General features: G+C 38.9%; 1 protein-coding gene and 1 long non-coding RNA gene across 4 annotated transcripts; one reads left to right on the top strand and one right to left on the bottom strand.

The window, feature by feature from the left end:
- Window positions 1-17295: 17295 nt before the first annotated feature.
- LOC138741130 (uncharacterized) lies at window positions 17296-47075 on the bottom strand. The gene is made up of 4 exons (XR_011343349.1): window positions 46081-47075; window positions 36304-36378; window positions 21596-21636; window positions 17296-19300 (listed from the first exon to the last, which is right to left on the bottom strand). It is a non-coding gene; the product is annotated as an uncharacterized lncRNA (long non-coding RNA).
- sorl1 (sortilin-related receptor, L(DLR class) A repeats containing) lies at window positions 46187-215185 on the top strand. Of its 3 annotated transcripts, none has more exons than XM_069894711.1 (48): window positions 46192-46632; window positions 74985-75101; window positions 77138-77263; window positions 83068-83229; window positions 87048-87115; window positions 87693-87870; window positions 98391-98492; window positions 100089-100258; window positions 104349-104541; window positions 105532-105649; window positions 112068-112141; window positions 117099-117187; window positions 118810-118988; window positions 119735-119921; window positions 121351-121479; window positions 121615-121700; window positions 125185-125357; window positions 128170-128301; window positions 130102-130193; window positions 132392-132638; window positions 146815-146953; window positions 149033-149203; window positions 150340-150453; window positions 151454-151576; window positions 153243-153362; window positions 161393-161518; window positions 162168-162278; window positions 163067-163195; window positions 166913-167044; window positions 167920-168054; window positions 168915-169073; window positions 169424-169579; window positions 172430-172558; window positions 176226-176349; window positions 178624-178787; window positions 182463-182569; window positions 183133-183237; window positions 187060-187132; window positions 190892-190974; window positions 192430-192526; window positions 193165-193349; window positions 194230-194349; window positions 195242-195406; window positions 197277-197451; window positions 201636-201742; window positions 205143-205335; window positions 207428-207637; window positions 210440-215185. In XM_069894711.1, the coding sequence occupies exons 1-48, from the start codon at window positions 46372-46374 to the stop codon at window positions 210502-210504; spliced, it is 6600 nt and encodes a 2199-aa protein (XP_069750812.1). In that variant the 5' UTR covers window positions 46192-46371; the 3' UTR covers window positions 210505-215185. The 3 variants fall into 3 exon arrangements, with proteins under 3 accessions (XP_069750813.1, XP_069750812.1, XP_069750810.1); XM_069894709.1 differs by having other exon boundaries at window positions 207425-207637; XM_069894712.1 differs by lacking the exons at window positions 201636-201742; window positions 205143-205335; window positions 207428-207637; window positions 210440-215185 and adding an exon at window positions 197981-200377 and having other exon boundaries at window positions 46187-46632.
- The last annotated feature ends 32990 nt before the right edge of the window (window positions 215186-248175 follow it).

Raw genomic sequence — 248175 nt, 5'->3', positions numbered from 1 at the left:
GACTAGAAAATTGGCTGAGGCTGGGGTTGAGCGGAATAAACAAAACTTCTGAGAAGTTCAATAGGTCATACCTTTTTACTTCCTACGGATGCTGAGGTTCTCCAGCACTTTATTGACCAGCATAAAATCTTGTTTCTGTGATAAGGTAATTGACCTTGAAAGAGAAATTGCTTGTCCGTGTAACTTAATGTAGGAATCACAGATAAAATAACAAGGGGTGTTGAGCTAATTTATCTCTTACAAGTTCAGCTCAAAACAGAATGATTAGGATACAAGTCTTCAAAATTTTCTTTTTGACCTTATAGTTTCTGATGCGCTAAAAGCTAAGGTTTTCAATCATTTTCTTTTTAATATAAACGTGCTGGAACAGACAAACGAAGATGCACTGTTGAGGTTATCAGATGAATACATTAATCTCTTCATCTGTATTTTTTCTCAGTTTAAAATTCAAGTTACACTTTCTGGACCTTGCAAGAGTTGCTGAATCTGAAGGGGAAGGCTTTCCTTCATGTTGAGCGAACTGTCCTTATCAATAGGAATAAAGGTGACAAATATGCAAAGCCCCAGGTTACTGATCCACAAATGATTTCATATTCCATCATAGATTGAAAATTTTGAATAATTAAATCATGAATAAATGTTTGGTGTCAGTGATGTTGATGAAAAATAACTGATCAATGCTGAAAACCTTTCTAGTGCATGGAGAAGTGTGCCTAATTGACCTACAATACCCTTAACTCTTCTCCCATGAAGTGGCCTAGCCATCTAGTCAGTGCAGAGTCATTTAGGAAAAAAATAATAAATTCTGACATGGTGATGTTTACATCCCACTAACACAGTAATAAAAATAAAGCATAATTCTAGTGTTGGCTTTGGCAATAAATTGAATTTCAGTACTAAAAAATAAATTCTTCCAGTCATTATATTAATTTGTACCTCTCTTTCAGATCAGACCACAACAAAAGGTCTTAATAAAACTTTCCAAAAGCAGTCTTTCAGATTTTACATTCTTGAGATGAAAGAAAATGTCTGAAATGATAGACTCATCAATCCCATTTGACTATTTATGGAGCTCCTCTATTCTCCCATCTTCTCTGCCATTCTCTTTCCTAACTACTCGCTGAAGTAAATCAAAGAATAAGTTCATATTTTAATCGGTCTCCTTTCTCCATGAATATTAATCTAGGTGTTTTAAAACAATTTCTGCTGATCTGCCACCAAGAAGTCTTCCCCAAGCAGTGTGAGGAAGAGGGGAAGAACTTTTTCTGGGATCTGTTTCTAAGTTTAAGAATTTGTTTATTTCAACTTTATATCTTTAATTACTTTGTCTGGAGCTTAGTTTCTTTTTGTGTATCATTCAGCCTAGGGGCAGGCATTTGGGTTCAATGCATGGCAGAATTTAATGCAGAAGGTGATCAATGCTTGCAGTTAGTTGCAAGGAATAGTGGTTGAACACTGGGTTCATTGGATTAATAAGGAAACAGCAACATTAAATAAAACTGAAGGTTTGAATGATAAAATCCCTACCTTCTAGGTAACGGTGTACAGGGAGGTGGAAGAATGTGATGTATAAGGACCTGGATGGACTAGAAAAAGAAAGGAAGCAAGAGGCAGAGTGACCTGAAAGTGGAGAATTTAATGCTCAAGTTATCAGAGGTAATCTCCAATGCCTCTGATCATTTCTCTCTTTGATCTACCTAGGCCCCCCCAACGCAAACTTCTGCTGCACAGTTTTGTTTGTCTACCCCCACCTAGTTCCATCTGAACAGCACTCACACACTCCTCTCACTGATTCGCCTATCCCCTTACCTGACTGTTCCCATCTGCTCACCATCCCTTGCTTATTTGGTTCCATTCATCACTTTTGATTCTTCTCAGATTCCACAATCCATAGCCCTTTGTTTCCTCCACATCACCTCTTGCCCTCTGTCACACCCTTCCCTCCCCACTTGCCTCCACCCATTGTTTGCCACCACCTGCCTCACCTCTTTGTACTGGATATCTCCTCTTTACACGCTATCCTGATGCAGGGTCATGTCCTAAAACATCAACTACCTCTTTCCTTCCACAGATGCTACCTGGACCCCCCACCCCCACAAATTTCTCCTGCAGTCTCTTGTGTCTTCATTTTAAATGATGTGTTACTTATTGTAGTTATTTTTGCTGGTGATGGCATTAGATTTAGTAAATGGCAATAGCAATGTCTGATTCTGAAACTGCTTCACTGTTGTAAAGTGTTTTGATTTTGTGACTGACTTCTACACAATCCAACTAACAATATGTTGAAAGCAGGTGCATGTTTTGAGTCATCATTCGTGTTTGTACCTGTCTAAAGAATCACAGGATGAGCTCTGCAACTGTGCATTAATTGAAGCAAGGATTTAACTACTTTCATTAAATTTCTTGGGCACGTTGGTATTTTCCAGGATTTTGTTTTTAATTAACTCGTCTTTGGATTTTCTTGTGGTGTAAGGAAATGGCAATTGCCCTTGTATTCTTGGAAACCATTATCAATGGAGGCTAAAGCACATTTGGGGGTGGGGGGGAGGCTTCAGCACATTTGGGGGTGGGGGGGAGGCTACAGCACATTTGGGGGTTGGGGAAGGATTGAAATCATTATTTTTTTTAATGTAGTTGGCAGAAGAGAAATATGGAGGAAGTGGAGGAATTTCTTTAGCCAGAGAGTGGTGAACCGTTTTTAGCTGTGGAGGTTGGGTCATGGGGTGAGGTTGATAGGTATCTGAATAGTCAGGGTATCAAAGGATATGGGGAGAAGGCAGAGGAGTGAGGCTGAGTGGGAGAATGGATCAGCTCAGAGTGGACTCTGAGCCAAATGGTCTACTTCTGCTCCTAGATCTTATCATCTAAACTTGACTGCTTCACGGGAAAAGGGGCCCATAAACTTTTTTGCCGCGTTATAAAAGGTTGAGAATGCCTGCTCTAGAATAATGAGCTTTGTATTGAACTATGCCAGTTGAGGCCATCAGAATTCATTAATTCTCTTGGTCTCTTCCCTCAAACCTTCAGGTCTTTCAACCAAGCTTAGGGTCAACTACTCTGTGAGAAGTCTATCCTTCTCTCTGTTGAACTTTAATGGTGCTCTTCTGTTTCTCATTCATAGATATTGCAGAGTGTAAATAAATATGATTTTCCATATAATTCTGCAGATTTATTCATTTTGTAAATAACTAAAAATTAACATTTTTAAAAATATCTAATTGTGGTTGGGATAAGATAGCAATCTATCAATTATACACTAACCAAATACACATTTCCTTCCACTTCTTCTCCCTTTTTGCAATGTACTCCTGCAAAGTTTTTACAACGCTGTTGCTGGACATTATATCAGATTTGTGCTCACTAGCTCTATTCCTGCCTTCTGTTTGAGCACTTGTTCTTGGACTGGAATTTTGTTTAGTCCTTCAAACAATTAACATATCTGTCAGCTACAAAGATCTTGAGCTAATTCGGGTAACCATATGCACCAGAACAACAACCTTGACATCTCAAAGGGGTTCTTTTTACAAACTATGTCAGCAGGGATAATTCCGATTTTAAGATATTAATTGAAAACTCAAGCAAGAAGTGAAAAATTAGGTTTATAAAAAATAAACTTCTGTCTAGCCATTTTTAAATTTGGCTGAACATTTGATGGTTATTCTGACCTTTAAACTGTCAAGAACTAAAGGATGTTGAATGAAGTAATATATTGGCAAGGGATGTGGTGGAGGCAAAATCATTTATGGCAGTCAATTAGAGCTAATTAAATATCTGAAAGGCAAGAATTTTCAAGGTGATGGGGAGGAGGCAAGAGGAAGTAGACCCAGATTGATTGCTCCTTTATGGAACTGGTAAAGACTAGATGGGTTACATGATACCCTCCTCTTATTTGCTGTAGCTTTTCTGTGATTCAGACACCATTACCTCAACAACAGTCCTGCTCAAGGTGAGCTCCATTTTCACATTTCTCAGCCTTATTATGAACTCGGAAGTCATACATATTTGCCTACCTTTCATTGGAGCAATGACCCTAAGGCCAGTTTGGAGGTTGGACATAGGCATGCAGCTGTCAAAGAGCCAAAGACAACTGTTCCTCTGTGGGGGGGAAAAAAACTTGTCCTACCAATTTTTTAAGGGAGAGCCCAATCATCTGCCCTTTTTGTTAGTTAATAGGGAGACCAAGAAAGTTGTTTTTTTTTAAAGTTTTTAATCTTTTGAAAAATTAAAGCTGAAATGCTAACTCTACTTTGGGTGAGACCCATTTTGAAAACTGGTTTTCCAGTCAAGGAACGTATTTTTGAATGGCGCATGTACTAAATTCTCTAGTAAAACTTCAAGGGCAATTTACACAATCCGAATAAGAATGAATAGTTGGAAGAACTAAGTACCAGGAAACAAATTGAAATTGGCTTGAAAATAACTTAGAAACTTTGTAAACAACACTTCCTACGCAAGTGGGTTTAGTTGTCAGTTAAGCACCATATTGCTTTTCCCCCTGAAATAAACCTACACACAATATATTTAATATGTTCAGTATTTAAAATGTGCGTCTTGATAGTGAGTCAATTCCGGTTGTCTTGATGTTCTCTATTTTCTCATTTGTCGACAATATACATACGTGGATGATAAATGAGTAATGACTTTGGTGTGTGGGGATATATATCTATATATAGATATATATAGATATATATCTATATATCTATATATATAGATATATATCGATATATATCGATATATATATTTACACACTATTAAAAAGCCTGGTGCTTTGTAATTATACAGCTGAAGGTTGGTGTGGTGAAGGGGAGCTAGTGGCATGTTATTAAGTAGTAACTTTTTGCAAATCTAAAAGGCAGGCCTCAATTCACATGTCACATTTCTTGTATTTCAAATAAATGCTTTATGTACGGTATTTAAATTATTGTTCCATTTTATGTATTCCAATTCTTTTCTCTTGAATGTGCAATTTTTGTTACAACTGCCTCTAATTGTTTACTGCTTCCTACAGTAAATAAATGTTTATTAGTGTTAAATATTGCTTTTTCAGTATATTCTTGGGTCAAATTATTGTTTACTTGGTTTGGCATTTAATTACTCTGAGACATGGCACTTTTTTTGAATATTTTATTTAAGTTTTAAGAAAATACAGAATATAGGACTCAATATAACAACAATAATACATTGAATACAAAATCATAGGAAAACATTCAAAAGGTCTGGAAAAAAAAAGGAGAGGCCCTCTTCTCCCAGTGCCTCCTCTCCAGATTCGAAAGCAAAGGTTAGAAAGCAGGGAATAGAGGGAGATAGAAAGAAAGAAAATAGAAAAGAAAAAGCAACAGGAGCAATGTTCGACATCTCAGTGTCAAATCATGTTAAAAGTATTACATTTCGAATACGGAGTAGACTAATTTACAAATATCAAAATAAATTATACAATCTAGGCATTTAAATAATCTAAATAATAAGGTTTCGAAATTTTGACAAATATACCATATCTATTCATAAGACTATAAGTAATTTCCTCAAGGGGAAGACAACTTTGCACATTCATGTTCCAACAATCAATGTGAAGTATACAATCGGATTTCCTGGCTATTGACAACACCACTAAAATTTAGATTTACTTTTGGAGAAGTTGACTTTTATAACTGCCAAATTCTCCAGAAGAAACAACCCCCGACAATTTTTCTCAACACTTCCCCCAATTCTATCCAAAAGGGTCTTAATTTTGTGCATACCCAGGTGGAATGTAAAGAGGTACCAACATCTATACCACACCTAAAATACCTATCAGAAAATTCTGGGTTTTTTAATGCATCTTTTGAGGTGTGAGATATAATTGGTGCAGAAAATTATAATGAATTAGTCGATATCTAGAATTAATTAAAGTAGTCATACTATCTGCACATGGATCTGACCAGCATTGTGGATTGATTACAATGCCCAAAACTGATTTCCCATCTCTCTCTCGATCTATGTAGTCCAGATTTTTGGCTTTGATCTTGGATCAGAGCATGAATTAGAATTTCCATGTCTGAGCACATTGGAAGACCATTAATGGTCCCCACTTTTCCTTCAGAAGTGGAGATAGCAGAAGGATGTGTTAGGTAAATTATATTATTTTTAAGACCCTCAAAGGATATAAATTGCCTCTATTGTTCATAACAATCTTCAATGTACCTGATACCATGTTGGTACAAGGTACCCAAGATTCTATTACCCAAAGTCATGGATATTAAACTGTTTTGAGATTGAGGTGTCTTTGAGAATAATTCCTCTTTTAATCCCGGAAATTGTTTAATTTTATCCCAAATATAAATTACAAGTTTCAATAATGGGTTATTTGTTTTTCTTTTAATTAATTTAAAATTCCATTTATAAATAAATTCTTCTCCCATCTCCTCTCCAATTAAGCCAATTGTAGCCCAGGAAGGCATCGCCTCATTTAAAAAAAAGGAAGCAACAAAACAAATTTATGCAGCTAAATAGTTTTTTTTTAAAAATCCGGTCATTTTAACTCTCCAAATTTATAATCCAAGGTCAATTTATCCACGGAAATTCCAAATAAATGACCTCACCAAAGGAACGAATATATCCATTAAGAATTTTTAACAATTTATAAGGTAGTGGGATATGTGAGAATTGAAAAAATGTATTGAAGTCTCGGCATTAACTTCATTTTTACCAATTCAGCTGTTGATCCTCCTCAATTTTCTACTCCAAGGGGAATAATTAAGCTTGTATAGATGATTCAAATTACGATTAAATTTAATCCCCAAATAATTTGTATTGGATTTGGCCCATTAAACTGACAGCCATATTGGGTATAGTCTCCTTTCCCCTAAAGGTGAAATCTCTCTCTTATTTTATATTCGGAGACTTTTCCAGGAACCTTGAATGAATTAATGATGGGAAAGAAGTATGGGATGTGTTGTGGCTGGCATTCCATTAAACACAAATGCTCGGTGTCCAAAATATCTTACTATTATCATCTGGGGGGAAACTCCCAGTCAGGTGGTTAGAAATTGTGTCCTTCCAAATGCAAGTGTGTCATAATTTGAGCAACAATGTAAATGAATTATGACTGAAAAAAATGTCTGTTTCTGGTGTTGGTGGTGAAAATCTAAGATGGTAAATTAGCTCATGGGGATAGTTTTTTTTTAATCTCCCATTTTTAAATCTGCCATTTCAATGACCTGTGTTGCTAGCGAAGAGGGAAATATTTGCTTAGGGCAGAGTGAGAATTACTCCTCTTGTATATTGCTATGAACATTATACCGACTTGGTGTGCTTTATTTTATTTTAAAAAGTCACTACATTTTGGAAGGGTTTCATTGGGTGCATTGTTTTGGAATGAATGCAAAATGTGCTGGAGTACCTCAGCATGTGGAATGTGCTGGAGCACCTCAGCATGTGGAATGTGCTGGAGCACCTCAGCATGTGGAATGTGCTGGAGCACCTCAGCATGTGGAATGTGCTGGAGCACCTCAGCATGGGGAATGTGCTGGAGCACCTCAGCATGGGGAATGTGCTGGAGCACCTCAGCATGGGGAATGTGCTGGAGCACCTCAGCATGGGGAATGTGCTGGAGCACCTCAGCATGGGGAATGTGCTGGAGCACCTCAGCATGGGGAATGTGCTGGAGCACCTCAGCATGGGGAATGTGCTGGAGCACCTCAGCATGGGGAATGTGCTGGAGCACCTCAGCATGGGGAATGTGCTGGAGCACCTCAGCATGGGGAATGTGCTGGAGCACCTCAGCATGTGGATTGTGCTGGAGCACCTCAGCATGGGGAATGTGCTGGAGCACCTCAGCATGGGGAATGTGCTGGAGCACCTCAAGCATGGGGAATGTGCTGGAGCACCTCAGCATGGGGAATGTGCTGGAGCACCTCAGCATGTGGAATGTGCTGGAGCACCTCAGCATGTGGAATGTGCTGGAGCACCTCAGCATGTGGATTGTGCTGGAGCACCTCAGCATGTGGAATGTGCTGGAGCACCTCAAAATGTGGAATGTGCTGGAGCACCTCAGCATGTGGAATGTGCTGGTGCACCTCAGCATGTGGAATGTGCTGGAGCACCTCAGCATGTGGAATGTGCTGGAGCACCTCAGCATGTGGAATGTGCTGGAGCACCTCAGCATGTGGAATGTGCTGGAGCACCTTAGCATGGGGAATGTGCTGGAGCACCTCAGCATGGGGTATGTGCTGGAGCACCTCAGCATGGGGATTGTGCTGGAGCACCTCAGCATGTAGAATGTGCTGGAGCACCTCAGCATGGGGAATGTGCTGGAGCACCTCAGCATGGGGAATGTGCTGGAGCACCTCAGCATGGGGAATGTGCTGGAGCACCTCAGCATGGGGAATGTGCTGGAGCACCTCAGCATGGGGAATGTGCTGGAGCACCTCAGCATGGGGAATGTGCTGGAGCACCTCAGCATGGGGAATGTGCTGGAGCACCTCAGCATGGGGAATGTGCTGGAGCACCTCAGCATGTGGAATGTGCTGGAGCACCTCAGCATGTGGAATGTGCTGGAGTACCTCAGCATGTGGAATGTGCTGGAGCACCTCAGCATGTGGAATGTGCTGGAGCACCTCAGCATGTGGAATGTGCTGGAGCACCTCAGCATGTGGAATGTGCTGGAGCACCTCAGCATGTGGAATGTGCTGGAGCACCTCAGCATGTGGAATGTGCTGGAGCACCTCAGCATGTGGAATTTGCTGGAGCACCTCAGCATGTGGAATGTGCTGGAGCACCTCAGCATGTGGAATGTGCTGGAGCACCTCAGCATGTGGAATGTGCTGGAGCACCACAGCATGTGGAATGTGCAGGAGCACCTCAGCATGTGGATTGTGCTGGAATGTGCTGGAGCACCTCAGCATGGGGAATGTGCTGGAGCACCTCAGCATGTGGATTGTGCTGGAATGTGCTGGAGCACCTCAGCATGGGGAATGTGCTGGAGCACCTCAGCATGTGGAATGTGCTGGAGCACCTCAGCATGTGGAATGTGCTGGAGCACCTCAGCATGTGGATTGTGCTGGAATGTGCTGGAGCACCTCAGCATGGGGAATGTGCTGGAGCACCTCAGCATGTGGAATGTGCTGGAGCACCTCAGCATGTGGAATGTGCTGGAGCACCTCAGCATGGGGAATGTGCTGGAGCACCTCAGCATGGGGAATGTGCTGGAGCACCTCAGCATGTGGAATGTGCTGGAGCACCTCAGCATGGGGAATGTGCTGGAGCACATCAGCATGGGGTATGTGCTGGAGCACCTCAGCATGTGGATTGTGCTGGCATGGGGAATGTGCTGGAGCACCTCAGCATGGGGAATGTGCTGGAGCACCTCAGCATGTGGAATGTGCTGGAGCACCTCAGCATGTGGAATGTGCTGGAGTACGTCAGCATGTGGAATGTGCTGGAGTACCTCAGCATGTGGAATGTGCTGGAGCACCTCAGCATGGGGAATGTGCTGGAGCACCTCAGCATGGGGAATGTGCTGGAGCACCTCAGCATGGGGAATGTGCTGGAGCACCTCAGCATGGGGAATGTGCTGGAGCACCTCAGCATGGGGAATGTGCTGGAGCACCTCAGCATGGGGAATGTGCTGGAGCACCTCAGCATGGGGATTGTGCTGGAGCACCTCAGCATGGGGAATGTGCTGGAGCACCTCAGCATGGGGAATGTGCTGGAGCACCTCAGCATGTGGAATGTGCTGGAGCACCTCAGCATGGGGAATGTGCTGGAGCACCTCAGCATGGGGAATGTGCTGGAGCACCTCAGCATGGGGAATGTGCTGGAGCACCTCAGCATGGGGAATGTGCTGGAGCACCTCAGCATGGGGAATGTGCTGGAGCTCCTCAGCATGTGGAATGTGCTGGAGCACCTCAGCATGGGGAATGTGCTGGAGCACCTCAGCATGGGGAATGTGCTGGAGCACCTCAGCATGGGGAATGTGCTGGAGCACCTCAGCATGGGGAATGTGCTGGAGCACCTCAGCATGGGGAATGTGCTGGAGCACCTCAGCATGGGGAATGTGCTGGAGCACCTCAGCATGGGGAATGTGCTGGAGCACCTCAGCATGGGGAATGTGATGGAGCACCTCAGCATGGGGAATGTGCTGGAGCACCTCAGCATGGGGAATGTGCTGGAGCACCTCAGCATGGGGAATGTGCTGGAGCACCTCAGCATGGGGAATGTGCTGGAGCACCTCAGCATGGGGAATGTGCTGGAGCACCTCAGCATGGGGAATGTGCTGGAGCACCTCAGCATGGGGAATGTGCTGGAGCACCTCAGCATGGGGAATGTGCTGGAGCACCTCAGCATGGGGAATGTGCTGGAGCACCTCAGCATGGGGAATGTGCTGGAGCACCTCAGCATGGGGAATGTGCTGGAGCACCTCAGCATGTGGAATGTGCTGGAGCACCTCAGCATGGGGAATGTGCTGGAGCACCTCAGCATGGGGAATGTGCTGGAGCACCTCAGCATGGGGAATGTGCTGGGGCACCTCAGCATGGGGAATGTGCTGGAGCACCTCAGCATGGGGAATGTGCTGGAGCACCTCAGCATGGGGAATGTGCTGGAGCACCTCAGCATGGGGAATGTGCTGGAGCACCTCAGCATGGGGAATGTGCTGGAGCACCTCAGCATGGGGAATGTGCTGGAGCACCTCAGCATGGGGAATGTGCTGGAGCACCTCAGCATGGGGAATGTGCTGGAGCACCTCAGCATGGGGAATGTGCTGGAGCACGTCAGCATGGGGAATGTGCTGGAGCACCTCAGCATGGGGAATGTGCTGGAGCACCTCAGCATGGGGAATGTGCTGGAGCACCTCAGCATGGGGAATGTGCTGGAGCACCTCAGCATGGGGAATGTGCTGGAGCACCTCAGCATGGGGAATGTGCTGGAGCACCTCAGCATGGGGAATGTGCTGGAGCACCTCAGCATGGGGAATGTGCTGGAGCACCTCAGCATGGGGAATGTGCTGGAGCACCTCAGCATGGGGAATGTGCTGGTGCACCTCAGCATCGGGTATGTGCTGGAGCACCTCAGCATGTGGAATGTGCTGGAGCACCTCAGCATGGGGATTGTGCTGGAGCACCTCAGCATGTGGAATGTGCTGGAGCACCTCAGCATGGGGATTGTGCTGGAGCACCTCAGCATGTGGAATGTGCTGGAGCACCTCAGCATGTGGAATGTGCTGGAGCACCTCAGCATGGGGAATGTGCTGGAGCACCTCAGCATGGGGAATGTGCTGGAGCACCTCAGCATGGGGAATGTGCTGGAGCACCTCAGCATGGGGAATGTGCTGGAGCACCTCAGCATGTGGAATGTGCTGGAGCACCTCAGCATGGGGAATGTGCTGGAGCACCTCAGCATGGCGAATGTGCTGGAGCACCTCAGCATGGGGAATGTGCTGGAGCACCTCAGCATGGGGAATGTGCTGGAGCACCTCAGCATGGGGAATGTGCTGGAGCACCTCAGCATGGGGAATGTGCTGGAGCACCTCAGCATGGGGAATGTGCTGGAGCACCTCAGCATGTGGAATGTGCTGGAGCACCTCAGCATGTGGAATGTGCTGGAGCACCTCAGCATGTGGAATGTGCTGTAGCACCTCAGCATGTGGATTGTGCTGGAGCACCTCAGCATGTGGATTGTCCTGGAGCACCTCAGCATGTGGAATGTGCTGGAGCACCTCAGCATGGGGAATGTGCTGGAGCACTTCAGCATGTGGAATGTGCTGGAGTACCTCAGCATGTGGAATGTGCTGGCGCACCTCAGCATGTGGATTGTGCTGGAGCACCTCAGCATGTGGAATGTGCTGGAGCACCTCAGCATGTGGAATGTGCTGGAGCACCTCAGCATATCGAACAGAATTTCAAAAGAAGTCAGCAGAAATGCTCCAATCTCCTTGTGAATTGAAATATGTAGTTACAGGTATGAAGATATTTTATGCAAATAAACCTCTACATAGTAGAGCAGGAAGTGCAGAACAAAGTTTTGCAATAGAGCATAAATGCAAGGTGTACTGTCACATTAGACAAAAACACGGTACTGTATAATTTGGCGTACAAGTCAAGTCTTGAAACCCCTAAAAACTCTCAAAAACTGGGGGTCGACTTGTACGCCAGATATATTTTAGAGACCATAAATTCAGCTTAAAAACCAATCCGTGCAGATCCGGTGTATAAGTGGATTTTTGAAAAACAAAAAAAAAACCCCTGACTCTGACAGATTTTTATTGAAAACAACTTCAAAATCACTATCATTGTCTGAAAACAACAACACATTTAGAACCCTTCATAATCACTCTTGCTATCATTGTCTGAAACAAAGATGGCAGCAAACACATCCATACTCTCATTGTTTAAACAGTCATCATGTGTCCCAGTCTGGATCTGACCCAGTTTCAGCTTTGTTGTCAGTGTCCCACAATAAACCATCTTCTGCGCCATCAATTGCACAGGAGATGCTGCACTTTTTAAACAATTTTATCACCCTCTCTACCTTAACTTTGTCCCATGCCTTGAGCTTGAAGTTACACAGCACATCCAGTGATGCAGCATGCATTGCCCCGCCTTTTGTAAATGACTTTTCTGCACTCAACATATTCCATTCCTCATGTATATGGTCTTTGAATGGCTTGTTCAAGCAGACATCGAGAGGTTGCAATATAGACATCAAACCACCTGGGATAACTGCCATGTAAGTATTATGTAGTGCTGATCTACTTTTAGTCTTCTCAGTTAAGTTGCTACGAAACATAAACCAGACCAGCAAATTCCATTTTTTGCGTAAACCGCCTGGCCGCCTGCTCCACACATTGTCTATCCATAGTTTTATACCATTTTCATCCATCCATCCTCTTCATGAAAATGTACAAAAATACCTGCAGGAAATTTCATTTTTGATTTAATTTTGTGTTTTAAGATTACCATGGGTCTTAACTTTGTCTCATTAGCCATGCACAATAACACCATGGTAAACCTGGTCCTTTCATGCCCTGTACTTCTGGTTTGCACTGCTTCAACACTTTTCCATTCCACTGTTCTATTGCCTATCACGTCAAAATTCATGGGGGTTTTATCTATGTTTCCGATATTTGCTAATGCAAACTGATGTTTCTGCCAGTTACATATAATAAACTGGCGAAAAATTACAACTTTATGATCAAGATCTTTTGATAGTTTCTGTGCAGTTTTTGGGGGTTTTTTTTGGCGTAATTCCAGATTTTTCATGTTCATGAAATGATTGCACCAGCCTACTGTAGGCTCTAGATCATCACTAAGGTCTGGGTGCGACTTTGCCAACTGCAGAGCAAATGTTCTTTATTTTTATTTCGGGTGACTATGTACCAATCTTGCCTCTGTTCATGTACTCACTCTACAACGTGATTTTCCAACTCTGGCCAACGATTGATTCCTTTTCTCAAAGAACACTGCCTTTTTGGTATTTTCCTTAAAGTCTCTTCTTTTTTCCTCCAATCTCTTATCAACTTCTCATCCACGTCAAATTTTCTTGCAGCAGCCCAGTTGTTGGTTTTCTTGGCCATTTCTGTCACTTTCAACTTAAAGCTTGCTTCATACTTTTGTCACGTGCTGCATTGTGTCGATGGACCCTCCATGATAGCAATCACCCCCAGCCAACGCCCACCAGATCGAATTGCACGATCTTTGGGGGGGTCAACGTATATACCGATCAACAGCCCATTTCAGGCATTGTGATCTTTGGGGTCAACTTGTATGCCAGTCAATGGGCCAACTCAAGTATTCAGAAAATGGGGGTTGACTTATAAGCCAGATATACCATAAAACCCTTAAAATGAAGCTTAAAAATGGGTGTCAACCTTTATGCCAAAATATATGGTAAGTAGTTAAGTAGTTAAACAGTGCAACTCCTCCTAAGAGTTGTCTATTCAGGAGTCTGATAATAAAAGGAAAGAAATTGACCTTGAATCTGGAAGTGCATGTTTTTAAACTTTGCTCCCCAGAATCCTTAGACCCTTGTACGCTTGTACATTTTCTTTCCCTTCATCTTACTATGAGCTCAAGTGCCTTTAGCTTTCCAGGTTCCGGTATCTGGCTTCCCTTGTGCCCTTTCTACTACTGATGACACACATCACTAAACAAGTGTTTTAGACGGAAATCTTAATATTTCATTCTTTGATCTAACTTTTAAAAATTTGACATTAAGGTGAAAGTTACTGCTATTAGGTAATGAAATAATGGATGACATATAGAAGTGGAGAATATTAGAATCACAAATACAAGTGAGAATCAAGCTAATTATAGAAAGGGGAAGTTAAAAAAAAGATGAGGGAGGCAGAGAGGAACCATGAGCTTCGCACCAAACATAAAAGGGAATCTAAAACACATTCTGTGGGCACCAGAAGATGAAAAATCGGAAGGGGAGAGGTGGGTGGGTCAATTCATGGAGGCTGGGATAATAAATCAAAAGTTTTTACCAAAGATGATGATGTTGCTGGATTTACCCCAAAGGAAGATGTAGTTCAGTGTGGTAAATCACTGGTACACCAACTGGATACGGCTCCCAGATCAATCCTACCCATAGCCCCTTGCATGCTACCCTTTTCCTTTTGATCAGTCAACGAGGTAGATGGCTGTTTTATAGTGCTCCAGACTTTAGCTATCAAAAACCTGATTGTTTCACTACTCAGCCTTTTGGATTGTTGGTACATTATTCAGATTCTAAACAGGAAGGATAGCTGCATGCAAAATGGATAGGTTGCAAGCCAGATTGCTGAGAGAAATAAGGCAAAAGATTCCAATGTCTAGACCTATTCCTCTAAAGATATGTACATTTATAGGTGCTGCATGGGAACTGGAAAGCTATAAATTCTATATGATTTAAAAAAGAGTTTGGGGATAAATCCAGGAACTTCAGTTCAATCAGTTTAATCTCGGTTATTGAGGAAGTTCAGTGGGATTAACAGTCCCTTCAATAAAATGGATCAAATAGAGAAAAATTAAAGGCAAATCATGTTTATTTTGAAGGATAAACAGAGAAAGTTGAGGCACATATAACTTCCAAAAGGTGTTTGATAAAACACAATATAGTTAATGGAAAAGAGGCTTAGAAAATTGGGAAGAAAATTGACCATGTAACACGAACCTGGGGGTGGGGTTACATGGAACAGTACAACAAGAAATAGGCTCTTGGGCTCAGGATGTCTGTGCTGAACACGATGCCAAATTAAATTAAATCTCTTTTGTCTGCACAAAAAAAAACATACCCCTTTCTCTAAAAGCCTCTTAAAGGCTATGATGGAATCTGCTTCTACTCTGGCAGCCTATTCCAGGTGCCTACCACTCTTGGTATAAAAAAAATCTTGTCCTTTAAACTTTCACCCTCTCACTTTGAATGCATGTCTTCCAGCATTTAATGTCTGTATCTGGAAGAAATGTTTTAATTGTCTATTCTGTGTCATAATTTTCATAAACTTTTATCACATCTCCCCTCGGCCACCGATGCTCTACTTTAAAAAAAAACAATTTTGGTTAGATTGCTTTTCATATTGAAATGTACAATGGAGATCCTCAGGATCCACAACCCAAAACATGGCTTATCTTAATGTACATATGCTAATGACTTAGAATTGGAGGTAAAAAGCATAATTTTCAAAATGACATGAAACTTGAATGTGGAGTGAATGGTGATGTGGATATGCATAAATGGGAATTGCTGTTGCCATCAGATGGAGGCCAAGTACAAGTTAAGAATATTGGAATGAACATACTGATGGCGAGAATCAGGGTTGATTACAGAAAGTTCACAGGGGACATTAAAAAAGGGTGTAGGCAAAGATAGTATGAAAAAAGACTGGCAACAATCATAACAGGGAATCCAAAAATATCCTCTGAACAGGAAAGGAATTGGGAGAGGTTCGGTGGTACAAATGCTGCTTAACAATTCCGGTGACCTGTGCTTGATTCTGACCTTGTCTGTCTGGAATTTGCACCTTCTCCCTTTGGCCGCATGGATTTCCCAGAGGTGTCTAGTTTTCTCCCATTTCCCAAAGATATGTGGGGGGGGGGGGGCTCATCTGCGCTCAAGGGCCAGAAGGGGCTGTCACTGTGTCGTACATATAATTTAGAAAAAAAATATGCTGGTGGGTCAATTGACTAATTAACTACTGTAAATTGTTCCCATTGCAGGTGGGTGGCAGAAGTATTCTGAGACCTGGCATTGACTCAATGGGCTGAAAGGATCTTTGGGGTTATAAACAGAGACATGTCGTACAGGAGAGTATCATAACTCATCTTTGTAAGACACTGATCTACTATATTTAGTACTGGGCCACAAACTTTAGAAAGGGTTTAGGTAGGGTCAAGATGTTAATGATTCCAGGGACTGACGTTCTTGTTGAAACCGAGGAGTCTGCAAAGGGGTCCAAAGGAAGTATTTCAAATTCATGAAAAGTCTCGATAGAGTTCACGGCATGAAACTGTTACTGCTAGCAGAAGAGTCCAAATAGAAAGGAAACAGAATAAAAATGACTGGCAAAAGAAAAGTTGATGAGAAAAAAAACATGCACTGAGAAAATTTCCAGTCATGAATGGACTGCTGGGGTAAAGGTGATGGCAGAGTCATTACAGTATTAAAAATAAACTGAACAAATATCTGAAGAGAAATCAATTGAGTGGGCAGGAGAATGGGTCGAGCTGGATTGTCAGTGAAGAATTAGAATGGACTTGATAGGCCAAATAGTCTCCAAATAGCTACAGCCATTCTACAAGTTTGCTTTGTTTCACTCCAGAGTTTTTTAAAAAATCAGCTGACTTTGACCTAATTTGGCCATGATTAACAAAGACTCTGGTTTCAAAGGGTCATCAAGCTTATACCATATTCTTTGCCCTGCTGCTATTTGTTGGATTGTCTTGGGCATACATAGCTGAATGAAAAGGGATTTTGCTTGGTGTGTATGGATACCTGGTCATGGGACATGTCTTTTTTTCAAACAGTCTTTGCTCTGCTTGATTCTTCCAAGATGAGAAATGACCCCCTGCAAAGCTGCTGCCCCAACTCGGTAGGCCTTAACCATATCAGGAAGACTTTTCGTACCTGGCCCACTGCCTTCATTCCATGAAGTGCATTGGGTAGCCAGTTCACAAACTGAGAATCATCATTAATTTATTTTGAGTATTTTATTTTGGTTTGTTTTTAAAAAATTATACATTGTAACATTTTACATATACAATATGTTAAACTTTTTCTCACAAACACAACAAACAACAAAACAGTCCCTCCCTCCCTCCCTCCCCCCACCCCTGCTTCCATACATACAGATCCATTCACTCTCAGAGCTTACATATATGTTAAGTATATGGAGTACAGTTGGGGAAACTACTTTTTTATAATATATATTAGTAACTTTTATAACATTTTTGTTCCTTTTTATTACTATATCTGGGCCCCTATGTGGTTCAGGTTTGGCTGCCAGACCTTTATGAAAGTGTCATATTTATTCTTTAAGTTATATGTGATTTTTTTTCCCCCATATATATAAATATATACATCTGTTCATTTCCACAGTCCATCATGCTATGAGTAGAGGGGAGTCGGACTTCCAAATGATCGTGATATATTTTATCCCTACTGCCAGTGCTATTTTTGTCAATGAGATTTGATATTTGGTCAATTTGTTGCTTATTTCCATGAAATGACCTAATAGATAGAGCTCAGGGTCGCCCGTGAAGGCCACTCCTGTTATTCTGGTTAATTTTTCTGTGATTTCTTGTCGTAATGGCCTCACTTTCATGTACGACCACGTGGCATGTAGAAAAGTCCTGTCTCGGTCCCACATCTGAAATTTCGGCTTTTGATCTGCATATTTTTTGTGGGATAAGATATATTTGGCGTAAAAAAAAAATTAAAAAAAAAAATTATACTGAACCAGTCCATATATTCCATTTATAATTGATGTCATGGTGTCCTTGCACCAATCTGACCAGCTTCTTTCTGAATCACCACACCCAAGTCCGACTCCGATCTTTCCCTTGACCTCTGCAACCCTGGTTTTGCACTTTCGCTCTAGAGAGCATTTTGGTTATAAATTTGGGTGTATTCCCCATTCAGACCATTCATTTAGTTTCACTAATTTCAGGTGGGGTCAACATTGGTTCCCATCTTTCTCTTAAGAATGATCTAAGCTGGAGAAAACAGAAGATGGTCCCATTGGCCACTCCATAATTGTGTTTTAATTGTTGAAAGGACATAAGAGTTCCTTCCATGTAACAGTCTTTAATATGTTTTATACCTTTGTCATACCACAAATTTAACATTCTATAGTCCATATATATATATATATATATATATATATATATCTATAGGCAATAACACATTTTTACACAATGGTGCTTTTATTGATATCCCTACTTTTTTCCCTATACATTCATTAATGAATCATTGTGGATAATTGATGGGAACTCAAAAAGAAAATCAATGCATGATGGACATGTATGTTCAAGGCGATTTTCTGCAACAAAGATTTTGGGACATATGTATGGGAGGGCAATTATCATTCTAGAAATGTTAATAGAATAATTTAGAATAAAGAAGAGGACAACAGCAAAAAGCCACAAAGAGATCCTGTCAATCTTTTATCTTTACGGGGAGGCACGTAAGGAGAGACTGGAGGTGGAATCATTAATCTGCAATAAACGATGCGTTTGCACCATGCAGAAAAGAGGAGGAAAGAGAAGTATTATACAGTCTTCAAACCTATTGGTGACTCAGTGGATTACATTTAGATATGACCAATGTAAATACCTTTTTCTCAAATTCACTTTTTTATTGATGTAAATCTACCTCCAGCATCAAACAAACACTGTCACTTCTGAAAATGTAATAGGAAGTTTCCATCTGACCCAGTTTTTATGTCAATCCAGGCGCTTGTTAATTTATCTCAACTTTATCAGTGGGCTCCAAAGCATCTGGTAAATTATTCTGATCTGGGCCGAAATATTAACTTTTTTTCCTCCACAGATGCTGTATGAGCTGCTGAGCATTTCCTGCAATTTTTATTTTCATTTTCACCTTGTTTTGTAATTGTAGGCACATGGCAAGAGATTTTGTGCCCTTCCTCTGCTGTCCTAGGAAGGAAGTCTATCTCTAGCAAGCAGCTTTCTGGGCCATTGTCCAAAAGTTGTCCTGAGATTCCATGGCATATTCTCAAGAGAAAAGCTGCAAAATGGATCTTGTATGAAACAAAGCAGAGGAACATTTATTTTGAAAGTGGTTGTCCTCATTATATACCATGTTGAACAAATTATTGATCTTCTCTCTGTGAATAAATTTGTGATGTTATCTCAATCAAACAAAGCAGATTACATGCCTAAAGATGACAAAGTTAAACTTATTCCAACCAAAAGAGTCCTTGATGTTTCATTAAGCTTTATTTTAAAAAAAATTAAAGATCCTAAATCCTGACAAATTTGTTTTCTCTTTTGGAGGTTATATTCTAACTGAGGAATAATAGCTAAGTGTGCTGGCAGCTATGAAGGACTCAGTGGTGTTGGTAAAAAATATTTTGGCTCTGATTCATTACACTCCATTACAGATGTGGTTCCACTGATACCCTACCCAAGAAGGATGGCATGGTTAGCGTAGCAGTCAGCGCAACGCTGTTACAGCACCACCAAATCAAGACCAATTTGAATCCCGTGCTGCTATAAGGATTTTGTACATTTTCCCCGAGTCTGTGTGGGTTTACCCCGGGGGCTCCGGTTTCCTCCTACACTTCAAAACGTTCCAGTGTTGTAGGCCATTTGGGTGTAATTGGGAGGCACGGGCTTGTGGGCCGAAAAGGCCTGAAACCATGCTGTATGTCTAAATTTTTTTTAAATTAAAGCCAATTTACTATTTTTTTCACTGTAATGAACTTGCAGTGCAGCTCAAATTTCGAAGGATGGGACCTGATGAAATGGTGAGGACAAAATGCATAGCAAGAAATCATCATAAAATTTGAGTTATTTAATTCAAAGGACTTTTTAAATAAAATGGCCATTGGAAATCCCTCCTCTAATAAGTTTGGGTTTAGTTGAACATTTCAAACTGCATTATTAGATTTTTGATGTGGACATGCACTTGTGTTTTCAATGATGAATTGAAACGATAAATGTTTTGAAGATATATAATTGCCTTATTTTACATCTGTCAAGATTTTTTTATTTATTTCCACAATCTCTGTCTCTACCATGGAAACTGCATATGTCTCAGTCATTTCTCGACTGTTGTCTTAGTGTTCTGTTTTGTTGGAGCTTCACACTAGTTATCGAGTATCAGAGAAAGCTTGGCATCATTTTCATCAAAATAATCCAGTTGCTTTCTTTCTGTGAAGCTAGAAGCTATTATGATAACAGCATACTGCAGAGGGACTTGGGAGTACCTGTGCATGGATCACAGAAGGTTAGTTTGCAGGTGCACTATGTTATCAAGAAGGCAAATGGAATGATGGCTTTCATTGCTAGAGGAATTAAGTTCAAGAACAGGGAGGTTCTGCTGCAACAGTACAGGGTATTGGTGAGGCTGCACCTGGCATACTACATATAGTTCTGGTCTTCTTATACAAGAAAAGATATACTAGCTTTAGAGGTTGATTCCAGAGATGAGAGGGTTAGCCTGTGAAGAGAAACTGAATCATCTGGGACTATACTCATTGGAATTATGAAAGGGACATGAAGCAGGAAAGTTGTTTCACTGGGAGGTGAAACTCGGACTAGGAAACATAGTTTCATGATTCAGGAAAGTAGATTTAGATGGAGATAAATGGCAACCAATTTCCCCAGATAGTAAGAAAATGTAGAATTCTCTGCCCAGGAAAACTAAAGGCTACTTCCTTAAATGCATTTAAGACACAGTGAAATAGATTTTTGTAAGTGATGTGTGTACTTTGACAACAAATCTGAACTCTGAATAGTGAGGGAATTAAAGATTATGAGGAAAAGGCAGGGAGGAGGAACTGAGTCATGGTCAGATCAGCCATGATCTTATTGAATGGCAGAGCAGGTTTGATGTACCAGATGGCCTACTCCTGTTCCTATTTCTTATTCTTTTTTTCATTATTATATGCAAAATTTAACTGACACTGTGATTTCCAATATCTAAGCCCTGTTCTAGTATTCTTTACATCTTGAATGCACTTTGCTTGGTGATTGATACTTAGAATGGTGACGCATTGTTACTTGTTTATATATGATCTGGATATGGCTTTGTAATGACACTGGGAATTCTGATCCAGCAGGCCAGAATATTCTATCCTTTAAGATATTCTGAGGCTGTGCTGACTACCGACCAGATCAAGTTATGATAATTTTATTGATCTGCTGGCAATCTGGTGCCCATGATCCATAATTTTTCTAATGAATCATTGCATTGTCAGAAAATTATGCATGGCAGTTATTGTAACTTTTAGGTCTGTGATTCTAACACAAGCAACTGCAGAACCGGTTAAAGTCTTAGATTCAAATGGAAGGTGCGGAGCAGTTGGAAGTGACGTGCGAATTCTCAATGTCACTGACTCATTCATTAGCTTCATCAACAGCCTGCATTATTGGACCGTGTACAATTTGAGACGTACCTGCCAATCTCATTTTAACTGCATCTCCTGCATCAGAGGACCTTTAGGTAGGGATTGTGTGGGGAAAAAAAAATAACAAGATTTAATTGAGAATTTTATGATCCAAGAAAACTATTTAAAACATAAATCACAAAAAAATGCCATGCTTTGATTTTAAAAAGCTAGTCAAATCTAGTACGAATGTATCAGCTAGAGTAAGAGATTGTATGATAGTTTATGATTTCAACAAATATTGCACAGTGAAAATAGTATTGAAGCTTAGGAACAATAAGATAGGCAGTTTATTCCTGGAACTGTCTATAGAACAGGTGAGTCAGTAAAGAAATCTGAGCTCAACTAATTTAGCTTCTTACTTCAAACTTTTCCAACTTTAATTTCTAATCCTGGTTCATCACAGCACAAGAGTAAAACTCAAATGTCTGCAGATACCATGACTGAAGTAAAAATACAATGCTGGAGAAACTCAGCCCGTCAAACCGTGTACTTTATATAGCAAAGGTAAAGATACATAACCAATGTTTCGGGCTTCAGCCCTTCATCAAGGTTTGAGCAAAATGTGGGCAGTCGTCTGAATGAAAGGGTGGAGGGAGGAAAAAATATTCTTCAATATTCTCTTTCTCTCATTTTGTTTACTTCCTGCAAGTTCCTGCTTCTTGCTGAGGTTTGATTCCATTGGGATTTCAGTCAGTTAGACAGGCTTTATTGTCACTTTAACACCATGTGCCATGGAATTAAAATGATACAATGTTCTTGAGACCACAGTGAGTTTACAAAAGGTGCTTAACAAAAACAGAACTACCTACAGTTAATTAATCCGAGATTAGACAATATCACAAGTAAAGACTGGTTGCAAACTAGATGTTAAAAGTGTCCACCAGTTCAAGTGGAGAAGAACATTCCCGATCCTGAGGGTGCGCTGCGGGCTGCTAGTCGTGCAGCCATCAAAGGCCAGAACAAGATGTTAAAGATCCACCAATGTTAAGGGAAACAAACAACCTCACAGTCATGGTTCATGGAGCTCCCAATAGCTCCAGCACCCTCCGCCCTGAGGCCCAGGACAATGAATCTTCTAGACTTCCAAACTCGCTGAGAGGCCCAAGTCAATGCATCTCTAGATCTCTGATACTTTTCCATTGTATACATGCAACTCTTCATATGTGAGAGGCATCAGAGTCAAGCCCACTCTTGGACTCAACTGACACCCTGAAATGAAAATATTAAGTACTGGATATGCTCAGCAGATTGGACAGCATGTGTGGAAAGAGTAACAGAGATAACCTCTCAGTTGAAGATTACTTTCTCTGGCAAAATGTTAACTTCCGTTTCCGTTTCCACAGATGCTGCCAGACTTAGGGTGTTTTCAGTATTTTCTGTTTTTATTTCCAATTTTCAGCATCTGCAATTTTTTGATTTTCAATTAGTGTTTTTTTAAGTTAGCATCACTTGTCAATTTTCATCAGGAAGCCACCCCTGATTTTTTCCCACATATTCACAAACTCATGAGTACAGCACAACTTGAAAGCAATTCAGCAAGATAACATTATCAAAGAGCCTTGCTTTATATTGTATCAGCCCGCTAACCCGGGACATGATCCAGTACACAAAATGGCCATCGAACGCAGCAAGCAGGCAGACCCCACCGGGGCCATCGACCTTCGTCCCAAGTGAACCCTGCACGGTGGGAAATCAGAAAGCAAAGGCGGAAACTCCACCTAATTGGAGAATGGTGCTGCCATGACATCACTCCCGATGTCAGCAGCAAGGAGAGCTGCCACTGCCATAAATCAGTCTTTAATTTCGACTCTTCATGTGCGTGTCATTGCAGAGAGATTTGCTGTTCCAGGATTTCCACAACAGAGTTACCACCATTAGTCACCTCAATGTCTTGCTGATGAAACTTGCCCCATCAGGGTTCTCCAGATGATAATCTTTTACTTTCAGGACACCACAGAGTTCCTTTCTGTTTCACTTATTCCAAGAGAAACATCAGACAGATAGCACTTCCAGCCATCTGCCACTCTGGAGTTTTTGTTTCAGTTCCAACAAGCTTTTCCTGCTTGTTTCAGCTGTGACTGTTCAGTCTCTCTCTCTCTCTCTCTCTCTCTCTCTCTCTCTCACTCTCTCTCTCTCACTTGCAAAACCCCTGACCTTCTCCAGCAAACAATAGGAGTTAGTCCTCTGCTCCCATCTGTTGTTTTTAGGTAAACAAGAACCCAGGAGTGACCTTTGAGTGAGCACTTTGCAGAAAGGTCAGAAGTCTTGTAAAAATGTTCAACACAGACGATCTGTCCCCAGCCCATTCATTTCATGACACCATTTCAATTAGCACCTACTTATGAAATGTGCATAACATTCTCCATAGTTTCTGTAAAGTCGCTGAATATGAATTCTTTTTTTAATAATTTTTAAATTTTTCACACTGAATCATATCAACCAAAATATGTACAAACATTTCTCATTAAATTTACACAGTGGCATTTCTCCCTTTTTCCCCCCCCTTTCCCTCCCCTCTTCCCACACCCCTCCAAAACCCATAAATATTCAACATATACAATACAATAAAACCATGAAACAATATCTTCACACAAAGAAAAATAAACAAGAAAAATCTGTCATCTATTTGTTACACACTGAATCTAGTTGTTTTGTCTTCTTATCATTTTAGGGGATGGAGGTCCCAGGCAAGCTCTCTCTGTTATGTTCCATGTATGGTTCCCAAATTTGTTTAAATTATTAATTTAAAATTTATTTTTTAAATTATGTTATTTTTTCCAATGGAATACATTTATTCATTTTCATGTACCATTGCTGTATTCTCATGCTCTCTTCCATTTTCCAAGTTGACATTATACATTTATTTGCTACTGCTAAGGCTTTCATAATGAATCTTTTATGCTCTTTATCCAATTTGAGGCCTGATTCTTTACTTCTTAAGTTACTTAGAAGAAAGATCTCTGGATTTTTGGTATGTTATTTTTTGTGATTTTTATTTAATATCAGATTTACTTCTTCCCAAAACGTATTCACTTTTGTACATGCCCAAATTGCATGTACTGTTGTTCCCATTTCCTTCTTACAGAAAAAAACATCCCATTCTTTTAATTTTTGAGGAGTAATATATACCCTATGTATCCAATTATACTGTATCATGCGTAACCTTGTGTTTATTGTATTCTTCATAGTTCCAGAACTTTTCCCATATTTCATTTTTTACCATTTAAATCCTTTTCCCACTTCTGTTTAGGTTTATAGTTTATTTCATCATTTTCCTTATCTTGTAGCTTAATGTACATATTCGTTATAAATCTTTTAATTATCATTGTGTCTGTAATCACATATTCAAAGCTGCTTCCTTCAGGTAATCTCAATCTGTTTCCCAATTTATCCTTTAAATAAGCTTTCAATTGATAACATGCAAACATTGTACCATGAGTTATTCCATATTTGTACATCAATTGTTCAAATGTTAATAAATTATTTCCCAAAAAACAATTTTCTATTCTTTTGATTCCTTTTCACTCCCATTCTCTAAAGGAAAGGTTATCTATTGTAAAAGGGATTAGTGGATTTTGCGTCAATAATAGTTTTGGTATTTGGTAATTCGTTTTTTTCCTTTCTAAGTGGATCTTCTTCCATGTATTAAGTAAATGATGCAGTACTGGTGAGCTTTTATATTGCACCAACTTTTCATCCCACTTATAAAGCATATGTTCCAGTATCTTCTCCCCTATTTTATCTAGTTCTATCTTAGTCCAGTCTGGATTTTTCCCTTGTCTGGTAAAAATCTGATAAATACCTTAATTGTGCGACTCTATAATAATTTCTAAAGTTTGCTAACTCCAAACCACCTTCGTTATACCTCTCTGTTTATTTATCTAATGCTACCCTCAGTTTCCTCCCTTTCCACAAGAATTTCCTTATTATTCTCTTTAGTTCATTTTTTACAAATTCTGTTAAGGGAATTGGTAATGTTTGAAATAAGTAATGTATCCTTGGGAACACGTTCATTTTAATGCAGTTTACCCTCCCTATCAACTTTAGCAGTAATTCTTTCCAATGTTCTAAGTCTTCCTGCAATTTCTTTATTAGTGGCTGATAATTTAGTTTGTACAAGTGTCTTAAGTTATTATCTAACCTGATCCCTAGGTATCTAATTGCTTGGTCTTGCCATTTAAATGGTGATTCTTTTTTAAATTCTGTATAATCCGCATTACTCATTGGCATCACCACTTTTATTTGCGATATTTCTCCAAATTCTTTCAATTTCTTATGTAATTCTTTTATTGATACCTCTAGTTCTGTTAGGTATACTATGATGTCATCTGCAAATAAACTGATTTTATACCCCTTCTCCTTTATTTTTATCCCTTTTATTTTATTTTCTATTCTTATCAGTTCTGCCAAAGGTTCTATTGCTAAGGCGAACAATAAGAGGGATAATGGACATCCCTGTCTAGTTGACCTACTTAATTTAAATTGATTAGATACATATCCATTTACTGCTACCTTCACCAATGGTCCACTATACATTGCTTTAATCCAATTTATATATTTTTCTGGTAGATTGAACATCTGTAATACTTTAAAAAAAAGTAGTTCCACTCTTCTCTGTCAAAGGCTTTTTCTGCATCTAAAGCAACAGCCACTGTTGGTTTCTTATTTCCTTGAACTGCATGAATTAGATTAATAAATTTACAGACATTATCTGCTGTTCGTCTTTTATTAATAAACCCAGTTTGTTCTTGTTTTACTATTTTTGGTACACAATCGTCCAATCTGTTTGCTAATAATTTCGCTATTATCTAATAATGAGTTAAGTAGAGATATTGGTCTATATGATGCTGATGTTAATGGATCCTTCCCCTTTTTGGTATTACTGTAATTATTGCTGTTATACATGAATCTGGCAAGTTTTGTTTTTCTTCTACCTGGTTCATTACTTCCAGGAGAGGAGGAATTAATCTCCTAAATGTTTTATAAAATTCTATTGGAAATCCATCCTCTCCTGGTGTTTTATTGTTCAGCAGATTTTTTAATATATCCTGCACTTCCTCCATTTCAAATGGTTTTATTAGTTTGTTTTGTTCCTCTTCTTGCAATTTTGGCAGTTCAATTTTAGCTAAAAATTCCTCTATTTTATCATCTTTCCCCTCATTCTCAGTATGGTATAATTGTTCATAAAATTCCTTAAAGTTAATCTCTGTTGGGTTATATGTAATTTGTTTGTCCTTTTTCCTTGATGCCAATACCGTTATTTTAGCTTGTTCTGTTTTAAGTTGCCAGGCTAATATTTTTTGTGTTTTTTCTCCCAGTTCGTAATACTTTTGCTTTGTTTTCATTATGTTCTTCTCCACCTTGTATGTTTGTAATGTTTCATATTTTATTTTTTTGTCCGCCAATTCTCTTCTTTTCGTTATATCATCCCTTTTTACTAGTTCCTTTTCTGTACTTACTATCTCCATTTCCAACTGCTCTATTTCCCGCTTGTAATCCTTTTTCATCTTAGATACATACCTTATTATCTGCCCTCTAATGAAGGCTTTCATTGCATCCCATAATATAAATTTGTCTTTCACTGATTCTGTGTTTATTTCAAAATATGTTTTAATTTGGCATTCAATAAACTCTCTAAATTTCTGCCTTTTAAGTAGTATGGAGTTTAACCTCATCCGGTACCGCACGGATGGCAGTCTCTTCAATCTGAGGCGCCTGCAAGATCACACCAAAACACAAGAGAAACTTGTCCGTGAACTACTCTTTGCAGACGATGCCGCTTTAGTTGCCCATTCAGAGCCAGCTCTTCAGCGCTTGACGTCCTGTTTTGCGGAAACTGCCAAAATGTTTGGCCTGGAAGTCAGCCTGAATAAAACGGAGGTCCTCCATTAGCCAGCTCCCCACCATGACTACCAGCCCACCCACATCTCCATCGGGCACACAAAACTCAAAATGGTCAACCAGTTTACCTATCTCGGCTGCACCATTTCATCAGATGCAAGGATCGACAACGAGATAGACAACAGACTCGCCAAGGCAAATAGCACCTTTGGAAGACTACACAAAAGAGTCTGGAAAAACAACCAACTGAAAAACCTCACAAAGATTAGCGTATACAGAGCCGTTGTCATACCCACACTCCTGTTCGGCTCCAAATCATTGGTCCTCTACCGGCATCACCTACGGCTCCTAGAACGCTTCCACCAGTGTTGTCTCCGCTCCATCTTCAACATTCATTGGAGCGACTTCATCCCTAACATCGAAGTACTCGAGATGGCAGAGGCCGACAGCATCGAGTCCACGCTGCTGAAGATCCAGCTGTGCTGGGTGGGTCACGTCTCCAGAATGGAGGACCATCGCCTTCCCAAGATCGTGTTATATGGCGAGCTCTCCACTGGCCACCGTGACAGAGGTGCACCAAAGAAGAGGTACAAGGACTGCCTAAAGAAATCTCTTGGTGCCTGCCACATTGACTACCACCTGTGGGCTGATATCGCCTCAAACCGTGCATCTTGGTGCCTCACAGTTCGGCGGGCAGCAACCTCCTTTGAAGAAGACCGCAGTGCTCACCTCACTGACAAAAGACAAAGGAGGAAAAACCCAACACCCAACCCCAACCAACCAATTTTCCCCTGAAACCGCTGCAACCGTGTCTGCCTGTCCTGCATCGGACTTGTCAGCCACAATCGAGCCTGCAGCTGACGTGGACTTTTACCCCCTCCATAAATCTTCGTCCGCGAAGCCAAGCCAAAGATATGTTCTTGGTGGGATGTCCTCCAGTTCTATTGCTAATAACAGGGGTGAATGATCTGATAGCAGTCTAGATTTATACTCAATTTTCCTAACTCTCCCTTGAATATGGGCTGACAACAAAAACATATCAATCCTTAAGTATGTTTAGTGCCTACTTGAATAATATGAGTATTCCTTCTCCCTTGGGTGCTGCCTCCTCCATATATCCATAAGTTTCATTTCCTGCATTGATTTAACCATAAATTTGATACTTTATTCTTTTTGCTTGTCTTTTGTCTAGTTTTATCCAACATTGGATCCAAATTAAGGTTAAATCCCCTCCTATCAATATATTTCCTTGTGTGTCTGCAATCTTCAAAAAAATATCCTGCATAAACTTTTGATCCTCCTCATTAGGCACATATATATTGAGCAAATTTCAAAATTCTGAGTATATCTGACAATTTATCATTACATACCTCCCTGCTGGATCTATTATTTCCTCCTCTATTTTGATTGGTACATTTTTGTTAACTAATATGGCTATACCTCTAGCTTTTGAATTATAGGATGTTGCCACTAGGGGTCCTACCCAGTCTCTCTTTAATTTGTTATGTTCCACTTCAGTTTGATGCGTTTCCTGCACAAATGCTATATCTATTTTTTCCTTCTTCAATAAATTTAGTAGCCTCTTCCTTTTAATTTTGTTACGTATTTCATTATGTGGCCATCTTATATCTAGCTTACACCTCTTTTCCACATCCTTGCCACCTCCACCCCCCTTTTTCCCAATTTCATCTTAGTTTTCCCTTATTAAAGTCAATGTACAACAACACATTTAAAACATAAAATATCCCAACAGTTCCCACACCCAATAACACCTTAATCCCAAATGCTTCCCATCCCCCTCTCTGAGTTCCCCTTATCCCTATCCGGACAACCACAACTCCCCTTTCCATTTGGATTGTGATCTTGCTCACAAGCGCCAACTGATTTTGCAGTGAAGGTTATTCCCTCTCCCCCCCAGCCCCCTCCAGAAAATACTTTTCTTTTACACATATAACAAATCTCTTTTTTCCCCCCTTAATTCCTTCCTTCCCTTCTCTTTTCCCTCTTTAGTTTTTTTTTATATACATTGTTTTTACATTTTTATATATATTTTATCGCCGTTCTTCATTCTTGTTACATCTCTTCATCTGTCCTTCAAACGTTCTGTGAATTCTTGTGCTTCCTCTGGATCAGATAACAGTCTGTTTTGCTACCGGGTATAAATATTTTAAGCAAGGCTGGATGTCTTAGCATGAATTTGTAACCTTTTTTCCATAAAATTGTTTTCGCTGTATTAAACTCCTTCCTCCTCTTTAAGAGTCCAAAACTAATGTTTTTTGACCCTTGTGTTCCAATGGCTTATTATCTTCTCTAACTTTATTCCTTGCCCCCTCCAGTATATTTTCTCTTGTCAAAAATTTTACTAAGATGGATATTGGTTTTTGATGTGTCTGTGGTTTCGGAGCTAATGCTCTGTGTGCCCTTTCTATTTCCATTTCTTCCTGCATTTCTGTCGTTCCCAGGACCTTTTGGGATCCATCCTTTTATAAATTTCTTCATGTCTGTGCCTTCTTCACCCTCCTTCAGGCCCACTATTTTTATGTTGTTTCGCCTACTATAATTTTGCAACATATCAGTTTTCTGAGATAACAACTCTTGTCTCTTTAATTTTTTTGTCACTTTCTTCCAATTTTTCGACTTCCATTTCTACAGCCGTTTCCCGCTCTTCCACATTCTCTACTCTTTTCCCTATTTCTGTCATGACCAGTTCTAAACTTTGCATTTTACCTTGTGCTTTTTTTCCTTTTAATTGCATTAAATTCTAATGATAACCATTCTTTTAATGATTTCATTTGTTTTTCAAAAAAAGGCTTTATCTATATTCTGTCCATCATTTTACCTTCTATTTCTCTGTGAAGATCTTGGTCTTCTTCTTCCTTTTCTTCTGTGTCTGAACCTGTGTTTGTGTCTTCTTCTTCTCCTCTTCTTTGTGTCTGTGTCTTTTCTGTTTTTCCTGATGAGCTACTTATATCGCTTTGTCGGCCCTCCTCTTGCTGGGCCTCTTGCTGTTGGTCCTCCCCTCCTGGGCTGCTCATCTGTCGGGCCTCCTGTCGTTGATCCTCTTGTTGGTCACCCCTCTGGCTTTCTCCCTCGTCTGTTTCCTCGCTCCCTCCTCTGCCGCCTTCCTCGTCCTCCAGCTGAGCACCCTGGCGTTGGGTGTCGCTCAGCTGTTCGCGCTGTGGCTGCCCGCTCCTCTTCTGAGCCCCCCTCCCGTTGGTGTCCTCTTTTTCGATTGCCCACTGCGCATGCGCGACTCCTCACGCATGTGCAGTTGCGTACTTTTGTTTGCCACCGAGAGCCATTTTTGAAGTCCACCGGTCGGGAGGTGGCGCCTCCGCAGGGCAGGCACTACCCTCAGGGATCGGGTGCTCCTCGCCACCACAGCTACCTGTTCTTTCATGCAGGTAAGGCCTTTTCTTTCTTCTCCAGCGACTTTTCCACATTTTTTTTCGGTTGTTTTTACTTTCTCTTTCTTGGGTGCCATTTTCTTTCTCTTCTCTGTCACTTTATCTTCTATTTCTTATATTTTATTTTTGCTGTGCTTTGTCCTTTCCTAACTTTTTCCCTATTTTTCTGGAGAGGGCTGGTTTTCCCGACCGGCCACTACTCCATCACGTGACTTCTCCTGAATGTGAATTCTTCAGTATTTCAAATAAGATCTGTTTTAAAGTGTGTGTGTATATGTAACCTACTCTAATTTTACCAATTTATCTCCAAAATACTTCTCCAAATATTCTATCACAGTACACAGAAATTGGCCACTGATGCAGCAGATCTAATCCATGACACATTGCGAGACTACCGGTGCCAGTTCTTGGAATGGGGGGAGTCAGCAGTGGCAAAGATGGTGTCACAGACTCTTCTCTTCCGGTGCAGACTGGAAGAGCACGTGCACACTCATGTCAGCGTGACACAAGTTCTAGAATGCGACCACTGCACCTACGCACAACACACTACAACAACAGATTTCAGCTATGCAGGTTCAGAGCTCTATTTCATGATCAATAGTCTATGCATGTTCCTTCACCTCAAATCTAAATGTATTGATATTGTTTAGGAGAACAAATTACTCAAATACTTGGTGTAGGCCTCAAGGAGCCAGAGTGCAGGAAGATATCAGGGCATAAATTATATTCTTCTTACAATATCAGTCTTGACTGACTTGTCCCTATGTCCATTCTAATTAACTCCTAGCATAAAGGAGATAATGAAAAATAAACTAATATTTAATGGTTTAATTCTTTCATTTCAAAACTGGAAATAAAAAGTCTGAGGTTATTGCATTTATTGTATCAAATCCCAACCAAACTCCTCAGTCTCTTCCAAGGTGTACTCTGCCAATTAGCTTTGCTAATTAAGTGAAAGGATACAGCACTCAAGTTGGTTGTGTGGAAGCCAGGTTATTGCAGTACATATAGTTGTCCACACGATAGCACCACTGTATCTTGCAACACTAAAAGGAGCTCACTTCTACCACACAGTGGCATCAACTTGGTACATCATAAAACTCAACATCATAATCCCCATGGAGTCCAGCAGCAACACTGAAGTTGCCCCAATTCTACAGCTTATACTATTGAGAACAGCAAAAGAAGTCTATGTCAGTTTAGATATTGTATAGGAACAACCTCCCTATTCACTTGAATGGAAGTCAATACCTTTTTCAATTTACTGAGTTTTAAATGTTGTGATCTGTTTTTATGTGTTAAAAAACAAGCAGTTTCCTTTCGTCCAATTTTTTAAATGTTCTGAATGTTTTTCAGCATCGTAAACTTTCAAAGCTTTTGTTTCAAAAAGATTTTGTATACACATTAATATGTGACAATAAAAGTTTCTGAAAACTCTGCTGCCATGCAGGTCATATTTACTCATATGCACGATGCTTAGATCAATAAGATAGGCCCTCTGAACTGGTGGGGAATTCTGTGGTGAGAATTTCAGTATGGGGTGGGGAAGTAATCAAGGTCAGGAAGATCTGGCCCAATGGATCCAAATTCAGTAGAAACTTTATAATCTGCATCAGAGGTATTGTACATAAAAAGATGTATGTCACAAGTCAGTATGCAAATTAAGGATTTTAAATTGTTACTGCGTGCCAGAATATTGGAAAGAATTCTGCTTTCAGATTTTTGAGCATTTACTAGAACTGGATTTTTTTTTAAATCGCTGGAACTAAGTTGCACAACAGTGGAATGAAACCAACCTGTTGGGCCAGATATTTCACAACCTGCTTCCCATGTCAGTTATTCATAGACGTCTAATGCAACCCGACCTTTGTCTTTGCAGAACAAATACAAGTCTGAATGCAGCTGACAAAGATCGAAATGACAAAGACAACATTGTATAATGAACTGTTGAAAACAAAAACTAATGGTTTTTTCCACCATTTTCTCCCATTTTAAGGTACAGTCAAATTATTTAATTCAACCAGGCTTAAACACAATCTGCTAAATGATCGATGCTGGCAAGTCTTGGTTAATCCACTCTTTTGCAAGTGCTGTTTATACTGACCCTCCCATTTATTCCATTAACTTTCCCAGCACAGATGTTTGTAATTCTGGTTAAATTTTTGAGCCGAGATCAATTTACCTGCCAAATATTTTTTTTCCCTACACTGATAACCAAAGGCAATGCATAGGATTAAAAAAGGGTATCTGAAGGCTCAGCCAAATACGAGCTGGATTATTTCTTTTGCCATCAGGGAATCACTGACATAATTGCAACTTTTCATTCTCTTCCTGTCACAGGCTCATTTCTCTCCAACTGAAGTTTTGAACTAAGAAAATTATAATCAAATTCAAAATGTAAAGTTAATTGGATCCATAATTTAGTCTAAGGAAGTGAGGATGAATTTACTGAGGTGTTCTGTTAACTGTATCAATATTTAAATAAAATTATCATCAATTGAAATACTGGGGAAGGTATTTAACAGCAACATGACAGATGTAAAGGCAAAATTGACACCACAGCACGGAGAAAATGAAATGATGCAAGTTTATGTGATTGCTATATTTTTGTCAGTCATATTTTCTTTCAGACTCTGTAGGGAATAGGTTCAGATTTACAAGATTTTTTAAATCTCAATCTGGCAGTAAATTGATAGCTTGCTTTGCTGGTTGCTGTTGTGGGTCAAGAATACTATCTGTGAATGTCCTGTCGAACTGGCAGGAGGAAGTGGCCTGGGAGTCTTCAGTGTCTCTAGGCCCCATGTCTCACAGCACTAGGGCAAACATGGGCAAAGAAATGGCTGTTGGTTAATACCTACCATCCTTCCCAATCTGTATTCCACTAGATTTAAAAAAACTAGAAAAAAAGTATGACCTTGACCAAAACATCCTGCAAAAGACCAGAGCATTGTGGGCACACTGGTTCTGGAGGCAGGTGGACAAAGAACCAATATAAAAGTAACTCTTTTTACAATCTAACTTTTTCAATGCAACCATAAAAGGAACCCAAAAGTATTCCAGAGGCATGTAAAATAGAAAAAGGAAATTAAAATAGGCACTCATTTACTCATTGAGGGAGGGCACGTTACAGAGTACTTTTCAAGAACTTCACATCAGTATTCTGTACAAAAAGATATAACTAGGTTCTGGATAGGCCAAATTCAAAATATATTTGATAGATTGTTGCATAATTGGCTTGTTATTATGTCTGAGGCCTTGAGGGAAAAGAAAAGTAGCAGAAAATTGGTTGTAATGGTCAGAAATGTGGCACTATATTTTGTTTGGGAGATTGAAAAGCAATCATATGATCTACAGGCCACAATTCTGAAACTGGATTAAGAGCATGAAATATGGTGTTTTATATATATTCAAAATGAATTGAAAGTTTCAGGGCAGGTTGAGGAGCTTGGGTTTTAAAATCATATTGACCTTTATAAAATACTGGTTCAGTGACAAGTAAAGTTGTCTTGTTCTGAACTTTACATGAGGAAAAGATATGACGGCTTTAGGAACAATGAAGTGGAGATTATTAGAGATGAGGAACTGATTATGTGTCTATGAAAGAAAAATTGCAATTGTTCTCCTTGGAAGTGTTGTGAGGAGATCTTGTATAGGGATTCAAGTCATGTAGGGTCAACGCAGAATGGGTAGAGAGAAACTGTTCCATTGGTGGAGGCACCAAGTACCAGAGGACATTGAGTAATTGGCAAAAATAGAATTTTTTTTTAAACAGAGCAAGCCAGCTGGAGTCTGGGAGCTTCTGCCAGGGCTAGTGATGGAGTTTGGTACAATTGTTGCATTCAAGAGGGTTCTGCATACGTCTCTGAAGAGAACAAGCTTTCATTGCTTTAGGGAGAAGGACAAGCAGGATTAATCCTTCAGAAAGCCACTATGCACATAAATGTCTCGATGGTCTTCTTGTCTGTTGTAATTATTTCATGATTTGTCCATAAATAGTGTAGGTAGAGATCACTACAGAACACCGAGTCATGATTTTACACCAAATACATCATGATTGCATGGTAGTAATGTGTTAAATGGGGCAAGTTTAGATTTGGCAATTCAAAATTGTGCAATCCTGAGGCCATTAGAAACAGCAAAACTATTCAACCACAATACATAAACTCATGGCCTCATAGACTGGGGGCCAGAGGGGGCCAGGACAGATGAGCAAGAAATGGAGGAGATGGTGGTGAGGGCTGTTGATAGTGGTGGAGGGGAAGCCACTTTTGTGAAAGTGTTTAGATAATAGGAGCAACTGATTATTCATAAAGAATTGTTAATTTTGGGAGACAACGGGCATAGCTCAAATAAACAAAATGGTCTTCTGTAAATGTCTATGATAACCATTTGTAAAGTGATGCAATATTGTTAACATCAGTTTAAATAGACTGCTTCACTATGGTGGGAGTATCATAGCTGAACTTAATCCTGCTCTAACTTGACATTCACACACATACTTTCCATCTAGGTCAATGGACACCAATGAGGAATGGGAACAACTGCTAATTTACCTCATCTTGGGGGCAGACGTTGTTTGGAATGCTCTAGTTACCAGCTTCACTGAGATCAGTAAACCCAAAATGCACGGGTTGTCAAACCTCGAGTCTTTTGGTTCTATTGTGTTTATCAATGCCAGTTAAGCAGTATTTTACCATAAATTACATTTATCCATGAACATTAGATAATACATCGATTTTGATACATTTAGAATTGTTGTTCACCAATTAAATATAGAAACAAACCGATAGCACAACACACACAACAGAAGCTGTTCTCAGTGTGAATTGGCTGACGTGGTTGCAAACTGCAGCTGCTACTCCTCTGCCTCAAACACCACAATATCTCAGAGCAGGTGCTCTCAGCGATCTTGTTGCAAATAAACTATCAAGATGGGAATATGCTTGCTATTATAAATTTCCACATCATTGAAAAGAGTACTGTTTTGATTCAAATCCTTCCCCTCCTCCAAGGATTTCCTAAACAATATGTCTCAACGTTGTAAAAAAAAATTAAGACTGAAATTCTGAATCAATAAAAATATTAATTTTGAAAAATGAATCAGAATTGAGGTGATGCTTTAATGGTGGGTCAGCCTGAACTACGTAGATCTTCCAATTGAAATATGCTCAGTTAACTGTCAATCTTACCCCAATTAAGGCCTTTCCTATTCATTTACGACTCATTCTGATTTCAAATTCATCTGCATTTTCAGATTGATTCTAATTCATTCTTTCCCAGATCTTTAAGTCTGGATAATTATCTTTCTATAACTCCTTACTGAAATTACATAATTTAAATCAAGATGTGACGTCATCCACTACAAAGACAATTTTTGTCACACTGATACTCATAATAATTTGACGCATTAAGAGACATTATGTAGTGGTACTAAAAGTATCTGCATTAGCTGTGGGCAGGACTTACACAGATGTAAAGTTCAGTCTTGAAGTGAAGTTGGAAAAGTGAGATCATTATATCTGGTCACATTTGGGCCACACCCTAAAATGTAAGAATATTCATTGTCATAAAAATCCGAGACATTATTCTTACTGGCTATCCTACATCTAACTTCCAAACTACACCACAGGTGTCATTTTAAATCAAGTTACCCAACAAAAAATGGTGTGATGATGATGGATTGGGGTTTGCATTGGATTCCTTCCTCTCACTGTTTTAACTTTAATTCATTCAACTAATGCTTCTTTTTATCCCAATAAAAGCATTTCCAGAGATTAGACTTGTAGATATGATGTGAACTCCAGGGTTTACTGATCAAATTTTGGCTGACGATTTAAACAGTTGAAATGCTAACTATGAGTGCCATCATTTTCTTAATTCATTTTTTCTTCTGTCAATGCCCCACTACTATTAATACTGCTTTGCATTCACATACCTTTAGGTCATAAGGATATACAGTAAAACCTCGCGAGAACGCGGTAGTTGGGGTCCAAGATTTCATACCGCATTACAGTGGTGTTGCAGAACAGATGCATACATGTCATGATTCAAGAAGCAGGAAAACAGAATACTGTGACTCAAACCCTTTAAGAAGACCTTTAAACTCCACATATTAACATACACATCTTGTAAATGAGTCATGAGTCCATTTTTGAGTTTGTGGCTGTGAGCCACTGTTAGCCTGGCATCATAAAATCAATGTTTGGAGCCCACAGACAGCCGCGCTATAAGCAATTCTGCGGATTAACGAATCGCGTTCTAATGAGGTTTCACTGTATTATAAACAACAACTTAAATCCTCTCTTGCTTTGAAACCTAGGATCAAAATGTGACTACTAATTACTAATGGTGACTCTGTGTCTACCTGATAGCAGACAAAAGTTAAAGTATAATTGGTAAGTTGCATTTTTAATGAGTCAGTAAAAGGAATCTTGAACAAAATCTGAGAAAAATAATATTTTTAAATTGGCATATAAAAAAACAAGAATTCAGACCTTCACTTAGAAAATTCTAATTCTAATACTGCAACAGGTAATAAATTCCTTGTTTTAGAAGCATAGCTGATAGTGAATATTGGAAGGGAATTTGATCCATTTTCAAATTTAATTGAAAAGCACAGATGCTGCTCATGTCATGTGACAAAATCGCACCTGAAAACGTAAGAGCTAAATTTCCACCAGCTTCTTGCAAAACATGTTACATTTTGTGATCATAAAGAGAGAGGTTCGCAATTAGGCCTTTCATCTCTTGACGTGTTTTGTTCACCTGAGATACCCAGTCCAATCCTGCTTGCCACCCGCATACTTACAACTAATTATGTTTTGGAAGAATTTAAAGATGCTGCTTCAACTATACTTTGTAACACAGAATTTATATTCTACCCACTAATACATTTTTCTAACATACTCTTTTTCTGTGATTATCTTAAATATAGGTTCATTTGTTAACACCTCAACTGGTGAGAAATATTCTTAACTTTGTTTTGCTAAGCACAACTCTTCATTATCTGGAAGATCTTTGAGAGTTTTTCACGAGTTGAGAAGATGAATTTCTCAAGTCTCTCTGAAACTCCCTTCCCTTTGTTCTGTGACAGAGTATATAGATATGTTTTTGGGAGATAAATTGGGAAAGGTTTGTTAGAGTAGGTCACATACAAACACTTTAAAATAGATCTTGTTTGAAATACTGGAGCTCTGCTCCACGCTAGACATATCGGTTACACAGCTTTTGCAAGAGCTTTGAAGAGTGCTCAAGAGACGTCAGTAATGGATTGGTGTTTACCAAAGGCAACAGATGAAAGAGCATGCTGGAGCCGCTGCTGTCTGGAAGAGAACTTACTGTTGTAAGGGGATCATATGCTTTTGCAAGCAGAAGGAGTAAACAGGCTTTCTCTCAGAGAGAGAGAGAGAGAGAGAGAGACACACACACACACACACACACACACACACACAGATCACTTGTACAGTGTTACAGCCAGCAGAAGTAGCTGGGACTGGAACAGGACAAGTTGGTGAGCCCATTTGGAAGATGGCCTAGTCAAAGCTCTTGTGGTTCATGCAAGAGAGGAGAGGACTGGCTGTCTAATGTTTCACTTGGAATAAGAAAAACAAAAAGGAACTCTATGGTGACCTGAAAGGAAGAGGTTATCATCTGGAGAACCCTGAAGGAGCAAGTTTTGTCAGCAAGACACTGGAGTGGCTGATGGAAGTACATCAGTTGTGGATGTCCTGGAACAACAAATCACCCTCTGAAAACTGACAAGAAAATTCCTGATCGGTAACCATTTTCCATTCAAGCACCAAAGCCTTAAATTCTGTGCACAGTCTAAGAATTGCCTACAACCAGTGAACTTGGAGGAATGAGAAGTGAGATTGGACTGTGAACCAAAGAACTTTTCTGAACTTACACACACATGTGCTTAGAATTAGAAGGGGGTTAAGTTAGGTTAGTTAAGTCAATAGTGATAAGTTAAAGTGTGATTCTGTTTTCATGTTAAAGATAATTAAAAGCAACTTTTGTTTAAGTAACCATTTGTTTTGGTGAATATCTATTGCTGCTGGGTTTTGGGGTCCTCTGGGATCATAACAGTTCCCTTTAACTTTTGAGTGAATATTGCTTGTACATTTTCTAATTCTTTTATGGCTGCCCTTACAAAGGAAGGAAGTGAAATTCAAACCATATGACTTAAGCAAGCTGCTGAGCAATCCAAATATCACCTCCTTGCTTTGTATTTACTGTCAATAAGGATTATTGTGGGCTAACTTGTATTTTTAAATAACCCTCGTGTCTGCAATATCGAGGTCCTTCTATTTTCTCCACTATTTAAAAGCTTTAAATTTTTTACATAAAGTAGCATGTCATTTTACATTCCACCAACAGCATTTTAATTGATATTTGATATTGTTTCTTGATGTTAGAAGAATATATCTTTTTTATTTTTGTGAAATGATGCCCTCTCTATCTGCTGATTTGAAGAAAGAAGTTCAGTAACTGAAAAAAAGGGCCAGAAAAGTCAGAATCCACTGAAAGGAAGTGAACAGAAAATATAAAGCAAGTGAGCAACTGCCATCTCAGTACAGTCACAGTCTAGGAGAGGAAATGGCAGAATTGAAGTGTGCAGGAGAATTCTGTGAACATTGGGGACAGAAGTGGCCATTCAGGTTCTTCAACTTTTCTCCCATTCGCAATCGTGCATTTCAACTATGCTGGAGGCAAACCCATGGAGACTCGGTGACTCTAGGGAGATTCTCTTTTGCTTCTCTTTCTTAGGCTTGGTAATTTCACGGTAGATTAAAGGAAATTTCATGTAATATTACTTTTTCTGTTTTATTGCATGACAATAAAATAATTTTGAATCTTGAAAAAAAAACTCCAATTCCCTTTATTGCTCTACATTAATCACTGGTTGAAAGTAAATTTATTGTTCTCAGTCTTAAAAGTTCAGTTGACCCTAGAATCTGTAGCCTTTGAGGGGAGGATTTAAGTTCACCTCAAACCTTCATCTTACAAGCTTTTTTCCAAATTAATTCCAAGCAAAATATTAAAATTTGAGCTTGACTGGATCTCTTTTCATGAATTCTCCTTAATTTCCTGCTACAAAATTTTAAACACCTCAGTCAGGTCACCTTGGATCCTCTAAATTCATTGCAATGCTGCCAAATGCATGCCTCCCATCTTTCTTCTTCTTTGGCTTGGCTTCGCGGACGAAGATTTATGGAGGGGGTAAAAGTCCACGTCAGCTGCAGGCTCGATTGTGGCTGACAAGTCCGATGCAGGACAGGCAGACACGGTTGCAGCGGTTGCAGGGGAAAATTGGTTGGTTGGGGTTGGGTGTTGGGTTTTTCCTCCTTTGCCTTTTGTCAGTGAGGTGGGCTCTGCGGTCTTCTTCAAAGGAGGTTGCTGCCCGCCAAACTGTGAGGCGCCAAGATGCACGGTTTGAGGCGATATCAGCCCACTGGCGGTGGTCAATGTGGCAGGCACCAAGAGATTTCTTTAGGCAGTCCTTGTACCTTTTCTTTGGTGCACCTCTGTCACGGTGGCCAGTGGAGAGCTGGCCATATAACACGATCTTGGGAAGGGGATGGTCCTCCATTCTGGAGACGTGACCCACCCAGCGCAGCTTGATCTTCAGCAGCGTGGACTCGATGCTGTCGACCTCTGCCATCTCGAGTACTTCGACGTTAGGGATGAAAGCGCTCCAATGAATGTTGAGGATGGAGCGGAGACAACGCTGGTGGAAGCGTTCTAGGAGCCGTAGGTGATGCTGGTAGAGGACCCATGATTCGGAGCCGAACAGGAGTGTGGGTATGACAACGGCTCTGTATATGCTTATCTTTGTGAGGTTTTTCAGTTGGTTGTTTTTCCAGACTCTTTTGTGTAGTCTTCCAAAGGCGCTATTTGCCTTGGCAAGTCTGTTGTCTATCTCGTTGTCGATCCTTGCATCTGATGAAATGGTGCAGCCGAGATAGGTAAACTGGTTGACCGCTTTGAGTTTTGTGTGCCCGATGGAGATGTGGGGGGGGCTGGTAGTCATGGTGGGGAGCTGGCTGATGGAGGACCTCAGTTTTCTTCAAGCTGACTTCCAGGCCAAACATTTTGGCAGTTTCCGCAAAACAGGACGTCAAGCGCTGAAGAGCTGGCCCATACTCGCAATTTAATTCATCTTTTAAAACAAACAGATCTTGTTCCTGGCATTTTCTCCAGTGAAAGCTGTTTGAGGTGGAACACGGTACTGCAGGCATGTCCTCACTGGGCTGGGCAGGCTGGCCCATCTTCAGTACCTGTAGCCCCTTCCCATAAGATCCCCTAATAAAGACTGAGCCCTAGTCTCTTCCCTCATACCTGCCTTGGATGTGAGCCAAAAGCATGTAGGGATATGTCTGGGTTTTCTGATTAATAAAGCCTTTGACTGCTTGCTTCATGTCTGTGGGTTGGTCATTGATCGCACTACATTTTATTGATCAGAATTTGAAAGTGCCATGGATGAGGCAATCCAACTGAAGAAGCTGGAGATTGAGCCAAAGGAACCAGAGGCCTCCGTAAAGTTTGATATGTGGCTACACTGTTTGAAGGTCTACCTGAGTTGCCATGAAATCACAGTCGAAAATGATCGGTACGACCTGCTTTTCGCAGCTATGGTCCACTGAGCGTAGCAAATAATTTGCAACTGCACTGGATACAAAGTGGCAATGGCCCTATTCTGACAACAATATGGAGCCCCAGTGAAGGCAATGCTTGTGTGGTTCTAGCCAGGGCCCAAGTGATGATTTTGGTTGATTTTGTGAGGGCCATATGGGAGCTGGGGCGAGCCTGCAGATGCTGGGACATGACTATGGCGACCAACCAGGAGGAGCTCTTCCGTCGCTGGTTTCCGCTCCCATCACATAAGGGAACAACTCTGTGAGAAAGGTGATCGGCCCCTACAGGAAGAGATGACCTGAGCGATGGAGACTGCCCAAAAGAACACAGAGGCCTACTCAGTGGGCCATATGACCACCAGGTGGGGAGAATGGGTGTCACCATCTTGGGTGGGGGAGGCTCCTGACTACCGCTGTTATCGCTGAGCACGTGAGGTGCAACTATTGCTGCCATCTTGGCGGCAGCCATCCCTACGACATAGTAGCAGTGACTCGGACAGTGAGCTGACGTTGGCTTCCATTGTGCTGGACTAGAATAGACCACATCAGCTTGGGCAATCTGTGATGGACATCGAGATAAATGGCCACACCACAGGCTGCCTGTTTGACGTGGGAAGCACTGAGAGCTTCCTACACACAGGAACAGCCAAACGTTATTCCCTGACTGTTTCCCCACCAAGGTAGCACTAGCCTTCAAATCCCTCTCTGTGGAAATCCGCGTGAGCTACACTGTGACCATGGGGGACACGAAATACAAGAACTTCAAACAGCCGGTTATGCCCCACCTCTGCGTACCCGTCATTATTGGGGTTGGGTTTCCAATGCTAGTTTGAGTTTGTTGATGCAGTTTGATGGGCCCTATCGCCCCCCTCCCTCCCCTTGCCATCAGTAATAACCAGTTCCAGGAGGCCTAGTCTATTCCCCCGAAGAGAACCAATTACATGCTTGAATGTCAGGTTGGGCACCCGACCTGCGGCCTGGCCACCCTCCAGGTCCCTCCCCCTCTGCTGTTCCAAAACCTCACCCTGCACTGCAAACCTGTTGCACTAAGAGCAGGCGATACAGGCCTGGGGACAGGGAATTAATTAAGATGGAGGTGGAGTGGCTGCTGGAGGAGGGCATTACAGAATGGAGTAACAGTTCCTGGAGGGGGTAAGTTATGGTGGTGGGGAGAAGTACCGGTTGGTGATAGACTACAGTCAGACCATCAACTGGTTCACCCCACTGGACGCCTACCCTTTGCCCCACATAGTTGATATGGTGAATGAAATCGCCAAGTATAGGGTCTTCTCTACCATAGACCTCAAATTGGTGAACAACCAAATCCCGATTCACCCAAAAGACCATCCATACACGGCACTTGAGGCCAATGGCTGACTCTATCATTTCCCATGGGTTGTATTCAGCCTCACGAATGGGGTGTTGGTGTTCCAAAAGGAAATGGACCACATGGTGATGACAATGAACTAAAGGCTACATATCCATATCTGGACATTGTCACCATCTGTGGCCATGACCAGAGGAACACGACGAGAACCTGCAGAGGTTCCTGGCTACCCCTAAGGCCCTCCGTCTCAAGAAAAAGTGTGTGTTTAGCACTAAGTGGCTGGCAATCCTAGGGTACGTGGTGGAGCATGGCGTCGTCACCCCCAATCCCGAGCACATGCGGCGCCTTCTGGAATTACCTCTGCCACAGAACTCCAAGAGTTTTTAAAAAGTGCCTGGAGCTCTTCTTGTATTTTTCCCAATAGATCCTCAACTATGTAGACAAGGCCCAACCCCTAGTGAAAACCACAACCTTTCCCCCATCAGTGGAGGCCCATAAGGCTTTCAAGGGCATCAAGGAGATTGCCAAGTGGGGATGCATGCCATTGATGAATCCATCCCATTCCAAGTGGAAAGTGATGCCTCCGACTTCGCCCTGGCCGCCACACTGAACCAAGCAGGCAGGCTGTATTGGAGGATTTAAACCATGTTTTTTGCTCCTGCAAGGCTGAGAATCAACCTGCTTGAGACTCAGCAGACATAAGTTAAATTCCACCATGGGGTCCAGAGATGCAGTTATCTGACAAAAAGACATCTGTGTACCAAGAACATTTAATCTTCCTGCTTGTTTTGGTCGCAGTCTTTTAGGCAGAGACCTAACCTTGACGCAAAATAAACCATTGTATTCAAAATGATAAGCTAGAAAGTTGTGTTATTCAATAGAAGCCTAGGCATGCTAGCTTGCTCGCTTATCTTTCGTTTTGTTCTGGGAATAGGTGCTTGAGTAGGCAGTATTTGGGTAATATAAGCCATTAGCCCCGCTGCTGAAGTTTGAGACTCTCCGAGAGGTGGCAACATCTCTCAGCAAGAAGAAGAACTTCTAGAGTCCACCCAACGTCCCGGTCGGGGGAGGTGGAGAAGCTGTTACCGGTGCCCTGACAACCTACTACAAGTGTGCAGTCATTGCCTCGCCTTGGCAGTTGGAACCAGTCCAGGTGTTGACAAGTATAATTGGGAAGGGCTTGCATATTGTAGTTTGATATCAGCTTTAGGATTTGTAATAAAGATTTGTATAAAGTGCTTTCTGCGTCTGTGTCTATTTTTTTTCGGTAGCTCAAACACTGTGACCAATCTAAAACGAACAAAGTGAGAGGTACAAGTTTACCCAGGACAAAGGCAAGTGGCATTTTTTTTTCCCCACACCCTCCAAAGCCTTGAATACAGACACTCTGCCATCAAGAAGGAGGCAAAAGCTTTAGTGGAGGCTGTGGATCACTGGAGGCACTACTCTGGTGGCAGACCATTCACCCTGCTGATGGACCAGAGAGCTGTTGCTTTTATGTTTAACAATAAACAATGGTGTAAAATAAAAAAATGACAAGATCATGAGGTGGAGAATTGAGCATCCAACTATAATTATGAGATCTTGTATCAGCTGGGCAAGCTCAATAAGCCACCTGATGCCCTGTCCAGGAGAACCTGCACCAGGGTGCAAGTTGATCACCTCCAGGCCCTCCACGATAGCCTCTGCCAGGGTGGCAGAGGCTCTACAATTTTGTGATGGCCCGTAACCTCCCCTACTCAGTAGAGGAAGTCAGGGAGCTGACTTGCAATTGCCAGTCTGTGTGGAATGCAAGCTGCAGTTTTCCAGACAGGAGAGAGCCCAACTCATCATGCCCCTTCAAATGTCTCAGCATGGACATCAAGCGCCTCCTCCTATCTACGAATCAAAACATCTACTTCCTGAGCATCGTGGATGAGTTCTCACGTTTCTTATTCACCATTCCCTGCCCCAACATGATCATTAAAGCACTCCGCACAGTATTCACTCTGTTTGGATACCCTGGTTACGTTCACAGCAATGGGGGATTCATCTTCATGAGTGAGGAGTTGCAGCAATACTTCCTATCCAGGGGCATAGCTACAAGCCCGGGCAGATGGAGAGGGAGAGTGGGATGATCTGGAAGGCAGTCCCTTTGGTCCTCAAGTCAAAAGGGTTGCCTGTATCCCAGTGGCAAGAGGTCCTTCCAGAAGTGCTGCATGCCACCAGGTCCCTACTTTGCACTGCAACTAATGCAATGCCACATGAAAAATTGTTCTCCTTCCCGAGGAGGACGGGAACCTGGGGCCATTGCTTCTCCGGAAGCATGTTAGAACATACAAGGCAGATCCACTGGCCGAGGAAGTGCACCTCCTGCATGCGAACCCCTAGTATGCGTCGGTAAGGTACCCGGATGGACAGGATGATACTTCGGGCCCTGGCATGGGAGGTGCACCCGATATCCCTGGGCAGCGACCCAGTGCAAACCGACACAATTCAGCCCTCCGACGCCCAGCTGGTCGAACAAGCCACTGTTCCGTTGGAACCAACGATCCAACCAGCAGTATTTCGGAGATCTCAGCGCCGAATAAAACCACCTTTGAACTGTGTGGACTGCAAGACCTGTGCTGATATACATCGCCCATCACCCCGCTGGGGCTTCATTTAAAAAAAGGAAGATAATTTTTTTGATGAATAAAGCCTATTTTTGGTTAAATAGCCTTACCTTCTTTTGACACTGAGTTCATCCAAGAGGGCCAATTCAGACTAATGAGATCATTTTAAAAAAGGAAGGACTTTCTAATGTTAAAATTTTTGAAATTTATGGCACAGGAGGGGGCTTCGAAATTATCTATGGAGCCAATTTGTTTTTTAATACCAAAAAATAATTTATTCACCATAAATTATTTAGAAAAAGAAAACCGTTGTGCGCCTCTTCCCACCCTCAGCATTGTATCCACAGACTGTTACATTCATTTCTATTTACACCATTGTGGCATCCCCCCCCCCTCCCCCTCTCTACTGTTTCAGGGGGTTCCCGGTCAGTCTCAACCGCGGGTCATGGAAGGAGTCGAGAATGTGGTCCGTCCGCACAGCGTTGGCTGCCCCGAGCCTCAAGGACCGCGGCTTTTCACGGAGAATTGTCATGATGCACCCTCTTCGAGGATGCAAATTCGAAACATTGCAATGGTCTGCGAAGAGCAGAGAGCTTGGAACTGGCGCGACGGCTCCACGGCAGGAACTTTGCGTCTGCAAAGTCAACCACCTGCACGGCCCGCCTCCGAGATCTGAGTGGCTCACCTCGGCGTGGAGCAGCTCGACCTGTGATTGACAGCCGAGCAGTGCGCAGGCGCACCACCCCACCGGTGGGCTCACAGCAGGTTGACGTCCGGCGCCGTTCCACCCAATGAACCCAGGTCTTGCAGCCGGCCGTGCAAGGGCCGCTTGTCAAATGAGGAAGCGGTACCTGCCTCGGGCGTCACGTCGTTAAAGGGGCGTCACGTCCTTAAAGGGGCGGGGAGGGAAAGAAAGAAATGTATCTGCCGACCGATACTATCCACCGCTGAACGCAAGCCACTAATCCTGGCTAAGATGGCGGGCTGCGGAGCGAGAGTCTGCCGGGGCTGGATCGTCCTGCAAGCGCTGTTCGCCTTGGCCGGGGCGAGACGACCCTCCTCCAGCTCGCGGACGTTGCACGTCCGCCACGGATTAGCCGCCGACCCGCAGGACCGGAGGGCTCTGACCGTGGCGGCGGATTTCTCCGAGGAAGGGCCGGCGACGCTGCTCCAGAGGAATCGGCATCGGTGGCGCAGGAGCGCAGACGCTCAGCAGCATCTGGAGCTTTTGGGGCAGGTACCGGAACCTCAGAGCTTTGGCTTAAAAATACAACCTCGCGTTTCTTTCCAGAATTCAACTGCAAATGATGTTGGCGAATTCCAGGTGCCCGCCGTGTCTTCCGATCTGCTCCAACCCGAGCTTTTCCTTCCACCTCCTTATTTGTTGCTAATCAAATCGGTTCTATCACAGGGCACATCAACCCTGGAAAGTATTTAGAGTTAAACCCCGCTTGCAAGTGAATGTCTTCTTCTATGCACAAGTCAGTGTGTGTCTCTCAGCTTGCAATTGCTGGCGACCAGCTTTTCTCGATGGCTGGAAGCTCTCAGCTTCTCTAGAAGCACAGAAAACACTTCTGGCCAAGCAACAATCATTTCCCACCCATTCAAAGCTCTTCGTGCCACTTGCTGACAAAAATGCTGGAGGGACTCAGCAAGCCATGCAGCGTTCTCCAACTTTATTTTTGCAGGTTGGCTTGTTTGCTTTATCGTGACGCTTATCAGTTTGGCCAAGTAGGTTATTTTTCTCTTCTTTGGTCCTGGAGATTTTGTGAGTCTGATTGGGCATGAAAGCAAATGCTGGAAATATTCAGGGGCATCTGTAGAAGGAGCCACAGTCAATGTCTCAGGACAGACAACCTTTGTGTTTCATGATCCTTTTTCCTGATATATTCTTTCTCCTGTTTGGAAGCCGACTTCGTTCATCGATAGTGCCCCTCTTGGTTTTTTTCCCCCCAATTGATTGTAAAATACATATTCCAAAAAGTTCCTCTGATTTTGAATAGGACAAGTTGATGGAATTTTGTTATTTCTTTAGTTACCATATTCCCCCCCCCCCCCCCCCCCCCGTGTTCCTTACTCGCCTATGTATAAGATATTAAAGCACATCCTGGACAATTTTGTCACTCTCAAATTTCTAAATGAGAAATGGACATTCTCATATTCCCATAGTTAATTTTTTTATGAATAAGATCAAACCGTTAATCTGTTACATATGTTATTAACAATGTAACTACAAATTCGTTCTGAATTTGCAGGAAATAAAATGTATTCATTAGATAATCAGCTTTTGGTATCAAGAAATGAGTTATTCATAACACAGTATGAGATTCTACCTGGCTCTGCCAGGTAGTGAAAGATGTCGTCTGAGGAGAGAACATGGTCACCCTTATTTATTGTCTATGTTTGACTGCAGTGCCTACAGAAATTTTATGCTGAGCTTGCCTTGGCTCCAACCATCTTTAGCTGCTTCATCAATGTTTGCTGCTGATCTCCATGTTCAATTCTTGGGAACTTAGGTAGTCCATCAATTGTACCAGATGCTCAGTCCCGACCATATGTAATTACACAGCATTTGTAATGTTTACATATGGCAGTTAATCATTTACTTTTCTCTGAATGTACCTCCCAATCCCAGGATTTCCATCCTGGAGGATAAGGGAAGAAGGCGCGTGGGAACAGTCATTTGCTAGTTCCCTTCCAAGTCACGCAGCATCCCTGATCTGGAAATGTAATTTTTATTTGTTCTAATTTGGGAACTCCCTCTCCAACAACAATGTGATGGTGGTTTGTGAAGATGGTTAATCTCCGGCACCTTGAACAGTTTAATATCAGGAATAAATGTTGGGCTTACCGTCGATTCCCAGGTGCTGATTTAAATCTATTTTTTAAAAACCCTTGGGCATGCAAACTCATGGAATCGGACTTTTTGTGTTATTTTGCAAACAGAAATATGTCCGGGAAGAAGTTAACATTCCTGATGAATTCCTGTGAGTGTGATACTTATTTCAAATTTACCAAATCCAATGGAAATAAATACTTTTGTGTTTTGGAGAGATTTTTCAGAAATATAACATTGCTGTTTATAGTCTAATAAAATGTGTTCTATTCAGGGATAAAAGTATTTGTATCTTCAAATAATATTGAATTAAGTGCCAAGCTCTTTGATATCTTTTTGTGTCAATAAATTTTAAATAATTGACTTTCCTGAATTAACCCAATAAAGTTTGCAAAGTAATTTTTGTCCTCCATTTCCTGCTTGATAATCTCCCATTGATTGAGTATTAATCTGGTTGGAGCTTAAAAAGTAGCCTTTGGTTCATTTTCTACATGTTAGCCTCACTTTTTTTTACAACTGTGAAAATATTGGAATATATTGTGAGGTTAACAATGGTGCATCATTAAAAACTGAATTAGTGAGATTTACTAAGATGCCCTTGAAGGAAAGTGGGGATTCTGTTGAACTTGATCTGTTTTTTTAAATATTTATCTAGTAATTGAAAATAAGATGAGTCTCCCAAAAAATGTAAGCCTTAGCAAATATATCTAACTGCTTTACTAAAGGTACTCCTTTACTTTTTCTTTGCTTGCATTATATTTTCCTTCACAATTACTCAGTCTTTTGATATCTTCTACCTACTGATCCCTCTGGATATAATAGATTCTTCTGAATTCCTCAATGGATTATTATTTTGTAATAACCTTTGTACTACTGGTTTTCCTCTTCTCCACAGTGGCAACATTTTGTGTTGATGTTATATAAATGTCTTAATAATATAAAAAATGTTGCCTCTGTCTGATGACAAAATTTTAGTCTTGCAATTTTATTTATAAATTTTTACAGCTGCTTTTAGAATTTTGTCATGTGAGGCAGAAGAAATCAGAATATTACAAAAAACCACAAATATATTTGGTTTAGTCTTAGAATGACTTCTCAATCTGCTTGTTACCATGACAGTAGTGGAAAATAGATCACTTCACTGAAGTCGTAGTCTGTTGTGTAATGGCAATTCATAAATGGTAGATGATTTTAACCTACCCACTTAGGAAACAGCTGATGTAATTGGGACTAATAAATATTTTACTCTCTACAGTACACTATTCTCAGTTGCTTCAAAAAATCTTATCAAACTTTGTTTTCAGATGATGCAACAGTTGGTGGAATTGTGGATAATGACAAAGGTTGTCAAATGATAGATCAGTTGGAAATATGGGTGGAAAAATAATAAATGGAATTTAATCCTGACAAATGTGAAGTCTTGTACTTTGCAAAGTCAAATGGAAAAAGAAGACCCTTGGGAACATTAATGTTCAAGAGGTACCTTGGTAGCAGAAGGTCGAGCACCATCAAGCAGAACACTGGTGCACCTCAGGCTGTGCTCAGCCTGCTGCAGTTCACACTACTGACCCACAAGCGCATTGCCAGATCCAGCTCAAACGATATTAGCAAGTTTTCAGATGACACAACAGTAGTCGGCCTCATCAGCAACAATGATGAGTCTCATTACAGAGGAGAAGAGGTAAATCTCATGATACAGTGTGAAAGTAATAACCTGAGTCACAATGTGGACAAGACAAAGGAGATGATCATGGACTTCAGGAGGGCCAGGAATGACCACGCTCCACTGCGCATCAACAACTCTGTAGTAGAGAAAGTGGAGAGCCCCAAGTTCCTTGGAGTTCACTTAAGTAGTGACCAATGGGCCCTCAACATCTCCCCACTTTTCAGAAAGGAGCAACAGCAACTGCACTTTTTGAGAAGGCTGAAGAGGGAAAGACTATGGGCCACCATTATGTCAACTTTCTACAGGAGCTCTATCGAGGGTGTTCTAGTTGGCTGCATCACAGTGAGGTATGGTTACTGCAGAGAAATGGATTGGAAGTTAAACCACAGGACTATGGGTGGCCGAAAGGATCAAGGGGGCCTTTTTTCCTCAAACCCCCCCTCCGCCCCCCCCCCCCCAAATGAATGTGATCTACTGGGATCGTTGTGTGAAGAAGGTGCACAAAATCATTGAGGACCCCTTCCACGTTGTGGAAGAGATGCAGGTGCCAGCACCACCAGGCTGAGGAACAGTTTCTTCCCACGGGTAGTGAGAATGCTGAACGACAAGGGAACTGCTCACACTAACCATCCGAGATTCTCATAATCATGAAACAATATTTATTTTTATAGATAAAATATTTGCCCTGCATATGTACCATTTGTTATACTTGGTTGTGTGCCTGCATGTGTATTGTGTGTTATGCCTGGCTGCATGCATGTTTTACACCGAGGTGTGGAGAACACTGTTTTGTTGAGTTGTACTTGTACAATCCGATGACAATAAACTTGACTTCATATCAGTAGCTTACTGGAAGTGGCAGCACGTGTGAATAGGGTGGTAAAGAATGGTATACTTGTCTTTGAGTTTGTGCAATATACACATCAATAAACTCAATGTACATGTGCACTGAAATTTTCAATTGTTGTAGCTGAACAGGTACTTTGTTGGGGATGGAACTGCAAACACAACTAAAACTGCAATAATATGCATAATTGAATTACATAGAGACAAGAAATACAACAAAACATGTTCATAGTTACTGGTTGGAGCATCGAGTATAAAAATGTAGAAGTCGTCTTGCAGCTGCGTAAAACTTGAATAAGGCCACATTTGGAGTATTTTGTACCATTTTGGTTGCCATATTAAATGAAGAATGGAGAGGTTGCAGGAGAGAATCACTGTGATGTTGCCTGGATTGGAAAGTATTACCTACTGTATGAGGAGACTTTGGACAAATATGATTGTTTTTTGCAGAGTGTGGGGGAATGAGGGGCGACTTGATAGAAGTATGCAAAATTTGAGATGTAGGTAGGGTAGATGGTCTTTTTTGTCTCTCAGGGTGAAAGTTAAATACTAGACAGCATAGATTTAAAGTGTAAAGTTTTTTTTATACACCGTGGTAGGTACCTGAAATGTGCTGCCAGGGAGATGGTGGATTCAAATTTCAGATTTATTATCAGAATACATACATGACATCACATACAGACTTGCTATTGTTTTTCCTGTGGGCATGGCAGAATTACCACTTTTTGGTAGTGCAAAAAAATTCTCGATTTACAAATGTAAGTAAATAAAGAAATGTAAACAAACTACGCAATATAGAAAGAAAAAAAAAATCAATAAAGTGCTAAAGTAAGAGTCCTTAAATGAGTTCCTTATTGAGTTTATTGTTGAGGACTCTGATGGTGGAGGGGTAGCAGGTGTTCCTGAACCTGGTGGTGTGAGTCTACTGGCATCTATACCTCTTACCTGATGGTAGCAGTGAGAATAGAGCGTGTGCCGGATGATTTGGATCCTTGATGATTGCTGCTGCTCTCTGACAGCAGCGTTCCATGTCGATGTTCTCGATGGTGTGGAAAGTTATGCCTGTAATGTCCTGGGCTGTATCCTCTACCTTTTGCAGGGCTTTATGCTCCGGGGTATTAGTGACCTCATACCAGACTGTAAAGCAAGCGGTCAGCACACTTTTCACTGCACATCGGGAGAAATTTGCCAGGTTTCTGATGTCATGCCAAACTCCTGCAAACTTCTGAGTAAGTAGACGCCGTTGGTGTTTTGGGTCCAGGAAAGATCCTCCGAGATGGTGACTCCCAAGAACTTAAATTTGATCACCCTCTCCAACTCTGATTCCACCAATGAAATGGATATGAAAGAGACATTTAGATGGGGACATAGGCAGGGGATGGATGGATATGGGCTGTGTGTTAGCAGATATGATCAGTTTAAATTGGTATTGTGGTCAACACCGATATTGAGGACCAAAGGGGCTGTTCCTTTGCCACAGTACTTGAAACTAATTTTCTTATCCAGATAATGTTTGTACTGATAGCAATTAATAAAAAGTATCTGCTTTCTTTTGATACTGCACTAACTGCTGTTTTTACTGCATGTCCAGGTGTATTGAATATTTCAGATTTTGGAAATAAAGTTTGATTTAGTTTCAGATTTAAATGTTTGCTATTTGTGATGTATTTGATATATTTTTAAAGAAGTAGGCCAGGATTGGTTTTATTCATGGAAACTTAGATCTGCTCCTGAGTGTTTTATTTTTGGTTGTATGTGGGTTATGTTTTTTAAAAGACTGATAAATGCAATTTGAGTTGGGGGGTGGGGGTGTGCTTTTGATGAAAGCTCTATTAATTATCTTTGTGATAATATCCAGCTACCATGCAATGCAAATATATTCAGTAGAGTTAAGAAAATTGAGGGAGATTGTATAGAAATGTTTAAAAACCATGAAAGAAAATGGGCAAGGTTGAAGCAGAGAGGATGCTTCCACTGCAGGTGGTAAGATAACATAACCTCAAGTTTCAAAGGCGTATATTTAAGATCCAGATAAGGAGGAACTGTTTCTCCTAGATCGAAGTGAATCTTTGGAATTCTCTGCCCAGTAGAGCAGTAAAGTTTGCCTCATTAAATATATTGAAGACACAGCTAAAAAGATTTTTGAAAAATTGGGTAGGTTATGGGCAAAAGGCAGGTAATTCCATTGTGACTGATTCCAGCCTGATTAGCCATGATCTTATTGAAAGGCAAAACAGTCTCAATGGGCCAGTTGGCCTTCTCCTCGTAATTCTTGTGTTTTTATGTAATCTCTCCAAAAAAATTTCTTGCATCAAAATAGTTGTGACTTATTTAAAGGAAAGCTGTAGGGAAGATTTGCATATGTGTTTTATTTCATTTATATGCACAAAACATGCTTTTGGAGGATGGGGGAACATAGTTACCTAACAGAAGAAAGTGCAAGAGGGGATGGAGATGATGGGAATGATGGTTGGAGACTAAGGCTTTTGAAATAAAGCAATTGGTGATGAGATGAAGTTGATGAAATCAAGGATAGTAGCTTTTGCTACTACCAACAGCTTGGAAAAATTACTTGATTATCCAACAATTTTGCGTGCATTTAATTATGTCTTTATTTGTTCTTTGTAGAATGGTGTGTAATCTGCTTGGAGCAAATCATTGGTACTGGATACTTTAGTTTTGGAAAATCTTCTATCATCTCACAAGCATCTTTCTCAAGCAGTTTATTTAAGTTTTTACTTCCATGACCATGACTCTATGCTTCCATCCCCCTGCACCAAATCTTCTAATATAGAATCAGCATTTATTGTCATGAACGTGTCATGAAATTCATTTTATTTGGTCAGCATTACAGGTACAAATTATTGCTATAAATGACATTAAAAAAAAAAATTAGTGCAAAAGAAGAGCAAGCGAGGTAGTGTGTCTGTGGTTCATTCAGAAACCTGATGGCAGAGGGGAAGATGATTTTGTACTGTTGGGAGTTCATCTTCAGGATCCTGTACCACCTCCCAGATGGAGGCAGTGGGAAGAGGGCATGGCCTGGGTGGTGATGGTTCTTGATGATAAAGACAGCTTTCTTAAGACTACCTCTTGCAGATGTACTCAATGGCATGAAGATTGATGCCCATGATGGTGCTGGCAGAGTTCACAACTCTATGTAGTTTTTCCCTGCCTGGTGTATTTGGCACCGCCAGACCTGACAGTGATACAACCAATCAGAATTCTCTCTCCATGGTACATCTGTAGAAATTTGCAAGTGCCTTTTGGTGACCAAATTAAAACATTTGTGTAAATTAAACAAATAACAATATCAAACAGCAGTCAAAAATTTGACCATCTCCATATTGTTTTGCTGTTCCTCATGAAGTATCATCACTGGTGAGCCTTGTTTGTGATTTCATCGACATGCGACCCCGGGATAGATCTTCAGCGATGTTGGCACGCAGGAATTTGAAGTTCTTAACCCTTTTCATTGCTAACCCCTCAATGAGGACCAGTTTGTGTTCTCATAATTTCCCCCTCCTGAAGTTCACAGTCTGTCCCTTTGTTTTGCTATTGTTGAATGCAAGGCTGTTGTCATAACACTACTGAACTAGCTGATCTTAACATGCAAGATCTGTCTCACTGCTGTACACTTCCTCATTGCTGTCTATGATTCGACCAACGACCTTGGCTAATTTGTAGATGGCATTTTAACTCGCTTGCTATTTTAACATTTCTAAAATAGGAAGCACATTAACAGGGCGATTAAATATCTGAAGAACATACAAACATGTAATATGGGATTTATTGAGAGTTTTTCTTCAGAGTTAATGTTCAAAATATAGTAGATAATCCATTGTCCCATAATTTGGAAATCCTGTTGATTCAGCTTCTGGTTTGTGTACAGTTGTTGCGGTGCTTTTCTTCCACTCACTGGAGTCTCAGTTTTTGTGCTAACTTTTTATGTATTGTGTTCATTTGAAATCTATCATAGTGCAACAATTAAAAAATATATTGGGTACTAATGAAAATCTTCACCTAGTAGCATGTCAGATTATTGGAGTTCCATTGTATTTTTCACTTTGATCATGAACTTCCATCAGAATTCAAAATAGTTGTTCCAAATCTCATGAAACACAATGAAAGATTAAATATAGAACAACAATCTTAAAATTTTACAGCTCATCCTAACTTATGATCAACATTACCTTGCCTATTGAGCAAGATGCAACTTTAACCTGTTATGATTTGCTTTAATATTTTCTCATTCATCAAATATTCTCAATTCCTTTTTAAATTTTTATACTTGACAGAAGACCTAAATCTAAATTGTAGAATTTGCCATTTTTGATATGATTTGCCCTGAAAGGAAGTGGAACTTTAGCTAGATGTGGTGAGTAAATGATTAAAGATCATAGAACGTTTACTCAAGATTTATAATTGCAGTAGAAATTGACATTAGATTTAATCAAAAAGTTCCATAGTAACTGCAACTCAAAATAACATCTGATTTAGGAACGCCCATGGTATGCAGCCTTGATTGAAAAGTCAAAATTGAAGATGATGAAGTCAGAAATAAGAATAGTAAATGCTGGAAGTAGCTGGCAGATTAAACAGCGTATGCGTTGAGAGATGCAATTCGATGACTTTTCGCAAGGTCTGATAAAATCTGAAATACTAACTTTTTTTGCTCTTCTCCCAACAGCTGCTTGAATCTGAAACATTCAATGCTTGAATATTCTGGTTGAACTTTCTTCATGCTCCAACTGCAGCCTGTCTATAATAATTTCTGTGGTTGACATGCTGTCCATCTAGTTGCTGGTGACAATTGATCCTTCTCTGTCTTGACTCCTCTGCTTTCGTTTGTTCATTCTTTCTTTTGCCAATCTACTGAGCCTAGCCTTCGATAACCTTCAAATCTTGAGATTAAACAGCCATATTCCATACTAGTTCTCGAGCTTCTCTACAACCCTAGACCACATTAAGAATTCCTCTATTTCCTGTGGACCACATATAAGCCATGCACCACGCGTTAGGAGGAGGGTGGCTAGCAAGAACAGAGTCAGGACTTGCTTTGGTTGGAAAACAGTTTTGACATTTTTTTTTGCAGCCTTGATTTACATAATACTTGTTTATACTATCAGTGGCATTGGTGTTTGCCCTTTTACATGCTCTCCCCAATTTTAGGGTAAACCTTTTATTTAAAACACACACATGAAGTTAACTTCCTTCTTGCCATTTTTTTAAATGATTGAAATGTGGCAGTGAGAAATGACATGATGGCGCAGCTCCACTGGCACGAATGACTGACACTGGAATCCCAAGGGTGTTAATGGGGAGGAACATTTAACATTAGCGTGACTGCAAATACAATGCTCATATCTTCAATTTTAGCAGCACGTTATACTGCTGTCATTTTTGCCATGTCATTGTGGTTCATCTGTGATGAGCACGTGGGCTACCAGTGGTTTGTGGACCACAAGATGAGAAATACTGCTGAATAGTATATCTCTTGTCTGTTTTTGTTTTTGCAAACCCATTGGTTTCCTGGATTTATAAACATTTTCCTGGGTATGTCTTTATCTCAGTAACCTTCTACAGTCTTATAATTCTGCTCATATCTTCATTGAGATGTGGTTATCTTTCTGAATTCTACCTATTCCATTATGCCTTTTCTTTTACTGCATGTTGGGATCTTTATCTTTTGTCCAACAAAAAAGTGAATTAAAAACTTATGCTTAAATAATTACTTGATTGTCAAAGAACTGATTCCACTGGTTATATTTTTGAAGTGAAGTTAGTGATGTTGCAATGAAAGATGAGGCTATGACAAAGATAAATTGTAGTTTTAAGTCTGCTACACATTACTTTTGGATTGGATGTAATCTGCATTATCAGTTTTGGATTTGTGTATTTCTGATTGGAGGGACAAAATTGTTCCACTTTCATCTTATGTTGCTGGGAGTAAGTGACTTAGTTTTCATCTGTAAGCAGCATTTTGCGGGTAAGGGAGAATAGATTTTTACTTTGTATTTTCAAATCCTATAGTGTAGTGCATGACTAAGATTTTTCTGTTGATGAGATCTTGATATTCTCTGTACAGTGTGGCTAAAATGATTGCTAATTTAAAAGAATAATATGTATTGTGCTCTGCTGCATTCTTCTTTGGCTTGGCTTCGCGGACGAAGATTTATGGAGGGGGTAAAAGTCCACGTCAGCTGCAGGCTCGTTTGTGGCTGACAAGTCCGATGCGGGACAGGGAGACACGTTTGCAGCGGCTGCAGGGGAAAATTGGTTGGTTGGTGTTGGGTGTTGGGTTTTTCCTCCTTTGCCTTTTGTCAGTGAGGTGGGCTCTGCGGTCTTCTTCAAAGGAGGTTGCTGCCCGCCAAACTGTGAGGCGCCAAGATGCACGGTTTGAGGCGATATCAGCCCACTGGCGGTGGTCAATGTGGCAGGCACCAAGAGATTTCTTTAGGCAGTCCTTGTACCTTTTCTTTGGTGCACCTCTGTCACGGTGGCCAGTGGAGAGCTCGCCATATAACAAGATCTTGGGAAGGCGATGGTCCTCCATTCTGGAGACGTGACCCACTCAGCGCAGCTGGATCTTCAGCAGTGTGGACTCGATGCTGTCGACCTCTGTCATCTCGAGTACTTCGACGTTAGGGATGAAAGCGCTCCAATGGATGTTGAGGATGGAGCGGAGACAACGCTGGTGGAAGCGTTCTAGGAGCCGTAGGTGATGCTGGTAGAGGACCCATGATTTGGAGCCGAACAGGAGTGTGGGTATGACAACGGCTCTGTATACGCTTATCTTTGTGAGGTTTTTCAGTTGGTTGTTTTTCCAGACTCTTGTGTAGTCTTCCAAAGGCGCTATTTGCCTTGGTGAGTCTGTTGTCTATCTCATTGTCGATTCTTGCATCTGATGAAATGGTGCAGCCGAGATAGGTAAACTGGTTGACCGTTTTGAGTTTTGTATGCCCGATGGAGATGTGGGGGGGCTGGTAGTCATGGTGGGGAGCTGGCTGATGGAGGACCTCAGTTTTCTGCATTATGGTCAAGTCAAAATAGAAGGAACCATGGCTCCAGTAACTGTTAAATACATGTAGAAAGTAGGCCATATCTGGCATGAAATACCATTAAATGCATGTGCATATTTATTGAATAAAAATCCAGCACCCTTTGAGATTTAATCTTTACAGTCTTTCTTTCACTAAAACTGGAAATTCTGCTTTCCATTTAAAGACACAACATGTGACTGTGACTGGTACTTTCTGACTTCATTAATCTAATCTATGCACATTGTTGATTCCCACAGGACCTCCAAGGTTTTCCTTTATTCCCATGAAGAATATATTTAGATGCATTTTGACCTTTGTCATTACAAGCAACTCCATCAGGGTTCGTTCATGGTAGAGCTGGCCTTCTTAGGATAGCCTGGAGCAGCTCCCCTTTGTGATTAAGCAGGCCCTGAACAATATTACTAATGTTCCCATGGTGCTAACATGTTATTTTAACAAACCTTGTACACAATTGTACCACAAAACTAGTAAGTGGAAACCAAGTCAGTGAAATGGGTGCAAAAATCTTTCTTAACATTTTTATTGCTTTCATCAAATAAATGTTACATAGGTACATAACATATTAACAAATCTTATATCGTAATAAAAATGGTATTGAAACCTACGTTATAGTGTAAAGAAATTTTAAAAACAGAAAAACCCCACTATACTAATGATCTAATTATCAATCCCCTCTCTTTGGAGGCTACTGACTTAGCACAACCAGTCCACTACTCATAATTAAAAATGGAGGTAAACAATGGGGTCAAGAACCAGAAACGAATTAAATCTAACTAAATGTATGCAAGCATTTTGGAATTTTGTATTCTTGTTTTGCCAGCAAACCTAGAAAAAGGGTCAATTTGTGATTGGGATATGCATTTATAGCAATGAGTTTAATTTTATTTATTATTCATAATAAATTTCGATTTCTGACCTTGCAACTATTGTGCTTGACAATACTGCTTAGTGTTAATACTGCCCAAAGTGTAACTTCAGGGTAACATTTTTGTTAACCATATGGGAATTCATGCAAGCCCACTTACAGGAATGGTTGCTCTTGAGTGCTTCAAGAGCTGTAAAGTAAATTTTATGGTGTTGGTGGTTTAAAAAAAAGTTATTTGGAGGTTTGTCTCTTTTTTTGCTTTTTTTTGCCCATCCTCAGTGCCTGTTATGTATTTACAAATTTTCTTTTAACAACCCTATTTTGAATAAGTGATTACCGTATTAGCTTTAAAAGATAGTGTGTTTACTTACTGATGGTGGTAAGAAAGGATTTCTATCTGAGATGTATGCTTTATTGCAGAATAAAATGCTTAAACTCAACATTTATAAATCTAAATTAAAATGGGAAAAAGATTTGTCCATATCTATTTCTCAGGATGATTGGATGAACTTGTGTGAGGAGAGTATGACTACGATTGTAAATGTAAGGTATAGATTGGTTCATTTTAATTTTCTTCATCAGTTATACTTAACTCTGGAGAAATTAAGGAAATATAAGTTCTGATTAATGTTTCAGAATGCATAAGGAAGTTGGTTTTTTTTTTACATTCTACTTGTTTGAGACAGTGAAACCTTTTTGGGGTAGATTTAAGAACTTTTAAATGCTGTTTTTAAAATGAAAATTTCACTTGACCCTTTGGTATTTTTATTGGGTTATATTAAGAAATTGAGCTTGGAGTTAAAATGAAATAAGTTTCAAATTGCTTTTTTGAGATTGGCTCTAGCTGTGGCTAGAAAATGCTTGGCAATTACTTGGAAAAATGAGACTAATTTGAGTATTCAGTAATGGCATTTGGAAATGAGATCTTGTATTCCATTGGAAAAGATAACACAATTTACATAATAATTATTCCTTTTTTGTTAAAAACTGGAGCCACAATACTGTGTGCAGTTTTGGTCACCAAATTATAGGAAGGTTATAAACAAAATAGAGAGAGTGCAGAGAAGGTTCACGAGAATGTTGACAGGATGTCAGGGTTTGAGTTACAGAGAAAGGTTGAGCAGCCCGGGGCTTTTTTCTATGGAGCGTAGAAGATTGAGGGGGGAATTTGATGGAGGTGTTCAAGATTTTAAAAGGGACAGAGAGAGTCAACATGGATAGGCTTTTACAATTAAGAGTGGGGGATATTCAAATCGGAGGCCATGTTTGAGATTGAAGGGGGAAGATTATAAGGGGAACATGAGGGGAAATTACTTCATGCAAATAGTGGTTGGGATGTGGAATAAGCTTCCGGCAGAGGTGGTTGAAGCAGGGACGTTATTTACATTTAAGGAAAGACTGGATAATTACATGGAGGGGAAAGGATTGGAGGGGTATGGACCAGGTGCTGGTCAGTGGGACTAGGAGGGTGGGGATTTGTTCCGGCATGGACTAGTAGGGCCAAACTGGCCTGTTCTGTACTGTATATGGTTATATGGTTACATTTAGGATATATGGGGTTGAATTATTAATCTTTTCCCCACACATTGATGCTTCGAACATGGCAAATAATTGAAGAGTGATATGTTAATTGATCTCTCCTTTTCTTATGGGGTAGTTTAGAGGGGGCTTGGTTAGGGTAGGGGGTGGGGGGATTGTAAAATGTAAAAATATCATGTATGTATTATGTTATATTTGTATTTTTATTGTATGATTTATCATGATTAATAAATAAAATTTTCAAAAAACAAAGATAGTGTGTTGATCTTCATACACCATCATGAAAGACAAAATTGTGGCATGGATGATGCGGAATCTATATGGGTAGAACTGAGGAATAGCAAGGGGCGGAAAACGTTAGTATATAGGCCTCCAAATAGTAATGTAGAGGTGAGGAAAGGCATAAAAAGAGAAATTAGAGAAGCGTGCAATAAGGGAATAGCTGTCATCATGGGAGACTTTAATTTACATATAGATTGGACTAGCCAAATTAGTAAAAATACTGAAGTGGAGAAATTCCTTGAATGTTTACGGGACGGTTATCTAGACCAATATGTTGAGGAACCAACTCAAGAGCAGGCAGCAGACCATTTTAGACTGGGTATTATGCAATGAAAAGGGGCTAATCAGCAATCTTGTTGTATGAGGCCCTTTGGGTAGGAACGATGACAATATGATCGAATTCTCACTCGACATGGGGAGAGAGAAGAAATTAAAACCGAGACGAAGGTCCTGAATTTAAATAAAGGGAATTATGATGGTATGACACAGGAGTTGAGTAAGATTAATTGAGTGGTGTTTATGGGAGGGGTGGGGGGGGGGGGGGTTGACGGTGGATAGACAATGGAAAGCATTCACAGATCTAATGGAAGAATTGCAGAAATTGTTTATACTGGTTTGGCATAAAAATAAACCAAAAAAAGGTGACTCAACCATGGATAACAAGGGAAATTAGAGACAGCATTAGGTCCAAAGAGAGAGCATATCAATTGGCCAAAAAAAGTACCAAATCTGAAGACTGGGAGGACAAAGGGATTAATCAAGAGGGCAAAAATAAATTACGAAAGTAAGCTTGCAGCAAACATAAAAACCAACTGCAAAAGCTTTTATAGATATGTCAAGAGGAAAAGATTGGTGAAATCCAGAGTAGGTCCCTTGCAGTCAGAATCAGGGGAATATATAATGGGGAATAAGGAAATGGCAGACCAATTAAATTCTTACTTTAGTTCTGTTTTCACAAGAGAGGATACAAATAACCTCCCAAGGATATTGGGAAACATAGAAACTAATGCAAGGGAGGAGCTGAAAGAAATCAGTATCTCTAAGGACATGGTCTTGGGGAGATTGAAGGGATTGAAGGCTGATAAATCCCAACGGCCTGATAATCTACATCCTAGGCTACTTAAAGAAGTGGACATTCAGATAGCAGATGCTTTAAGGATTATTTTCCAGAACATGATAGACTCAGGATCAGTACCCATGGATTGGAGGGTAGCAAATGTTACCCCACTATTTAAAAAGGGGGGTAGAGAAAAAGCGAGGAATTATAGGCCGGTGAGCCTTACATCAGTAGTGGGCAAAATGATGGAATCCATTATTAAGGATGTAATAGCGGAGCATATGACTAGCAGAGAAGGGATCGGACAGAGTCAACATGGATTTACAAAAGGTAAATCATGCTTGACAAATCTATTGGAATTCTTTGATGAGATGGTGACAGGTAAAATAGATGGGGGATGGTGGATGTGGTGTACCTGGACTTCCAAAAGGCCTTCGATAAGGTCCCACATAAACGACTGGCATGCAAAATCAAGGCTCATGGGATTGGGGGCAAGGTATTGATGTGCATTGAGAACTAGCTGGGAGATAGAAGACAGAGAGTTGGAATGAACGGCTCATTTTCTGAGTGGCAGGCAGTGACCAGAGGGGTGCCACAGGGATCTGTACTGGGACCCCAGCTGTTCACAATTTACATTAATGATCTAGATGAGGGGATTGGATGTAATATCTCCAAATTTGCAGACGACACTAAGCTCGGAGGGGTTGTGTGCACTGAAGAGGGGGGTCAGGAAGCTCCAGTGTGTTTTGGATAAATTGGGGGACTGGGCAGATACACTACAATGTGGATAAATGTGAGGCTATCCACTTTGGTAATACAAACCGGAGAGCAGATTACTATTTGAATGGCAATAGATTGGGAGATGGGTAAGTGCAGAGAGACCTAGGGGTTCTTGTGCACCAGTCACTGAAGGTGAGCATGCAGGTACAGCAGGCGGTTAAAAAGACAAATGGTATGTTGGCCTTCATATCAAGAGGGTATGAGTATAGGAATAAGGATACCTTACTGCAGCTGTACAGAGCCTTGGTGAGACCACAGCTGGAGTATTGTGTGCAGTTTTTGTCGCCTTATCTGAGGAAGGATGTTCTTGCAATGGAGGGAGTGCAGAGGCGATTCACCAGGCTGATACCTGGAATGGCAGGAATAACTTATGAGGAAAGATTGCGCAATTTGGGATTGTACTCGCTGGAGTTTAGAAGATTGAGAGGGGATCTCATAGAGACATATAAAATTCTGGCAGGACTGGACAGAATGGATGGGGAAGGGATGTTTCCAATGGTGGGGGAGTCCAGATCCCAGGGCTATGGTTTGAGGATAATAGGCAAACCATTTAGGACTGAGATGAGGAGGAATTTCTTTAATCAGAGGGTGGTGAATCTGTGGAATTCATTGCCACAGAGGGCAGTAGAGGCAGGTTCATTGAATATATTTAAGAGGGAATTGGATATATTTCTTCAGTATAAGGGAATTAGGGGTTACGGAGAGAAGGCGGGGACGGGTTACTGAACTTTAAGATCAGGCATGATCTCATTGAATGGCGGAGCAGTCTCGAAAGGCCGAATGATCTACTCCTACTCCTATCTTCTATGTTTCAATGGAAGATGGCAAAATTCCATGTCATTGAATTATACCATTTTGAGATTCTAAATCAGTGGTTTTCAATCTTATTTCCCAATAGTTACTGAAATATTTTGCTTGAGAAAAATCGTCATTGGCCAATTTCCTTTAGAGTTATGAAACCGTGCACATAACAAGTCAATTAGGTATGATTAAAACAGTGGGATTCAAACTTTTTCTTTCCACTCACATACCACCTTAAGTAATCCCTATGCCATAGGTGCTCTGTGATTAGTTAGGGATTACTTAAGGTGGTGTGTAAGTGGAAAGAAAAAGTTTGAAAACCACTGTTGTACCTAATTGACTCGTTATGTGCACAGTTTCATAACTCCAAAGGAAATTGCCCAATGACGATTTTTCTCAAGCAGAGTATTTCAGTAACGATTGAGTCTTGAGCAGTGGTTCTCAACCTTCCTACTCACATATCACCTTAAGTAATCCCTTACTAACCACAGAGGGATAGGGATTACTTAACGTGGTATCCGAGTGAAAAGAAAAAGTTTGAAAACTACTGTTCTAAATGAATTTCACTTTTATGATTCTTGTGTTTCTTTTTAGATATTCCCTTACAAAGGATCTGAAAAATTCCCTTTAATTGGTCTTCGGCAGTTCAATTCTGCAGGAGGAGAGAAAGAAGAGTGAGAGGGCATATTGAGAAAGGGTTCAATTGTTTGGGTATGTATTCTCCCTGGTAACAGAGGGTGGGGGAAGTTATCCCAGAAAGGCTGAAGAGTATCCTGAAGGGGAGGGAGAAGGATAGAAGAAAAGGAGATGAGGTCATGTGAGCAGATTTTAGGAAGTTTTAAAATAAATTAAAATTAAAGGTGCATCCTCAACATTCATTGGAATGACTTCATCACCAACCTCGAAGTACTCGACCTGGCAGAATCCGCAAGCATCGAATCCACGCTGCTGAAGACCCAACTGCGCTGGGTGGGTCACGTCTCCAGAATGGAGGACCATCACCTTCCCAAGATTGTGTTATATGGCGAGCTCTCCACTGGCCACCGAGACAGAGGTGCACCAAAGAAGAGGTACAAGGACAGCTTAAAGAAGTCTCTTGGTGCCTGCCACATTGACCACCGCCAGTGGGCTGATATCACCTCCAACTGTGCATCTTGGCGCCTCACAGTTTGGCAGGCTGCAACCTCCTTTGAAGAAGACCGCAGAGCCCACCTCACTGACAAAAGACAAAGGAGGAAAAACCCAACACCCAACCCCAACCAACCAATTTTCTCTTGCAACCGCTGCAACCATGCCTGCCTGTCCCGCATCGGACTTGTCAGTCACCAACGAGCCTGCAGCAGACCTGGACATACCCCTCCATAAATCTTCGTCTGCGAAGCCAAGCCAAAGAAGAAAGAAATCTGATACTAAGTACAGGAATAGGGGGATGGAGTAAATAGCTGGAGGAAGCGCTTTAGATTTCTGAAGCTTTGAGACCATTTCTTAAGCGTTGTGGAGGGGTGTGCCATTCAATTATTTTGAAACAGAGATGAGTATAGTTATAGAAATTTGGGGCTTTGCAGGGAAGTGTCATGTACGTGGAAGATCTTGATGAATGATTGAGCAGGCCATTTAGACCCTGTCTCATTTTATTATGTTGCTTTTTCCTTGTAAGAACATTTAGGTCTGTAATAATTTTCATAAAAAACCCTAAAGGGAAATGATCTAACCCTAGCTAGTGAGAAGCTAAAAGACTTCTCTCTTTCCCCCTCAGATAATTTATTCCTGATAGCGTGTGACTTCGCCTCCACTCGTGGGTTCTGCCATTGTTGATGAGTGATGAATTTCCAAGATCTGATGAACCACAAGACTTTAGAAGTGGTGTCTATGGCTATTCCTTTGACTCTAAAAATAGTTTACACAGGTAGCAAAAGTAACCCCACTCTCTAGGAAAGGGGTGAGGGAGAAATCTGGAAACTACAGGTCAGTTGGTCTGGTATTAATAGGATATGCTAGAATCATCAGATTAATTCTGGAGATGAGGAGAGAATGAGTCACTTGAACATCTGTCAAATATCCTTCATTTTGCAATTCCAGCTCTGAAGGAAAGGTTGTGAAATCTCACCCGAGCTGTATTTTCTCAGCAATAGTTGCGTTAAAGTGATTGAAGTTTTATGTTGGTGGCCAGGTGCTACATCAGGCCTTGTGAGGGAGAGCTGAGCTGTTGGTTATCTTCCATTCTTTTGTTCTACCCCTTCCTTACTTGTCCTTCCCTTTTGGAATCTTTCTCCATTCTTTTCATCCCTGAAAATGCTCAAAGCTCTGGATGAGCAGAACCTCGAGTATTTCCTCACTGAACCTCAAGAGAAATGGATATATTGGGCACTAGAAGTTGTGCAAAATTCAAGTGAGGACATGAGCAACCTGGATTTAAGAGGATGAACACAGAACTCAACTTAAATTACAAGGAGCAATTAGAAGTCTAATTTATGTATTTTCTGGAATTTTGAAAGTTGAGGGCAATTTGATAATTTTCAAAGTATTTTGGGGAACAGTGAGCAGATGGAGGAAAATTATTTCAGCTTGAAGGGAACGTGGTTTAAAATTTGAAGCCCAGACTTCTTGCACAAAGGACAATAGATCTAAGGTCAGTTAATTTTAAATCTGAGATGAATGTACTTTTACTTATCAGAAATGTAGGTGGAAGTGTGATGTGGAGTTGGACCATTGCTCAGCCTTGGTAATGGGCTCAAGGGACTAAATGTTCTATTTTTCACACATTAACATTGAATTCTGTAGTTTGTGCAATTGATGTTAAGGAAATGAGGACTCTCAAGATCACATTCATCTTTTTAGACTAGATTTTGTTACTTGGTGACAGGACTATGGGACAAGTGAAGTATTTGCACAGCATCTTTGTAGCATACCTGTTGTATTATAACGTTAATATATGGCTTCTAAAATAAAAGGTTTGTATCCTTTCCCATTTATTTTTTACTTTAATTTTAAGCATGTTTTTAATTTTGCAAGCCAAGAAGATTGCATTCGATTATTCTTCAGACTTTATTAATAGTATTTTCTGTATTTTTGTGTAATGATGCTTGAACCGTTGATTGTGAAAAGTTGTGATCCAACTGGATTTGAATATTAACTGTATCATTTCATCTTATTGCTATTTCTACTCAGGATAGACGATGGCATCTTCTGTGGACCTGTTTCAGCAGTGTGAATTGAGTGAATTGGTGGTTGGTATGTGGGTGTTTATGTGAGCTGTGACATGTATCACTAAGCACTTCATGATGGTGGTTGTCGGAGTCATTCATATTTGGTACTGGGATGTTTGTGGTTCTCTTGAAGCAGGTGGGTGCTTCAGCTGGTTGGAGAAACAGGCTGAAGATTTCATGGTCATACAGTTTAGAACGGGCCCTTTGACCCATCTGGTCTGTGAATACAACTGTCAGTTGATCTGCGCAAGCATGGAGCACACATCTGTCCAGTTTCTGCTTGACAGTTCATTTTACAGAAGGCAGATTCAACCTTGGGTGCTTAAGGTAGATATGTTCCACTGATTTGCTGGAAGCAGCCATAAAATGTATTGAGCTTGTCTGGGTGGGATGCACTGTTGTTTACTCTTCTACCAGGTTACACTTTGTAGCCCATAATGGCATGCATCCCCTGCCTTGGAGACTGATATCCATGAGGTTTGCAGGATTCCAGTTTGGTCAGTAAAGAATACAAGAAAAAAAATTTGTACACTATTGCAATGTTACTCCAGTGTTACTGTAAATCATATATATATTTGCGTATGTATTGTTTGTTCATCATGCCGTTACGAGCCCAATGGACTCAAAAACCAGTAGCAACAGAAATTCATTCAAGACAATGACTACTTAAACCAAACTGGTTTTGTTTTCTTAATACAGAATAATAAGAATCAATACTTAACTTATGACTATTAACCTAACTTAACCCCCTTCTAATTCTAAGCACATATGTATGTAATATTTATGTGTTCAGTAAAATTCTTTTTCACTGTCTAATCATTCGCTTTTCACTTCTCCAAGTTCACTGTTATCAGGAAATCTTCCAAACTGTGCACAGAATTAAACAGTTCTTGTGTTCACCAGGCTCTGGTGCTTTAACTTAAGTTGTTACCACTCAGGAAGATCTATGATGGTTTCAGAGAGATGTTTGTTGGACACACAAACTGATCTTCTTCAATCAGCAACTGAAGTGTCTTTCTGAAGAAACTTATCCCCTCTTAGGTTTGAAGTCAGTGATTCATAGACATCATTAAGTGCTGAGTATCTTCTCTGGTGATGCTCTGCCAGGCCTTGACTGCAGCCATCTTTAGCACCTGCTTGTTTCGGGGGCTTGTCCCCTTAGGTTTTTCTTCAGCATGTGGAAGGTGATGCACCATCAGTGATTCCAAAAGACTGAAGTTGAGCAAAGCTGATATGCTTTTATTCGCATTAGAATGAAGGCACATCCATGTTGGTTGACTGCCCCAAGCTGAGGAGGGGACTGAAGAAGAGTCACCTTTTATTCACTAGTCTGTGGGAAGAGCCACAGATACCCATACAGATAAATATATTACCACGGAAGGAATGCTCAATTGGATTTGGATCGAGTGACTGACTTGGCCATTCAAGAATTTTCATTTTTAGCCTTGGAAAAACTGCTTTGTTGCTTTAGCAGTATGTTTGGCATCATTGACTTGCTGTAGGATGAAGCCCTGTCCAATGAGTCTGGAGGCATTTCCTTGAATTTGACCAGATAAGATGTTTCTATGAACCTCAGAATTCATTTTGCTCCTGCTGTCAGCAGTTATATAATCAATGAAAATAAATGTGCCAAAACCTGTGGCAGCCATACATGCCTAGGCCATAATAACACCCCTCCCACCCCCCCCCCCCCCCCACCATGGTTCACAGATGAGGTGGTATGCTTTGGATCTTCGGCAGATCCTTTACACCTCCACACATTGCTCTTGCCATCATTCTGATACAGATGAATCTTGGTCTCCTTTGTCTGGGAGATCATTCTCCAGAATTCTTTTAAATACTTCTTGGCAAACTAATTTGGCCATCCTGTTTTCTTGGTGAACTAGTGGTTTGCATCTTGAAGTGTAGACTCTGTATTTATGTTCATGAAGTCTTCTGAAGACAGAATTGACATATCAACACTTGCTACTTGAAGAGTGTTTCTGATCTGTCAGAACTGCATTTGGGGATTTTTCATTGTTATGATGAGAATTCTGTCATCAGCATTGGAGATCTTCCTTAGCCTACCAGTCCATTTATGGAGCTCACTGGTCTTTCTTCTTAATGTTTTGGCTAAATGTCTCTTACCATTTTTTATTTTAGCCTCATAATGGCTTCTTTTGACTTTCATTGGTACAGCTCTGGTCCTCATGTTTAAAAATGGCAACTACAGACTCCAAAGATAATCAAAACCTTAGATGCAAACATAGCTCTCTTAATCCTGTGCCAATGAAGCAATTAAACATACCTGACTAGTCATGAACAACTGTGAAGCCAAATGTCCCAAACATTATGGTGCCCTGAAATGTATATTAAAAAAAAGTGCTGTAGATGGTCAAATCAAAATGTATATAAATAACACTGAATAAAATCTGGAATGTGCACTTTAATCACATGTGAATTGTTTGATTACAAATTTAAAACTAAATAAAGAAAAAAATCTGTCTTTGTTCCAAACATTATGGAGGACACTGTAATTGAGATCACTAATCATGGATTGAGTGGAATACTCTACCATTTGCTAACATGATATGATATTGGCACACTGAACTGTCCTGAGTTTACATCTTAAATTCTTTTACATTGTTTTCTTAATTTGATGATCCTTCAATCATGACTAGTAGCTAAAATAATAAAAGCTTTCATAATATTCGTATCCATTGGGGTGATCTTGAAGAGACATACACAGCACAATTTTCTATTTCCTACTTCAACTAAAGTCTGACCTTTCCTCAATGAATGGATATTTGCTGGGAGCTGGGTCACAAGGATTGAAAACTAGATTTAGATTTCAGCTTTATTGTCAGAGGATATACATGACATCACACAAAACCTGAGATTCTTTTTCCTGATGGCGAGGCAGAATTGCCACTTATTGGTAGTGCAAAAAAACTGTACACTTATATATACATGCAAACAAACAAACAAATGTAAACAAATCATGCAATACAGAGAGGCAAAAAAATCAAGTGCAAAAGTAAAGTCCTTAAATGAGTCCCTGAATGAGTTTGTTGTTGAAGAGTCTGATAGTGGAGGGGTAGAAGTTGTTTGTGAACCTGGTGGTGCAAGTCTTGTGGCACCTGTACCTCTTTCATTAGAGCGACAACAGAGTGTGTGCTGGGTGATGTGGATCCTTGATGATTGCTGCTGCTCTCCAATGGTAGCATTCCCTTTAGATGTTCTCGATGGGCGGGAAGGGTTTTGCCTGTAATGCCCTGGGTTGTGTTCACAACTTTTGCAGGACTTAACACTCAGGGAATTGGCATCCCCATACCAGAGTGTGGTGCAGCCGATGCCATACTGAATCTCTGGAGACTCCTGAGGAAGTAGAAGCACTGATGTGGTTTCTTCATGATGCCATTGGTGTGTTGGTTCCAGGAAAGATTATCTGAGATAATGACTCCCAAGAATTTAAATTTGCTTCCCCTCTGCACCATGCTCCCCTATGATCACTGGGAAGTACACCTCTGGTATCCCTTCCTGAAGTCGACTCCAGATCAGATCCTTGGTTTTGGTGACAGTGAGTATGAGGTTGTTGTTGGTGCACCATTCAGCCAAGTTTTCAATCTCCCTCTGCATTGCGGACTCGTCGCTACTTTTTTTATACAGCCCACTACTGTGGAATCTTCAGTGAATTTGTAGATTTGCTATTAACTGTCTGTTAATGATTTAAGAGAAAGCAAACATTACCATTAGTATGTGTGACAAACTTGAACTTGAAGCAGCAAATCTTGGTTTCTTGTAGAAAATATGCTGATGTGTGTAATAATTTCTCACCTGGCTAAGCAACTGTCAACTTCTGGTTATTTCTAATTGGCAGTTGAGGTTAAAAAAAACTTCACATTTAATAAATTTAAATGTTCAGATGAAGGCTACAAATGTGGGTAAATGTGATAACCGTAGATGAGTACACGGCTCTGTATACGCTTATCTTTGTGAGGTTTTTCAGTTGGTTCACACTCCTGTTCGGCTCCGAATCATGGGTCCTCTACCGGCACCACCTACGGCTCCTAGAACGCTTCCACCAGCGTTGTCTCCGCTCCATCCTCAACATCCATTGGAGCGCTCACACCCCTAACGTCGAGGTACTCGAGATGGCAGAGGTCGACAGCATCGAGTCCACGCTGCTGAAGATCCAGCTGCGCTGGATGGGTCACGTCTCCAGAATGGAGGACCATCGCCTTCCCAAGATCGTATTATATGGCGAGCTCTCCACTGGCCACCGTGACAGAGGTGCACCAAAGAAAAGGTACAAGGACTGCCTAAAGAAATCTCTTGGTGCCTGCCACATTGACCACCGCCAGTGGGCTGATAACGCCTCAAACCGTGCATCTTGGCGCCTCACAGTTTGGCGGGCAGCAGCCTCCTTTGAAGAAGACCGCAGAGCCCACCTCACTGACAAAAGGCAAAGGAGGAAAAACCCAACACCCAACCCCAACCAACCAATTTTCCCTTGCAACCGCTGCAATCGTGTCTGCCTGTCCCGCATCGGACTGGTCAGCCACAAACGAGCCTGCAGCTGACGTGGACTTTTTACCCCCTCCATAAATCTTCGTCCGCGAAGCCAAGCCAAAGAAAAGATAAGAGATGAGTACAGTGGTTGGCATGGACAAGTGACTGGTTTCTGTACTGTTCAACTCGAACTGTGTGATGTAGAAAGGGGCTATTTGGACCATTGCTCCATGAGTCCACGTGGACTCGATGTCATCAATCCCATCCCCATAACCCGTTAACTGTCACCAACTGACACAAGCATTCAATGGCCAATTAACCCCAAATGCCCAGGGGAATCGGACGGTCATGGAGAGAATGTTCAAACATGATTTGGCCAGTACTGGAAGTCAAAATTGAACTTGAGTCACCAATGTTGCTGGTTAGAATATTATAAATCCAGAATTCTTTTGAAGTATTCTCACTGTTCCAATGTGGCCAATCACAGGTTGATTATGATAGGTTAAACTGCCTTAGAAATATTGATCATTGCCAACAAAAAGAAAACTTCCCTGCTTCACCTTGACATGATGCCTTGCATCTTTTAAGAAAAAAAAACATTTTTCTAAGACATTGCATGAAAACACTGCAGCAGCCCCTTGATACTGAACGGAGGCATCAATCGAGAAATTTGATCTTGAGATATCCGAGCAGAAGTTTAATTTAATTCATTCTGACTTTGAAATTGTTACCAACAGAGCTACAACTACTTCAGTTTGAAGCAGGAATATAATTTGAACTTAAGCATTTTTGGCATGCCTTCTAGATTGTCAGACCAAAAATTGTTCTTCCCTTTGTTACAGTTTTTTTCTGAATGCTTCATTTCCTTTTGATTTTATAGTTCGGACACCTTCACACTTAATGAATGTAGGTCCTTGCATATTTGAAGAAAGGGTGAAGTGTTAGGAGTGTCAATCATGATAGGGAAATGTCTAACAAAGTGACTTCGGAACAATTCCATCTTCAAATATCCTTTTCAGTTCTTAAAAGCATCCATGGGAGTATTGAATTTCACTGTGGATAGGCTTCAGCACTTAACCAAGATAAATGAATGAAAATACTACTCCTCAAGAGGCCAATTCAGTTTGTGGTTTGTGTCATTAACAGAGAAACTGTGCTCCGCCTACGGTGGTTCACTCTTCTTCTTTGGCTTGGCTTCGCGGACGAAGATTTATGGAGGGGGTAAAAAGTCCATGTCAGCTGCAGGCTCGTTTGTGGCTGACAAGTCCGATGCGGGACAGGCAGACACGATTGCAGCGGTTGCAAGGGAAAATTGGTTGGTTGGGGTTGGGTGTTGGGTTTTTCCTCCTTTGCCTTTTGTCAGTGAGGTGGGCTCTGCGGTCTTCTTCAAAGGAGGTTGCTGCCCGCCAAACTGTGAGGCGCCAAGATGCACGGTTTGAGGCGTTATCAGCCCACTGGCGGTGGTCAATGTGGCAGGCACCAAGAGATTTCTTTAGGCAGTCCTTGTACCTTTTCTTTGGTGCACCTCTGTCACGGTGGCCAGTGGAGAGCTCGCCACATAACACGATCTTGGGAAGGCGATGGTCCTCCATTCTGGAGACGTGACCCATCCAGCGCAGCTGGATCTTCAGCAGCGCGGACTCGATGTTGTCGACCTCTGCCATCTCGAGTACTTCGACGTTAGGGGTGTAAGCGCTCCAATGGATGTTGAGGATGGAGCGGAGACAACGCTGGTGGAAGCGTTCTAGGAGCCGTAGGTGATGCCGGTAGAGGACCCATGATTCGGAGCCGAACAGGAGTGTGGGTATGACAACAGCTCTGTATACGCTTATCTTTGTGAGGTTTTTCAGTTGGTTGTTTTTCCAGACTCTTTTGTGTAGTCTTCCAAAGGCGCTATTTGCCTTGGCGAGTCTGTTGTCTATCTCATTGTCGATCCTTGCATCTGATGAAATGGTGCAGCCGAGATAGGTAAACTGGTTGACCGTTTTGAGTTTTGTGTGCCCGATGGAGATGTGGAGGGGCTGGTAGTCATGGTGGGGAGCTGGCTGATGGAGGACCTCAGTTTTCTTCAGGCTGACTTCCAGGCCAAACATTTTGGCAGTTTCCGCAAAGCAGGACGTCAAGCGCTGAAGAGCTGGCTCTGAATGGGCAACTAAAGCGGCATCATCTGCAAAGAGTAGTTCACGGACAAGTTTCTCTTGTGTCTTGGTGTGAGCTTGCAGGCGCCTCAGATTGAAGAGACTGCCATCCGTGCGGTACCGGATGTAAACAGCGTCTTCATTGTTGGGGTCTTTCATGGCTTGGTTCAGCATCATGCTGAAGAAGATTGAAAAGAGGGTTGGTGCGAGAACACAGCCTTGCTTCACGCCATTGTTAATGGAGAAGGGTTCAGAGAGCTCATTGCTGTATCTGACCCGACCTTGTTGGTTTTCGTGCAGTTGGATAATCATGTTGAGGAACTTTGGGGGACATCCGATGCGCTCTAGTATTTGCCAAAGCCCTTTCCTGCTCACAGTGTCGAAGGCTTTGGTGAGGTCAACAAAGGTGATGTAGAGTCCTTTGTTTTGTTCTCTGCACTTTTCTTGGAGCTGTCTGAGGGCAAAGACCATGTCAGTGGTTCCTCTGAGGCTAAGCTATCAACCTATAGTATCATTTACAGAGCCTTACGGTTTTACTTATGATAAACTGGTGTTAGTATTTGAAAAATCAAAAGATTTACTCTAGGTGTGGGGCTTCAGCATTGATTGTCAAGAGCAGCTCAGTCATACTGCTGTCTCTATAACTTCTGCAGGATATAGCTGCCAGATTAGGGTTGTGGCAGATGAGACAAGAATCACGAGGTGAGAAACCTATAACTGTCACAAGTGGAGTTATGATGACACTGGCCTGAAACCTTCAATCTGCCTTTTGGTTTCTATTCTGCATAACTGTCACAGTGTTTGACATTTGCATGATCTTAGCATGTCTACTGAACTCTCCAGTGGAGAATGGAGTCATACGTACCCTCCAGTATATCTTGTGTCACTCTAATAAACAAAAAATAAACAAACTGCTGGACGAACTCGTCAGATCATGGCATGATCTGTGGAGGGAAATATTTAGTGTGAAGGTGTCAGGGCTTGTTATTCTTCAACAGTTTCAAATAGCATGTTAGCTAGTAAAGGTGAAAATATGCTCAGAGTTTTAAATAAGGACAAGATCACAGTAGACACAAGTCAGACTGCAGGTTTTGGGGACTGGGGCAAAAAAAAAATCAATTTTAGGAACTCAGCGGGGGAAAATGAATGGTTGACATTTTGGGTTTGATGCCTTCATCGTGATTGAGAGTGTAGAGGTAGCATGGCCAGTATAAAAGTGGGAGGGGTTCGACAGAGGCCAATAACAGATTGGTGAACCAGCAAGGTTGAATGATGAAGTACTAATGGGAAGGCAAAGCCCATTGATTGGCAGGTGCTAGACAATGTGATAGAGAGACAAGAGTGAAAATTGGAGAATAAGTGTGGAGACAAAGGCTGTGTTGGAATCTGCAAGTAGAGAAGGTGATAATGGAGATTGGTGTTGGGATGGGAAGTTGGTGGCATGCAACTGGGAGCTTGAGATGGCTATTGCAGACAGAGCACAGATGTGGAAGGTCCCCAAGACTGCGATTGGCCTAACACGTAGAGGAGACTATATTGGGAGCATAAAATGCACTAGATGAGGTTGGAGGAGGTGCACGTGAGTCTTTGCCTCAGCTGGAAGGTCTGTTTTGATCCTTGGATAGTGGTGAGGGAGGAGGTGTAAGAGCAAGTGTTGTACCTCCTGCAGATGCAGAGGAAAGTACCAGGGATCATGGAGGATGATCTGGCGAGGGAGTCATGGAGGGAGAAATCCCTATGGAAAGGGGTAAGAAGGGATGGATTAGAGGTAGAGTTGCAACTGGTGGTAAGTCAAAGTGAACGCCTCAGAGGTGGTTATAGGTTTAGATATAGAGTGAGAAGAGAGTTGTGTGCTGCGCCAATCACAATGTAAATAAGTAGAGCCAAATAGGTTTGTCCTTTTCTAGATGTATTGTGCAATTTACAAATATTGTTTAATCTATTTTTCTATTGTGATATTGCATTTTAGGCTGATGTGTTGATCAGTATTAATGTGGCTGCATGCTTTTTAATTGCAGGTAAATCTCAATGATTCACATAATCAGATTGTTGTTCACTGGGCTGGAGAGAAAAGTGAGGTGATTGTGGCACTTGCCCGAGATAGTCCATTCCTGCAGGGATCTCACACAAGTTCGGTAAGTAAAGCATTTAAAAAAAAACAAATACTCAGATAAAATGGTGAGTTGAAATACTGCAGGTCTAATTTGGAAGAACATGCTTGGCTTTTTCCAAGAATAAATTGAAAGAAGTGCATTTAATAAATAATATTTATAATAGAGAAAATTTTGCTTGTGCTATCATTTCTTGTGTGTATTGTATTGAAAACACACCTTTTGCAGAATGGAAAAGTGCAGCACAGTATGGATCCTTCAGCCCATCAAGTTGTGCGACCCTCATAAATCTAAAAGATGAATATTCTAGTGGCAGTGTAAGGTATCAATGGCAAATCACTTCAAGTAATATGTGCTTCTTGATGAGTTTTAACTTGTTCTCCCTTGATCCATTTTAATAACAAAAGCTGACTTAATTATATTGATACCTGCATTCTGAAGTGCAAAGCAAGCAGTGTATGAATTATAAATGTTCATCTAAGTTTGTTAACACACTTTTTTATAATTTTGTAAATTTCTTACCTTCTTGATTAAGATGTCGTAGTGAAATAGTAAGTTATTTTAATATATTTGCCAGTAGCTTCTGAAATTAATTGAAGAAAATGGAGTCAGCAATATTTTGGAAGAAGTGCTACTGTTACCATGTGTGATGTGAGATTAACAATTCTGTAGAGTGCAGCTTTTTTGAACTGCTTTAGTTTGAATTGTGCTTTTGTAGTGGCGGCTACTCTGCTCCTGCAATAACACACACAACCAAACGGACGGATTGAGCTCAGTGAGCAGACTAGTTTATTGCAGGCTGCTGGGCTGCACTTATACTCCCAGCCCGGACCTAGCTGAAAACCGCACTGGAGGGCGCTGATGTCACCTGGGCGTCATGTGGTCCCCCAGTGCGGGTTTCGGAGCCCTGTGCTGGAAAGAAGGGAAACCCCCCGACGGCGCCATTTTGGCCGGCTGCCCCGCCGCGTGCTTACAAGCGGAGCCAGTTCACCTGCCTTGTAGTGAGCCGCCACACTTTGGTAAATGTGCCTCCTGAAAATTTTGGGGATCATTGTTATTTATTGTGCTATCAAACACTTCTGATTTGGTATCGGTGAATTTTTCAGTTGTAGTCTTTATTGTTCTGTGCATTTTTACACAATCCTCTTTGAATATTTTGTTTTCAGAGTAGATCTTTCTGTGGATGTTTGGCTGTTTTGCTACCATTTCAATTTCTTCCCAAATGTTAAAAGTTGTAGGTTGGACCTTGTTTAAAAATCTATTGATTTATATGGTCTGGTAATTATGATAATTATGAATAAAAAAAAACAATGTTTTGAAATAATCAGCATTAATTGTTCAACAGAAATGAGATATTTTCCTGCCATTTCCCTACCATGATGTAGATAAGCTAACTTGTGTGGATGAACCAAAAAATAGACACAATATTGCAAGATAAAGGTGCTCAATGTCAATTTTAAAATCCATTATGAATGATAAGTTATGAATAAGAATATGAAAGTATTTAATTAATCCAGCTGCAGAGTTGTTTGAATGAATGATGCATTGGTTATCTTGAGCCATTTTAGATAGAAGAGCTGTACATGTTAAGACTTGAATTGCATATTGAACATTAAAATCATTTTTTACCACATATAAATTATTTTTAAAAATTCCAAAGGTCAGTCAAATTATCCAAATGATGGGATGACATGAAGCTAGATCTTTTTGTTATGTTAGATGGAAGTTTTGAAAAAAAAGCTGAAGATCAAAGAGATCAAGCAAATGGACATAATTGCAATAAACTGATTTCAGTTTGGATCTCAAATACAACATTATATATTTTAAATGTTGAAACACTAGGAGTTGAGAATGCTTAATTAGATGCAGATTCATATACATTATTGAAATGCCATAACAGCAAGGTGTATAGCATGTGCTTTGAGATGAGGCATATGGAAGAGACAACTCTGGTGGAGCACATGCCAGAATAAATAATCTGGTCCATTGGCTTGGTTCTGTGCTGTTAACTCTGTGTAATAGCTTTTCTCTTCTCTCTTCCCTCCCCCTCCATCCCTTAGGTGTATATTTCATATGATTATGGAAAGACCTTCAAGAAAATTGATGAGAAGTTCAAACTGAAAGATGAAACAAAAAAACAGAAATTTATCAGTCAATTTTACCACAGCCCAATAGATAATAAAAGGGTAAGGAGCATTACTTGGAATATTGACCAATGTTTATGTAGTTAACTTTAAAAAAAATAGTATCTTCAAAGTGTTTTGACTAATTTGATTTTTCCATAATTTATTTGGATTCCTAGACAATTTCTGTCAGGTTTTCTCTTAGATAACTTTCTTTATGTGAAGATTGTAGTTATTGGTACCTTGTCTGTTCCTGTCAGTGAAGATGCTTAGGTTCTAATTCTTCTAATCAACTGATCTCAGTGAAGAAAAATAAACATTTAATGATGGTCTTAAGAAGTAACAGGTTTATTGCCATATCTCCAAGTTTATTTATCATCTTTTTGTACCAGTACTGTACATCCCAACAAAAGAGTGATTGTTTGGTCCACAGTGCAAACAAGCATACAGATATAATACACATACAGCCAAGTACAGTACATATATTGAAAATAAATTTTACTAGCAAAGAATGGGGTCTCAGAGAATTGTTTTAGCAGTCATCAGTCATTCAGCATCTCATTGTTCAAGGGAAGAACCTATTCTTTAACCAGAACCTTTCTAGTTCTGGCTCTAATATTTCTGTATCTCTTTTCCTTAATTGTGGCCTTAAGTGCTGGAACTTCATATCCAAGAGCACAACGGAGCTATCTTCATAAAAACGGTGATTAAAAAAGAGATGATCACATCTACAACCACTATAGGTGCAATCAATTTGCAGCATTTAACTCCTCAATGTCCTCATTCTTGGTCCTGTTTATCAAATTCCTAAAGCATGTTAATGTAAATATTAAACAATTTACATTAAGAGTGAAGCTCAATGTAAGCTTTGTTGGGGTTTGGCTGGCAAATCTTCTGAGAACTATGTGGTGTACTCTGCACTTTCATCTTGCCCAATGCCACCCTTCCCCCATTTGGTTGCCAATGTGTGGGAGGCAGAATCCTTGCAATAGAAAAATTCACATAAAAACAATGACTGGCATCTGCATGAATGAACCACTTTATCCAGGATTACAGAACAACTGGGAAATCCTATTTCAACCTCCTTGTGTCTCGTCAAATAGGAGTTCTAAAAATATGTATTTCATTGAAGGGTATCATGTTCCTTGCAAAATTCTGGATTAAAAACAGTTGATAAATGTTAGAAATACTAAATGTGAAATTTGTTTTGAGCATCTTCGCTCTATGCTGCAACAGCAAGGATCTCCCAGGAACAAGCCATTTCAGTTCCACTTCCCAAACCCACTCTTTGACAAGACTGCCCATGGCATTTATTGCCTAGGTGAGGCCACATGTAAATTGAAGGAATAGCATCTTGTATTCTGTTTTGGCAGTCTCCAATCAGAAGGCATCAATATCTACCTCCCAATTTCTGATAACCCCATCCTCCGTTTTCATTCCCTCACTTTCCCTTAGCTCTTTGGGTCCTTTCCTTCTCCTCCCCCACCCTGCCTGCCTAATACCCAGTCCCTTCCTTTAGCTTCCACCCCTTTTTTTCCCTCCTATTAGAGTGCATCCTTCTCAGCCTTCTGCCCCTTCCCCCATCATCTCAGCTCCTTTCTTTTCTTCCCCTCCCACTTCTATTCTCCTAAATTTGCCAGTCCGTGTTCCTCCCCTCCCTTCTTCCGCTTCATTCGGGCAACTCTGTGATTCTTGGTACTCCTGATGAAGGGTTCTGACTAAAATATCAATGTCTTTTTATTTCCATCATTTCTGTTTGACCTTCAGAGTTCTTCTAGCACTTTGCGTCTTGTTTCAAAATATATTTTTGACCACTTTACTCTCCAGTAGAATCCTATAACATTTGGATTCAGTTCTTTTCTGCATGGCCTGATACATCGTGGTACAATGGAGTTGTTGCCTCCCCTGTTCTTCTTCGGTGATGGCTCCTTCTTTGAGCTGAGACCATAGTCTATTTTGAGTTCATGATTATACAAGGGAAAAATGCTGAAGTGGTTTCCCATTGACTTCTTCAGATGTAGCATCCATACTGGACAGATAACCCTGGCCATTGATCAGTAGATTCATCTACCCAGTGTTTTTGGTTTTACAACCATAATTTCCAATTTGTAGAATCTCCTTGTTTAAAAAAAACATCTACCAACTGCAATCCATGGCTTCATGTGGCCCTGATTGGGAGTTTAAACTGGTACTACACCTTATTCAAGGGTGACCTGTAGGCTATCGGATGGAAAGAGTTTTACATTCCTTTTGCCGAGCAAGTGTGCAGCACCGACACAGAGTTACTTTACATATCAAACCCTAATACCTCCTTTCCCCACATGTTGTCGCTGCTCTCCCAGTTTAGTCAGTTTTCAGGATGTAACTTACATTTAAAGGAAGAAGTTCACTTTTATGTAAATTTATCTGCTTCAGTGTATAGTGGTTCTCCTTTTAAGATTATGACAAATCAATTAATTTATTTTGGTATCATAGTTATTAAAAGCCATAAACATCTTTTCAAAAAATTCTTTTTAATTTATTAGAACATGTGAAGCAATCTTTCATACATTGGTCTCCCCTGTCTAAAACTTTGGGTTGGCCTTATTAATTCTATTAAAATGAGTATTCCACCTAAATTTTTATACCTTTTTCAATCTATACCAATTATTATTCCTAAACTGCTTTTTGATTTTTTTTGATTCGGCTACATCAGGGGTGTCAAACTCAAATTCACGAAGGGCCAAAATTAAAAACTTGGACTAAGTCGAGGGCCGAACTAAATATTTATTGAAAATTTTCAACAACATCTGCATGTTTTATCTTCTTTCAACATATGTAATGTTAAACTTTTTCTTATTAAAATAAATGTTTAATAATAGTTTTGGATAAACTCTTTCCAGAAGCATTAACAAATGAGAAATAAAATATTCAATAAATAATATTTCTCTATAGAGGATTTGTCAAATGTTGCTAGTGTGCTGTCGAATAGTAAAATCTGAGGGCTATTGAGAATGTGGGAGAATAACATGATTCCTGAAAGAATCAAATGGGTGACTGATTGTGGGCATGAACTCTAGCAGGGTTATTTGCCATGCCCTTTTTCCATTGGTACAGATATCCTTTGATTTACACACTTTTCAAGTTTTATGCCTAATGAGCTTGTATCCAGGTGCAGGACCATTTTTAACCAGCAATATATTTATCACTGTGACATGAAACTATTGGAAGATCGTTTTATCCTGAGATTAAAGTTCATAATCCTTACTCAGGCCTGTGTGCGGGAGGGCGGGGTTTGCGGGCGGTCGGGTTGGACAACGACAGTGTCGGGGCATCGGCTCTCGCTGCAGGGCGGCATCTCGGCGGATCAGCGGCCCCGTCACCGTGAGTCGCGGATCGGCCTGCGGCAGGGAGGGGGAGTGGGCAACGGTCCTGGCGAAGTCAGGCCCGAGGCCTCCGGTTCTGGGCGCTGGGAAGCGGCCTTGGCTTCCCCTGACACCGGCCAGGCCCCAAACCCAGAGTCCACGGTGAGACCCTGCAACGTAAACAGAGGAGGTGGGGGCGATTAGCAGGCTGACACCAATGCATTCTGGGATTTGTTGTATTACTGTGCATGCGCTATACTGGTGCGGCGGCCAGCGGGCCACCTCTAATACATTTTTGAAATGATCTTGCGGGTCAAATATAATTATATCGCGGGCCAAATTTGGCCCGTGGGCCAGAGTTTGACATGTGTGGGCTACATCATCTTATATTTGGAAGGGTAAGTGCCCTCGTTTAAATAAAGCTCATTTACAAAAATTGAAAAGGAATGGAGGCATGGCGCTACCTAACTTTAGGTTTTATTATTGGGGGTAATAAAAATGTAACCTCACGTTTTAGTTGCATTTTCATCCATCATGGGTTTCAATGGAGCTTAAATTTCCATTCCAGTGCTTCTTGAATCCTTACTCCCTTTTTCTTTAGATGTCAATTGACAATCCAGTTGTCAGATACTCTGTGAGAGTAGGGTTCAGTTCAGGAAGCATTTTGGATTTCATGATATTTTTTCTTTCAAGTCTGATTTTTATTCAATCCCTTTTTTCAACCAGTTTTGAAAGACTCTGCTTTTCATATTTGGAATAGAAATGGTATTGAGCATTTCAGAGATTTTCTTATTTCAACAACTGAGAAGTACAATTTACTGAATACTCTTTTTTTTAGATATTTGCAAATCTTCAATCTCAAATTCCTGGTTTTCCAAGGCATCAAATGTGAATGTTGTAGATAAGTTTTTTTTAGTTTAGAACCTTTTCGTAAAGGTTTAATATCCTTGATTGGTAATGAAATGGCTGATATAAGGTATGCCCAGATACTTAAGAAATGCTTGGAAACAGGATTTAAAATTGGCCATATTGGAAGATATTTGGGATCCAATTTTTAGATTAGTCAATGCTATGTTATTATATGCCTGCCATTGTTTATTACAATTTAAGGTTGTACACAGGGCCCATATTTCCAAAACCAAATTATCTTGAATTTATTCTGGCATATGATTCCAAACGCTGTGGGACCATTTTTGAATTATTATCATGATCTTTAGATATATTTTATAATCTGAGTTTTGTTGGCTTTTTTCTTTCAAAGGAGTATACTTTATTATTGTTTCTTTCTGCCATACAACATTGTTAGGGGGATGGGGGTTTTGATTAACTTTTGATGTTTGCTTTTTTTTTTCTTTTGTTTTTGTTTTGCCTTTATATATTATATTAACTTTTGCAATGATATGGGTATATGTTGATTTGTTATAATCTCCTTTATTTTTCATTCCATATTAACTATGTACTGGCTTGTTTTTTTTTGTGTATAAAATCAATAAAAATATTTTAAAGGAAAGATGTTAAAATTATGCTTGTTTTGAACATGTCTGTGCATTCTTGCAGTTCTAAATTAAATTTAAATTAGACATACAGCACTGTAACTTGTCCGTGCTCCCAAAATTACACCCCATTAACCTACACCCTGGTATGTTTTTTTTGAAGAGTGGGAGGAAACCAGAGCCCCCCGAAAAAAAAACTCATGCAGGCATGGGGAGAGCGTAAAACTCTTTGCAGACAGCACAGGATTTGAACCCAGGTCCGGTCCTGATCGCTGGCGCTGTAAAGGTGCTGCGCTAACCACTACACCAACCGAATTGTGAACACATCTTCACTTTTTTTCATGTGATTGAAATAGGATTCTTTCACAAAGTAATGGATTGCTGCAGTGGCTTCAAGAAAGCCACTCACTAAATATTAAATTTTCAATTTTTCAAAATCTATTACAATTTTTGCACACAAGGTGGAATAACTATAAATTAAACTGACTTGTACAATTTGAAAAAAGGTTGCGGTAATTCTGTTTATTTAAACTGAACTGGAGAAATTTCTGTCTGTCGAATAAGAGGGGACTATTGTTACTAAAATTCCATTAAGAAATTTAAATGAATAACATGCCTTTCTGACTTGAGTAACACTGGGACTTGATGCTCATTCTGCTTAAAAATTTAATATCGATTTGATTTATTCTAATCTAATTTGAAATGAAGAACAATAAAAGTGCCTAAATTCTGAAGTCTTTAATTTTGTTCAAGATTTTTATAATTTGCTGTGGAATAATTTTATTTACAGGAATCTGTCCATGTGTGGCATAATTTGTCCAACCAGTTATGATTTTTAAAGCCAAATTGTCACGTGTTCCATTTTAAAGTTTTGATACAAGTTATTGTTAATGATGGTGTAACTGTTAAGAGATTCTTAATACTAACTGTAATTTACAACTGACAACAACTTAGTGGCCCGATGGTAAAATTAGTCTGATTTTTGTTTGTTATGCAATCAAAGTTACATGAATATTTTTCCTGTTTTTAGTATATTTTTGCAGACACCAAAAATCAATACTTGTGGATCACTTTCAACTTTTGCAATGATATCCAGCAATTCACTATTCCATTCAGCCCAATGGATCTTCTCCTGCACAGTACAAATCCTAATCTTGTGCTTGGTTATGATAGCTCTCATCCAAACAAACAGGTATTGTTATTTATTTGTCTAGCCCCTGCTATATTCTGGGAATAAATAAGGAATATGTGTGGACAATAATGCCAATTAAAGGAATTATTATTATTTGTTTAGTGAGATTTATACTTTATTAAATTTTGAGCTACAGCATGGTACAGGCCCTTCTGGTCTATGAGCCCATGCCACTCAAATAGCCATTTATCTTCTAACCCCAAACACTTGGAATGTGGGAGGAAACCTGAGCATCCTGAAGAAACCTATGTGACATGGGGAGAATGTAAGCATTCCTTATAGATGGCGCTATTATATCATTGCACTAACTGTGTTGCCCTTTTATTGAAGTATTTAAGGACATGTTAAAAAAAACATTTTTGGTTCAAGAAAATAATTAGACTCCCACGTAAAAATAGTTTCATGGATTGTAGAAAAAAAAGGAACAGTTTTTAATTGTAGTTTCTCTGTGATGGCGAAATAGAAATCAATTGTGTCTGAATATGTACATCAGTCAACAGGCCATTAAAGCAAAAGTTTAGGCATCTTTGTATTTGGCTTTGAACACACCCATTTTAATTGCATGGATTTAACTGTAATTTTATTCTGGGGATCAGTCCTGGGTCCACTATTGTTTGTTATATATATTAACGATCTGGAAGAAGGGGTGGTGAATTGAATAAGTAAGTTTGCAGATGATACAAAGATTGGTGGTATTGTGGACAGTGAGGAAGATTACCGTAGCTTAAAAAGAGATATAGGAAAGCTAGAGGAGTGGGCTGAAAAATGGCTGATGGAATTTAATGCGGATAAGTGTGAAGTGTTGCATTTTGGTAAGGCAAATCTAAATAGGTCATATACATTGAATGGTAGACCATTGAGGAGTGCAGAGCAACAAAGGGATTTAGGAGTTATGGTAAATAGTACCCTCAAAGTTGATACTCAGGTAGATAGAGTGGTGAAGAAGGCATTTGGAATGTTTACCTTCATAAATCGGAGTTTTGAATTCAAGAGTTGGGATGTTATGATGAAATTGTACAAAGCATTGGTGAGGCCAGATTTGGAATACTGTGAGCAGTTTTGGTCACCGAACTATAGGAAGGATATAAACAAAATAGAGAGAGTGCAGAGAAGGTTCACGAGAATGTTGACAGGATGTCAGAGTTTGAGTTACAGAGAAAGGTTGAGCAGCCCGGGGCTTTTTTCTCTGGAGAGTAGAAGATTGAGGGGGGATTTTAAAAGGGTCAGAGAGAGTCAACATGGATAGGCTTTTTCATTTAAGAGTGGGGGATATTCAAACCAGATGCCATGGTTTGAGATTGAAGGGGAAAAGTTATAAGGGGGAACATGAGGGGAAATTTCTTCACGCAAAGGGTGGTTTGGATGTGGAATAAGCTTCCGGCGGAGGTGGTTGAAACAGGGACATTATTTACATTTAAGGAAAGACTGGATAATTACATGGAGGGGAGAGGATTGGAGGGGTATGGACCAGGTGCTGGTCAGTGGGGCTAGGAGGGTGGGCATTTGTTCCAGCATGGACTAGTAGGGCCAAACTGGCCTGTTCTGTGCTGTATATGGTTATATGGAAGAGTTAAGGCCAGGCAGCCATGTTGAATGGGAGGAATGGCCAACCTTGTCCAGAACAATGCACAATATTTATAAGTTCAAGAGCCACAAGACATGGACAACCTTTCCATATGCATTTTTATTTTTAGTATCAGATCTTAAAATGTGGTTGCCCAGTTTTCTCATGAATTTTAAGCCATTAATTTGCTTAAAATTGACAAATAACATGCAATTAAAACATTCAAGGACTTATAGAACATCAGTAAAATTTTGTAATTCAAGTTGGTAACCCTGTTCAAATGAATGGTGTTACACAGTCTATGTCTATATCCCCTCAATTTGGGTTGCTGTAAATACCCATGAATGTGAAGATGAATCTATGGGCAGTGCTTGCAGGGCATAGGTGCAGAGATGTTGATTTTGCTGCACACACACTCCAATAGCAGGTGGCTCTTTGTGAATCTGCTGGCTAATAGTAAGGTCTTATCCAATGCATCTTGGTTGTTTTGCTTAAAAAAAATATTTTTTTGGTGGAACAGTAATGAATCATTAAATGCACTTTGTGTTCTTCCTCCAATCCTGGCATACATGCTCTTGATCTGCCTGTACTTTTCTGTTCTGTTGTGTTGCACCAACCAGTTACTGTCAGAAGTTCTGTGGTTTCGTGCAGTGTTTCATCTGTACATGATGTGTAAACAATTTTCGGTTACTTAATTATTTGTGAATTCTAATTGCCAAATTTGTTTCAGTAACAGTGACCAAGTTGCATAATTTCCCAATCAGCTGAGGAAGTCGCTATTTATGTTGACACCTATCTCAGATGATCTATTACTTATCTGGATCTTTTGTTGTCTCTAGAGTTAATTACTGTAATGCACTCATGGTAATCTCTGATTTTTCCCTGTAATAGAATCTCAAGGTTTTTGTTTTCTTTTTTAAGGGTTGTAACTTGCATTCATCACCTTTTTAATTAAAATTTTTTTAAAGACATATAGCATGGTAACAGGCTATTTCGGTCCATGTCTGTGCTGCCCATTTTACACCCAATCAACCCACACTCCTGGTATGTTTTGAATGGTGGGAGGAAACCGGAGCCCCGTGAGAAAACCCATGCAGTCTTGGGGAGAATAGACAAACTCTTTACAGACAACGCGGAATTTGAATTGCGAGATCTCGATCACTGCTGCTGTAAAGGTGTTACAAACCGCTACGCAAACTGTGATACCCTTGTAATCCTAAATTTACTAATTATTTAAAAACTCTTGTACCTATTTTTTTTCTCATTATTTTTCATATCTCTCGACGCCTTTGCACATTTGTATCACTTCCAACTCTGTGACCCTCTCAGATATTTGTAGATTTCTTTTAGAGTCTCTTGAAACTTATACAATTTTGCTTCATTAAATTTACAATACTTTCATTTGCTCGAGCTCTTAGATCTAAATTCCCTTTCCAAACTATCCCTCTTTCTATTTTCTTTTCTTAACTGGTTCCCTATGACTTGCATCTAACCCACTTTTCCAAATATTACCTTTTATGCAGATGTATGCAAAATTTTGTTTGATAACAATCCTGTTTTTTAAAAAAAAAATTGTTGGGATTTTTCATTTGGTTGAATTCCTGGACAATTTTTTCTCCTGGAAAGGAATGTGGCAGATTTAAAGAGTGTCCATCAAGAGTGGCAACATGCAATTTCAGATAATTTAATTGCCTGGATTACATGCCTGCTTTACCAGCCAAAGAGGTCAGTCAGTAATAACCAATTCCCTGATTATTAAAAATGACCTTGAGGAGATGGACCCCACTATGATAATCTTTGGTAAGATTAAAGTTCCAGTAAAAAATTGGGTCGGTGGGGTAGTGGGGATTGGAAGCCTGGACCAGGAATGCTCAAAATGGGCTTGTGAAGCCCGGAAGTTCATGGAAGAAGATTACATTAACAGTGCTTTCTGATAATTTTGGGAGGAAAATCACCACTGTCCTCCAGCCCTGCTTATTTGGATTGTTGTTCTGGATGATTGCAGTTTTTAAAAATTGTGTCATGCTGGAATGGAGCACGTAAGCTCTTCCTCCTGTTTTAGTTATTTTCACTGTCTAGTTTCTGGCAGGTAGAGAAATTAAAATTTAACTCCTTTAACTCTGGAATTTGGATGCTCCAATGAGAATATTACACTGGCATTTTCTTTTTCATCAAATGAACATTAAGGGTCCTGCAATATGTGCTTAAATGTGGTCTTTCCAAAACAAAGAATGTTTTTTTTTGCCCCTTGCAGCTTTGGAAATCTGATGACTTTGGACAAACTTGGATCTTGATTCAGGAGCATGTCAAATCTTTCTTCTGGTATGGATTATTATATAGATTAAAAAATTTTAGTTGGTGTATCTTGGAATTAAATGGTTTTTGAAGAAAGCACATACATATACTCACAGATATCATTGTTGGGTGTGAGGAGGCCGTCCGTATATACTCACAGATATAATTGTTGGGTGTGAGGAGGCCGTCCGTATATAATCACAGATATCATTGTTGGGTGTGAGGAGGCAGTCTGTATATTTACCTTATAGTGATTAATTAAAATTGTCTTTGGAGTAGTAGGTTAACAACTAAGTTGTTTTAGACTTTCTAAACAACCCTTAGTAAAACTCATTTGTAGAACTGTGGACCTTGGAATCTGTTAAGTCTGTAGGAATAATTGACCAATCCCATTCCTGTGATTCTGTGGCATAACAAAAAAATTGGAATGCCTTATATTAAATTGATCTTGGAAAAAAGAGACATGGCAGTTAAAATATTTTGACTGGAATGCTGTCCTAGTTAATAGAAGGGTGTGCCACTTATGGTAGAAATCTTGAGAACTGCACCAGTTGGCTGCTAAGTATTTTCAGAAACTAATTGTATTTGCCGTCCAATTTTGCAGGGGTGTTGAACCACATGACTCATCTACAACAATTTATGTTGAACGCCACGAACCAATAGGCTCCTCAAGCATCATCAAAAGCACAGATCTCTTTCAGTCTGAAAACCATGAGATACTTTTGGAAGGAGTAGATGACTTTCAGTTGCAAGGCAAATATATGTTTGCAACAAAAAAAGTCGTGAGTATCTGATACTTTCTGGAAGTTATGTTGGTTCAAGAGAAATATTACAAAAATTATCAGAAATTCCATTGGTAACTCAGATGGGTTTCCAAGAATATGTTCAACTGTTATCACAAGATCAATGTATAATCTGTAATTATCCTTCTTTAGTTTCCATACCCCTCCTTTCAATTTGAATTCATTTTAAATCATCTATTGGACTATTTGTCTCCTTTTGCAGTCTTATTCCTTTTGATTTTATTGGTGAATCAGTTCCAATTCAAATGACTGAGTTAGACATTTGTTTGCAAACCTGTTGTGGTCGAAGACAGTCTCTTCCATGGTTCAGGCAGAGGATTGCGGGGGAGTGTGTTGATGGTTAAGAAGCCTAATTCTTAGATCCCAGACCCTCTAGCAAACACCAATGAAGATGGCTAAATAGAGGATAAAAGTATGTACCAACATCTTTTTTCTTCCTTCTGCAGTTTTCCTCCCTCAAAGCATGATTTTCTACCTTGTATGATGTTACATGCTCTTACCTTGGCTAGTATTTCTCTTGTACTTTTGATGTCTGTGCCACATCCCTTAGAGTTTGCTTTGAGGGTTTCCTTAAAATATTGCCTCAGGTCTCCTTAAGTTCATATGTTGTAAGTACAACAGTTGTAACATTAGACATGTATGTATGAAGCATGAGCATGACTGTTCAGTCTGAACCTAACATGTAGTTCTGCTCAGGCGTATAGAATAATGAAACAATTTGGAAGGCCAGTCCTGTTCAATATGTTGTTCATTGAGGTAAATATGCTAATGTCAGCAGAAGATGAAAAACTAATTTAAGAATCTTCTTTTCATGCCAATGTCTTTATGTGGGGGATAAAAAAAAATCAGGTCTGGGTCAGGTTTGTAACAAAACATTGGAAGCCTCCTCTGCAGAAAAAGTGTTTTGGATCAGAGAATTAACATTTTGGATGAGGGATCTCACTCAGGGGGAAGACTGAAAGAGTTGCTGCTTTCAAAACCAGGCTGGGGGCAGGAGTGAGGTGTAAGACAAAGACAATATAGAAATTGATTTAAGACAGGCCAGGTGATGAGGAGTACGAATACAGACTGAGAAGAAAGCATTTTGCCGAAACAAGTTAGGGAAGGAACACAAGTGTGATGAATGAAGTTGCAAAATTTGACGTTCATTCCAAAGGTTACAAAGTGCTCAGATAGACGGTAATAGACTGCTCCTCTAGTTTACATTCTGCCTCAGAGCAGAGGAGGAGACCATAGACAAACAGGGACTTTTTTCTTTTGGATTGAAGAAGGGTGAGAGGTGACAATAGAGATCTACAAGATTGTGATAGGCATAGATAAGGTAGATAGCTTGCACTTTTTTTCCAGGGTGGGAGTAGCAAACACCAGAGAACATTTGTCCAAGGTGAGGGGAGGAAAGTTCTGGGGGGTGGCATCAGGGGTAAGCATTTTATTACAGAGAGTTGTGGGTGCCTCAAATGCCTTGCCAGGATTGATGCAGGCTGAAACATTAGGAGCATTTGAGAGACCATTGGACAGGGCCATGGATGAAAGAAAAATAGAGGGTTACGAGTTATAGATGCTTTAATTTTTTTTTGTAGGAATATACAAGTCGGCACAACATTGAAGGCCCAAGGGTCTATAGCCACTACTTTCCATTATAGTTGCTTGGAGGATAAAATAATCTTGTTGTCTGTGACTAGTTCAAACAAATTCGTACTAAAGTTGAGTTTTCCAAAATTTATTAATCAATATTAAACATGTTAACATTATTATAAGTTGCTAAATGTTGTTACCATTAAACATGGTCAATAGAAAATGTCGGAATGTTCTCTGTATCCTCCATTCGGCAGAACAAAAGAAACTAAACTAACCCTTTTCTCCTGATGATCAGAGATAAACTAGCTATGTCCCTGAAGCAAAGATGTTGCTAAGAGACAACATAAAAAATATGTTAAACAAAAGACTGCTTGCGAGCATGAAATGCATTTTAATCCCTACAGTGCCTTTACTGTCCTGTTGTGTTCTATGTTCTGTTGTATAATCTAAGTTTGGTCTTTTCAGTAGAGCAGTAGTTCTCAACCTTTTTCTTTCCATTCATATACCACTTTAAGTATTTACTATGCCATAGGTGCTCTGTGATTAGTAAAGGATTATTTAAGGTGGTATGTGGGTGGAAAGAAAAAGGTTGAAAACCACTGTTTTAATTGTACCTAATTGACTCGTTATGTGTAGGGTTTCATAACTCCAAAGGAAATGGGCCAATGACAATTTTTCTCAAACAAAATGTTTCAGTAATAATTGGGGCTAGAGCAGTGATTCTCAACCTTCCCTTCCCACTCATATATACCTTAACCAATCCCATACCAATCACAGATACCAATGGCATAGGGATTACTTAAAGTGGTATGTGAGTGGAACGAAAAAGGTTGAGAACCACTGTACTCCAATATACAGGAGGCCATTTTGTGAACATTGAATGCACAGACTGGAAGAAACCCAAGTGAATCACTGCTTTACTTGAGAAGATCGGATCCTTAAATATTTAGGTGAAAGGACAGGTGCCATGGTCTGGGGAGTGGTGGGAGGGGTCTGGGGTTGGAGATGGAATAGGGAAGAGGGTGAAGATGTGATTGATGGTGGGATGTTGGAACTGGTGCAAATTGCAAGAACGATGCATTGAAAATGAAGGCTGGTGATGTGGAAGCCAAGGACAGGGGAACTTCTGTTTTGCTTCTGTCCCAGATGAGAGTGGGTGAGAGCAGATATGGTGCAAAAGGGAAAATGTGGTCCATAGAGAGAGCTGCTGCATGGATACAGGCCCTTCAGCCCATTGAGTGGGCGTCAACCATCTTGCATTATCTTACCTGAATTTTTTTTTCACTTCCTACATTTTCTTGAGCTTCCCCCAGGTTCTACCACTTGCCTACACACAAAGGACAGTTTACAATGCAAATCAATCACTAAACTGCATGTCTTTGGGATGTGGAAGCAAACTAGAAGCCCACAAGGTCACGGGGGAGTTTTGAAACTGAACACTGGCAGCACCTGATGTCGAGATTGAGCCTAAGTCTCTTGAGGCAGTCGATGTCGACAGTGCCAGGTTTAGTTCAAGTGGGGTTTCAATTTTGTCCCACGCTAAATCTTGACACAAGGCATGAGCAATCCATCACAGTTGAAAAAAGAAGTGTTGAAGGAATATATAGCAATAAAACAATTATGTTAATAGACATCAAATTATCTAACTGTTATTAGTATGATGTGTGAATTGGGAGTAAGTATGCGTATGGGATTTCATTGTTCTAAATAATTTTAGTCCGAGTTGATTTTAATTTTTCTTAACAATATATCTTGCAAGAGATTCTTACAGAAAAATTCTCAGTGAAGCAAAATTTCAGCATGTTGAGCTAAAAGTATTAGTTAAAAGCTTTCAACTGATAGCTTTCAATCCTGCTTCTATGTTGTGAACTCATTTGGAGACCTGGCATGGGTCAATGTGTGTAGTACAGTTGTCACCATGAAATGTCACATTCATTGGATGCAAATTAAATGCCTGAGGAGCATTATCTAGAGTTCTATTAAATTCAATTAGGCATTTAGTACTGTTGACTTCGACATAGTTTTTCTTGTTAAATATTAGGAGAACAAAATGGATTAAATGCAGTTAATTCTAAAATTGCAAACAGAAAATGATAATGGAAGAGAGATTTGTCTTGTCTTGTATAGCACCCTTTCAAAGATGCTCCATTGGACTTTTATTGCGACCATTAGCATGCTCCTCTCCTGCTTTATTGATGATGCTTGATTGGGTGTTCACCCAGTTTCTGGTATGTTGTTTCTTCACTATTTATAGAAATAATCAGTTCAAATTTTATATAAAAATATAGTAAAAGCCCACATAACTGGAAATCAAGCAACCAGTAGAAGAAAATCGAGGAAAATAAAATAATTTAAAAAAATAAATAAATAAGAATAAAATAATAGGTAAAAATGCATGTTTAAAATTTTAAAAATAAACGTTCTCTGAAGTAACACAAACCTTTTGGGAAAGGTCGGAGAAAATATTCAGCCATTGGAGTAATGGTTTGCTCATATCAGCTGTTGAATAAAGATATGTGAAACAGCAATGGTATCACCCAAGATGGAGCTGGTTGATGCCGCTCGCTCTTGGCGTATCTCTTAAAATGTCTCCTTATTCTTGCTTAGTAAGAGTTGCCCCAGTCAGAGGCTTTATCTGTAAACATAGGGGAAGAAGGATTAATTATATAGAATAAGAACATAAGAAATTGGAGCAGGAGTCGGCCGTCCGGCCCGTCGAGTCTGCTCTGCCATTCAATAAGGACAAGGCTGATCATTTCATTGACTCAATTCTACCTACCTGCCTTTTCCCCATATCCCTTAATTCCTTTTTTATGTAAAGATCTATCTAACTGAACCTTAAGTTTTTTTAATGAAGAAACCTCCTCACTGGGGACAGAATTCCACAGATTCACTACTCTGGGAAAAGCAGTTTTTCCTCATCTCTGTCTTAAATCTTCTCCCCTGAATCTTGAGGCTGTGTCCCCTAGTTCTGGTCTCACCTTCCAGTGAAAACCATTTTCTTGCCTCTTTCTTATCTATCCCTTTAATAATTTTATATTTTTCTGTAAGATCTCCTCTCATTCTTCCGAATTCAAATGATTCTAATCTCAGATAATTTAGACTCTTCGTAGGTCTGCCTCCAAGGCAGACGCTATTACTCAGGTATGGAGACCTGAACTGCACACAGTACTCCAGGTGCAACCTCACCAATATCTTGTATAGTTGCAGCATGACCTCCCTGCTCTTGAATTCATTTCCTCTAGCGATGAAGGCCAACATTCTATTTACCTTCTTAATAACCTGTTGTACCTGTAATCCAACTTTTTGCGATTCATGCACAAGCACTTCCAAGTCCTTCTGCACCACAGCATGCTGTAGTCTTTCACCATGTAAATAATAATCTGCTCTTCTATTTTTCCTGCCAAAGTGGATGACCTCGCATTTACTAACATTGTAACTCCAACTGCCAGATCTTTGCCCACTCACCTAACTTAACTATATCCTTCTGCAGCCTCTCCACATCCTCTGTACAATTTGTTTTTTTCCACTCAATTTATCATCCACAAACTTGGCTGCACTACTCCGTCCCCTCTTCCAAATCACCAATGTAAATTGTGAACAGCTGCAGGCCCAGCACTGACCCCTGCGGCCCCCCACTGGGTGCCAATCAAAAAAAACACCTATTTATTCTGACTCTCTGCCTTCTGTCAGTAACCAATCCTCAATCCATTGCCAATATACTTCCCCCAACTCCATTCATCTGTATCTTATTGATAAGTCTCATGTGCGGTACCTTATCAAATGCCTTCTGAAAATCCAAATGTACAACATCAACCCTTTCCCCTCTATCTCCCACACCCATTATATCCTCAAAAACTCCAGCATTTGTCAAACAAGACATACCCTTTCTGAATCCACGCTGCATATGCCTAATGGAACCCTGTTGGTCTAAAAACTATTTCATCCTTAATGACAGCTTCAATCATTTTCCCGGCTACAGATGTTAAGCTAACTGGCCGATAGTTACCCATCTTCTGCCTACATCCCTTTTTAAAAAATGCCATGACATTTACTGTTTGCCAATCCGCCAGGACCTGCCCAGAATCCAGAGAATTTTAGTAAATAACCACAAAATAAATCCTGTCATTTCCTTCAGTACCAGGGGATTTGTCAGTTTTCAGTCCTATGAGTTTGCTCATCACTATCTCTTTGTAACAATTATTTTATCAAGGTCTTCACCGTCCTTCACATCCCTATCACCACTCTGTGACATGCTCGACATGCCTTCCACCGTGAAGAATGACACAAAATAGCTGTTTGATGCCTCAGCGATTTCCCCATTACTCAATATCAATTTCTCATTCTCATCTTCCAAGGTTGATTCTAGCCACCCTCTTCCGTTTTATATATTTATAACATTTTTTGTTATCTGTTTTTATATTTTGTGCTAATTCTTCTTCCCTCTCCTTATTTTCCATTTAGTTGTCCTTTGTTCCCTTTTAAAGTTTTCCCAATCCTTCAGTTTCCTAGTACTCTTGGCTACTTTTTTTAATTTTATACTTTATTTCCTTAGTTAATCCAGGCTGACTCTTCCCTCTCTTTACTACTTTTATTTTTAATGGGAATATATTTTTGTTGAGCCCTGTGAAAGATCTTTTTGAAAGTCTTCCACTGTTCCTCAACTGTTCTGCCAACTAGCCTGTGCTCCCAGTTCACGCTGACCAATTCCTCCCTCATCCTGTTATGGTTTCCCCTGTTCAAGCATAATACATTAGTTTTAGATCGATCTATTGCACCCTCCATCTGTATGAGAAATTCAATCATACCATGATCGTTTTTTACAAGAGGGTCCCTAACTAGATCGTTAATTTTACCGACGTCATTGCACAATGCAAGATCTAAAAATAGCATTCTCCCTTGTTGGTTCTTTAACATGCTGCCCAAGAAAGCTATCATGGATGCATTCTATGAAGTTATCCTCCAGACTACCTTGGCCAACTTGTGGACCAATCTTTGTGGAAGTTAAAGTTCCCCACGACAACTGCCCTTCCGTTCTTGCATGTCTCAGCTATCTTTCGGTTAATGGCCTGTGCCACTGTGCTATTGATATTTGGTGGGTGATAGACAACTCCCACCAGTGATTTCGCCCCCCCCTTTACTATTCTTGTTATTGTTCTTCTTTTGGTGTCTCTGTGGAGGGGAGGAACCTGCAGATGCAGCAGCAGTTAAATGTTTTCAAAGAATGTAACTGAAAATAAATAAAATGCTTTAAGGTTTATATATTCATGCAAGTGAAATTTGTTCAGTGTAAGTACAGTATAGTATCTTTTAAACTTTTTATTCTTAATGCCGGTGTATTGGTTAGGCATTACAAGAGTAGCTATCAAGCATCTGGAAAATACACTCTCTGGCAGCTACTAATCCTCGTACCAGGGGTTTTACTGTGTCCGTATTTCTTTGTGTTTAAGTAGCAAACCATGATGACAGAGTCCATCTTCAACATCTTAAAGGCATAACTGAGCTCAGCAGTATGGAGAAACTAAATTAGTAAGTGCTCAGACATCAGCACATTTGTTGAATAATGATATTAAATGACAGGAACCCATTCCAATACCGTCAAAATAAATGATTTCTTAAGATGATATTAAGGAAATTTACCCAGAGAAGTGTGAATCTGTGGAATGCTCTGCCACAGAGGGTGGTAGAGGCGGATTTGCTGATTATGTTCAAAAGAGAGTTAGATAAGACTCTAGTGGGCAAAGGAGTTAAGGGTTATGGGGATAAGGCTGGAAAGGGGTACTGATGGTAGTGATCAGCCATGATCTGTAAAATGGCGGTGCTGGCTTGACGGGCCGAAGGGCCTACTCCAGCTCCTATTGTCTATTGTCTATTGAAATTAACTTTGCTTAAATAGGTTTCTGGAAGAAAAACATGAATCTAAACCAGTTTGCGTTATTCAGTTTGATTTTTGTTGGTATCATTGTTAAAGATTATACTTTGAATGAGATGCTCTGTTCATGGAGTGGGGGGTAATGGGGGAGATGGGGAAAAATGTTTGTGGATGATTAGTAATTGTGTCCCTTTATTTTGCTAGTTTCCACCTTATCTTTTATTATGTTCTCTATATCTTCACAAGGAAAAAGTTTGCTAGTTTGATCCACAGTGATACATTTTAGGCATTGCCTGCTGAATCAGAATTGGGACCAAAGTCATGACACTTGACTCACTCAGGCATGAGAATCATGGGTAATCTCTGACATGGGAGGATGAACGCTTAAATCCGCGCAGCAGGGTAAATTGCCATTAGCCTCCTTGCTATTGGATCAGCACCTTGCTATGTCAAATCTATGCTGCAGTTCTATCGCAATTGGTACAGTATCTGTAAATGGGTGTCTTCCATTCCTTGGAACTGGAGTGGAAACAGGTCATCTGCGACTCTAGAGCCTGCCTAAGGGGAAGAACCAATCACCCAGTTGCGTTTTGTTTTCCTCAAAATAACCAAGCCATGTTTGTGATGTGGGTTGGGCAGTAAATGGCAACTTTGATCTCGAGTTTTGCACACCTGATTTCCAGCAATGGTATAAATTGACCTTCCTGTCACTTGCTCCCCAAATTTTAATGCAGAAAATAATTCACCAGAATTGGCCAGCTGCTGCAATGCCAAATACAAATAGCTGTAAAGTTCTTCATTTTATACCCAGTTGGTTGCAAAAAAAACTTAGGATTTCTAAAAAGTTGTTTTAAAGCAACTTAGTTTTGTTGGGAATCTAAGTTTCATGTATCTTTATAAAAATACCAGACTTATGAAGAGTGGATTAGGTACTTTCAAGGCTTCACTGGGAAATGCATCCAGTCTTTTTATCATTTGTGTCATTAGAGTGCCACCTGCTGGTGTTTTAGCAAAACTAATTTGGGATCATTTCTAAAATTTATTGCAGATGATACGTTGACTTAGCCTGTTTGACATTGCTTTTTGTTTTGTGGTGATGCTTAAACTTCAGAGGGAAACGAGTACAATTTTCCAAAAGGCACTTGAGGTTTACAGAGTGAAAAATGTGTCATAGTTCTGCGATTACAGCAGCAATGTTTATTTTAAAATTTAACACATAAAATACAGTCTTGTTAAAGCTGAAAACTTAACAACTGTAAATCGGAGATACTTTTGACCTTCCCACCTCTAGGCTTCCTATTGCTCTCCAAAATTTTGTAACCAAAATAAGGAGCAAGTCTGCATCTTCTGACTTGGGGGGAGACGGGGGTGGGGGTGGGGGGGGGGGGAGTGGTTTGATAACTTTCATTGACACTTTTGTATACAGAAGTTATGGAATTCACAACTTTCCATCCAAAAATGAGAGACATGGAATAAAATTTGATTTTGTGGAATTTGTGTCAGGGGAAAAATTAAATAAGCACAAAATATGATATAAATGTAACATTTTGCTTTTATTTTATCAGTTTTTATTTATTGATACATGTGCAGATAAACCATAACCTTTTTCACATGGAGGATGGTAGGTATGTGGAATGAGCTGCCAAAAAAATGGTAGAGGCAGGTACAATTCCATTGTCCAAAATATAATTAGACAGATACATGTCTAGGAAAGGTTTAAAGGGACGTGGGCCAAATGCAGGCTTCTGGGACCATCTTAGGTGAATAACTTAGTCAGTATTGACCAGTTGGGCCAAAGGACCTGATTCTATGCTATATAACCATGATTCTACATGGAAAACTATGAGATACATCCAGTTAAGTAGTTTGCCTTGTTCCCAGGATAGAAATATAAATACCAGAGGGTATGACTTTTGTGAGAGGGTAAAGTTTAAAGGAAATTTATGAGGTGTTTTTATTTTTTGCTGAGTGGTAGACATCTGAACGTGTTAACAGGAGAAAATGGTGGACCTTTCCTATTCATGTACCTGTCCGAATCTTTTAAACATCACAATTGTACCTGTCTCTGCAGCTTTCTTTGACAGTTAATTCCATATCAACACCACCTCTCTCTATTTCAACCTGTGGCCTCTATTTTTTGGAGCCCTCCAGAGGGGATAAAGACTGACCATTCACCTTATCTATACCTCTCATGATTGTACATATTTCTTCAAGGTCACTACTCAGCCCATTACACTCCAGATCACAGCCAATACAGTCACCCTTTTGTGCCTAAAACCCTCCAGTCCTGGTAACATCATTGTGAATTTTGGTTACATCCTTTTTAGCTTAATGACATTTTTCCTACACATCTGAACTGCCCACAGTACTCAAAATGTGGCCTCACCCACATCATGAACTGCTGCAACCTGATGCCCCAATTCCTGTACTCAAGGACCTGCCTGATGAAGGTGTATTCCAAATGATTTCTTCATCACTCTATGTGTGACTCCATTTTTAGGGAACTGTGTAACTGTACCCCTAGATTGCTCTCCTCTACAACATTCTCCAGGGCACTGCCATTTAGTGTGCAGGTCCTAGATAGCCTGTCTGATTGTCCACTGTACCTACAAATTTGCTGCTATTTGCAAACTTAGTAACCATGTTAACTCTATTGTCATCCAAATCATTAATATAGATAGCATGGACCCAGCCTGGTCACAAAAACACCATCCATTATGACCTTCTGACTCCTTCCAGCAGTTTCAATTTTAAATCCAGTTGGCCAGCTTGCCCCAAATCCCATGTGATCTAACCTACAATGTGGTACTTTGTCAAAGGCCTCACCAATTGTCTAAATCAACTCTTCAAAGAAATTTCCATCAAATATGGTTTCCCATGCACGAAGCTATCCAGTCCTTGCCTATCCAAATGCTGGTGAATCCTGTCCCTCTGTCACCTTTCTGATTTTTTTTTTTGTTTTTTGTTTTCACTTATTTTTAAATAGGAAATTAATTTTTATTTTCCCCCTTGCTGTGTTTCATAAGCATTTTATTTCTATTTCTCATAGCATCTTCTTGGCAGCAGTGACCCATCTGTGACCCAGTTGTGGGTTTCATATGATCGGAAACCAATGAAGCATGCTAATTTCCTCTCAAAATATCGAATAACGGTGAGTACACAAACAGCAAGAACACTAAAAGCCCAAGTTCTTCATTCTTTTTTTGAATATTTTTATTTACATTTTTAAAGCCAAACGTGCAATTAACAAAAGCAATTAAAAAATTGAGTACAGAATAAAAATAATGATCTGTGATACATGATGGCTATAATCCCCCACTGTCACATGAAAAGATAATAAAAAAGAAAGTCCCAAAGAAAAAAGTGAAGGGAGAAAAAGAAAGGAATGAGAGAAAAGGAGAAAAAGAGATTGTCGGAGAGCCATCCATTGTCTACTCCACAAGTTTCACATTTTCATGATTTACCTGGATCTCAAGAGGACACTGGTGTAGGACTTGTGGGTAAGATGGGGGACAATTAAAGTTTTTCATCTGCATTCTGTAGATATGGCTGCCACATTTGTAAGAACATGTCATACCTATTTCTTAGGTTATAAGTAATTTTCTCAAGGGGAACACAACTATGCATACCTACGTGTGAATCGGACTTCCAAGTAACAGCTATGCATTTCCTGGCCACTGCCAATGTAATCGTGACAAATATTGTTCGATGTTGGGACAACCTCATTTCCCAGTAAGAATAGTTCTGGGATCTGTGGAAATTCAATTCCTCTAATTTCCTCTAAGAGTTTTCCCAGATCTACCCAAAAGGACTTAACGTAAGTTGAATGTAAAAAAAAGTTCCTATCTCCTCACCACACCTGAAGCATTGATCGGAAATGTCTGATATTAATTTAAGTTTTGTGGTGTGTCCCCCACTTAGATCCCATCTGGTAATTTATTTTGCTCCAAATATTAATGATATGATATTAATGAAACTATAGTCAGTCAAAGAAACACTCAATTTCAATGGCCACTAAATGGGATAAAATATTTAGGGATCAAAACAGATAATAGTTTACAGAATTTATACAAATTAAATTCTTGCTTAAAAAGGTTGAAGCAGATTTGAACAGGAGGATAGCTCTGCCAATAATGCTAGTTGGTGGAGTCAAATATGTAAAAATGAATATATTTCCAAGAGAACATTATCTCTTTCAGACACTGCCCATACCATGGCCTCAGAGGTTTTTTTCAGGAACTAAATAAGTTCTTCATTCTTGTATGAATCAATGTAAATCCTTTCTCAAAGTTCATTTGATGAGGGAAATTCAACTGCCTGCAAACTTAGCCTTCCTAAAAACATGACTTAGATACTAATCTGTTTGGGGGAAAAATATTTATGAATCTGATATTATTATTACACGACAATTCTGTGAAACTAAACAACTTTGTATTTACTATAGTGTTCAACATAATGCAAATATGTATTATAGTAATTATATTTAGAAGTGCATTAAATATCGTGCAGCAGAGCCTTATTGTTTTTGTTAACTAGTGCACTACATATTCTGTTGGCATATTCGCATGTTTCTGCTGATATTTGTTAGATGGAGAAACTGAGTTGGGCATGCTACTGATCTATGGGAGTGGTTAAATTATGTTTCTATATTAAGTGACACTTATGCAAATGTGGTTTTCATTACATCATTTGGATATTTTAATCTGGTATCCAAATATATTTAATTGTTTTTTTATACATTTTTCAGGAGTATTATGTGGCTGATGCATCAGAAGACCAAGTGTTTGTTTGTGTCAATTTTAACAGTAATGTCACCAATCTTTACATCTCTGAAGCAGAAGGCCTGAAGTTTTCTCTTTCTCTAGAAAATGTACTGTATTACAGTCCAGGAGGTGCAGGAAGTACAACTCTTATCAAGTAGGTGAATGAACATTGAAGTGGTTGAAAGAAATTAAAATATCGTGTAATTGCTTTTGGTGAAAATATTGTTGCATATTTTCAGGTGCTCTAGATGAGCTTGGTTGGATTTAAGTGAAAATAAATTTCCTTTATTCTGCTGGGATGATGTCCTCGATCTTTGTCAAAACTGACTTTCTTTTAATTTCCAGAGGTTAATCCTCGTGGGTTGTTTATTCCATACATAAGGTCAGGTACTTGCAATGGGCTCACCTACACCAAAAAAGAAAGGAATCAGACTGGCTAGATTCTCTTCCTTAACTCTGTACTTGAAAGGATGTTTCATGCCATTGTCTTGACAGGATTCTTTTTCAGGTCATGTGATGGTATTATTACCTTCTCAGAAACCTTCAAGATAAAAGATGCTGTTAATGCTACATAAGATTAGTGTATCTCAACTTTTATTAATTTGTTTATCTTCCTCTTGTAATTCTTTGCTCCACTTTCCTCATTTAAGTCCTGATTTTTTTTCATTGAGTGTGTGACATCCTTATTTTTCTAACCACCACTGAAAGTCTTTCCAAGAGCTCCTAAGTTAACCATCTTAAAAGCACTTTTGATCTTGATCCATGTTGAAACATTTTTAAAGTTCGCTTCTAGTTAGGTTTCCTAACAGCTCTGGTGAACCTGTTTTAACAGAGGTACCAACCAAACAAGTTGTGAATAAGAAAATTTATGACAGTAGATCCAGAATTGTAGGGGTCTCTGAATTCATCCAAAAGGACCATTGTTATGCCAGTTCACTGTGAGATGGTTCATCAGTACTGATCCCTGGTCCCTTGTCAAAGATTAGCAAAGTCTTTGACAAATTCATTAACATTCTCGTCATTTAAGATACATTTCCTTTCCTTACCAAAGATAAAAAATCATTTTAAGTGGATCATTTAATAATCTTGCTTATGTTTCACAGCTTGTGTTTTTTTGAGAGAAGATTTTTAAATACAGTTTCTCTTCACTTAATTTCTTTAGCCATTATATATTTATTTTGGGTTTCTTGAATAGTGTGAAATTGGCAGGAGTGATTTCTCTTTGTAGGCACAAAACATAGGGACTAGTACACTTTGGCCAGCTGCCCTACTCACTATCTGCAGACGGACTCTGTTTTGCTGAGTGCCCTGTGACAGCTCAATGGCCGCATGGTGACTGCCCTGCTTACAGAGACCCGCATTAAAAGAAATAAAAAAACATTTTTTTTTAACATGGTGAATTAGTATGATCTGAAATGCACTGCCTGAACTGTGCAGAGGAAGCAGATTTAATATTAACGTTGAACATAGTGTGACAGATTATAAATATGTTTAGTGTAGGTCACATACAAACACTTCAAAAACAGATCTCATTTAAAATACTGGAGCTCTGCTCAAGCTAGACAGGCTGGCTCCAAGAGCTTTTGCAAAAGCTTTGGAGAATGCCAAAGAGACTTCACTAATAGATTGTGGTTTTGAAAAGCAACAGATGAAAGAACTCTGAGGAGTAGGTTCGGAGCTGCAGGCTGTCTGGGAGTGCTGTTTGCTGTTCTAAGAGGATCATGTGGTGTTTTGCAAGCAGAGGGGGAGTCAAACAGGCTTTTCTCTGTGAGAGAGAGAGAGAGAGAGAGAGAGAGAGAGATCAATTCTGCAGTTTTACAGTCTGCAGCAACAGCTGGGACTGGAACAGGACAAGCTAGCAAGCTTGTGGAAAAACCCCATTTTGAAGATGGGTTGTGAGTGCTTAGTTCAGCCTTGTCAAAGCCCTTGTGGTCCATTCAAGAGGAGAGAACTGGCTGCCTAATGTTTCACTTGAAATAAGTGAAACAAAAAGGAACTCTGTGATGACCTGAAAGAAAGAGGTTATCATCTGGAGAACCCTGATGGGGCAGGTTTCTTTGGAAAGACACTGATGTGGCTGATTAAAAGGGATCAGTTTGTGTCCAGGAACAACAAATCTCTCTCTGAAAACTGACAAGAACCTTCCTGAGTGGTAACCATTTACCTTTCAAGCACCAAAGTCTGGTGAACTTCATAAATGTTAAATTCTGTGCACAGTATAAGAATTACATGCAGCCAGTGAACTTGAAGGAGTGAGAAGTGAGATTGAACTGTGAATCAAAGAACTTTTCTGAACTTGCATACACATACACGTGCGCTTAGATTTAGAAGGGGGTTAAGTTTGTGTGATTCTGTTTTCATGTTAAAGATAATTAAAAGCAACTTTTGATTAAGTAACCATTTGTCTTGGTGAATTTCTATTGGGCTCATAACAATAGAACCAGATAACAACTTGAAGGATTTCAACACCACCGGTCGCCTGGTGACAGCTCCACCGGCCACTTTTACCATGAAAAGCAGTTTCCTGGTTTCCTGGCCGGGTGGGGGGGGGGGAGGGAGTTTCTGAAATGCTGGTGGTTCAGACAGCAGTTTCTGAGCGTTGGGGGTTCAGGCAGCACTGCAACGCCATGAGGAGCTGGGCCAGCACCAAACATGAACTTAACTATAACCATAAATCCAAAAATGTTTGCCAGGGAGGGTTAGATTATTTGTAATAATAAGTGATTATTTAATAAGTATGACAATAAATCCCAAAATGTTTTTGAAATGCTGCAATGCCGGGGGTTGCTGGGCCAGCACCAAACTATGGGCGCCAAAATGTCCAAAGGGCTACAAAAGTCTTTTTTTTTTGCAAAAAGGTCCATCATCAAAATGCAAGTGCCAAAATGAGGGAACCAAAATGTCCGATCCTGCAAGATATACCTTTCCAAGAAGGTTCTGCTACTTCTTTAATGAAAGTACTTCTGAAATCACAGTAGATATTAAATGAGCAGTCAATTATATGATTATCCAAAGAAAAATAAAACCAAAATGCAGTTCTGTCTTATTGAGACTGTAATCTGAAGTGAAGGATGGGCTGTTTTTATCTATATCATTTTCATCAGTGAAAGTAATTGAGGTGGAGAAAATCCATTCAGTCCTCTTAGTTCTTCTGGGTAGGAAACCCAGCAAAGGCTAGAAGTGATGGAATGTTTTAAAGATTAGAGAAAGTGCTCAGGCTGTTCAAAACAGTCATCAGGAGAAGAGAGGTGTTTGGTGAAAGAACAGCCTATATTTTGTAGATTTTTTAAAAAAAGAGCATTGTAGTCTTGCAGGAAAGCATCCCAAGTTTGTGACTTAATCAAGTGAAGCATTGGGTGTTAGTCTAGGACTCATTGAGGAACACATCATGGGCAAGGGTAATGGGTGAGCAGGGTTTTGAGGAAAATCGGACATGGGTAATGTGAGAATGAGAAACAAGACTAGGATCTTGAGATTTGAAGATTTTAGTTGGAGGGAGGCTGTAATTTTAGTGGAGATAACTGCAGTCACCAAGTTGAAGTAATTAATCTTCGTTATTGTGAAATTGTCCATGTCGTGATCTGGGATCAGTTGAGTTTTTAGTTTGTAGCTGTTTTTTTTGAGTTTTTAAAAAAATGAATATAGAGCTGTCAATTTTACTTATAATGTTACATGATAAGTTGTCAATTATGTGGACAGATCTGAAATCATTTTTTTCCTCTATATTTATTTGAATTTTTCTATATCCTAGTCACACTAATTATGTTATTTAAATGTAATTGTTCAATGTTTAAAAAAAATTAGACATATAGGACAGTAACAGACCCTTTTGGCCCACGAACCTGTTGCACTCAAATTGACCTACAACCCCCAGGACATTTTGAAGGGTGGGAGGAAACCAGAGGATCCAGAGGAAACCCACGCAGACAGCAGGAGAACGTACAAACTCCTCATGGAACAGCGCAAGATGCGAGCCCACGTCTCGGTCGCTGGCTCTGTAACAGCGTTGCATGGCCCTGAGGTTGAAATAGGCATATTTTGGGCTTGCCATGATAATAATGATTCTCTTTTATTTCTCTTCCGGTGGTGGATCACTGCCTGTGAGATGTGTTGATACTGTTTCAGGAGTTTTGCTTAATATCATTCCTGGTAGAAAGATTTATTTGCCATATTGAATAATAGTTCAGTGATTCTAGTAAGGAAACATTCCATTTGCCTTGAAGGAATTTGTTTTTAAATTGCAGGAACTTTGCAAACGAGCCATTTGCAGATCTTCATCGTGTAGAAGGGCTGCGGGGAGTCTATGTTGCCACCCAGATGAATGGGTCCTACATTGAAGAGAACATGAGATCAGTGATTACATTTGACAAGGGTGGAACATGGGAATTATTGGAGGCACCAACTTTCGACTGTAATGGTGATCAAATAGATTGTAAGGTATGGATGCAAATGGCTGCAGTGTATAGATCTAATCCTGCCAACAAGACTGAGAAATGGAAGTTTTAGGAAGCACCAAATGGCTGCAGTGTATAGATCTAATCCTGCCAATAAGACTGAGAAATGGAAGTTTTAGGAAGAACCAAATGGCTGCAGTGTATAGATCTAAACCTGCCAATAAGACTGAGAAATGGAAGTTTTAGGATGCACCAAATGGCTGCAGTGTATAGATCTAATCCTGCCAATAAGACTAAGAAATGGAAGTTTTAGGAAGCACCAAATGGCTGCAGTGTATAGATCTAATCCTGCCAACAAGACTGAGAAATGGAAGTTTTAGGAAGAACCAAATGGCTGCAGTGTATAGATCTAATCCTGCCAACAAGACTGAGAAATGGAAGTTTTAGGAAGAACCAAATGGCTGCAGTGTATAGCTCAAATCCTGCCAATAAGACTGAGAAATGGAAGTTTTAGGAAGAACCAAATGGCTGCAGTGTATAGATCTAATCCTGCCAATAAGACTGAGAAATGGAAGTTTTAGGAAGCACCAAATGGCAAAGTTATTAAGCTGAGAGCAAATTTGTAAAAAAAAAAATTGTAATTTGTATAAAATGGAAGTAAATGAGTCCCTTCAAAACAAAGGCAGATTAAATTATAATGGGGCTCATACAATAAATGACATAGTTAGAAAACAATTGTTTTGCACCTGTCTTCAACATAGTGGGTAATATGAAATAGTGGCAAAAGAGAAAAAGAGCTCGGTTATCAGCATTATGGAGAACTTGGTAGAAAAGTTTATGGTAGTGCGAAAACTCAACAGGATAGAAAGCCAATAAATTCCCTGTTGGAGGAAAGTGAACAGATCATGATGTACTGTTGCAAAATAATTTCCATTCTTATTTGATCAGTAGTAGATATAACAGTAGTAGGTATTGGAGAGGGTATTTTAAAACCCGAAATTGAGATCACTGAAAAGCACTTTTATTTTTGCAGATCGAGCAAGGTTGCTCACTCCACCTGATACAGCGTTATAATCAGCTGTTGAATCTTCAACATCGCAGAGTTCCTATCCTTTCTAAAGAATCAGCTCCAGGTCTCATTATTGCTACAGGTGACACTTCTTGTTTTTCAAAGCAGGCAGTAAGCCTCGTAAATTGCTTTATATTTTCAGTATTACGAATTTATTAACAATATTTTGCATCTAGAAATGGTTTATTGAGCATGGACTGTATCTGTATTAATTTGGAAGTCACTTAGTCAGCAGAGAAGGTTTTCCTCTTTATCATGTTTATGTATTTCCCTGGTGAGCTGAATGCATCCTGTGATTTGTATTTTATCACAGTTTAAATGAATGGATTTATTGGATTATGATGGTAGGAATAGCAAGATAGACATATACTTGTACTTCAGTCAAATGCTGGCATTCACCCAGTAGACTGGTTCTTCTTAAGAACTGCTTCCAAGTGTTTAGTTTCTTCATATGAAGATTTTTTATTTGTTTTGATGTCAAGCACTATGACATGTAATTTTTTTTTCATTCTGAAAATATATTCCTGTCTGGATAACAGCTGTTGTACTGTGTATTTGTGAGAGATTTTACAAAGTACTGTGCTCATTCAAAATGGTTTAAAAATTGTTAGTTAAACATTTTTTTAGGTAGCAGACCCATGCACAAGGGAAAATTCATTAAGTGATGACATCCATTGCTGGTTGACAGACTTTTAAACAATACATATATTGCAAGTAATAAATGTTTGTCTTGTGGCAAGCAATAGGAAATCAAGTTAGGAAGAGAATTTAAAAATATTAAATCAAAGAAAAAATCAAATGACCAACCTAAGAAAAAAGCGAATAAGCCCAAGGATCAGGATAATTCCTGAATACTGCAAAAAAGGACGAAGATACTGTTAATGAAAGTTAGAGCAGGTTTGCAAGAAATGCAGAAGCTGATTTTTAAATGCTTCTATTGCTAAATATTTGGTGATTGATGAAGTTAAATTTTGCTTGTCTTTTCCTGGAAAGTTTATTTTGAGAAAAGAGGAAGACTGTTCATCCTAAACAAATGAGTATCTCAAAGAAACTAGCACTGATAGGAAAACTAGTTTTCGAATTAGTGGCATCTGAGGGCAATTAATCATTAGGACTTCTATTCTTAGAATTTCCTCATTCCTTAATAATACGTTTCATCATTCTCCCTGCTACTGTCAAGCTAATTAATCTACAATTTCTTACATTTTCTCTCCTTCCTTTCTTTAATAATAGACTATATTTGCCACATTCCAAGCTATAAAAACAATTGAAGTGTTAAAAAAAGATAACCATTTAAAGTTCAAACTCAGAAAGCTTTTGTGTTGAAACTCAGTCTTTACTGCTGTTCAAAAGCAATTATGGAGTAAGTGTGAGGCATCAGTTTTCTTTAGATTGTTGCTCAAAAGCAATAATGAAGTATGTTAAAACATCAAATCATAAATTTCTTTTGTAGGGTTGTTTCGAGTGCAATGTTTCGTCATACAAATGATTTATCTCTCTTTCCCAAGAGACAGTGAAGTGGTTATTTTATTCCATGATGATTTCACAAACCCAGACAAGGGTTAAACGAAGTGTCCAAATAGGAAAGGACATGGTTGAACTGCCCTCTTTCCTTAAAGAGATAGAAGTGGTTTTTCTCCTTCAAAAGTCACTTATTCTGTGTTCTCCTTTGACCAGGAGTAACATGTAACAGCATCTTTTCTGGTTGCTCTATCTTCAATCCTGTCTTCCACAGGATGGCCAACTTCCTTCTGGTCTCAAAATTCCTCTAATTCCAGTAATATGTTTCTCCTAAAATTCTCATCACATGACATGTAACATTGTTTCTGTTTCATTTCTCCAAAAGCATGAATCATGTCAAATGGCTTTTTTGAAGTTAGTTCTAAAGTTAAAAGAAGTTAGTTCTAAAGTTAATTCACATCTACATGCTAAAAGCATCTGTCCACTTACAAGTGAATATGACTCCAGATGGTCTGTTAATCATTGAATTAAAAGTCGTTTGTTTGAACAGCTGCCAACAGAATGCTGTGTATACACCAAATGTTTTTAAGCCAACACCCATTATTCTTGAATTTCAGTTCAGAAACCACTTCAGTTTATAGCTGTTTTTCCAAGATCCTTCGACTCCAAAAATAGCCTCTCTCTCTGAGTGCAACTCTGTGTCTCTCTGTGACCTTGAATCAGCCCACAAACTAACTTTAACAAGAAATTTGTATTTTACATCTAAACTTTTAAAGATTAATATTAACACAAATCCATTACAAAGAGACCTTGGGGAATATAGAATGACTATACAAATGGATGTGATAGAGCAGTGGTTCTCTTTCTTTCCACTCACATATCACTTTAGGTATTCCCTATGTCATAGGTGCTCTATGATTAGTAAGAGATTGCTTAAGGTGGTATGTGAGTGGAAATAAAAAGGTTTGTAAACCTCTGTTTTAATTGTACCTATTGACTCGTTATGTGCACAGTTCCATAACTCCAAAGAAAGTGGGTCAATGACAATTTTTCTCAAGCAAAATATTTCAGTAACAATTGGGTCTAGAGCAGGGATTCTCAACCTTCCCTTCCCTGTCAAGAAAGTGTTACGAATACAGTAAATGTTAGGTATCAAATGGTTCAATATAATTTTCTTCATCCATTTATATTAAACTCCATATAAGTTAAATGGAAAGGTTTTGGAATGAACAGTTTATTATTAGGACAAATTATGAAGATAAAGATACAAAAGGATCCAAGAATATTTTTACGGGGATGTACATTGAAAAAGAAATTGGATATAAAACAAGAAAATTTTTAAAGTATTGCAATGGCAACTGCAAAGAAATGCATAGCGATATCATGGAAAGATGATAAGGAAGTGTTACTATGTAGATGGTATAATGAGATGCAAAATTGTATACCTTTGGAAAAAATTACACATCTGTTTAAGGAATCGAGTTGAAAATTTTTATAGTATTTGGAAACCATATATGGATTTTATGAATAATTTTCCATCCACCTATTCCACCTCACCACTCCTCTTAATCAGAATTTTTAATAATAATTAATGATTGTATATGCTAGTATTATTGTATATTAAATAGTAGGTGTTTTTTTTCTGTTTCTTTTGGGTGGGAGGGGGTTGGGGAAAAATATTAATGTATTTTTTGTATCATTGGATATAGATATTTGATTAATGTTTTATTCATTGTTATTTTCTGTCAGGATACAAATAACTAAATAAAATTTTCAATAAAAAGGACAGAGATTAGGATGTTTAAAGGTTCACTGGCAATGGGGGGAGTGTAGGAAACTAATGCTGAGGGAGCAGTCAGCTGCTATCTTACTGAATTGCCAAATAGATGCTCTTGCTTCTGTTTTTTTGGATAATGAGTGACTTTTGGTGACTGATGATAAACGAAGCATAATAGCCCCTTTCACACTTGCATCCATTAAATTGGCCATTCAGTGTCCCGTGATAGGAATAGCGTTTTTGCTGTTCACACTTGACTGCTCTTAACTGGGGTTCATTGAGCAATGGTGGACCTGCCCTAAATCCTGATCAATATATTATGATCTTTGAACAAAATTAATCATGCCTAATTATAACATAATTAAGCTTTATTTATAGCACAGTATGAGCTCTTCAGTCCTCATTGTTGTTGTTGTGCGACCTGTATAAACCTTTATAAGGGACCGTGGGAAAGTGCTAGCAATAAATAGCAATAGTGGACAATTTATAAACAGCATGGAAAAGTTGGTAGCGCTATCGTGCACAATTTATACAGCGTTGGAAAGTTGGTAGTGCTATCACGCACAATTTATAAATACCATGGGAAAAAAAAGGATAGTGGACCTGCACTCCCAGGATTTCGTGTGGCAAAGGAAGGATCGCCATCTCTTTCCCATGGTCTTTATAAGTTGTGCGCTATAGCGCAACTAACTTTCCCACGCTGTTTAAAAATTGTCCGCTGTTGTTATTTATTGCTGTTCACTTCCTCTCTCTCTCCTGCTGCGACTTTCCCACGGCAAAGTTTATACCTTCATTTTAATCTTTTCTTCACGTTCCTGCACTTGCGCAAAAACTTGGATCATTTCTGTCCTAGAATGCAATTGCCTGTTTGACACTTGCTTAATTGCAACACTGACATCTGCAGACATCGGGGATTGCACGAGGGGTCGAGGCAGTCTATCCCTGACATGAGATGACATAATTTCATGCCAGTGTGAGACAATTTTCATTCCACATGAGTCTATTTTGAGGCTGATTGGCTATTAATTTCTGGGTCCACTTGCAAATATGAAAAGGGCTATAGATATCAATGAAAAAGTAATTGAAAATTCTGCATTTGCAATTAACATTTAATTGGTAGTTTAATGGCCAAGTAAAATGTTCTTTATTTTTAAAATATTTTTATTGTTTAACAAAAACCCTTTACAAAAGTATACTAATTATAACATAAATCAAATCCTATCAAATATATATCACATATCAATTGTAAATTAGAAGCATAGCCATAATTATAATAATTAAACAATTAAATAATAACTCACACTATGTCCAAAAATAATAGACATAAAATTCCCTTGTATGATATTTTATACTTCTCTGGTGATCATGTTGTTCTGTGATATGATCTGTAAAATATTCTAAATATTTAAAAATGATCCTTTGACTAACTTTATAATTTGCTGATGAAGTTGCATTTTCTTGGTTCTCCTGTTGAATGTGCAAATGTTATCTAACTGGAACAGAAATGGGGAGCATGGACCTTTCTTTGTTCTTTGCTTATTTGTACCCTGATTATTGCTTTGTTCTGTACATATTTTTATATACCGTATATTCTGGCGTATAAGACGACCTTCAGATAAGACGGGTCCCAATTTCAGCCTGAATTTCATGGTTTTGTGGCGCCCTACCACTGCAGTGATCAAACTGGCACTCCGGGCAGTGAGCGCACCTAAAAGCCAGCAGGCCATGCAGCGGCACTGGCCCTAGAAAATGAACCGGCGGACCAACGGCAAGGGAAGCTTAAGGGCCAATGACCCCAAAATGGTGCTATCCCCCACTGCACAACCAACAGATAGGGACAGCCTGACATGCAGGAAGGTACCCACATGAGGGAAACCCACTTTTGTGATGCAGGTCACTATGTCAGCAATTGGGGCAAATGGCAGGAAAGCAAGAAGTATAAAAGTCGGGCTTGAACCCCAATAAAAAGCAAAGAGCTTAACCTGACTACACTCGTGAGTGTCTTTTTTTTCGAGTAGCACACGGCTACAGTTTTATCATATGTCGGGTGTGTAATGATTCTGCAACAATACCTGTGTTGACTGAGCTGGCAGCACGTTGACTGAGCTTTTGGGCATGGCCAGAAGGTGGATGTTTTCATGGAGCCTCCAACCAAATGAAGAAAGTATGAAACAAGTTTTAAGTTAAAAGCCATTGAAGTGGCCAAGGAATCGACCAGCTGTGCTGCTGCTGTAAGGACATTTGACATAACTGAGAAGATGGGAAGAGAGTGGAGAAAAATGTCAAAGAAACAATGTTGGATGAGAAGAGGAATCATTTGTTGGCCAGAGTTGGAAAATCACGTTGCAGAATGGGAGTTCAAACAGAGGCAAGATCGCTACATAGTCACAAGAAATAAAATCAGAGCATATGCACTGAAATGGGCAAGGTCAAACCCAGAGCGTGGTAGAGATTTTAAAGGTGCAGTAAGCTGGTGCAGCCATTTCATGAACAGGAAAAATCTGGTAATACGATAAAAAACAAAAATTGCTCATAAACTACTGAAATATCTTGCCTCAGACAATGATAGTGATTTTGAAAGATTTTAGATATGTTTTTTTTAACAATAAAATTTTCTTTCTAATACAATACAATTCTGATTATTAAAAATGGTCGGGACTGGGCCTATTTCAGATAAACGTTTTTTTGGAGAACTGGTGATTTTATTTTTAAAAAACAGCCCAGTAGCAACAGCAAATCAGTTGTAACAGTGTTTATACAACAACACACAATAAGGGAAGGCTTTTAAAGCATTAAAATATTTAATTCTGACCCAAAAAATGCTGGCTGCCACCAATCACTGACACCTCCCCAACCAAGGCCCCACTGTACCTAGGTGCCCGGGGTCCCCAGCTCCAAAAGATCTCAGATAATTGAGGATTTCTGAGAAACTGATTTTGGATAATCGAAGTTGTACTGTATACGAGTAACTTAAAAATTTGTTGTAGAGTGGAGTCTGGGTGGGTTATGGAGCCAATTGAGTGGATGTGGCCTATAAGATGACCCTGTTTTTGACATGTTTTTTGGGTGCTTCAAGGGTTGTCTTATATGCTGAAATATACAGTGTATACTTTAAAATGGTTCATGTTTTTATTATTTAATGACCAATTATGAAATAAAACCAAAAATCTACAACTTTTTTTGCTATTTCTGTAGAATATCAGTAATTTTATTAAGCAATAATTTCATGTATATTTTTCCTCTTTATTTTTCCTTCATTTAGGTTCCATTGGCAAGAGTTTAGCAAACAAACCAAATATATATGTTTCAAACAGTGCTGGGGCTCTGTGGCGTGAGGTAATATCCTTTCAAAGCTTGTTAACTATGTATATTTATAGTAAACTTTTAACTTATTAAGATTGATATTTTAAAATAGGAAAATGCAATTTGTAAAAGTTGGAACAATAAAATGATCTCAATGTTCCAAGTATTTTCAAATTGTAAATAATGAGCTAAAAGAAAAAAAGATTTTGGATTAAAAATTGAGTTTTAAGTGGGGAAATAGAAATGTGAATGAGAGACTATTAAGAAATGTAAGTAAGCAAGAAATAGAAAAACTCTAGAGTGCACCACACATATATTTTATTCAGAAAATATCTTTAAAATCATGAATACAATGCATCCTGCTTAGGAAAAGGGCAAATGAGATCTTAGTGTGCAGTTCAAGATGTTTGAAGTTAATTATACAACCTCTAGATCTAGACCTGTTCTCATAATTGTGTTTAGTTGGAATGATTATGAATGAGGTAAGAAGGGCTTAATCAGATTGCAGAAGCATTTCACATAGTTATTAAACCGCCAATTCAATATTAATGCTATATGTAGAATATTCACCACATAAATGAGATTGGGCTTGCTGTATGTTGAAAGGTTATCAATTGTACTCTATAATTAATATTGCCAATTGCCATGTGATTTTAGTTTTGAGCTGTGTGGCACAGAATCTGGTATGACTTCAGAATTACATACTGTTCATGCTGTCGTTTAGGATGACTCTTGTACAGGATAACCCTGGAATTTCTACACAAATTGTTGGTTTTGAGTGATACACTTTGTATAAGATGACCCCAAATCTTACCACTGATCAGTGGATGCTGTTAAAAGCAAATCACAATATTTGAATAACAAATAACCATGTAAAGGTTTCAATTTTATTTGGATATTTTAAAATAAACCACTGTTGGCTCCTGTAACAGACCATTTAAAGCCTGTACAGAACCGGCAGCAGTTGGACTGGGCAGATGGACCCCACAGAGGAACGCTGAGTCTTTGCAAGTAACTAACAGGGCCTGCGTGAGATTGCATCCTGGCATGAAGATGGCAGTGGTATTGAGACTTCACTGTCAAGTTGCAAATTTTAGACTCCTAAGCTGACCCATTTTAAGGTGAAATTTTTAAGTTTTGGGATCATCCTATTCGACGGCACATACAGTAGTATTTTGTTCAGCATCTAAATAGCTAGATTGTATTTGTAAATGGAATTTGGTCCAGATTGCAGTTTTGCTAAACCATCTTGTTCTGGGGAAATCTTTCTGGTGAGTTGGGGGGGGTACTGTTTGAAGAAGTTTCATTGGAGCCCTTGACCACTAAAACAGATGATTGTCCAGTCATTATGTCACTGCTATTTGGGGAAGCTTGTTTCATGAATATTAGCTGTAGTGGAGGCAATGTAGGCAATGGAAGATAATATTACAGTTATCAATTAACCAGTATAATCTAAGATTTGATGGCTGATTTCCACTCCACCACCACAGGCTTACAGTATTGCTGCATGAAGTACACTGATCAGAGATTGGTGACGTAGCACTTTCTTTCTTTTAAAATTATTTTTATTGAGTTTTATAATACAACCATACATAATAAGTCCGTATAAATTAAATATAATATACATTTAAATTGGTATAATACATAAATAATAATATATGGACTCGTATACTAATCTAAACATACAGCGAATAGTATAAAAGAAAAGGAAAAAGGAAAAAAAGGTTGATTCTAAAGATCTAACCCCATCTACCAACCAAGGTTAAAATTGGTATACAAGCAGACTTGAAATCGAGCAACGGTCTTCAGAGATCTGACAAAACATGCCCATTTACTGCATCCACGCACCTTGATTATTCCAATTATGAGAGTAAGCTGTAAACGGACCCTGTCTTATCGAAAGAGATCTTGACCTTCCAAACATTATGTCTGATTTTTTTCCAAACTTAGAAAGGACATATATTAACGATCTGGACGTAGGGGTAGAGAATTGGATAAGCAAGTTTGCGGATGACACAAAGATTGGTGGTGTTGTGGACAGTGAGGTAGATTACCGTAGATTAAAAGGTGATTTAGGAAGGCTGGAGGTGTGGGCTGAGAAATGGCTGATGGAATTTAATACAGATAAATGTGAGGTGCTGCATTTTGGAAAGGCATATTTAAATAGGTCATATACATTGAATGGTAGACAATTGAGGAGTGCAGAGCAACAAAGGGATTTAGGAGTGATGGTAAATAGTACCCTCAAGGCTGATACTCAGTTAGATGGTGTGGTGAAGAAGGCATTTGGAAAGTTGGCCTTCATAAATCGGAGTATTGAATTCAAGAGTAGGGAGGTTATGATGAAATTGTCCAAGGCATTGGTGAGGCCAAATTTGGAGTACTGTGTACAGTTTTGGTCACCAAATTATAGGAAGGATATAAACAAAATAGAGAGAGTGCAGAGAAGGTTCACGAGAATGTTGACAGGATTTCAGGGTCTGAGTTACAGGGAAAGGTTGTGCAGACTGGGGCTTTTTTCTCTGGAGCGTAGAAGATTGAGAGGGGACTTGATAGAGGTGTTTAAGATTTTAAAAGGGACAGACAGAGTAAATTTGGATAGGCTTTTTCAATTAAGAAACTAGAGGACATGGTTTAAGATTGAAGGGGGAAAATTATAAGGGGAACATGAGGGGAAATTTCTTTACGCAGAGGGTGGTGGGGATGTGGAATGAGCTTCCAGCAGACGTGGTCGAGGCGGGATCATTGGTTACATTTAAGGAAAGACTGGATAGTTACATGGAGAGGAGAGGACTGGAGGGGTATGGACCGGGTGCTGGTCAGTGGGACTAGGAGGGTGGGGATTTGCTACGGCATGGACTAGTAGGGCCGAACTGGCCTGTTCTGTGCTGTAAGTGGTTATATGGTTATAATATCCAGTAACCATTGCCTATGGGTAGGTGGAAAGTCCTCATTCCATTTAAGCAATATTCTAGCCAGTAATGTAGAAAATACTAAGACCTGTTTTTGGATAGATGTTAATAAATATGTTTACATTACTGGAGAAACCAATCACTGCAATCAACGGAGATGATTCTAGATCGATCCCAAAAATGGCTGAATATGTTCTGAAAATAGCTGTCCTATATTCTGCTAAATTGGGACAAAACCAAAACATGTGTATCAAAGAGGCTTCAAATCTTTTACATTTGTCACACAATGAGTTGATATCTGGGTAGATTCAAGAGAGCTTAACTTTAGAAAAATGTACTATATGCACCATTTTAAATTGCATCAAGCTGTGCTGTGCATAGAGACGAGTCATGGATAAGGGCCAAAATTGAAATAGACATATTAAGAACATTCTCCCATTCAGTTTTGATCCTAATTTAAAGAATTTGTTTTTAAATTCAATATTTTATAATATGTTCAAATTGTAATTCAAAAAGTTCATCAATAAAACTCGGATCTGGAAGATATGGAAATACAGGTACACGATCCTTTATCCGGACATCTAAAATCCAAAAGCTCCAAAATCCGGCGGGGGGGGGGGTGAAGGAGAATGGCAGCGCGAGTCGGGCAGGCAAGGGGGGGGAGACCGGCAGCGCGAGTTGGGCGGGCAAGGAGGTTGGGGGGAGACGGCAGGGCGACTGGAAGTGGGTGGGGGTGGATACGGCAACACAATTCTGTGGGCTTAAATCTGGCTTTCCGAAATCCGTAAAAATCCGAAATTCGGAACATACTGTCCCTCAAAGGTTCCAGATAAAGGATTGTGTACCTGTACTGAAAGTTTAGAATGAATAAAATGTCTAATTTTATAATATCTGAAAAAAGTGTCTCTTTGGCAGATTAAATTTATTGTCAATTGTTGTAAACAAATGTGGGCACTCTCACATAATTTTGTACAAAATGTACAGTAGAAGTTGTCCATTTGATCCTTGTATAAATATTGAATGGAGAAATCAACTCAATGATCAAACCCAATCTTTTAGTTTGTCTATAGCTCTGCTGATCTCATCTTTCATGTTGAATCCAGGTATTTTTGTGTTGAAACATATGAAAATTGTTTTGACTTCCTTTGACAAATTAGATCTATGTAGAAATTCAAATAACCCACAAGAATGAAGAAAATGCAAGATACAAAAAGACTTATTTTGCACCTTTTATTAGGATGGCAGAAAAATGGTGGAGATATTGGTGCTAAATTATCTTGCGTTAGTGTGTAATGTATAGTATTATTACAAACTCCTGTTTCATTTAGTGACTGTCACTTTAAGGTTAATACAGGCTGCAAACATTCACAGCTTGTGGTGAGACTGAATGGCAGCATTAACTAGAGCAGGGTTTGTGCTCTAGAAAAAGACAAAAGAACAATGGTTGTTTATCCAGGAAAACAGATGGGACACTTAAAGAAATGGTATTCAGTAATTGATCAGCCATTTGATGAACACGGAGATGGAGTGACTTTGTGTAAAACTGACAATTCAGATGATTCTCTCTGTCAGGGGAATTATTGAACCACTGTTACAAAGGAATGGTCACTTTGATTGACCCATATCTAGGTAAAGGAAGCAGAGGAATTCATGACCATTGTGATAGTCATTTCGACTGACCCATGCTTGGGTTTTGGAAGCATCGTGGAAGTCACATGTTTCATTTCCCTTACACAAGGAAAAGGGGAGTTTTGACAACCATTTGTATGAAAGGTAATTTCTCTGGAAGTAACTTGTAAAGGATTCATGAGTTTTTTGGTAGTCCAGCCACTCAGTTTCTCCCACCTCCTTCATAATCACTTCTGGGCATCAGTTTCAACACAAGATTTCTAAGACTGAACTGAATGACTTTACAGAATTGTGCTTAAGCTGCAATGGTATGGATATTTTACACACACATGTGTGTGCGGTTATGGTGAATTTCTATTGTTGCTGGTCTATGATATCAAAGTATAGATACTTGACAATTGAAGGGAAATTAGCATAGAATTAAATATGCAGTTGTACCTCTTCTTCAGGCTCTCAAAGGACCGCATTATTATTCCTGGGCTGATCATGGAGGCATCCTATTGGCAATTCCTCAGGGGTCATCAACTAATCAAGTGAAGTGAGTAAACTGTACCTTTTGAATTTTAGCAATGTGTTCATTACCAAAACATGAAAAACAGGCTAATTTTAGAATTTCACTTGTATTTTTGTAGCCATGCTCTTTCAATACTACCCAATTAGGGCATGTTTGACTTCAGCTATTGCTCTGTGTGTAGCACTCTCACTTACTGAGTCAAAAATGTTGGATTTATATACTGTAACAATACAGAGACTGAGGCACAAATTTCTTGCCTTCATTTCAGTACAATGCTGAAGAGCCTACTGCTCTTTTGGAGGAATGCTGTTTTTTGGAATTATCCCCTCCTATGCATAAATTTTGAGGAAGAACAGAAGAGTTATTTCTGTGTATACCAATGCTTACTGTTTAACTATCATTAAAGAAACATCTTGGACAGTTTTACAAAGCTGTTTGTAGGGCCTTGCTGCATGCAAAACAACTCACATTTCCAACATTCCAACAGTGCATCAGGATCGGTTTTATTGTCATGAACAAGTATGTGTCACAAAAGTTGTTGTTTTGAGGCAGCATTATTGTGTAGGACAAGATGCAAAATCACCTCAAAATTTCGTAAATACAAGATTTAAAAAAAAAACTCGTGCAAAAAGAGAAAAAGTGAGGTATTGTCCATAGGTCATTGACCATTCAGAAATCTGATGACAGGGGTAGAAGCTGCTTTTGTAACGTTGAGAATGTCTTCAGGTCCTTATACAGTGATGGTAGCATTGAGAAAAGGACAAGGCCTGGGTAATGAGGGTCCTTGATGACAGAAGCTGCTTTCTTGAGACATGCCTCTTCAAGATGTCCTTAATGAGGTGAAGACTGATGCCCATGATGTCATTAGCCAAATTTACAACCCTCTGTAGCCTTTTCCTGCCCTATGCGTCAGCATCTCCGTAGCAGACAGTCACAATGCTTTCCATGGTTCACCTATAGAAATTTGTAGGAGTTTTTGGTGACGTACCAAATCTCCTCAAACTCTTAATGAAATATAGCCATTCACCAATGTCTTCTTCATGATTGCATTGACATCATGACCCCACGATAGGTTTTCAGAGATGTCAATACCAAGGAATCTGAAGTTTCTTACCATCTCCACTGCTGACCCCTCAAATGAAGACTGGTTTGTGTTTTCCTGGCTTCCCCTTCCTGAAAGCCACAACCAATTAGTTTTGCTGATGTTGAGTGCAAGGTGGTTGTTGTGACACCACTCAGTTAGCTGATCTCTCTCACTCCTGAACGCTTCCACATTACTTTGGTCATGCTGTCCTTTGGAATATATTGAAAGTAGTATTAAAGGCACTGCATTAATCCAACTTTTTTCACTTTTGAAACATTACTTTGTTGAGAATAAAAATGGAATGTACTAGAAATGTTCAAAGTCAGATAACATCAGAAGAGGGAGAAGTGGAACTCAGAAATTTGTCTCTAAATGCTGTTCAATCTCTTGAATATTTTGAGCATTTTTCACTTTTCAGATTTTCATTTTCCATTGTATTGTACTTCATTATTTTCATTGTATGATGTGAATTTAAATATTGTGTGAATTTGATGGATGTAAGATTTATGTAATTCAGCTGGTGAAATATTTAAACATTAATCATTTTCTTTCCATTAAAAAGGTACAGTACCAATGAAGGAGAGACATGGAAGTTTGTCAACTTCACTCAAAAGAATATTGTTGTGTATGGATTACTTACAGAGCCAGGAGAAAAAAGTACTATTTTCACAATCTTTGGATCATTTGCTGAACAGTCTCACAGTTGGCTAATAATTCAGATTGACACAGCATCAGTATTGGGTAAGTTTTTGTAGATGTGACTGGGTTCTTAATGAAACGTAACCATTATTTACCTTGTAGAAGAAAGTACTCTAAATCTGTACTGCTAAATGATCAAGTAACAAAATAGATTTCTTGGGAAGGAAGGGGCAGCATGGTTAGCATAGCGGTTAGCGCGATGCTGTTACAGCGCCAGTGACCTGGGTTCGAATAGGGCACTGTCTGTAAGAGTTTGTATATTCTCCCTGTGTCTGCATGGGCTTCATCCAGGTGCTCCGGTTTCCTCCCATCCTTCAAACCTATGGGGTTGTAGGTTAATTGGGTGTAATTGAGCGGCACAGGCTCATAGGTCAGAAGGACCTATGCTATATGTCTAAATTTAATTGAAAAATGAATCCATTTAATTCTAAAACATGAGATTCATTTCCAGTTTTTGGAATTCCTCAAACTTTTCTCCTTTGCTGAGATTCTGGGCTTTGAATATCATGGAGATTTCATAATGTTCTCCCTGTATCTGCTCTGGTTTCCCCCCACCCTTCAAAACATATGGGGTTTTTAAGTTAATTGGTATATTTGAATGACACGGGTTTGTGGGCAGGAAGGAGCTGTTGCTGCACTGTATATAGAATAAGAATTTTTTTAAAAATCCTCCACTTGGAAAGCAGAAAATGAAACAGAAATTGGAGAACAAATCCTTTATTGCTTCAATGCTAAATATTCTTTTCCTAATCTTTGTTAAACGTAGATTTGTATTTGTTTTACTTAAGGTGTACCTTGTTCAAAGACGGATTACAAGTTGTGGTCCCCATCTGATGAGCGTGGGAATGAGTGTCTGCTTGGTCGAAAAATTGTCTTCAAGAGAAGAGCTCCACATGCAACCTGCTTTAATGGGGAAGACTTTGACAGACCAATTACAGTGAGCAACTGTTCCTGTACACGGGATGACTATGAATGGTAATTATGGGAACAAAACTGTCCTTTCCAAAAAAAATCAAGGAACACTGGTAATGAGCCATTTCAACAACTTTTTGCGTAGGAGCCAGGTTTCATTACATAAATGAGGGTTTCTTATTTGAGATGCTAAAGTAAAAGTGCCTTTTTCTTGTCACCATTATTCTCCATTCCTTCCAATATAAATCACTTAGTATTTTAGACACCATCTTTCCAAGTTTGTTCAGCAGAATGATGTTGCAAATGAATTATTTAGTACAACTCTTATGTGAATTGTCACTTTAAATTTGTTCCTGCAGAGGTTTGATATATTTCTTTGATGCATAATGTTTGGAAAAATAAGTTCTTCTGGGCCATGTGATATAAATAAATTGTGCCTCAGTTGGGGAAGGTGGATTGTATTATTATGACCTTTGTAAGTGACATTTGAGGGAGTTTGTTCCTGCTGGGGATTATGGTAAATTATGTTATTGCAGGGCATAATTTTCATCGTAAGATTGCTGTTTGTCTATCATTTCAATGGATCAAACAGCATCATAAAATTTAATTTATTCAGCTAAAACCATGCACACAAATCACAGGCCATTCAGCCCATCATGCCCATTGCTGGTTAGAAAGAACTACCAAATCTAATTGCAATTTCAGGCTCTTGACCCATAACTGCATAACAAAGCTATTAAGTACAGAACTAGGTCACACTAATTCAACAGAGATATACCTAAGTGCTTTTTAAATTTAACAGGGGTATTCATTTCTCCTCTTATTCTGACAGTTCTATACTTCGACCACCCTCCTGGTGTTTTTTTTTCTTTGCAGCGCTAAGCCCTATTAACTTTTCTGTTAATTGAAATACATTATTTCTGTTGAATTCTTGTAAGCCCCTCATGCTTATACTGTTCCTCTGTAAACAGTCCCATCCTATGGCATCTTTCCTATGGGTGTAATTTTCCAGATCTAGCATCATTTTCATAAATCCTATCTGTAATCTCATCTATACAATCACATCACTTAATGTGACTTTTGGTATACCCAGTATTTGAGCTGTGGTCTTTCTAGTGTTGTACATGCATAAGGTCTCCATTTAACAAGGATCTATTATTCTCGTACAGATATTTATTGATTTTAGTGAAGTTCCCGTGGAATTTCTTTGCTTAATTGCAGGATAAGCTGTTACGAAAATGTTAAGTGAAATTGAAAGCTGTGTGCATAATTTGAGAAATTAGAATTGAATTTGAGAAGCAAAAACTGTTTGTTTACTAAAAATTGATATTTGCCAAGTGAAAACACCCCCCCCATACTATTATAGAATTTCTTGAGTTTATTTTTATCAAAGTGCCTTCTGCTGCAGTTTAATATTTATGATCAGTATTATTTGCTGAAAATGCTTTTAAAGATTGCAGTCTTTGTGTCAATTTTTATCTAATCCCCTTAGTGATTTTGGCTTCAAGCTAAGTGAAGATTTAGCTTCTGAAGTTTGTATTCCTGATCCAGAGTTCATGAGCAATATTTCTGCTCCACCTTTACATTGTCCCATGGGCACAACATACAGAAGAACAAAGGGGTAAGTATTTGAATCAACTAACTTTTTATAGAATTATCTTGCCCTCAACCTCAAGTTTGCTTGGTGTCTTTTTGGCCAGTTAATTTCTTTCAAAACTTCATTATTAATTGCTGTGTTTCTTGTTTCTTTTCTTAGTTACCGTAAAATCTCAGGTGATACATGTAGTGAAGGCGATGTTGAGGCTCGTTTAGAGGGTGAAATACTGCCTTGTCCTGTAATAGGTAAATTGCAAACAATTCTGTTTTTATCAATCCTTTTGATATTGGTATATCTTTTGACCAAGTGAAATATGAATGTGCCAACCTGGTGTAAACTTATTTTTGAAAAAGTGCTTTCACAAAAGTTAAACAAGCAAAATACTCTGCTTTCAAGACAGAGGTAGTGGGGGTATGGGTGGAGGTGAATATGCTTTTACCAGCAAAATTTCCAAGGTAAGCTTTGAGGAAGTTGTGCAGGAATGGGATGCTGACATTTCATTGATGCAAAAATAGAGGAGAGTTGATGTTCATGGTATAGTTATTACTAATGAGTTCACAGGAATGGAGAAACACTGGAAGAAAAAGTCTTAATTTTTTTTCATGCAAAATGACAGATGAATGAATGAAAAGTAAAGTTTAAAAATTGAGCAAAATTTGGGGAAAAGTCTATACACTTTTCTCACCATTAGTAGTGATAAAACTGTAGTTTCAAATAATTTATATCAAACCTGTATTAGGACAAATGACGATAAGTTTGATCAAGAAGCATGATTTAAGGATGACCTTGTAAATGAAAACAAGGAGAAATAAACTCTCAATAGTATGCAATTTTAAAGTGAAGGGATGTGCACGATGCCTAAATAGAATTTCATATAGTTAATAGATGGAAGCCATTTATCCCATGCGGTTCATGTCAGGTTCTAGAGAAAGAAAAGCCTGACCATTTTCACTTAATTTCCCCATACCTCTGCAATTTATTTCCTATCACATTCTCTTCAACTATGCCCATCTCTGCCTCCGTTGAGTCTTTTTGCTACTTATCTACATTAAAGAATACTTCACAATGACCAATTAAACTGCAAGTACATCCTCAAAAGAAACTCCTGTGATCAAGGGAAGAATGTAAACTCCACATAATCAGCACCCAAAGTCAGGATTGAACCTATAACCTTGGTGCAGTGAGAGGCAGCAGCAATCACTATCCATTTGCACAGATTGTGAGAGGTTGCAAGTCTGGAGAAAGTGACAGAAGCAGAGAAAGGATAAATGATGGATATATTTTTTTTCAGAAATGCGATACAGGTACATAAGCCTTTATCCGAAACCCTTGGGGGACAGTGTGTTCTGAATTTCTGATTTTTTCAGATTTCGGAAAGCCAGATTTAAGCCCACCTGAATTGTGCTGCCTTATCCACCCCCACCCCCTTCCAGTCGCGCTGGCCGCCCGACTCATAGTGCCGGTGTGTGTGTGTGTGTGTGTGTGTGTGTGTGTGTGTGTGTGTGTGTGTGTGTGTGTGTGTGTGTGTGTGTGTGTGTGTGTGTGTGTGTTCCCCCCCCCACCCCCCGCCTGCCTGACTCGCACTGCCAATCTCTCATCCGCCCGATTTGCGCTGCCGGTCTCTCCCCCTTGCTCGCCCAACTCGCGCTGCTGTCGCTCTCCCCACTTGCCAGATTTTGGAGATTTTTGGAATTTTAGATGTCTGGATAGAAGAATGTGTACCTTGCAGATCAGCAAACTCAGGAGTGGCAAGTGCATGGGGCTGGGTGATATAGATCTATCTAAGTGCATGGGGCTGGGTGATATAGATCTATCCAAGTACATGGTGCTGGGTGATAAAGATCTATCCAAAATGATAGTGGAAGCAGATTTCATAAATAGTTTGAAAAAAGACTCTCAACTTGAGAATAAGAATCATAGGATTACGAAGCAAAGCAGTGAGGCAGAACTGATGGAGTTGTCAATATAGCAGAGTAAGAGTTGAGGGGCCTTGCCTGTGTAGGCTTGCAGCATGGATTGCTCCACAAAGCTGACAAACAGGCAGACGTAGCTGGGACCCCTGCGGGTACCCATGGCTACTTCTTTGATTTGTAGAAAGTGGGATGAGTCAAAGGGGAAGATATTAAGGGTGAGAGCAAGTTCCGCCAGGTGAAGGAGGGTGGTGGTGGAGGATGACTGGTTAGGTCTCTTATTAAGGAATAAATGAAGGGTTTTGAGACCTTCTGTATGGGGGATGGAGGTGTAAAGAGATTGGATTTCCATAGTGAAGATGAGGAAGTCGGGTTCGGGAAATTGTAAGTCATTGAAGAGAAGGAGGGCATGTAAGGTATCGTGGATGTAGGTATGGAAGGATTGGACAAGGGGAGAAAAAATGGAGTTGAGATAAGATGATATGAGTTCAGTGGGGAAGGAACAGGCAGATAGTCTTGTTGATGGAGCAGATATTTAAGATCAGGAATTGTATGACTCAAAAATGAAGGCAAAGTTGCAAACCATGTGATTTAGCCTCAAAATGTAAATAGGAAGGGGCTATGAATTATTGGCTCATAATTAGTTTGTACATTTGGCTTTCAAAATATTTAAATGATGGGTGTTTTTCTTAATTGGATTAGAAGACCATGATGAGGGGAATAGACAGAGTAGATGTGAATAGGATCTTCCCCTTGAGGGTAGGTGAGATTGGAACGAGGGGCCATAAGTTAAGGGTTGGGGGAAAAAGTTTAGAAGTAACATGAAAGGAAGCTTCTTCACTTAGAGAGTGGTAGCTGAGTGGAATGACCTTCTAGAACAGGTGGTTGGTTGCAGCAGGGTCAATTTTGTCATTTAAGAGAAGGTTGGATGAGTATATGGACGTGAGGGGATTGGAAAGTTGTGGACAGGGAGCGGGTAGGTGGGACTAGAAGAGTTTACTTAAATTGGTGCGGACTAGAGGGGACGAGATGGCCTGTTTCCGTACTGTAATTGTTATATGTGAGATGGCAGAGGTCGACAGCATCGAGTCCACGCTGCTGAAGATCTAGCTGCGCTGGATGGGTCACGTCTCCAGAATGGAGGACCATCGCCTTCCCAAGATCCTGTTATATGGCGAGCTCTCCACTGGCCACCGTGACAGAGGTGCACCAAAGAAAAGGTACAAGGACTGCCTAAAGAAATCTCTTGGTGCCTGCCACATTGACCACCACCAGTGGGCTGATAACGCCTCAAACCGTGCATCTTGGCGCCTCACAGTTTGGCGGGCAGCAACCTCCTTTGAAGAAGACCGCAGAGCCCACCTCACTGACAAAAGGCAAAGGAGGAAAAACCCAACACCCAACCCCAACCAACCAATTTTCCCTTGCAACCGCTGCAATCGTGTCTGCCTGTCCCGCATCGGACTTTTCAGCCACAAACGAGCCTGCAGCTGACGTGGACTTTTTACCCCCTCCATAAATCTTCGTCCGCGAAGCCAAGCCAAAGAAGAATAACTGAGAAGCTAAAGTTGGCTGCTAGCAGTTTGTATGCAAGATCCAAAAGGTATATTTTTGGATGAATCTAGCAAAAGAAAAATCAGGATTGGTCACAATTCAAACATTTGGTGAATTTGGGATAGTGGAGCACAAAGCATGTTAAAAGCAGCAATGTAATTGAAGGTGCTGTTACCTCTTAAGGAACATGTAGGACGGATGTCCATTGTCAACATCATTATGATGTTTGAATAAATAATTTTCTCTGCTTCTCTTCTCTTTGCAGAGGTTAATGAGTTCATACTTTATGCTCTAAGGAGCTCAATTCATCGCTATGTTCTCTCCAGCAATACAGACGAGGCACTGCCACTTCAGAACTTACGAGGTGCCGTAGCTTTGGATTTTGACTATGAAAGCAACTGCCTTTATTGGGCAGATATTTCACAGCACATTATTCAGGTGGGCACAATCTGTTATAAAAGCAAGATAAAGAGTGCATTGTGAAGGTGTGTTTCAACTTGCCAAGAAAAGGTGATAGAAATGTAATCCTTTTTAGCATGTGAAATATATATTTCTGTACTTTAGTTAAAAAAAAACCTCTTTCAATAGTTGATTATCACCTTTTAGTTATCTCTTGTTCTGATGAATAGCTTCAGGTTTGGATTATAATATCAAATTATTATTTGGTCTATCAATTTATTTCATCGTTTAACAGTACAGAAGGAAAAATGAGTGCTGGTTCTATGAAAGCCACTTGTCCCCGTTTTGCTTCATAGTCGTATGATACTTGTCCTTAAGGCTGAGTCTCTTTCAATTATTTATTAAACCTGCTTCCACTACTATTTTGAGTAGATGATATCTACTTCTGACAAATGAGTGAATGAAATAATCTTGCATAATTTTTTTCATTTAGATATTATTGTAGGTTATTTAAATCAGCCATCACATTAATTATTTATTTGCAATGGAAATATCCTTTATTAAAGGTATGCATCTCAAACTTCTAATAGATCATGCATTAAACCTTGGTGTGTTTGGAAGGGCTACTAATGTTTCACACCTCTAAGGACCTTATATTGATGGTATACATCTGGTGTAACTATACACCTGAATCCTATGCATCTTTTAATAGTGTGATTCCCAGAAATGTATGCAGTATTCCAACAGGATTAATTGATAAATTCAACTTGCTGTGTGGAAACCTATATTTTTGAAGGACTGTGAATCTTATTCAACGAAGCCCATTTTCATTCTGTACAATGTTATGGTTCAAAAGGAGAGGTTCCCTTTATAACTCTCCTCTGATAGCCCCAGTGCTGTTCTTTGACCCAGTGGGCAAAGAAGCTGGAGAGGGCGGTATCCTATACCAAGTGGTGTTGCAAAGATGTATTTTAGTCCATTAAGGGTTGGTGGACTGTGGGAGCTCCAGTTCAGTGACTATATATTTGTCAGTGAGTTATTTTTCAAATGGCTTTGACAGGGTTCTGTATTAATTTTCTGTCATTGACAAGACCATTACCACTCTTTCAAGTCTGTAAGTGGAGGACAACCTCAGACACTGATTTGTGAAAATTCAATCATGTAATGCTGTTTTTTTTTTCAGCATTATGCTATTGAGAATCTATTTTCTTTTTCCCAAGAGTGAATCATTATATTTGGGCCATTCTGTATTGTTCCAGAAATTGAACTGGATATATTTGAACTTTAATTTCCCTTGTGTGGCTGAGGTGATTTCTCGGTCAGTCTTTATTGAACCTCCTTTTTTGGAAAATTCTGCAATAAATTGGGAACTTTGTTTCTTCAGCAGAATCAGGATTTATGAAATTTGGTGTTTGCTGCAGCATTCATATTATAACCATCTTATGGCATTCCTATAAAAAAACAATAACCCCAATAATGGTACATGAAAAGTAAGGCAGTGTCTTTGGTTCATTGATCATTCAGGAATCTGATGGCAGTGGGGAAGAAGCTGTCCTTATGCTGCTGAGTTTTTGTCTTTAGGCTCCTGTACTTTTTCTCTGATGGTGGCAGAGTGAAGAAGGCATGACCTCGGTGGTGGGGGTCTTTGAGGATAGAGACTTGCTTTTTTAAGACACCATCTCTTGTAGATCTCCTCATTGGAGTGAAGCCTGGTGCCTGTGATGTCGCAGGCCGAGTTAACCACCCTCTGGAGTTTATTCTTTTCCTGAGAGTTGGTGCCTCCATACCTGGCAATCATGCAACCAGCCAGAATACTCTCCGTGGTACACCTGTAGAAGTATACGAGAGTCCTCGGGGACGTACTGATCTCCTCAGACATCTCACAAAGTACAGCCGCTGGTGAGCTTTCTTTGTGATTGTATCAACATGGAGGCTCCAGGACAAATCCTTGGAGATGCTGACACCCAGAAATTTGAAGTTCTTGACCTTCTCCCCTACTGAGTCCTCGATGAGGGCTGGGCCATGTTCCCCTGACTTCCTCCTGAAATCCACAATCATCTCCTTGGTTTTCCTGATGTTGTCAGTACACCATTCAATAAGCTGATCTATCTCCCTCCTGTTCTCTTCCTCATTGCCATTTGTGATTCTGCCGACAACTATGGTGTCATTGGCAAACTTGTAGATGGCAGGAGGCATCTTTGTGAACTTCTGGGAGTTTAGAGGGAATTAGGCCAAACACAGGCAAATGGGACAAGCTTAGGTGGATATCTTGATAATCTTAGACAAGTTCGGCTGAAGGGCCTGTTTCTGCGCTGTAACTCCATGACTATGGACTGGGGCTCCTGCAAGTTCTCTATTTGCCTTTAAAACCTCTGGCATTTGTCTTCCTCCTGTAGCCCACTGTCCAATTTCTTCCATCTAATCTCCTCTGTGCCTTATCCACTTGGTTAATCTCAGACATTGCTCCCACTGCAACATCCCTTACAAAAGTAATTGCCATTCTGGCTTCGTTAACCTATGCCCTAATTTTCAGATGTGTACAAGAACATCCCTATCATCTTGCTTTTTGCTCAGCACTTCCTGGCTCCTGTCTTGGTCCCAGTTGGCACTTTTTCAACAATGGACGTAAACAGCATTCTTTCATTTGTAAAATAAATTAGAACCTAATTTCTAGGCCAGGATGTTTAAATTGATGAAGTTTTTAAGATGTGTTCCAGTTTTGACATTTGAATGATGAAATCATCGATAGAGTTATCTATTAATATTATACTGAGACATTCTTGCATTTTTCTAGTTAATTATAAACTTAAGATTACTATTATTAATTAGTAATCATTATTTTTCTCCTTAGCGTTTATGCTTAAATGGGAGCACTGGACAGAATATAGTAATCAAGGATGGCTTGCAGACAGTGGAAGCTCTTGCATTTGACTCCATTAGCCGGCTTCTGTACTGGATTGATGCTGGAGCAAAGAAACTTGAGGCAGGTGTTATGTATGCTTTGCACAGATGTGAAATAATTTTTAAACTTTGAAATTATTATATGTTCATGCCCAATCAATGCTATAATTGATGACTAAGCATCAATGGGGGAAGGAAGAAAGTGAGTGGAAAAAAGTGATTTGTTTGGAATCACATCGTATTGATTAGAACTAAAGTATTAGGTAGACTTTTCTTGCCATACTACTTTTTCAAGAATAACTTACCAGAGTTTGGTTATTTGCAGACTTGCAGTGCACCCTTCATAATGTAATTTCTGCGCTATTCAAAACCAATGTAGTTGATCATAATAATTTTGGCAGTGATTATATTATTTATATCAAGAAATGGCATATCATCTATGTGTATTCAGTGCAGGAATGAAGAATTTCAAATGTAGGTTTTTCTTTTTTCCTCTCTTCCTGAAGATGGCGTTTTAGAATTCTGAAAAACTATAGAGACAAGTAATACAGTCACTTTTTACCAATGCTCTCTTTGTGACTTTAACTTGGAGCACACAAGATGAAGTCACCACCAAATTGCATAAGAACATAAGAAATAGGAGCCGGAGTAGGCCATCTGGCCCATCAAGCCTGGTCTGCCAGTCATTGAGATCATGGCTGATCTGATGATCTCTACCTACCTAACTTTTCTCCATATCCATTAATTCCCTATATCCAGATCATTCTTCCTTGGAAGTTTATTCCTGTTCTTTCCTGGGAGGAATGACTTTCAATATTACATGCTATAGCTCTCCATCAGTATTAACATCGCCCACACTGAATTTTCCTGACATTTATGGATAGGAATAAATGTTTGTTAGTGAATTCATGAAAATAAAGTAAACGAGAAATTAAATGTTTGGCTTGGATGGCTAAGTATGCAAATCTTTGGCTTGGCTTCGCGGACGAAGATTTATGGAGGGGGTAAAAAGTCCACGTCAGCTGCAGGCTCGTTTGTGGCTGACAAGTCCGATGCGGGACAGGCAGACACGATTGCAGCGGTTGCAAGGGAAAATTGGTTGGTTGGGGTTGGGTGTTGGGTTTTTCCTCCTTTGCCTTTTGTCAGTGAGGTGGGCTCTGCGGTCTTCTTCAAAGGAGGTTGCTGCCCGCCAAACTGTGAGGCGCCAAGATGCACGGTTTGAGGCGATATCAGCCCACTGGCGGTGGTCAATGTGGCAGGCACCAAGAGATTTCTTTAGGCAGTCCTTGTACCTTTTCTTTGGTGCACCTCTGTCACGGTGGCCAGTGGAGAGCTCGCCATATAACACGATCTTGGGAAGGCGATATACTTTGTACCTAATTGGACCCAGTTGCATGTGGGTGTAAATGAACAATATAAAAACTTCAATTCAGCATCAACATGACATTTCCAACAATGGTCAGTGTGGACTAGACACATTTCTTGAATAGGAAATCTTACTGTAAATAGGGATGTAACAAAGTGGAAATTTGTGTTCTTAAGCTGACTTTTGTGGAGAAAGAGCAAAAAAAAAATGATGCTTCTTAAGGTTCTTTCAACAAATCATTCCCCAAAGAAGCACTGCAATTGATTGTGCAAAATATTTGCATTTTGAATAAATGCAAATATTATATTTGTAATGTAGCAGTAATATTTCCTAACTCAATTTGACTAATTTTAATTTGTCATTATTATGTCAAAAATCTTCCAGCAGTGCATTTGCTTTGTGATTCCTGTGAGTAAATTGAACATTTTTATGGAAATAATTTGGCAGCAATCTATTGCAACAATTGTAACAAAGCTTATGGAGAAAAATAGAGATTTAAAAAAAAATGCTTCCTAGGTTTCAAACCCTGATGGAGACCTTCGTCTTACTCTCTTGAATTCCACAACATTGGAACGTCCAAGGGCTCTTGCACTGGACCCTACTGAAGGGTAAGCTTTGAAAATACTTGTATTATTTTTACCATCACTTGTTGTGATACAAAATAAAGAGATTTCTGCAGAGAATTACATGACTGGAAATATGAATTTTTTTGTTTTATATAGCTGCCACAGAATTTATGTCCAGCAAATCTTTGCTCTATCTTTGATCTTGTTTTCATGTACACATGTACAGATCAAGGATCAAGATTTCTTTTTGGTCATGTGCACAAAATACACACAATTTTATTCCTATTTTTGTCCTGTTAAGGCACTAGTTTAGCACCACTATCAAGTCAAAAATGGGAAGCAAAAGAGAGTCCCTTCAGAGACATGGTGTGTGTGGATCCCATCACCACCTCCTGTGTTCCTGTAACCTCAGTAGCAGCATAACCTCCTGTCCTGTACAGCTGTGAATTCATGCTTGAGGTATCCATCTCCCTCCTCAACCACTGGTTAGGAAACTGTCTGTCTCTAATGTCCTTTGAAAGCCCTGCTTGACATCTGCTTTCTCACATTGCTGGTCTCAACACTTAGTTCCCATCAGCCTATAGCCTGGTGCGAGTTAGTCAGCTGCCAAGCTCCACGCTGGTCCACTGCTGTTGTCTCTTACCCTGCCATGTATTCTCCCAGGCTTCCCTTTCTTTGTGGCGGGGCATGGTGTGAGTTTTCTCCCGCTCTGGTGCCCTGTGCCAGTCCATTGCTTGCCCAGAGCCGGCAACCCTCATGATCTGAGCTGCTAAGCATGGATACTGCCATCTTGGGCAAGGATCTCCATGGGTCTTTGATCCTAATAAAAAAAATGCTGCAAGCTCTGTTCTACAGGCAGTTTAAACCTGGACAGCTGGGCAGTAGAATCACGTGGAGGAGTGTTGAAAGATATGACTCCACTCTCCCACTTCTTATGGCTTTGCACCAGCAGCAGTGCCGCCACAGTCATATCCTTGTATTTAAAATGGCCCTAAATATCATTCTGGTTTAATATGGTTAGCAGTTTGTTTTCATCTGTGTACCTTGGTGAACAATTAACTAATAATCAGATAACCTGGCCTGATTCCCTTCCCTTTCCCATCTCTTTAATTTGTAATTAATTTGTAATTTCTGATAAGGTTATTGAAAATGAGGTGTGCCTTGCAGTGCCTAAAAATAAATTTGAATGTTGACTCCAAGTTGTTGTTTTCATCTTAGCATTTGTCAACTTGGCTCAATAAATTTGCATTTTTATAATGCTATTAAGTGCTGACATAGAACTCGATACACAAATGAATTTGCACCATCTAGTGGCTCGAGCCCACGTTACAAGAGATATTGTACTCAGCCATTTATAGACCAATCTATTTTTCTTTCCTAAGAATTACTCTAATCAGCAAATAGATTTGATGGTCTATTTGCTTACTGTGCTCTTCCAAGGCATAGTGTGTTTGTTGGCAGCAGACTTTGTTTAATTTTAAAATATCTGGACAATTACCTCATGCTTACATACTTGATCATAGAAGTAGAAGCATGGGAGAGGGGAATGGAGACTGTTGTCCAATCTCTAATTTGATCACGCCGAAGTCCAGACAGACTTGTATTATCCCCATTATATTAGGGTTAATATAAAATGTTTGTAGCTCAATGGACTGATGTGAAGCACTTAATACCATAAGCACTTGTCCAAAGATGTAGATCTTTGGCTTTGTGGTTTCTGGAAAGGAAGTTAGACTTGTCAGGTTGTACCACAGATCACTGAAAATCAATTTGGTGAAGCAATATGCTATAACTGATAGGTTTCTGGAAGACAAGAAAAGTAGGGGGGGGGGGGAATAGGTTTCTGGAAGACAAGAAAAGTGGGGGGGGGGATAATGCAGTGGTGGTGCATAAATTTGAATTGGGAATCAATACCATGATGAGATGGTACAGCTAACCTCCATGTGCCCTGGCCAATAGAGAAAATTATGTTAGAAATGAAAAATATTTATTAGTATTACATTTTTGACTTCCATCTGACAGGAGAGTTGTGATAGTGCTTGGGAGGTACAAAGAGGTTGTTGGGCTTATTGCCAAGATTTGAAAATTCACTTCTGTGTAATGATTGAATGGGGTGGTTTTCTTTGGAACACTGGAGACTGAGCAAAAGTTTATTCATGGCTCCTTGTACAGTGTGAATTTCTTTGTCCCTATATTGCATAAGATGGCATATTTTACATGTCTTTAAATTCCCTTTATAGCCTGATGTTTTGGACAGACTGGGGTGAACATGCAGTAGGAATTTACAGAAGTGAAATGGATGCATCACATGTCACTCGAATAATTTCTGATGGCATTAAATGGCCCAATGGAATTACTGTGGATGGATCTTGGATCTACTGGACGGAAGCTTATGTTGATCGTATCGAAAAAGCGGATTTAAATGGTGGTCAGAGATCCGTACTGATACAGAACCTTCCTCATCCGTATGCTATTAGTGTCTTTAAGGTACGTGACTTTGGAAATTTGGCAAATGCCTGTTATTTGTAAAAGTTACACTTTACAAATAAACAGAATTTTTGAATTGTGTACAGGTATATGCTGTAGAAGTCTTCTCTATGATTACTAATCCTTCACGTATGTAGTCTTGAAACTATTATTTTCTGCTATAAGGACGTTTAAAGGTGTTTAAATATACAGTAAAAATCCCCATTTTCTAGTATTCAATCAACTGGAAACTCAAACCACCGACAAAAAAAATTGAGGAAATAAATAAATAAATGATCTCTCAGATAATTAGCAATAAATAAATAAATAAAGTTTTAGATACAAATAAAAAATTGTAAATTAAATGTTTTCCAAAGCAACACACAACTCTTTGATGAAAATGGGAGCAAATATTCAGCCAGCAGAATGCCCCTGCCCACAGTAGCTATTTGAATAAAGTTGCAATAAAGTTGTGTTTAAATAAAATGGCAGCACCCAGGATGAATAGCTGGCCAATCCCGCTTGGGCAACTTTCCCAAAGTGTCTCCCAATCCCTGCCTTGTAAGAGCCTTTATCTTTATTAGTATATTACTAACAATACGTTTCCGAGTCTGAAAACCACTTAACTGAAAATCTCAGTTATCCAAATTTTTTTTGATGGCAACATAATGTCACAAGTTGAAAAAAAGTTTACCCGACATGCTCATATGGGGCTGTGACATGCTGTTAGTCCCAGTTTGGTAACAACAGGGCTCAGAACCATGCCTGCTCAGATAAGCAGGCTGGAAATATCAAGCCATCAGTGAGCGACTGGAGGAAGTTGGCAGGTTAGGCAGTGCATGGGGAGATGGTCCTCATTCAGGTATTCAGGTAACTCCCTCCCCTTTTTTCCATTTCTTCTTTACCCTCCACTGTACTTGGTTCCAGAATCGACATCAGAACAAATCTAATCGAGGGTTATTAGGGTAACGGGGGGGGGGGGGGGTGGGGGGGGGAAATGACAGATTTGTTTTTTGGCAGGGTTGGACCAGGGGGTGGGGGTGTTGGCACAGCAGCAATGGATTAGAAGGGGTGGCGGCTGCAGTGTAGACAAGGTGGTTGGGGGGGTGCGCAATAACTTATTTGGGAGTGTGGCCCACAGATGCCCCCCCCGCCATAACACCTGGCATCATTAAGGAAAGCGGCCTCCCGGGAAAGAGTGGGGACCTTGAGCTCCCGGGCATGATTGGTGATGGTGGCGGGGATCAGCGACATCCAATACAAGTATTCTGTGATGCTACTGGGCTGCTTGAAGCCAATTTTATATTATCCGAAAAAAAAGTAGTTAAGCCAATACACTTCTGGTTCCGAGCGTTTCGGATAATTAGAAACGTACTGTATATTAGTAAGGCTTTATCTGTAAACAGGGGAGGTTAATTATAATGGTGGCACAGGTAGTGTAGTGGTTAGCCCAATGCTGTTACAGTGCTCACAAATGGGTTTAGAATTTAAAGGAAGGTGCGCTGAGGCCCTGACTGGGTCACTTGCGTGGACGTGAGTCAGTTTTCTGCCGAGGATCTGACTGGGACACTAGAATGCTTCACTGAGGGACTCCCACAAAGTGTCTCCCTAGTCCTGCCTAGTAAAAGTCCTAACCTGTTAACCTTTCCCTGTAGCTCAGTTCCTGAAGTCTGGGCAACATCCTAGTAAATCTTCTCTGCACTCTTTCTATCTTATTGATATCTTTCCTGTAGTTGGATGATCAAAACTGCACACAAGACAAATTTGGCCTTACCAATGTCTTATACAACTTTACAATAACATCCTAACATATTCAATACTTTGATTTATGAAGGCCAATATGCCAAAACATCTGTTTACAACCATATCTGCCTGTGATGCCACATTTATGGAATTATGTATCTGTATTCCCAGATCTCTCTGTTCTGTTGCTCTGCTCAGTGCCTTACCATTTACCGTGTATGTTCTTTCTTGATTTGTCTTTCCAAAATGCAACACCTCACACTTGTCTGCATTAAATTCCATCTGTCATTTTTCCAGCGGGTCTAGATCCCTCTTCAGTCTTTGAAAACCTTCTTTGCTGTCCACAACTCCTCCAATTTTTGTGTCATCTTCAAACTTGCTCTGATCCTATTACCACATTATCATCTAGATCATTGATATAGATGACAAACAACAACGTTCCTAACACTGACCCTGAGACACAACACTCGTCACAGGCCTCCAATCTGAGAAGCAATCATCCACCATTATTCTCTGGCTTCTCCCATCCAGCTATTATCGAATCCGGTTTGCTACTTCACCATGAATACTGAGCATCTGAATCTTCCTGACTAACCTCCCATGTGGGACTTTGTCAAAGGCCTTACTAAAGTCCATGTGGACAAAATCCACAGCCTCTACTTTGTCATCTTTCCTAGTAACCTCCTTGAAAAACTCTGAGATTGGTTAGCACAACCTAACATGGAAGCCATGTTAACTATCCTTAATCAGTCCTGGCTATCTGATCTCTTAGAACACCTTCCAATAATTTACCTACTATTGAGGTCAGGCACACAGGCCTATAATTTCCAGGGTTACTTTTGGAGCCCTTTTTTAAACAATGGAACAACGTGATCTACTCTCCAATCTTTTAAACCTGACAGGAACATACATACTCTGTATTTTCAAAATTTCACCTTTGAAGGTCCTCCACTTTCCTTGCACATCTCTGCCCGAAAACAATTTATCCCAATCCACACATTCTAGATCCTTTCTCATTTCCTCAAAATTGGCCTTTCTCCAATTTAGAATCTCAACCTGAGGCCCAGATTATTACTGGACCCAAAATGTTCCCCTCCACATACTGTCTACTGTCCTTTCTCGTTCCCTAGTATTGTACTCTCTCTAGTTGATACCTCTGTATATTGATTTAGAAAACTTTCATGAACACACTTGACAAACTCCAAGCCATCCAGCCCTTTTACAGTATGGAAGTCCCAGTCAATATGTGGAAATTTAAAATCTCCTACTATCCAACCTTGTGTTTCCCGCAGCTGCTGCTATCTCTCTACAGATTTGCACCTCCAATTTTCATTGACTGTATGGCAGTCTATAGCACATCCCCATGAGTGTGGTCATTCCTTTCCCTTCCTTCCATTTCACCCATGTAGCCTCGGTAGAGAGCCTTCTGGTCTGTCCTGCCTGAGCACAGCTGTGATATTTTCCCTGACGAGCAATGCCACTCTTACCCCTTTTATCCCCCCATTCTATCTCATCTCAAGCAACAATGGTACTGGGCCTGTACTTTCTGGAATTTGGAAGGATTGGGGGAATCTCATTGAAACATACTGAAGAGTTAAACAAACCTTACCTGTGCGAAGTTTGATGATTATTATTTGCGCAATGGGAGTTTGTGAGTCTACGTGAGATCCCATCCGCGCATGCACAGCCTTTCCTTCACTGTCCAGAAGGGAAAAGCCACTGAACTGAAATGCGCTAAATTAAATGAACCAATCATAACAAGAACCTGTGACTGAACATATTTATTGCAAAACATCTTTATCCATAAACAGAAAAAAGAAGGGAGGGAGAGGTGGGCACGTTGACTCACCAGCTCCCATTGCACAAATAATAATCATCAAACTGCACAGGTTAACTGCTCGTTTAACTCTTCATTATTCTTCGCAATGTATGTTCGTTTGTCAACATTAGAGCTTGTGGTGCAGTGGCTTATCCCCTTTGGGTGGTCCGACAGACCATAATCAGTTCAATGGGTCTCCTTCCCACAGTCTTGTTCAATCTGCCGCATGTAGGATGGAAACCGTGAAATTCAGCCCCTCTGAGTGTAAAGGTTTATTGTAGAACCTATTAAAGGTTCTCTCATAATTCCATTCCGCCTGGCAAAGGATATCCCATATTGGGTCCTCGACCCTATTGGCTGCCGAGATCGCTGCCGCTCTAGTTGAATGAGACCCAAACTGAGAAATATCCACTCCAGACACTCTCGTGACCTCCTGCAGCCATCTGGCCACGTCTGTGGGGGTAGCCCATGATGCGTATAAAGAGGTATTTCTCATTTAATCTAATATGTTTTGTGCATACTACGTATCCTTTTAAACAATCCAACACCCATAATCTTTCATCTTCCCCATATGCATACAATGAAAATTCTGTTCCTATTTCTTTCTTGCCTGTTATGTTTCAAAATATCTGTAACTTGAATGCTTAAGCAGTCCTCCTCCCGACGAATATAGTCCATGAGTGTGAGATAAAGTTTGTACCCTCTGGGCCACCAGCGCTATCAGCTATGGGACAGGCTACGTAAATCCAAACTGGAGGTTGGTGACAGTAGCCTTAGATAGTCCCAAAACCATCTTAACGTCCCAAATATCCTTATATTCCGAAACAATCTTAATGTCCCAAATATCCTTATATCGGGGTACTGGAGGACACAAGTGGAACGCTCCTTTTATAAATCTTTTGATCAGGGTGGTTCATCATCTCATGCTCAGAGCCTGGACCGACCGACTGTTCATTCAGTCCGATTTGGGCACAGTACTTTTTTCATTTCCCCACATAGGAGGCATACTGTTTCTGAGGAGACTTTCTCCAAGATGCCCACAGGATGTCCAGAGTTCTAGGCTGCAGAGTATTTGTTTTGATCCTCGCTCTCCAGTCCTCCAACCGAACAGACTTAAGTGAGACAATGGATGAGATATCTTTGACACCGGTTGGATTAGCAAACCTCTGCTTTTCGTGAATATCAACGGAGTCCTCGCCATCAGCCTAAAGAGTATGGAGAACCAACACCGGGAAGGCCAATTAGGCACTACCAGCAAACTCGAGGCAAGGCACCATCTTCCTGTATCTTATTCAGGCACTTCACAACCAAGGCAAATGGGGGAGAAAAGCATGAAAGTTAAATTTTGACCAGTTTAAGGTAAATGAGTAATGGCCTCTCCTTGAGGATCTGGCAGCCAGGACACGAACCTCGGAACCTGGATGCAAACAAATTGATCTCTGGCATGCCAAAGGTGTCTGCTAGCTGTTTAAAATATTTCTTACCCGGAATCCACTCAGTGCTATCATTGAATTTGCTGGACATCAGGTCCGCCTGTTCGTTGATTCGATCCAGCAGGTAGGCGGCAGTAACCTAAATGCTCTTCTGAATACACCAGTGCCAAGTCTCAATGGCTAACTTGTTACAGGAAGGAGATTTGAGACCTCCCATATTATTGAGGTAGGCCACAGCTGAAGTGTTATCTAACCTCAGCAGTACATGAATGTCAGCTTCCCTCACACAGAAAGACTTTAGTGCTAGAAACCCCGCCAGCATTTCCAAATAATTAATGCCTAATTTAGAGGCCTCCCTGAGCTCTATGTCCATCCATCTGCCCCCAGTAGAGACCTTTAGATTCGTGGCTCCCCAACCTTCGCCACTGGCGTCTGACCTGATCTCCAGGTCCACCTTTCTGAGCTCGATCCTTGTGTAAGCCCACGGGATATGGTCAATCCACCATACCAGGTTGGATCTGGCCTCACTAGTTAGCCTCATGGGGCTGACAAAGTGTCCCCTGGCTGTTTTAAGAGCAGATATTTTGTCCCTTTCCAGGAACCTATAATTTAGTGGGCCATGTTGTACCGCCGGGAAAGCCGCCAACAGTTTCCCAATCAACCTGGCCACCTTTCTTATGGAGGGATGTCACTCTGTCATGAGCCCTCTGCTGCTTTATCCTCTGGCAGGGTAAGTCTCATGTTTTCTGTATCAATAATGAAGCCAAGGAATTTTAGCCTCTTGGTAGGCACCAACACTGATTTCTTGGGATGTATAAGATACCCCACATGGCTTAATAATCTCGAGGTGGTGGCAGCTACTGTCCATTTTGTTTCCTCGAACAATCTTCCCATGATAAGAGTATCATCTAGGAAACCCATTATCTTGTGCCTCTCTTTCCTGAGTGTGGCAAACACTAGCTTCAATAACTTGGTAAATGCCCTGGGCACCAAGCTCAGCACATTCAACAAAGCCTTATACTGCCATAGCTCTTCCTTCCAGAAAAAGTTTTAAGAACTTCCTGCGTTGTGGGCAGATCGCGACCAAATATTATGCATCTTGCAAATCTATCGAGACCATGTAATAGCCCTTATGTACCATAGGCATCACAGCATATATATTATCCATTTTAAAATGCCTGTACAAGACTTATTCGTTAAGATCCGATAGATCCAGTATCACTCTAGTGACGCCACTTTTTTTGGGTCATGTGAAGATGCTTGATACAAACTCATGTTCTTCATGGCTTCAATGTTCAATAACGTTTTTCCTTTTTAACACCATGATCTCGGCATGTATAGCCTCCGTCAGTTGTGGTCTGCGCATATATTTATATAGACCCTCCCTCCTTATTGGAGGGGATTTCTGAGTCAAATTCGATTTTATGCCCCTTTATTGGCTGCCGAATAGAAGCATCAGTGGTAATATTACACCATCTGTAATAGAATAGCATTAATCGACTACCAACCTTTAAAGCCTTGTAATAAGAGTAAATGCGTAACATACACGTCCTTGACCCGCCTAGTCTGCGGGTTGCTACATTATGGACCTATCTCAGCGAAGCACTTTGAACAGGAAAATTCTGCTGCCGCTGTCTCCATGGAGGGCATTGACCTAATAAAGACCCGCTGGTTGTAGCCGCTTGGAGCGGGAAACCGCCTCGGATAACCCCCTCAAATTCCCCTGCATACCTGCGATAGGCGTGAAGCATAACAGTTTCTCTTGCCTGTGCTCTCAAACCTCTAACCATGCCAGCTGCTGCCTTCTGCTGCTCATTCTAATCTTTCACCTGTTTGCTTAGATCATCACCAAATAGCAATTTCGTTACAGGGTTAGATGGTCTGCACAAATGAGCATATCTTACATTTAGGTTGGGCTTGATCAGCTCCTTCCTGAAGGCATTCAGTTTATAGTTTGCATGGGATAACAGCCCTTGGGCATCTTGTTGGGTCTCTGATAAATCATGCGAGAGCGTTTATGTGAATGCAGTGATATCTTTAACCAGTGACCCCTGTAGTCTTTTGCAATTTCATGTCTTTTGTCCTTGTGGAGACCTTCAAATTGTCCCATATTGCGGGGTTTTTACCTTGGACACCTCCAACAGAGGGCAGTTAACAGGGCAGGGGTTCTAGATGGATTCTTCTAGTACTGTCTCCTGAAAAGCATTCGGCATCATATATGTTATAGACCCCACTCTGTCATCCTCTAGTGCCTGGCCAATATGCTTCAGTGCTGCAAACTTCACAGCAATAGCTGGTATATTCTCCTCCTGACTGGCCTGAGCATTGTATGAGGATTTGGGTGACTCAGCCTCCATTACCAGCCCTTCATCATCTTCCCATGTATAATCATTAATGTCCTCCCCCTGCTCAGATGGCATAGGAAACCTGCTCACCATGGTCTTCACCAGTTCTTCCAATTTGTCTAGACAATTTACAATTTTGTCACTGGTCGAGGCCTCTGCTCTCTGGCAGCCCTTACTCTTGGGCCCCGATTGAGTAGGTGCCCGTCGTGCAGAGACCACGCCCTTCTTCAGGCCTTTTATGATTATTCTCGCCCGTTAAGTGGACGTCTTCGCTACACAACATGTTATGTTTGCCTCAGGTCCTACCTGCTCTTGTGAGGGGTACTCTCCCTCGCTGCCATTCATTGTACCAAGGTCCAATCATCTCATGCAACGGCATAATGGTATCACTGCTTGCTTTTTGCGGCCCCGGCTTCCACGTAGCCGTGTCGGTGCAGCCAGACTTGGACCCCATCTTCAGCGAAGGTAGAGCTCTGTTGCATGATCTCACCCCCAGCGAAGTTAGATCAGCGTCGCTACTATCGTTTGCAAACCCCAAATTCATCGAAGCTAGGTTAGTGCAGCCAGCCTCAGGCCCTACCTTCAATGAAGGTAGGCCACTGCCGCCTGTTCCCACCCCCAAAAGAGGTACATCGGCCTTGCTGCTCCTTAGCTGGGACACTGCACCCCAGCAGGCCCGCTGGATTTTTGGCGCTAACGAAGCACTAAGGGGGCTCTTCTTGGAGGCTTATTGGGACCCGGGATCCTCCCGCCAGTTTTCCTGGACTTTTTCCGGTACACCTCCACCTCCAGAGGGCTACATCGGGACCTGGGAACCTCCCACCGGCAGTCCCGGAATTTTTACCGCTCCCCTCCTCCGAAGAACTCGTTCAGGTGATTGATTCCATTTTGTGGATCGCACTCCTGTGATCTCCCTCAGGGCTCTGTTCCTGTAGGCCCACTAATTTAGGGCTTTTTTGGGGTTGCTCTACTGCAACCCCTACTGATTCAGCGCTTTTTTGCTCCCGTCTCAAAAACACGTGCTGCTCCTCACAAAACAACGGATGTAATGGCTGCGGATGCGCGGATGGGATCTCATGTTGGCGAATCAATGTACGTTGCGAAGAATAATGAATGTTAATAGGACTGGTTAGAGTGGGCGTGGAGGAGATGCTTTCAGTAGTGGGACATTCTTGGACCAGTGGGCACTGGCCTCTGAATAAAAAGACATCCATTTAGAACAGTGATAAGGAGAAGTTTCTTCAGCCAGAGAGTGGTGGTTCTGTGAAATTTATTGCCACAAACGGCTGTGGAGGCCAAGTTATTGTGTATTTAAAAAGGGTGATAGGTTCTTGATTAGTAAGGGTGTCAATGGTTATGGGGAGAAGGCAGTTGAATGAGGTTGAAAGGAAGACATCATCAGCCATGTGTTGAATGGCTGACCAGACTTGATATACTGAGCGGCCTAAATTTGCTCCTCTCTTTTATGGTTTTGTCTCTTGTTTGAACAACAGAAAGAAGCAAAAACCTCAGCTACTTTATTTATATTTACTTTGCATAACATGGCAAGGGGGGGGGGGCACTTTTTTTGGAATATTTTACTTTTGTTTTTTTTCCATTAATATACATATTAACATCTTGTAAGAAAAAGATGTAAGTCAAAACACAACAACCCCTCCCCCGCCCCACCCCCCTTCACAGTATAAATCTGTACACCATCAGGGTTTAACAGTTGGGTTTAAAAAATGAAAGTCTTCATTGGGGAGATCACATATTAGCACCTTTTTATTTATATTTGGGCACCTATATAGTCCAAAAATGGTTGCTATATTTTTATAAATACATAATATTTGTTATTTAGATTGTACGTGATTTTTCTCCATAGGTATACTCCATAGGTCTCCCCTCCATCATGCTATCTAAGGAGGGGAGTCAGATTTCCAAGTAATCGGAACACATTCTCAGCCACAGCTTAAAATATTTTAACAAATGAAATTTGGAACTTAGTTAGTTTGTTACTTATTTCAATAAAGTTGCCCAAAAGATAAGCTCCAGGTCATCCACAAAGGCCACCCCGGATATCCCTGTTAGTATTTCAATAATATTCTGCCAGAAAGGTCTCATCTTCACAAATGACCACGTAGGATGTACAAACGTTTCTATTTCTCTTCCACATCTAAAACACATCTCCGATATTTCTGATTTTGATTTGGGTAATTTCTGTGATGTGAGGTATAAATGGTGTAGAAAATGATATTGCATCTTTCTATTTGTAGCAAATCCTAAATCCGACTCCCATTTCTCTGATCTCTGTAAACCTGAGTTTGCACTTTCATTTTCATCTTAGTTATAAATTTAGGTGTGTTCCCCAGCCAAATTGTTTGTTCTATCTCATTTATTTCAGGTGAGGCCAATCTTTCCCTTAAGAACAATCTTAACTAGGGAAGGAAAAGAATGTCCCAGTAGCTACTCCATACTTATTTCTTAATTGTTCAAAAGATGTAAGAGATCCTTCCATATAACAATCTTCAATATATCTTATTCCTTTGTCATATCTTGAATTCAATATTTTGTTATCCAGATTCATAGGCAGTAACACATTTTTACTTTTTTGTTGTTGACTTAACATTCCACTTATAAATAAAGTCCTTCATTGTCTCCTCTTTTATTGAATTCAGTCCCATTCGAATCCACGAGGGGGAACTGTTTCCTTCAAAGAAAGATGATAAAAATCTTGCTCGTGTTGATAATACTTCATAAAATCCAGAAGTCTAAGTCCTCCCAATTTATAGTCCCATGTTAACTTTTTCAGTGCAATTCTTGGTACTTTGTTATTCCATAGGAATTGTTTTATGCAATTATGTAATAATTAAAAAAAAATTAGTACAGTAGGCAATGATTGAAAAAGATACTGTCTTGGCAATACCTTCATTTTTATACAATCCACTCTTCCCATTGATATAGTCGGCTGATCTTTCCATTTCTATAGATCTTTTTTTCTAGTAGAGGAGTATAATTAAGCTTATTTAACTTTTGTAAATTATTATCTGTCAATATTCCTAAGTATTTAATTCCATTTAAATCTACTACCTTTTTGGATCTTTCATAATCAAAGTTCTGCAATGATATTATCTCACTTTTATCCATATTTATTTTATATCCTGATATTCTTCCATGTTTTTCTAATATAGTTTGTAATCTTCTTAATGATTCACCTGGGTCAGAAATATATAATAGCACATCATCAGCAAATAAACTAATTTTATGTTCTTCTTGTCCAACTTTGAACTTTCCTGGCTTACATTTGAAAGGGTCCAAATGTAAGCCAGGAAATTATAGACCTGTGAGTCTGACGTCTGAGGTGGATAAGTTGATGGAAAGTGTTCTGAGGGATGGCATTTACAAATATTTGGAAGAACAGGGATTGATAGGAAGTAGTCAGCATGGTTTTGTCAGGGGTAGATCATGCTTAACAAACCTTATAGAGTTTTTCGAGGGGGTTACAAAAAAGATTGATGAAGGGAAGGCTGTGGATGTTGTCTATTTAGACTTTAGTAAAGCTTTTGACAAAGTTCCTCACAGGAGGTTAGGAAAAAAGATGGGAGCATTAGGTATAAATAAGGAGGAAGTGAAATGGATTCAGCAATGGTTGGATGGGAGGTGTCAGAGAGTACTGGTAGAAAATTGTTTGTCAAATTGGAGGCCGGTGACTAGTGGAGTTCCTCAGGGATCGGTCCTGGGTCCACTATTGTTTGTTATATATATTAACGATCTGGAAGAAGGGGTGGTAAATTGGATAAGTAAGTTTGCAGATGATACAAAGATTGTTGGTATTGTGGACAGTGAGGAAGATTACCATAGCTTAAAAAGAGATATAGGAAAGCTATAGGAGTGGGCAGAGAAATGGCTGATGGAATTTAATATGGATAAGTGTGAAGTGTTGCATTTTGGAAAGGCAAATCTAAATAGGTCATATACATTGAATGGTAGACAACTGAGGAATGCAGAGCAACAAAGGGATTTAGGAGTTATGGTAAATAGTGCCCTCAAAGTTGATACTCAGGTAGATAGAGTGGTGAAGAAGGCATTTGGAATGTTGGCCTTCATAAATCGGAGTATTGAATTCAAGAATTGGGATGTTATGATGAAATTTTACAAAGCATTGGTGAGGCCAAGTTTGGAATACTGTGTGCAGTTTTGGTCACCGAATTATAGGAAGGATTTAAACCAAATAGAGAGAGTGCAGAGAAGGTTCACGAGAATGTTGACAGGATGTCAGGGTTTGAGTTACAAAGAAAGGTTGAGCAGCCTGGGGCTTTTTTCTCTGGAGTGTAGAAGATTGAGGGGGGATTTGATGGAGGTGTTCAAGATTTTAAAAGGGACAGAGAGAGTCAACGTGGATAGGCTTTTTCAATTAAGAGTGGGGGATATTCAAACCAGAGGCCATGGTTTGAGATCACAGGGGGAAGATTATAAGGGAAACATGAGGGGAAATTTCTTGACGCAAAGGGTGGTTGGGATGTGGAATAAGCTTCCGGCAGAGGTGGTTGAAGCAAGGACGTTATTTACATTTAAGGAAAGACTGGATAATTACATGGAGGGGAGAGGATTGGAGGGGTATGGACCAGGTGCTGGTCAGTGGGACTAGGAGGGTGGGGATTTATTCCGGTATGGACTAATAGGGCCAAACTGGCCTGTTCTGTGCTGTATATGGTTATATGGTTAATATCCGGATCCCTTATAATCTCCGCCAGAGGATCTTGAGCTAGGATGAATAATGCTGATGAAAGGGGACACCCCTGTCCACTCTATCTACTTAAGGGGAAAATAGATGATGTTTGGTTATGAGTTATAATTTTAGCTTCTGGCTTATGACAAAGAGTATTTTAATCCAATTTATAATTTTTCTACCTCCTCCAATTGTTTCCATTGTTTCGAATAAGAAACACTATTCTAATCGATCGAATGCCTTTTCTGCATCTAGAGAAATAGTTGTTTGGATTCAAATTTGATTTTACATTTGAATAATCTACCGAGGCTCTTTGAAGAATGCCTTGTGTTTGTGCAGAATCTTTCATATGTTGCTGAGTCCAAATATTTTGTCTACGGTACTATCTTTTATAGACTGGTCGTTATTGCTTTGTATCCAAATTTGGCATTTGATGCTGTGTAGCAACTTGCCAGAAACAGCAAATAATAAATAGCTATTAATTTTGTTTTGTTCTTAGTTGGAATAGGAAGGCAGACTGGGTCACAAAGCCTTCTCTCTTCTTTGAAGAATGTTATAGGATCTCATGTATCCAATCGAAGAGATTGTAACAATAGTGGACAGATTATTAGCTTTGGTTGCATTTCCACTGCAGCACTTGAATTCATTCAAGCAATATCAGCTGGCTGTTGATAACGGCAACTTCATTTGTTCTGAATGCTGAGATTTAAAACTGCACCATATTTTGTTGCAGCTCTCTGCGTCCTTGTGAGAACGCATATCATTTCCAATTGAGTATAAGTTTACTAGCTTTGGATAATTATCAGTTGAGTAGAAGGTTGCAGGATCATGCTTAAAACTAGCATTTGAGTTCACAATCTAGATGTTCAGTTCAAGTTCAGATTCATTGTCCAAGTACATGCACGTAATCACATACAACCCTGAGATTCTTTTTGGGGTGGGTAGAATTTCTACTTATTGGAAGTATAACATACATATATAAAAAGAGAGAAATGTAAACAAAGAAAGAAATGTTTAAAAAAACTCCAAATACTGTAGAAATAAATATTCAGTCGTAATTAATGTGCAATGTAAGAATCTATTAATGAGTCTGAGTCTCTTGTTCAGGAGTCTGATGGTGGAGGGGGAGAAACTGTTCCTGAACCTGGTGGTACAGGTCTTGTGGCACAATACCTTTTTTCTGATGGTAGCAGTGAGAACGGAGCATGTCCTGGGTGGTGTGGAACTTTGATAATTGCTGCTGCTGCTCTCCAATGGCAGCGTTCCATATAGATTTTCTTGATGGTGGGAAGAGTTTTGACTGTGATGTACTGGGCTGTGTTTGCTACCTTTTGCAGGCTTTCCGTTCAGATGTATTGGTGCCCCTGTACCAGACAGTGATGCAGCCAGCCAGCATACTTTGCACTACACATCTGTAGAAGTTTGTCAAGGTTTTCAATGTCCTACCCTCTGCAAACGTTTGAGGAATTAGAGGTGCTGACGTGCTTTCTTCAGGATGGCATTAGAATGTTGGGTCCAGGAAAGATCCTGCAAGATAGTGACTTCCAAGAATTTAAATTTCCTCACCCTCTCCACTTCTGATACCCTCAATGATCTCTGGATTGCACACCTTTGGTTTTCCCTTCCTAAAGTCTATAGGAAGCTCCTTGATTTTGGTGACATTGAGTGAGAGATTGTTAGTACACCATTTAGCCAAGTTTTCAATCTCCCTCCTGTCTGCTGGCTCTGCCCCTTTTCTTTCAGCCCACTTCTGCATTATCATCAGCGAATTTGTAAATGGTGCCGTGTAGTACTGAGCCATGCAGTCATAGGTGTAAAGTACGCAGTTGTGTGGTGCTCCATTGCTGATGGAGATTGTAGGGGAAATGTTCTTGCCAATCCACACTGATTAGTGGTGGGCAAATCCAACCTAGTTCCACAGTGGAGCACTGAGGATTAGATCTTGAAGTTTGCTGATCAGTTTTGAGGGATTGATGTTTTTGATTACCAAACTGTTGTCAATTAAAAGCATCTTGATATGTGTATCTTTGCTGTACAAGTGTTCCAGGATTTTTTTTGTACAGCCAGTGGGATGCCTTTGTCATAGATGTATTTGATGAATAGCATGCTCTCAATATTTATTCATGGATATATGTTCCCTTTATTTTAGGATCAAATCTACTGGGATGACTGGACACAGTTGAGCATCTTCAGAGCCTACAAGCATGATGGCTCAGGCATGGAAACCCTGGTTACAGGTTTGACTGGAGTAATGGATATGAAAGTGTTCTATAAGGGCAAGACCAAAGGTAATGCCTTTCAATAAGTTTCTGGATGTAGTCTTTTCACTCTGTTCATATAATCAGAATTCTCTGCCTGTTTGTTTGCCTGCAAAATATGTTCAATGCCAAATTATCTTTTATCTCAGTGGTTTTGAAACTGCCCCTCTAAACTCACATTCCACTTGAAGCAATCCCTATGCCATAAGTGCTCTGTGAATATTAAGGGATTGCTTAAGGTGATATGTGAGTGGGAAGGAAATATCTGAAAGCATGTTTTCATAACTCCAAATGACAATTTTTCTCAAGCAAAATATTTCAGTAACAATTGAGTCAAGAGCAGTGGTTCTCAGACCACCTTAAGCAATCCCTTACTAATCACAGAATATTTATGGCATAGGGCTTACTTAAGGCAGAATGTGAGTTTAGGGGGCCAGTTTCAAAAAAGCATCAAAAAAGATGTAGATGAGATGTTGAGGTAAATTGTAGCAGAGAGAGTAAATTATTATTGGACCATCTAGTTTTGTCAAGCAAGGTTAGATTTGTGAGGCTGAGGAAAATCATTGGTGGGGGGATTAGGAGATATCCAAGTTCCTGATCCCAGCTAATTGGGGATGGGGATTAATTTAAAAATTTTAAATTCAGCATACAACATGGTAACAAGCTCTTTTGTCTCAGGAGCCTGTGCTGCACAATTGCCCAATGACACCTGATTGACCTACACCCCTGGTATATTTTTGAATAGTGGGAAGAATCCAGAGCCCCTGGGACAGACAGTATGGGATTCGAACCCGAGTCCCAATTTCTGGCACTGTAAAGGCGTTGTGCTAACTGCTACGCCAATCGTGTCACCCTAAGGGTGAGGAACTTTTTAACAAAAAAAAAGGAATCTCCAAGCATGCAGATTACTCTGCTTCTTTGTTAGCAGAATTAGTTGCAGGACACAACAATTTTCACCAGAGTTGTTGAAGGAACTCAGCATGCATGAGCTAAAATGGTCATTCAGTTTTTTGTTTTGAAACATTTGACCGACCATGAATGCCGTCTAACCTGCTGAGTTCCTCCAGCAATACTTTATTTGCTCAAGATTCCAGCATCTGCAGATTTAATGTTCCTGTTCTTCATGACACTTTTCAAGCAGTTCAAAACAGCTGTAATAGCATCGACTCAATCCATGACAAGGAATTTATCAAGCATTTAATAATTAGTCACTAGTACTTGCATAGTGACTTGTATGTAAGAAAATAATGGTCTCAAGATACACATTATAAAAATAATGAGAGGTAGTGATAGAGGAGGTAGTCTTTTTCTCGCCAAGATGAAATTGTCAAATACTAGATTTTATGGTGAGAGGGGAATGTTTTAAAGAAATTTACAAGCACTTTTTTTTTAACACCATATGTATCTGGAATGTGCTGCCAGGGGAAGCGGTCGAAGCAGTCGCGGCAACAATGTTTAACGGACATTTAGACAGGCAGGGAATGGAGGGATATAGAACATGTGCAGGCGGATAGGATAAGTTGAAATTGGCATCATGGTAGACACCGACATCGTGGGCTGAAGGGTCTTGTTCCTGCACTGTACTTTTCCATGTTAAGGTACTGCGCAGAAGCATTATCAGGAAAAAAATTAGAACCAAGCCAAAGAAGAAGAAAAGTCACTGAAAGTTTGACCAGAAAGGATGACTGTTTGACAGAAGTTGAGGAAAGAAATGTCAGTGTTTGGATGTTATGACACCTTGGTTATGAGATGAATAACCACAAAAGAGTCCACTGAAGATTGTCACACTCTCCTTCATAAAAGGGTGAATGTATACATTTATATTTAATGTTCTAATTTCTGGAGGTGTTGAAATTCTAGCTAATGACCACCACGAATTAGAGAAAATTCAATTTTTATCACTTTTACACCTAATGGTCATGAGTAACTCGTAAAGTAATTTGTATTACAATGCTACAACATTGGAATTGGAGACCACATTGAAATAGGAAAGACAAATGTGTGCACATCGTTCACAGCTGAAAAGCAAAATCATTCTGTGATGTCTAGATTTACACCCTCAAATTGTTTTATTATCATTTTTCCTGACATTTCTAATTCATTTTAAAGGCAGCAATTCGTGTGTACACAAGACCTGCAGTTTACTTTGTCTTCCTAAACCTAATGGAAAAAAATGTGCCTGTCCCGATGGAGTGAAGAGCTTGGTTTTGCCATCTGGGGATGTTGGTTGTGAATGCCCACATGGCTATTTTCTCAAGAATACTACCTGTGTGCGACAAGGTGAGTGCCTTTACCTGTAGCCAGCAATCACATGGGAGGATGTTTTTTAAAAAAAAAAAACCCCAATGGATATAGGTACAAGCGTGAAGGAAGTGTTTTAAAGGGACCTGAGGGATACATTTATCGCACAAAGATTAGGAGGTGGTAGAGGCAGAAACATGCACCACATTTTAGAGATTTCCTGTCACTCTGCTCTGTAAATGTGCTCTTGTTCTATTTTATACAGCTGTATGAATGTTAGAGTTAACCCCCCCTGGTAAACTGCTTGTAGGTTCCCTTCTGATTGTGCCAGGTATAATGTGACAAATAAACTTATCCTATTTGCTGTTTTCCCTTAATGCCCTCTTAATTTCTTTTCTCCTGTATCCGCTATAAAGTGACTTGCTCCTTACTTATTTCCTATACCTGTCACACACTTCCCTTTTTATCCCTGATCAAACTTTAATATCCTTCATTATTAAAGTTGCCTTTTCCTCACTCTTGTGCGGTACTGACTTGGAACTCTTACTACCTTGTTTCCAGCTGCCCTCTGCTTTCCTGCTGTTGTTTGCCCACTCCCATGAGGAATAATCTGATTTTTTTTTTTCCCATGACTATTTTGAAGTTATACATTTAAGAATGACTGTTTTCAGAATTCACTGCCTCAAACCTCTTTGTCTCAGTAATCATCCATATGTTCATCAAATTCTGGCCACCACTTCATCCTCGATTTTAATTTGGCTCTCCAAAAGCTGTGCCTTCAGTGCCGTTTCCTCAAGCTGTGCTCAGATCCCAATCTTTTTGCCTCTTTTATTTTTAACCTTTTAAGATGTTCCTTGAAACTTTTTTTTTAACCAAGTTTCCACTGATTTTCCCCAATACTGTCTGATTTTCTCATTGCTGTGCATGATTAATCCTCCAGAATGATTTTGTTTGTTAATGGCTCTATATGAATGGATGGTAGAGGCCATGCTTGTAATGGACTTCTTTTATCACATTATATGCAAGGGTGTTCAAGTCCAAGTATTTATTTGTCAATACCTTCTGAAATTAGAGCCTATTTGAAATGACCTTCCACCATCCATCCCCTCCCCCACGACATTTCAACTTGGCTTTGATTCAAAGACGCTTTTAGGTTCATTTTTATTGCATCATAGAACATAATTGCTTGCCGAACCAGTACGGATGCTCCAATGGGAAGTGTATCAGCAGCATTTGGAAGTGTGATAATGATGATGACTGTGGCGACTACAGTGATGAAAAGAATTGCCGTAAGTACTATATATAGGGACTGCTCCCTCTGTGGCTCTTTCCTCCACTCATCCTTTCCCACCCCGGCACCTTGCCCTATGGCATAAGAAGAGCCACACTTGCACCCACACCTCCTCGCTCACCACCATTCAGGGCCTCAAACAGTCCCTTCAAGTGAAGCAACACTCCCCTTGTTCATACCGTCGGAGTATGGCCTTCTCTCCATCAGAGAGACTGGGCGCAGACTGGGAGACCGCTTCGCTGAGCACCTTTGCTCCTTCTGCATCAGTGTCCGGAATCTCCCAGTGGCCAACCATTTCAAATCTGCGTCCCATTCATGTGAATGTCCATGGCGTCATGTACTATCCCACCAAGACCACCCATAAATTGGAAGAACAACACTTGATTTTTCGTTTTGGCACTCTCCAAATAGATGGCATTAACATTGACCTCTGATTTCTGCTAATGTATTCTCCATTCTCCCTCTCCCCTTCTCTTCTTTCCCTTAACTCTCCACCCCATTCCCTCTCAATTACAGAGCCATCCCTCCTCCCTCCATTAACTGCCTTTGGGATTGTGTCCCTTCCCCCCCCCCCACCATTTTATTCGGGCGCCTGCCAACATATTTCCATACATTGATGAAGGGCTCAAGCCTGAAATGTTTGTTCTGTATCTTTGTCTTTGCTGAGTTTCTCCAGCATTGTTTTTACTTTTATCTGAATTTGTTACCTGATATATTTAATGTAATTTTCTCCCACATAATGCTACCTAACAAATTGTTCCCACAGCTCAATTGAGACATTGGGTTGCAGCATAATCTCTCGCCTATTTATTGTTAACCCTTTTCATCTAATATTTTTACGATACTGGTGTTGCTTGTGAAAGATGTTACCTTGTTTATTTACTGTTTTATAATTCTGTGCATTTTGCCCTCCTGTTGGTGGAAGACTCCAAATTTTTAGTCTTGTGATGTGCAATGCATGGGTTAGTAAACATGAGGACCTTTTATCTATTTCACAGCCACTGGTGTTTGTGACCCCAATTCTCAGTTTAAGTGTCGATCTTCAGGGATGTGCATTCCAGCAGCGTATATGTGTGATCAGGAAGATGACTGTGGGGACAATAGTGATGAGGAGAAATGCAGTAAGTTATCCCAAACCTTGATCCACACTTTCTGAATAATGCTTGTCAGTGATTCTGCCAAATCAGAAATGGTTGAAAATTCCATGGAGGGGGAAAGTTGAAATTGCCTAGAAAGTCTTTTAAAAATCTTAACTAACAAGCTTGCAAACCTTGCAATTGTTCTTTTTTAAATTGAAATTAGTAAAGTAAAAATCCTTTCATCAGATCTAACCTAATACAGACTTATGAGCATGAAAGCAGGGAATTCTTGCTTCATTGTGGCCCATGAGGAGGCCTGTGTTGGACCACAGACCTCAATTGTGGCTGAACAGTTGCCATCGGCTTATGATTGTTTCTGTGGGCACCTGTGTTGAAATACCAATCCCAAACTTGCTGGTTTTTGTATGGGGAAATCTTGGTATTTCCTTGCAATATGTGCCCATTGTTTCACATTTTGTTGGACATTCCTTGTTTTTTTAAAACCTGTCTCCAGCAGAGGGCATGCAGCAACTTCTATCTGATTAATTGCATCAACTGAAATTGTTTCCTGCATGGCCTATTAGGGTACTTTTCTGTGATTCCAGATCTTCCATACGTTTGTGGTGAGTTTGGTCAAGTTTTATGGAGGGATTTTGGCATGAGTCCAGTTGACTGGGCCATCTTTTGTATTTCAACTCAGTATATCATTAAATCAAAATTGTATCCTCTCCAATGTAATTTAATCTGTTTTAAAGAAGAAAAGAAATTTGAATTCAAACAGTTGGAGGTTAATTATTACCCCTTTTTCTACTGGCATCCCAGTTAATTGACCGTGTAGTGTCTCGGGATAGGAAGTCATTTGTGCTGTTTCCACTGGGCCACCTTAAACCAGGTCACTGACTGCTTTTCCACTGAACACAATTCATCCCTGGGGATCAGAGAGTCTACCTTTGAATGGAATGGATGGAAGTTGTCCTTTTTCCACTGGCTCAATCAGCATGCCGGCGTCAGCTGATGCCAGGGATGTGAGTAGGGGTAGAGGCCATTAACTCCCAGCGAGATTTGCATCAATTGTTGTTGGCGTGCTGATTGTTTTCCTTTTCCACTGGGCCCTTAGCCAGTTAATTCCCCATTAATTCCTGGGACAAGGTACCAGTGGAAAAGGGGCTTTGATCCTTCCCCAGGTATGATAGTTAATGTATCAACTTTCATGAAGATTTTTGTTGAGAAATTTCCTAACCTAGTTCTTGATCATTAGTAACAATTTTTTTTTTGCATATTAACTTTGTGAGAAACAGTTGATTCTTGGTAACAAAAGGAGGCCCTTTGGTATTTGGTCTTCATGTCAAAATGAGAAATGTCAAAATAGGTTCTGAATTGTAATATGTTCTATTGCAAAAATATTCTTTTACATTTATTTATTGGATTCAACCTCCAAGTGGCGATCTGTAAACTGCAAGAATTTCCTTTTTATGTTTAAGGCATCTAATCTCTGGTGCAGCAATGTTGTCCCTTACCTTTTCATTACCCACAATCAGCTTCTTGGCTTAAATTAGTATGTAGCTAAAGAATTACAAAAGTTTACATTGCTGCTCTTCTATTCAGATTGTTAAATGATTTTAAAATGTCAAATTATAACATGACCCAGATATGTTGAATGAATCTGTGTATATAATTGATTTTTTTTTTCTCCTTAAAACCCCTACAGTATTGAACAGTTGTAAGAATGATGAGTTCACTTGTAATAATGGCTTGTGTATTCGCATTTCTTGGAAATGTGATGGGGACAATGACTGCCGAGATTGGTCAGATGAAGTGAACTGCACAAGTAAGTATCTACATATTTATTGTTGTGAACTTGCTTGTATTTAATTTTTTTAAAATGATGCAGCACATTGCAGTCATTGATACCCGTCCCACCCAATTACATCCAATTAACTTATCAATACTGTATACTTGGATGGTGGAAGGAAACTGGGAAAAACCCATGTAGGTCACAGAATTGTTAAAAATCCAACATTAAATAACTTTTTTTGACTGTAAAAAGTATGTAAAAATTTATAAGAAATGCTATTAAAATTATTGACACTTAAAATGAGGAAAACGAGAACACAGAGTGAAAAAAATGACTCAGAGACAACAAGCAAGCTTGGAAGAGGTGAGGCCTACCTTTGAATCAGAGCCTGGGGACTCGATTTTGGCCTTGGTGCATCCCCAGCGACAGCATCTGCATAGAGTACAGTTGACTCTGGCCCTGGAGCACTGGGCAAGATGGCACCGGAACCCGAAGATGTCCTCTTCCCTACCAGGAGGATCAAACGTGCATGCGCGGGACTCTGCACATGCACGCTACACAGTGTATTCCACCCCTCCGGGGGGTGGAGGGGAGGGCTGACCTCTCTGGATCCAGCAACCCTGGATCGTCAAGAGAGGGTCCCAGAACTCAGGGGCAGATGGAGTTGTCATCTCGATCTACAGAGGAGGAAGAAGGAGACATCACTGGAGGATTTGAAGAGGAAGCTATCTCTTTACCTACTGAAGAAGAGGAAGATACAGTAATGTATCAAGGTGGGCCTACTTCTAAGCAGTCAGGAGGATCTTTAAACAGATTGAGGCTACGTCTAAACAAATGACCCAAAGCTTTTTATCAATGAAACATCAATTTATTAGTGTAAAAGAAGAAATTTCAACTATGAAAACTGAGGTGGCAAAATCTGCAAGAGTGGTGGATAAAGTAAAGAAGATTGAAGAAGGACTTTATGATTGTCATGACAAAGTTGAACAATGTAAAGAAAAAATGAATATGATGGAGGATTCTTTTACTGGTTGGGAAATTCAAAGAAATGAGTTATTAAAGAAAATTGACATTTTGGAGAACCAGAGCCGTAGAAATAATGTTAAAATTGTTGGACTCCCAGATTTTGAAGATTTGGACCCAGTACAGTTTTTTCAGAAATGGATTCCTGATGTTTTGAGAAAGGAATATTTTCCGAATGGACTGGAATTAGATAGAGCTCATCGAACACTTAGTAAAAAAACCTCTTCCTGGCCAACTTAACGCTCTATTTTAATTAGATGTGTGCATTATCAAGATAAAGAAACAATTCTGTGTTTAGCAGTTCAGAATGCGAGAAAACATCAGGGTCCTTTGGTGTTTAAGAATAGTAGAGTTTTTTTTTTGCAGTCAAGTCATTATCAAATGCTGGAAAGAGCTTAATCTGGCTAAAGCAGTTTTGTGGAAGAAGAGTTTGCCTTCAGATATCCAGCAGTGTTAAAAGTTTTCTATGGAGAGTATCAAACCCAATTTTTTTTAGTGATGAAGCTGAAGATCTGGTATTTGCTAATTCTTTGCCAGATAATAAACAGCAAAGAAGTCAACAAGGTTTTTCTTAGCATTCGCAACCAGTTCAAGAAGGGAAGAAGAATGGAGTGCAAAAAGTGGAACAGTGTAAATCAGCTGAAATTGATATTGATGATTATCAAGTTCACAGAGATTTGGAAGAAACTTATCATACTTGAATTGTTTTATTTACTGTATTTTAATAGTGTTCTGTTTGGGAAGGGTGGTATTCTCCTTCCAAAGTCATTAGTCACTTAGTGGCTTAGGTCACTTCCCGTGGAGTAGAGGGAGGTAATACTGTGGTAGAGTATTTTTTTGTGTATGGGGGGGGGGGGGAATAGAGTTATTTTTTCCTTTTGGGTTTTTTTCTTTTTGCTTTATTAAGGAGATGAACATTGTATTTCGTTAACAGTGGATTGGGACTTCACTACACGGGGTAAAGAGGTTTTAAGATTTAAATAAATAAGCTGTCTAATTTAATATTTGCAACATTTAATGTTAATGGGCTCAATAACCCAATTAAAAGGAAGCAAGTATTGACTTATATTAAAAAATTTGAAGTAGATATTGCTTATTTACAAGAAACTCATTTAACTGAAAAGGAACATCATAAATTGAAAAGAGATTGGGTTGGTCAAGTTGTTGCTTTGTCTTTTAATTCTAAAGCAAGAGGAGTTGCTATTTTGATAAATAAGAATTTGTCATTTTAATTGGAATCTGTATTAAAATTTAGTTGGGATCTTGGACTCTTATGAATATTTATTCACTGATGTGGATGATGAAAAATGTATACAAGATTCTTAATTTGTCACAAGCATATGATAAAGTTATGATTGGTGGTGATTTTAATTGTTGTTTGGATCCATTGTTAAATAAATTTCCGAAAACAGAAACTAGAACTAAAATGGCAAAAAAAGTATTAACCTTAATGAAAGAAATTAATTTGGTTGATTATATGGAGAAAACTAAATCCTGAAGAGAAAGATTTTTCTTTTCATTCATTTCAATATGATTCTTATTCTAGAATAGACTTATTTTTTTATTACACAATTACAAGGTCAGGTAGTAACAGCTGAGTATAAAACTAGACTTATCAGATCATTCTCTTTTATTAATAACATATATAGGATCAGAAAAAGTGGATATTACATATCAATTGAAATTTAATTTATCATTAAAAATGTTGAGTTTTGTAATTTTGAGGGATCAAATACAGCAATTTATGAAATAAATGTAAATTCTGTTAATAACAAGTTTATAATATGGGATACTGTTACAAGATCAAACCAGCAACCACAAAGAAGGCATATCACACAGGGGTAAAGATGAACAATTACATTATTAACAAAAATTCACCTTCAAACTTTAATTCAAAATCCCCCCCTTTAATTACAATGCCCACTGGTTACTATGCAAATTTCTATAGTGGTGTAAAACTAATAAATTCCCCAGCCTAAATATAACATATGCAATTAAAGTCTAAGTTATATTTCCAACCAGCCCACAGAAAAACTTAGACACAAAACACACAAGACTCACAAAACTTTGATCTCAACCGAAGCAAAGATCATAAACAAAATTCAGTTTGTTTGGTAAACTGAAGCCATAAGATCTTAGAGAGAGAGAGTGAGAGAGCACAACATTCGAAGTTGTCTTCTTGAGTTGCTTGCAGAGAGAGAAACAATGGCTCGGTCCGGATCCTTCTGGCTGCCTTCGGAATGTTCATCCCTTTTTGAAATCCCAACATTCTAAACTGTCTCCCAGACAATGACTCATGTTTTGGGCCTTCTTCCACTCCACAGCACCCCCAGTGGTGGTTTGTCGTCCAAGTCCAGAAATTTTTAGATCATTTTCTGCACATGCTCAGTCCATCTCCCACTCTCTCAGCAGTCCACTTTCACCTTGGCTCTCTAAGGCTATAACTTTTCAACACAAAACCACACATAGGTCAATACACAACACAGAACTCTGTTTCAATACTTTGAAAGCATATTTAAGAGGACAAATTATTAGTTATACTTCTAAAATTAAGAAACAACATTTAGCTAGAGTAAATAAATTAGAAAGGGAAATAAGAATCTTTAGAGAAAGATTACAATGGAATTCAACAGAGGTTAAAAACATATAATTGGTTAATAAGAAATTACAGTATTATTCATTACAGACTTATAAATTTGAAAAATTACTACAAAGAACTAAACAGAAATATTATGAGTTAGGGGAAAGGGCTCATAAAGTTTTAGCTCGGCAATTGAAATCAGAACAAGTATAAAAGAACGATTCAGATATTACATATAAACCTCAAGAGATAAATAATGTACTGAAGGAATTATATTAAAAAATTGTATACTTCTGAGGCTGTTGAAGATGAAGTTAGGATAAATAATTTTTTGTCTGATCTTCAATTTCCTTCATCAACTAATAAGGAAATTAAGGAATTGGAGACCCCTTTTACTCAAAAGGAGATTATACAAGCACTTAAATTAATGCCTAATGAGTAATCTCCAGGTGAAGATGGGTTTACAGCTGAGTTTTCTAAGAAATTTCTATGTTTATTGATACCTTTATTGATTGAGGTTCTTAAACAAGTTATGGAAATTCATTCTTTACTTGATTCTTTTTCTCAAGCTATTATTAGTTATTGTTAAGAAAGATAGAGACCTTTTGAAAGCATGCTGTTATAGACCTATATCTTTGTTAAATGTTGATTATAAAATTGTAACGAAGGTTCTAGCCAATAGATTATTTGATTTATATACATCAGGCTGGATTTATTAAAGACCATTATTCTGCTGATAATATTACAAAGTTAATTAGTTTGATAAATATTTTGCAGGAGATATCTAATTTAACAATGGTTTTATCATTAGATGCTGAAAAAGCATTTGATAGAATGGAATGGGGATTTTTATTTAAAGTATTGGAAAAATTTAAATTTGGACCAGTATTTATTAGTTGGATTAAAGCAATATATAAAAAAAAAAGCCTATGGCTAGAGTAGTGATATCAAATGGGCAGATATCATTGCCGTTTATATTGGGGAGGTCTACTTGACATTGTTGCCCTTTGTCACTGGCATTGATTATTGAACCTCTGGCACCTCTGGTTAATAAGACAAGATAGTAACATTAAAGATATTAAAATGAAATCTGATGAGTTTAAAATTAATTTATTTGTGGATGATGTTTTGATTTATTTAATGAAACCAAAAGAATCTTTGAGATTTTTTAATGACAAATTTTGAACAATATGGAGTAATAATTGGTTATAAAATTAATTGGGGAAAAAGTGAAGTTATGCCATTAATTTAAGATGATTATATCCCTTGTAAGAATATTGTTACAATTAAATGGTCAGATCAAATTAAATATTTAGGTATTAAAATTGATAAAGATTTTAATCGTTTATATGAATTAAATTATTTACTTTTATTTTATAAAATTAAGAATGATTTAAATCAACGGAAAGATTTACCAATAACATTAATAGGTAAAGTTAATTGTATTAAAATTAATATTTTTCCTAGATTACAATATATTTTTCAATCTATTTATTGTAAAGTTCAACAATTTTTTTTTAAGGCTTTGAATTCTATAGTTAGGAAGTTTTTATGTAAAAATAAAATGCCAAGAGTATCTTTACAAAAATTACTGTGGAAGTATGATTTAGGAGGTTTACAACTTCTGAATTTTCAAAATTATTATAAGGTGGCACAATTAAAATTTATTAATAGAATGTTTGATTTGAAACTCGATTGGTATGGGCAGATATTGAATTAAATCAAATTGAGGGTTCAATTTGTGTATAAATGGAATTTGAAGCTGTTACATAAACATAATTCACCAATTTTGATATACTTAATGGAAATATGGAGTAAGATAAATGAAGAGATAAGTACATGTGGTAAAGTTTCTATGAAGACACCTTTGTATCAGAATAAACTTTTTCCTTTTACGGTTAATGATCAACTTTTGAAAATATGGGATCAAAAAGGAATTAAATTTGTACAGGAATGTTATGAAGCAGGTTATTTTATCACATTTCGAAGAATGAAGAAAAAATGTGAAATACCATTGAATACTCTCTTTTACTATTATCAAGTTAGAGCTTTGTTGATGGATCAATTTGGGAAATACTATGAGGTTGCCCAAACAGACTCATTTTGAAATTTTAATTATGGATGGTAGGAAAAAAAGATTTATATCAGAAACGTATGCATTATTATAGAATAAAATGTTTAAGACAGATTTACAAAAATCTAGGTTAAAATGGGAAAAAGATTTAGGAATAAAAATTACTCAGGAGGATTGGAGAAATTTGTGTAATGATTGTATGACAAAAATTGTGAATGTAAGATATATATTAGTTTATTATAATTTATACACCAATTATATTTGAATCCTGAGAAATTAATGAGATATAATTTACTTTCTATGGATTTATGTTTTAGATGCTAGAAAGAAAAAGGAACGTTTTTACATTGAGCATAGTTTTGTGAAAAGGTGAAAGTTTTTTGGATGTGGTTTAAGGAACTTCTAAAAAATGTTTTTAATGTTAAATTCCCAATGGACCCATCAATATTTTTGTTAAGTAATATTAAAAAAAGATTTGTTTGGAATTGATTAAATACATTTCAAATAGCATTTTTGAGATTAGCATTAGCAGTTGTGAGAAAATATATTGCGATTACTTGGAAAAATGATATAGAGTTGAATTTACTTCGATGGCATAAAGAATTGAAATCTTGTATACTATTGGAAAAAATAACATCATTTACAAGATAATAATTTTTTATTGGGAAGTTTGGAGCCTTTATTTTGGACTACATGGGTTTAAAATTTTGAATACTTCTTCCTTGGTGTGGTGAAATATCTCAGTCCACTATATTTATCTATGTCATTATAGTTTACATCTCCTTTCTTCTTTTCCTTTTCTTTTTAGAAGGGATAGTAGGGGGGAGTTTAGGGGTGGTTTTAGTTAAGGGGTATACAAAGGGGGAGATTTTGAGTAAGGGGGATAGAGGGGTTTTTCTGTTATATGCAATGTAGGCTTATTAATATTTTGTATTGTGTTTATTAACTTTATGTATCATGGTTTTTAAACTTTAAATAAAGTATTTTTTAAAAATGGGAAATGTACAAAATCCTTATGGACTGTATGGATTTGAACCTGGGTCACTGATGCTGTAATGGTGTTGCGCTGACTGCAATACTAACTGTGCAACCCTTTTATTTGTTGTAGATAATTTTAAATTCTTCTCAAGAAGAGTGATTTAATTTGGAAAATGTTTGAATTGAGTCAGCTTAAAAACAAGTCTAATACTTTTTTTGTTTTTCTTTAAAAAAAAGTTTATTTCTAGTTCATAGTTCATGGATTTGGTTTTGTATATTTCACAACAGCTACAGCTTCCAAAATAAAGTAGGAAAACCAAAACTCAGTGAGAGTTAATCTTTTTGTTTGAAAGATAAATGTAATAAAGTTTATGGTTGTTAAATTTGTTAACATTTGATTTTTTTTTGTTTCATTGTTAAAATGACCATACTGTTGTACCTATGGATGGGTTATGAATTGATTGGAGTAGAGTGTATTTTATTTTTAGTTAGATAAGTTTACCCTGTTGTGACAATGAGAACCAGAACTTAGCATGATCACATAATTCAGATTTCAGATTTATTGTCAGAATACACATGACATCACATACAACCCTGAGATTCTTTTTTCCTGCGGGCCAGGCAGAATTACCACTTATTGGTAGTGCAAAAAAAAACTACACAATGTATACATGGAAACAAATAAAGAAATGTAAACAACTGTGCAATACAGAGAGGAAAAAAATAACAAAAAAAGTGCCGAGTAAGAGCCCCTGATCGAGTTTATTGTTGAGGAGTCTGATGGTGGAGGGGTAGCAGCTGTTCCAGAATCTGGTGGCGTGAGCCTTGTAGCACCTATACCTCTTTCTTGATGGTAGCAGTGGGAACAATGTGTGTGCTGGGTAGTGTGGATCCTTGATGATTGCTGCTGCTCTCTGACAGCAGCGTTCCCTGTAGATGTTCGCGATATTGGGGAGGGTTCATATAGTGTTAGAATGTCAAGGGATATTAAAAGTTGGATAAAGAGAAAAAATGGGAGCACATGACAGTTGTGGAAAGTTGATGACTGTGGAGATCCATCAAGAATATTTAAAAAAAGGTGGGGGGGGGGTTGCTTAAAAGGGAAATTAGGAAAGCTAATCACTGGCAGGATTAAGGTAATTCTAAATATGTCTATAGGTATATTTAGGGCAAAAGAATAACTGGGAATAGATAGGGCCCTTTATTCATAATGGGGACAATCAGTGTTTGTGGAGCTTAAGCTCTAGGTAAGGTCCTAATGCCTTCTACTTTTGAAAAATTGTATGTGTCTAGAATGCATTTTTCTTGTAGTATGGTGCAGAGTGAAATGCTTTGTCATCTCTGGAAGTGTTTATAAATGTATTGCTAATTTTATGGAACAATCAATAACACAAACATTTTCTTTAGCAAATAAACACACCTGTGACCCCAGTGACTTTACATGCAAGAATGGTAACTGCATCCAGCACGGTTGGTTATGTGATGGAGATGATGATTGCTTCGATGGCACTGATGAAGAAGTCAATCTCTGTAGTAAGAATCCTATAGATGTATTCATATCTTTTTGTTTCTTGAACGTAGATAAGATAACTAACTAAAAGGCCTTTTATTTGTGTCAAAAACTGAGACCAGGTTTTTTTTTTAAACTGCTGAAGTAAATCAAGCAGTCAAAACCAGATTAAGAGTACCTCTGACAGGAAGGCATTGTACTAATCTCAAACATCTGTGATTTCTGTGCTAATGTATTTGGGTGGAAGAGAAGTGAACAGGAGAAAAAAATTGCAAAAGTTTTAGGCTGACCAAAGCACAAAACATTAACCTGGCCATTATTTGTATTAAAAATATTGCAGACTTGTACAAGAAAGCAAATAATTTAGAATATTACTGACTGCTTGTATTTAGTTTTATTTAGAAAAATAATCTTAATGCCTATATGTCATTGGGTTATATTGGCCTTGCATTTATGGGATGAATTTTAGTCACTGATTGGTATTTGATGACCTTTGAATTGTTTGGAAGGACATTCCAATTATATGTGGTACAACATGGTTGTATGCACTGCAGTTCATTGAGTCAACTGCTTTGTTTTTGGAAAATTAGAAATAAAAGTTGACCGTGCTCTTTTATTTCAAACGTCTCTTGATGCATTGGCTTTTCTTCCCCATTGTATGCTGTCTTCCAGATAAGACTGGTTGTAATGGATTTAGATGCAGCAATGGTACATGTATTGGGATGACTGGACGTTGCAATGGTGTGCCAGACTGTTTGGATGAATCAGATGAGCAAAACTGCAGTGAGTACATCTAAATTTTTCAAGTAAAACACTTTCAGCTATAAGTTTCAACTGTATACCTCCAGCACATTTAAGAAGAGAATGGCATGAGTTACTTAGGCATAGATGGTTCTGGACAGAGTGCTGAACAATGGGATTAATATGGAAGGATGTCCAGTTGTGGGGGATAGATGAGTTAGGAAGACCAGACTGTTCCCATGCTTTACAATTGTATGCATTGGAGATTGGAATTTCAATACCTTGCATAAGGTTGCATTGAAAAGGTCGACATATAATACATACAATTGCGTATTAACATTTTGGCTGTGTTAAAATTAAATTGTCTGAGTAATTAATTGTTGCAGAAGTAGAAACGATTGGGAAAACCTGTTCAAGGTGTTTCTTTCTTTATTATTATTGTTAATATTAAACAGGTAATCTTTCTTCATGGGAATTTCAGTTTTACTCAGATTTGTATGTGGGATTCTATATGATTTTTATATTGCCAAATTCTTGTAGTACTTGCTTCTCTGTATATTGTTACTGTATTCCAAAGATTCAGGTGACTACACTGTGATAGTCTTTCCTCCCTCCTTCCTTCCCTATTATAAATGCCTGATTTAACATTTATAGAATGTCCCAGGCAAATTGCATTTCTCACTTCCCCAGACATGAATTGAAAGATGTTTGATTTATTTTCAAATGACTTGCGGTGACTTTCTGTGCATAAGTTATATAAATTAAAGTTGCTTTTATGTTTAAATATTAAACTTGAATGTTATCACAGTTCTTTCTCTCGTCTTTACCAGATCCGTTGTGCTCTCAGTATTTTGAGTTCGCTTGTAAAAATGGACACCAGTGTTTACAGAAAACTATGATCTGTGATGGAATCCGACAATGTGACGATGGTTCAGATGAAGATCCAAATTATACACATTGTATGTAGTATGTTCTCTTCAATAATACTATATCATATTAAAACTATCTAAGGCAAAATCTGTAGAAGATCACTAGATAATAGAATTTATATACAGTAAAAATCCGTGTATTCTGGAATTCAAGCACCCAGCAGCCTCAAGCAACTAGCAAAAAAAGTCGTAGAAAATAAATGTACAAAAGTTTAAAATTGGTGCCCCTAGTAGTTAGTTCACCAGTCATGCAGCACGCAATCTCAAGCAACCAGAGATTCGCTTAACCAGCATTTACCAATCCCCAGAGGTGTCGGATAATACCATGTGGTCAAATTGGGTCACTTTTTCTGGGAGAAAAGAAGTTGATCTTCCTTGTACCTAGTCCTTGTGACTATTTCATATGTAGGCCTTGTAACCAGATATGAACTGACTTTTTAAAATTTGGATAGCATTATATTCCTGTTCAGTAAGCAACCTGTATTAGAAGAAGCAAGAACTGTAATAAAATGACTGCCTTTTCATTTACTTGATTATTACAAATTGGTGGGCACTTAAGTCAATTATAGAGTCCAGCTTGCTGTCCTAGCTAAGATTAGTGCAATTAACACAACAGGAACCACTTCTAGCATATTTTCATTTCACTGGCTTTACAGCAGTCAATGCATCTGCAGAAAATGTAGAGAAGAGCATAACTGTAGTAAAATTTTGGTTGTGAAATTTTTCCAGCTTTTTTAAATCCTGCATTGAGTTGCAAATAAATGTCTCTCATGGAAAGATGCATCCATACAGACTGTATGCACATGCCATGTCAATTCCAAGGCTATTTTCACAATTGACTGTAATCTACAACTATGCATGTATGTACGGTATAAGAATCATTAAACTCAAACCAAGCATATCCCAGAAAACCAAAGATAATTGGTAAAATACTGACTGGTGTCAGTATTTTGAGTATTTTGAGTTTAAAGAATGCATAGAAAATCTCAGAAATAAATGTGCCTTTGTTCTCCTGTTTGTAATGTTGGTCATGAAAAAAATACTGAATCATGAGTTTTCTCAGCCATGGTTATAACTAGTGGACTACAGTTAATTCCTAACATGAAAACAAAAGATAGGTATTTAAAAATAAATTAAGTGGGGGATTTTGATAGGTTGACAAGTGGAAATCCACAAAAACTTACATTGAGTTTTTTTTAACTTTTAATTTAAAATAAACTTTCAAGTTAAATTTAAAAAAAAAACAGGTTTATTCTTTATTAATTATGATCCATCTTCCTTATGAACTGCTGTGTTTCCAATTCAAATTTTAGGCACAAATAAACAATTCGCAATGGTTAATGATTTATTTTGTGTCAAATTATAGGTGCTTCCTGAGATAAGTGTGCTATTCAGTAATCTGTGGAGAGCTTGGTATTTGTTTAACTAGGACTCCCCTATTTTTTTCCATGTCTATAGAGGTACACAAAGCTCATTGGCTAACAGGCATCCAAGGAGATTTGAGATTTCTGTCCGTTTTCTATGATGAAGCTCTTGCACCAGAATGGAATAATATTTAGGTAGTTAGTTTATCAACAGAAGTGACCTGGAATAGAGTGGACAAGGCAATTCAAAATTATTGAGCTAAGAAAAGTCTACAAACTCTGTGATTGTAGTTTACACAAAATTGCTGGAGAAACTCAGCAGTGTTCTTTATGTAGCAACAGTAAAGATACACAACCAACATTTTGGCCCTGCCCTTCATCAAGTAGACAGGCACGAATAAAGTGATGGGGGAAGGGCAGAGAGGAAGGAGCACAGGCCCACAGTCAAGAGTTCATAGGTGAATATGGATGGGAGGGCACAAGAGAAAAATGTTAAGTGATAGGAGAAGGGGGTGGAGAGTTGAAGGAAAGGAGACAGAAGGATGGGGAAAGAGAGGGAGATGGAGAGTGGCCAAATGGAAACCGGACAAGTCAATGTTAATGTCATCTGGTTGGAGAGTGCCCGGATGGAATATTAGAACATAGAACACTAGAGCACAGTATAGGCCCTGCAGCCCTTGATGTTGTGCCAACTTGTATATTCCTCTCTTTTTCTTTCATCCATGTCCCTGTCTAAGAGTCTCTTAAATGGCCTTCCAGGCTATAGCCTTGTTGCTATACTCCTTCTGGACCACCTGGAGAACGAAGCCTTGTATTGCCAGGTTGCTGTTCATTGACTTCAGCTCAACATTTAAATCAATCATTTCCCAGATGCTGGTGGAGAAGCTGTCAAACACCCCTCCCCTGTAACTGGATCCTGGACTTTCTAACAGGAAGACGACAGTCTGTCCTGGTTTGGTAGCAGAATATTGAGCATCGTCATGCCGATCACTGGCACACCTCAGTGTTTACACTACTGATCCATGACTGGATCGCCAGATCCAGCTCTAACATGGTCAAGTTTGTAGATGACATAACAATAGTCGGCCTCATCAGCAACAACGATGAGTCGAACTACGGAGAAGAGGTGGAAATCTCGTGAAATGGCACGAGAGTAGCAGCCTGAGTGTCAATGTGGACAAGATGAAGGAGATGATCATGGACTTCAAGAGACCAGGAAAGACTACCCTCTACTACACATCAACAACTGTAGTAGAGCACCAACTTTCTTGGAGTTCACTTAACTAGTGACCTGTCGTTGACACTCAACATCTCCGCACATGACAGGAAGGCGCAACGGTGACTGCACTTTCTGAGAAGACTGAATTGGGCAAGGCTACCAGCCACCATTATGTCAATCTTCCATAGGAGCTCTATCGAGAGCATCCTGGCCGGATGCATCACAGTGTGGTACGGTTGCTGCAGAGAAATGGATCAGAGGTCAATCCACAGGACCAAAAGAGTGGCCGAGAGAATCACTGGAGTCTCCTCACCCCCACCATTGACATGATCTACCAGGATCGTTGTCTGAAGAGGGTGCACAAAATCATTGAGGACCCCTTTCACCCTGCGCACAACATCTTTCAGCTGCTCCCGTCGGGGAAGAGTTGCAGGAGTATCAGAGCCAGCACCACAAGGCTGAGGTACAGCTTCATCCAATGGGCAGTGGAATGCTGAACAACCAAAGGAACTGCTTACATTAAACATCAGAGACTCATTTGCACAAAGCAATATTTATTTATTTATTTTTATAGCTATTATTTGTCCATATGTCTGATTGTATGTCTGCATGTTTGACCGGAGAACATTGTTTCATCAGGTTATACTTGTACAATCAGATGATAGTAAACTTGACTTGACTAAGAGTTGCTTAAATGTCCCTAATGTTTCAGCCACCACCACCACCCCTGGCAAAGCAGTCCAGGCACCCACAACTCTCTGTTTAAAAAAAAACTTATCCCTGATGTCTTGCCTAAACTTTCCTCCCTTCACTTTGTACGCATGTTGTCTGATGTTTGTTACTACTGTCCTGGGAAAAAAGGCAGTGGCTGTCTATCTAATCCCTGCCTCTCATAATTTTGTAGATCTCTAAGTCACCTCTCATTCTTCCTTGTTCCATTCCTCCAATTTACAGATGGAAATTTACAGGATTACTGAGCCAGGCATGGAGGTTGTCTTTTGCTGGCTGTAGGTTATTCAGTAAAAAATAAAAATAGATTAATTTTCCAAGAGACATTATGTGGCAAAAATGATCTGCAATGTGGCTCCTGATACTGTGTGTTGTTTTTAAATTGACAGGTTGTCACGAAGTGAGAATATTATCTATTGAAACTTGTATTTATAGGCCAGATAGACGAGTTCAGTCGAACTTGTGATCCCTTAAGTTTCAAATGCTGGAATGGAGTGTGCATTAGTATGGAATGGAAATGCGATGGAGTGGATGACTGTGGAGACTACTCAGATGAAACAAATTGCAGTAAGTTGACATTGTGTGCACTCTGGTGGTTGGTGAGTATATTATGCTCATTATTTTGTTCATCAAAGGTTAATTATTTACTAAGTTTTCCAGCTATAAAATCCATTATTAGCTTTGTTTACAAACTAATTGCCTGATGTTACCAAGTGGGTAAATATATATTGGCCCAGCAGTCAATGGCTTTGAACCATTGATCAAGAAGAGAGAGACTGGATGTCATCATGACATTGGAAAATTTGAATGGAAACAATTAAATAAATAAATAGAAAAATATGTTTTACCATTAAACTGGCAAATTTGCTTTACAACTGACCCAATATCCTTTAAGGGAAAAAAATCTTAAATTTCTCTTGCCAAATTTGTCTACCAATATAGTTAACTAATTGACTCTCAAATCAGACAATAAGGGATAGACAGTAAAAACATTGCTCTGATATCCCCATCACCTGAAATGAATACATTATGCAGTGTAAATCACTTTTATTTCTTCCATTTGTACCATGTTACTGAACTTGTTTTTTTTAGAAAAAACTTAACAGATACAAAGTAAAAATGCAATGCTGGAGAAACTCAGCAGGGCAAACTGTGTTCTTTATAGATCAAAGATAAAGATAGTAACCAATTTTCAGGCTTGAGCCTTTAAAGGTAGGGAAAAATGTGGACAGGCATCAACATTGTCTGCCTGCCCACATATTGTCTATACCTTGATGAAGGACTCAAGGCCGAGATGTTGGTTGTATATCTTTACTCTGTCAGGTACATTGTTTGACCTGTTGTGTTTCTCCAGCATTGTATTTTAACTTCAATCATGGTGTCTGCAAACTTTCATGTCTTTCTTCTTAACCAGTTACAAATATATTTTTGAACCTCTGCAGGATATCCGACTGAAGCACCTTCTTGCATGAAGTATTTTCAGTTCAGTTGCCATAATGGAAAGTGTGTACCAATATGGTGGAAATGTGATGGAGAGAATGACTGTGGAGACTGGTCTGATGAAGATGGATGCCCTGGTATAAACAAAATTAAATCTAAATATAATATTGTGATGTATTTTATGGACAGAATAACCATGACTGATAACAAAATACGTATGTACTGTTTTTATCTCTAAATCCTTAGTATGAGAGTAGTTTATAACATTTAAGTAATATCTAGATGAATAATTAAACCACCCAGGCTTCAAAGGCTATGGTCAATGGATAGAAAGTGGGATTAATACTGATTGATGTCCATTGGTTCATGTAGACATGGTGGGCTGAATTGCCTGTTTCTATGCTATCTGATTCTGGGTGCTGATTTCAGTTGTACATTTACATGTAAGTTTAATAAAATTTGGGGTTGAAATGAAAATGGACATTTTCATGCTCCAATTATATGAAATAGAGAAATAGAAAAGAAAAAAGAAACAAAATTTAAATATAAAAAATTGAGCAATTGTATATCATGGATAAGGAATAAGTTTGGATATCTGCACCACCTTTAAGATCCTTACCAACCCTATTGAAGCCTCATTGGTAGCATGTAAGATTATATCCAGGTAACATTTTAGTTGGAGGTGATTTAATGGTTACTGGAAGTTCTTCTAGTGTCTTTGGGTGTGACTATCTTGTGCAGCTTATTCTAGGTTTACCATTGACAATGCAACACATGGTATATCACTGAAGTGCCTGTTGATTTTTTTTTATATAAATGCACATGCCTGCTTAGAGGATTAGGGATTTACAAAAAGAAAGTGATGGTTTTAGATCTGAAACTACGTAATTGATTGCTAATTGTAACAATGCGCTCATTATTACTATTAACTTAGTCTGACTTTTAAAATGATTTCCTGCTCAAAAGCCAAAAAAGTTACTGTTTATAACTGTTTTAGGTTCGATTCCAGTTCCACACACGACTGAAGTTCCTTTGAGTTGTGGTCCCAACCACTTCAGATGTAATTCCGGGGGATGCATTGTAAACAATTGGGTTTGCGATGATTATGAAGACTGTCAGGATGGTTCTGATGAGGAAGGTTGCCCAACTTTTTCAGGTAAGTACAAATTGTAATGGCTTGTCTGACTAGATTGCTTAAATCATGTCTTTAACAGAGATAACTTGCATGGAAAGTACTGGTGTTCCTTTTGCGTCTCTCGGTGCAAACTCTGATTTGGATGTATCTGTCACCATCAGTAAGTGAGGTACACCATGAATTTCATTACCAAATATCACACTATTAATTTTCATCAGAGAGAGTATAATTTATTTGTTGTATTAACTTTTTGTCTTAGTGCAATCGTAGTTGATTTGTGAAAACTGCTTTTATCTATTGAATAAAGATTATTGGGTTTTGACTAATAGCATTAAAAGCCTTGATCATACAATTGCATTTTATATTGATAGCAAATGGAACAATTGTTTCCACCACTACATCTCGGCCAGCTGGAAGATGCAGCAATGCAGAATTCTCTTGTTCTCTAAGTCATAACTGCATTCCCAATTGGAAACGTTGTGATGGTCACCAAGATTGTCGCGATGGATCAGATGAATTCAAGTGCCGTGAGTACTTCTATTAACATGCAACCAAGCTATTGTTGTTCAACAAAATAAGATAATTCTTAAAATATTTCATACAGAAGCAGTTAGTGGCTTAAATACATTAGTTCAAAGACAAATTTTTGTAACTACCATATATTTTGGCATACAAGTCAAACCCCGCCCCCCCCTTACACTGAATATATTTTTGAGACCTTAAATTCAGCTCAAAATCCAATCTGTGCTGATCTGGCGTATGTCAACCCTTGAAAAACCAAAAACCCCAACTGCAAAAGATTTCCATTGAGATCTTTATTGAAAACAACAACACAATTAGCACTCTTCAAAATCACTATCATTGTCTGAAAACAACAACACATTTAGAACCCTTCAAAATCAATCTCACTATTATCTGAAGCAAAGTTGGTGGCAAGCACATCCATACTCTTACTGATTAAACAATAATCATATGGGTCCCATTCTATATCTGATGAGGCGGTTTCAGCTTCGTTGTTAGTGTCCCACAATAAATCATCTTCCGTGCCATCAATTGCACAAGAGATACTGTTTTGTTTTTTTTTTTTAAAAATTTTATCACAGTCTCTACTTTAACTTTGTCCCATACCACAAAATTGCACAGCACATCAAGTGATACAGCACCCATTGCCCTGCCATTTTCTGCACTCAACATCCATGTATTGCATGGTCTTTGAATGGCTTGTTCAAGCAAACATCGAGAGGTTGCAATATAGATGTCAAAACACTGGGATAACCACTATACAAGTATTATGTAATGCTAATCTACTTTTAGAAGTCTCATTTAAGTGGTTACAAACCATAGACCAGCAAACTCTGTTCTTTGTGTAAACTGCCTGGCCGCCTGTTTCACACATTATCTATCCATAGTTTTACACCATTTTTATTCATCCATCCTTTTTCATGAAAATGTACAAAAATACCTGCATGGAATTTCATTTTCCGTTTAATTTTGCATTTGAAGATTACCATGGGTCTTAACTTTGTCCTGTCATCTGTGCACAATTGCACCACGGTCCTTTCATGGCCTGTACTTCTGGTTTCCACTGTTTCAACTCCTTTCCATTCCACTGTTCTATTGCCTATCATGTCAAAATTTCTGGGGGTTTCGTCCATGTTTCCGAAATTTGCCAATGAAAACTTGTGTTTCTGCCGGTTACATATAATAAACTGGTGAAAAATTACAACTTTATGATCAAGATCTTTTTGTTAGTTTCTGTGCAATTTTTGTTTTTTTTTGGCGTAATTCCAGATTTTTCCTGGTCGTGAAACAATTGTACCAGCCTACCGTAGGCTCTAGATCATCGCTAAGATCTCGGTGTGACTTGGCCCACTGCAGTGCAAATATTCTTTATTTTATTTCGGATGACTATGTAGCAATCTTGCCTCTGTTCACATACCGATTCCACAACGTGATTTTCCAACTCTGGACAATGAGGGATTCCTTTTCTCAAAGAACATTGCCCTTTTTGGTATATTTCTTAAAGTCTCTTCTTTCTTCCTCCAATCTCTTACCAACTTCTCATGCACATCAAATTATCTTTCAACAGAACAGTTGCTGGTTTTCTTTGCCATTTCTGTCACTTTCAACTTAAAACTCACTTCATATTTTCATGTGTTGCATTGTGTTGATGGACCCTCCATGATAGCAGTCACCTCCATCCAACGCCCAGCAGATCAATCAGTGCAATCTTTGGGGGTCGACTTATACACCTGTGAAAGGGACACTTCAGGCAGCCAGAAAATGGGAGTAAACTTATACATTGGATATACCATTAAACCCTAAAAATGAGGCAAAAAAAAGGGGGGGAATTATATGGCGATATACAAGGTAGTTACATTCTCTTCTCAATTACCAATCTTCACCCTCCGTCACAGAGGAAAGGTGTAGTTTGTTGTAAACTCCTTCTAGTGTATTTTCAGGTTCAAGTCTATTTTATCACCTGACTATACATATACATTCTGACAACCGTGTTTCTCCAGACCACAGTGCAAACAATACACGGCACATATTAATCACCTAGACACATAGATAATAATTTTAAAATAAATGCTTAGAAATAATTTGAGATGATTTACTCAAGGATACTGTTAATCAATCTCATATCCTGTCAGATATTTCCCTGCCTGGCAATCTTGATTTTGATACTCTTGCACCTCCTCTTGATGGTAGTGGGTCAAAGATACTTATGTGCTGGATGGGAAGGGTCATCTCTAATTCTTTGAGCTCCATTTAAGCAATGCTCCTGTAAATACCATCATTAGAGGAAAGGAAGACCCCCGTTATCTTCTTGCCTGTTTTAACGATCCTCTGCATTGACTTCTGGTCCAATGCTTTGCAGTTGCTATTACCACCCAATGTAAAAAGATGGGAGCCAGTGGCCTTGCCTCCTCAGCCTCCTTGGGAAATGTAGGTGCAGCTGCATCTTCCTGACTAATGAAGTGGTGTTGTGGTGCCATTAACTTGTCGTATTTAGTGTGAATCAAAGGTAAAAGAGGGTGAAAAGAAAAAAATGATGTGACAATGTTGAAAATTGACTACAATTTTTGACCATCTTGTGACATGGAAGTAAATTGGCTGTTTGATCTCTTTGTTAGGAAGCCATATAGTCTTTAACAATCAGAGCAGGCTTTTTATTAAATGTAGAAGCATTTCTTTATTGTTCTCGGTTAAGATGAGAAAGTTTCAAATAACTGGGCATGAATCTTTCAATCAGCATTTTTAGTTTGATGAAGGATTTTACTCGAAATGGGAGTGATTTCTCTTTAGTACGCATATTTATTGTTTTATTTTGTTTAACGTTTTCTAGCAATCAATCGGTATGATTTAATTTTCAGCTACCCATCCTCCATTACTCTGTTCAAACGGGACAGTATGTGACGATGGAGAGACCTGTGTAAGCCTACTGGAACGATGTGATGGATTTCTGGACTGCTCTGATAACAGTGATGAGAAGAACTGCTCAAGTACGTAACCGATATAAATTTTTTAAGAGGTTGTGGGGCAGCATCTAACTTAAAGTAACTGATGCTTTACCGTTATTTGAGCTAGGAACTGAAGAGCAACTCTAAGATTTAACAGCTTTAGGTTGTCTTGGGGTTATGAAAACTGAAACTAATCTATTGGAAGCATTTTTCTCAGACTGGTTTGCTAGTTTGTATGTTGTTATAACTCCTTGAAAGTATATTTTACTTTTTTTAATACTTGAAATTATATTTATTTTACTGCCTGATATCCTGCTGTGGAGTAGAAGTTTTAATTTCAATGTTAACTACAAATATTGCATATAATATCATGAATGACCCATAAAACCCATTATTTGACCAGTAGGTCAAAAGTAATCGAAAGAATGACCAAATCTGACCATAAAGTCTGTATTTGTCCTGAAGCACTAAGCAAAATATATAATGCTGGCATATTGTATTGTTAATCCATTTTCAGAGCTGGCTGTGAATTGTAATCCAAGTGGGAATAGGACTCCTGCTACCTCTTGTTTTCCCTGTCCAAATGTGCTTGGCAGCAATTTTATCCTTGCAGTGTATATGTAAATTAAGGACCAGGCTTTAGCACTTTAAAGTATTAAGGGTTATTATTCAGTAGATGTTAAGCTTTTCATGTATATTACACAAATGTCTATCCTCCACGATCATACTTGTGTCATCAGTTTCTTCTGTAACTGATTTTGTAGCATAAAACAACAAATTAACAAACTAAACAAACTCATTCAGAGACTCGTTTAAAGACTTTGCATATTATTGAATGTATTTTCTGTATTGCATAGTTTGCCCTTATTTGAATATTTTATTTAAAAATTTTAACCATACAAGCTTTCAAATATTTCAAAATACAGATCTAATATATTGAATATCAAATACATAATACTCAGCACCCCTTCTCCCTGCAGTCCCAAGATAAAAAAAAGTACAGTTAAATTTTCAAATAGAAGAGAAGAAAGAAAGGAATAGAAATAAGAATGAGAATCAACTGCTAAAAGTGTTAAAACCCATCTGGTCTAAAATTCATATTTATTTCATTGCTAATGGGGTTCCACACAGGACTTAAAGGCTAAGAACAACATTTAGAAATGTAACTTTTTTTCCTTAAATTATATGTAATTTTCTCGAGGGGAATACAGCTGTGCATTTCCCCACTCCATCATTCCAAACTCGGGTGTGAATCAGATTTCCAAGCAACTGCAATATATTTTCTAGCCACTGCTAATGCAATTTTAACAAATTCTATCTGGTATTATACTTTCCTTTTTTGTTTATTTTTCACTCTTCTGTGGAAGCATCTTTTCTTGAGTAGTTTTTTTTTGCACTACCAATCAGTAGAAATTTTTGCCTCGCTTGCAGGTTATATGTGATTTCATGTATATACTCTTGACAATAAGTTTGAGCATTGAAAATGTGTAACTGACCTTACTTTCCAGCAAACTTTTTTTTCCCCTGCTGTAGTAGCTTTCTCCAATAGTGAATTTAAACAGATGTGGGAATGACAACAGAGCATCAGAGATCTCAATGAATAGACCAATATCCCATCTTCTTAAATGAATGGGTAGAGAGAGGAAGAAAGTGAAATGGTGGAAGCGGTTAAATTTAAAGTCCAATCTTGTACACAAAAATAGGAGAAAAAGTCAAGATAGAGAAGGAAAAATGGGAGGAAAGGGAAGAAAATATTAATTTGACACTTAGAATTTTCAATAATGAGTTCATTAAGGAATGAGATTAAATATTTAAGATTGGACATTTTTGAGCTTGATTTGGTTCTGTTATTAAAAAGGTACTTAATAATTATGGTTTGTGTTGTGGAGACAAATTGAAAGGAAAATGCCAGTGAGCTATCTGAAGCACTGCTGAAGCTATTTTTAAAAATGTTAGCTCAGCATCTAACTTGTACACAAATGAAGTGAATGTTTTGATGTTACAATACATGTAGTATGGATGTACACCAAACTTGCCATAAAAATTAAGATGCCTTTCTAACCAAGACCCCTTTAAATTCCATGATTACTGAATTACTGCCAAACAACCTCCAGCCCTGACTATTAACATCAACAAGTGTGCAGTTTCAGTCCAGTTGGTTTCAATATTTTTAGTTCTGAAAGAAAAATAATTGTCTCATTTTCCTCCCAGTCTTTCTGGCTCTCCCTATTTCACCTTTATTTGACATCAGATTCACTGTTCCAACTTGAACTTTCTTTGTTTTACGCAGGTCTTTTAATGATTTTTCAATGCAGTACGTCAAAGAGAAATACAGAACTAGCAAAAATTTCTGCATTCCAAAAATTAGCTGATGTTTTTCTACATTCACAATAGCATGTGACGTTAAGATGACTTTCTTTTCTACCAGGCTACTATCCATTGATATGTTAGTACCTGTCTGTTCTTCCTTTACATTTTTTTCTTTTATTCGTGCATGTTATGCAAATGTCACAGCTGGCATTTATTGTCCATCCAAGGCATTTTTCATGGAGTTGTCAATTATATTCTGGGTCTGGCCTCTCAAAATGTAGTGTGCACAAGGATCACAGATTATATTTCCTGAAGGCTATTAATGACTAAATGCTTTCTTTTTAAATGGCAAAGCTAATTTCAAAGATTATATTTAGATACTAGTTTTACTTTGTTCCCATCTGCCATGGTGGATTTGAACTGCTGCCTCCCAAATCAATAAACCAAGCCTCTGATGCAAGCAGCTTAGCAGCTATGCTATTTGCACACCTCCAAACTATACATTGAAGTATGGTGTTTTGTCAGCTTTTTGACAGGATTCTAAAGACAAATGAAAATATTGTTAATGCAGTTGTAAACAGCATTTATTGACATTGTACTTCATTGTTTAACTTTTTGCTCTCTTTAAAGTGCTGGTACTGCTAAACCTGATTAATTTGCCAAAAGGATTAGCCCTCCCTTTTGACCAACATTCTGTTTAATCATCATTACCTTTCACATTACCTTTCTGGATTTGTTCTTCCCCTGTGCTCTATCTTAAGAAACATAGAAGATAGGAGCAGTAGTAGGTCATTTGACCCTTCGAGCCTGCTCCGCCATTCAACGAGATCATGGCTGATCTTAAAGTTCAGTACCCCGTCCCCGCCTTCTCTCCGTAACCTTTAATACCCTTATACTGAAGAAATAGATCTAATTCCCTCTTAAATAGATTTAATGAACCTGCCTCTACTGCCCTCTGTGGCAATGAATTCCACAGATTCACCACCCTCTGGGTCAAGAAATTCCTTCTCATCTCGGTCCTAAATGGTTTGCCTATTATCCTCAAACCATGGCCCCGGGTTCTGGATTTTCCCATCATTGGAAACATCCCATCTGCATCCATTCTGTCCAGTCCTGCCAGAATTTTATAGGTCTCTATGAGATCCCCTCTCAATCTTTTAACTTCATTAAAACATTTGAAGTCTGATGTACTGATGTGGAATTATAAACCCCTTTCACTTCCTATAGATATGGTCTGTCCTGTTCATTTTTAGTTGTGTTTCAGGTTTTCAATACTTGTGCTTCTTTGTTCTAGGGATTATGTTAGTATTTCCTCTTGTATAACTGTACAAATGTACAGCCATTCGATAATCTGTTGAAATGCTCAGTAAATGGAACTTGTGTTGTTTTTAACATAAAGGTGACACTACAGTTTACAAAATACGTAATCTCCGTTGGTCATCTGATTTTAATGGTGGAGTTTCTTTAACGTGGAATAAGCCAAAGAATATGAAACCAGCTTGCATCTACATTGTCTACTTCAGGTATTAATCCTATTAGACCTTATCATTGCTATTATTTATTTTCACAACGTTAATTTCTAGCTTGTAATCAAGTCCAAATAGATCATTCCTATAGCACATTACAAATTGTAAGCTTTCCTTTAGTTTATGCCTGTTCTTCTATTAATATAATTAGGTGAGGCGTTAACTCTGGCAGACGACTTGATCTGATGGTTTATCTCTACTCTGGTGAACCTCTGACATTTATTGTTCTGAATATTTTAGTTTTAACTAGCAAAACTAGAAAATATCATTGATTATTAACATATTTGTTTTGATAATAACAAAATGGCTGTCACATATATGCATGATGTGGCCAAGATCCATTTAAAATGTGATTTTAATTTGAAATTTGCTTTTTGATTCTCCAAATGAATTACTAAATGAACAGCATTAATAAGGGCTGATGCTTAGTGTTGACATTTAAAAAAAATAAAATTAATTGATTTACATGAAAGCAGGTTTTTTTTTGATGGTCTACATTCCTGAAGATACACCTCCCTGATGTGCCCTTTAAGAAGAATCCCCCTCATCCTCACAGGCCTCCACATCCAACATATCATCCTTGGGAATTTCCAGCTCTTACAACAGGATCCTACTACCAAACACATCTTCCCTTCTTCGCTCTGTCAACACCAGTGACAGACTTTGCAGTAGCTGACCATTTCACTTCTGTGTCACACTCCTACACTCATGTCTGTCCATGCCCTTATGTACTGTCTCACCAAGACAATTTGGAGGAACAACACCTGATTTTCCATCTGGGCACTCTCCAAACAGATGGCATTAACATCAACTTTTCAAGTTTATGCTCCCCTTCTTCCCCCTTTCAGTTCTCCTCCCCCCTATCTATTCACCTAGCCTTCCATCCTTCCCTCCACCTATCACTTCCTGCTTATATGACCACATCTTCCCCCCACCCACTCTTTTGTTCAGACACCTGCTGACATTTTTCCATACCTTGAGGATGGGGTCACGCCCCAAATGTCGGTTATGTATTTTTACCTTTGCTATATAAAGAACACTGCTTGACCAGCTGAGTTTCTCCAGCATTGTGTTTTTACTCTATTGCAATATTGTCATTTTTATTAACTACTGTTTTAATTGGACAGTGGAAGGTCTGTGATAATTTTTCATTTGAGATGTTCACTTGGTTGGTCTTCCAACATAAACAGGAATGATGCCTGGTGACACCAAGTGATCATTGGCTTATAATTTTACGTACAAATATCTGGAAAGGATCTTGAACCCAAAACTAAACGACTTGGGTATGCATGCTACCAACTAAGCCACAGAGGTGGGGGAAAGAATAGTTATACTGATGAGCTAGAATGCATCTTCATTCAGTCATTGAAATTGTGGGAAAGTTGATAATATGTGGGAAAATACCACAAGGTGATAGGGAGACAAGGAAGAGAAGAACCTAGAAAGAGGAATAGCATCTCTAGTATCACACCCTCTTTAAATGGAAGAATTTGAAGTCTTTTTAAACTTGGAAACAAAGGAGGACTGGAAATATACAGCAGATCAGTTAAACTCTGGAGAATAAGCATTTTCATTTGGTTGCTATAGCAACAAAATGGCGGCACTGACAGAGCTGCTATTAGCAGCAGCACTGCCAGTGGTACAGACCTGGGAGAGCGGAGATACAGTGCTGCTCCGCAGGGTCCTACTGCCATCAGCTCTGCATAGGCTTTAATTGGCCTATTAAAGGGGCTGATGGTGCTTTTTATAAAATCCTGCAACCATCGGGTCTGCGCCCAAGTTGGCAGCACCTTTGCTGGGCGTCATACCACAAGGGGTTGTGGAATCTAGCGGAACAGCGAAATGGGGAGTACAAACCCCATTGCGAATGAGAGCATAGAAGATCTGACAGGACAGTGACCATGGCACTGGACTAGTAATGGGCTCTGTGGCTAAGGTTCCACACAGGCTGCTGGCAACTGGCCCTTGGAAACTGGTACCACATCAGAGATTTGAGAGAGCGCCAAAGGCAAGAAGTGCTCTCAAAGGGCCTCAGACACTGAAGACTTCCACAAATCTGAAGATTTGAACTGGTGTTTGTGCAGCTCCAGGAGCACTGGAGGTGCTATTGCCAGGGAGAAAAGTTGAAATATCAGGTATATTACATTTTAATGTATTATTTTGTGAGAATAAAAGGAACCTTTTGAACTCTGAATAAACTATGTTCATTTTAGTGTTAGCAATTTTGAGAACTTGACCACGTACTGTTGGATAACTTCTTTTCTCTGTTAGTTTGATAGGTGGGGAATGGAAGCACTTGGAAGCTGGCAATAAAACTGCTATTATAATAAATGTAATGAAGCCTGACACAACTTACCAGGTGAAAGTGGAAGTGCAGTGCCTAAATGAGGTCCACGAAACACACAACATTGTTATAATACGAACACCCGAAGGCTGTAAGTAATTTTGATTTCTTTAAAAGATTTCACATTCAAAATAAATTGATTTTACACCTCTCGTAATGTAAAGTGAAGTTGGATTGTTGACCAATTTCTTTTGCCTGGTGTCATCCATTGGAGAAAGTTGTGCCAAATGTTGTTTGCTTGGATCTTTTCTATGTACAATTGAAAATGATTATATTAGCTTCACAAAAGAGCTGTAAAGTAAATAAACAGGCAGCAGTTTAAGTTGCAGGTATTCACGTAATTTTTATGAACCTAGCTAGAGGCACACTTTGCTAGTGGGCAAGTTCTACTCAATTGTTCAAATGCATAGGTGCATCATTTTACAAAGGAAGTCTTGTGCTATTTTCAGTTCATGTTTCCTCCTAATTTTGTTTTGATCCTGTGACCTTATGATCCAAACTGAGATCTGGCATGGTATTTTTCTATCTATTTACATGCTAATAAAAGTGGAGCCTGAGAAAGAAGTGCCAATTTTTTGATTATCATTATTAATTTTGCTTGGTCCTGCAACTTGTGTAGATGAAGGGATCAAAGTTTGTTTAATTATTATTTTTCTTTTTTATATTTGCCATGTTATGATAGTCTTTATTTAAAGTTCTAAATTTTGTAAAAGTTTCTTCATTCAGGTCAATGTTCTTGGGCACTTCGGAAAAGCATTGCTATCTGACCAACTTTTGTACATGGAAATTACAAGGGATAATCGCAAATTTGGTCAAAGTCGATTTTAAAATCAGAATGCAAGAAGGATTGAGAGGCCAAAAACAAAATCCAAGAAAACAGTTTTGAGCTTAAAGGTGTAAGGTTTTGCAGAGCTGTATGTGATTTTAGGGTTGGGAATCAAATATTAAATGTTTGGGTGGAGATGTGAAATAAAGGCAAGATCTCCTGAACTTATAATCTCTAAATTACTTCCAGTGCCATGTGTTAGTCCATATAGGAAAAGGAGAGGGCAGATGAATATATGACTAAAGATGTGGTGCAAGAGGGAGGGTTTATATTTGTGGATCAGAGGGAAAGGTGAGATGTATAACAAGATTGGTTGAATCTGGACTGAGATGGATACAGAGGGGTATGGTAAGGGGAAAAAAGTTTGCTCGAATTGAAGGGTTGTAATTAATTTTTCAGGAGCTTTGGACTCAGGTTAGGCATACCACAAGAGATAAAGAAATAGAAGCAGCTAAATGGTCTTCAGGGACCTAGAAGGAATGGAAGGCTGGTTTGCATATATTTTAATACAAGTAAGACCATGAACTGAGAACAGTAATTAAAATGTGGGAATGTGGTCATGTTGCTACCCCAGAAAGGTGCTTGAAAGATGGGCAGGTGTGATAACACCCTAGAACCTCTGGTACAGGCTGGTTTTGATAGAGGCAGTGGCATTGGATTGTAATCAGAATATCCTCTACAACAGTAAAAAGGATATTAGCAAAGTTTATTCAAATAGAAGCCATGTGAATAGACTTTGGTAATAAAAAGGGGACAATCATTTTGTTGAGGGTGTTCTATAGGCCTCCAAATAATCAGTGGAAGAAAGAGCAGATGTGCAAATGGCTCACATAGCTTTTAAAAATTATAGGAAATAACAGTAGAATAATCAACTTCCTCAATGTTAACTAGGATCACCTTCATGTCAAAGGTAAAAGGGAACAGAATTTGTAAAGTGTATCCAGAGAGCCTTTTGCTAGCATTTAGATGGTCATACAACAGAAAGAGTGAAATCAGATCAAATTATTGGGAATACTTCCAGGCAAGTTGAGGGAGTGTCAGGGCAGGGGGGCTGGAACTGTAGATAATGACCATAAATTTTAAGGACTAGGAAGACAAGAAATTTGGGTTATTTGAAAAGACTGGGGATATGCCAAAAGTAGATTAGTAGCAGTAGCATGCCACTGGGTGTGAGGCATTCAGAAAATTAAATTAAGAGCCTGAATTGTCTCCTGATAGCAAAGAACAAAGCCAACAAGACTAATTAAATCAATATTAAAGATATTGAGAATTGGATAAAGGGGAAAAAAGTTATTGCAAGTGTAGAGAATTAAAAACAGGCAATGTCTGCAGGAAACTAGGATAGAGAGGGAAAGGCTAATATGATGAGAGAAAATGTCTTAGTATTTTATGTATATTAAGGGCCACAGAGTAAATGGAAAGATTAGAGTATATTGCATTTTGAAAAACATAGGCTGAGGGGATATGGAGGCAGTTGCTCTCAACATTTAAATGTTTAGGTGCATATTTATGAGATGATAGTAGACTGGTATGTAGGTGGGAATTTAGAGTTGAAGTTACTCTGTGGTCTCCCATTATTTGGCTGAAGGAGCCAAGTGGTCTACTCTTGCTCCTAATCAGTTATCTTTGTATAAAACTAGGGTTGATGTCAAGGATTGCAGAATTGGGGAAAGTGCACACCTGAACACATGCATCATGTCAAAAGATTGCTGGAAAGTGATTCAAAAACTTAGGAGTGAGTGTCCACAGAAGGTTTTGAAAAGGAAATTTTTTAAGTTGAGATATCTTCGGATCAGCAACTAGCCGATGAATGAAAGGAATAGTGTGATTTTGGATGTCATAGAATTGTACAAATTAATAGCACAGGTGGAGGTCATTCATGCTAGAGAATGGTTAGGCTGTTTCCACAATCTAGAGAACTGAATGTAACAATCTTGGAAGTAACAGTACTTTGAATAACTGCAAATACTTGTGCCTCAGTCATTCTTTTTGACAGTAAGTTCCAGACCCCCTTGCCCTTTGGATTCAAATAATTTTCTTCAACATCCTTCTGCTGATTATTTGACATCTATCTTTCTTTCTTTTCTTCTCTTCTCTTCTCTTTGGCTTGGCTTCGCGGACGAAGATTTATGGAGGGGGTAAATGTCCACGTCAGCTGCAGGCTCGTTTGTGGCTGACAAGTCCGATGCAGGACAGGCAGACACGGTTGCAGCGGTTGCAAGGGAAAATTGGTTGGTTGGGGTTGGGTGTTGGGTTTTTCCTCCTTTGCCTTTTGTCAGTGAGGTGGGCTCTGCGGTCTTCTTCAAAGGAGGTTGCTGCCCACCAAACTGTGAGGCGCCAAGATGCATCTATATTCCTTAACTAATGACCTATGCCAAATGAAATAGATTCCTTGTTCATTTTATTTAAACCCCTACTAAATTTATTAATTTCTCTTCAACTTGTTGGTTCAAAGTAAGCTGTCAAAAGTTCCTTTTATCATCATGTAATACAAAAATTGTAATATACACTGTATACTTCAACTTTTGACTGCCACAGAGTCACCATTAGCATTGCCTGGCACCCCCAATAGCAAAGAGAAAGCCTAGTTTAGCCTGGTAGTTTTGGCTGTTAACTCAAGATCTGTAGCTTTGGCAAAATCATCATAGATCTTCAGTGCTTCATTTGTGGTGTGGTAATCCTGGACAAAGAGTTTGTATAAACTTGCTTATATTTATTTTGAGTAAAGCAAGAGATTGTCCAAGGCAACATAATTCTGTATTCTTTTATGGAATCCTTATCAAAATATTGGCCATTGTTCATTGTCATTTTAAATTGGAAGGTGGAATAAATTCTTGTAAAGTTTTATTTAATTGATGCATACTATTTTTTTTTTGCAAAGGAATATGTGAATCCAAATCAGACTTTCAGTGCAATTTCAACAGTTCAATTTCTTTGCAGTACCTGATCCACCACAAAATCTCCAGTTATCTTATACTGAAGAGTATACTATATCTGTCCATTGGAATCCCCCTGTCAATGCACATGGTCTGATTCGAGAATACCTTGTAAGTTTGCACATATCTTTAACATTACAGTAAAAACCTGAATTTTTCCTTCAACCTCCGACAGTCTTCTCAGAGTTACATGCCGTGTCCTGGGGTTCTCATGACTCAGCTCCATTTGTGTTCCTTAATATTTTTGCATTAAAGTGCAGGAATTGCAGTAACTTTTTGTTTGACACATCTGTTTCACAGTAATCTGGGTAAAAGGATTGATGTGAATGTTCTTCAATTTCAAATAAAATGAAGTTGAACCACAAAATCCATATTGATTTGTAATTAATTTTGAGGTTTGTAATGAACTTTCATTGTTTGAAAGGAAGTGTATTTTGTATTTGCTCTAATTTGGTCCTCTAAAGGATTCCTTGTGTGTAGAATGAGGATTTTCCATAGTATTACAAAAGTTTACTTCAATACACCTCCCTTAAAGTACAATCTCACTAAGATTGGTCTTAAAACTATGTAGATATGGAATTCTATAGAAAAAGGTAATTTGCTTTTCCTGCCAACTCTCCCTTCTTTACCTTTCCTCTTATCCAACATTCCCACTCTTTACCCCATGCCAACAGGTGAACTATGCACAGAATGCTGCCGAAGAATGGACTTCATTGAAAAGTTTTGAATGCCACAAAGACATTACCAATTTGCAGATAAATACCTTGTACAGAGTTAGGGTGAGTATTATACATTTACTCTGCCAAGATGACAACAGAAGTTACTTTAAAATTGAAAAATTGTTTTCGATATGCAAGAGTAGATTTACAGTGCCATATTTATTGTCACATTCATAGTTTGTGTATGGAGTGGCAAAGACTCAATTTGATTTGGAACTTTCCACAAGCAAATAGAACCATAGAACATTACAGTACAGAAATGCTGAACCATTTCTTTGCCTAATCCCACTGACTTGCACCCAGTCTATAGCCCTTCATGCCTCTCCCACCCATGAACCTGTCCAAATTCTTCTAAAATGTTAAAATTGAGCCCACATTCACCCCTTCAGCTGGAAGCTCGTACCACACTCCCACCACTCTGTGTAAAGAAGTTCCCCCTCATGTTCCCCTAAACTTTTCCTCTAACTCTTAACCCATGTTCTCTGGTTTGTATCTCACCTACTCTCAGTGGGAAAAGCCTTTCTATGTGTACTCTTATCTCCCTCAAATTTTAATACCTGTCTAATCTTCCCTCATTCTGCTACGCTTTAGGGAATAAAGTCTTTAACTATTTAACATTTTCCTGTAACTCAGTTCCTGAAGTCCAGGCAACATCCGAGTAAATCTCTGCACTCATTATTATTGAAATCTTTTCTGTAGTTAAGGCGACCAAAATGCACATAATACTTCAAATTTGGCCTCACCAATATCAAACTTTACCATAACATCCCAACTCCTATACTCAATACTTTGATTTATGAAAGTCAATATACCAAAACCTCCTTACAATTCTATCCACATGTAACACCACTTTCGGGGATTATGTATATATATATATATATATATATATATATATATATATATATATATATATATATATATATTCTCAGATCCCTCTGTTCTATCACACTCATCAGTGCCCTACCATTTATGTGTATCTTTTCTTGGTTTGTTTTTCCAAAATGTAATACCTCACACTTGTTTGCATTAAATTCCATCTGCCATTTTGAATCCCATTTCCCCCCCACTGGTCTAGATCCCTCTGCAAGCTTTGAAAACCTTTGCTGTCCACAACACCTCCAATCCTGGTATCATCTGCAAACCAGGTGATCCAATTTACCATATTGGTAAATCAGTGATTTGGATGACAAACAACAATGGTCCCAGTACCAATCCTTGAGACACATCACTATTTACAGGCCTCCAGACTGAGAAGCAATCATCCATCACTACTTGCTGGCTTTTCTCATCCAGCCATTATCAAATCCAGCTTACTAGTTCACCATGAATACAGAGCTTCTGAACCTTCCTGACTAACCTTTTCCTTACCCCCCTCCCCCTGCCCCCCCCCCCCCACCCATGTGAGACCTTGTTAAAGGCCTTTAGTAAGGTTACCAGGAAAGTTGAAGGAAAGGGTATGGATGTTGTCCATACTAAAGTCCATATGGACAACATCCATACCCTTTCCTTCAGCTTTCCTGGTACCTCCTTGAAAATTTCTAAGACTGGTTAAACATGGCCTACCATGCATAAAGCATTTTGATCATCTCCAATCAGTCCCTGGCTAACCCAATAATTCATCCAATCTCTTAGAACACCTTCCAATAATTTACCTTCTACCAAGAAGAGGCTACCTGCCTATAATTTCCAGGGTTATTTTTAGAGCCTTTATTAAACAATAGAACAATCCTCTGGCACTACACTGTGGCTAAGGGCATTTTAAATATTTCTTTCAGAGCGCCTGCAGTTCGACACTAACCTCCCTCGAGGTGTGAGGGAACTATCTTGTCGGGCCCTGAGGATTTATCCACTTTATCTACTTTAAGACAGCAAGCACCTCCTCTTTAATCTGTATAGATTCATGACCTCACTGCTTGTTTATCTTCCTATGCTGCCAATTTCCACATTGCCATCCACAATCTAGACTCGTCTGCCTTTCCTACAATACTCTTTTCATTTGAAAGATATGCACAAGAGAACACTTCTACCACATACAACCCATTGACTTCAAACAATGCATGCAATTTTCACATCATCTTTTCCCTACTCCAGTCCTCTATTTGCTCTGGATCCCATTCCCCTGCAAATCTAGTTTAAACCCACCAGACCAGCAGTAGCAAATCTTCTCACAAAAATATTTGTTCCCCTCCAGTTCAGATGCAAACCATCCTGTTGGAACAGGTCCCATCTTTACTGGAAGGGAGCTAAATGATCCAGAAACTGGAGGCCCTTCCCTCCTGCACAGAGCCTTTAGCCACGAGTTAAGCTGTATTTAGTTATTTCTAAACTCACTGGCATGGGTAGCAATCCTGAGGTCACAACCCTGGATGTCCTGTCCTTCAGCCTAGCACCTAACTCCTTGAAGTTACAGGACCTCCTCACCTTTCCTACCCACATCATTGATCCATCTCAACATCTGGCTGCTCACCCTCCCTCCTGAGAATGCCATGAACTCAATCTGAGATAGCTCAGACCCTGGCACTAGAGAGGTAACATACCATTCAGGATACTTAATCTCTACACAGACCCACTTATCTGTCCCCATAACTATGGAAACATATATTACAGCTCACCTCTTCTCCTCCCTTCCCTTCTTAGCCACAGGATCACCATGCCTTGCCCCTAGTAGGTCATTTTATTTTTCTCTCCTCTTTTTCCCCACCACCCCCAAAAAAAATCCAAAATGGTATACTTGTTATTGAGGGGAACAGCCACAGACAGCAGTGCTCTGTACTATCTGTTACCTTTCCCTCTCCCTATTGTCACCCCTCTTAAGTGTGGTAGTGTTCCTATAACTCCTGTCTGTAACCTCCTCTGCCTCCCAAATGATATAGAGTTCATTCAACTCCAACTTAAATTCCTTAATTCACTCAGCTTGTCAGGAGCTGTAGCTGGATGCACTTCTTGCTAGGAAGTCATTAGGGACACTGCTGGCTTCCCTGACGACCCACGTTCTGCAAGAGGAGCATTACCTTTCCTTGGATGCAATTCCCACTGCTTACAATTAGAGGAAGAAAAGATTATACCTAACACCTCCTTACCTGCTAAATCCTTTTTGTTCCTCAAATTGGGTGGCCCTTCCACTTCTGTACCCACTTCAGCTCCTTCTCACCAAAGCCTTTCCACTCTGATAATGACCACTCCACTACATAATCCCTTACTTTTATAGTGATGTTTGAGTCACCTGACCTCATTTGCCCTTCAACTGTTGAACTTGATTGCTGAATCAACTGTTATCTGCTGAGACTCTTTTTTAACCCTTTGGTCATAAATTTGAACTCGATTGCTCCTCTAGCTTCAACTGTTGAGCTCGATTGCTCAATCTTTCCTCTTCAGCTTCCTTTACCATCCACTACATAACCCAGCAACATTTTCCTTGTCCTTGTTTGGTGTTCTTCCCCTTGGCAGTTTTGCATAAATTATAGGAATCACTAATTCCTGTTTTAACTGTCAACAAGAATTTTTCAAAACTAGTCACAAGCTGACAGCTAAGAGTGTAAATTTTAATTGATTTTTCAAGTCCAGGCATCCATTGGTTCCATAAGATGTGGTAAAAATGTAACATTCCTTCACTGTGCCCCAACTATATATGTAGCACCATGTGAAGACTTTAAAAGTAATATTAGTAACCTGAATATCTTTGCAAAGATTATGAGTACTGAACTTGTCTCCTTAACCCAATATGGTAGAGAAAAATACCTGATCATGATTTTAATTTGGATGGTATTTAATATTGGCATCATTTATTTTCGTATTTGTCAATATTATCTGTTGGATAAACTCAACAGAATTTGTAGTGTTTGTTTTCAATAGATTCTAATGTTATTTCTTCATTCTTTGAAGGTTGCAGCTGTTACAAGTCATGGAATAGGCAATTGGAGTGATTCAAAAACAATAATCACGCAAAAAGGAGAAGGTGATAGTGAAACAATGACAGACAATGCCATTTCATTAGTGGTCTGCTTTTAAGATGCTTTAGCTATTTTGCTGCTGTTAACAGATCTAGCAAAAGTGTTTATGGCTCAATAGCATGAAGTTAAATACACTGGAATCCCTATTATCCAGAATTCAATCAACCAGAAAATCAAACAAACGGCAAAAAAAATTTTTGAGGAAATAAATAAATGAAAATTCAAATAAATAAGACTGGGTGGATGGACCCCACAGAAGAGTGCTGAGACTTAATTAATGAAAGCACAGAAGTAATATGGAGGAAGTTTAGGGGCCACTTGAGCAGGATTCCAGATACAGGTCAGGCAACAAGTCAAGAGGAAGAAGAAGGAAGCATACATTAGATATAGGAACCAGGAAGGGCTCATGAGAAGTATATGGTAGCCAGGAAGGAGCTTAAGAAAGGATTTAGAAGAGCTTGAAGGTGGAAGGAGTACCTGAAGGCATTCTATGCGTATGTGAAGAACAAAAGGATGACGAGAGCGAACGTGGGGCCACTAAAGAATAAGGGAGGCGGATGAGATTGGGAAGGTCCTAAATGAATACTTTGTGTCAGTGTTCACAAACGAAAAGGACCTTGATCACAGTGAAGTTGAAATTGAACAGGCCTGTGTGCTGGAAAATGTGGAGATTAAGGAAGTGTAAGTGTTGGGTCTTCTTAAAAACATCAAGCTTGGCATCCCTGGGGCCAAACGCAATATACTCCAGGCTGCTGTGGGAAGTGAGAGAAGAGATAGTTGGGGTAGTAGCTATGATCTTTGAATCCTCTGGGCATAGGGGAAGTGCCAGAGGATCGGAGAAAGGCAAATGTAGTCCCTTGCTTTAAAATAGGTGATAGGGAGAATTCTGGGAATTATAGACCAGTGAGTCTAATGTTTGTGGTGTGCAAACTATTGGAGAGGGTTCTTAAGAATAGGACCTATGAGCATTTGGAGCAGTACAGTCTACTCAAGAATAGTCAACATGACTTTGTGAAGGGAGAGTCATACCTCACAAGTCTAATTGAGTTTTTTCAAGAGGTAACAAAAGAAATTGATGAGGGTCAGATGGTAAATGTGGCCTACATGGATTTTAGCAAGGCATTTAATAAGGTCCCCCACGAGAGACTCATCCAGAAAGTAATGAGGCATGGGATCAGTGAAACCTTGGCTGCATAGATAAAAAATTGCCTTTTAGGAAGAAAGCAGAGAGTAGTAATGGAAGGAAGGTATTCTTCCTGGAGGTCGGTGTCTATTGAAAAGCTGCAGGGATCTGTTCTGGGACCCCTGCTCTTTGTGATTTTTATAAATGACCTGGATGAAGAGGCGGAAGGATGAGTCAGTGAGTTTGCGGATGACACGAAGGGAGGAGGAGTTGTGGATGGTGCTGAAGGTTACAAGATGACATAGACAGGTTGCAGAGTTGGGCAGAAAAGTTGCAAATGGATCTCAATCCAGATAAGTGAGGCGATGCATTTTGGAAGGACTAACCAAAAGGTTGAGTGCAGGGTTAATTGTCGGTTACTTAAGAGTGTGGATGAATAGAGGAACCTTGGGGTGCAAATCCATACAAGGTCACCACATAGGTTGATAGGATAGTTAAGAAGGCCTATGGGATGCTATGATTCATTAATAGGGGGATTGAATTCAGGAGTAGAGAGTGCCTGTTATAAATCTTCGATAAGACCACACATAGAGTATTGTATTCAGTTCTGGTCATCTCATTATTGGAAGGATGTGGAAGCTATGGAGAGGGTGCAGAGGAGATTTACTAGGATGTAGCCTGGATTGGGAAACAAGTCTTGTGTGGCAAGGTTAGCAGACTTTTCACCTTGGAGCGGAGAAAGATGAGAGGAGACTTGATAGAGGTCTACAAGATTATGAGAGGCATAGATAGGGTGGACAGCTAGTTCCTGTTTTCCAGGGTAGGATCAGCAAAACAAAGTGAAGGGAGGGCAGTGGTAATTTTTTTTTACACAGAGAATTGTGTGTGCCTGGAATGCCTTATCAAAGCTGAAACATTGGGGGCATTTAAGAGACTCAGGCACATGGATGAAAGAAAAATAGAGGGTTACGGGGTAGGGAAGGTTTAGTACTTTTTTTTAGGAAGGGATAAATGGGTTGGCATAACATCGAGGGGCAAAGGGCCTGTACTGTGCTATATTGTTCTATGTAAGGTGTGCTGGGGGCCTGACCGGGTCACATGGAAGTGAGCCGGGTTGTCAGCACAACAAAGGTGCCCTGGGGTTCTGACCAGGACACTTGTGTGGAGGTGAGTCAGGGTTGTTAGCATGAGGAAGGTGGTATAGTGCGCCTGTGGGCTGATAGGGATATTTAAGTTGGAGTTGATGGGATGAGAATAGGATATGAAGGGGGAGAAGGAAGATGACAATGGTGTTGAGACTTTCAGACAGCAGAGGGCCCTGGTTGTGCCCCGCCCAGCTGCAGCATCTGTTTGAATATGATATCAATAAATTTCCATTGGAATGAAATAGCGGCACCCAGGGTGAAAGCAAGCCAATGCCACTCACTGCTGGGGCGACTATCCCAAAGAATCTCCCTGTCCCTGCCTAGTAAGAGTCTTTATCTTTATTAGTATTAAGTTTATTAGTAAGACTTTATCTTTAAACTTGGGGGAAGGACATGTTAATTACAAAGGTGACATATTACCACAATGCTGTTACAGCGCCAGAGACCGGGTCCGAAATTCAGTTTTTTAAGTTACAGGAATTACCTGATTAAAGTGAATTTTACATAATTAAAGACTGTAATACTGATTTTCTTTTCAAATTTAATTTTGCTTGTCTTTTGTCATTTAAACAGTATATTTTTAATACAGGTGTATTAGTTAGGCATTGGAAAAGTGAGTCTCAGCCAATCGGAAAATTTGCATGTCTGATACCCACAATCCTTGTAGGACCTTGATAATGGGGATTCTACTGTATTTATAATATTCTTTATAAAAGTTCAGTAATTTATATGGCATTTCATGAATTTGCATAACTTGACCTTAGTTTTAAATTGAGTGTTTTTGAATGATTTTACTAGTTAAAGGAAATAACCCTCTTTCTGATAGAGAGCAACTACCCTCTCCTATAAAATCAGCAAGATCACCTCAGGAAAATGCCAACCATTATTTATTAACATATCACTTAGATTCGATTTGTGACATTTTGAATGATGAGCAGAAAAAAATGCATGAAAGTAATGTCTTCATCTTGTATTTCCCTCAGTTCAGCTGATAATATTATTAGAATTTATTTTTTATTTGATTTCTGTGAATGGACAACCTACCAAAATTAGGATAAGAAATCAATTGTATAAATCATCAAAACTTTTTTTTATTGTTTGCAGTCTGTTGCTCTTCTCAAAAGAGGTGAACTTGGTGTTTTTCTGAGGGGAGCCCAATACACCTTTGAGAAATGTCTGCCCTAAAAAGGATCAACAGTGTGAATCTGGATTGCCCCTCCTATTTCCCTGCACCCTACTCATTCAGTGGGATAGAATGTACCTGATGGCCTATTACAGGGGTGGTTCTCTGGTCTCCATCTGCCATTTGTGAGATACCATGTATTGCTGAAGAAAAAAAATTAAAGATTTAAATATTTATAAGAGCCCAAAGTTTTTAAAATAATTCAGTGGCTGATGAATTGTGTCCGATTTGCGTGCAAAATGAAAAGAATTAAATGCAGCATTGTGTAATTGTTGAAGTAAACAATTTGATTTTTGCATTTTCTCTGTAATAGCAATTCCATCACCAATTGTTGAAGTTACAAGTTTAAAGGAAGACATGGTTAACTTGAAGCTACAAATGGATGTTAATTTTAAGGTACATATAATACATGACAAATTTTAACAAGTGCCCTTTTTAAAACTGAGTAACAATGCAAACTTGTTTATCATTGTACTATGTTTGAAGTTGTATGCCAAAAAGATAAATTTTGTCTCTTATTGGAGCTTCATGAAGTAAGAATTAGAGTGGTGCAGTTTGGTTGGAATGTTTCATTATTTACAGTGTGTAAAGACCAAGCAGATACAACAGTGTGCTATGCAATTATCATTAATTTTGTTACGTTGTGGTAAGACCCAAATTCAGATTGATTTCCATTTGGAGAAAGAAAATGCTCCAGATACCAATATCTGGAGCAAAAAAAAACAAACTGAGGAAGGAACTCAGTGGGTCAAGCATTCTTGGAGGGAAATGGGCAGTGCTTTCATGGCTGAGAAGGGCATTCCTGTGCAGGGATTGGTTTTGAACTTTTGACTCACCAATTTCCTCCATAGATGTGGCCTAACTAAGGTAGACATTGCAAAGGAGGACATGGTCATAGGTAACATGTATTTATACACATACAGAGTGTTTGCATTTGCTGTTTATTGCAAAAGCAACAAGTGCAAACACTGTGTGTGTGTGTGTGTGTGTGTGTGTGTGTGTGTGTGTGTGTGTGTGTGTGTGTGTGTGTGTGTGTGAATAATATACACACATGGTAAGCTATGACCATGTCCTCCTTTGAAATGGCTACTCTAGGCCTAACCTGCTGAGTTTCTCCAGCAGTTTTTTCTTTTGATTCCCATTTGTTTTGTCTTAGACTGGTTTATTAGTTTGACATGGAAACTATCAAAAGGACATTTTCCAGAGATAAATGGGAAAGTGGCTGTTTGGACACTTCCCCTAATTTGATTATATAAGTTCTCAGTCTAGACTTTACATCAGGGCTGCATGGTTGGCTTAGTGATTAGTGCAAAGCCATTACAGCATCAATGATCAGGACTTGGGTTCGAATCCCGCACTGTCTGTACGTTCTCTCTGTGTTTGTGTGGGTTTTTTCCAGGGACTCCGGTTGCCTCTATGTCTAAATATAAAAATTTTTAAATTAAAAATTTTAGTTTGTGAATGAGAGGACATGCAAATAGAAAAGGTAAAAATTATCTGCAGTTACAGATTGGAAGAGGACTTTAAGTTAGTATTTTGTTTTTTTTTAACCAAAAGTTGACTTTATTCACACATCATTTACAAAAAGAAAACCATTTAAATTCTCTTTGTGCTATTAGTGTCATGTCCATACATTTCTATCACTTTTCACTATATATACATGCACTCTCTATTTACACCACTATGACACCTTGTTGTTTAGTATATGGTTATTCTAGATAATTGTACTGATCAGATATATTTTGATTTGGATTAAAGTAGTAATTCACAAAATTGCCCTAATTGTTGTCACTTTAAGATAAAGTTTACGAATTGCAATGATAGTAGTTTTTTTTCACCATTTTATTTCAGGTGGCCAGTTATGTGCTGGATGTGTCATGGATGTTTGATACCCATGTAAAAGAAAAGAAAACATTGACTCTTGATGGAGGAAAGACTTCTTTAATGGGTATGTTCATATATGGATTTGCATATACAGACAGTATGGTTAATGAAGTCGTGCAAATTATTTCCCACAACATTTATCAATTAATTTGTAAATATTGTCAATAGTCATTAAATATGTCATCGTGTAAATTTTGGCATAGACCAAAGGAGGTTTTCTGAAAATAGACCCTGTCCAAACTTGCTGTCATTTCGTGATGTGCATATGCATTCTCTTGCAGTGTTTATGAGAGGGAGGCTTGCCTTAACTTTTCCTTTTTTTTTCCGTTCTTTGTCCCAAAAGCTACCAATGCATTTGAGTTCCTTCATTTCGTTATGGACGGTCATGCCAGCTCAACCTTAAGCTGTTCAATTTTCACTTTCTGGCTTTGTCTTTTTAAGGTGCTTCTTTCAACAAGGCAAAGACTTTGTCACTTGCCTCATGGTACTATGAATTGGGTTTACATTCTTGTAGTAAATAATAATCAAAATTAATAATTTCTTCAAAAGTACACATCTGTAGTTAGTTTTATCAATATTTTTTCATAGTCTGCATAGAAGTTTAATATGACAAAAAAGTTACATTTTCACTGTATAAATTTTGATTCAAAGCATGGTAGGGCTCTTTAATTATATCCATGCATTTTTAATTTTATTCTACAGTTAACAATTTAACTGCTGGAACAGATTATGAGATTTCAACCTGGGCTAAAACAGAGAAAGGTGACAGCCCAATATCCATTGTGCATGTTGAAACAAAAGGAACCATGCCAACTGCCCCTAAACTTGATGCAGTACCAATTAATCAAACAGCTGTGAATTGCTTTTGGAGTGGCCCAAAGAATGTGGTAAATGTCTTGTACAATGTGTGTAATACAAGTGTCTCGTGCTATACTAGGATTTGGATCTTCTCGGCACATAGTCAGCCATTGTGTTTATTGATCTTTAGTGTGAACATGGTTGCTGTAAGAAATAACATAACATGCCCCTTCTCGTGCTTCTCTGAAATCATACAGAAGACTCTGGCTGGTCAAAAACAAAATCTTTCATGTATGTAAGTGTTGGAAAAGGCTGTGATTCCCCTGTGAAACATTTGTGTTTTCAGCTCTGTGTGACCTTATTAAAATAATTTTTCTAAATATTTGGGCCTAGTCATTCACCTTAATGTTTGTCAAACATAGATTTTTTACAGTTGAGCTTCCTGCTGTTCAGGAGACATTAAATAATTATTTACAGTGAGCCCTGCCTTTACATTCCTCTCTCTAAACACTAATGCTTATTCTACCATTTGTCCATTTCCTCACAACAAGTAACAATTCGCAGTCATGCAGTCAACTAGATTTTGCGGCAGAGGGAACAGGATAGTGTTTGTCAATGATCCTGTGAAAATCTGATGACGAGACTTGGTACGCTCCGGAATATTTGTTTACTGCTCCCCTGTCCACACAGACATTTGTGAAATATCAAGTAGTCAGTCAGGTCAAAAAATTAATTTATCGCAAATCTTAGTTTTCTATGTGACAGCCAGTTTTCAATCCATTCTTTATGGTACTTCCAGTTCCTGTGAAAGGCCTCTGGAAATCAAAATTGACTATATTTAATTGTTTCTCTTGATATGAGCTACAATTTAGCGCATTTTGTTTTTAGTTCCTTGCATTCCTTGTATCATAAGAGAAAAAAGATTGTCCAGAAATAACTTGGGAGTCACAATTTTCCTTCCTTTTACAGGTTTATGGTGTTTTCTTTGCGACATCATTTTTGGAATTGTATCAGAATCCAGAAAATGTTACATCTTTGACAAGCAACATCACCGTGATGGTGAACAGTGATGAGCAATATCTGTTTTTGGTAGATGCTTCTTTCATTGTACTTTTTTTTAGATAATATTGCCTGCTGATGGTTATTTGTGGTTAAAAATTTGCTTAGAAATGTAATAAAAATGAGATTTGTTCTTTAAAATTCTAAATCAGCTTTAATCCTGTGAATTTTTATGCGGGATTGATTTCTTCCAGTTACCCAGATTTAAGGGAGTAGCTTAATGTGAATTCCAAATGCGGCTGTTGGCAGGCTTGAGAAATTGGTCCACCAAAATGCAAAGCTTATAATTAATGGTTTACAGGTATTATTCTTCCTTGTCCCTGGATATCATGAATAACATTTTGGCGAGTAAAATGTGGGTTGTTTGAGAAGCTGCCACATGGTTGTTGATACTGCAGCTTGAAGAAGAACACTACTCCATAAAGGAATCATACCCTGCCCTTTTATCTGACTCAAACACTTTTGAAAAATAACAATGTATACAGCAGTAGTCAGTTAGAAATAAAGTTAAGCAATCCAATTCAGCTGGGAATCAGGCTCCGCTAATTGAATATCTTGTAGTCCTTAGAACTGTGATCTGTTGCCTTTATCAATATTGGAGATGTTCGGGAATTAATGTGAGCCATCTATTGCACTGAATGCTTAGATAGATGCTGAACTTGCATCTATAAAATAAGTGTAATACTATTAGATTTTTGACAGTTATATCTGTTTTTTCAAGTGGAATGTCAAGCCTGCAGGCAGATTCAGATTTTGAATATGTATTCCTTACAAGAATGTCTAGAAGCACTGATTTGTGATTGTTTTTCACTTAATTAAGTTGTTCTAAATTAGTTTTGTGCATATGTTTATCTAACGTGTATATGTGACATAGAAGGTTTGAGATGGATCACTTTAACTGAGTTTTCAAATATTTTTCCAGGTTCGTGTTGTACATCCGTATTTAGGGCCACCTTCTGAATATGTTGCTGTTAAGATGATACCTGATAATCGGTTGCCACCTCGTCACTTGCACGTTGTGAAGGAAGACAAGACATCCGCTACACTCAAGTGGCAACCACCATATGACCTTCTGAATGAAAGTTTAGTGAGTATCTTCCCCTTGTCTAGAGATCCTTCAGTGTATTTTTTTTCTCTCTAATGCAAGTGCAATATGACAGTTGCTCAATCTAAAGCAGTGGTTTTCAAACTGCCCCCCTAAACTCACATTCCACCTTAAGCAATCCCGATGCCATAAGTGTTCTGTGATTAGTAAGGGATTGCTTAAAGTACTATGTGAGTGAAAAGAAAAAGGTTTGTAAACCAATGTTTAATTGACTCATTATGTGCACTTTTTCATAACTCCAAAGGAAATGGGTCAATGACAATTTTTTTTCAGCAAAATATTTCAGTAACAATTGGATCTAGAGTAGAGGTTCTTAACCTTCCCTTCCCACTTACATACCACCTTAAGCAATTCCTTACTAATCACAAAGCACTTATTGCATAGGGATTGCTTAAGGTGGAATGTGAGTTTAGGGGAGCAGTTTGAAAATCACAAGAGAATATTGGAATTTGCCACAGGCCAGAGGAGTAAAAAAATATTGCTCCTGTTACAGGCTGATGGAACTGAGCATTTCTGATACAAAATGGAAATCAGATCTTACAATTCAGTGTCAAGTCCTGAGATTACAGATGTAATGTTGTTACTCTTGCTCAATCTTGCTTCGGCCTTTTCTGCAAGCCTGAATTCAGACAAATCATTGGGGTGTTGGGGAGGGGGGTGGTGGGTGGTGTGGAGTGGAGAATTAAAGAGACTGAGAGGTCAAGATCTCAGCGTATACTCAATGGCAGTATTCTGCAAAGTGGGCATTAATTTGCATTTGTTTTTTCCATTGTGGAGGAGAAGGGGGCATGAGAATCTTGAGTGCTGCACACTTTAACTGGAAGGACTGTTTACATTCCTAGATGAGGGAGTGTGGCCTTTCTGTTTGCTTGGCAAGGTCAATAAAAGGAGAATAGATGTTGTTGAGAATGGAAGAATGAACCAGGGATTCACTGGGAGGGAAACAAAGAAGCTAGCAGAAAATGCAGAGCATGATCAATTGAATCTGGAAGATAGTGGGAATCCTCTTCTTGCTCTGGGTGGGATGAAGGAAATGAGAGTAGAAATGCAGAAAATGGAACAGATGCAGACTTTGGTGGAGAGGATGAAAGAAGACAAACATGACAGAATTCAAGAAGCTAGGAAAATGAAATGGAGTCTTTATGGGAAGCTGCAGGGTCCAGGCAAAGTAGTTGTGGAAGACTGTCAGCTTGTAATGGATATTGATCTCTGACGCATTCACTGTGATGGAGGTAGAGAAGTTGAGAAAGTATCCGAGATGGGCCATGTGAAAATGAGAAGAGGATGGAAATAGGCATTAAAGGCGAGGAAATTTGTGACTTCTGGATGAATGCAGAATTTCCTAAATTTGCCATCCAAAATAACTGTCTCAATTTTCAATTCAGTTTTATTGGAATATTTCAGTGCATTCCATAAAAAAGATTGTAAGGTTTAAATGTATTTTAAGAAAGTTCTAAATTTACTGGCAAGGGCTCGGAGTGCTAAATAGCTGGCATGTGGTCACTAATTGAGCATGTTTTGATTTGGGACTGCATTACTTTGCAGTGTAGATAATTAGTGCAAAACTGACATACTATTAATAGAGGGATTTTGATGTTACTCAAGGGATTGAGTGGTTCCTGCCTCCAATTATAATCACCTTTGCCAGGAGGCTATTTCTGCCCCAGGACAGGAACTGATTTCATTCTGTGCTCCTGTAAATGCCATTTGGATAACCAGTATTGCAAACAATCTCTTTAAGCATGTTTGGTTGACTCTTCTGGGTTTTATTTTATAGCCAAATAGTTTCTTATTGCTATAAAAAGGAAACACATTGTGCAGGCCACTAATCCCATTTGTTTATGTTTCCCAGACTTATGCAATGCTTGTAAAAGATTCCATCCGTCATAGTGAAAGAAATTACAAGGTGGTCTCAATGAAAAACACAGTGGAATATATCGTAAAGCAACTGGAACCAGGTGGAAAGTACACTGTGGTCATTAGGCTGTTAAACATGAGCAAAGAAGCAAGTGTTTCTCTAAGCACAGGTGAGACAAACTTATTATTCCTAGAAATATTTAATAGAAAGAGTATATAAAACCAAGCAATATAATTACTAACTGCTTTAAAAAGGCACCTTAAGTTGCAAGCTTGAAGAAAGGTTGAGGCAGTTTCTATTTCCAGATTCAAGGTGAAATTGTTTTTGAAGTGTCATTAATATTTTACTGGTAAAATAGAAGTTTGTTTAGGCATAGAAATATCCTGTAGTAGCAATTGATGAGCCAGGTTTTTCTGGGCTATGATGCTAGGAAATCCCAACAATACCATGTTCTCTAAATCCATCAGTAAGTGCTAGATTTGTGAAGTCTGGGACTTAACAGTTGCATATTGATTTATACCACAGGCAAAAATGAAAGGCATATTCTGGTCTGAACTACTGTATCTGAGTCCATTGGTTGAAGGAGCAGTGTTGCCAAGGACATTAGAGTTCTGTGCTTTAATATCACCTCCAACCATATGCACAAGCAGTTGAAATTAGTTCCAAAGAATTGCTCATCAGATGAGCTTCTCTTTCAGAGATGAACACTTCAGGAACCAAGCTAAGCAAGCAGATGTAGGAGGAAACTGGAGTACCTGGCAGAAATCCACCCAGTCATGGGGAGAATGTTAAGCTCCATACAGACAATCGCCGAGGTCAGGGTCAAGTACGCTCTCTGGAGCTGTGAGCCAGCAGAACTGACTGTTCATCATTATGCTGCCTTTATGATTCAGTTGGCTGAAGGAGGAATGTTAAAACCAAATGATTATGCAGCTGTGAATTGTTAGTCCTTTTACACTCGATATAGACTTTGGATCTCCTAACAGTTGGTTACTATTCAGTTTTGTATTAAAATATCAAAATGAGCAGATTTTTATGCAAAATATTATTAGTGCACAACAAATTCTTGTTCCTCCAAAATATACTTACAAACCTCTATCCTGTTCAAACCACTCAAAGAATATTTTACTGGGCTTTCCCACAATGAGGGAAAAATGGCAGTGCTGCCACTGGTGCAGACCTGGGAGAGCAGAGATACAGTGCTGCTCCAAAGGATTCAGCCACCCGGTCCTAATGCCAGCAGCTCCGTACAAGCTTTAAACGACCTTTTAAAGGTGTTGACAGTGTTTGTAAGTAAAATCTTGCATCCGCAGCGCCTGTGCTTGGCAGTGACCACATGGGGATGCAGACTCCAGGGAGTAGCAGACTGGCACAGGGCACACAGGTTACAGATGACTTGTGATTGGGGGACCTGTATGGGCTGCTGGAAACTGGTTCGCGGGAATCAGGATCAGGAATTATTGTCATGAACAAGTCATGAAATTTGGTGGTTTGCAGCAGCGTCACAGAGTGAACCTTCATATTATAACCATCTTATGACATTACTTTAAAAAATAACATAATAATAGAGCACAAAAAGTAAGGCAGTGTCTTTGGTTCACTGATTATTCAGAAATCTGATGGCAGAGGGGAAGAACCTGTCCTTGTGCCGCTGAGTGCTCGTCTTTAGGCTCATGTACCTTTTTTCCTGATGGTAGCAGAATGAAGAGGGCATGGCCTGGATGGTGGGGGTCTTTGAGGATAGAGGTTGCTTTTTTAAGACACTGCCTCATGTAGATGTCCTCGATGGAGTGAAGTCTGGTGCCTGTGATGTCACAGGCCCAGTTAACAACCCTCTGGAGTTTATTCTGAGAGTTGGGACCTCCATACCAGGCAGTGATGCAGCTAGCCAGAATGCTTTCCACGGTATACCGGTAGAAGTTTCGAGAGTCTTCGGTGACATACCAAATCTCCTCAGACACCTCACAAAGTATAACTGCTGGTGAGCCTTCTTTGTGATTGCATCCTCAGAGATGTTGTCACCCAAGAATTTGAAGTTCTTGACCCTCTCCACTTCTGAGCCCTCGATAAGGACTGGGTCGTGTTCCCCTGACTTCTTTGGTTTTGCTGACATTGAGCACGAGGTAGTTGTTGTTACACTATTCAACGAGCTGATCTATCTTCCTCCTGTATGCTTCCTCATTGCCATTTGTGATTCTGTGATGTCATTGGCAAACTTGCAGATGGCATTGGAAATGTGCCTGGCCACACAGTTGTGGGTGTATAATGAGAAGAGCAGTGGGCTCAGCATGCAACCTGTGTTGATGATCAGTGAGGAGGAGACATTGTTTCCAATTCGTACTGAATGAGGTCTTCCAATGAGAAAGTCAAGGATCCAGTTGCAAAGGGAGATATCGGAGTCTAGATTGGAGAGGATGCTGAGGGCAAGAAGGGCCTCATATCCTGAAGGTTTCCTGATCATATTGGAGGTTTGGATCTGAAGCTCGTGTTACTAATGAACAGGAGTTTGTGCGGCTGCAGAGACTTCAGGAGTTCTGGAGGTGAATCTATGGACGCTCAATGACTCTGAAGGGACTCTGTTTTGCTTCTCTTTCTCCCTTAGTATAAGGGGCACTAGGAGATACTAATGGCAATTCTTTGTCTGTCTTACAACAGGCAGAAGGCAATTTTGAGTAATTTTACGCGTTCTGTACTATTACATGACAATAAAGGAATCTTGAATCTATTCAAAAAACCCAAGAGCAAAACACATTCTGGTGAATCTTAAGAGCCAAATCAAGACTTTCAGAAATAGTTAGAGCAGAGTCTTTCCCTAACAAATCTTCCGTGGTTTGTCATATCAAATTTAAAACACCATAAATGGAATTTGGTAAACCAGATTTGGCTTCTTATTGTGGTACTGATTGAAAAGGTCACTAGAGAGGGTGTTGATTGGTTGCTCTCTCTACTTACCCCCCCCCCCACCACTCAAACCAAGCACAGCTTTTGAATACTAGTTTTTGAGTTTCAAAAACAATTAAAGGGAAAAGAAAATATTTTTTTTTCCAAACTGACATTAAAAATAGTACTTAATATTTATGAACAGTAGACTCTTAATTAAATCAATAATGTATGTAGTGTACCTTGTAACTGTTCCTCTCTGAAATTAATGAAATTGCTCATCCTGGTCTAAGATGTTGCATTCTCTTTTAATGGATCTGTAAACTGATGGTAATTGCCATAAATTTGCACTCTACCGTCATCAAAAAAAAACACTAAAATGGCCAGCAAGTTCAGTACTTCCACAATTTGTGTATCTACCTTGGCACGTGGATGGAGAGATACTGGAAGTGTAATGCAGACTTGCCAACATATGCAAAAATACATATTATTGCCTATCTTTCACAATTGCTGTTTTGTCACATCAATTATTTTCATTTATATTAATTGAGCTCTATTGATCTTTTCCGTATTGATGCTCATCATGGCATTGCCCCAAAATTACATGGATAGTCTAGTGGGTTTTAATTCCTTTCTTCCCCCCACCCCCCCCCCACTGCTGTGGGGAAGGGTCCAGCAAAAAGAGTAATTATTGCTACCATTCTACTTCGAGAATCATAAAATGACCATATATTTCAATTTCTATAATTAACTATTTAACAACTCCTAAATACTGCTGAATAACTATTCACACTGTGATCTAATTTCCAAACAAGTTACTGGAGACACACGAGAGACTGCAGATGCTGGAATTTAGAGCTGGATATACTCAAATGGTCCAGCAGCATCAATGGGAGAAACAGATCTGTCAACATATTGAGCCCAAACTTTTCATCAAGGCTGTGAGTTGGACCCATTGAGTTCCTCCAGCAAATTGTGTTTTGTTCCCAAAAAGATCTTTGGAATAAAAGATGTGTTTGGCTTTATCTTTGATTTTGTGATGAACTCCCTGTAAAATTGTAATAATTTGCGCATTTATCAGAAGCTATCATTGTATATTTTGAAAATAGCAGAAGCCATCTGGATAGTCTGGGGAGGTTAATTAAAAAAATATTGAATGAGCTATTGACCACCTTCAACTATCCTGATCCCCAAGCATTCTTGCCAATGTTCAGAATCTGACAAATTATTTGAAAATGCTGCTGAATTTTTCTCGTGTTTTTGTGCCACAGGAATGGTGACAGTGACCTAAAGAAGTTGGCCAAGATCTTTGCTCAGGGCCAGTCATGCTATGAAGAATGTATTTGGAATTCATTGAACAATGAGCTCTGTCTGTTGGAAGGGTTGCCGGAGGCAGCTGGTGGTATTATGGTATTTCAGTAGTTTGAATAACTCATTGTGTCTATATTTTCATTTCATGTTCTCCTGTGGCAGTCCCTCTGTCGGCACCAGAGTCATTGAAAATACTACCAGAGAAAGACCACATCCTGTTGTTCTGGAAAAGCCTCCGATTAAAAGAACGAAGCTTTAATGACAGTAGGGTAAGTGTAAGATATGATCAAAAGTTACAGATCTTTACTTTGAACTGACTCCAATTTTATCTCGTCATTTGGCATAAAACTGCCCAACTGACGAAGTCAAACGTGCACAATCAAGACAGCAAAATGTTCTTCCAATCAACATTTTTGAATGGCATTTTATATATTGTGCATATTCTCACCTAAATTAATTTGGATTTGATGTCAATTGAATATCACAGGAATCAAGAACAAAACATTTTATTTTTTAATATTTCCACTAGTTTGCATATCATTACAGTGAACATTCTAAGTCACCTGCTTTCTGAATTAAAGAAACCCTCATTCCTCCCATTATGTGGTTGATGTGGTTGAAATTTCCCTCTTACCTTTTGGGATTTGGATTGTTGTTCATACTTAAGTTGAAAACTTCCTCAATACCATGGCTAAAAATAAATTTCTCATTCTTTAAAGCATTATCAATTTTTGCTCCAACAATGGAAAATAAAGCATTTTCAGTTGGTAATAGATTTGTACATAACTGCAAGGAGAGTTATTTAAGTTACAAATAATCAATTGCTTTACCATTAATTGAGCAACAGCCCTTTGACTACCACTAGGCTTTGACACATTAGATCCCTGATGTTGAGTGTAGTGGGGTGGGGAGATGACAGGATCATGTTGAGACTTTTCTATGGAAATAGGTTAGTTGCTGTGGATTTGCTTCTCATATTTACAGCTGAACATAATTAAACAACAATTGGTAAGTTATCGTCTTCATTGCCAATTGAAGCTCCAAAATTAATTGGATATGGAGGTTTTGCCACGTGACTGCGGTTTGAAGAAGGAAATAGCCAATTGCCATGTATTGAGGATAATTAACAAGGATTTACAAATTAATTCTTTGCTGAGATGAGAGTTTATAGGTAAATGAAATATACTGGGTGTTACATTTCTAATAAGTGTTTTATGAAGTGAATCAAAGTTTGTGAGTTAAGTTGAACCTCAATGGATGGAAAATCTTTAAAGGATAGAGAATAGAGCTGAGTTTATTGAGTATGTTCTTGAACAGGAAGATTCTATGAAAAAATAGTACAAATTGCTAAAGACTTGCAGAGAAAAAGGATCTGGGAAAGACCAAAATGTTACTGAAGAGGTCAGTAAAAATTTTACTACAGAAACAGTATCTTTGGAAAGAGCCAGAGAGTGAACACAAGGGTCACCGCTTTTTGTCTTCTCATATGATGCCAGACAGGTTGAGTATCTCCAGCATTTGCCATTTTTATTTAACCATCCAAGTGAATACTGTTCAAATAGCTGACTGGTTAGTTGCCTTGTTCTTTGAATTATGAAAATGAAATTTTAAACTGCAAAGTGGAAAAAATGATGTTGGTAAAGCTATTTCACTTTTACTTGAGAAATTGGCATTACAGCTTTAAAAAAAAATTGACCAAGATATTAAATAAAATTTAGACATACAGCATGGTAATAGGCCCTTTTAGCCCATGCCTACCAATGACACCTATTTGACCTATGTCCCAATACATTTTTGAAGGGTGGGAGGAAGCTGGAGCATCTGGAAGAAGCCCATGCAGAGACAAGGAGAATATGCAAACTCAGTACACAAAATGCAGGATTCAAACCCAGTCCCGATTGATGACACTGTAACAACGTTGTTCTAACCATCCCGTCCTTATTAGCAATAAGGAAATTGGCAATATTTTGAACCCATAGAGCTCTTAAAAAGCTTTTTATGGCTCATAATCAATCATTGACTCTTAGTTTTGTTCTTTTCATATTGGAGAACAAGTAAATTAGACACTATTTCAGTATTAAAAGTGCTTAATGCACTTAGGACCTTCTCATAAGTGATATTGTACTAAAATCTGATCTCTTAATAGATTTACTTTATTGATGATTTTGTTCTTTTTCATGTCTGGGATAAATAATCCACACCACAACCGATAAACTATCACTCATTTGCGATCTATTTATTTATTTAAAATAAACACTCCATTTTGATGCATTTCACTGTTTAAATAAATGGTACTCATCAGGTTAAATGTTTTTGTGATCTGTCTGACTCTTGCATGTACATTTTGCACCCATCTTTCTCCCAGTGCTTCTTGTAGGATGAGACAATGGGCCAAATGGTCTAATTCTGCTCCCAAGTCTTATGGCTCCTGCATCTGATGTACAAAATAAGGGCACTTTAAAAAAAAAATGATTGAGTGGGATACGTAAATAAAAGCTTTATCATATTTATAAGTATATCATATTTATAGCTCCTAGGAGGTAAGTTAGAGTTTTGATTCTAGACGATTTAATCTTTCAAAAATAACTTGCCTTCTGAAGGATTCATCTCTCTGCTTTCATTGATACTTAAGCAGTGAATGAATGTAGAGTGTATAATAATTAACTGAGAGATCAACCACTCCCCTCTCAATGATGGCTGATGATCATTAAGGGGATTCAAAATGGCATGAGAACACTGGAGATATCAATTCATTGTCTGTTTGTCAGTTGCTGCGAAATTTATATAAGGAACCTTCTTACTATGTTATGGGTGGTGATTTGGTGGGTGAAAGGTAAGACCAGAGGTAATGGAAGATATTAACATCAAGCCAATTTTCTCAGCCCCAGCAGAAGTAAAGGAGGTTTCCAGGCATTTTCTGAAAGACATAAAATTCTCTCAACTTCCCAAGGTTTTGATTTTGTTGGTTCCAGAATTGACTGGAGTGTATTTCCCAGAAGTACCTAAAATATTATTGACAAAATGAATGTTTTCTTGGCTGTAACTACATTAGATTGTTGACGTTACTTTATGTGAACTGAACTGCGTGACCAAATATTTGACCATTTCTCTTATGTTGCATTCTGTAATATTTGTGTTTAAATTTGACTTATTGTTGGAAACACTTTGACCTGCATTGATCAATTCTGTATAACTTAAGACCAGCAAATTTGCCTCGCTTTTAACTTTAGTTTGTATTTGGACAAACTAGCAGCTGTAAATGGACAAAAATGTAAATATGGATCGAGGAAAAAATATATATGTAATGCACTTTCTTCACTCAAATTGGTGTAAGGTACAATCCTATTAATAAAGAAAGATTGCATCACGAGCATGCTTTGGATCGTGTGCAATGTGACAGTTGACGCCATGCTTGAGTGAAGTAATGCTCACCTGTCCATGAATTAGAACCATTGAAATTGTTAATTTGCACCAGAAATCACTTTGTATCTTTGATGTGTTTTAATGAGTTTGGCTGTTGCATGGAGCTCCTCTTCTCTTTTCATATTTTGTATGTTGTTTTCATACTCTGAACCATTGCCCTGTGAACTGCAGAACCGAGTTAGATGGCACCAAGTGAAATACAAGGAAAACTGCAAAACCTAATACATTGTCCTTTGTTTGACCTAGGGTTATGAGATCCACATGTTTGATCATGTGACTAATACAACAGTATGTCTTGGGAATACAACAGAAAACATCTTCAAGATTTCTGATCTGAAGCCTGGCCACAACTACACTTTTACAGTACAAGCCAGATGCTTGTACAATGGACACATTTGTGGCGAACCTGCTTCCCTGCTCTATGATGAACTTGGCAATGGTGAGGTCAAGAAAATTTGATAACTAGTGAACAGAATTAAAAAAAAATAATTCCTAGTTGACCAAAAGAATGAAGGTCCAGTGTGCAGTTAGTATAATATTGGTTTGGCTATTGTTAAACTATTTTGCATGTAGACTTAACCCTTAAAACTTGTGACCCTCAAACTTGGGGTTGAGGGTAACCCAGGCAAGTGACTGCAAAGTAATTTTGTGGATGCTACACATTGCAGACACTCGTCAGTGGAGGAGAGACTGAATATTTAGGGTAAGTAACTGGGGTAATCAAGGCATTTATTTTGTCCTTGAGTGTTATTAGATTCTTGTTTATCCAGGTATGTTGAATGCTGTGTTTTGTAGTTTGTATATATAATTTAAAAAAAAACTAAAAGACTTGCGATGTCAGAAACTACAGAATATCATCCCATCTCTGTGACCAATGCAATACCCAAAAGTGTTGGATCAATGTAGCAGGTTGCTGTGACATGCTTTTGTTGCTGTGGTATTTGTTTCTAGTCCAGATGAGTGTCTAGTCAGTGGGAATCCTGAAGATGTTATTGATGGGAGTCTTTGTAATTGTAATACCATTGAATTTCAAGAATAGCTGGACGGGCTCTCTTATGTTGAAGATGGCCCTTGCCCATCTATCTTGTTTAGCATTCATTACTACTTATCAGCCCACATTTATTTGTCAGCTGCATTTAGGGATGAACTGATTCATTTGATCAGAATAAATGGCTGAACATTAAGAACATCTGAGTCCAGCCATAAAAGATTTGCCCCAATAAAATGGGGTTTGAATGAAAATTGTAAATGACTTGGCATTTCAGGGAGCTATGGCTACCATTGCAACAAATTTAGGGAATGCCCGTATTCACTCGCAATTCAGAGAAAGGTTTAACATTTCTGGCAAGGGAAGTCAAGCCAAGAATTTCAATGTAATTTTTCTTTAAATCTAATATTTTTAACCAAAAAATCCTATATTGTTCCATGGACCACTATGGCATCGCACAAGGGGGAAACTGGACACAATAGATCTATTTTCCAGGATTAAACAGTAATATCAAAAGTGTGCAACTGGTAGTTAACTGGTAGTTCCAGATAATAAATGGGAGATGGAGCTCAATTTTTGACAAATTCTGTAGACCCCATGCAACTGAAATTGGATTTCAAAATTAAACTGAACTTACAAAGGATTTATTTTGTTAAAATGGGGGAGTTTTTGAACAAGAAGGGCCCCTTTAAAGTTTTTACTTTGCCGGTGGTAATTGCATTAAGGTAATTAGTTAATGGAATTTTAACCACTAAATTGAATTGTCAAGCCACAAAATGCAGTGACTGAATTACAGGATGCCTGTGGTTGAGTCTTTGTTAACAACTTCTGTTTCTCATTTACAATTTTTGGTCTTTGATTTAAAGAAGTGCTGGTTAAAGATGCTGACCATACGTAGAGATTGAAAATAAATTAATCCTCTGCTCTGATTGTGGTAAATTCTAACTTGAACATCAGAGTAAAGCAAAATTAGAAAACCACATATAAGATCTCAATTGGATGAGACTAAGATTGAGGAATTAAATGTTTCTGGAATCTTGTGGTATGTATAGTTTTTTAAAGTTTATTTTTCTAGAATGATATAATCATTAAAATTTTTATGTAGGACATATGAAACATATATTGGTATTAATTGACAGGTCAGTATTGAACAGCCATTTTCAACGTGGACCACAGCACATTTAAGGGGGCCCACAGATTAAAATCCCTAAAAATCCTTTGTTTTTTATGTAATCGAGAAATATGGAAGAAACCAACTAAATTTGACTGCTTCACAGGAAAGGGGGGCATAAACTTTGAGCAGAGTCCTAAGGGAGCTAGAGCCAAAAGAAGGGTGAGAATGGCTGCCCTAGAATGTCAGGTAGATTTGTGCATCACTTTTAGGTGTAATAGGCGTGCTTTTATAGAATTAGCTATTTTCCTTTTTTTTTGTTGATGTGGCTGTTTTGTTTACAGCCTATAAGCAATTCATATTTGAAATTCTTTGTCTTGTGATTGAATTAAGATTAACTAAATTCTGGTTTGGTTGTTTTCTCCCTAGCAGCAAATCCATCGGCTTCCCAGAATTCCAAGTCTACTGACATAGCAGCTATTGTGGTCCCAGTAATGTTCTTGCTCCTTGTGCTACTGGGTATTGGCTTTGCTGTGTTATATATTCGACATCGGAGGCTCCAGCATAGCTTTACAGCCTTTGCCAACAGTCACTATAATTCTCGATTAGGATCTGCTGTATTTTCTTCAGGTGATGAGCTAGGTAAGAGTTTGCTTTCCATGGAAAAACCTAGTGACTATACCTATTACTTTATCTAGTGGACTGATACGCCACCAAGCCCTCAACTTGCAGTCTTATTAACTTATTACTGATGTTCAGTCTAAATTCTCAAGCACTGTACTTGAGATAGAAAGCAATCTGATGTCAATTATATGTAAATCATGAAAATCTGTAGACACTGCTTTAAGTAAAAACACAAAAAGATGAAGAAACTCAGCAGGTAAAACCAGTGTTCTTTATGTAGCATAAAAATACATAACTGATGTTTCGGGCATGAGCCCTTAATCAAGGTATGGAAAAACATCAGCTGGCATCCAAACAAAAAGATATGGGTGGGGGGGTGCAAAGGCAGGAGATGATAGGTAGAGAAGGGAGGGAGGGGACAGCAGCAATCAGGGAAAGGAGGAATGGCTGGGTTGGTAGAGAGGGGAGGGAGGGGAGGACCATAAAGTGGGAGGGGAAAGAAAAACCAAACAAGTTTAGCAGAAAGGAGAGAAGTCATTGTTAATGCCATCTGGCTGGAGAGTGCCCAGATGGAAAATAAGGTGTGGTTTCAAACTGATATCAATTATATGCTCATGTCCTTGCCATTCAGTAGGAAAAGTACAGTCCAATGCTTTTAGTTTTTTTTTAACAAGTAGATTACAGATTACTTATTTTGTTACTCAATAGTTTAGTACATGTATTTTGTATTTTTATCACATTAAGATTTCATCTCGGCTATTCAAGGAGAAAAAAATATCTATCCCTTGGGTTCTTGATTTCAGTTGAGCATGTGCAAGCTTCCAAGTGTAGGTCATATACACACCTTCAGAATCTGTCATTCATTTGTGGTGTGGGGGGGGAAGGAGGAAGTAATCGATGTATTTATAATTTTAAAAATCTAGTCAGTGTAAGACTAGCTTTGTTTTTCAAAAAAAATCCTGCCACAGAATGCTTGATGGCAGTATATCACTCAAATATGGCTTCGTCCAACATTCTTAAATCAGACCGTAGCATCTTGCATGTTTTCACATGATCAGTTTATGGTTTTCCTTTAAAGTGAATATCCTTTGAATATTTAAGATTGATAACACTCCTGAATTGATTCATCTTGCCAACAGTAACAATGTCCAATATAATCTGCTAGTTAGCACAAAGTTCTGTCACTGTTGTTGAACTAATGCTGAAAATTTCAAAAAGGAGGTACCACTGACTAATTATCTTGAACTTGTTATAACGTTATAAAAGGTTTCTGGAACACCCTTGAGATTTAGATGATCCACAGAGATGTCAGACCTAAAATCTGTGGGGATTAATGGGAATTCCCAACTTATGAATAAGAAACATTACGAGGTATTAAAAATGCTACTAATTGGAGGAATTAGGTTGGAGAAGTGAAGTTTCCCCTCATGGGCAACCCTGATGTAGGGTTTGGACCATTGTCATTTCTGATTGAGAATTTCAGAGGAAATAGTGAGCAGAGTTCACAAATCTTCAAGCAATGTGAATTTCTAATCATCAAGAAATAATTAGCTGCTGCAAACAGTACAAAATGTAGCCAGGCCACTGGTACCAAGCGTCAAATAGCTCAGTGATGATGAGAGACAGGAGAGATTTTTGGCTTCTCTGTCTGGACATCTCTCCAATGATTTTAGTGATTTAATATTAAGGGCATCAACCATTGATTCAATGTATGGCTTGGAATCTCTGATTCAAAACAATTTTTATTTATATAGAATAACTAATACGTGAAATGATTGGTGTCCAATGGACGAACATTAGAATATATGTGGATGATTGAATTAAAATCTGTCATATAGACCTCTTATTCTGTTAATTATCTCATGGAGTCCAAATGGATGGATGAACTAAATTAATACGTGGTCATTTTAATGGGAAACTATCAGGTCCTTTTATGTTCAAGGCCTTGGAAATAAGTTTAAATTAACTGTCACATGTACCAAGGTGAAATGATAGGCATTGTTTTGTGAGCAGACCAGTAGACATCTCGTACATAATACAAGTAAGACAATTAATAAGTATAGTTACAGACGGATATAGTTACTCTATATCCGTTGATATAGAGTAAAGGCAATATAATTTTACTAATTTTGAGTTCATTCGGAAGACTGATAATGGCAGGAATGAAACTATCCTTGAATCTGGTGGTACATGATCTCATACTTGACAGTCTTCTGCCTGATGGGAGGATGTGAAAAGAGTGTGGCCAGGGTGCGATGAGTCTTAAGAACATGAGAAATAAGAACAAGAGTAGGCTATTTGGCCCTTTGACCCTGCCCTGCCATTCAGTGAGAATGAGGATTCAATGAGAATCAATATGATAGCTGTTTTTCCAAGGCAGCAGGAGTTGTAGTAAAGGGATTAGAACTGTGTTTGGGCAGGCGGTCGTGAGTGTACAGAAAACATAGTGAGGACTGAGTACACAGCCATGTGGTACCTTGAGTACAACTGATGTTTCCCAAAAATGAATCCTTAACTCTTGTGTTTTAAGGACACAATAAAGCTATTATGTATGCAAAAATAGCTTGGTGGTTATGGCCTATCTGCTGTTTTTATGCAAATTATAATTCTCAGACTGCTCAGTTTTGCCAAAGCAGGTAAACTCTCCTTCACTGTGTTCAAAATACTTGCTGAATGGTATAAAAACTGGCTCCAACAAAGGCTACATTGGTACTTAGGAACACAGAGTGGTAGCTGGGGTTTGGGAGAAATTGATAATTTCATTTGTGTCTTTAAGATCAATTACATTTTACTAACTTATTTTTTTTCTTTTCCCTGCAGGAGATGATGAAGATGCTCCCTTGATTAATGGTTTTTCAGATGATGTACCAATGGTAATTGCATGAAGATTTTACTGCAAACAAGTGGTTTAAGAATTCTAAGTCTTGGCAGCAGAAAAAAGAATCTTTATAAAAATGCACTTTTCTGAGTTGCAATACATTATTTTTATATGGACCAAAACTTAGACTTTATTGTAATGCGCTGTGATACTTGGATAAGATTGCAAGGTGTGTGATGCAGCCCTGGTCCCTGACTGTAGGTGCTTACACAGCTTTGCTTATGTACTTTGTCATCAGGCAACTTGCTTTTCAGGTCATTGATTTGGTGAATGCTACAGTTGCAATCCCTCTTTCTGATGGTCTATAGATTCAATTAATTTATCGTGGGCAAGTTTAACCTTGAGGTCATATTTCCAAACTTTCCTTTTAAGTAATTATGCTTGAATAATAAAGCTTTAAAAATAATGAATCAAAAGATTTCAAGACAATATATCAGAATACCACATGAAATTAATTTGTAAAATCATATGGCAAATATTTTGCCATGAAAATCTTTGTGTGCAGTGAAATATTTCAATTAGGCAATCCAATTAATACTTACACTATTATTTTGTATCACTTAAATACACCCATTGATGAACAGATCAAAAATAATTCAGGCAGAGTTTTGGAACAATATACTGTACTTTTTTAAAACAACAATCAGGAATTAGGGCATTGTAATATACATAATTTCCCATACAATTTTAATTTGTATTATGTCCATATTAAATGACCATAATTTCAGTTTACCTCTCATTATCACTTCATAATAACTGTTGAATTGCACAATAATATCAAACAACAGGAAATGATTTGGCTGAAGACTGAATCAGATTCTGAAAATACTTGGACAGTTAATTTGATTTGCACATTCTTTATTCCTAGTTCTGCACATTTCCACATTCCATCATTAATCCAAATCTTTTTGGGAAGTTTTTATTGAATCTGTTTCCATTTCCCCTTTCAAGTAATGAATTTAAGATATTCACAACTTATTGCTTGTTCAGGAAGAATTTCTTTTGCTAGTTACTAGAAAGTTGCTGAACAAATAAAAATACTACCTGTACTAGGTTACTGCAGTGTACTTTTCTTTTGTCAAAGAAGGGCTGTTGTCCTTTTTTTCCAGAATAAGCATGTATTTATCTTATGAAGTTGACAATATGCACAAGGCCCTATTGCCTTTGTGTCAGAGGTACTAATCCCACAGTTTAGTTTGAAGAGAAAGATTTAATATTCCCAAATCCATTACCTCAATTTTTTTTTAAATGAATCCAGCTGTGTGCATTCTGAAATACATTAACAATGATTTTTTTTTCTCTCTCTTGGATCTCTATTTGCCTTCCACTTCAATCACAGAATTACATAGCCGCCAATCTTTTGCTACATAAAGTTGATGTGGTTGGCTGAAAGACGATCATTATCCACTAATGGATGGAAGGAGAATGACATTTATTTGCCAAAAGAATCTTGGTAGCCCTTTCACAATTATATTAGCGACCTGAAACTTGCATTTGAACAGATGCATTGAGCAAATGTCTCTGCCCCATTTGCGTTGAAACCTGTGCGGAAATAGAACTGTCCCTCATCTTATCAAAAATAGCATTAATTTTGCTTTTAGAACTCAACTAGATTTTTGTAATGCCATTTTGATATATTTTCCCACTATATCTCTTGTTGACCTGAATTCTTAAAATATTTTAAAAAGTTTATGGGATACATTGAACAACTTAAGGCAGACAAAATTAAAGTATATCATGTATGTTACATTTTTTATGTATTATTACATGACATTCAAAAGAACCTTTGAACTGGAAATGGACCATAAAACACAAGGGTTGATAATGCATTGTTGCTCAAAATATGCGGCTGATATTTTATCAGGAAAACTAATTTTACATCAAATAACACCCTACTTTTTCTATTTTTGATCTGACCAATCTGTTGAGTATTTCCTGATTAACTTTTGAAATTTCTTCATAAAACAGAGCATTCATCTCTGCCCTTACTGCAACAACATACTTGCAATTAACTTGACCCTTATGTGTGATAAATTTATGATTTTAATTCCCATTTCATTAAAAAAATGTTACAGAGACGATAAATTTAGATGGTTATATTTATTGAGCAGCAAACAAGTGGAATCTGATTACCAATCATTTATCATATTAGAAAGTATACTCTGAAGAACAATGCATAATGATCACTTGGGACCAAAGGATTGACTTCAGATTAATAGTTTGTGTTCATATGACGTGATGGTAGGTTGACCATCAGAAAAAGAATGCAACTTCAGGTTGGATCTTCCTACAAGGATGCCAGTAATTTTGCATGGTGTCTGATCATGTCTTCAAAACAAAATAGAATTGTTTATCCTACTATTATTATAGAATATCCAAAAGAGTTTTCTTCCAGGGCTATGCGTCAAGTTGCATGAATTTCCCAATTTAGTGCACTCGGTGGCTGCAGTCCTTAAATAAGAATAGAAGGTCAAGATGTAGCCACTTCACTCTGCATGACTTTGTTCCACCATTCATTAAGATCATGACTGATTTCAAAGCACTGTCATTTGTATCTTCATGTGTAAGCTCTTTTACACCACATTGTTATTAGCTTTCAGTATCAGTTTGGAGCAAATTACTGATCTTGAACCAAAATACAGAATCACTCAATTCATCTTCCCCAATGATCATCCAGTTAAGAAAGGATTTACAGATTTTAATAGCTTTGAATATTGATCCTGTTCTGAATTATGTTTTTACAAAAAGCTTCTGATTCCCAGCTCCATTGAAGTTAATGTCACTTTGAATCTTTTTGTAATTATACAAGGTGAAATTGTATTTCCATAATTTGATTTGAGACTGGAAATAGAATTGGTTCAAATTTTCTTCTGACAAAAATATGGATCAATGAACGATTAAGTACTGGGTTAAAAATTACAATTGGATTTTTTTAACAAACTTAGTATAATTTAAATTGCCCTAATTATTTATCGACATTTCCACATGTTAATGCTGTTCAAAATCTTTTCTCCCTAAAAACTTACCTCAGAAATTGTAATAAAATGTGTTGACTACATTCTTAGTCAAAGAAATCCAAAGGAAATCAAGGGATGAAAACCACCGTGGTTAAGGTTATCATGGATTAACACAACTTTTAAGTGAAATGTTAGCAGCTTATAGTAATGATTGGATATCTGCCTGCATGATGGTGGTGAGCTATTATTGCTGGGAAGTTTGCCTGCATAAACTAATATCAATGGGAGCATTTCTCAGGCTCCCTCATGTTTTTTTTTCAAAACTTGCAGCGCACACTTGAATCATACAAACATGTAGCCTTGTTTGCAGTCCTACTGATTGATTGTGTTGAACATGATCAGAACTGTGTCAAATTTTGTCAAACGTGCATGTTTTGAAGGGGAAAAAAACTGATAATTTTAGGTAGCATTTCCCCTGTGTTCTGTCTTTCTATTTGGAAAATCCATCATTTAAGAAAGAGTTGGATAAGTATATGGATGGGAGGGGGATGGAGGGATATGGGCAGAGTGCTGGTAAGTGGGATTAGAGGAGAGTACTTGGATCAGTGCGGACTAGAAGGGCCAAATTGGCCTGTTTCCGTGCTGTAATTGTTATATGGTTTATGATTTTTGGCAACCAGCTGTCTTGTGTTAGAGACATTTGACTGCATGGTAGTTTTGTGATGCCATGTTGAAATTAAGCCTTTCTTAAAAATGACCAATAATTTTTGCATTCTATTTAAGTCACATGATGAATGTACTATTTTACTGCTGGTGCATCAGAGTGAAATGTCCAGCAGAGCTGCTTGATTTTTAATATATGGTACTACTGTTTTTTAATTATCCTGTGTTTTCATTTAATTTCTTGCCTTAAAACTGGAGTGTGCTTTCTGTACAAGAAAATGCTTAAAAGCCTTTAAATCATTATGCCATATCTGCCTTATTGAGTAAATCTTAAGTGTCTGTTTTTGTGCATCAGCCTTTAATTTTTCCCAGATCCCACAATTAGATTGCACGTATTCACATGCTCCATTCTTCATCAGGCAGCCACTTAACAGGACACTTTGTAGTTTTAGAGTACTAGATTTGCTTTGAAATAAATTTGATTGTTCAACTTGCAGAGAAAGAAGATTCCTATCAGATTCCAAAGTTGCAGATTGTACAATGCACAGTGTACAATAGAGGGTGTTTTGTATAAATGGAAAATATGTTTTTAAAAAAGTGTACATTTTGGGAAAATAATGCTGTGGATCTATTTTTTATGTTTGGTAGTTATTAGAGATCATTGAAAGCACAGTAAATAGATTGCATGGGGAAGTGGAGAGAACGTCTGTACATAGCAACTATATAAATCATGTCTCGCATTTATGTTCTATGTTTTTAAAAATAATAATAAAAAATAAAAAATAATAATAAAAAAAAATTAAAAAAAATACGAATCTTGGATTAAGCACAGTTGTGCCAGAAATCCTCAAAATTAGTGGTACTAAAGATGTTCAGGTTCAGAATTTTCACATTGTGGTTTGATTTTCAGGCTATTGTGTTGTGAGACTTTGCACTAATAGAATTTTGGGCAAATTATATTACAGATCTCTGATTCTTTAATCATCTATCCCTCTACACTTTTGGAAGGGGTGCAATGTGCTTTAAATGTGAATTTATTTCGCTTAATAAATTTTACTTGGATCAAGACTTTTTAAGAATTTGAGTTTTAACTGCTTCTTCAGTCGAAGGAAATACATCTCGTATAATGCTGTTTTGCTTTAGCACATTTTCTTTCCCTCTATCCCTTTGACTATTTTCTTCTCTGAGCTTGCATAAAAGAAACTGCTGCTTTTTGGGCAAGTGAAGAAAACATTATTGCTTATTATTCTACAAACATATCAGGTTGAACCCCAGACAGGAACTTTTAAGTTTCTCAAGCATTTTTGAATGAGTGAAAAACTGTTACTGTAGTACGTTCTCTGTCCATTGGCAATTTTCTGTATGATGCTTCAAGTTTATCATCATCCAATTTTACGTGCAACCTGATGAACCAGCATTCTCCCATCCTCAGCGCAAAAGTATGCAAACACATAGACATAATATACAGACAAATGATGATTCATATGGAGTGTGTGTGTGTTCAACTTTTGTTCAGCAGTTTCACTGCCTGTGGGAAGAAGCTTTTTCTCAGCCTGGTGGTTCTGGTTCTGATACTCTTGTATCTCTTTCCTGACAGGAGAAGCTGAAAGATGCAGTGTGTGGGTTGGTAGGGGGACCTCAATGATTATACAGCCTTCATCAAATAACGATTCAGGTAGATCACATTGATATGGGGGGGGGGGGGGAAATTCTGAACCACTTAGAGTTGAACAGGTCATGATGTTAAAGAATATGAACCATTGGAGAGAATGTACATGGCAAGAGAGAAAATATTTTAGGGACTTTAACATCTTTGAAAATGGCCTAAATTAAATATATCCTAGGCTGATAAGTAACAAACCAAATCATCATTTTCCATTTATTTTTAAATATACATGTGATAGGGAACTGCTTAGAAGTTTGGAAAAAAAGAAGTTAACAGGTTAATTGTTGTAACTTAGGATGTGGATAATTTATTGAAAGAACTAATCATTCTTTTGGAAAGCACTAAATGGTACTCTGCATTGAATAATAATTTTCTGTTTGCAACCATTTGTGTCTTTAACATGCTCCGTGAGATATTTTGAGACAATGTACAACTAGGATCACCATTTAAATTCAAGGGGATATCCATTTAAGACACAAATTGCATTTTTTTCTGGGTCACGTGTGTTTGAAATAATTTTCATCAAAATAAGTATTAAATAATTTGAAATAAGGTAAATATAAAAAAGTTAGTCTGAATATTTTTCGGGAGAGGCTAGGAAGATGAGAGCATGAAATGTTGGGGGATGAGATCAGCCCTGACTTCCCGAAAGCTGGAGGAGGCCTGGCAGCTGCCCCTGCCCATGCTGGAACCAGGTACTGAGATGTCTCCTTCATAAGGTCAGTGCAGTCACCATGGCATTTTTATAGGCTCAGAAAATACAATATTGGATGGATCACAAGTCGGCACTTCTACTCCTTAAGGGGAACTCGATCACAACCTAACTCAAATTGTTTGTGGCTGCGCACAACATTTGCTGCTCCTTTTACACAGTAGATTCGGAACACCTTGTTGCAAAATAACTTTTTTGTGTGGTAGTATTTGTTGTCAACATTAGAACGTGTTTTGATGGAAACAGTCGCAGTCACTGAAGCAAGTCCAAACTTGTGCTGTCCAGTTATGTACAAATGACAAATAATATCCCTTACTTCTTTACTCGGCACTGAAAGCCACTAACTTGGAATTGCTGCTTTTTTGTCCTTGTTTATTTGCAGCTTCTGATGTGCACTGCTCGCTCTCTCTTTCTCTCTCCCTCCCTCCCTCCACTTAAACCCCATTTCCGTGATCCAGACAATCTCCATTAGTGTTTTAACAACATTTCATTAGAGATTATACTTTGGCTGATTGCAGATGTGGCAATACCTAAGAAAGATATTGCCGCAGATGGTCTGAACAGTATTTCACATCTATCCCCTCCTTCATTGCCCCAATGGCTGCAGAATGCGTGGCTACAATGTTTATTGTCATGAACATGTCACAAAATAGGTTGTTTTGTGGTAGCATTACAGGTGCAAAATTGCTATAAGTTGCATCTATTTTTTAAAGCGCAGAAAGGGAAAGTGAGGTAAGTGTCTGATTCGTTGTCCATTCAGAAATCTGTTGGTAGAGGGGAAGAAAATGTTTCTGTACCATTGGGTGTTGATCTTCAGGCTCCTGTACCTTCCCCATGATGGTAGCAGTGAGAAGAGGGCATGGACTTGAGGAGGAGAGGCTGCTTTCTTGAGTCACCACCTCATTTAGATGACCTCAATAGAGTGAAGGCTGGTGCACATGACGGTAGCATGTGGTAGAATTCACAATCTCTATAGTCTTTTTCTGTCCTGGGCATTGGAACCTCCACTTCTGATGCAACCAGTCAGAAGTGATTATCATCCAAAAATGAATCCTCTGTTGATGGATATGCCCCCACCTCCTCAAATATTAGCAGCAAAGCATCAGAGAGAGAAAGGGAGTTTACACTGAAGGTGAAGGGATGAGATGATGGTGAATTTCAGTATGTTGAACAACAAATTCTCTAAAAAAAAACTGGAAGGAAGGAACTTGTTAGGTCAAACTGAATACTTTATAGAGAAAATATAAAGATACGTAACTGACGTTTTTGGCTTGACCCTTTCATCAAGGTATGGATAAAATGTAGGCAGGTGCCCAAACAGTTTTTACTTCTATCATGGTGTCTGCGGACTTTTGTGTTTTACTTCAATGGAAATTCTGTGTTTGTACTGTAAATCTAAGATTTAATGTGAAATGAAACATTGAATTTTGCTTGAACATTATTGAAACTATATTTCTCCCTGACTCCAATGCTTTAAACAAAGCACATTCAGTTTAAGAGGGAAAAAATTGCAAGATTATATTGAAAGCAGAAAGTAATCAGGTTGTTTCATTAGTTTAAGGCTATTATGTTGTATTTCAATGTACTAACAGTATTTCATGGTTTCATCTAAAAATATACTTTAATCAAAAGATGTACAGTAAATACAAATGAAACATTTATCCATGTTTGTTGTGCCAATAATTCAATGCATTTTCCTAAAATATGTTAGTGCCTTGTATAGTCAGGATAATGTGAACTATTTTGTTTCCACGTAAGAATATATCCTTCTCACTGTAGTAAATGTAGTGCACCACTGTGGGGCGTATGTATATGTGAATGTTTCCTGGCATGGTGGAAGGCATCAGTAAGTAAAGTCTCTTGTTATTTGAATCTTGCATCTCTATAAGTTATTTAAGAAGCCTCCCAAGTAACTCAGAGATATAATATAGTGGCAGTGGTATAAGAGAACAAGAATAAAGCCATGCAATTGATTGTAAGTCACTGAAATATGAAGGGGAAGAAAAGAAAAAAACATTACTGGAAAAAAATGACTGGAGCAACAGCAGTTCACCTAGTGATGGACTGGGAGGCTGTCCCAAAATAATCCTTTTCCTCAAAACCATTACCTTCCATTCATCACTGGCACATAGCCCAACACTATACACCAGAGAGTAGCATTTCCTTACTCTGGAAGATCACAAGCTTAAGATATGTCGTGCCTGCACACTTCAGAAATTGTACCTCTGGAGGTAGAATGGGAGATACAAAGCAGGTTCCAGTTAACCTGATAAGCTCATCCTTTTTGGTTCTCTAGAATTCTATTTACACCATATCTTTCTTTGGCTTGGCTTCGCGGACGAAGATTTATGGAGGGGGTAAAAAGTCCACGTCAGCTGCAGGCTCGTTTGTGGCTGACAAGTCCGATGTGGGACAGGCAGACACGGTTGCAGCGGTTGCAGGGGAAAATTGGTTGGTTGGGGTTGGGTGTTGGGTTTTTCCTCCTTTGCCTTTTGTCAGTGAGGTGGGCTCTCCATATAAAGCCATTCTAAAAGGCAGATACTCTAAGATAGGTTTCAAGAACATTTTTCCAAAGAGAGGATAGCTGCTTTTTGTTTGCAAACTTTTGATTTTGTGTTCCTCTTGTAAGGGGAACTGGAGCAGACGGTGGACAAGTTTGGAGAGTAATCTAACTATATCTAGATCAGTGGTTTTCAAATTTTTCTTTCCACTCACATACCACCTCACATATGCCATAAGAGCTCTGTGATTAGTAAAAAGGATTACTTAAGGTGGTATGTAGGTGGAAAGAAAAAGTTTGAAAATCACTGTTTTAATCGGACCTAATTAACTCATTATGTGAACGATTTCATGACTCCAAAGGAAATTGGCCAATGACAATTTTTCTCAAGCAAAATATTTCAGTAACAATTGGGTCTAGAGCAGTGGTTCTCAACCTTACTAATCACAGAACACCGATGGCTTTGGAATTACTTAAAGTGGTATGTGAGTGGAAAGAAAAAGTTTGAAAACCACTGCTCTAGATTGTAAGTGTACTCGGAGAAAGTACTGCATCTGTGGTAACTTGCAAAATCTCTAAGTGTGAAGGAACTCTGTGTCAAGTGAACAACTTGAAATATAATCAAAGTTCACAGCAGACAATTTGCATACAGTAAGCTTTCTCAAACATGTAACAATGACAAGATAATTCATTTTGTGCATAAAGGCCAAGTGTTGAGAGTTAACCCCTCTTCTTTCTGCCAGCCAATACTGAGAATGCTTATGTAATCTAAATATTCTATTATTGATACTTCCTGGTTCAAATATAAAACAAACGGATGTAAATATCCACCTCTGCCTTTTCAATAAGCATGGTTGGCAAAGGAATTCATACATGATATATACAGTATTTGTTTGCCAGCGGCAAGAACGTTTAATTTTCTGATTTCAGGTAATTCCACTTTACGCAATTTCACATTGCTTTATTTTTCAACCAACACTCTGCCCGCCTCCCCCCCCCCAAACCATCCCCCTGTTTTCTCCCTTACCTGTCTCTCCACTTCTTCAACTTTCTTTTGCCTAATATCCTATCATCGCATCCTTGTTCATGCTTGATATCTCCAGTTCCCATTCTGGTCTCAAAAATGGGTCTCAATCTGAAAAATTGACTGACCATTTCTCTCCATGGATGTGGCTTTCTCTAGCTTCTTATTGTTCACACAATATAACTTTGCACTGTTTTTATTGCACAAGTGCCACTAATCATTTGTCATTGTCATGGGTGTCCATTAGAAAGTCGCTATTTTTAAAAAAAATTATAAACATATGGCCTATTTTAATTGAACCAATATCATTTCATTCAGAATCAGAATTTATTGTCATGAACATATTAAATAATTTGTTGTTTTGCAGCATCTTTGCATTGCAAAAATCACTTTAAAAAAAATTACATTTAAAACCAAATAAATTTGTGCAAAAATAAGAGAAAGTGGGTAATGACTGTGGTTCATTGTCCATTCAGAAATCTGATGGTGATGTGGAAGAAGCTGCTTTTGTACTACTGGGTGTTCGTCTTCAGGCTCCTGTACCTCCTTCTTGATGGAGAACATGGCCTGAGTGATGAGTGTTCTTGAGGATAGATGCTACTTTCTTAAGACATTGCCCCCCCATGGAGTGAAGACTGATCCCTGTGATGGCGCTGGTCAAGTTCAGAACTCTCTGTAGTTTTTTCTTGTCCTATGTATTGGCACCTCCATACCAGACAGTGATGCAACCAGTCAGAATGCTCTCCATGGTGCCCCTGTAGAGATTTTCAAGAGTCTTTGGTGATGCACCAAATCTGCTCAAATTCCTCATGAAGTATAGCTGCTAGCGAACCTTCTTCGTGATTACATTGGCATGGAGCCCCAAGACAGACCCTCCGAGATATTGACAGCCAGGAATTTGAAGTTCTTAACCCTTTCCACTACTGACTTCTCGATGAGGACTGGTTCATATTCTCCTGATTTCCCCTTCCTGAAGTCTGCAATCAGCTCCTTGGTTTTGCTAACATTGAGTGCAAGGTGGTTGCAGTGGCACCTAACCAGCTGATCTATCAACCTTCTGTGCACCTCTTCATTTCTATCTGTGATTCTCCTGACAATCTTGGTGTCATCAGCAAATATGTAGATGGCATTTAATTTAAAGGGTTACCAGGGTACATATGAAGAAATGACTTCACCTGATGAAGGATGGTCAGAACATAGGATGTTTAGAGGAAACCTCATTGCAATGTAATTGAACATTAATCATGAGCTAGTGAAAAGGCGTGTTTCAAAAGTCATCTGAGAGAATTCAAGACTGCAGAATAATGGCTGGTGGTCTGAATCAAAACCCAGCTGTGATCTCATGGAACAGTGGAACATACTTAAGAACCTAGCATTTCCTTCGACTGGAAGAAAAATAGATTAATTGGGATGATCTTTATTTAAACGTGCCTCACTCTCCTTGAAAATTCTTGCCTCCAGTGATCCCTTACACCAGATTGCTAAGCTTTTTGTACTGTGGATCTCTGTAACATCTTGTCCAGTTTCTAATGACCAGTTCTAGGACCTCTGATGTTAGAAATTTGAAGAGCCTTGCTCTGATGCTTTTGCATGAGATTAGAAAGTGTTAATCAAAATTGTGTGTTCAAATTAATGTAAATAATCCCATGGTTACTAAATCCACAGTGCATGGAGAAATCATTTTGGCAACATAATATACCCAGTTAATTTAAATTTAGACATAGAGCATGGTAACAGGCCCTTCCGGCTTACAAGCCTGAAATACATACAATCATGTATATTTTTGAAGGGTGGGAAGAGCTCCCGGAGAAATCTCTTGCTGGCAAGGGTGGGGGTCATGCAATCTCCTAGCAGGCAGAGCTGGATTCTAACTCGGGTCACCGGTGCTGCTGTCTGTAAGATGATCTCCCTTGATGAGATGCCAGTCCCTCACCAGTGTCTGCCAGAGACAGGCAAATCCTTGAAGGTGGTAGGCAGGCTAAGAGTGATCTCAGAAGTTCCCAAACCAAAAGACTATATGCACCCTACAGATGCCCAGTTTGAATAAAACCTCTTGGTTGTCCCACCCACCCTCCACACTGGATGCCTGTAGGTCAGGGTCCCTTGAGTAAAGTGAAATTGATGATTGTAGCACAGCCACTTGACCAAGAGGGCAGTAACATTTCCATTTAATTTAAAAAGTCAGAAAATCAGGGAAGTGATGTGGGAAACCAAAGGATGCTCAAGACCAGTGATATGCTCCATCCAGCAAGAATATCCTCACTTTGTAACCTCTGTGTGTTTTAGTATGGTAATTACTTGAGATAAAACAATAAAAATAAAAATGGTATAGTTGCATCTTTCCATGTGAGCCACACTTTGTCAGTCACTTATTGGTATGCAATAAATGTCAGCATTTGTGATAATTCTCTTGGCGCCTGCCACATTGACCACCGCCAGTGGGCTGATATCTCCTCAAACCGTGCATCTTGGTGCCTCACAGTTCGGCGGGCAGCAACCTCCTTTGAAGAAGACCGCAGAGCCCACCTCACTGACAAAAGACAAAGGAGGAAAAACCCAACACCCAACCCCAACCAACCAATTTTCCCTTGCAACCGCTGCAACCGTGTCTGCCTGTCCCACATCGGACTTGTCAGCCACAAACGAGCCTGCAGCTGATGTGGACATTACCCCTCCATAAATCTTCATCCGCGAAGCCAAGCCAAAGAAAGTCTTCAAGATGAGATATTGAACAGATGTTCACATTAATGTATTTTATCCCATGGTACTAATTCAAAGAGCTGAGAATTTATCCACAGTATCCTTGCCTTTATCAACTCATTAATATTAGGGCGGCACAGTTGGTGTAGTGGTTAGCGCCAGCAATCAGGACCGGGCTTCTAATTCCACATTGTTTGTAAAGAGTTTGTAGTTCTCCCTGTGTCTGCATGGGTTTTCTTCAGGGGCTTCAGTTTCCTCCTACCCTTCAAGACGTACTGGGGATTTAGGTTAATTGGGTGTAAATTGGACAGCACAGACCCATGGACCGAAATGGCCTGTTTCTGTGCTGTAGATCAAAATTTAAATTTACATTTAAAAATCACTGGAACAAGGTACTGTATGTAGCCCATTGCTGTTTGTGGGGTTTCCATGGTGCAGATTGACTGTTGTGTTTCCTGTAGTATTAACGGTTTTCATTCACTACATTATTTTAATTTTTAATATTTTATTTTGAGCATTTTCAATCAACATGCAGTCAAAACGAAGAATAACCAAAAAGAAAAACATCAATATCCATAATATGAACAAAATAATTCAACTATCGATCTGCAGGTCGATATTCAAGAAAGTGAGAAAAAGAAGTCAACACTTGATTCAATTATTATAAAGAATGAAAAATGACAATAATACTACAAAAATACAAATTCCATGTCCACGTTGAACCAAAGGGAGAAAAAGATAATAGAGAGAACAAAATAAGAGGAACCCTATTGCTCCCCCCACCCCCTCCGAAACAAGGAGAAAAAAAATAAGAAAAGAGAAAGAATAAGAAAAAGAAAAGATTGGCTTCACCTGGGATAAACCCCATTCCCATCAAGGGACAGATAACCCGACTTATCAAGGGACCTCGGCACTGCGAGCACTGGGGGAAAAGTCAGGAGGGGGGAATTTTTAAAGATTTACCCTGATTTACCTTGGGTATGAATTGCATATTCTTGAAAATACATCATTCCTGTTTCTGAGATTAAAGATGATCTTCTCCAGGGGAACACAATTAAGCATTTCTACCTTCCAGCGGACTAAACCTAGTTGGGAATCAGATATCCAAGTAACTGCTAGGTATTTCCTGGCCACTGCTAAAGTGAGCTTAACAAATTTTAATTAATATTGTCGACAGCCTCATTTTAGGTCTTGTCTTCTAAATTCCCCAATAAAAATAATTGTTCTTTTTTCCAGGAGATTACTACCTAAATCTTCCCAGAAAGGCATCACTTTAGGGCATGACCAGGTTGAATGAAAGAAAATACCTATTTCTTGACTGCATCAAAAACATTGGTCTGATATTTCCAATTTGAATTTATGTGACTTTTGTGGAGTGAGCTATAGCTGATGCAAGAAGTTATATTGCACCAGCCGATACCTTACATTAATCGTGTTAATCGTGTTATCTCGACATAAGTTAGACCAGCAAATGGATCAATTTCTAAACCCAAATCTGATTCCCACCTTTGTCTTGATTTATCAAGGCCTTGTTCAGGGGTCCCCGCCTGAAGTAAGGAATATATTTTTGAAATAATTTTCTTTTGTGCTCCCCTTTCGAACCAGAGTCTCTATTTTGCTACACTGTGGTAAGGTTAGTGCTGGATGAAATTTGATTACTACATTATTTTTAAAGTGTTCTTGGGACATCTAAAGATTTTGTTGCATAAATGCAAGACTTTCTCTTCCTTCTGTAATTGTAGCTAAGAGGCAGACACCATTTTATTTATTCTCAGCCTGCAATGTGATTAAGTGAAAACAATATACTGTTAAACTAGTGTCCTAAATGGAAAATATTAACTACTGAAAAATGTTTGAGATTTATTTGGAGCAAGGACAAGTATGTGAGTTGTACACCAGATTGGCTCAGAACAGATGCACAGCGTAGTTACAGCAGGAGGCCATTAAGCCCATGTGTCTGACTTGCCAAGAACAATTAAGTTAGTTCCTGTCCCTGTTTCTCTGAAAGATTTTCTCCATGTATTTATCCAACATCCTTTTAAACAGCATGTTTGAATTTTCATATGCAATCATCATAGTCTTTTTCCTGGGGTAGAGGAATCTAACTACAAGACATAGGGGGATTTAAGGTGAGGGGGAAAGTTTTAAATGAGACCCACGGGCAACTTTTTCACAGAGAAGTTGATGTGTATATGGAACAAGCTGCCAGTGGAAGCTGTAGAGACAGCTACAATTATGACATTTAAAATACATTTTGACAGGTACATGGACAGGGAGATTCAGGGGGATATGGGCCAAACTCATGCAAATGAGACTAGATGAGAAAGGCAACACAGTCAGAATGTTAGACTGAAAGCCCTGTTTCTATGCTATAAAGCTCTAGGACTCCATTTATCACAACATTCCAAATTCCACTTACTACTTGAGGAAAAGCCTCATCCATTAAACATGTGCTCCCTGGTTATTCACCCTCTAATAACTAGAAACTTTTTCCTTATTGACAAATTATTGCTTTGAATATCTCTTATTCTTCTAAATGGTGGTAGCACCTGCTTCTCTCACCTATCCATATAAATATTTCTGGGCTCTTCTACATCGTTTCCAATGCCACCTGATTCTGTCCAAAAAGGTAGCCCTGAATTAGTCACCATACTTAACTACATTATGGGTAGATTTTGAATATATTTTGAGTTTTTGTACTCTTGCCTCTATAAAACCAAGGATCCCATTTGTATTATTAACTGTTTGATTAATACGCTCCCTATATTCAAACGAACTGTGCACAATACCTGCAGGTCTATTCCTTTCCTTTTTAAAGCTACCATATCATTTCTGCAATTGAATTTATGTTTACGATCAAAATGTTATACTTGCACTTCTGAGTTCAATTTCATGGGGGCTCTGTTTCCCATTTTCTGCAATGGCATATTCCATGGCATTCAATGCATTCTCAAGTGTTGTATCTTCTGAACATTTCCAATAGAAATGAGAAATTGTGAATATTCTAATTTTGAAACTTCTAGAAACTGCACTCGATATCACCCTCCCACCCTCTCCGGCAGCCACCACCTCTAAACCTTTAAAAGATTGTCACTGCACACTGTTTTTGATTCCTTTGCCAATTTTGTATCCACGCAACTGCTGCCCAAAACAAAACCTTAAATAACCTGGGTGAAGTGTACCAAGAGCCAAAGTGAAATTAATCCAAGTGTTAGTTCTTTAAAAATCCTACAGGTGGCAGTATCTGATCTGCTTCTGTAATGCTACACTGCAACTTAGATAGATATTAATTAAAGCATCATCAACTCAACCCAATGACACCTTTTAAAATGATGGAGGTGGACTTCTAAAGTTAATTATCAGTGACCTGATATTTCCACCTATCTCAAATCCAACTTCTTTCCCATTTCTTCTAATTCTTCATGTGATATTTTTAAAATCAAGATCTTGTTTAGCCACTGAAAATAACTTAAAGCCAGGATATTAAATAACAAGTAGGAAAGTAGTTTTATTTTGCCTGCAGGCACTTATTTCATATCCTCCTGAAATCGGAACAAGGAAACCCCGTAGGGATAAATTTAATTGTAATGATAAAAGTTGCAATGCCAATATTTCCAGGAAGATTTAAGTCACAGGTTACTTGAGCCACTAATGTCAGAAATTTTCTCTACTCTGCCATATAAGGAATATTTTAGGCATCCATTGTTCTGTTGCTGTCAGTGGGAAACTTACAAGGATTGAGAAGAAAATGGTTATTTATATGCAATCTAGGAAAAAAAGATGCATTGTATTCTCATACAATTTTCTATATGTTTTCTTTGTTGAAGAGATGTGTTTTTGTGTGGCAGTCATAAAGGGAGAGCTTTGTCTCTTGAAAATTCCTGCAATGTACCTGTATATTTTCTGTAACCTCCTCCAGTACAGTGTTCAAACAAGCAGCCTCCTCTCTTGTCTGAGGCTCAGATTTTCCTTGGCTTTCTCAAATCAAAGGTATTGACAGCAACTAACATTTAGCATGTAATGAGACAGAAATTCATAACAACCAGAGAAAAAGAATGGTTGGATACTTGGTTAAGGTAATAGTTCTTGGTAAGTTTCTTAAAGGAGTAAAGAGAAATTCTGGAGTTCACAATAGAGATGTCATTCATCCAAGTCATGGGTGCATATGGTTAAAAGCTGTATTTCCAGAATCCCTGAGGAAATCAATCTGTCTGGCATTCAGAAAACAAACCTTTTTCTAACTCTGTCCTAACTGGTACATTCCCAATTTTGCAGGATCTCAGTGCTATGGGATGTCATGGGGTTGTGAAGGAATGGAAAAGGTTTGAATAGTTGAGAGTTCTGAGATTTAAGGCAGGAGAATGTCTTGGAGCTTCTACTTGCAATTCCAGAAGTTCATCCTAAATTTCCTCATATTGGTGCCAATTGTGTTATTCAATGATCATTGTCAACAACTGAGATATAAGATGTTAAAGTGCAAGAGGTATACTATAAGGAAAAGTGGAGACTGATGGAAGGGCAGAGAGCTGAGCATGGAGGTACAATCAGAATTTTATACAAAATGAAAGTTATCAAAACTGGTAGGAATATATTGAAAAAATGGAAAGGAGCAAGAGAGATATGGATGAAATCATAATGAATAATATGGAAATGACAGTTTAGTTAAATGTACATTTATTCACATTTGTTTTATTGGAATATGCTACCCAGTAGCCTCATGGATGGCCAATCTTGAAATGTATTAAAGAGTGTTGTGTTTATAGGATGAGAAGAAGGCTTGATGTAAAAGACCAGCTATGATCTTTTTGAATGAAAGGAGACTGTGGCCTACTACTGTTTATCACAGTGGAACAAAAGAGAAAAATGCTGAGTGAAAGTGAGCCCTGAGATAAGTTGGTGGAATTAGTAGATCATTTGAAATGGAAGTAGTATGGGGAAATTGGAACAAAAGGAGGTACATCACCTAACACCTCTGTTCCAAAATAGTTTGATACCTTTTACAAAAGATAATCAGTTTTTAAAATTATGGTCAGATAAAGGAATTAAAACTATTGAAGATTGCTATGAACAAGGGCAGTTGATGTCTTTTCCACAATTGAGAAATAAATATGGAATAACCAAAAATATCCTTTTCGCTGTTTTCAAATAATAAGATACTTAAGAGATAAGCTGGGATCGGAGAGGCTATTTCCCCTTGTAGTAAAGTGGAAATTCTTATTAGACATGGGACTATATGGAAGTATCTTTTGTTGCAAAGGGCAACCTCTAAAACTGGGCTTCATAAATCTAAACAAAAATGGGAATAGGATTTAAATATTACAATAGATGAGCAAACATGGATAGATTTGTGCAGAGATTGTATGACTAATACAATTAATGTACAATATAGACTAGTACAATATAACTTTTTTCATCAGCTATATATTGCGCCATGTAAATTACATAAAATAAAATTGGATTTATCAAACGTGTTTTAGGTGGGGTGAGGAAGAAGGCGCCTTTTTGCATTCTACATAGTCCTGTCCAAAGGTGAAACATTTTGGATAAAAGTAGGGGAATTATTAGAGCAAATTACTGTATTACATACCCACAAAATCCTGATTTATTTTTATTAGGGACTGTAGAAGGAATGAGACCAAAACTGAAGTTATTATTAACCCAAAAGAAGTTTGTTAAAATATTACTGGGGGTGGCAAGAAAGTATATTGCAGTTACTTGGAAATCAGACTCTCATTTAAGAAAATAGAAATTGAATATGGAACTTAAAAAATGTATTCCATTAGAAAAAAATACTTATAATTTGAGGGGAAAATGCAATACATTTCTGCAAATATGGGATCCATATATGCAAAAGGTAGGTATTGTTGTTTAATTTTATTTCTCCATTTGCTGGAACCTACAATAACCCTCCATGTCGAGTAAGGAATTACAGTTTGATAAAATCCTTGGTGCCCTTGTGCCCTATCCTAGTATAAGCTCTTTCTTAGTTTTTTTTCTCTTTTTCTTTCTTTATTATGTTACTATATCATTTGAAAATATCTAAGTATTTGTTTATTATCATTATTGTTTCAGGGGGTTGAGGAAGGAGGGATTATTAAGAGCAGGGTGTATAATTATATAATGTAGTCAGAAACAATTTGTTTAAATATGGTAAATGTACAAAGCTGTACGCATACTGCATGTATGGAAATTTTAACATAAAATATTCAAAAAAAAGAATTGAAGTCGTGAGGTTTAAGACAAATTTATGTTTGCCCTCTTTCTAGGATTTTTTTTTAAGTGGGATTGAAAATGTTTCTTTATTGTTTAAAATAGGAATGATAGATCACATAGTGCAAGATGTATTTTGGAGGAGTAAGGGGGTTTTGTTGGGCTAATGCATCAATAGGTAGTGGGAAACGGAATTAAGATCTAGATCTGATGTGCTCTGTTAGAATGATTTAGACTATTTCTATCCATGTTTTCTGCCTGACTCATCCCTCTGACTTCTCTTGATCCACTCAAGACAAACCTTTATCAGTAATTTTCCGTTCAAGAAATTCAGTAATGGCAGATGGTGATACATTTCCTGAGACATGGCTTGTAATGTTGAATCCTGCTCCTTCACAAGCAGTTTGTTAGCTTTTTCTTCAATAACCCACAGTGCAACTCATTGGAACAATGTGATGCATTTTGTGTAGTTGAAGCGTGGTAACATTTTGACCTGCTGCCAATGAAGAATTCTCCCTATCCCCAAACCATTTAAGTATGAGAGCAGCCTGTGCCACTTGACTGGAGGATGTGCTACAACATCAGAGTTTGCCATCAAACACATTCTAAAGTGATTTATTTGTCTCCCGCAATTTCTGGTTTTAGTTCACATCGTCACATATTTTATCTCTTGATATGCTTGTGCTTCTCAATTAAAAATGAAGATAATCTGACCTTTGGTCAGATGAGATTATCTTCTCATAACATTCATCTTTGAGTTGAGGAAATAAACTTCAAACTGTGCCTGTTTTGTTGAAAACCAATCTTATCATCGTAATGTTGATGCTACATTTTACTTGGTCCTGAAGATGGAAGAATTAACCTGACACTAATGTATTTGTGTTGGAAATAATTAGGTTGGTCAGGTAGGATTCTTTGGAGAAGTGACCTGAAGCAAAGTTGCGAGGAATGGTCAAATTTTTTATTTTGTTATCCTCTATATGCATTCTACTTGACCTATTAGGTACCTATAGCCCTTTCTTGATTTGCTAGACCTTCAAAGGTTATGGGAGAAGACTGGAGTGCATGGAACATTTTGCTACTTTAAAGGCATGATTTTAAACCAAGCCATTCCTTTGTTTTAATTCAGTTCTAAGTGAGAACTTTGCTGGTAATGTTGACATTGATTGTGTCCCTATTTATACCCACAAACTGAACAGTTTATTGGACAATTTTTGAGGGTAGAATCAGTGGCTCTGCCAATATACTTTATATCAATCGTAACCTCTGAGCACAACAAATTTCCCCGAAGGATGCTAATTAACCAGATGGAGTTTTAGGGAATTTGGTGGTAATATGGTAACCATAACAACTGCATTTCCTGTGAAGACTGAAGTGGGCAATGTTACCAGCCACCATCATGTCAACTTTCTATAGGAGCTCTATCGATAGCATCTTGGCTGGCTGCATCACAATTCTCAATCCTACAGAGAATTGGATCCACAGAGATGATTACTGGGGTTTCTGTTCCATTGCACCACCAACCCCCCCCCCCCACCCCCCCCCCCCCCACCAATCAACATGATCTACTGGATTTTCTTCTGAATATGGCCCGGAAAATTGTTGAGAACCCATTCCACCCTGCACACTACTTTTAACTACTCCTGGCAGGAAAGAGATAAAGGAGTATCAGCCAGTATCACCAGGCTGAGAAATAGCTTCTTCACATGGACTGCTGAATGACTAATGAACTGCTCTCACTAACCCTCCATGATTCTACCATTTATTCAACCATATTTATTTATTTTTATATATGTATATTTGTTCTGGTTTTGTGACTGCATGTTTTTGCAACAAGAACTGGAGAATGCTGTTTCATTGGTTTGTACTTGTACAATCAAATAAAAATAAACTTGAACTTTTCCTTCTTAGTCTGGGTGATTTAATTAACTGAATTTAACTTCTCAATATCCTCGGGATTGGAACTGGTGTCTCTGGACCCCAATTTAGCCATTAGGCAGGTAAATTTTATTTGACTCATAGTTCTGCACTGCAGTGAAATGTCCTTAATTGATGCATATGTGTCGAAGGGTTCTGGCTTTTCATGGCTACATTTTCCCTAAACTATCTCTGCAATGCACTTGTTTCTCTGTTAATTCACAGTGAGTGACACACCTTTATAGTATTTTTATGCCCATTCAGCATGACCAAATTTCTAGGGTGTTGTTAATGTTGATCTTGGACACTCATGCAGAACTAGAGACATCAAAGATAATATTTATCTGGCACATTTCCCAGATAACTACATAATGAAAAGCATTGTAAGGAATAAGCTTCATTTTGTTCTCCTCACTAATGTTGCATCTTCTCATAACATTCATCTTTGAGTTGAGGAAATAAACTTCAAACTGTGCCTGTTTTGTTGAAAACCAATCTTATCATCGTAATGTTGATGCTACATTTTACTTGGTCCTGAAGATGGAAGAATTAACCTGACACTAATGTATTTGTGTTGGAAATAATTAGGTTGGTCAGGTAGGATTCTTTGGAGAAGTGACCTGAAGCAAAGTTGCGAGGAATGGTCAAATTTTTAATTTTGTTATCCTCTATATGCATTCTACTTGACCTATTAGGTACCTATAGCCCTTTCTTGATTTGCTAGACCTTCAAAGGTTATGGGAGAAGACTGGGCAGTGGGACTGAGTGGGAAAATAACCATATTACCATTTACGGAGTGGAAATAGGCCATGTCGGCCTTTTGAGTCCGTACCGGTTCACTAGAACAACTCCACTAGCTCAAACCTCCCACTCACCGCCAATAACCCTCCAACCCCCTCACCTCCATGTACACATCCAATCTTCTCTTAAATGACAGAAGGGACGCTGATGCAACTATCTCATTCGGAAATTCATTCCATCCTGCCACCACTCGCTGAGTGAAAAAGCCACCTCTAATTTTTCTCCTAAAGTGTTGCCCCTTACCCTTAACTCAGGGCCTCTTGTTCCAACCTCCCCTGCCCTCAGGGGAAAGAGTCTGTTTATGTCTAGTCTATCTATCCCTTTCATAATTTTAAATACCTCTATCAAGTCCCCTCTCAGTCATCTACGTTCCAATGAATAAAGTCCCAGTCTACTTAATCTCTTCCTGTAAGCCAGGCAACATCCTTGTAAATCTTCTCTGCACCATCTCCACCTTATCTATATCCTTTCTATAATTTGGAGACCAGAACTGAGCACAGTACTCCAAACCTGGCCTCACCAATGCCTTAAACAGCTGCAGCATGGGTCATCTCATGATTAAACGGCAGGGCAGACTTAATGGGTTGAACAGTCTATTTCTGCTTCTGTGTCTTATGGCCTATGGTTTTTAACTTGTTTTGAGTTTCCTTGCGTAACCTCATGTGTGTGCAAATGCACAGACACTCAAATTTGAGTGCTCAACACTGCATAGTTGTTTATTCCAGGACTTCTCTGGCTCATCAAGAGTCGATAGCAGCTAGCAACAAGCCAGAGAGCATTTGATCACAGGACTAGCATCCACTGACACACAATCAGATTGGGTGCATGAATCAAAGAGCTCAATCGATATCACTTCACAGTTTTGGAATATTTGAAAAAGTTTATAAAATGTATTTGAAATTGTATTTCTGTAGTATGTATGCACACAACAAACTTCTACAATGTGATTTAATGGCAGATAATTAGTTTCAATGGTTTTGGTTGAGAGTTAAATACTAGACGAGAACAAAGCTACTCCGTCATTGGAATTTTATTGGATCTGTCTGAGACTTGGTTCAATGCCTCATCAATAAATTGGAACCTGAGACATTGTCTTATCCAATTTATATTCCATTAACCTGAACTGGGCAGAAAATCAGGTAAGGTATATATAAATCAGCCAATACTAATTTTACTGGCTTGTCTGAAGTACTTGTTTCTTTGGAGTAGGTCTGCAGCACAATTGGTGTGGTGGTTGCCACAACGCTGTTACAAAGCCAGTGACCTGGATTTGAATCCAGAGCTGTCTGTAAGGAGTTTGTACAGTCTCTCCTTTTCTGTGTGGGTTTTCTCCATGTGCTCCAGTTTCCACCCGCCCTTCAAAACATACAGAGGCTGTAAGTAAATTGGGTGTAATTGGGCACCGAGGCTTCTTGGCTGGAAAGGCCTGTTACTGCGCTGTATGCTTAAATTAAAACATTTAAAATCCACCTAATTGAAGGTGTAACTCACTGAGCATGGGGCTGAAAATTGGATTTATAATTCCTTCCTTACATGCCCTATGTTCTTGGAAGTTGAATGACATTTTTCTTGTTGGTGATCACTCCAAAACTAATGATTTATTATAATGATGGAGAAACCCATTTGTAGAAGCAGGGTGATACAAAATTACATCATGAACTGGTTTTTGTCAACTGGTAAGGGGCTAAGCCATGAAACATGGAGGAACATCAGCTAAACCTGCTCTTGAATGAACCTAGAATCAAGATTAGCATTCTTCTCCCATTACCTAGACACATGCCTTTCCACATTAATGGAAACCTGCTCAGAGGTCACCCTGCATACCAGGTCATTTCTCCTCACTTTTTTAAAAGATCCTTATAATGTTCTACTACTGGTATTTGTCCATAAAGCTGTGTCCCAGCAGCCATGCCTTCAAGAGAACCCCATGAGATTATGTTTTTGAATAGAAGGCTTAATGTCCAGGAAAATCTATCTTTCAGAACCAAAAACCATTTCCCGTACTTGTGATAACAAGTGGGTTACCCAGATGGTCTCAGTTCAACACAAGCCATTTGTTTCTTCAATGGCAATTGTATAACATGCCAATTGAATATTATGTCAACTAAAATTCTGATCTTAAATTGTATCCTCTTTTTCTTGACCCTTTTGACAGGGGATGTCACAACCTTGCCAAGCTCTCTGAATATTTTAAACATTTGTCACAAATCTTTGCCTGTAAACTGACCTCCTCTCCCTGGGCTACAAATGACTTAAGTCCCACACTGTGTGGTTGATTTTCTACAGCTCTCAGAACAGCAAATGAATGCCAAGAAACACTGCTTTGCCAAAGGTGGTCTCCTTCCAAGAACAAATATGTTAAAACATATATTGGCTTCTTAGCCTGTTGGACCTGGTAATTCTGCCAACTGAGTTTCTGAAACACCCAAAAATTCAATAGCAAGACTAGAAAGAGCTTCTTAGCAGGTTGGAACAAGTGACAGTGAGGGGTAGTTTCACTTATGCAGAACACAAAACAATCAACCTAAAGCAGAATTGGCCTTATAGTTGGAGGCTGTATCTTTAAGAAAATATGAATGAACAAAGAAAATGTTTGCATTGAAATCCTTTTGCTTTATACGTCAGGGAATGCCAAAATGAATTGCATATTTCAACACCTATAATAGCAAACAAAGTGCCTGTACAGCTATCTCAAAGGTTCAATGACCATCACTCCTTGCCTTGGGATCCTTGGATGCTTTCACAATTGAACCATATCTCCCATGTGACATGTTGCAGTTTACTGCAACATTAGGGACATTGCTGCTCCAGGTAAGAAACAGTGAGCACAGGTAGAACCATTCTGTGAGCCAGCTCTAGCTTGGGGCTGAATGCTGAAAACATAGGCCTACAATTACTGGCTCCCCTTTAACCATCTTGCTAGTTGTTCCCTCAACTCCATTAAATTTGTAGAACCTGATTCCATTCTCATCAAATACTTTATTTTCTGTTGTTCTACTTTATTTACTTTCTATTATCATTGCCTCAAAATATTCTTGAAAAAGTGACATTTTCTGATTAGTTTATGGGTCCTGTTTCTGCTCTGTCCATTTTTTCCTGAACACCAGCTCCTTATGCTGTTCTCTAATCTGTTAGGACCTATCCAAATTGCAACAATTAGAGGAATGTTCACAAAAGTACATCCAATATCTCCGCAGCCATCTCTTTCCAAATCTAGGGATGTAAAGCATTGGGTCAGAGCTTGTCAGATCTGAATCCCATTTCTGCCAAGTGCTTTTCCTGAACAGTTTAATTGATTTAAATTCCCAGCTCTCATTTGCTTCTTGGTTAACTGCTATATACGTTACATATTTACCACCCTCATTTTTTTTGCTACTTTTGTTATGCAATCTCTCCTGGTCACCTCCCTGTCACAGATTTCCCCTTTTAGTTCCTCTGCAATTAAAGCTTTTCCCAGTTCTGATTACCGGTTAAATCTCATTGAAGTGAAGCATTAACTTAGCTTGTCTCTCCACACACGCTGCCTGACCTGATGAACATTGCTGGATATTTTTGTCTTTGCTTCAGTTTTTCAGCATATGCACATTTTTGCTTTTAGGCTTTGTCCAATTCATTTCATTTGGACATCAGAAAGACATAATTAACTCCCAGGAGTTACAGAGCCATTTGCTAAAAGCACTGCATCACTCAATGAGCACCTCTACAATGTATTTGTTGAATAGTTTTAGGGTGCATGCTGAGGAGTTCATGATAAGAGCTGTTTTTTAATTGAAACTTTCAAAGCATGTTTATGCGGAGCCAAGTCACGATTCCAACAGTGCCGTGCATTTAACATTTAAAAGAGTTACTTAATTCTCAAGGTGTTGATGATGAATCAACAGTACAAGAACATGATAATTAACTGAAGGCCAGTGATATTAATTAACACTTGATGGTCTTGGGAACATGGCATTCAGTCCACTCTTCAATGAGAGAATGCCAAAATTAAGATTATGGGAATAATATTCTGCTGACAGATTTTAGATTGATCATCCCATTAGCAAAATATTAATAAGGGAAATGAAGATGGGATGTTTTATTCAGTGGTTTTGGATAAGATTTCCAAAATGATTGAGATGTTTTATTCAGTGGTTTTGGATAAAATTTCCAAAATGATTGAGCCCAGCTGAATGTTGTAAGTATCAGGGATTAGGTCAAGCGGACAGGATGGTGTTAATGTTTCACAACACTCCATCTTCTTCAACAGATTCAATCAGTCAAGCTGCACTTCCACTTGGAGATGGAAATTCTGAGTTCAGAATCATGCAATGCTGTCACTGTGCAAGAGACTCTTGGGTACAGGGAAACCTTTCTTCATACACACACCAAGCAATAGAATATGTGAAGTGAAGTGAATTCTCACAGTCTTCCTACCAGGGTAGATGATTCTAGAAGCAGAGGGCATAGGTTTAAGTTGAGTGAGGAGAAGGGTGGGGGGGGGGGAAGAGTTAAGAGCGACCTGAGGGGAAACATTTTTCACTCAGAAAGTAGTCACGATCAAGAACAAGCTACCAGAGGAAGCAAGAGAAGCCGCTGCAATTCTCTTGTGGACTTGAGAGAGCGGGAGACAGTGCTGTTCTGAAGGGATCAATGCCCCCCCCCCGTTAGAGCAGTCAATGGAGTTTTTAAACTAAAATCCTACAACTGCAAGGTTTGTGCCCAAGATGGCAGTGCCTGTGCATGGCAGCAGTCTTGAGAGGTTGCAGACTCCAAGGGAGCAGTGGATCAGCACAGGGCACCAAAAATGTAGAGAGCATCCTGCCCCTGCCACCTCTCACCCACACTAATTGGATGGAGGAGCAGAGGAGATGACTCTACAGGGGTGATCATGGCGGTGGACCAGCGACGGGTTCAGTCCCTGAGGAACCCACACAGGTTGCGGGCAACTTGCTGTCGTGGGATCTACGTGGACTGTGGACTGTTGGAGACTGGCTCATTGGAACCAGATAGTGGTGCCAGGATTTAAGAGGCTGTTGAGGGTAAGAAGGGCTCCCAAAGGACCTCGGGTGCTGAAAGCTTCTTGACGCGTCAGAGTTTGGATTTGGAGTTTGGGTTGCCAATGGTTCAAAGAGGATCTGTGCAGCTGGAGGCGAATCCATGGACACTCAATAACTCTGAAAGGACTCTCTTTTGCTTTTCTTTCTATCTTACTGCAAGGGGCACTTGGTGACACTTATGGCAACTCTTTATCTGCTGCATACTGTACTGTTAGATGACAATAAGAGAATCTTGAATCTTGAATTACCACATTCAAAAGTTGTTTGGACAGGTGTATGGATGGGAAGGGTTTAGAAGGATATAGATCAAATGCAGACAAATGGGACCAGCCCATAGTGCCAACTTGGTCAGCATGGATGAATTGGTCCAATGATGTCTGATGAATGACAGTCATACACAGAAATTAGTTATTTCCAAGGCAGTGTGAATGATACATGTTTGAATGCACCAACTCCTGACCAATTGTTCCTCTCTTGACCCCACCCTAAAAAAAGAAATGCCTTCCTTTAAATATTAGCAGCATTATTCATCACAGAAAATTCCATAGTTGATGTCAGTCAGTGGTTTGGATAAGAACAAAACATTTAATTTGTTCTTGAGCACACGTTCTATTAAAGCCCTGCAGCAGTGTCAAATGTACAGCACATGTCAATTATTATCTCTACTGTAGCATGTGTGCTACATGCACAGAGAACTAAGGTTCAATTTCCCATTATGTCTGTACAGATATGTGTAGGACAGGTAATCCCCAACTTACGACAGTAATGGGGAACCGAAGGACTGGTTGTAACTTGGGTTGGTCGCAAGTCGGATTCGCTCCACTGTGCATGCCTGAGGTCATGCAACATTCAAGAAATGAACCTTTAATGGGGACCTCGGGCTTCCGCAGGGAAAAGGAAATCAGGCTGCCACTGGGAACTGGGGAACTTTGGGCTGCTGCTTGGAATGGAGACCTTGGGCTGCTGACGGGGAACGTGGACTTCGGGCTGCTGCTTGGAATGGGGACCTCTGGCTCCCGTAGGGAATGAGGAGCAGGGACTTTGGGCTGCCGCCCAGAGCGGGTACTGCGTAAACAATTTTTTTTCAAAATATGTACTTGCACAGGAGTGTAATAAAGATTTTTTTAAAAATTTAGTCATATGTGCAGGTGGATTTAACTTGCATAGGTCAAAAGTCGAAGACTACCTGTATTTGGAAATATTCTCTGTAGTTCCAATCTGACACAATTAGCAAAAAAAACCCTGTGCTACATAATAGAAGTTTTAGCCCATAAGATATTCACAAGCATGAATTGTTGGCAGTGGTTCTCAGTGTTGAGTTTTATGTCAGTGCTGCTGAGAAACAGGGCTGGGTGCATTTGTGTCTGGTGGTAATGTCATGGTTTCCCACAAATGGAGCTGAGTAACCTTCTCAGAGGGATTGAGGAAGAGGAAAGGCGAAAATCCTGCTCCAAACACACAAATGCAGCTGCGGGTAAACACATTTCTACGTGTTCATCCATCTATTCAATACGACTTAGTCAACCTTTCATTGCCCACATGGAATGCTGAACTTCTTTGAAATTTAAATTCCACAATTGATGAGCAAGCCAACATGAATTATCTTTGTCGTTCATTACCAGGATTAGTTGCAAGTTCCTGAGAAAGAAAATTGAAAATGCAGTTGTGATGTTTGATTAAATGAGGTAAGGGAACCACCCAAACATCAAACTCAACAACAGACCATGAAAGCCTTGGGGATTGTGAGGTTTCCGAGGAGCTAATACCCAAATGCCAGCTGCCATCAATGTGTTCTTGTGATCTGTGTTATGAACCAACAACCCAGTCAGGTAATGCAATGCCAGCTCTTTAATCCACATGTGTAAAGCTTATCTGAAATTTAAGTTGGCTTAATTTTGAAAGGAAAATAGACTTAGATGCCTTCCATAGGGTGGTCTGCATGTGCTAACAGGACTACTGTTATTGCTCCAGTTTCTAACATGATGAAATCCTCACCACAGCCATCCCTCTTGCTCTCTGACCTGCACTTTCTCTACGTATTTGTCTACACTTTCTGCCTTCCACTCCTTGCTTGCTCAAGAACAAAAGAGAGTAGGAGTAGGCTTCACGAGAGCTCAAGCCTGCCTTGCCTTCTTTTTGCAATTTCCTTAATTTTTGAAAGGAAGATTATTGGATGGAAGTGCTTCTTTCTTCAATTTTAACTTGCCCAAACCCAAATTTTGAACTGTTTTTCAATCACTGCCTGTTTAGTAGAAATGTGTCCTTTATCTCAAGTTGTGATGGCCATTTTACCAGGAAAATTAAAATAAATGAAGCCTATAATCTCAACTGTGATATTGCAGAGGTCTGGGATGCAGAGAGGTTTGGGTCTTTTACGTGATTCACAAAGGGTGATTAACTTAATCAAACATTAATTACCTCACTATTCCAGGGATCTAGATTTGATTCTAACCTTGGCTATTTCCTGTGACAACATTGATAGAACAGGAACAGGCCCTTCAGCATATCATATCTGTTTGAAATATGATGCCCAAATTAAACTAAAACTCTTCCGCTTGTCTGTCGTACTCTGTTCCCTGCATATTTATATGTGGGTGGATAGGTGTATGGAGAACTGGGGGAGTTGATGAAAGTGTGAGAGAAAAAGCACAGACAGATGGAATTCCTCTGCTAGGAGACAGCAAAGAGTTGATAGATAATTTTACATCAATTTGATATATAATACAGTAAAAAAAAACAACGGTATCTGGCACCTATGGGGATAGATAGATGCTGGATAATTGAATTTTACAGTTGTTTGAGATTGGGTGTTGCATGATTGGTGAACTAACCACTAGGGGCACCAATTTATTTTCCTTATTTTTAACCATTTGTCTGAGGATGGTGGCTGCTTGAATTTTGATTAATGGAGATTTTAGTATAGTATGATATGACATGAAGGAAGCAGTTCAAAGAAGGTTCACTTGGTGCTGACAACATTTGAATTGCCTGGGCAAAGGAAGGTCTGGGCAAAGTGCTGGAAATGGGATTAATATGGATGGGTGCCTACTGATTGGTATGGACATGGTCAAGCAAATGGCCTGTTTCCACACAGTATGGACCTATGACCCTAGTACTTGGACTGAGCCTGTAATTAATGAGGAAAGGTTGGACAGCCAAGCTTGTAGCCTCTGAAATTTGGAACATAAAGACACTTGACTGAAAATATAAGATCCCTGAGTTGTCCTGACAGGATGAATGTGAAGAGGGTTTGTCCATTGTGGGAGAAACTAAAATTAAGGATATTTAAAAAAATAAGGATGGCTAATTCAAAGCAGACATGAGACATATTTTTTTCAGCTTTGTGAGCCTTAGGAGCTCTCCTATTAAGTAGGTGGAATCATAGTGGAGCTGATGGAGTATGGAACAGTGTTTCAGTAGATAATGGAACAAAAAATAGAATGATCAGACCGGTGAGGGACAAACTTGTAGTATGCGTAGCTCTCAAAATTGAAGGGGAAGATAACAAGGCTCTAATATTGAATTTATAATATTGAATAGATGGCCTTGTTGAATCTTTGTTGCCTTTGAACCACATTGAGGGTCTTGCCATGATGAAATTGAATGCTAAGAGACAATTTACTAGTGTGTAGGGCACATCAAAAGAATTAAAGGCTTGTGGATGCAAACCAAGGCTTTGGATCTGCCAGTAGGCGTGACTACGCTCTCAGCCAATTACAGTCATCCTACACTACAATCTGTACATATACACATTGGTGATAGAATCTGTACTATCACACAGTGTTTCCCTGAGCTCATTTCTCTGGGATGGGTCTTAAATTCACAATAATCTGATTAAGGATGTTGCCATTGCCTGAATGCATAAGAGAAAGGAGCTGAACAAGATTCGGGTTACAACCAGTCAATTGTTCCGAGGACAATAATTACAGAATGAGCTGACGGTAATGGGTTCTGAGTTGGCAGAATGTGGTTAGGTTTCAACTGGATCATCGAGGGAAAGATGGAGTGAGCCCAATTTTTAATGTGCTTGTGCTATTTCCTGCCACTAACATTCCTATTCTTCATGTACATTGTGACAAAAAATCTTGCTTTTGAAATTTTCTTGACCTCAATTATTCTGATCGCTTAAATAAGTCTTTTCTTTGTTGTGTACTTATCCAGTAATTGTATACTTAATTAAAACAAAATACACATTTTACAACACTGCAAATCACGATAATTAATTTTTCACAAAAGTTTAAGTTGAGAATGTTTGGTTTCAAAATGTGTCGCATCACTCTGTTCATGATTTGGTGAGTAAGAACATGAGTTTTATGGTGTTGGGCAATGACAATGTTTCTTTTACAGATTGTGTATTAGCTTTCAAATATGGTTACCAAGAAAAGTCAGGAGTACTTTGCTTCCTCTTGAGTGGATGCATTTAATGTATTGCACAGAAGTTTGTAGTCAATGTTTGGAAAGATAACTTTGTGAAGACTTCATTGCTAATTCTGTGAATCTAGAGGTTTCAAGCTTCAAATTCTGCCTTTTCAGACATTCCATGGAATTCATGGACAAGTTATGATTCTGCCTTGAAGATGTCATGGCCCATCTGAAGCCATGTGGTTATAATACCCATCTCCCACTGAATAACCACCTGACAGATTTATTAGCACATAATAAATATATGCACACAAAATCTATCCACATAGAAGACACTTATAAATAATATAAATATAGATAAGCAAATGTATTTAAAACTCATCCATTTTTATGCATAATTGATATTTGCCCATATCTTCGTATCAAATACTTGTGTGCATGGCAGTCATAATCTATCCGATGGTCATTGGCTGTTGTGTTGTTAGAACAATAGGTTGTTACTAGGGAAACACTGACACCCTAGCATTGGATTGGCTGTTCATGACATCTTCAAGGGCCAATAGTAAACAAACTGTGAATATATAACATAATGAAGTCCAGTTTTTGTGCCAACTGTTTTTTTTTCCTGTTCCTGTCTGTCCACTGAAACCTATTTGGAAGCAGGGCAACAGGGCAAAGTAAAATTTCTCACAGGATTAGAGGCCGACCTGCTCACTGCCAAGCAGAGAGCGAGAGTTTCGATCTGTTTGCTATTCATCAGTGATTACATGCCCCTAGCACCTGCAACAAGGACACATAAAGCCGGCATTCATCGCGGCCTGGCAGCTTAGGCATGGGAACATCAGGGAACTGGGTGACAATCATTGTATCTCCAGATAAACGTATTCAGTAAAGAACTTCAAAAACACAGAGCTCAGTGAAGCCATGCCTGGAATCACAGAATACCCTACTGTATAATCAGGATCCCTTGTTGCCAACAAACAGCAGAATTAATTTGTTAGAAAATACACATTGCACTCCAACATGTTTATTTTAGTCCTTTCTAAAAACATTGCACAAATGGTTCTAAATAAATCTATTAATATTTCACTCATCCTTCGACATTCATCATAATAACATTCCAAATCTTCTTAATTTTGAAGATTACTGCTTAAAATGGCATTGATTGGGCTCAGTCCTCAAATATTGAGCATTTATAGTCGTGTGATGATGAAGGCATTTTCTCAGTGGCAACAACACTTCCAGGTTATTCTCAAATGTTCACATAAATATGGGACAGAAAATAGAAATAGAACTGGCTCCTCGATGTTTTAAACTGCTCTGCATTTTAAGCAGATCTGATGGTGAAACAATCCACAAGTGTGGAACTGGGCAGCAACATTCCATGTCGACCGCCTCGTCGTTGCAGCACATTCTGCGCTGACAGCTTTCCTTATTTATTACATTTTAACATCTTCCCTTTAACTTTCTCCTCTCTGTGACTGCCCACCTTCTGCTCTCCTGAAGCAGTACCTCAAGCTGGAGCTCCTTGGTGTTGCAAAAAACATAGCATTAAAATATAATTACTTTAAAATTTCTACATTAAAACTGCCAATTATATTCATCCCAAATATTGTTGAGACCATCTGATGCTTGCTTATTTTCTGACTAAAACTGTTAGGTGTTCATTCTGAGTCACACCAGATCCTTCCCTCCTCGAGTCAGCGTCGTACCTTTAACCATGAAGTAACTGATGGAGTGGTCTTGTGATATGTTTTAATTTGAGAAGCGTCAAAGGTGCTTTCTTCAGTTATCTCTCATGCTGCTCCTTCTTTGTTCTAATGGATCTTGTTTCCCATTGAAACTCTATGCTTTATAATTTTGCTTTTTCCCTTCTACTTTATGTGTTGGAGTTGAACTGTTAGAGTACTCGTGAAAGAATTCTTCTCTTGGAGAGAAATAAACGTAAACTCTATTATCTTATTGCCAGAACAATTATTTTAAGCCCATGTAGTACTTATAGCAGGAATCCCTGAATTAATTTTGTTACGTACCAGACAGCAGCAATAGAAATTTGCCCTTCTAATTTATCTAACTTATCTACACTTAACCCCCAACTATGCGCCAATATACATATATGTGTGTGTGTGTGTGTGTGTGTGTGTGTGTGTGTGTGTGTGTGTGTGTGTGTGTGTGTGTGTGAAATGCATTTGCCACTGCAGCTCCGGCATAATTCTGGAAAGGCAATTCAAAGTTCAGTCTCAGTAAATCCAGTGTTAACATGCAGGCTTTAGATGGATACAAAGAATTTCACAAAATAGGTGGGAGGGATCGGGGTGACAAACTGTTTATTAACTTACAAAACCTTGTCAAGGTGCTTCCAGAGAAATTTATTTTTCAGACAAATGACAACTAAAAAAAGGAAGGCGGGGGAGTTATTTACAGATTACGGGTCATATCACAGAAAAACATGATCCAATCGGAGAAGTATAAAATATCTTATGTAAAGGAATTTTATGTGTAATTTTTGTATTCAATATTGATTTTGGACATAATACAAGTTATGATTTAATTGTTTAATTATTATAATTATAGAATATATTCTGAATGAAATAAGTTAATGTAATAATTATAGTTTATGCTTCTAATTTTCAATTGATATACAACATATATATATATGATTTTATTTATGTTATCATTAATATACCTTGCGTAAAGGGTTTTTGTTAAAGCACAATAAAAATATTTTTAAAAGAAATACCACCAAAACTCCCCTTTTCCTTGGCATAGGGGACATGAAGCAAGTGATTTTCTCAAAGCTTCCACAAACCCTTTTACGTGGATCAGCCATTCACAGTGACCTTCACTTTTTTGGTCACAGAGTGGTATTCTCATTCCCCTATATTTCGGAGAAATCATACAAATTAATCTATCATCAAGGCCACATTCAGCACAATATCCCTTCAAAGGATGAATCTCCAAGTGTTGGCACCTTAAAATGGCCACTACTCATTCCACTATAGCATGGAGAAATCAGACCGATTGCCTATAACCACACACTAGGCCACTCCGGTACTGTATTACTTCAAAGATCTGCTCCACAGTACCACTTCTTTAAAATGGCCCCTGAGCAAACAGTGCACTGTGTCTTCAATCTGTTGGTCACATGGTCTCTGCACTTGGGTTTTCCAGGGTTCCTTCCTCTCTCTTCAGATATCTGTCAGCTCACAGTCAAACTCCAAAGCTTGCAGGGTTTTGTTACATTTGTTCTCTTAAAGTGACAGTCCCACACAAATGGAAAATGAACTGAAAATGAGAGAACATAATAATAGCAAGTTAGAGTCTTGATGTTGGAGTGTTGATAATGAGAGATGATTCTAACCTCAGTGTTAGGTTAGGCCATCTATTTTTATTTCCAGACAGCAACTAAAAACCCTTCTGTCAGTGTGGGTGCCTCCTTATCATTGTGTTCTCAAGAAAGGTCACTGATATGTATAGGTCTTAAGGTATTTTTGCTAAGCAGTTAAATGAAGTTTGATCTCTGAAAACATAGGAAAACCTTGATGTGCCTTTGGGCTGCTCAATTTCTTATGTCATTTTGTTGGCATGACCAGCTGCTTCCTGGCTGGGAGGAGTGAATGAACAGATGAATTGCTGATAGATGTTGGCTCAGTACATGTTAAATGGCCTTCTAAAGTGTCTGAAGCTTTTTATTACATTAATAATGATATATAAAAGCAAATCCTCATTGTATCAAGGTGACATTGGCCATGTGTTTCAGATTTTCTGCTCACTATTCAAGAGTTGAAGGTTCTTTATGCAAAGAAACATTGATCTGGATTTATGGGACATTTTATTTATTTAGTTTTTGATCTATCAAGGCTAGAGTTTATTGTCCATTCCTATGGTTAATGGTCAGAGTCCATTTTATTGAACCACTGTAATCCTTCCAATGAAGATGGTTTTGGGGGAAGAGTGTTAGGATTTAGACTGTTGATAATGAAGGAGCATGGTCTGTCAGGGTGGTGAGATGGAGAAGAGGACATTGGTTGGGTCCCATGTTCCTGAAGCTCTTGACATTAGTGGTAAAAGTTGCAAGTTTGCGAGGTACTGTCAAGGTAACTCCTGCTACTTGTTATTCATTTAGCACCTCCAAACTCCTGTATGATATTGAACTTTGTGAGTGTTGTTGAAGCGGTCACATCCAGTGAAGTAGAAAGTGTGCCCTCATATCCCTGACTGTGTCTTCAGGAAAAGTCTCTGGGGTGTCAGGTGGTGAGTTGCTCAACACATGATGCACAAACTCTGACCTATCCTTGTGATATCAATGTTTATGCATCTGGTCCAGTTGAGATCTTGAACAATGAGGACCTTGAGCCTGGCTTGGTGGTAGGGTGAATTATGTGCTGGGCTTTTAAGTCACAGAGAGAGATGTACACTTCTTCTGTTGCATGATCATCAATGCCCATGGATATCCATTTCTGAGCTGCCAGGACCGGCAGTGCCACACAACATATTGCAGAGTTTGGTCAACATGACTTTCTCTTCACCAGGACTGTTCAGCTTTCATTTCCTTCTTGCTATTTTGCGCAATTGCATTTGCTACAGATGGAATGACAAAGACAGTCTTGAAAGTTCACCCTTGTCTTTTTACTTTCATTACCTGTTTCACACCCAGACAGACAGTGTGTAGTTCAGATGTTGGACAGCCCAGTCAGTGATGGTCCTATCACTGAGTGATGTGTTTTGAGATCTCCCACTCAGAGTATGTTCCCTGCTCGTGATAGTTTCAGTGATTCTTCTAAGTTCTGTTCAACATGTAGAAATGTTAATTCATCAGCTCAGAGTGGGTACTGGATGATAATCAAGAGGAGAGAAGCCTTGCTCATGTTTTACTTAATGCAATGAGAATTCATGGATTCTGGTTGAAGACACCAGGGCTACTCTCTAGTGCACTAGGTTATTAGCAGAAGGCAATTAATATTATGGCTTTGTCCCTCTGATGGGTCTGTCCTGCCAGTGAGACAGAATGTATGCATGGACTTTGACGCAAGAGACTGGAATGTTGTTTGATCGTTGAGCAGTGACTTTTCTGGAAATAGTTTCTGTGTTGGACGAGGAAAGGGCACCCCCCTCCCCACCCCATTTCACAATAAGATAATCAATCCCCAATTCCGGGGTCTCAAGTAAAGACCAATCATTTGGGAAGAGACTGAGAGACCAGGATTCTGGGGGAAACATACCTCACAGAATTTGGCTTACAGAATAGTAGGGTGTGTGTGGTTATTAAAGAATTAGCCTACTTATGAATTAATGAAAAGTAGTTTGCTTCTCTTTTTATCTAATAACTGTACATTTTTAATTTTCAAGACACTTGGCAAATTAGACTTGTAAAAAAAGTTAATAAAAATCAGTTTCTTTCTATAAGCAATGAATTCAGTTTTATTTATTGACCTTACCTGGTCCATTCCTTTTAAACCCATTAGTTTTTGCCAAAACTTTGCACTTAATCATGTTCACAGATGAGATTACAGACAAGCACATTCCACATGACTTACTGGGGCCTCGGAGGGGAAGTAAGGAACAGAGAACTGGGAAGAGCTTGCGTAGCGAAGTACATTCATTAAACTTTTGAAAAATATACATATATATGGTTGTGGAAGGAAGAATAGTAATATTAATTCATGGCCCAAGTAAAGGTGTGAACAGTAGATATTTTGTGTTGGTATGGAATACTTTGTGGCCAGGTGTTGCACAGTCTATATACAATATATGCTACACCCCTTCACACTAACAGTGCATCTTAACCCTGACTTTACCAGCCACCATTTTACATATTTCACTCCATGAGTTCATTGCTATTTATATACTGTATATGTTTATGCATATGTCAGGGTTTTTGGTCTGTACAAGCTGCATCTCACCCCATCAGCATTTTTTTCTCTTCAATTGTTCCTTAAAAGCTTAAATGCAGCTTGTCTCAAATACTCCATAATGTAATGAGTTCCACATTCTCATTACTTTCTAGATAAAGTCACTTCTCAGGAATTCATTATTGGATTAGTTAGTGACAATCTTGTATTTATAACTCTCTATTTCTGGGAAACATCTATCCATCAATCCTATCAATTTAGTTTAGAATACTTTAGGGGTTACCCTTCAGTATTCTCTTTGTTCCTCTATTTTGACCCATTGGTCTGCATTTTCCAATCTGAGTTTAACACACACCCTAAACTTGGCGCGCTGTTGTAGATAAAGGGTGTTGACTGCAGCCAACTTTAAAAGTCGTCTCTGTATCTTAACTCTATGTCTCTCTAAGTTAAAAAAAAGCAGAATTTATGGAAACATTGCAGAGAAGTAAAATATTAAAGTATGAGGAGAGAATAAGTGAAATATTATTAGAACTTTAGGAAAAGGTTCAGAGGTATTTTTACACAGCAATTTCCCTGTCAAAGCTGGAAGGAGAGGGGTGAAGGAATAACTAGCAAATGCAGCCTCAATCCATTAACTGAGAGCCCTCACATCCCCTCAGCTCAGGACCTCAGTAGATCAGAAACAAAATAGCCCATCAAACTACCTAGAACTCTGCAATTCAAGATGGCATAAGGCAAGAAACTTTGAAAGCCAGTAGCCTAGCACAAAGCCTTTGTTACAAGCATGGACCTTTTAAAGTTTGTTCCAAGCTGTTGGACTTTTGTGCATGAAATAGTTTTGATTTTTGTCCATTTGCAGCATTAACTTGCATAAATTGACATGATAACAGAGAAGAGACAGAAGAAGGGTTCATGCATGACTGCTTTATATTAACAGTCCCTAGGCTGCGGCTAGTGTATGAGTGTAGAGCTCGTCGAAAGAACCAAAGACTTGTTGATCCAAACCAAGGCTTTTATTAGCAAAAGACAGGAGCTCTTCACAGGTGGCCGACCAGTCCGGAATGATCCGACCTGGCTAGGGACACAACCCTTTAAGGCCCAGACAGTAGGCGTAGCAAAGCTCTCAGCCAATCGCTGTAAGCACAGTCATTACACTCTAGATACTGTAATTACATTGGTGATAGGTCTGTACTATCACAATGAGCAACTGCTTTGCATCAGGCTTAGTAATGCCACAGGTTCGGCCAATAAAGTTCACCATTGTCATTGCCAGATAGT

Source organism: Narcine bancroftii, chromosome 8, assembly GCF_036971445.1.
Source record: "Narcine bancroftii isolate sNarBan1 chromosome 8, sNarBan1.hap1, whole genome shotgun sequence".
NCBI classification, from domain to species: Eukaryota; Metazoa; Chordata; class Chondrichthyes; order Torpediniformes; family Narcinidae; genus Narcine; species Narcine bancroftii.
The sequence above is the reverse complement of the archived record's forward strand: the minus strand, read 5'-3'. Positions and strand labels throughout refer to the sequence as shown.

What these genes read in the sequence shown, in the direction of transcription:
- sorl1 (XM_069894709.1), top strand. Translation starts at nt 46,372, where the DNA reads ATGGCGGGCTGCGGAGCGAGAGTCTGCCGGGGCTGGATCGTCCTGCAA. An exon ending in CATGTCAAATCTTTCTTCTG is followed by an intron (nt 87,116 to 87,692) that starts GTATGGATTATT and finishes CCAATTTTGCAG; the next exon opens with GGGTGTTGAACCACATGACT. An exon ending in CTGGGGCTCTGTGGCGTGAG is followed by an intron (nt 112,142 to 117,098) that starts GTAATATCCTTT and finishes CCTCTTCTTCAG; the next exon opens with GCTCTCAAAGGACCGCATTA.